Genomic DNA, 271,724 nt, shown 5'->3' on the forward strand with positions numbered 1-271,724 from the left:
CAAACCAGGAGGGTTATTCTCAATCTGTATTGGTGCATTTCATATAAATCAAATTTAATTTTTCAAACTTCAGGCTGACCGTGTGAGGAGCTGAAGAAAAGAGCAGTTTGAGAACACATTAGTAGAAAGAAAAAAAAACATGTCGCAAGGGTCTTTTTAAGATCTGGAAGATACTGATGGAAAAAGGGAGATGGAACTGGATTTCATTTGAAGAGTAAATTCTGTTTAAAAAAAATGGGGGGGGGGGTGCACAGTTCAAACACATATCATTAAATGTTTACAATCTAAAAAATAAAAATGTATGCTTCAACATGTCTGAATATACCATACAAAGCTATAGCAGCAGGGGTTAATGCCTTTGTCCGGTCAATTATCTACGCGGTCTACGTGCTCTGACCATGAATTACGTCTCTGTGTGGGAAGATGGATGAAGGCAGCCAGAGGCTACAGTATTAAAAGGGATGGGGAGGATGGTGGGAAGGGCAATAGGTAGACAATGCCTCTGATGCACTTCTGTTTCACATGTGAGTGAATAAACATTTCTGTTCTGTGAAACGGACAGATTAGCCAGAATGAAAACCTTTGGATCCTTACTTATTCCAGTCTTTATCCCTCGCGAATGAGTCCCAGGACATCAATGGGTTTAAAGGAATCATTTATGAGCTTTTAAAATTCTCTATATCCAGGCAAACCGTAGCAGTTAACTCAGCAGCAGATCTTATTTCATCCACTCTGACCCCAGTCTGTCTCCAGAAATAATTCATTAGTCGCTTGTCCTTTTAATTTGTCTGCCATCTCAGCTCGACTGACTCTGCATACTCTTGTTTCTGCAGAATTCCTCATACAGACAACATGTCCACTTCAGCAAAAACATGACACAAGTGATTTGTCACCGTCAATGAAATAGTACAATACATCCCCAAAGTCATATTAAAGGATGTCATGCAATCACGGTTTATAGAATCTATACATTCTCAACAACTCCATCACATTGCATTGCACACCAAAGCATCAGCCCTAACCCTGACACATAATCTCTGAATTGAAGCTCAGGTCCGACTTTTGCTCCTGTTTGTCATATGCAGCTGTGAGCCTACAACTCCAACATTATCCTGAATGTACTTAAAGTGGGGTACTCACTGCAATCTAGTCTTCTCACTTACATTTTAATGTATTTGCCCAAACATATGTTTTTCAAAAATAATTGTTAAATCTATGCTGCAAAGCTAGAGATACCCTGATATAGTCACTATGAAAAATAGCTGGATCCTACATTTCCCATAATGCACACCAAATGTATTTGTTTTGTTAGTTGAGACTTTTTTTCAACACCATATCCCCAATTAGAAAAAGTTAAACATTTAAAGTCTAAAAAAAAACAAGTTGAGAGATTTCCTTTCTGTTTTTGAAGTAGGCATATAGGGACATTATAAAAGTCCCTAGAATCAATATACAGATTCTCACAAATTGTATTTGTCTCTACTAAAACCAAAGAGGTCTGACATGACTTAAATCAGTATATCATGTGGAAATCCAGCCATACATCGACTGATGTGATGTCACGGTTATGTGGTTTGTGCTCGTGAAAGGCCTCGCTCCCTTGTTGCCATGGATTGTTTTCACACAGGAGAAACAGTTGAGCCTCTCAGTTGTTAAGAGTAAACACACAATAGAGTGCAACAGGAAGGACTTACTGTGAGCCTGGCAGCTTTAACACATGAATACTAAAACCTCACACTGTTGGACTGTGGTTGTTTAATAAAGCTGTATATTGTGTGTTTGTGTATCACAAAAAGCTGTATAACTTACTTCATGTTGGAATTTCTCTCAAGGTCTGTTTTTAAAAGTTGAAGAGCTATCAGATATTGTTAACTGCAATACTATATAACAAGTCGGATTGATCACGCCTGCAAAATTATTGGTTCATGTCAAACCCCTCTCTATGACACCCCCTGCTATTGTCAGGGGGTGTCACTAGTTTGTTAACGCTGCCATACTGAGAAATAAAGTATAGAAAGTATTGTGGAGTGGACAGGCTTAATCAACTTTCTGTAAACTCATTTGGCAATGGCTTGAATGTAACCGACAGTCATTTATATGAAAAGGTTTTGCACTATAGCTTTAATCTTTACAAGGTCATTTAAAATAAAACATATTTACCTTTGGACCAGTTTAGCGTCAGCTTCTTTTTAATGTAACTTCTTTATATGATGAATGAATCATTAATTCTCATTTGTGCAGCAGATGTTTTTTTGTGTCCATAAACCAATTAGTTGATGTCCTTAATACCAACAAAAAAAACAGACAGAGTAATAAGTCAACAGTTAATCTTTATTTTATCGAGTTTATAGACTGCGATTTTGGTTCTGTAGCAATCTACTAGATAATTCTAATGAAGTGCAATTGTACTCAAGCCAGTTACAGTTGAGAGCAATGACAGGCACATGTTTTGTGCAAATTGAACAGCTCTGGAACGGCTCCTACATAGACACAGAAAAAATACATGCCAGAAGAAAACAATACTAAAATCAGTCTACATTGACAATATTTAGGAAGACGTTCTCTTCAAAAAACCACATTGATCCAAGCTAACACTAGAGAGATACACATTTCACCCACTGTAAGGATTGTGGGAGGGAAAAACTGAATCAACATTCAGTCAATATTCACAGCGACAAATGTGGTGTGTTATCCAACTAAATCTGTCCGATCAGCCCTCCAAAATAAAAAATTTCAGAGGAATCCGAACTTTGCACATATCAAACTAATAATATAAGGACATGATGGAATGAACACCCCAAATCAACAGGCTGGACTAGAGATAGCCTAGAGAAAGTCAATACTCTAAATACTTTGTATGTCCTGAATGTCTGGCAGCACACTGGCAATGCCAAAAAATAAAGGTTGGGGATGCAACTTGAAAGTATCACAAGACGACACAACCATCGGAAACACAGAGATGTTGGTAGACTTGCCTTGCAACTGTTTTCTTTGTAAATTGCCTTTCTAACACTGCCTATAGCAAAGTACTGGTACAAGACGCACGCCGGCTCATTCCCATATCTACACACTCAATGCTTTTGTTTGTGCCTAATGACAGTCAAGTCAAATAAATTGTGGTTAACAAAACATGCAGGAAAACACATGGTTATAAAACTGAAGCTAAGTAGGTAAATTGGTAGATTTTGGTAACCAGTCTGTAGCGTTATTACTCTGACAATACAGGCTAAGGTCTGTGTGTGTATGAGAGAGAGAGAGCTTTATTTGCTCCATTGTTCCTTCACAGTGAAAATGTAAGAGCAGAAAAACTTCCCTAGAAATGTTTACACTGGCTTGTGTTGGTTTCGTAAATGTGTGTTGGATGTTGTGACATCTACTTCTTAAAGCGGCTGCGGAAATTTCACATCTTTTTGGGATTTTATTTTAAATACAAATTAAAACTGTTTTGTATGTGCACCTCAACACAACATACTTTAAATGAGTAAGATAGACTGAACTGAACTCATGTTGCATGTTCTCCTCGAGGCCTTTTAATATTTTGCCCCCCATACCGACTTCTTTTCTCGTTTGCACGATAAAGTCTTGATAATGAATTGTTAAACTGGTGCACTGGTGCAGTATGATTTTACCATCTAAACCGACAGATGGGGTCTCACAAGAAAGTGTGGCCATGCCACGTGTGAAGGAAAGCAGATGTACCACTACATTCTACAGCTTTCCTTTATTATACAATCAAGGGCCATGTTCAAATCTTTAACAACCTAGAATTTTTAACAGCATCAACAAAAACTAGTTCAGTTGCGTTCAAATTACAACCGTTGAAAAGTAAACTTACCGTAACATACATATTAAATAGTGTATAGTCCATGCAAATGCGCACGGCCGGTTTTGCATCATTATGGTATGTCGTTATTAGTGTATGGGAGACATCAGCCACCAGTGCATTTTCCGATTCAGGCCCAGGGAGAAAGACTCATCAATAAAACTTCTCAGCCAGACTTGAAGAGCAAGATGGCCACCTGGCCCAGGTAGAAGTAAATGAAATGCTTTGTCTCGTGGGTGACGTAGCTGCCGAAGTTCCTCCCAACAATGCAGTGCCAGGTGGGGTTATACTTCTTGTCAAACTCCTGAAGAAAAACATCAAAAGAAGATAGGTAAGGGAAACAAATTTTAATCTACAAACCCTGCCTCACCTGTCGTAGGCCTATAGCTACCATTGAGGATACTAAAGTTATGTCTGCAACTAACTTTTATCTTCTCAGTATATAAATGAATTATTTCAGGTATAAAATGTCAGAGAATTGTGCAAAATGTCTGCTACAAGTTCCAAAAGGCCCAAAGAACAAGCCTGTATCAATTATGCTGATTTATTAATTTCATGTAGAAAAATCATTGCACTCTGAATAATAAAAAACAAAAAATGTAATGTTTGAGGTGGTGGGGTAGGGGGTTTATGGACTCATGACCTCCGTAATAAATAAATCCTGGATACCCTGGCCTGATCAATAGAGCCTCTGACCAAAAATAGATCAGAGAATAAAACAGGCTGTGAATTGGCAGATCATGTGCCAATGATGTAATCATCCAGAGCCCTCCATGTATACCGTCATCTCTCTGTCTCACACACACACACACACCTTCTTGATGAAGGCTGCGATGTCCTTCTCTATGTTGTACTTCTCCATGGCCTGTGTGGCACAGTCCACGGCGTCCTGCTGCATGTCTTCGGACATGTCGGCGTTCTTGATCACGGCTTTCCTGTCAGTCATGGTCGAATGTTGATGATGGTGCGTGCTGAGGATGAGGAAGAGGAGGGGGAGAGGGGTTCACGAAGACGTAGGCTACTGCACTGAAAATTAACACAACACGTGGTGATGGGGATGCTTTTAGGCCAACCGGAGCATCGCAAACATCAACCATACGCAGACAACTGGCCATTTGTGTACCCTGCGTCCCCCCCTTTTGTCTGCATTGATTCTCAAACACAACTTATGCTCGACTATTTCTACATATAACCTTACCAAAGGCTACTCCATGACTTGAGCGTCGCATAGATTGGATGAGAAACTTGATACAGGTGGAGTTAAATTACTTGGCAAATCACTTTCCGATTGAAGCAGCTTCCGCACCAGGAGACCAAAAAAGTATCAAAAATGTATTCAAATTATTATCTTAAATTAGCCTAAGCCTCGCTGCTAAACATGCCGACACGCTCTACGTCACATAGCCGTCATGAATTAAGATAGTAAAAGATCACCATCACTATCAGAAATGTGTCCAGACATGCAAGCCAATCTTTTCCACATTAGGAAATATGCAACTCACCTTTTCCTGGAGCTGCCTGAAAATACTTCTTTCCCCACAAAAAAAAATGTATTTCACCCAGCTAATGTGTGTGCATGAGAGGTTTAGCTGATGTTGCGGCTTATTGCTTTTTAAAGATTCACACAATAAGCATGTAAGGGAAGGTTGGCTCTTTGCTGTGCTGCTCCGACAGTTCTTCCCCGCCTCTCTGCTGCACGCCGCTGCCTGTCATTGGCTGAAACAGCCTCCCCGTGTGTCGCGAGCGTTTTTCTCCAGCTCTTGTCTGCCGGCATCTTATTTCATCCCACAATGCACCGTTCAGTGTACATCCACCGACTGCGGGCTAAAAAGGAAACAACACCTTGGATGTGGGTAGGTATCCTTTGGCTTGTGTTACACAGGGTGTTTTGTTTGTCATTTCTTTTTTTAACCTCTCCATAATAGCTGAGAAAACTGGAGCTTTGAATATGTTTTGTCTGTTTTATATTGGTGTGTCAAAAACTGCCTCATATCCCTTATCTGTCCCAAGCATAACAAAAGTATCAATTCTAAAAACACTGATTTGTGGTTATCAGCTAAATATGAAGGGATTTAGAATTAATGATGAGGGAACAAGCTTTAATATGATTTAAATAGGAAAGTTGTCACATACTTGGATAACAAATAACAAACTAGTGTCCTTGTTTCAAAATGTTTTATTGAAAATGCTGAGAAAAAAAGGCAGATTAATCAAGTTTAAAACATACAAACAACTCCCAAATGAAACCCCTTCCCAACCGCCCCCATTTTTAATTCCTTCATACCAGACATCTACGACTCCATCCTTTGATCCAACTTCCTGGTCCTCAGTTTCGTTTTCTTGTAAAATACAGCCTTTACCACTGAAACACTTTAAATAGACATGGTTGGGTGGGTAGATACCGGGCCTAATAAGGGGGGAGAGAAAAAAAAAAGTTGCTCCAGGACTCCTTTAATTAGTTCTCAAAATCAACTCAATTGAATCCTGGAAAACTGATCCCGTTCCAAGCATCCATCCTTGCCTATATCCCTTTCCTAAATCGATCCACTCATCCAGCTCCAAGGATTGGGATCCACTGAGCTCCTCCAATCAAAACCTTGAAATACCAGGAAGAAAATCAGAGGCAGACTGTTAGAATAAAATGTCAAGATTTTTGGGCCAAATTATTTTTTCTTTCTTTCAATTTTCGAGCACTAATGTCAGATCAAGAAATTTAAAAAATGCCACTGAGCACAAAAAAAAATAACTTCCTCTAGTTAAACATTTAAATCAACCAAAATGGACCGTTTTTTTTCACACAAAAAAAAGTAGTGATTCAGGTATTTTACATTTGACAGCAAAGATGTTACACTTCCATCACAACACTTGATCTAGGACTGCTTATGTTGTCACAGGCCAGAGTAGCACTTTATAATGAGTATATATATATATATATTACAAAGTACAGCACATATGGCTTTGTTAAATATGACATTCATGATATGACAATGTATCAAAACTTTCAATTTATGGAATATGAAGCGTACCATTGCCCGGACCTGATTGCTCCTCATTTAGATGTCCTATCCTGACCATACAAATGAAATGTGATCCACAATGGTTTTATTCCAAATCACTTTAATCCTTCTCTTCCGATGTCTAAAGGAAGACACAAGGGTAAAAATACAGTTAAGCATTAGGCTGCCTGGTCAAAACAGCCCACCCACCCCAACAAATCCAATGAGAAGAATTTTGTTTTTTTTAAATAAAACAAAAACGAAACTCAATTTTCAATACTTGCAAAAACATTGAGTTCAGCTAATGCAACCCAACGTTTCTGAAGTTTAAGCGAGCACAATTCCTATTGTTGCAAAAATTGAGAGGACAGAAAGAAGGGGAGAGAGCAAGAACCCCCCCACATAAAACTGACAAAGCAGCTGCGTGAGAGGGTTGGGGGTGAGAAGGGGAGGTGAAAGAGGGTGGAATGTACATCTACATACCAAATGCAAAGATTAAACAAAAATAAAAATAAAAATCAATTGCAGACATCTGGAGAAACTCATAAGCACCAAAAACAGAAGGGGTATACATCAAAAGGGCAAAACATTGGTGGTAGAAAGGTTTAGGAACGGGAGCGAGAGCGAGAGCGGCTGTGATGAGGCGAGTAGCGGGGCGATCCTCTGCCACGACCACGGGAATCGCTGCGACTGCGGCTCACGCTGCGACTGTTGCTCCTGCTCCGGCTGCCGCGGCTGCGGGAGCGTGATCTTCCATAACTTGGGCTGCGGGGGCCATCTAATTTCACACGGACGTAAGCAGTCTCTCCCTGGCAGACACAAGAGAACTTGCCATTGAACAAGAAGACTTTGATTTCCTATGGTGGAAATACCATAGAGGGAAATGAGGGCCAGGTGTGTGGATCAAAACGTGTGGCATTTCTCCTGAAGTATACTCACCTTGACACAGCACAGACACACTATCCATGACAGTCTATCAAAACAGTACACATACCTCATGTGAGCGGAATTTGGTGTTGTCCAGCTTTCGAACGGCATAGGTCATGTCTTCTTTGCGCACAAATTCTACAACCCCGGTTCCATCTCTGAACACGTCAGCGTAGCACACGTCGCCAGCTTCGCGCATGTGGTCCTTCAGGTCCTGCCAACTGCCGCTCTGAGGGAGTCCTGAAACACAAAACCCCAAAAGCTCTGCAAGCTGATCCAGGTTGAACTTTAGAACCTTGCTTGTGTGTGAAGAAAACACCTAATTTAATTGTTGGGGTCAACTGTGGTTGAAAGTTGTCACAAGGTTTAGCTTAGAAGACACTTAAATTGTTTATCAACTCTAATGTTGCATGTTTTTATTACCACTTAAGTAACATAGTGTTAATTGTAGCAAACTACCATGTGCCATGCTGTGGCATTATTAGTTGGTTATGTGTGCTGCACTATGTTGTGCATATTTTTTTATGTTGAATATATAGGTTGAGGCTAATATAAAGCATTTGGAGTGCCTTCTTATTATTGGCCATCAGGCATCATATGGTGACATCAGTTCTTAGGCTTAGTTTGTATATTTCAGCCATTTTCTGGAGGGTTGCCCCAGTCTACTAAAATAAATTATATTTCAAAGCAACACATCTCAATTATTGAGATCAATTTAGTTTTATGGCCACAGCAGAATATAAGGCCAACAGGTTTATAGTTTTAGCAGCAAAAAGCTACAGTGTGTAATATCGGAATATTTTGCAGCATCTGGTGGTGAGATTCTAGATCGCAATGCTCCCTTTCTGCTAACCCTGGCTTTTTGGAGAATTTATATATAAGCACAAGAGGCTAATTACTTTACTGATAAATTAATTCTTCTAACTTTAACTATTATTTTTCCAAAATAGATGTACCATGTGTATAGGTATCCACAACATAAGTTAACATTGTTCATATTTAACTCAGTTGTTGTACACTGTTGTAAATGTAGAACATACTGTAGCACACTCAGGCTCAACATTTAAGCAAAGTTTTTTGTGGGCACTAACCAGTTATACATAAAACAAAAAAATCTTTTAGACAGCAGGATAAGGTTACAACAACCTTCCTGTTTAATTGCCAAATAAAGTGACTGCAATCAATTGATAAATTATTAAGTGATTTGATCAATTTAAAGTTAATTTAGTGCAATTTTTATCATTCCAACAGAAAAATGTAATTTATAATTTATTGACAGTTACTACAAGGGTGAAAGTATTCATTTTGCAACCGTGTGTAGTTCACGGGCAAACAGACTAGTAGGTCGACAGGCAAAACTGGATGAGTTGCCAGAGATTCGTTTATGATGGACACTTAGTTGCGTAATAAAATTGCGTTTATAAAAAATAAATGTCACTTTTGAGTATATAACAGGTTATAATCACTTCACATTATAATTAATTACTAGTTATTTCATTTGAAGTGATAATGTATCACTCTATTTTTACTTCTCACACACACACACACACACACACACACACACATATATATATATATATATATACTCAACAAAAATATAAACGCAACACTTTTGTTTTTGCTCCCATTTTTCATGAGATGGACTTAAAGATCTAAAATTCATTCCAGATACACAATTGTACCATTTCTCTCAAACATTGTTCACAAATCTGTCTAAATGTGTGATAGTGAGCACTTCTGCTTTGCTGAGATAATCCATCCCACCTCACAGGTGTGCCACATCAAGATGCTGATCTGACATCATGATTAGTGCACAGGTGTGCCTTAGACTGTCCACAATAAAAGGCCACCCTGAAATGTGCAGTTTTGTCTCATAACAAAATGCCACAGATGCCACAAGCATTGAGGGAGCGTGCAATTGGCATGCTGACAGCAGGAATGTCAACAAGATCTGTTGCTCGTGCATTGAATGTTCATTTCTCCACCATAAGCCGTCTCCAGCAACTTCGCACAGCCATTGAAGAGGAGTGGACCAACATTCCACAGGCCACAATTGACAATCTGATAAACTCTATGCGAAGAAGATGTGTTCGCATTTGCCTCATGGTTCTGAGTCCCCAGACCCCCAATAAAGCAAACAAAATGCACATTTCAGAGTGGACTTTTATTGTGGACAGTCTAAGGCACACCTAATTAGGCTATATTGTACTTTCACCCATTTAATTTAATTTTAATTGCTGCCACTCTTCACCACTATGTAAATGTTTCAATTGTTTTTTTTGTTTTTTCTTCTCTTCACCTGTTGTTGTGTATTTGATGTATTTGCATTGAATGTTGTGTATGCATTGTTGTTTTTCCTTGGAGTTTGTTTGAACTCGACACCATTGAAAATGAGGGTCACCCCTCAATTGGTCTCTCGAGGATAAATAAAAGTTAAATGAAATGAAATGAAAAATCATGATGTCAGATCAGCATCTTGATGTGGCACACCTGTGAGATGGGATGGATTATCTCAGCAAAGCAGAAGCGCTCACTATCACACATTTAGACAGATTTGTGAACAATGTTTGAGAGAAATGGTACAATTGTGTATCTGGAATGAATTTTAGATCTTTAAGTCCATCTCATGAAAAATGGGAGCAAAAACTAAAGTGTTGCGTTTATATTTTTGTTGAGTGTATCACATTCAATCCAATCAATGCATCACTTTCACCACTGTAGTAACCATCCTCAAATGATAAATTAAATGTGTGTGTGTTATGAATGATAAATGTTCAATGGAAATGATAAAAACATGGCTCTGAATCCTTCACAGATTCAATCGGATCAGATCAACTTTCAAATCAAATCACTTGATCATTTGTCACTCGATTTTTCATTTCACGTCCAATTTAACTACTGAATTCCCCAATTATCTCCACCTCCATTTGTATCACTTAAATTGTTTGTTACTTTCACATCTTCGCGCGTGTCTCCTTACCGGACACGATGACCCTGTACTCGGAGCGTCTGGATGGAGGTCCATATCTGCCTCTGGGAGCTCCACCGATCCCCCCACCGAACCCGCCTCTCGAGCCCCGGCCGCTCCGAGGAAACTCCACGCGCAGTCTGTAGCCGTCGTAATCATAACCATCCCGTCCATAGACTGCATCATCAGCGTCCCTGTAGCACAGTTTAAACATTATCACTCATTCACACATGCGGACAGAGGCAGCCATGTTGATCCAGTGTACGTTAGCTAATCCGCATTGCAGACAAAACTAAGAGCCAGACACATGTATGGTTAAAAACTAATACGTGTGCTGCAGTCGCAAAAAAAACAACAACAAAAAAGACCTTGGAGCGAAATAAATGCAGCACAATCAAGCGTGGCCAGCGCTTGACTTGTTTACAACCCAGCCACAGGGCAAGGCATGTGTAATCACGTCAACTGCAGGAACAAGCTGGAAGGACGCGATGCAAACATACACACAACTGCTTTGTTTTAAAGTTATGACTTTAATGAGAGCAAGTTATTGCGAAAGCGATAGAGCGCCACATTTGGAAGTTACAGTCGCTGGGAGTCCAGGAAATAGACTGAGCCAGGAATAGAGCCGAGCCTTCGCTGGCTAACAGTGAGCTAACTACTCACCTGGGGTCCTCGAACTCAATGAAGGCGAAAGGAGGGCCCCCTCTTCGGTTCTTCAGGTCGATGTCTCGGATCGCCCCGTATTTGTAGAAAACGTCTTCCACGTCTTTTGTTCGAATATCGGGAGGAAGGTTTCCCACGTAAATCCGGCAGTCGTTGTTCCCGGCGGGTCCTCGTACAACACCCGACATCGCTGCTAACTTAGATCGCTAGCTAACGGTTTGTTGTTCGCTCAATCCCAAACGGCGCGCCGAGCCACGCCGAAATCGCACTCTGAGTGGGTTGTAAAAATCACTAACAAAGAGGTGAAACCAGTCAAATGCGCGCTTATCACCCGCTGCAACCTGCAGGATATACTGGGCAGGAGACGTAAGCGACGAGGCGCCCTGCTCTACCCCTGTTTTCCTTCAGGACCCGCACTCCTTCACCGAGGCATTCATGAGTACCGGTGTTGCACCGAAAGCTGTGACCTGTCAGAATGTGTGACCCTAGAGGGCGCTGTTCTTATTGATTAACCCAATCTCATAGTGAAATACAGTATAAGATAGGCCTATGTAAAAAGTAAAAACGTTGGTCCATTGCGCAAATCGTATAAGTTTCTCAAAATTGGCACTGAAATGGTCAGATTGTTTTAGGTGTTTTTTAAAGGTGAATAACCAACCTAGTTAGCCTACCCATCACAGTGAAATGTGTAGGCTATACCTTTTCCACTGTGCAATCATTTTAAATTGGAAGCAAACAATCTCTCAATTGCAGGGCTGTTTTTGTGAAACTATGTTTTCAGCTGTGGACCAACATAATAATTAAAACATTTCACTGTGAGACTGGGATGTTATATGCCTACAGTCTATTGAAATCAGTTAAGAAATAAGAACAGCGCCCTCTAGGGTCACACATTCTGACAGATCACAGCTTTCGGTGCAACACCTGAAACACCGAGGCTGGAGTGGACACATCCGCCTTACAAAATAGTGCGCTCATTTAGCAGGTATAGTAGCCTAATAACAATCAATTATTTACGGTATTTTATAGTGATGTAATTATCAGCGTAGATATATCGGTCATTGTTTCAAATGTAGCCTACATGCATCACATCGAGTACAAAAGTTATTGTCTGACTTGAACTGCTAGGCCAGATAATCAGAGTTTCTGCAGGTGCATCTGCAGGTAAAGTCCAGGGATTGTAGGCTATATAAAATAAGTAGGCTATATAGGCTAGGCTATATAAAGTCTTATTGAAGTCATTACCTGAATGGGCCTAATTTTGACTGAGGAGTAGGCTAAATTGCCTGATAGTAAGCATCTGAAAAGAGTTAGGCCTATAGGCATTTTTATCAATCAAATTACATATATAGTTATTTAAGTTTGATAAACCTTACAGAAATTCTGATAAGATGAGTCGGGCTATGCTCTGGTTCTTATGACACAAGTATTTTGAATCATATAGTTCTCTTATCTGTTACAGCCACGCCCACATAGTCCTGTCAAACGGGCGCAATAACGGGCGAGACTAAAAAAAGTTGTTCTAAAGTTTTATAATAGGCTATTTATGAAAAAAAAAATTCAGTCAGATAATCAGATTTGAACCACTAAACCACGAGCGCCCAAATATTATATATTATTATTATTTATTCGGTCCCGCTTTTAAATGTGTTTTTGGGATAGCCTACATATTTACTGATCTAGCCTATAAAAAAAAAGGGGGGGGGGGGGCTGTATAACCTGAATTTGGAGTAAAGACAAGTCTTGTATCGGTGTCATATGTATGGTCATATGAACAGCTGAAAACTACTTAACATATGTCAAACTATGGACTAAAGAACACATTCACTTTGAAAGAGAAAATAAGGCAATCTATGAGATAGGGGAAAGTCCAGTTTGCTCTGTAAAATAGCTTCTTACGGAAATCATACATCATTCCCATGATCACTATCGTAAATATGGGAAATATAAAAAACATGAAACCATGTGAGCATTTTTATGTATTTGGGAGGACTAATAGCTTGTGTCCGGTTTGAATGTTTCTTGTGTATATTTGCAGGTGATTCACTGTTGTTTGACAGATCACACTGATTAACATGTCAACAAAATGTCCACACCAGTCTTAACCTAAACAACGTTTAATTGTGTCAATGCTTACATTTGAACAATGTTTATTAGACTCTTACTTATTAGAGAAAACTATCCAGAATAACAACACACATAATCACATTGTGTTGTTACTGGCATTTTTATTGCAAATACTTGACAAATTAACTTGAAGTATGAAGCCAATTCTGGTGCAGTATTTGTAATATAACATGGTCACTTATGAAACTCAACTTAACTGCACACACACACACACACACACACACACACACACACATACTCAGAGAAGCTTTGCAAACCTTGAAGATACTTTCACGTAATATATGGATTTGTACATATATTTTGTATTGATACAAACCATACAAACTAACATCATTACTCTGTAGCCAATATTCAGATTACCCTAGCACATGGCAAGTAAGCATTTGTTACCCTCACTCAAAAGTAAGTGCATGATTTTTAAAGCTTTAATTATGGCAGCACACGGTAGCTATACCTCTATAACAAGAGTAAAGCTAACATGTCATTTGATATGCAATCGAAATACTCAAGGCCATGCTCTGATTGTCCTTATTGGTCAAGGCAAGAAAACACGCTGTCACTTGTTTTCACGTAACTTCATCATGAATGTCACAATTCTGAAAAGACCTATTTAACAACCCTTGTTACTGCTAATTAAAACATGGCTTCTTAAATTCCTCAGTATGCATGACAGGAACCATAGTCACACTGGCCAGCGTCACCATAGTTATCAGCTCCAGCATACTTCCCCTTACATGCCTGACTGTTTGCCTGTGGACAGAGAAGATGTTATAAAACTTAACACAAAATGGGAAACATGGATAGCGGTAAAGTTGAAGATCAGATTGGTTGTTTTACCTCCGCTCTCTTGATAAACTGCTCAGTGGCGGCTTTCTCGTTCTCTTTATGTCCTCTCCAGGCTCTGAGCGCTGAGGCCTGCAGCGCTCTGCCAAAGGAGAACGTTAGGGTCCAGGGTTTGGACAAAGGGCAGTTGTTGATGGCATTGAGGTGGATTGAGGCCTCCTCTTCACTCTGACCCCCTGACAGGAAAGCAACTCCTGTGGCAACCAGAAAATATCGGTTCACTTTAATTTTGTTTCTGCTAACTTCTTAAATATCCATGTAAAATCCTCTCCAGAGTAGACACGGCGGTGCTCGGGCTAACCTGTGACCGCAGGGGGAACAGTACGGCGCAAGGCAGTGAGGGTTGCCATGGCGACCTCCTCTGGGCTGTACTTAGTGGGGCAGCTGTGTCCGGCAGTGACCATGTTGGGTTTTAGGAGAGTGCCTTCCAGGTACACGTGGTGGTCCGACATGGCCTTGTACACTGCAGAGAGAACCTGGAGAAAAGTTTGTTTGACCAAAGACAGTTCAGAGTTAATGGAAAATGATTCCTTGCCCTTCCTACCGGTCTCAGTTCTTACAGTTAAAGTAACAAGCGTAGCAATATTCAGCCCACCTTCTCAGTGATGTACTGGGAGCGTCTCAGGTCATGATCCCCATCAGGCAAAATCTCCGGCTCTATGATGGGCACGATGCCATGCTGGTAAAGGAAGGAACAATTATCCGTACAATGCAGATCCATTTAATCGCAAAGGCATTAAGACAAGTTGTTATATAAAAGGCTCTGACCTGCTGGCAGATACTGGAGTAGCGTGCAAGAACATTAGCGTTTGCCATGATCGCCAGTTTAGATGGATTGGTGTCACTGATTTTGAGCACACAGCGCCACTTTGCAAAGACAGCTCCATCCTTTTTATACTGGGCACAGCGCTCCGACAATCCATCCAGACCTATGGAAGAGGTTTGAAAATATCATCTATAAATGGTCTTGCAATATGAGTTGCTATGGGTGAATTGAGTTGTATCAACGGTTAACTAATCCAAAGATGGTGTTGTATGACCCTGTGTCGTGGTTTCTCCACAAGTTCCTGCCAAGGGGACAACACCCTTGTCAACCTGAGGAATAAGGAATGGAGAATATAGTCATGTTGAGTTCTCATATAGAGAAAACAAAAATCAACGACATAATGATACACATTGGATGAGAAAATCAATCTTTTACCACAAAGTTGGTAGGATTTGATACTCCACCTTGACACCAACCATGATGCCCCTGTCCCTGATCATTTTCACAAAGGGAACTCCGTTGTCAGAGTGCTGGTACAGCGTCTCATGGAAGAAGATGACGCCTCCGATGCAGTTATTGATGCGATCGTCTGCACTGACGAGAATCTGTCTGTACTGTCTGCGGTTCTCCTCTGTGTTCTCCACTCCGACCTGGGCCAGACGCTTAGCCATGCTGCCTGCATTTAACACGTGATACGAGATGTTAACGTCCACTCTGTAAGATAGCTGAGTGGGCTTTCTGTTTGTTTCAGTGAATATGGGGAAAAAATAAAAACACAGAAAGAAACAAGAGTGATACATACCCACAGACTCATCTGCAGCCAGGATGCCCTTCCCTGGAGAAACTATGCGAAGAGCGATCTCATGTAGCTCCCTCTTCTGCGCCTCGGAGAGTGTCGGGGACTGGTGTGTCATCCTGACTGACTGATTGTCTAACTGGTAGACAATATGACCTTTTGACACACATTAACAATCATAAAGGGAAACAATTATCCATTCATGAAAACAGAGAATGTTAACTTTTGAATATATTTATTGTGTCTCCCTGTCTCTATCTATCATGTCAGCTTCTCTGGATGTATTTCCTAAAAACATGAAGCCCCATCAAGTGTCTGCATATGCAAGCCAACCATTACACTTGGAGTGCATGACTATTGGATTATAGATTACTTTAATTTCCTATACAAATCTGAATCTCTGAAAATCACGTTAGAGTAGCACAAGAAACAAACCAAGGAGGTTGGAAAAAGATGCAACAGTGGAAATGTTATAATCACAGACATTTTTTCAAATAAATTATTTTGTATATGATGCAGCAACGTTTCAGTTAAGTTGAGTTAAACCATTTCAGTTTGGAAGTCCACTTTAAATGCCCATGAACTGATGTCCCTCATTGTAGTTTTGTCTACCACACACTGCAGATTAACAGGTAATATTTTGAAACAGGTGCATGCATATATAGATTAATCTACTAAAGCCATTGATGTTAACATAAATTAGAAAGCAAAAAGACATGAGGACTTAAAGTTCTTACCTCACAGAAGAATAAATCAAATGTGTCTCGTCCCCTGATGTGATGATCACTGACGGAGACTCTGTCACAGCTCTAGTTAGTATCCAGCTCAAGTATGTCACACCTCATACACCAACACCCCTGGGCGGCGCTTATACACCCGCCGTCACCCCATATAAATTAGAAGATTTTCTGACGAATCATTGTTCTGTTTAAATAAAGATGTGTTTTATATATTTATGCTGATATGACCACTTTAGCATTTTGCAGTTAATTATTCAATCTATTGCTTAAACCTGCAGCATTGATGCAAATTGTATGGCTAATGTAAAGTATTTTAAATATTTAGGTTAAACGTGCACATTGGAGCTTTTACCCAAAATTCAGTCTGACGTGAAATAATAAATAATTAATTTTTGGTGGCTGGCCATATATAGTAGCAACCCAGTTTTAGGCGTTTAACCGTACCCGGTGGCGGGCTATTTTTATTGTAATTAGTAATGTGCCCGGAGGAAAGTTCAGAGTCCCCTGTTAATTCGGTCCTCACCCTCGAATTCACTGGGGTGTTTCATTCGTTCTCAGCAGCCTCTTTTTATACTTTACACTGTAAAGAATGTCTGAGAACTTCAGAAATAGAAATCATCGGCGGGTTCCAGTCAATGTAAATTAATATGGTAATGCGGTCCAAATTGAATCAGAAAATTAGGCCAGTTAAATTATTCAAATATTATTATTATTTTTTATTTATTTTTCATTTATTCATTCATTTATTTATATATTTAAAAAAAAATAATTCCCATCTGTGAAACTGTCTTCTACACTCAACAAAAATATAAACGCAACACTTTTGTTTTTGCTCCCATTTTTCATGAGATGGACTTAAAGATCTAAAATTCATTCCAGATACACAATTGTACCATTTCTCTCAAACATTGTTCACAAATCTGTCTAAATGTGTGATAGTGAGCACTTCTGCTTTGCTGAGATAATCCATCCCACCTCACAGGTGTGCCACATCAAGATGCTGATCTGACATCATTATTAGTGCACAGGTGTGCCTTAGACTGTCCACAATAAAAGGCCACTCTGAAATGTGCATTTTTTTGCTTTATTGGGGGTCTGGGGACTCAGAACCAGTCAGTATCTGGTGTGACCACCATTTGCCTCATGCAGTGCAACACATCTTCTTCGCATAGAGTTTATCAGATTGTCAATTGTGGCCTGTGGAATGTTGGTCCACTCCTCTTCAATGGCTGTGCGAAGTTGCTGGAGACGGCTTATGGTGGAGAAATGAACATTCAATGCACGAGCAACAGATCTGGTTGACATTCCTGCTGTCAGCATGCCAATTGCACGCTCCCTCAATGCTTGTGGCATATGTGGCATTTTGCTGTGAGACAAAACTGCACATTTCAGAGTGGCCTTTTATTGTGGACAGTCTAACGGCCCCCACACACATCCTGCGTCTACCTCTGGAGCGCGTCGCGTTACCTTACTGCTGCCTCTCTCGGACTTTTCTCGGACACACATGCAACGTCTCAGCAGTTGCTGCTGCTGCAGCGCTGCTTCTAAAAGCCCTATCTTTCTACATAGAGTTTTCATAGATAATTCCCATTAAAAATGAAGTTCTTTCATGTCATCTATGATGCATATGATTTATATTGAGTCTGGACAGTAATCCGTGCGCCCCATTGCCATTTTTTTTATTTTTTTTTGCCATATTTTCGCTTGTTGGAAGTTTTATTTTGAAGGGGACACACCAGGAAATGGTGAAACTACAGCGAAAGATGCCAGTATGAAGTCAATGCGACTCTCAGCAGAGTATTTCAAAAATCACTTTACTGATTTATACGGGAGAGAGAGAGGGGGGTGTGGTCGGGGAAGAAGAAGGCCGTAGACACAGATATAGCAACGGAAAACTGTTGCGCTCATCATGATCTTTTTTATTTCTTCACTATATTGGATCTCTATATGTGTCATTTATCCAAAAATGAAATGCCAGAACTAATTGAAAATTAGGTTTTAAATCCCTCGGATTTTGATTGCACAATTAAATCGTGAAATAAAGGGATTATTCGCGTATACGACTGATGTTTTATTTTGAAATAAACACACCGGGTAAACGTGTAACTAGAGTGAATGCTGCTGGTATGACTGTCAGTAGAGTATTTCTCTATCAGTTAAAGCACAGAGACGCGAGAGAGACGCGCTGCTCTCAGAAAAAAATAGGCGAGCCTCCTGAGGTGAAGGGGAGCGTCGCTGCAGACGTGCCTCCGACGCGCCTCAGCAGTGCGTCTGAGGTTGGATGTGTGCTCGCTCTACGTTGATTTCACAGTCTGTGACAAAAAGTCAGACGCAGACGCGAGGTAGACGCGCAGTAGAGGTAGTATGTGTGTGGGGGCCGTAAGGCACACCTGTGCACTAATCATGATGTCAGATCAGCATCTTGATGTGGCACACCTGTGAGGTGGGATGGATTATCTCAGCAAAGCAGAAGTGCTCACTATCACACATTTAGACAGATTTGTGAACAATGTTTGAGAGAAATGGTACAATTGTGTATCTGGAATGAATTTTAGATCTTTAAGTCCATCTCATGAAAAATGGGAGCAAAAACAAAAGTGTTGCGTTTATATTTTTGTTGAGTGTAGTTAAAGGCCTTCAAATACAGCTATTTTTTTATAAAATTTATGAGATTGCTTTAAAATACTAACTAATGATGCAGCATTAATTTCTATTTTGAGATAAGTTGAAGGTGTTGTTGCATCTTTGTAGTTTTCTATCGTGCTTTGTGTTATATAATGTTACAATGTAGTTGGACTCAGCTGGAAGGCTCACCTGCATTTCAGGGGGATTCCTCTCGTCACCATTGTGGGTCAGTGTGCCTCTGAAAACTGGATATAGGTCACTGGACTGAGTGTCGCTGCAACCCAGACATGGTGGACTTGTCTAAGACAAGGGCCTGAGAGGGAATTTTGATGTCAGGAGGCAGTGGAGAGGAGGACTCATATTCAGCAGTTATGGATTTAAATAGATGCATGACTTCAATACGTGCAGCAATTATACATGGCTGCTTCCCCTGGGACACACACACTTTTCTTTCTCTGTTTCTCTGTTATCCAATTAAAGAAACATTTAATGATGATACTTTATCTGGTCCTCAATGTTCTGTCCTATTAAGGTTGTCCCTGATGGGTTTGCAATCGCTCCTCTAAAATAGGTCAACCCAAGGCTGAAAGTTGGCCATGACATATCGAGGTACAACATTCATACAGTGTGAAGATATTTGGTGCCAAAAGAGAGGAGGGACTCATTTACTTGCTGGTGCTGTTTGATCCAGATGAGATTGATATTTGGAGGTTGTTTATGTTTCGATTGGTGATGGCTGTCTGGACACGACTTTTAAACCTGAAGACAGACAGGCCTTTGTTACGTGTTGATATTTGTTCTTGATTTTACCTTAATTGTTGTTGAACAACTTTGTGTGACTTTTCTGCGGGAATTGCTGACTGTAAACATCAATGGGCGGATGATGTATGGACCAAAACAAATATTAATATGATCTTTTATTTTAAACAACAATTAACAATTGCTGGCACTGAAATTATTCATTTTTATGTATAGCAAAATTAAAAGGACATACATATTGACAAAAAAAAGGGACTGACAAAGGAGTTATATTTTGGATGATAACTTTTAAATCCAGTTTTAATAAAGAACCAATTTCAGACACATTTAGTTGTGATTGTGAATAAAGTTTTGCTTACTTTATAAAAAGTAACAGTCATGCCAGTTTGATTAAAGTGCAGTGAAACACTATTTATACATGAATACGAGGATTTATTTACTACACAATATTATCTGAGCGTATAATGAAAAATATCCCAATAACTGAATAAGGTAATGTTCAAATAATTAACACAGTACAAAATGTTTACTTCAAAAATACATTTCAAAATGTAAGGATAATAGATACTGTTTAATCATAACAATTTATTCATTATATCCAATACACTTCAGGACTATCATAGGCAACACATTTGTTAATACTTTTATATTCAGAGGAAAAGGGAACTTTCAAACACTGTAAAAAGTAGAAAAACAAGTCCAAGAGGTGTCACATGTATCAAGGGAAATATTCCCTATGAGAGTTTCTCATTTCCAGTCACTTCTGTTCTAAGTCTGGTCTGAAGGCTTGGTGGCTGCAGGTCCATGTTGGCCAAGGAAGGACACGTTTCAGTGGGACTTGCAGGGGAACTCAAGATTTTATCACAGTCAAAGCTATCAAAGCAGTCCAACGTGAGGCCTCTGGTGGCTTTGGCTGCCCAGTCGGGATGATTCCTGAGCTCCAGGATGACCTCCACGGGCGTCTTCTGAAGGATGAGAGAGTCGAACGACGTGCCACGAAAGAAGGCCTGCATCTTGAAACTGTCCAGGTTACGAAGCCGGTTTGCTGGATCCTTGCACAGAAGCTGCATCAATACAGTGAAACATTATGTTTTATCTTTTATGGTAAATGGACTCCACCTATATAGCGCTTTTTCCTGGTATTTCCAGAGACCAAAAGTGCTTTACATTGTTTTGTACACATTCACCCAATCACACACACATTCATACACCGATAGCAGCTGCTACCACGCAGGGTGCAAGCTATCTATCGGGAGGGTTCAGTGTCTTGCCCAGGGACACTTCGACATGTGACGGGTAGACAGGGAATCAAACCACCAACCCTGCAACCCAGTGGACGACCGACCTATCCCGCTTCACCACAGCCGCCACAATTATATTATATTATATTATATATTCATAGGGATCGCATTGTGTAAACGAGAGAGAATAGAATTGCGCTTTACAAACCTCGGTGAGCAGTATGATGAGAGAAGGACTGAAGATGTTGGGTATGATGTATGGAAAGTGCTTGACTTTTTTCAACATGGCGATGTGGTTCGCCTCTGAGGGAACTGGAAACTGCAAAAAAAGATGAAAAAGATGATATGCTGTATACCACAAAGGCCAAATAGTTGACACAGAACCACATATGGGAGCGAATAGAAATGTGGAAAATGTGCCCTCACCTCGCCTTTTACAAGTGAGAACAACAGAACGCCAAGAGACCACCAGTCAGCAGCGTGGCTGTATGGACCCCCACTTAAAACTTCAGGAGCTGCTCAGACAAAATAGGAAAAAAAACAAGAATTAAAGCGGCTACGAGTAACATTTAAATATCTTTTAAACAGCCTCATGTTTCCTCTGATAATCATAAATTACCTTTAACAGCAAACGGGACCATCAGTGCAAAGAAAGACGTTTTTATATAGTTTTTATTACTGCTTTTGGTCTGGTCGCACACCCAGTCCGATTTTCGGTTCGCTCGTGCAGGCTCTATGGTCACATATCCGTATTGGTTGCAGATTTCAGTGTGGCGCTGCAGCGTGATTTGAGAAGCCTATCCCTCTAGGTGAGGGAAGGGGAGCGGGAGCCTTGTTTGAGACAGTTATTTGTCGTCACAATGACTGGTAACGAGGCTGAACCATCAAAGAAAAAAAGAGAATGCAATGAAGAAAAGCGAAAAGAGAGAGTGACTACGGGCGGGACGAGGACGTTGCCAAGCAACGTGTATACAATTTCACGAGAGCGAAACTAGACTGTGTTTACTCCTAAATGAATGAGCGGTTGGTACTAACACAACGTTTGCTTTGCTTCACCATCATCAGATAACCATTATCTGAAATAGTCATTATTTACATCAACAACACAAACACATTACCTCATCGTGATCCATACAAACTGCCGTCTCTCTTTCATTCGCTTTCTGTGAGGACACAGCTCCGTGAGAGAGGGTAGTTAGGTGACGCTGCTGCATCAACTCATTGCAATCAGGTGTGTACTGACTGGCATTAGTTGATGCAGTGTCAAAACCACTCTCACGGAGCCGAAAAGAGTCCTCACACTTTCAACACACGTACATGCACTATATTGCGCCCTTCTCAGTTCACACTCGCGCGCCTGGCACGAGCATTTGCGACAGCGGGCGTCGTAAAAATACTACCGCTTTTGTCCAAAGGGGACGCCAACGTGCCATCTTACTCGTAGTGCCTTTAAGAGATGATAGATCGGCTCAGACAATAAAGAGGGGAAAACCACAGACACACACATCAAAACAATAAACTTGTAAATGTTTTTGGCAAAGGCCCAAAGTAACATGTACAGGTGCAGCACATTCAGAACTGGGTCAATTGAATCCATTGAGAGCATAACGCAGGTGAACCTCAAACTGCCACACACAATACAGTACATCCCTTCAAGCGACACAGAGATAGAGAGAGAGAGAGAGAGAGAGAGATAGAGATATACAGTATATTTCTGTCTTAGGAAAATGAAAAAGCAAAATCTCACCCATGTATTGGATCGTCCCACATATCGTGAACGCTCTTCCTCCTCGTTTCAGCCGCCGCGAGAGTCCAAAGTCAGATAAGCGAAGGTGACCTGTGTCATATAAAACGCACGCTGACACTGATGTAGGCTACTGCTACACACTTTCTGTAGGCTCTATGAATCCAAAGGTTTTTGGGTGCATTGCCTACGGTCAAAACTGTTCGAATCAATTGTATATGTTTTTTTTGTGTGTGTTTTAGTTTGTCTGTTGTCTGATGTGACCTCTCTGACCAAACTAGTTTCTTCACTTTGCACTGAAGAGTTTAAATAGTTAAAATAAATACAAAATACAAACCAACATTACCTTGATCACTTAAGAGAATGTTCTCCATCTGAAAAAGCAGTAAAATCATTATCATAAAATGTCAGAAATAAATATATATTTAACTGTCTAATGTATATAAGTTAACAAAAACCATACCTTTACATCTCTATGTATGATCCCTAAGTCATGTAAATATCCTATAAACAAGAAACAAAAGATTTAAACACAAGGATGAGGTCCTTTTAAACACTCCGTAGTCTACAGCTGAAGCGTGGTGTCTCTATCGATAAAGGTCAGTGAATAATTGCATGTAAATTCAAAGGTCACTGACGAAGGATTACAACAAACTCTTAATGGCGAAAAAGTCTGATAAGCACTCACCCAGTGCGCCGCCCAGCTCGGCAGCAAAGAGCCGAACCTCTTCCTCCGCAAAGCGTCCTTTCAGCAGCCAGTAAGTGTACAAGTCTCCAGCGGCGCAGTAGTCACACACTGCAGAGGACACAACACACACGCATTACTTCTCATGTGTGTTTTTGAAAGCAGCTACTGAGTTAACGCAGTTCAGCGCATTCTGAAATGAAACGTCAGACATGTGGGAAACTACAAAGAAGACCAAAATAAATATATTTTTGCTTAGCCCATGTCGCTGGGGAAAGGAAGAGGGAAGGAATGAGGTTGAGTTCAGTCCAAAAGCACACATGCTATTCTGCTGAAATCCAATTGATTGTTAAGGGGGATTTGGAGTTTTGGATTCATACATACTATACAGATAAATGTATGATCACAGTTGATAGACACTGCAGCAGCACTACTGAGCTAAGGCTGTGAGCTTTACACAGCACTCTCATTAGATGGCAGTGCACCTCTTCAAAATCCAGTGCTGAGATTTTGTAAGGTAGACTACATTCATGCTTGTACAACAGACTTTTTAACCTATATTTCTGGGGGCAACAGGAGAGGAAAACAACTAACTTACAAGCAGAAAAGAAGGAAAGGATAGCAGAGGGGAATAGGCTTAAACTTTGCCCTCGTCGTTCATACTTAATATTAACTCACTAATGAAGAGATGGCGCTGTGTCTGCCAGCAGTCCTGCAGATTGTGGATGAATGGGTGTTTGAGCTGCCGCTGCAATGCAACAGTCATACAGGTACATACACACATACATATACGAGTGAGAGATGGAGTGGGAACTTCCTATATAGTCCAGATGATAAAAGATAGTTAAGACTCATTGATGTGTCTTATCTTAATGTTCAAATACAACAAAATGTCGAAGAGGGGAGTCCTTTGGCTTTTTAATTATTTCATAGAGTCAGCAATTCCGAGAATGCTGGTTGTCAAAATCACATGGTCAAAACCAGAGTACCAGAGTAGTACAGCGTAATGTGTGTGCACCGACAAAAACAATCCAGTGTTTATACACAGCCTAGGGCCTATAAAAGGGCATGTTCCTACGGTGGGCCCCTTTGTTTACATATACAGTACGTTTACAGAACCTATAGGCTGTCTATTAAAACTGGATTTTGACAAAAAGAACAAGAACAATTGTTCTCCATAATCACTGACTCCACCTTTAAAAAGTGTAAACATTTCCTCTTTGTGCAAGTGAAACTTTTAGCAGTGACTCTGTCTTTGCGTAGCTTTATTCAGTGTTGTAGAACTTGAAACTGGTTTTGGACAGGTCTTGGTCTTGTCTTGGAACCCACCTTTTTACAAGATCACAACTTTGGTGATATCATTAAAACATATATATATATATATATATACAATGTATGACATGAAAGAGGAGAATGAAGGAATCTGAATTCGTTTTTGTGGGTGTTTTTACGGGAATATTAATCCTTTTGATCAATCTGAGGATTGCCAATGGTTTCCATGTTCTACATGTTATCCTATGTGTGTCATACATTGAGGGTCTCGCATTGGTCTGGTCCTGGTTTTTGATGTCTTAATCCCCCTAAAAAGTCTTGGTCTTGTCTCGCTCTTTACACACCCTGGTCTCTGACATGACTGTTCTGGGTTTAGGTGGTCTGGACTACAACACCGGCTCTATTTATAATGAGCTATTTATTTTTTATTTTTAAGTACATAAGTAGGTCTGCAATTACCAATTATTCCCAAGATAGAATAACCTGCTGATTGTTTTTTGATTCATTTCTGAAGTGTATATAATAGTGATGTCAGAAAACTCCCAGGGACCAAAATAATGTCCTCAGATTGCTTGCTTGATCCAGTGTCAGAACCAAAAATAATTCTGTAATGTTTTATCATCATGTTCGGTGATAATTTTGATGAAATATTTGGCATCTTCTGCTTGACAATTGATCAATCATGAGTGAATTATTATTATGAATTATGAGTGGTGCAACAGGACTTCTACCTGACCATTTGTACCTGTATGATGACTTCTTCTTTGGACTGCTCCAGCACCCCATGCTTCAAGATCTCTGACTTCGGTAGCATCTGCGCAACAATGAAAAATTATTAAACCAACAAATATTGCATTCTTCTGTTACAGTGCTGCATTATTATGGCTGAACGGACCTTAACAGCGTAGGTCCTCTCTTTGATAATGTCCCTCACTTTCAAGATGGGTCCATATGAGCCTTTGGCCATAAAGCCCTGGATCTGTAGAGTTTTATCAATGAGGTTTCATAATGCTTTTCAGGTTCTGAAGGAAACATCCTATGTTGTGGTCCAGAGAGTACCTACCTGGAAACAGTCTTGTCCAGGAAAGCGACGCTGTTGAAATTCAGGCAGGAAGACACAGCTCTGAGCGCTGTCCTCTGAAGGTGGGAGGGGTTTGGGGACATCCAGAACAACAGGCTGAGAAAACACAGCCGAGTGTCCCAGGCTGGGAGGGATGGAGACCCCCATGTTTGAGAGGAACCCAAGACTGAGTCGACGCTGAGCAGCTGGTCTTCCTCTCTACATTATAAACGATAAAAATGCTTTATGATCAGGGGTGGAATGACATTAATGAATTTAATTAACCCAAGTACTGCAGTTAACCTATAATTGTGGGAACTTTTGCTCCAATACATTTTAGAGGAATATATACCTCAACTACATTCATTTTCACAGCTAAAGTTACTAAGCAGGTTAAGATAATTATGTCGTAAAACATTAAAGTGTGGAAACCCTCTATGCTGCATACATGTAAATGCTAAAGTAATAAATCATTACATGTATTATAATAAAACAATATGAAAAGGGCCATTTGACTTTTATCCGATAATGAGGCTATGTATGTGCAATGTATGGTCAGAGATTAAGGAACAAAAATGTATTGAAATTAAAGAATGACATGCTGAAATATTAATTATAATAATAAACTAGACTATATTTGTATAGTGCATTTAATACAATAAATGCAGCTTAACGTGCTTTACAATGATAAAATGACATGCATACATTTACATAAACATAGGCCTAAAATGGACATAGACATGACAATAGTAAAAAATAAGATCAAATAGAAAATAAATATGTAGTGCTTAGCGCTGCAAAGAAAGCAATGCATTCAAATTTTGTAAATAAGGCTTGCCAAAAATAAACCCATGTTTTCTAGTGCTCTTCTGCTCACATATCTGAAGCTGCGTAGGATCAAATCAAGCATCAATTGACCCTGCGCCAGGAGGAAGGTCACACTGATCAATAGCTCTATTTTCAGACTTCGAATGGGGCATTTTGCGTCATGGTTGTTGTATTAAAAACTTAAATGGACAAGAAGGTTTGTAGCAGCGTGGATTTATAGGTAAATAGGCCACCTATTTTTTTAAACATAAAGAGAGCAACCTAGTTATAAGCAAAAATATATCACTAAAGCCTAAATAGTTGAGAAAATAAGATACAAGCGTTATTCTCACAAACATCTTTGTAGGCTACATCATCCATAACATGCGCGTGTAAAATTTAATAACTCCAATCTGCGTCAGTTCTGATCGACTCACCTTACAAACAGTACTGATGTCGCCGCCCATAAATAAATCAAATTATGTCACTCAAAAATAATCGTGAAAATATTTTAAAAGACGACAAATTCAGTTCTTCCCTCGCGTCCGTTTTTTTGTTTTCAGAAACGCGCAGTCCATCGCAGCGTCTTTTCTCCTCCACGTGGTTTTGCGTCTGAGGAGAGAGAGAGATGTTTTGGAGATAGACATCCGGAGCGGGAAGAGCTCCATTCCGCTCCAGTTAGAGCTGTCACATTAATGATCTATCATCTCTCTCTGCTCACCAAACTCCCAACAAGTCACTTTTTTGGGGGGGGGTGGGGGGGGTATAAATTCTACTCAAAACCACTAACACACCACAGAAACAGTAACACTTTTAATGACAGATAAACAATAAGCCACAGAGCTGTTATAGAAATGTGAATGTGAATACATCTGATTTGTGAGATATAATCTGGGTGAATTGAAATGTTCAGGGCATCCCTTTCTCCTTCTTCTCCAGAGAAAATGTTAAAGAATGAATTCAACAGAAAAACAACAACCCTGGTTACAAAAATATCAAAATACTTTGAATAAAAAAGTGCTTTAGTAATAAAATTACAAAACATACACTCAGAGAGTAGCTGCAACATAGTTTCTTTTCTTTTTTTGCCACAATACCATCAAACCAAGTGCCACATTATACAACACAATAACATGTTTTTTGCCGCTCTGTTCTTGATATTGCACTGGGGGTGAGGTACAGTCAATGATGCAGACAGTCATTTCCAGGTAAAATATAAAATAGCATCTATTGTGGTCATTCGTGGAACAGGCCTTCAAGCCAGAGCGACTATCATACAGCCATACACCACGTCTTTAAGCTTTAATTGATAAAACATATACCGATATATATATTTTTCTTATGGTAAATTCTAAATATTTTTTTTCCTACAGCTGGCAGCATTGAAGGTGCTTTCAGTCCATTCCATTTCATTCTAGAATTTGAACGCGTTTGAAATACAGTGTTTCCCGAGCCAGCAGGAAAAGATGCTCTCAGTCTCAGCCTATATAGAAGCAGAGGAAATGCTAACAGTGAATTGCTAGCTACACTGTCAATCTTCCGCGCTACATTCAAGGCAACCTAAGTGGTCATTATTTTGAAAGTTGCAAAGTGTGTGAAATACAGAGTGAAATTTTAAATGGCACATAAATAAAGCAGATAACCATGGATCACCACGGCCATTTATTTTGACCAAAAAAAAAATATATATATATAAATATTTTTTTTTTGGTCAAAATAAATATATATATTTTTGGTCAAAATAAATGGCCATGGTGATCCCGGAGCTGTTTCAGTTCCCTGCAGGGATTTCGGCCATAAACTCAAAATCTGAGAAAACAGGAGTATTTTTTTTTTAAAAGAACAAAACCTCCACAATAAAACTTTTTAAGTTCAGCAGGCTCATAAATGATAAGTAAGGTTTTTCCCAAAACTATTTGAAATGCTCTACCATTTCCCTTTTTTCATTGAGATTCACAAACAGTCAGGCTGATATGACCCAATACATTGATCCCGTCCCGAGGGCATTGTGGCAGCTGCTGCTGATCATCATCATCATCATCCGGTCAAGTGCTGACGTTTTCTAGTGTGAATGTGTCAATGGTTGTTGTCTGTCACTTGCGTCGGCTGAAGATGCTCTTCTTGCCAGAGCTCTTGTCTGAAGAGCTGAGGCCGATGAGGAGCCGGGCCTTCTCGTCCTCCTCCTGCTGCTGCATGCTGTTGTCTGACTTTCCCTCAGACGTTTTCCCACGCTGGTCTGAGCCCGACGCTGGTTTCAGACGCAGCTTCTCCTTTATCATCTGAGCCGCCAGGAGCAAAAAGAACAACACGTTCAGAAAAACTCAACTTTCCCTACATCAGAGCAAATTCATGCATTTTCTGGTAGCAAACTAAAGGCATACTGGAGAGATTAATTGTAATGAAATAAACAATAGAATTTAAATAGTATTGAAGAGTTAAAGTAATAAATGTTGTGTACCTGTGCTACAAGTGCTTTCCGGCTGTCCCTTTTCACAGCCATGGCAAAGTCCAGCCAAGTCCACGTGTTGTTGTGATACTCCAGACAGGGCAGAACCAGGTTCAGGTCCTTCCAGTCCACACTACTCTTTTCCCCCTAAATATTGGGTGAGTCAAACATTAGTGAAACTAAGAACCAGACTGGGAAACAAGCCTTACTTCAGTTGAAGCTAGATTAAGAAATGTTTTTTTGGCATTAGAAACAAAATAAAAAATAAAAAGGAAAAAGTGACCCACCTTATAGCTGACACAGAGCGGCACTTGGGGGATCTTGACGTAGATGAAGGAGTTGTTCATAGCAGCTCGCTCTTTCATCTTATCAATGTCATCAACAGGATGCTGGTGGGAGGAAATAAAAAAAATGCTATTCCACATCTTTAATTCCGTTATTCCTGAAAAACTATCAGAAAGCATCAATACCTCTGGAGTTTTTCTGAATGACCTCCTGACCCCCGCAGTGCGGTTCAGTCCCTGGGTGACACCTTTGCTGGGGCCCATAACACCCATGGTGTCCTCTGACGACTGCCGAGGCTTTACAGTGATACCTGTGACACGGAAACACATTAGCATCAGCACTGTGTGGCCTGGGTGACTCTGCACCTTATACTCCCACTGAGCCTCTCTCACACATCTCTCAAGGTCACATTATGAAGTGGCCTTTTAATAGCTCAGAGCGATGACATAACACAGTAGTAGGTTATTCAATACCACACAGAGACCGACACACATGTGCACACGCACACACACAACTATTATTGATCAGTTTGTTGGTTAACATTACAGTCTGGTGGAGACTCATTGCTTAAAAGGGGAAATATTTTGCACATTTTCAGGTTAAAACGTGTATTGTTGGTGTCTACAAGGAGCGTTTTTTTAATGGTTAGCTGTTAAAAATAACAATTTTTTTTCACCCTGTCTGAAATGCTTTCATTTAGCACCTGCCTCCCCCCTCAGGAAAAGCCCACTCTGTTCTGATTAGCCAGATAAACACAAGGGGGGCATATTATGCTAATTAGCTGAAGAGTGTGGCATCAAATTCAGCAGCTCATTTGAACAGGATGCCGATGCACACACTTTTCTAACCTAAAGAGTCAAGAAGGAATTGACAAGGTTTTATTATTTCAGCTTTTGTGGGCTAGTAGGGACACCAATAGCCCAAAATGTCTGCACAAACAATGAGAAGGTCAGTTTTTCATAGTATGTCCCCTTAATGCTGTCAAATTGCCACCGTTGACAAAAAAATAAAAACATACCTGTTGTAACCAATCTGAACTTGTCCTCCTCATCAGTGACCTCCTCCTCCTCAACGTTTCGTCCCGGGAAGAAGAATCCCATCATCCTTTTGAAGAACTGGTACATGAGCTGGATGGTGAGAGGCACCACGTTCACCTGGTGACCAAAAAAAGTCATGATAATTTTTTTAAAATCTCAATAAAAACACAGTTTCAATGTTCCTGTGAATTTGATGTTATTCACCTCAAAGTGCTCCTTCACAGAGATTCCTCCCACAGGGGGGCGCACTTTACTGAAGATCCGCAAAGCAAACTGGCGTCCAGACTGGCAGTTACTCTGAGGGCGAAGTACAACCTGTAGAATAGGAGGGAGTTCATTTTATCCCTCGTTACAAAATAAAACTACTTTTAAATAGACTTATACATTGATGTCAAACGGCACACATTTACTGATGATATGAACACGGAATGGACAACAGCAAAAAAGGTTAAATGAACTTGTAAATGAGTCCCCGGTCACACATGCATCAATGAATCCTCCAGTTTGCGTGCAACACTGAATATGAAACACTGAAGAGCCACTGAGTGATCCCATCTGGACAAACAAGATGGAGTCAACACAGACATCGAGTCGTGTCACTGTACCGGCACTGTACATACCCTCACACGCTGCACAGAGGAAACCAGGCAGAGAGTCATGAATATCACATATTGTGTTTTTGAAAACTTCTCTCACAACAGTCAGCATCAAAGGCAATGGATGTCATTATGATGTCAAATGATATAATTTGTTTTGTCATGGTCACTGAAAACAAATAAAAAATTATAATATGACCAAATGTAATAATAATGAGAGTCAAAAGCCTACCTTGTATGCTGCATTGGGCAGCAGGTTGTTCATTGTGAACCAGCCTAACTCCAGAAGATGCTCCGCTGTGTCATCAGACTTGTTCAGCTGTGGGGAGAAAAGGCGTTCCGAGTCAACATTTACCCTCCAACAGGTTTAGTGTAAGGTTGGATGCCTCAAGAAAAATATTTCATTCATTGTGTAAATGTGTTCCTGCAGATACATTTGTTGCATTTAGCCGATGCCGAGGATAAGCTACACACCACTAAAACGTTTTATGAAATACAGAATGCTGGACTTAAGGTAGAGCAGAGGTAAATTAGAGCTACGGAGGAAATGTTTTCTGAAGTGGATGTGAGACAAGCAACTGTCTGCTCTGTCATCACCAGCCAGCTGACTCTAGGCTAGGCATGGGCCGATAACCGGCTTCAAGATATACCGCGGTTTGAAAAAGTCAAGGTTTAAAAATCACCATTATTCTGTCATACTGGTCTAAGTGCCTTACTAACACGGTTATTTTTATACCTGGAATTTTCTAAATAACCCATTTGAGAGCTGTATTGGCAATATTGTGATACCGTCTGAACAGTATTTTTTCTTAAGGTTATCATACCGTCAGAATATCATACTGGCCTCAGCCTACTTTAGGCTGTTGTAAGACCGTGCCATGCTCACCTTACTGTACATGAATCTCTGCAGCTCCAGCTCTGCGATGCCCAGCTGGCCGTCCTCTTCGGTCAGACACCAGCGGGCCTGGGCAAAGTAGATCTCTGTTCTCCTCACCACGCTCACATCCTCCGGAGGCTTACGCAGCTCCAGCTTGTTTGCCCGTTGCAGCTGAAAGTCCTTGAAACACCTGAAAAGACAGATAGAGAGAGAGTATGTTTATTTTTTTTAACTGTGTGCCATTATCATCTTCTCTGTATGTGGATGTGAGTGAGTCTTGATATGAGACCTGATGAGAATGTTGAGTTCTTCACTCTTCATCTGCATGTCGTTCTTCTCCTGGTTGAGCTGGTTCTGCAGTCTTGTGTTGATGTCCATCAGTTCATCACCGCTCAGTTCCTCGGGTAATGCCTGCAAGTTGATGATGATGATGATAGCAAATGATTCATAATAAAAAATTAAAAAAAAAAGTAAACCAACAATTAAGCTTTGAAAAAAAAAAAAAGTATGAAAATCAAAGCAGATGATAGAAGACTGATTTTGTGGAATAAATTATTTGTTTAAAGGCCGAACGAGCTTAGTTAGCATAGGGGCCATTTATTCATTTTGTTGATTCATTTTTGTGTTGAGTTTTAATAACAGTGGAGATATAAGGAAACACTCAGACTGATGAAGCACTATGCGACTCACCCTGATGTTGGAGTAAATCTGTTTCTCAAGGCGTCTGATCTGGACCAGGTGCTGTCTGACGGCCTCCTGGAGGTGCAGGATGCTGCTGCGTTGCTCCTCTGGGTTACTAGAGATTTCCAGTTGGAATCGCACACGCTGCTTTTTCTCACTGTGCTCCTGGACACAGAATAAGTAAAAGGAGGAAACACTGGTTAGGACATGGATATCTTTCTGTAAACTGGGGCCGTTAGCCATCTGATGCTGCAGCTTACCTTGCGTTTGGTTTCCACGTGTAACAACAGGTTGTTGACGATGTCCAGGATCATAGCGTACTGAACGGGGTTAGTGGATATCTCCAGATCGTGGTGAATGAGGGTGAAGGTGTCAACAGCCCCTGGTAAATCATCATAATAAAACTCCTTGAACCTCATGTATGGTGATACCCTTTTACAAGAACATATACAGTATTTTTATATATGTATGTATGTATGTATGTCGGTAGGTAGGTGGCAAGACATACCAGCCTGTTTTTTCAGCAGATCCTCTTTCTCATGGTTATTCCTCAGTTCTGGAGGTTTGATCTGAGTGGCCAGCTCAGCGTCGATGTCGTGACTGTAACTGATGTAGTGCATCCGGCAGCTACAGCGCGAGATGATACGCTGGACCTGCTGAGCCTCGTTCACCTGGGCTGGTTGGTTCCAGTCTACAGGCACAGAAAAAGAATGCAATGCAATTGTTCCTAAAATAGTACAGTTAATCAGATTTACTCAACAGATGCATTTTTCTGTGTAAAAAGGATAATGTATACAGCTTAAGAGGTTGTCTGTATGAAAAGGCTTATTTTTCTGGAGGGATAAAGAGAGGTCTGCCATGTGGTAAGGAAGAACAGTCCAGCGTTTGAGGAGTTATCTACCTGTAGTAGTGCTAACCATTCCTCCCACAGCCTGGCCACTCTCCATCAGCTCCAGCACCGAGTCCAGGTTCCGCTGCCTGTGCTCCTCTATGTTTTTCACCTAAACAAAACCCATAGAAAGCCAAGGGAGAATCAGGGCACGAACAGCATAGCACTCAACAGGTGAGTTACTATAAAGCTTTAGTGGTGTGTAGTTGCATAGTTAAAAGTTGACAAGGGGGCAAAAAACCTCCCCTAGAACTACTGTATTTGTGTTCTACTCGTTTCCTGTATCCTCTTAAGGTATTAAGAGGTGAGGGCTGTGCCTACCTCCAGCCACAACTGTCTGTCCTCTTGCTCTGATGGGTTGGGCTCCATGGTGGCAAAGTACTGCATGCCATCCAGCAAACAGGTCCAGGTGGTTTTCTGCTTCATGGTGTCACTGTACCAGGCTGGGAGGTGCTCACACTGGAGCAGCTGAGCCTTTGCTGCAGACAACAGCACGCAGCCGGCCGTCTCTGTGCCGCGCAACATCATCTGGGTAAAGCAGAGTAGATGAGTGTTATAATATTTAAATCAAATCGTAAACACGTCAATTCCCAAAGATAGAAACCATTATGTTGGAGAACACATTATTGGACTCTCAAGATACAGAACATGTTATCCTTCAAAATAAGAGTAAAGTCTGTCAAAATAGGACTTAATAAAATAAAATAAAAAATTCTCAAGGCACCTGACAGTTGACCAACTCAATAAACCAGTTGCGGTTATAGACATCATCAGTCTGACAGGCGGCGATGCCACACAGCTGGTCGCTTACACCCGAGTCCTCCTCTGAAAACACCACGAACTTGTCCGTTTCCTCGATCAGTTTCTGGAGCATGGATGTTCCTGCAGAGTGAAGAAAATAAGTTAGCTGATCTTCAAAGACTCGTTTGTTGTTCTTTTGTTTGTTAAGCAAATCTCCATCACCTTCATGATGACTTTTGTCTGCCCGGCTGACTGTGGGCATGACTGGTGTGGTAGGGGCGGTGGTGGGAGAGTAGTTGGAGGGAGAGCGTTTGAGCTTCTTGGTGGGCAGCTGTGTGTCGAACCTCAGGCCTTTCAAAGCTTCAGTGGAGAGGTTTCTCTTCAGCACAGACGCCTTCTTATAACCGTCGTACAGACCAAAGGCTATGTTCCTGTTGGTGGTGGTCCAGGAGGCACGCAGGTCCACCAGGCGTAGTTTGTGAGTGTAAGAGGCATTGGTCTCATCCGTCTGGTTCACCTCCTGTCAGAAATATTGCAAAACAAATGTTATGATTGTAAATTAAATTTAAAAACAGGTTTAAACTCCAGCCATCTGTGGACTTTTACCTCTTCCATGCGATTGCTCTGTCGCTGGTAGCTGAGGGAGGACAGGCTGAGCAGGTGAGTCTTCTTGACTTGAGCGTTGATCTGGTGGTCGTTGGTCTCGTCCCAGGTGGAGGCCATCAGGTGAACCGTCACCTGGGAAAGCTCGCTGACCATCTGGGTCACATTCCATTCGGAGATCAGCCTCCTCATTACAGTGCCAGCTGAGAGGCCACACAAACAAACACACACACACACAAAACCATTAAAACATTTTTTTTTAAGTAGACTAAATGAAGTTATCTGTATTTTTGAGTATTTTGTTTTTCTTGAATGGTGTGTACGCACCCTGTGGAATAAGCCTCTGTGCCCCTCGAGTGAAGACATGGCCTTTGCTGCATTCCACTTGGATACCCCTCTGCTGGGCGAAGGAGGCCCAGTAATGTACCTGAGGGACACATAATATGTAGAAACGTACATATATGGTAGATGTGAGAGTGTCAAGTAATAAAAAGGAGGTACTCAGTAAATTAGTAGAAATCAAGCTACACACAGTTCTGTCTGAGTGACTACAAATTTAGACTTCATGGTTACAAACATAAAGTTGATTTTTTGAACTGGACTGTTTCTGGAAAACTGCCAAGAAAAAGACTCACTTGGAGTTGTGGGAAGGCAGCTGTGTAGGACATCTGTTTGTAGTGCTGACCCAGCTTCTTTCGGAAAGGCCTGAGGGTGTGGAAGAGCTTGCCTCTGCAGATGGGTCGAGATACACCCGTCCATGTGGCATAAAAGTTCTGCATCCAGCGCAGAGTGCTGCTGTATAACAGGACTCTAGGCTGGGAAGTGTCTAAAAGGAAACACAGACACAGTTCATATTGTGACAACCGTTGAGCCAGGTTGTAACAATATATAATAGTGTTTTTTAAGTGAAGCGGGCTAAACTAAGTGACGGATCAAACAGAGCTGTACGTACCCGTGCCACAGGGCTCGTTAAGGTCCATGGTGATGGAGAGGTTGAGGTTCTCAGAGCGAAAGGCTCTGTAGGAGTCATGGGGCTGACCTGAGGTCACGTCTGCAACGTTCTCCGCACAGCAGAGCATGACAGCATGGTGGTCATGGGGGTTGCCATGGCAAAGCCATTGGAGGTCAAGTGTCATACACAGATTAGGCAAGTGTAGAAAACAGATATCATCATACCTAGTGCGGGGGAAAAAGGCATTTGTATTACTGAACAATTCCTTACAAATACAGTTCAGTAGCAGTTCAGTAGCCTGATGCCTCCACTTACTTTGATGCTGTCCTGACATTTACATCCAAATCTCCTTTAAACACAAACTGCCCTGGGGTCCAGTCATAGCTCAGCTTATTCCACTCCCAGTGCAGGTTCTCTGTTGTGTTGTAAGGGTCCTTTAAGAAAGCAATAATCAATTTATTGGATTAGGTGATTCATTTTGTGTTGCACCACATAGCTCAGTTACAAGAAATGAAAACTATAGTACGTGCCATAAAACATGCACTGAGTGGCGACACCTGTGCAATCTAATCCAATTCTATACGCCCATAAATTCTACCTTTCCCCAAGTTACTAATTAAAGGTTTCTGGTGACATTGTTGGAAGCGTGTCAATTGATGACATTTTTATTACCTTGCCCAGAATAGAATGTGAAGGTCATAGCGTGCAATATAACTTTGCAAAATCTGTTCCTGTATTGATCTACTGGACACAACATTTGAGTTTGTTAGGTGAACATTGTTTTACCTCTGTAGCGAGCTGATGAAGATTGGCCTGATCAATGTCCATTACAAAGCGCCCATGCAGGAGAAGACGACTTTTGTCCCACCAGGCCAGTAGAGGTGAGGGGTCCACTGTGGGTTTGGTCAGCAGGTCAACGGCCTGGCCAATCAGAGTCCAGGCAGGGTCCCAACACGGACCCCACACAATAGTGTACAGAGAGAAGTTAGCTGCATAAAGAGAATATCGAGAGAGATTTTAACAGAGTAAACTTTCTTACTTATTGTTTTGACTGAACAGCTGTGACTGGTCAGGCTTAATGAAGAGCTGTGAGCATTCGCGGGTAACTGAGCATTGCGCTCAGAGAACAGCACCGTGACAGCATCATTTCCCAGGACTCACATTTGAAGTCATAGTAGAACTTGAGCGCTGGCATATTCCTGTGGACCGTCACGTCTCCCCATGGTGGACCGAGTGGAACAGTCTCTTTACGATGAGCCCTGGCCTGCCCGTCCTGCTCCGTCCCAATCAGACGGCCCGACAGCTCCCAGTCCCGGATCTCAAACAGGTAGCGAGGGTAATCCCGAATTCTCACTGGCATAGTGGAAAGAGAGAGAAAGACATTAATTATTTCCTATGATTCGAGATGAAACTGTGGGATATTGTATTCATTTTTATGTCCCATTTAATCTCAAATCATAAATAATTTAACACACTTTTATAAACTTACCCAAAAATGCTGCCAGTTTAAACTTGACAGCACGGCACCACTGGACCACAAGAGGGAGTCCGTCTCTGGGGAAGGGACTGATTCCGTCGATGTCCCTCAGCTGCTCTCTCACCCTCTCTGGCCCATGGAGAGACTGATCAGCCAGGGCCACTAGCTCCAGGTCTGACACAGTCCAGGTCAACATGGACTTCCTCATGGGTGTGTTTGCGTAGAGGCGGCGTGAGCGCTGGATGTAGATCTCGATGTGCTTCTTCTCCAGTGAACTGTACAGCTCTTCGATCTTCCTGGCGGGGAGGAGCTCTCCGTGTTGCTTGCGCAGATCGGCCACCTTCTTGTCCAGAAGCTGCAGACGCTTTGAGCTCTCCTTGCTCTCGTCCTTCATGAGCTCGTAGTTGTCTCGCAGCTTGATCTCAAAGACGTCGTCCAGGAAGACAAAGGAGAACTGGCTGATTTTACACACGAGATCGGGAGGCAGACGTTGGGCGGTGGTGGCGGTGGATTGGCTTGGGGAGCGATGCAGCGTCTTCAGCCACTTCTGCACACTGATGGCCATGTCGAAGGTGTTGGAGAAATCGTACTGGTAGGGGAACTCCACGGACATGGAGGGGCAGGTGAGCAGCCAGACGTGGTTGTGAGGAGTGGTGAGGAAGGGAAAGGTGTCTCTGTGCAGCTGCATCTCGGTCAGCTCCGAGTGCGTCTCCACATCCAGGCCGTTAAAGGACACGATGTTGTTGCCGTCAAAGTTGAAGATCAAGCAGGGGGACCGGATGTGCATGGAGCCGCTGTGCTTGGAGACAGAGAGGGCCTCCGTGTGCAGGACGATGTAGTTCTTCTCACTAACGTGGGCCGTCAGACGAGTGCAGCCCAGTTCTACACGAACACAAAGACCTCTGCTCTGGCCTGAAATGGGTTCGCTCTCCCCTGCAGGACTGACTGGACTGTCCTCTCCTTTGTCTCCGCTTAGCAGAAGCCAACACGCCTTAGCTTCGGTCAGGTGTTGATATAAGACCATGTGGTCTGGTGGCGTCCATTCAACTGTCAGCTCCTCTTCACATTGAACCTGATAAGGACATGAAAACACAACATATGACTATTGAAACAGAATTTGATTCAGTGCGGAGAAACAACATAGATGGAGATATGGTTACCTGCAAGGTGTGGGTGGTGATGTGGTAACAAAAGGCTATCGCGGTGAGTTTGAGAACAGGGTTTGGGGTTTGAGAGGCGGGGCAACACGACTCCATGTTCTCTGTGAGTGTTTTGACCGTTGACAGGCTAACACCGTGCAGAGACACCGTGGAGCTTTCTGCAGAGCTCAGCAGTCTGACAGTGTCCATCCGCAAAGACACGGCACCTGGAAAGAAAACAAGTTTATAAAAGACAATCATTAAAAAGTGAGGAGGGAAGTTTGTGTGTTAGTCCAATGGAGATGCAATGTCTCTAAAACGTTCTGCTGCAACAGATTTGGTCATTTCTGTTCTCTGTCAAAACCTTTTTTTCTTTTAACACTGCAGAGGTTGAGTGCTCTAAATAGGAATTATGTTCACCATCAGTTCATTTGAGGAATTTTCTTTCTTGTTTTTTGTCAATTGAAGTGTAAATGTAAAAAGATTTGTGAAAACTAAAAACTAAAATCTGCCACATCAGACAAAAATAAAGCAAATGCTCGGTTACGTTTGGCATTTGCTTGAAAAATGAATAGTTTGTAATCTACTACTTGACTAGACGACAAGAACGCTTAATTAGGGAGATATTTTCAGTCAAACAAATATATATATAATGTATACTATAAACATAATTTTTCACCAGGCAAGATATAAACTAATATCGAAAAATTATTTACCTGCTAGATTAGAAAGTGTGAACACATTAACATCCTCCAGACAGCAGTCCAGTTTAAACAGCAGGTGTAGCAGTGAGGAGGGAGCGGGTTGGACACTGTCGCCACTAGAGGGCGACACTGGGGCCACATCTGACAGCTGAGGCGTCATGTCACGGGGCAAGCAGATGAGGGACAGCAAGCGAGACAGACACAGTGCACATGTCTCTGAAAGCTCCACTTGAAGTCCTTTCAGGTTGGACTCAACGGTCAAACTTGGAGAATGAATATTGGAGTCCAGGTGGGGTCGGTTGTAACTCCCCTGGAGGGATGAGAATACAAATATAATATTAACAAAGAGAAGAAAAAAGAAAATGGAAAAACTTGGGGGAAAGTTGTTAATAAGAAGTTATGGTGCAGATGTGCAGATCTATGTGGAATATACAAGGAAATATTTGGTTAAATTAATCTAAAGCATCATTACGCATTCAATAAAACAAGTTTCTAAATGCTACTTAATCATTTAAGCTCCTACCTGAAGAGTGAGTGAGTCTAATATTAGAGCTTCTCCCCACACATGTTTACCAGGAGGGTGGGGCGCTTGTTGGATATGAGACCCCTGCCCCACTCTCCACCAGAAGTTATCCAGGGACACGGAGGCCCGCTGGTGCACATTCTGGGACTCAGGGCTCTCTGTGTCATCTCTGATGTCAAGAAGATGCTGCAGTTCTACAGGCACAGGAAGCAAGAGTCGGCATAAAACATCATTTAATACATTCAAAGTCATTAAGAGCCAGCAGGGATAAAATAACTAAAGTTAATGTGTAACGTTTAAAAGGCGCTCTAAAAATGTATCTTATCTAATCTAGCTTGGCATGTTTGAAAAAGGTTGACTCAAGTGTTTCCCTAAAGAAAAGGAAACGTAAAGAATAACTGAAGGAAAATGTGTAACAACAGTACAGGGCTTACGTAATTATATAGTTCTATTGCTTACCACAGGGTGTTGAGGTTATACTTTAAACACAAAACTACCCACATTTTGCAATGTAGCAATAACATCATATGACATTCACCTGCATTGCTCTGTGTGCACGTGTTCAGCAGTGTGTGAAAAGTACCTGCGCTGGCAGAGAGGAATCCCAGGGCGAAAGGCGTGGTGTCTCCCAGCTGAACAGACACATTGACGTTGGACACGGAGGAGGTGATCATCACGGGGGCGTCCAGGTGAGGGAGGCGCCTGAGGAAGAGGAGGGTGGGCAAATAATCTAATGGACTGCACAACACAACGTCATGGAACCACACCATACAGAATGAGTGATGCGCAAACACAAACATGGGTAAGAGAGAGAAGATGGTAAGAGGAGATAGGATTAGATTGTTATTTTCACCACAGAGGGAGATTTTCAGACACAACATTAACCCAAACATTATAATCCCCTCAACATGAATATCAATAAACATACAGCAAATCTACTTTTCCAGTTGTTTTCTTTTTTGCAACTTGCCCTTTTCTATGTGCCGCCTTCCTGTGGATTAGCTGTTCCCATGGAAATAGATTCAGCCAATGGGAGAACTCCTGGTGACGGTAGTGGATGATGCAGGTGTTGACTGTAAAGGACCCCGAGATATCCATTGAGGTAACCTAAAAGTAAATTAAAAAATTAAAAAATGAATTTCAAATATGAGTCATATTCTTGTGACGTGCACATCAGGCAGCTTTCACACCTGCACAGTCGTCTTGAGAGAGTTGACACAAAGGATTCTTTGCCTACTCTGCGAGAGGAGAAGTCCATCTGCCAATAAAATAAATAAACAACAACGTGTTATCCATAGCTTTTAGCATCATTCTACTGTCTGTGTGTTGCGTCTGGCACCCAGCTGTCTACTCACCCTCTAGAAGGAGCTCCAGGCTGCTCTGGGGAAAGCTCAGCTCAGGAGTGAAGCTTTTGAGGGGAAGCTGCTCATCGTCACGTCCATAGCCGACTTTTAAAGACTTTAGAGTCCAGTTCAGGTGTCTGCACAGACAGAAGAAAAAAAACTGTCATACAGTGTTTCAATCAATAATGTCTGTGCAGTTGGTGGAAATAAATGTTGGCTCACCTTTTCTGGCTGTGCATGGACAGGGTTACATTTGTGTTATCAAATTCCACGTTGACCTTGTGGGGAATCAGCTGATGAAATCGTTCCACGGCCTCAGTCTGGATGAACGCAATCTTTTCACACTCTGAAGAGAAGCAGTATTAATACGTTTAAAAACCACAATCGCTGTTTACTCTATAACAAATGCATTCAACTTATCTTTTTTTGGACAGACAGCAGGTTTGGAATATGACTAACTGTATATCATCGTTACCTTCTGATGATATACAAATATGTTTAGCATGGAAATACTGAAGTGAGTTTATCTGTTATTTCCTTTTTTTACCCTTGTAGTTGTTTAAAAAATAAATGAAAAATGAAACCGACCACTTTAACCATGCCCATGTTACTAGTGTTTTGGTTTCTAACAACACCTTTCTTACATGTATTCTTCATTCGATAATGCTCTCATATACATATTCAAAATAATGAAAGGGAGGTCAAACTTGATCTACCTATGATTAAGCAGCATGTGGACATTTCAAGCACCTACAGAGGTCGAACAAGCACTATGATGTGACCTTGTCCTCATTTTTTGCTGGTTAGCAGTAAAGCTAAAAATATCACAGACAGCAAAAAGCAGAAGATGAATGTACTAATATAAAAATGTCTGACAGGATAAAAGAATAAGTCCTTTAGAAAAATAAGATCGAGTGGGATACTGTGTTAGGGACAAATGGTAAAACAATTACTACTACTAATACTACAATTAAAAGTTATAAAATTAGACATTAGCCAGGCAGTGCTTGTTAGGACATAGCCACTGCTAGTTTGCTGAATTTTTCTGATAATCATTTTAGACATTTCAGATATTATACTCAGCCTTTGCTCACCAGGTGCATCCTCATTGCTCTTTTTTGGGGACGGGGGCACCAAGAGTTGGCTGAGGAACAGTCCCTCGTGCAGCTCAGCTATGAGCGTCCTCACATTCAGCGACAGCAACCCAGGCTTCATCTCCGGTACGCTCACATCTCCAGACAGCAGCAGGCTCAGGGCCACTTCAGCCAGACATATATCCTGCAATGGGGACAGAGCACATCAGTCAAAACACATTTCAGACATCGCAAGTTTCTATTTAAGGGAAAAACTTAGGAGAACTTACTAATTGGCTGCTTTTAAGCACTTTACTGCTTAGCTGTGCAACTGAGAAGTCCCACGCCAGCCTGTAAAGAAAGTTAGAAATTATCTTAGTATCCATCTTTCTTTTCTGTTAAATTTGAAAATCAAGAGTGGTAACTGCGTCGTTACCTTTTACTCTGGTGGTCAAGTAACAAAGTGATGCCTGCAATGGTCATGTGCCACAGAGACTCAGTCAGTGCTAGGTTCAATACCATCACATTGATGGAGCTGATGTGGAATGACAGCAGCTGAAAACACAAGACAGGGAAAATGAGATATTGTGTGTAAAATCCATTTGGAAAAAAGAAATAATACTAATGGTTGAGCTACAGCATTTTGGCCTCATACTTGCGAGAGGAAGCGTAGCGCTGTGGGGCTGACTGAAAACTTCCGAGACTTTTTCCCATGGCTCGTCTTCACTAAAGGTCTGACCGGTGCTTGCAGGTCAAACCTAACTCTGGTTTCTCCAACACACAATGCCAGGTATCTCCTGAAAGATAAACATGCTCTAAATAGTGTCTCTTATAACAGAATAATGCATTTTCATATAAAAGTGTGAGCGATTTTATGAAGCGACAACTTACGGCAAATCCTGGTTTAGAAGTTTACTTGAAATCCATATTCTGTCAATTTCCTATCATAAAAAGAATCACTGTTATGGTATTTTGCGGAAAGTGAACGAACATTAAATATGTTCTGGCCATATATACAGTAAATAAAACACCTTCCTACTGACATGGGAGCAGCCCCACTGAATGAGTTCAGTCAGTACATGAATGTCACGTAAACACAGTGTGTCTTACCAGAGTGTGCTGGGGGTGAAACTGGATACTAACTCCTTGGACAGAAAACAGCCCGACTGATTTAATCTTGAGATCAGCGTTCAGTGCTGTCTGGAACAATCGCACTGCCAGGGTGCAAATGAGCCACCTAGAAAAACAAGACAAATGCAGTAAAGTGTTACTCTCGCATGTAATGGATATTTGAAATAGAAAACGTATTTTAAGCAGTGTTGTGTTGATATAAAAGTGTCACTGCCCATCACAGAAAGGCTACACAGTGGAAGCTGAAGCATGTCTTACCTGAAAACAGCACATAACACCAGAAGAAGCAGGAGCACCAGGAGGAAGGACATCAGCAGGAGAGACATTATGTCCCAAGTAGTTCACACCCAGATCTGGTTCCTGGGTCTGGGCTGCTCTTCTATCAGCTGCTGTCAAAGAGGAAGAGGGGCACTTCAGCTGCACTGTACACACACCTTCCTATTTAGGTGCTTATCAATGCTTCAAACTAGGCAACTAAACAATAACTAATAACCTGTCTTATCGCTGTCACATAAACGTCAGCTGTGTGTTTTGCAGCTAACGGTAACAGCTGGCCTCGCTGTGCTAACATTGCTAATTAACTTACAGTGTAACTTAACTAAACCAACTTTCTCACACAACATCACATATAAAACCTTCAACTAAACTTGTATTAGGCTTTGTTCACCATCCCACCTGTGACAAAGCAGTGGCTCGCTGTAGCTTTTCGCCCAAACACGAAATAGTTAAAAATTAATTTGCCGCCGCGTCACCAAAAAACAAATCAGCAGCAAATCTGTGCTAGCGTTATAGCATGCTAACGCTGCGGCTAATTTAGCTTAGCTGCGAGACTGCTACACAACTTAGCTGTTTTGCTACTTTCGTCGGCTCCCGTGAACTATCAAGCTTATTTACTTGCTTACTTACCCCGGCATGTTCAAAGTAGTGGGGTGTCGCAGCCTCCTAGCATAATGTCACAACGAGCAGCTAACTGTCTGCTCAGACAGTAAACACACAGGCTCTGCTCTGCTGTATACAGCCGACAACTGTGTGACAAGTGGGAGAGGAGCTGCAAACACCGCCCCTAAACACTAGGCAAACAAATATTAACCTTTAACTATGCATGCACTCACACATTCACCTGCACTTCATGTAACTGCAACCAAAGCCACACACACACACGCAACTCAAAGATTATACACAGTCCAATAGAAGTTATGGAGGCAATTTATTTCAACCACATGAGTGACATGCAGTTTTATAAACAAGGTTCAGTGTGACTTACATACATGAATACACAATTGCTTCTGTATGACAATGAATGCATTCATCTGGAAAACATCTGCTTTGCATAGCATACTGGATTTCCAAGGTCCAGGTGCACTGCATCATGTAGACAGGGGTTGGGTCATGAGCTGATACATTGGGAAATGTACAATAGGAAAGTACAATATAAAAAATACAGGCAGGTCCTGCTTTATGACATCATGTTGTAGCCCCCTGCCCTGTCCAATTGTACTTGTTCATTCAAGTTTATACGTTGCTTGCTTGTTTTCACAACTTTATTTGAAACATACAGGATGCATATATGGAGGTAAATCCTTCATAATTTGAAAGAATAAGTGGCATTGCATCATGGATTTGTTGCGCTTGTCTCTCCTGAATGATATTTATTGGAAAGGTATCCATCAAATTGAACATGTGGTCCTTTTAAAAAGTGCTGCCGATGCGACCAGGGAAATATAAATCTCATACTGCAAGCTCCAGGATATCTGAGTTGTCATTACAAGAAGATTTACATTATGGTTGCCCTGTAAAGCAAGCAACTCATCATCATCATGATCATCATATGAAACAGGTGACACATTTAAGGTGCCTCTTCGTCTCATGCAGAAGCCTTTTGCCTGTTGTTTTTGGCAAACCACTCGTCACTTTTGTCTGCAGCCATGGCCTGAAATATTTAAAAGCATAAAGAGCAAAAAGGCAAGGTGAATATCCAGCACATGTTGCATATTTAATGTAGAGAGGAAAATTGAATATTGGAGCGACGCCAACCTTATCGAGCAATTCATTTCCTTTGGGGTCCACCATGGACAGTTGCCTGAAAGCCTCGTCCCCCACAAAGCAAATCTCATGACCATCCTAAAACAAAACACATTGTTCAGTTACCAAGTGAGGGAGTTCACTCTATTACAGCATTTTACAGGTGATGCACTCACTGGATCGGCCAAAATAACCACTTCTACTGTCGCTTTTCCTGGAGTGTCCAGGCTGACCAATGGAGTGAGAATTTTTTGATTTTCCTTTTTGATCAGTGCTTCGATGTCAGGCAGCTGTGGAGTATAAAAACCAATTGATGATGAAAATGAAGCTTATTAACAGACACCACAATTTATCCAATGAGAACAATATTTTACTTGCTCTCGTGGGCATGAAAATGCAATCCTCCCAAAGGCTGTTCCATGATCTACAGTCCCACCAACATCGTGAAGCTCCAGTTTACACTGTTTAAAACATAAAATATATATAATGAGAAACATCCAGACCCTGATTTATTAACACTTGCAAAAACACAACAATTATTTCCCTGATACTCGACTTACATGAGTGTCTGCAAATCCCATCAGCACTGTTTTCTTTTCTTCATTCCTTTCCATCACCTTCATTCCCAAAAGTGTAGCCCAGTAGTGGGTGGATCTCTGGAGGTCCGACACTCCGAGACAAACCTTCTGCACAGGGTCTGGGAACATACACATTATCAAAAGGTTACATGTGATCAATAACGGATGTGAAAATAGTATGGAAACCTTAAACATAAAGCTTGTGCTGGATGTTTATGGTTGTCTCGTCTCCTAATTTTTCCTTTTAAGGAAATAATGACAATGAGCCTTAATTTAACTAACTAAAGACAAAGTTGTGACATGGTTATTAAGGCCAAGGTGCTGAGCTTAATTTCTGGGGATTAATAAAATATTTGTGATTCTGTGAAATGGCTACACTTAAAACGATTTTTTTAAATTGTGAGCACTGGATAAGCAATGACAACTCCTTTTCGTGCAGATAAAGACAGAAATAAGAGGCCATGACACTCACCACTGGGAGGCTGCTCTTTGTCCACGAGGTAGAAAGGATACCCTCCAGGAGCCTGGGTCAGATACAGAGCCTCTCCCACCTCAGTGAGAGGCCAACCAAGACGTTTAGCATTGCTCACGGCTTTGCTTGACTGCAGAGTGAGCCCCTAAAACACACATGACAATATCCCTTTACGAGGCTGCTGTAAAACATATAACACAACATGTTGTTATCGTCCAAATGACCTCTCACCCACCAAGAAGTCATTGCCGAGCTGATACTCTCCCACCCCATAGTTGTATGTCAGTTCAGCAACAAAATGGTCATCCTCTGGACCAAAGCCAACCATTGTCTTGCTCCATTTTCCATCGTAGGGTCTGTATGGATACAGGATGAAGGCAGTGGTCAGTATAGTATAATAATGATACTGTATAATAGTATAGTCCATTAACGCAGTTTCAGTTCTCGCACCACCCAGTTTAAGGACAGCTTTGGCCCACACAAGACTGTTGAAGTCTTGAGCTCATCATCACTATGTCACTTTAAAACAGTTTACATCTGATTATCTCTACACTTGTTCATGATGTCACATCTGTTTTGTTTTCCCTGCTAATAACTTAGAATTTACATATGTTTAAATTGTATACATAAAATACATTGTTAAGTATTCTATTCCATATGCACTATTCTATTGCTGGCTCTCTTCACTTGTCTGTGTTTCTCTTTTCTTTTTTTACAGTCTATGGTTCCTCTATATATTTTTATTCAATTTTTTATGTTTCTTTGTTGAACATTGTCTTTACTCAAGAATTTTATTGCATTGCATCGACTTCTCCTGTAGTTGTTGTGCAATTGAACAATTTACAGTCTGCTATGTATCGCTGTGTTCTACTTTAGAACATGCTTCATGAGTACAAAGGTCAGTTTCTCGAAGATGTCTCCTGTCTTACCCGTTACAAGTTGCTTTGCAGCCTTCCTCAAACTCCTCATGGCGTAAAATCTGAACATGGACGAGAAGACATGAGGAAAAGGCATTCAGTGTGAAAACACATCTATTACAACACTGTGCAAACACATTCTTCAACTCTCAGATTAGCCGATTATCAACTCAGTTAATCAATCATAGTAATCAATCATAATTTGTCATTAAACGAAGCTTGAGGAATAGCACCTTCATGCCAAGAACATCTCGGTAAAACGTGGCAGTTTTCGTCCTGTCACCAACTTTGAACACGAAATGCAGCGCTCGCCTCAAAGACATATTTCTCGACAGATGTGATGTTTGTATTACAGATCAACGTTGCAGGACACGATTAAGATTCCTTTGATGAGGATCGATTATTCTGTTGTCGATTAGCTGAAAGTAAATACAGAGGAATAGCTATTTCAAATACAATTTGAATTTAAAGCTATTATTTCTCACTGTGTTAATGAATTAATGGTATAACACCTGTGTGGACAAACACAACGAGTTTACGTGAAATAAAAACGTAACAAGTACGGAGGCCACCCCCAAGACATTCAGGTTAATGGTATCACCCGCTTTCTCTCGCGAGGATCTGGCGAGGATATGTGGACCTATTATAATCTATAATACGCGTAAATAATACAAAATATATAATAGAAAAAAGAGAGAATATTGAAAAATTCCATTAATTTGACACATTTTGAGAGGTAGTGAAATATTAACGTACACAATACAGTGGACTATTTGTAGACGCTTGAATGCAGTGTTGTCTGCCCTACAGCTGGTGGCGGTAATGATCTAAGTAAGTTTGTGTTGGTACATTAACATATACAAGAGAAGAAGAAACGGGGCGAAAATGGCAGCGTACATGAGAAGCGTGATATGTCTCGTTTCCATAGAGAGAAATGCTCTTCTAGGCCGGGGAAGCGGTGTTATTGTGGAAACAAAACGGTATGTCCGCGGACTGAGGAGGACCCCTGTCAGAGTGCTGTTTCCAGAAGGAGAGACTGATAAAGTCCTCAAGACGACGCCAACGGAACAAAACCACAGACTGCAAAACGTCAAGAAGGAGAAGGAGACGAAAGTTGCAGCCACGAGACGCCAAGAGGAAAAGGACTTTGTCAAGGAGCATGGACATATAAAGAAAGAGGAGAGGACCCATGTGCAGCAGACAACACCGAAGCTCCCTCACGTTACTGATGCAAAAGATTACATTGATGGACTGCGCTTTGAGAGGGCGTTCCCCGGAGACAAGAGACTGGCGTAAGTGTTGGTGCTTGAAGGTTGGTGACTGTCATGATGGAGGTCACAACAACACTGACATTCAAAGGAAATACAATGATCTAATTATTGATTAAGAGCTTTAGATTTTATCATCTCTGTCTGTCTCAGAGCAGGTGGCAAAGAGAATAAAAAAGCAACAAAAGCCACCATACACTTATATGTTTTACTGTTTTTCAAAGGGTTTGAAAAAATATATCCCTTCCGTTTTTCTAACTTACTCTCAACACTGAACACATCCTTCACACAGACAGACAGACAGACAGAGAAGAACCAGAAGAAATATATAATGTTTGCTATTAGTCCTGAAAAGATGTTGATGCCATACCCCTGCACTAACAGTACTTTTGTTGATTAATTACACTTTCAGTATTCTACATTTAGGAGAAATGACTTGTATAATTTTCCTTAAGCAATGTTTTTAAATGCATGACTCGAATGATTCTATTGTGGTCATTCTACTTTCACCTAAGTTAGTGATCTGAATATCGTTAAATAGAAATAATTTTGGGCAACTTTTTGTTGTTGACCTAATTGTCCCATCCCATAATTCACAATATCCAAGATTGTACAAGCCTGTAATCCACCTCTGCTTCTCTATCAACCCTGGTCTATCCTTTTAGGAGATTGGTGAGTGTTGCTCGCTCCAGGACGTTTCGGGAGCACCAGGGTAAAATCCTCCTTGAGGGCAGGCGTTTGATCTGCGATGCCCTGGATGCTGGCGCCAACCCCCAGATGGTGTTCTTCAGTCGAGTGGATAAGCTCAGGGAGTTGCCCTTAGACAAGCTGAAGAGGGCCACGCTAGTCAAAGTCAAGTTTGAGGAAATCAAGATCTGGTCTGACGTTGTAGCCCCTCAAGGCGTGATCGGTGAGGGTCACAATTATTATTATTATTATTTGTATCTGCAGTATGAATCACAGGTAATCTTTGAGTTGTTACTAACCTCGCCATTTTCCTCTGCAGCCATATTTTCTCGCCCGGACCCTTCACGGATGAACTTCTCAAACAGAGGGCATTCAGTGCCTTTGTCCCTGATATGTGACAACATCCGAGACCCTGGCAACCTCGGGACTATGTTGCGATGTGCTGCTGCTGCTGGCTGCCATGATGTCCTGCTCACCAAAGGTTTGCTTATGTTATTATTATATAAAGTTGTAGTGTGTAATGTGACTGTGTTTTTCAGATCAGACTTGGTAGAAAGAGAATATAGTATTCATACCTATGTCCATAATTTTTATTAGTGTATTGCCACTTGAAAATACTTTTATTTTTATAGAACTTTTGCCACTAGATGGTGCCAAAATACACCTTTATTACACACTGTACCTTTCTAAACATGTAAACAATTAAAAAAAAAATGGCTTCTGCTTCTTCTTTGCTTGTGGTTTTTCAAATGTGTCTGTATTTTATTTGATTTTATTTCTTAACCACCGACAGGTTGTGTTGACGCTTGGGAGCCTAAAGTTCTGCGAGCAGCAATGGGCGCCCATTTCCGCCTTCCCATCTATCCCAGCTTGGACTGGGATGACATCGAAAAGCACCTCCCTCATCCCGTGACTGTCCATGTGGCCGACAGGTTTCTAGAAACAGAGGACACTCAAGTAAAGGCGTCTCACACGCCCTCCAAACCAGGAGACTACGGCTGGGTCAGCAACAGGCCTAATCGTAAAAACGTCCGCTACGAGGAATACGAATCTGACTCTGACTCGGACCGTGAAGAAGAGGGACTGTCACTCCCTATAGTGGACTCAAAGGTTTACCATGACGCCTGGGCTAAGAGTCCCACGGCTCTTGTGATTGGTGGAGAGACACAGGGCCTGAGTCTGGAGTCAGTCCATTTGGCTGAGAAGACTGCCGGTCACAGGCTATTCATTCCTGTCGTTCCAGACGTGGACAGCTTGAATTCAGCCATGGCCGCCAGTATCCTTCTGTTTGAAGGCAGGAAGCAACTGTTAAAGCTAATGCAGACATCTGGAAGGAAATGGAAATCCAAAGTGGAGCAGTTTTCATGATGTTAGCTCTAAATATCAGTGTGAGTGTGTGACTTCTGGTGTACATTTATCTTTGTCAGTAGTGCGATTACATTTCTATTCTACATCCAGTTCTGCTAAAAATTATACTGTAACGCAACATTTTCCATCATGGATTTATAATTATTGTCTGTATGTACAGTGTGTGTTTTGCATAAAATAATTATCATTATCAATCTGCAACGTCTTTTGATTAATTGTTTTCTATATAAAATGTCACACCATAGTGAAAACTGATCATTAGAATTATCCAGAGCCCAAGATAGCGTCTTGTAGTTCCTTGTTTCAGCCAAGCATCTGCCCAAAACCAAAAGCATTATTCAGTCATACCATAGATTGTCAGATTGCCACAGTTGTCCAGTCATACTGTACTGACCTTTCGGCCAACCAGAATCCAGAATTCTTAGTAGCCAACGGGATAATACAAGAAACATATCTTTAATACAGAGACAGGATGACTTTTTGATTATGGCCAAAAAGCGCCATCTTTACACCTGTCACAAATGCTTTCTTTCAGCTCTTTATTTTTTCTATATTATACTAGGAATCACCGAAGGGAAGGCTAAAATACGATATAGATCTTGAGTAAGGAAAAATGAGATGACCCTCCCCTGCTCTCCATGAAAACATTTAGTAAAATACATAACCCTCCCTCCTAATACTTTTTTATACAGTCCAAAAGAGCCTTAAATAGATGCACATTCATTTCAGAAAGTACAAGACTCACTCTGACAGCCCGATGTCCATCCTCTGCTCTCCATCTGCAGCCACATTGTCTATGCAAATATGCAGAATTCAACGCACTTTCCATCCCACCTGGAGTTTGCACATGAACAAAACTGATTCAATCTGCATAAGGTCTCCTATAATAAAGGCTACATTTGCATCAAGTCTCATTAAAATACAACAGAACTGGCAAGTAATTGCAACATGTATTATACATATTCAAGAAGAGCTAACTTTAGTGATAGAACTTTAAAAAGAAAAGAAAATAGGAACAAGAATACCTTTTGCTTGCCAGTGAATGTTTTAATGGGTGTGAGAAGTCATGACTGAAGTTACAGAATACAGGGATTTATACATTCAACACTTTCCAAAATGCCATTTTTATGCCTTCAGAAATAACCCGGCCGTTTTCATCAGGGGACCTTCACAGAAAATCCTCGTAATGACTTTTGAGATGAGAACCACCATTAACAACTGGCAAGAGATGACTTTCACTCACATAACACACACACACACACACACACACACAAGACACAGCGGGGTTTTTGAAAACTTCAGTCATTGGTCTGTTACAAGCAAGTTTAATGTGATCTTTAGTGTATGTGCACCTGTCATACTGTTCTTTCCTTTAAATACGGGCCATAAAGGCTTACGGCTACATCCAACTGAGGTTTTAAGCACATTTTCTCTACGTGTGACTAACACATGTAAAAATGCATTTTATTCTTACTCAACATCATTCAAAAACCAAAAGTAACAAAGCATCTTGCAGACAAAAAAAGAAGCATAGAATCAGCTGAATAAGTAGGTCCATTGGGTAATTCTCTGGTTTTCTCTAAAGAGTTCAGAAAAGCTATTGAGTGAAAAAAACAAACAAACATAAAAATACGAACACTTTTTCTTGAGGCAAAAAAAAAAAGAACCAACAGAATCTCCATATATATTACTGTAGGGACTATCATCAATGCAAGGCACCACAGGAGAAAAAAGGACTCCATGAAAAAAGAGGAACATGTCTAAAAAAAAATGTTAAAATGTCAGTAAAAAGTGGGGACATCTCTCTAACAGTCTGACATCTGAGTCAGGGGGGAGTTGGGAGAGAGAGAGAGAGAGTGGGAAGCTGGGAGGAGGGTGTAGCAACAGGTCAGGGTTCGATGATGGAGTGAGTCCCATATAATTTGTCCAGTTTTGATCTTGGACTTCCTCTTTTAGATGGGCTCTGGTTTGAGCTTTTCACCCAGGAAGTCGCCGACAAATTGATCCACCACGGCCGGCGTGATCTCTTCCACGTCGCGAACATACTTGGCCCGGGCAGACATGTCCAGGATAGTGAGCAGGGGCGCGGCTTCAGGGAGGTTAGTGTAGTCCCTCAGGGAGTCACTCATGTCATCCTGCCATGAAAGGGGAAAATAAAAGTGTGATAAGTGACAGTGGAACATTCTCCAAAATCAGTACCTCTTTTTAACATTACTTATTCACACGTCTTGTCTCAAAAGAAAAAAAAGGACATTCAAATATACAAGATGTTATGAGAAGATCAAAGACATTTTAAAATAGTTTGACTGCTTAAAATAAAACATATTGTTATAAGTTTCCCTAATCGAGTTTCCAATAATAGTCATGGGGACCCAAGATGACAAAAAAAATATAGGAAAACACCAAACATAAAATAATTAATATAATTTTCTTACACACAAGTTGATGAGGTGTGTGTAATAAAAAGTACTCAGACTTTGGTTTCTTTTAAATGAATAGACATTTTGACCTCTTAAGGCCTCTTTTTGAGATTACTCAAATAAAACCTGTTTTGCAGAACCACCCAAGAGCGTTTACCAAGTAGGCATAGCTTTGTTTAAAGGAGTTACAAGTGAAAACAAAGCTGTCAACATCGGTCTTAGACCTTCATCTACTCAGCATGGACTAACTACTGAACATCACAAGTGCAGCAATGTCACCGGAAATACCTGCAAATGTCACCTGAATAAACACACGACAGCAAAGTATTTCTTGACAGAGGAGAGGAAGAGTTAGGAGCAAGAAATAGCATAAATAATCCAGATCCAGGCACTCAAGTTTGGTTTCAAAAATATAAAAGGCTTTTCATTTATTGGACAAGATAAATAAAAAATACATCAATGCGTGTCGGCCTCAGCCTTTTTCAGGGTGTAGTAACAGAACCAGACAAACAAAGTAATTATCATTCCTATAATTGCTTTCTTCGTGTCACTATACCCTGAATTAAAATGTCCTCCATCAACATTATTCCCTTCCATGAGCACCGGTGTGGTTTTGAGGAAAACAGAAGTGCTCCTGCGACTTCTTTCTTCCAGTGAAGTATTTGTATTTGAGTCAACATGCAAGTCAAACACTGGATCCGTTCCAGGAGAAAAGCCACTCTAGATTACACACTTCTCCATGGCTGCTCATCGGTTCAGACTTGCTTTTGGCAAATGGAACTAGGACAGTACATATTGATTAAACTATTCTGTGTTAAGATCACTCCCTACAATACCACTACTGTCTGGCACAGTCTTAATTAATGCACGCTTCTTAAAAAACTCTAGAGCTAGGGCTTAGTCATGCATCCTGCTGTGAGGAAAGACAGGAAAGATCCCCCCACCCCCCCTGCAAGATTTCACACACAAGTCTCATCTCATCACAGAACATTTGAATGGCACATTTTGGCAGGGGGGTGAGAGAGAGAAGCATTGCAGAGTTGTGAAGGAATATGTAACAACAGATGGCTGCTGGGTTTGGCGGGGATTACAGTTTTATACCTCTGCAGTGATTTTGAAAGGGCTTCACTGGAGTTCTGCCCCGAGGCTCCATGTCACCTTTCACCCTTTACCAAGTCAGGATTACAACAGGTTGTGCACACATGAATACCTGGCTGGCAGTGCAGGCAGGCAGCACCTTTCAAACCGGCTTGAAAAGGCCCATTAATTATTGAGGCTGAATAAGAAATCACACCCTTTTCGGTATTCAGCTGGGAGTGCTTCTGGAAAACGGGCACTCCTGCCTCGACAGAGAGCCATTATTCTAGTCATATCTAAGTCGAATAGACTACTTTTTACATGTTAAGAGTTTGTAAAAATTGCACCTATTGGATGTGCATGGCTTCTATCATGGACAAATTCTTCTTTCCCTCATGACAGCATGACCTGGTTTCCCCTCAGCTTTACTTTACTGCTCAGAGGGAGACTTGCAAAGATTAAAAACGCTGCTTCATATGGAAAGGATTAGGTTGAAAATGCAGAACTAACAAAAAAGGGCCAGAGGGTGGCACTGCAACAAAGAGGTGGACTTCTACATAGAGGGCTCTGGTGTTAATACTGTTACTGATTTATGTGCCAGTGAGAGTTTTGTCAAAACAAAGTCCAAGATAAAGGGACTTTGGTTGGATTTCCTGTTACAACTCACGCTGCAGCAGTATGGGCCCCCTTTGTAGTGTCTCCCCTGTGTTATCAGAAAAAAATCCACAGCTTCTCTTTTCTAAAATGGATCAAACCGCACAATCATCGCTCAGGCTTCTCACTGAGTAGCTTTGAGCCGGAGCCCGCTACCTAAAAAGGATATAAGTATGCCAAGACGAATGCTGTGACCTCTACTACTTTTCCAAAAACTGCTAACAGATGGAACAGATGAGATGCAGTGTGGTATTCTGTTGTAGGCAGCAGCTAAAACTTCCCCTTGAATGGAACTCCGTTTTTTATTACACCACAAATCACAATACGTTGACCACTTAATACTGACAGATGGGAGCCGTCACTGGGGGACAATGTTGTTAAGAGTGAAATACTTTCTGGGTTTCTCCAAACAAAGCGTTGGGTCTTTGCACGCTCTCTTTGCAGCCACACTGAGCGTAGATTATAGATCATCTGGGGGCGCTCGGTGTAAAAGAAACCGCAAAGAGAGAAATACTTCACAATCTGTCACCCTGGCCTTTTCCAGCCGTCCTCCATTCTGATATGAGAAGATGTAATCTCCACCATAGGAAGCCATGCATCTTCTTTTTGTTTGGGCTGCTCTTGTTTGTGTACACTGCTTCTAGTGAGGTGCAGCCATTCCACACAGCCCCCCCCTCCCTCCCCCCGCAATCTGCAATGGCTCAGCTCAGAACAAAAAGGACAAAAGGGCCTCTCCTCCGCTACAGCCCCACGCTCACAGCTGTGATAAGGCTCAGCGTGTGTGTTTACCGTGTGGAAACTGCTGGGCCGTGTCAGGCTTATTGGGATTATTGATGCACTGTGGCATTTCACAGACGGCGACCATCTTGATAAGGCCCTGAACTGATAATGATAACAAACCCCCCTCCTCCACCCCCGGCCTCTGGGCCGAGGCTGCCTTGCATCTCTCCGGCCAGCTTTGATGTCTTGAGGAACAGTCATCGTTGTGAAATTCTGGATATTCCCGAAAGCAATTGCTCATCATGTTTGCATTTCTGACTGTAAACATCTACATCAATGTTTTTTTAAAATAAAGATTTACTAATGAGACCAGCTTAGAGTCCAATCAATTCTTTATGTAAAATGCTAACATGAGCATGCTAACATAATTACAATGACAAAGCTAAAATGTTAAAGTTCAGCAGGCATAATGTTTCCCTGTGTTGGCATGCTAACATCAGCAGAAAACACTTTTGTTTTGCAGGTATTTGGTCCTGAAGGTTGGAAAATGTTGACCTGATGATGGTGCTAGAAAACACCTTACTAGATAAGAGTTGTTAAAATTCATTATGAGGGGGACATGAATGTCTGTATCAAATGTAATGCTAAATAGTTTGATGACCATTCAGACAGTTCACTCACAAGCACAAATGTAAACCTCAGGATGGCGCTAGAGGAAAACTCAAGGGGCGACCAAAGACAGTGTCATCCTCTGGGGACATGAGTGCCTTTGCAAAATGTCATGGCATCCATCACATGTCTGTTGAGATATTTCAGTCTGGAGCAAAAAGGTTTTGATCATTTTACCATCCTTAAAGAACCACAGCGCCAGCGTGGCTAAAATATTAAATCTGTTGAGAACTACACGCAAAAATCAATTATTAGCAAACAAAGCTTTGAAGAGCAGAAGCTCAGGCAACAGCCACTGCTGCTCGCCACAAAAATCTGTTAAATTCCTTTATGTTACTGGATGAAAACCACTAGAGTTCATTGTGCATGCAAAAGACTCTCGCAGACGAAAAAGAACAAAAAGATCTTTCATTCTGCGTTTTAGTAAATCAGTTTACTGCTCTGTGTGGTGGCGTATGGTTTTCTCAGTCAGGGGTAACAAGATCCTGTGTCATTCTGCTCAGCCTCCCCCTGAGAGACTGCCAACATACTGCTGTCTCATGGACACAGAAACCCCAGCAGCTGGCCTTGGCATGGAGCGTGCGACTACCAGTGTAAACCCAGGGCCGAGGAACACAGTCTGAGCCCTTAGCCCGGAAGCTTCCATCTTTGAACGCCTTGAAACGGGAAGCGGGTATCTGATCGTGAACCCTGATCTGGAAATGAAACCTGGGGATTTCATAGCCGGTTTTGTGCGACAGCCAGGAAATTGTACCTGCGCTGCTTGGATAACAAAACATATATATCAGCCTTAGCATGCACGCCACCAGGGAACAAAGCAAACTTTTTAGACTGCAGCTAAAGCACAGGAAGCTTCTAAATCACTACAAGCTCCAGCGCAACAATGTGTCTTTGTGTTAGGTTCCAATAAATATTGGCGCACACACAATGAACACAAAACACTATCATGTCAAGCTCTTGTGTTTCTGATCAACGTTCCCGGGTTCTGTGCCCGTGTGTCGGTGACATTTCAAGGCTGACATCGGGGTGGAGCGGCGCACGCACACACACACACACACACGCACGCACACACACACACACACGCACGCACACACACACGCACACACGCACACACACAGGGTCAGGCAGTTTGCACATGTGCGAGCCCCACGACTGAAACCTGATACAGCCTTTGGAGTGTGTGACATGAGAAGCCCAGCAGAGCCTAGTCCTTCCAGGGAGAACTGTGAGTGAGGGGAGCTGGAGGGCAGTAAGAGAGCAGGAGGGGAAACTGGGGAGAGGTAGCTAATCTGGTAATTACGTTTGGCCGCCGCCGCTAACTCCGCCAGCTCTGGAAAGGTCGAGACAGAACAACACCAGATAACAAGAGTTATGAAAACTCCACGGCCCGTCTCCCACACAGGGGAAGGCGTGGGAGGATGAGGAGGGATTATTCTGATGTAGACGGAGGGGAGGTTGATAAAGTCTGCTGGCCTGGCACGCTCTGGGGCCTACCCTACTCATCATGATAAGGGTCGCCCAGTTGAATTGTGGGTCATGGGTACGAGTGAGTGTCCCTCTTGCAGGTTCAAGAGGCTCAAAGTGGGGCCGCTACTGCAGTCATTCAAACAAGGGGCAGAGGTGTTGGCGGTGATACAAACCAAACCAGGGCGTACATGTGGGCCGATAGTACACTTAATGCAAATATATTGTTTCAGTTAAATACACGTAGACTGATATGTTAAAGTAATTGCAAGTTTTTCGGTAACATACTTACTTTTTTTGTCAACTACTAATCGTCCTTTAATAACTTAATTAAAAGTAGCAATAATGAATATTTGTAGATTCAAAATGGATCACTTGATATAATTAAAACGGTGCATTTGAAAGGACACAAATTTAAAAACCTATTTAAAAAAAAAAGTAATTGTATACTGATCAGAAATTATTGTTACAGATTGTTCCTGATGCAGAAATCCAGTATCATTCAGGCTAATGACAATGTGTGATAATAACTAAAGCAAATGTCATATCACAACTGAACGAGCTTCAGATATGCAAGTTTGCGCAAAATGTCATTCTATACTCTGCCTTGAGTATAGCCTGGAGCGGATTATCTCACCTCTCCAGCCACAAAGAACAGCAGCGGTATCTCCTCCTCCTTGGCTTTGTACTTGGCCATAAGCTTCTCCGCTATTGGCTGAATCAGTTCCTTGGCCGGCTCCAACTCACCTTCCTCCTCAGCATCTGCACACAGAGAGAGAGAGAGAGAGAGAGAGAGAGAGAGAGAGAGAGAGAGAGAGAGAGAGAGAGAGAGAGAGAGAGAGAGAGAGAGAGAGAGAGAGAGAGAGAGAGAGAGAGAGAGAGAGAGAGAGAGAGAGAGAGAGAGAGAGAGAGAGAGAGAGAGAGAGAGAGAGAGAGAGAGAGAGAGAGAGAGAGAGAGAGAGAGAGAGAGAGAGAGAGATAACTGTTTAAAGCATGAAAAAATGCACAGATGAGCGAAATTGGAAGCAAGGTCGGAGAGATGACTGGTGGACAGATGAGCGAGGACATAAAAGGAGGTGCACAGATGGTCACTGTATTGTTTAGTAATCCAGTTGGACCTCAAGAGACTCCAGGGTGGTCTCAGGTTTTTGTGAAAGTCAGCATTTCTTTAGTGTCCTATTGTCCTCATAAAAACCATTAGCAAACTGTCCTATATTCACGGACAAGGGTCATTTTTCTACCCTATTCACAAACCTCCTGCATTTTGCTTCATCTTTGTACCTTCTTTATAAGCATACAAATGGTTAGAGAAATACTAGAGCACTTCCAGCAGACCTTAGTTGGACCTTCCAATACTGCAAGAATGTGCCACATGGTTTGACATTCAGTATTCTTAACTTAAATGCCACTTCATTCAGGCAGGGTCATAGATAGCCTCATACTGAGCGGCTGACTCACCCACAAACAGCACCAGGCAGGGCCCCTCGTGGAGCTGCGCCGCGTTGGCCTCGCTGAGCTCCAGCACGGGCCGAGGGTGCCAGGGGAAGAGCCGGCACTCGGGGTCATTCAGCACCTCCACGCGGCCCTGTCGCGTGATCACGTGACCCTCAGCGTCCAGCAGGATCAGCGTGGGAATACCTGGCGAAGGGGGAGAAAAAGAGGAGGTGAAGATTTGAAGGGGAGGGAAGACAGGGAGAGGAGGGCAGGAAATGGGCAAGCAAAGAGTGCGAGAGGTAGTTAAGGTAATTTCCAGTAATTATCGCCCTCCCAAAGCCGACTGCTCTTTCTCCCATGGAGATTTTTTTCTTTGTTGTGTTGATGTTTTGGGGACTTCTTAAAAAAAATTACTGTGGTTACTTTCACTTTCCTTCAACTCTACCATCCTTGTTACAATCTTCATGCCTTTTTTTAACAGCCTTATCAGAATCAGTTTGTTCCTGTCTGTGCATGCGGACTGAAGTCAACAGAGGTTTTAAGGCTGTCATGGGCCTGCATGGGTTTTAGTGCATGAGGGGAGAGGAGAGGAGGGAGAGGAGGGGAGGGGTGCAGCATTGACTCGTCCTTTGTGCATTCCTCACATTCTTAACAGGAGAGGCCGACAGCCAGCTCTCCTTTGCAAACTTCATCCACAGCCCTCTGCACACACGCACAGAGGAGGGACCTGGTAAGAGAAAGCTAGGCTCGGAGGGGAGAGGTGCAGCACTTCCATAGCAAATAAGACTGTAAACTCGATAAAGCGGCCCACATTCCTCGGCTACTGCAGGGCAATCTGTGTGTGTTAATGTGTCTCTGCCCAGCACTGAGAGCTGTCAGCCATTATGCCAGCGTGTCCAATGTGTGACATAACTAAGCTAAAAATACCAGACACGTATAAGACGGAGGGTGGCTGTGTGAAATACCTTGTATCCCAAAGAGTCTGTTGAGTCGTGATCGCCGAGCCTCATCGGGATACGGCACCGCCAACCACGGCATCTCGCTGAAGTATTGTTTAAAAGACTCCTCCGACCTAGAGGGGTTGGAAAGCTCCAAATGAGAACAGTGAATATGTGCTCTAAATTAACAGCTGAATAGAATACACTGATTTTCCTATGTCCTTGGTGGACAGAGGCAGATGTGTGCATTTCTTGCACACTTAATCTTACCTGTCGGCGCTGACAAACACGATCTCGAACTTCTGACCCATTTCCTTGACGGCTCGATACGTCTCCACCAAGACCCGGGTCAAACTGCGGCATGGCGGGCACTATCAGAGAGAGAGAGAACATTACACTTGATCACACATGTGACAGGCTGCTGTTGGAACCTTTTTTATGATTTGGGGATTTCCAGACATCTTTCCGCAAACTAGTAATTATCTCTTGTTTTTTTTTTTTTTTAGTATATGTTTATTGATTTGTCAAAGGGTTGACATTTACAAATGAAAGAGCATTACAAAAATATATACAACCCTCTTTTTCAACTTACCCCAAACACAGAAAAAAAATCTCTTCACTTACCAATAAAACAAAAACAGACAAAAAAAAGGTTAATTAAAGAGATGGATACAGGCAATAAAATCTTAATTCTCTCAAGTTTTGTATCCAATTTCTTTCAAATATAGCCCAGACCTTTTAAATCCCCTAATCCTGCTGTAATACTGTAGCTATAGAGAGTGTTTGTTGCTCTAAGTGTGTGTGTTTGTGTGTTAGTAGAGCACACACTCTATCAAGGCAGGGTGAGCTTTAAAATGACATCAGAGTGCCATAGCAGCAGGAAGGAAAACAGACCAGTCTCAACTGCCAACTCCTCTTTCTCTCTAAACACTTTATTCTCTGCTCCCCCACTGCTTAAATATATTGATACAATAAAAACACCAGACAAGGTAAACACCCACTCATTAGTTTTCTATCTTCACTAACTGTGATAAGAGATATGTTGGGGAAACTCCCTGTTTAAGAGATAGTAGATTTTCTTTTGGATATTATTTTAATATCCTGAATTAGCGGAAATATGCTTTGTGTTGCTTGTATGAAAGAATCACAGTGAAGCAAATGTGAAATAACAATAAATGCTCTAACGTCTTTGGTCATCCAATCCATATTTTGGCATTTCTGTGGCCAAAAATATCTTACACAAGCAGATAGCAAAATACATTTTTGCTCAGTTTTATCAATATCCTAAAAGCTCAAAATATTAATAGGCAATGCATTAGTATGTTATCAAGTTATAAGGCTTTCTTATTTAATGTAAGGCTTTGCATCTTGCCTTAAATGTTTAGAGGAGTTCTTTGTATACACTTAGAGCTCCCTACTTCTTCTGTACAGGCTTTTATTTTGAAGGTTTAAGTGTGTGAGTATATATTTGCAGATTCTTTTTTCATAATAGCTTTCTAATGTTCTCATTAATATTATTAGACACGTAGTAAAAGTACATCATAAAATCTATTGTATAGACTTGATTCATCATCATTCAAGCTGATACAGTGGATAGAGTGTGTCAAGCACTTTCATTGATCCGGTCATAAATACTCCCATCACGAAGCAGCGATGGGAGGGAGCTTAAAGCACAAAGCCTGGATCACTTCACTTTTTCCTTGGTTGCACGAGAAGTAAACACTGTATATTATGTTTTACACTCATAATAGTTTGAACAATGTGGTGCCAATGCTAAAGTGTCAAAAAGTTTTGGGACTTTATTTGGCTTTAAGCTAAAGTTTTATTATAATAACTTATAAAAGGAACATTTCCTCAACTGAAGGGGGAAAAAAGCTAAAGGCTTGGTGAAATGTGGGTCGCGTTTCTTTCGCTACGGGCCATTTCAGGTCCCTAAACACATTAAGGGGGGAAAAATAAAAAACTTAATGTGCACTTCTGTATAAACGGATGCCAAGACCAGGTGCTGGCATTTAATGTTTGGTAATATTTCTTTAATGGTGGATAGATTTACACGAGTAAGTAACCAGGGGGAATGTGGTGTATGGGGAAAAACAAGATCCACTGGAAATAAACTCCTGTAATGACTTTTGAGACTTGTCCTTTTGGGTTTTTGTGGAAGCCTTGGGTTTGAGCCAGCCTTCAGGCGTCACTGTTCTGATGGGTCTTCTAGGCTGCGGCTCTGGCAGCTGCTATGGCTGTGCTGACTGTAGCCTTTGCATGAGCCCTGCCACTGTATCTCATGAGGAGTGGTCCACTGATGACATAAAAACGCCTTTCATGCATCACTGAGTCATGACCTTTTACTGGGTCTCAGCAGGTCCAGTGGAGAAAGAGACAATAGTGATGATGTCATAAGGGTGTGGTGCCCGATGCCTACGTTTAAAAAAAGAGGTCCGGAGGTGACTGACAGGGATGGTTACCCGCTGTTAATGTAAACAGGCAAACACAATGGAGTCGCCTTTGCCTCTCCTTCTCCCCTCTCTTATCTGTCTCTTTTAACTGTCCTGTCTCTTCCTGCCCCGCTCGGCCAGCGATGCCCTTTCTTCCCACCGGTGTTTTTTTTTCAGTGATTGGACAGTTATGAGGTCAGAAAAGTTCAAAAAAAAAGAAAAAAAAGAAGGCAGTCTTTGTCCTTTTTCTTTGCTCTCTGTACTCACCCAGTGCGCTGAGAAGTACACTCCCACGTAGTGTCCCTCCAGAGAGCTGCTGTCTGTTGTCTGCCTGTTGTTCCTGAGCAGAGGCCCTGCCACCACCTCAGCAAATGGCTTCGGCCCCCACGGGAACTCCAGGCCTGGGAGAGAGGCAAGGAGAGGAAAGGAGGCAAAGGAAAGCGATGGATGGATGGGAAGGAGGAAAAAAACACAAGGAGAAAAGATAAGAAAACAAGTCTTCAGCAGAATGTAAACCTGCTCACAATCGCCATATTCACCATCTTAGTTTAGCATGCCACTGCTAATTACGCTCATGGGAATGTCATTAGAGTATTGGACAAGCATTTTGATCTGCTGATGTCGCTGTAGTTCAATTTCCATTTCAAGAAAATTGTAAAAAATGCTCCACCCAGTTTCCCGGAATCCAAAGTGACCTCTTCAAATGTCTTGATTTGTCTGACCAACCCGTAGTAAGACCATATACAAGTTAAAAGGAAACAAGTAAATATTCCCAATCACATTGCAGAAGTTGTGCATGTTTTCTTTGGAACCGAAGCAAAATAGATTATCAGAACAGTTTCAGATTGGGTTGGCGCCGCCGCTTGACTAATCGATTAAATCGACTAATCGTTGGAGGCTTACAGGCTTTATTGTGAAATCTGCTATGGGAAACACAAACCAGATTCAAAACATTGGTATTAATGGCGACTGAAAGCCGAGCCTCTCGAGCAGATGAAGGCTGTCAGAAATACTTCCCTCGCACTCCTCTTTCACACTTTTCATTTCCTTTTTTCACAGCGTCTCCTTTGTTGCCATCGAGCTCTAGAGATGCATTAGGTACAGCCTAGGCGAATTAAAAAGAGAGGTAATCATACATAAAACCTCGTACGTCTGGTTTCATAATGGCCTCTTTCAACGAGCGTGATTGTCAAGGGCTTCATTAGGCGGGAATGACACGTCCTCGCTGTGCGGCCAAGGTCTCTTTATTGTTGTCCCGATTGTAAAAGTGCACTCCATCTTTCACGCTGCAGGCTAGTCAGCCGCCACTCAAGTCGGGCCTTTCATGGAGAGTGAAAGGCAGAGGGTCCTGAATCGTTCACCCCTGCCCCTCCTGGGCTCAATGTACGGCAAACTTTTAGTTTCCTCTCTAGCTGTATCTGCTGCTGCAGCTGAACTCCTTTGTCACATCAGGAACTGCCCTCAGTCCGCCTCTAATGAACGTGAAACTATAAATGGACAATAAAAGAAGAACGCAGGGCTGATTTCCTTTACGAGTGGTGCAGCATTGTTAGAAATTGAAGGCATAATCAAGTTCTTCTTGTGCCCACATTTGGGGCCAGAGATTAATCTCTTCTCTAGCCACACGTAGCTTTGGAAGAGCAGTTAATGAATCATGGATAATACTGCAGGGCTTGGACGGGCATCTCATTAAGCAGACAGCGAAAATCTGTCACAATCCAGCGAAATCCATTCTGCTTCACCACCATATGCCATAGTGCCGCTATTCTCCCTTGTGAAATGACTAATGGCCTTTTTTCCCTCCTTCACGCTGACCTAAAAGGGTCTGGAGAGGCAACATTAAAAAAATATTGAGATCTTCTCCGCCACAGAGGACGTCCTCTCTTTCAGGAAAGGAATGCAAGCCCGCTCTTGTTAATTCTCTGCCTCCACTTCAAAGTGCAAAGAAATTATAGGGTTTGCAGATGAGGCAGTTAGACGACGTGGACACGCTATAATATTCATGCAGCACCATAATTAGGGCAGAATCAACATCAACATGAAAAAAAAGGGGGGGGGGGGGTATTGCAAAATCGTTTATGCTTTTTGGCACTGCAGAATCTCCAAAGGAAACTCTGACCAGGCATTTGGTAAACATCATTACAGAGAATGAGCGTTGTGTCAGTGTGTCTGCAGGTGTGCCTTTAGTTATGCTACTCAGTAGAATTCATTGTCATTATTTCCACCATGATTTCAACATTGTTTTCCCATCATTTGAGGCTTGACTGGTGCTCTTTTTAATGACTTCGCCCTCTTCTTATGCAACGGCTTAGCGGCACCGGACTGGAGAATTAGCACCAGCTGTTAATTCTGAACATAGCCAACTCCTCAAAATTCACATAACAGTTATATGTGAATTATCCATTACATTTAAGCTGCTCAGTCACGCCCTTCCTGCCTCAGGGGAATTGTAGTTCCAACCTGCTGTGGTTTTTATGGGGCACAGGTGTAACGGTAGGACTTTGTTGTGAAACTGGAGCGAGTGAATTTGGGTGTGTTCCTGTCTTTGGAAGTGTTGGTTAAAGCCATTATACATGGAGAAGCTGTAAAACCATCTACTACCCACAGCCCACAGAGACACTGAAGAATGCTAGCCAACCAAGAATTCAGGGTTAGGCAGGTATGACAGACAGAGCGTGTGTGAGAAACTGATCTATGTTGTTGCTTTGTCCTTTTGACCCTCAAATGCCTCCCCGTTACCTCATTAAACAAACAGTGATATTTTTAGGCTGGAAGGACTAGTGGTTGGGGTTGAGGTCGACCATTTAGCAAAGAGGATTAGGGTCAGAGCTTGAGGTCGGTGGGGCAATAAATATAACTCATAGTGGTTGTGCCGTCACTAAATATGTGTTTTGCACGTCTGCGGATCTCACCTTTAGGGTCATCTCTGACCACCAATAGGCCGTTTCGACACACCACCTTCCCCGTAGTCGCGTCCACAAACACCAGAGATGGGATACTGGTCACCTTGTACTTGTTCCACAGCTTCATCTGCGCAGGGGAAACAAAGATGAGGAGGGGTTGGGTAAATTAAAATCATAGATGGAAAGACATTAAACGCTCCCTATTTATTTTAATTTCAGGGCTGGAAAAAAACTGTTCATCCCATCGGCCTAAAATGACGTCTTTGGTTCAGCTACAGTATGTGTTCATTTGAAATAAACAACAGTATAAATGAAACAAATGTCAACTGAGTACTGTTTGCAATTTTATTCTGCCGTTTTTTTTAAAGAGGCTCGGGAGACTGTAAGGCGGAATATAAAGTACAGGGAATTCAGTGAGCCCTGAGGTGAATAAGCAGAAAGTGCTGCACTTTAAAGAGGCTGATGTGGTGCAGCAAACTCCAACTGTCCCTGCTGTGTCATGAATACGAGTAAAAAGGGCATGCAGCTGAGAAGGAACTGAAGCGTATTGGCTCTGCAGGAACGGAGAAGTTTTAGAGTCCTTCATTAGTGTCGATCAATTCAGGGAAGTTCTTGGATGGATGATTCATACACTCATTGGCATTTATGAGCGCCCATTCGCCTTACATTTAAGCACAATTCCCCCCGATATGATGAGTTGATTTATGAATACAGCCTCATAAAGTCAGAAAAAGAGGCTTTATAGGCAGAAATCTGGGCATGCACCGACGCTATTTATAGAGTCAAGGGATCCGTGTAGCCCTCGAGATCAAAGAGGGGGGGGGGGGGATTTCACATATCTGAGGCTCACTTTCCATATCAGAGGGAAGAGTCCTAGCCTGTGAATAGAAAATAGCCGTGTCTTGTCAAGAGCGGCAATATGCTCTGTGCTATGTTGCTGCTTCAACAAGTACAGAAGAAGCAGCAGAAGGGAATCCCCTCACATGCACACTGTCTCCAGAAAAGTGAAGTGTCAGTGTGTGTTTTACCCTTTTTTTATTTAACCTATATCCTTCACGTTCTGACCCATTTATTAAAAAGGAAATGATATATAAAAAGAGTAAAAATAAACACATATATGACTGCACCACCATCCAATGTATTACCTGCTGTAACACTCTTTAGGTACCCATATAATATAATGATGTGCACGGTCTGGATGCTGCATTTAGTTTTTCTAGTAGGTTGCGTGCCAAATGAAGTAAACTTGGAGTTCGGTTACAGTTGAGCTCCAGGTTGATGAAAACCTTTCGTTGCCCTTTTTGTGCAAACAGTGACTTCTCTGCAGCAGCGCCGAGCACAAATACTCCCGGTGTGCAGGCTGGAAAAGCCAGAGGCGAGCTTGCATGGTGGTGGTGTGTATGTTTTAGTCATATTGTGTGTGTCTCCCTGCTTTGTGCATATGTTGTCACACACTCGCCAAGAGGTCAACCACAGGCCCGCACTGACTGCAGAAGGTCAGACGGTCTGGTCCCATGGACAAGACGACCCGGAGCCTGCAGACAATCTTGGTCTGGAAGTGGGTCAAAAGCAAAAAAAAAACTCCAGGCGTCTGCCACAGTCAACAGTTTTACCACACACTCCACGCTGCTCTGGAAACTCAATCTCTCCCTCACAAATTGATGGGGTTTGGGGTATTAACTGTGACTTTCTCCAAGAAAAGCCAGCCTGCATGCCTGACACCACTGCCTCTGCATACTGTCATCCGGGATGATGATGTGGGATTGAGAGCCGGATTTAGCAGAAACAGTGTGAGAGGGACACACGAGGGGGGAGCAAAGTGATTTGGTGATTGGTTCTGCACTAGCACTGCAATGTCAAGAGATGTAGGCTATTCCATGTCAAGGCCCAGTGGTATGCACGCTGAGGTATGTAACAACGTGGTATCATTTTTTATAGGTGTCCAAAGAATGACAAATACTATGCACTGTGGAATTTAAAACATCTGTTTTTTTCCCACTAGATCACTGACTCTAACAGTAAAGTGTCGTTAGCTAGGTTTACCTTTTCTTGGATGTTATGACAACAAGATTAACAATCTATCGCCATGCTAGCGGCTCTGTGAGGCTGTACCTCTGTTCCATACAGCAGTGCTCGAAAGAAAGAATATTTTAATGCTCACAATGACCAGTGATGAGGACTATCAAGGAATTACGTGTGCCATGTTACATCCTCTTAACAAGTTAGCATGCTAACTTAAGCTAGTTAGCAAAGCTGAGGCCAATACTCATTTGTTGTTCAGGTATTTGGCAGTGCTTTAGTTCTCTAGATCTGTCTTTGTCTTGTCTCAGAATCACTCTCATTTTATCCTGTCATGTCTGGGTCTCAGACGAAAGAGGACTTGGATTTTATTTCCCAGGACCTGTCAAGACCACAGCTGCAGGGGATATTACTGAATTGCATCTTAATCCTTTGGGGACCATGAATGTCTGTACAAAATTTTACGACACCAAATATATTGGAATTTTATTTATTTGTTTATTGAGCAATTTTTAAGCAAGTATAAATAACAAAAAATATATGCTACAAGAAAGAATAAACCTGGAAAGTAATACAAGCCACTCTGATCTGTAAATGTAATATTTTGGTGAGGAACAACAGACTGTCAAACTGACTTACTGTCCCTAGGCCCCTAAAGCTGCTTGCATGCCTAAATACGGAAACCACGGAGTCCATCACCACACTCCAGGTTAATATACATCCTCCTAAGGTCACCTTAAGATAAATGAAGAGCAGTTATACTTATTTTTATGTGACGAGTAAGATTGGCTGTGTACCAAATAGAAGGCCTTCAAAGGGGTTCCAGTGCTCTCGTGCTGCAGCATCGAGGGAGCAGCTGAGAGATTTGTGGAGCAACCTCAGAGGCAGAACCCTTCTCCTCCTCCTCCTCCTCCTCCTCCATGTCTTTCCGCTAATTTACTGCACCCTTGAAAAACGTTTGCCTGGTGATTTGGTTGTAGATCAGGGTGGACCCTGGATGTTAAGTCCTTTTAGCACTGTTTAAGAATAAAAAGGGATGATATATGATGTAATGTCTGAACTTATAACTACAAAAGCTACTTGTGCTGGAGTCTGTCGCAAACCAACAAACAAACAAATAGAAAAGCATCAAATGGGTTTCAGCACCTCGACAGACAAGAATGCATTGTGTCATTCAGTGTGGAAAAGAGGCAGTGATGGGTTTTTGTTGTCATCTACCTAATGCAAAAGCATCCTCCACAACACTGAAGACAATGGTTATCACAATAAACAGCACACTCCTGTCTTCCTGTCCTCATCCTGAATCGAAAAAAAAACATGGAGGATCACATGCCGCAGTGATCCATTTCCCCCAAAACACGGTTTCATTGTCGAGGAGCCCCAGGCTGTCTATTATAGCCGAGACAATACATACAGAATGTGACATGATATGTTGTACTAAAAAAAAACACCCAACATAAATCTTATTCTCAGATCTGCCCTCATTCCTTGGCCTGACAAACAGCTTTCGCCTTATAATAGTGCTGTTAAGGATATTCTTGTCAGATTTTATTAGGCTGTCACATGCGTTTGTGTTTGTGTTTATGTGCACATGTTTGACTCGACGTCATTGAAAATGAGGGTCACCCCTCAATTGGTCTCTCGAGGATAAATAAAAGTTAAATGAAATGAAAAATGTGTCACTTGATGAATGTGTTCCTTATGTGCTGCTGTAGAGCGGTGAAGATTAATAGTCTGTCTTAATAGCTTGTTTGCATAGTTTGATGAGGAGGGGTGATAGAAGTCTTGTATCTGACTGTGGGACACATTGGGCTGAGCCAAGTCTGTCATTTCCCCTGTTTCCATTTATGTTAAGCTATGTTAACCATTGGCACGTTCATATGTATCGTACCAATGTGACAGAGGTAGCGACATTATGATTGAACCAAAATGTTAAACTATTCCTTTCAAGTTATCCACCAGATTTAAAAAATATTTGATTTATTTTTCATGTAACAATCAGAGACTTCCAGGATTTTCTTAATTTCCCTGCTTGATATCATTGTAATCCTTACTGATTTATGGAAGATTTATGTTGGGAGGAATAGGAGAAATTCTGTCCAGCAGGGCAGCCAGTAGCTAATTTGCATGCAAACTGCTTGCAGACAGGATTCACTGCATAGAGACTGCATGTTGCCACTCCCAGCCGTCTCTAAGGCGCCTCAATTCATTATCAATATCATCAGAGTGTGTAACTATATAGCCGAACAGAGGGCTTGGCTGTGTAGCACGCACCACACTGATTTAAGGATGCCAATAACCTCACGCAGCGAGCCCACCAAACTGCTAAGACTCTAGGGAGAGCCGGGAATCCATACTAACAATCCATTTACTCTCTCAGACATGCCGACATTAGCCTCACACTACGCCCGGTGCTCTTCATGCTAATTGGATCACGCATGGCTGCAGATCCATATTCAGAAGGAGAGCAGATCCGCCCACATTGGGGCCAGTAGATCAGTGTGCATGGACAAACCAAGGGGTGAAAATCTCACTGATCAAAGAAAACGTTGATTTGGTTAAGATGTAGCTACATTTGTTTGATGGGATCAATTACTGCAGTCATGTTCTCCCTGTACCCATTCTGGACTGCAAGACTAAAACAAATGGAGAGAGAGAGAAAGGAAGGGAGAACCCCCCTCCCTAGACATACATGTTAAATGTCATGCGTGGCGATCGCTTTCATGCCTCTTTGCACTGTTGAACTTTATGGCAACATTCTGCACTTTAAGAGATGGGGTTAGTTTACGTTGAGAAAGCCCCAACAGATTTGAGGGACAAGCGTTTTGTACGGTAAAAAAGTACACATCTGCTTCAGTTTTAACCCCAGTCCGCTTTTTTTTTGCAGCCGGATCCTGCAGTGGATTTGGCCCTGTGCAGTGGCTGTGGTGTGTTGAGAGACTAGAGCGGAAGAAATTGCATCACTCAATGAGCCCAATTCACCTATCATTGTTGGAGCAGATCTGCTTTCACTGGGCCGGTCAGGCCTTAAGCATGTGCCACTCCCACCGCTGCTTCATTATAACAGCGTGCACCACAAAGGAAAGTCAAACCTTTACAACAGAGGACATGAGGTGTCCTGCTGTGGTGCTGATAGTGGTGCACAGTCTTTTATCTCTGAGTATCATGACGGACAAACGGTGATAATCCAATTGATAGCTTGAATAAAAAAACAATGAATAGGTCTGGATTCATCCTGAATGGACAGGGTTCTCCATTCATAGCAGCACAAAATAGATTTTTTAAATTTAATTTTACCTCAGGAATCCTCAATGGCATTTTATTATGGGGCAAAAATGTTCCTCACATAATCTTTTTATTCATGTCAAGGGGAATTTAGTGGCACAGTTTATTGCACGGAATGAGGAAAAAAACGTTCCACAGTACTCGGGGAGGACAGAGGAAATTGTGTTCCAGTTTGATTTGATTTAAACCTTTTAAAAAACGAGTTATTCAAAATTAAATCAAATGTTGGTCGACTCGAACACCGATCTTCTGCAACGAAGAGACAACAGTCGATGGACGGTCGCGAGTGTGAAACCATTTGTCAGATGATGGGACAAACAACAAGACATGTTCAACAAAAACACTTTTCTTTTACTGGGACATTTTTTTATTGGAAAGGGCCTAAAGGTGTCGTGATCTCTGATCGTAAACATTTACTATAGCGGCGTAGCGTAGGGTAGAGCACGCTGGACCGGACCTCTTGGTTTGCCTCTTGGCAGGCGCTAACACAAGTGTATCTATAAGTCAAGCCTATGACCTGTATAGCATGGATTTTCTTCATCTGCAAATGATAACCCTAACCCTAACACCAACAATCAACAGTTCATTTAATAGTCTTAGTCTTGGGGTTGTAGACAGATGCCTACACCGCTGTTACTCCCTTTTGGTTGGGCCCCTGCAGCCAGCTTCCAATTGACTCGCATTCCTCCATATGCTGCACCCCGCCTGTGCTCAATGTGCTCCTGAGGCTCTCAGTAACTGCATGTATCCACTTCAAAAACCCTGTAGCTGCTCTTCACGGCTACAAAGGGAGCCCTCCCCTCCTACCTCTTACCCATACTTCAGCCACCACTATGCAGGCTAGTGTGTGTGTTACTTAGCACTTCCATCTGTGCTGCTCTGACCCGGCTATCGCTTTACCCGGTCAAGAGTCTTCACCGCCGGTGGTGAAATACACATCTCAACCCATGTGACAGCTGCACAGTCGCCGCCCTTTCTTCGTGCTAGACTGGGTGACCTATCTGTTTAAAGGCCTTTTCTTTTTTCTCTCCAGCTATGTAACTCAAAATATAAAAAGTAGAAGCCACTCACTCCAACCTACTCCACTGTGCTCATTACAGAGGCTCATCCTGCACCACACATGCGTTGTGATGGGGCAAATAAGCTTGCCGGAAAATTGTCGAGCTGAAAAGGACACAGCAGGCTTAACATCGTGCCTCTTCAATGCAAAATGCTGCTGCTATCTTGTGTATTTTATTAACCCCTATAATATTCTCAGGACGAGCCATTTTGGTGGGGGATCGTCAGGAACGAAGACGTGAGCGATGCTGGCCAAATTGCTTTTTTCGATAATGGCCCCCCTGTTGCCAGGGCAACACCCCCACCACACACACACAAAGTCAGGACATGTCACGAGTTCCAGACACATTGTGGGCTCTTAGTTAATAATTCAGTGATAAATTAAGGGGTTTTGTGAGGAAAACAGGTGCCAGAATGTCATAGGGCTTAGTGTAAATAACCCGGCAGAAAAAAAGGGAGAGAATGAGGGAGTGAGAAACAGAAATGGGGGGAGAGAGAGAGAGAGAGGGGAGGTGTGTGGGGTGTTTTCCCCCATCCACCCTTCTGTGGAAGCACAAAAGCGACCCCCTGAATACAGGCTTTAAATCCAAACTTGGACCCTGCACGGCGAGAAGTTTTTATGTTGTAAAAGGCAGCGTAAAAAAGCAGGGGGTGCGGTTATAAAGGAGTAAAAAGCCAGGGCTCAATAGGTATCTGCATCATTGTCTCTCCACAGGCGTGGGCTGCCCCTGAGGCCTACATTTGGCAAGGCCAAAGGTCAGGACGGTAGGGGGTACATTCTTCACTCCCAGCACTGTTGAGAACAGTCTGCTTACCTCCCTCCCTGCCCCCCCAACAGACTGACTGTTCTTTATTTGTATCCCTCCGTCTATCCCACTTTCTTTTACTTGTATTACAAAGAGCTAAGTGTAAACCTATTACACACAGGCTATGCACTAATATGGAAAAAGTGTTAATTGCTTTCGTCTTGCATCCATTCTAAAATTATATTTTCAACCCCCAAGATGGGTCATCTTAGATAAGAAACTCTCCATCCATAGCGAATACATTTCAAACACCAGTCTAGACATTGACTTGTGATCATCATGTGTTTTGAGGCATCTGTGTGTTTGTCATGTGATCCAAAACAGAGAACCCTGATTTTGCTGTTGGTCTATGCGCAGTATAAAAAAACAGCTAGATGGATATGTGGTGAAGCTGTCATCATGTATAATTAGAAAAGACTCCAGGAACCAATAGTTGTGGTGTTTAATTATGGTACAACTAATAAAGAAATACAGAACTGGGAAACATAGGACCGTGGGAACATAGGTAGCCTACACTCCCTTGGTTGCTTTAGAATAGATAATTGGACAAGCAAGACAGATGCTAGCTTTAAACATTATCGTTCATATTTTCAAACAACAAATTAAATTTATTGTTACAAGAGAAATGGCTTTTAGTAGCCTGGCCCAACCAAACCATCGTACTTCATTTCATTTGACTACTGAAGTGAAATTAAAATTGAGCGGAAGTAGGTAGGCGGGCGGAGCCAGGCTAGGCTTTTAGGATGAGAGCTAACAAATGGGTTTGCCAACCATAATGCTACCTCGGATAACTTGTTAGGTTAGAATTGCTGCAGTGCAAACATACAACTCTGTATCCAACTCAGTAGCAATATTCTACATAGTGCTAATAATAACCCCATAAAATGCAGTAAGCTGATGAGACAATTATTGAAGAAATCCTAACACTGGATTAAAGGTTCAGCTAAAATGATTTTAGTTAAGGAGCTTAGGTAAGACAACTAGCCATGAATTTTAACATTTAAACATTAGCTAATAATGACGTAAGCTATAGTTAGTCAATCCAACAGCAACTTTTAAGAAAACAATGTGGAAAAAAACACTTATTGTCCAAATGTTCAACCATCCTTTTTTTTGAATTGTCTAAATAAGTTTGAAAACTAACTAACTAATGTGCAGTCACGGCAACATTCTTATTCGGGTCACCTCTGCGGGTCAATCGTTAGAGTACATGAAGTGTGCAGTAATGATTAACCTCAGCAGTGTTTACAGGATGACATAAGCGTATTGTACTGCATTTGATCCAGTCCAGGCCTGCAGGGTCTGACAGACAGACAGACAGACAGATAGATAGAGAGAGAGACGATATAAAGCTGGTCTCTGGCTCTGGACCAGCTGGACCTGCTTTATCAGTTACCTTAGCGTGACCCCATGAGACTGGCATTATGTACTCACAGTGATCAGCCAACTCATGACTTGGAAAGCTTGCTGCATTTTTTTGAAAGTTTTTTTTTGCATTCCAAAATGTAATACAACACGCACTCTCTTTTTTACTCACTTTTTCTCTCTCTCTCTCTCAGCTGTAATCCAATACAGTATTGAGCGATTCTAGCATTAAATGAAGCCAAATATGAGCACAAAGTGTAAACGTCAGAGAAACACTTTGCCTCATTAAGTCATTTGCCTCTGCATTTGGGGAATCTCAGCACATTACATATTAATAATGAGACAAAACACACATTAGAATGAGCCTTTCAGCACAACTTCATTTTTACGCATGTGCTTTACTGCTCAATTAGCTACACTCAACAAACAGACCCCACAGCAACCGTGCCTTATTTCTACCCGTAAGCCTACACATAACAGATCCTCTGCTATACCCCAGTTTCCTAGAGTGCCAGCGGTGTTGTATGGTTGGGGGGGTGGGGTTGGGTTTAGACTGCTTCCCTGCTGTGACCTCTGTTTGACCCCGCATTTAACTCCCACCACTCCTCCTCCTCCTCCTCCTCCTCCTCCTCCTCCTCCTCACTCTGGTGCCCTGGGAAGTCTTCCCGGAGCCGCATGCTCAATCCCTGATCCCATCACGACGCACAACACATTAATATTTATGGGAATTTTGAAGGGAACATTTCAGACACATTATCAGCGTTTCTCAGCATAATCAGGAGGACAGCTCTGAATTCATATACGACAATCTATGTAACACATCATTAGATTTGGGTGGCTCGCAGTATTTTTTCTGTGCTCACACAAACCAATCTACAGCCAGCGCTATATACTGAATGTGCCACTGAGAAATCAGAGAAAAACAGACATGTCAAAATAAAAAAGTTTCATTAGAGAGCAATTTTACCGGTTCACTGCATGTCAAACTGTGTGAAATGGAATTAGTAAAGTCCTGGGCTCATGATTTTGGACCGCACTGGCTTGTCGAAAAAAAAATAGATTTTGCAAAGTGCGTTTGACATACACATTTCTTTATAGCACTAGCATTATAATAGTGTGTATTTCATTTTTATGTCATTCTGATTTGCTGGTTTTTCTAATTGTGGGTTGTTGCAGCAGTTTTATCCTGGGATCACAATCAGAATTTGGATGCAGCCCGTCTTTGGTAGCCTAAGGTTTACATCGGATCTCAGGACCATTTAACTGCATCGTTGGTTTTGATCTTCCAACCAAGGATTTCACCATGTTTCTCACTCAGTTATTTCAGCGCAGGCCATAACACCACAGAGGGATTTTACAGTCATTCTCAAAAAAGCACAAGTCTGTTTCTATCTTAAATTATGTTCTGAACACATCCTATAAAAGCGTTATAAAAACAATAAGTGCCACAATGTAGAGACACTGCGTACTTGGCATGATAGTACCGTATAATGTGCTCCAATTGTACCCTCCACAGCCTTCAAGGAGCCTCATAAATCACAATGACACCATGCCACTGGTCTGTCTCAGAAAAACACAGACTTGTGACCGAGGTAGCTCTCTCAGACCTTAGCATGACAACACAGACACACAAACAAACACACCCTTATATGTTTACTATACATCGCCATATGAGCCTCACATCCAAATTCTTTACAGAAAAGTCACTCTTTTCTGGTATCTCCAAATGTCATAAATCTAGTTTCTGCTGCAACAGGTTATGATGCAGAATGTCGGGCCGCCATTTTAACATTTCCTAAAGGAAAGGTTGTACTTACTCTTTCTGCAGAATGCAGCTCTACAGTGACATTTGGTTATATGGTGACACTTTATATCCTTGCATTAGCCTGTTTCCTCCTCTAGTCTTACGCTCATTAAAAAGTCACATCTGTTTGGCTGGCGCTGCAGGCCGGCCCTGTGCATTTTATAGGCAAGCTGTACATCTGGACCCCTCTCGTATCTCTTTCAAATCCCTTTCCGACCCACGCCCACCCACCCTACTCCGTGCTCTCTCATGCTTGGATTATCCCACCCCCACTGCCACCTCTCAGACACTTTTCACTCGACAGATTCAGACTCCCATAAGCTCCCTCCTCCTCCCACAGAATCAGCCCATATTGGCCAGTTGAAGAGGCTCTTGGGCCCAGATTTCATTTCATCCACGTTAAGTGTTGAAACAAATATCTTACCGATCAAATTCCCATCAAGTCTGGGCCACATGTCTAGGGATGCACATTTTCATTAGCCAAAATGTATCCCTTTATGTTATGTATGAAAAAACTCTTAATTATGGTCTTTATTGAACGCAGGTGAACATTGAAAATGGTAAAATGTCTTACATAATAAATGCCCTTACATTTTATCTGGAAACCCACAATTTAATTAGGACATTGGGGATACAGTTTCACTGTGTTTTCCATCAACTACGGAGGACCTTACAGGACTGGATAAAAAAAATTGTGAAAAGAGTAGATAAAAGGACACAGAGACAATTGAAATGAAAATTCAAATCGAGAGGAGCCAGACAGGCTTGGAACAGCGATAAAACAGGACATAAAAGCCCATTGTAAAAATGCGTCCCAGCACAACTGTACTTTGAGAAGTGGCGTAAGAGATGCTACTGATCTGGCTCTCCTCAGCTCTGCCAGAGTGCTGCAGACCTCAGGAGCCTTGACAGCAAAACCCTGGTCCCCTTTTGTTATAAGTGCAGTCCTTGTAACAACCTGTAGTGTTCTGCCAGAAGACCCGAGGCTACACTCCCCCCCCTCCCCCCCTCGTGAGTAGTTGTAAAAAGGTCTGATGTGTAGCTCGGAGCCAAACCCCTGCTGAGCCTCAAAATAAACATCCATCAATTTTCTAGATACTTAAGGTCAGGACTGTGGTGGCAGCACAGCAAGCTAAGCGTCTTTTTTTCCTCTTACAACTTCCTCCAGCTCCTCTTGAGGGATCTCCAAAAGCTCAAAGAACAGCCGAGAGACGGGAGGGATGTGGGGGAATTTCTATCAGGTGCCTGAACCACCTCAACTGGCTCCCTATTAAGGCAGTGTGTTGGTGTCTTCAACCCACTTATTACAGAAAAAATCTTACGTTGCATTGGCTATTGCCATGAGCTTAAGCCCATGAGTAACAGATCCTCAGAACCCAGTGTTAATGTTTTGCTATTAATTGTTGCATAGCCAATTACGTTCAGATTAGTATGTCAATTAGCTATTGACCTGAATATTTTCTGACTTAACTGATTAATCAATTAGTCTACAAACCCATCATGTTACCTCAGACCCTAAATCTGATTTTCCCTGATCGACAATCCAAAATCCACAAATATTTACATCTGAGAGTGCGGAATCAGTGAAATCATGGCACTTTTACTTAGAATAAAAAGTGGTAGACAAGGTTGTTGATCCCAACTCGTGGTCCATTGAGTAGCCGTTCTGGAGCATTAAATCATTTCACATTAACAGCAGATGCAGTTACCACATGCAAGGAGGAATGTCATGAAATGCTTTGAATTCATTTGGATCTTTCTTACTGCTGTGGATTGTCCTTGAATGCATCGTCAACAGTCCCGTGCCCCAACTAAACAAAATGTCCATGAATAATTGAATTGTATAATTGTAAAGCACATTGAGCTTAATTTCTCATAGGAAAGGTGCTTTACAAATAAAGTTTATTATTATTATTAAGTATTCCGTAACGTGAGAACAAAAAGGTAATTAAATGTTTCTAGTGTTGGATTACGTATCTCAAAAGGTTTCAAGACTCTGCAAGTTGATTTACTAGCAAATTGCCTCAAGTAACAAATCATTCTTAATCTTGTAGATAATTGGGAAATAGACGCAAAACCACCAGTATAGCTTTGAAGTCATGTTCAGAACTGTTCCCTCTTTCCTGCCAAGTCAATGAACACCGCTTCTTTTTGGAGAGCTGATACGATAACAACTATACACTACAAGTGTTGTGTTGAAAGGGAAGACAAATAGCTAACATGAGGGTTTCATAACTGTACACAAACATCTGGCAGAGAGACGGAGCAGCATGTAGAGATGATGAAAGGAGGGTAGAAGAGACAGACAGACTGAGGGCGACATGAGTGTCAATTTTCAGGGTCACGTCACCCTGTTGGAGGGCTGATTGACAGGGCAGCGCACAGGTTCAAAGTTCAAGCCTCTAAGTAGCCCTGACTGAAACAGCACAGCCTTCATGTCATCCACTCACGCCTAACCTTTACGCAACCCCTAATCCTCGCAACACCGCCAACCTGTCATTTACATAAACCGTTAGTGATCTCCCCACTTCTTTAAGTGGGATTTGTCTAGTACAAACCTGTACAGACTCTCAGGTAATACAGCCAAGAACTGAAATTATTATCGGAAGGTAAAGGAAGCTGTCCAGCGTCTGCAACTGAAGCTTCCACTGCATCCAATAAACATGAGCGGCATCAGAGAGAAAGTGTTGAGCTCGGCGGTTTGTTTGTAATTCAGCTCCCACAAGTCTGCCAGAGGGATCTGAGGCCTCCCACGGATCTGGCCAGAGGTCGCCAGCACTCGCTAAGCCCAGGTTTTCCTACGGACTCTTCTGATTCCTTATTTCAGCACTTCCAGAGGCTTTTTGGACAAGGTGATGTAATCTATGGGACACAGATCCTCCACCTCCCTGCATATTACGCTTTCACAGTTTAAGGGGTTAGAAATGCTTGAGCCACCGGCAAAGAAATGCAGTATCAGCGTGATAACGTTTGGCCTAAAGCAATGGCCTTACAGTGGGGACGTGAATTAAAGGACAATGTGGAGGAAGCGACAAGCTTGACATAGTTTTGATGCTGCAAATGGTTGGCAATGGCAACTGCCTTACACTAATATGCCAACTAGAGATATCAGATTTCTTGTTTTCTCAGACACCTCACCATTTATATTCCAACCGCGTGTTGCACCAGCTACTGTAGGAACGAGTCCAAACGTGGCTTTGTGACAGTTAGGCCATAACTCACTTGTAACAAGGTAGTAGTTACAATGCAGAGTTAAAACAAGAGGTCAACTGTTGTCATGGAAGCTGTTAGAAAGACTAATAGTAGTGCTTTTCAGTGACACGGACATGCACACTCGTTATTGTTCTGTGTAATTAACTTAGAACCTGCCAACTAACACCCACCTTTCCAATGGCTCACCCCGCCTTCTGGTGTGGCCTTTCGGAACAACTATTAACACTTTTTAACCTTTTCTGTTATAAGTTGGTTTATACTTTCCATCATAGTCACTCAGTAGAAGCTTTCTCTCCAGGTTGACCTAAATTATGCACTGGATAAAACGTCCCCCTCTGTTGTGGTTGTAGCAACTTACCAATGTGTGAAACTTTCTTGTTACAACATAAGATGAGCTAAAGGCTGGTGTCCATACCTTAGCCAAGAATCAAACCTTAATCTCAATCTTATGTCTAAATACTCTACTGAAATGGACTTTTTAGCAGCTCATAAACAGTGCAACTACTGCAGCACTGCAGATACATGATTACCTTGGTTGAGATGACGGGGCTCGCTTTTATAGTTACAGTCAATCTCAGATGTTTTTGAAACATTTCTGGCCGCAAGGCAGAGCAATGCAGACGTTAAGATTTGTAATCAGGCTTAACATTTACAGAGGAGGAGGGGTAAACTCTTTTAAAGCCTGCCAATAATCAGGAAAATAAAAAAGGGGAAAAAGACACACAGTGAAACTTTGTGTTTTAAAGACCTGTTCATTCCTTTTCTACAGGCACAACGATAGAAGTAGGGGATAAACATCTATACTTTGGAGAGAACAAAAGTCAAAAGTCAAACAAAAAAAACTAGATCGGAAATGAAAGACAGGACTATGCCGCTTCCATATACACTTGTGACCATTAGCTCACTGGACCTTTGTAGTGAGTAGAAAATGGAGTGTGGTTCAAAGGGTGGGGAAGGGGGTGTCCTTTAGTGCTTGGACTTCCTCCAACAGTTGTCTGGACTCAGCTACAGGAAACCTGCACATAACTGCAGCCAGGACAAAATGGAAGAGGAAAATTAACCTCTAAAGACTTTCCTGATCAGTGCTAATACTGTATGACATCTTCATTAGTGAGTGGCGTGTTTTAAACTATTAAGTAAGCATCTTATATAAGGAAAACACGGGGATGTCCAGTGCTTTATACACCCTCAGTTTAAAGATAAGGCAAATATGGCGTCATGTGCTAACGAGAAAATCCCCTGAATGCATTATTGTTCCAATGCTGGTTTTGAAAAGCTGTCCAGGGAAATGTGATTAATGTTTTCCACAAACTCTGTGGAGGAAGTCCTAGGAGATTTGGACAGAGAGAGAGAGAGAGAAAAGAGTTGAGTTGCACTTTTCAAAAGTAGTAAAGGTCAGTAATAGGCTTACATTAAAACGGAGGGATTCATTGCCAAAAGGAAGGAGGCCCTTCCCATTAATATGACTAATGAAAGACCACAAGCAGCGGTCATTAAAACGCAAATGTCAAAAACAAGAAAAAAGTAAAGATTTAATTGTTTTCCATGGACTACCAGATTCTGAGCTAAAGGACAATCATAGGCTTTTTATTTTTATTTTTTATAAATCTCCTTCACTGAACAACGTCATCCCTGAGCCTGTCAGCTTGGTTTTGAGCTCCACGCAGAGACAAAGAGGACACACATGGGTGAGGTGCAGCTCTCCCTGCGTCTGTGGCAGCCTGGAATGTGCAGTGGGTTTATAAATAACCGGTAGACACAAAAGGCGCTGCTGTTTCTCAGCCGGACCACTCTCGCAGAGCACCCTCTCCACCCTCTTGGTCACTACCAACTAGCGTCTCATTGGAGCTGTTAGCACCAGTGCCCCAAAACCATGAACCCACACACCCAGCCAGCAAGCCTGCCTACATCTGTGTAACCTTGCAGCTCCGGCATCACCGGCCCTGCAAGGTCTCAATACAGGCAATACTAGTCAAAGCAACATTTAAGAGCATAAAGGTGGCAGTGTGTCAGTGGAGTGTATGGTTAAGTGAGGAAGGAGGAAGTAAGAGCATGCAATTATTGCTGCAGCCTCTATTTTTTTAAGGATTTGTATACGTGTTATGCTTATTCATAATTGTTTATCCAGTGGTTCCTAACTTGTTTTTGTCTGATTTAAACCTTGAGCCATCAGATAAGCTCAGCCCTCCATTCTCATCTGTTATCGTTCATTTGAATACATTATCAACGGGATGTTATTTAACACTATAATATAAAAGTTACCCATTACTTTTAGCTAACTATTTCAGGAGTTTACCCCCAACTTACATATTACTATTGTTTAGCTACTGTATAATAAGTTAAAACTACAGCTAGAAGTAGGCCTATTGGAAAATGGGGGCAGTTCGGTTTAGCTAAGGGTAATGGAAAACTGATATCAGGGAGGTTAAGTTTATTACACATATCTTTTTTAACCATTTATCTGTTAGCTAATTTTAGCTGTCAGTCAATCCATTATTTTTAGCCTGCTGTCGTTAGCTAAACGTTTATCAAGTGCTGTCGTTAGCTAAACGACAGTAGGTCTAAATATTTGGATCAATATGAGCAGGGAGGTTCAATTTTTGTTATTGCATTAATTTCATACAAAAGGGAAAAGATGGAGTGTACCACATTTAACTAAAAGCCAATATACACAAGTCCCTATTTATATAAAGTATATGGTCCGTATGCAGGTAAAAGTCTTGATACTTTTAGATCATCTTTCTGCGCCAACTTATTAATGCTTTAGAATAATTGCATGCAAAGTGAGCAGGCAGTCCTTTTGAAAAGCAGCAAGGGGCTTCTGTGCAAAACTATGTCCTGCGCAAGAGCTGATAGGAACAGATTATGACGAGAATCAATCCGTCCTGCCACATTTACAGCCTTCATCCCGTCACCCAGCCAGCTGCTGCCTTCCGTTGGACCTCGACCAAGATAGAGATCAGCCTGGTTTTTATCCCCTCAGTCCTCTCATCACCTCTCTAGTCCGCCATTCCTCCCTTCTCTCCCTCCTCCTTTTTTTAAATGGAGGACTGTAATGGCAAGCATTGAAAACACACACACTGGAGAGGCAGGGAATGAGGGAGGAGGGGGTGAAAAGGTGATGGGCTGCACAATAGCCTGTCACACCGCATTTAAATGCCTTTCTCTGACAAACAGTGGAAATGGAAAGTGAGGAGGGGTGGACGATCCGTACTTATGTCCCATTCAATGCGCTGTGGAAAATTGGATTGTGATGCCGACTCTGCTCTGCAGTGTGATTTGTCAGTGACACAGCTTTCTCTCAAAATCACCACAAAGAAAATACATCATCCTCCGGACCAGCTCTATTTTCCCTGGCCGGGAAGCAAGGTTCCTTTCCTTTTAGGGCGCTAACGCAGAGAGTCAACAATGACAACATGGAGGGAAACAACAGAGACTGAAAATATATGGGGCTGTGTAAAAATATGGGGCTGTGTAAAAAAAATATATATCTATATATATAAACACCTCAATCCGACTTTTCCCCCTCCTTAAATCAAAGAGAAATATATCCTGCAGCTAGGAGCCGTGCACCTATATTCACAATCAGTTAGATCTGAGTAACGTTTCTCCTGGGAGGTTCTTTGTAAAGAGTTCAAACTAAAAATTGGACTCAAAAGTACCCATTTCTGTCACGCAAGGTAAAAGAAAACACCAATCATTTAGAAATATGCCTGTAAATGTTGACTTGTTGACATTTGGTCATTTTTTTTTAGAAAGAACAGCTTGATGTGCTCTGCATTCGCTGGTTGAGAATGATAGTGAGGTAAAAAGGTTTCTGAGGGGAACATTTCCTGGTGTGGTTTTTCCATTTCTTCCTGTGGGCGTGATGTGATTGACAGTGAACGGAGTACAGTTTTGTTTCATGCACCGATGTGAAAATAGTCAACTTAGGCAATGTGGAATAACAAAACAGTTGGGGGGGAACTCCTCACTCAGATTTTGATGAGATCTACCTCTAGAAATGTTCACTTTTGTGGTGGTGCCTTTACATATTGTACAAAATAAAAGGGAAAAAGATGAATAGACAACAGCTTCCTGAGAAGGTATGAGAATAAGGCATCACCTGATATGCTGTAGAATGATATGCTGTTTTGAAACAGATCTGAAACAATAGGTCCATCAATCGATTAGTTCATCGATAGAAAATGATTAAGGAACTAATTTGATAAACGATTATTGTTTAAATTCTTAAGAAAGAAACATTTGACCTGACTAAAAAGCTTTAATTATATTTGACACTATTTTGGACTAAAAGTCAGACAAAACAAGCAATCTTTTTTTTTAACCAACAGACCAACAACAGTGAACATGTGAAGCTCACTTGATGCTCAGATGACTTCTTGTCACATTGCAAATAAAGTTGTCCTCAAATTCTTTACACTCACAGCCATTGTGAAGTTACTGTGGCCAATTGTTCCTCTTTTACAGCTTTGTTTAATGAGATTGGCGCCTTAACATCAGTGTTTAGCGTCATGCAGAGTGTCATTACATCGCAGACACAGATGCAGCAGCTGGATGTAGAGCGGATCTAATTAAATGCTGTTCCACATTAACAGGATTGTGCGAACCTACAGATTTCAGCGTGCTCCCTCTGGCCTGTGAGTGGCACTGGGTGTAATGCATAAGAGCAGGAACCGGACAAAGTGCTTCCTAGAAATACACACATCCTGCCAGACGCAAGCCAAACCGACATCCGTACACATAGATGACCAGTACGCCATTGTCCCTTGGGGTGGTGCAACATGGCGACGGCCCTACAGTCGCACAATGGGCGAATGAGGAGAGATCGCAACAGTGAAGCATGCTTTTCAAGGCTTAGGGTCTTTATATAGCCCTGGGCGATATCTAGAGGTGTAACCTGTAATGTCACTCCCAATCACAGTCCAATTACAGGCTTAGCTCCATCTAACTTATCTGGATCTAACTTAATATGTTCCGTCTTTTGCCTGCAGTCATTTAGTAGTCTCTGGGCTTTAGGGCTTTGGATCAAACCCCATGTAGATCAGGTTTTGCTCTGGTCGCTGCCATATACCAACCAGGAAACTGTGGTCTGTCAAACATATAGTATACACGGTGGCCTAAGGAGCACACTGTTTGTGAGTGGTTGCATTTCCCCAACATAAACTACCAGCTTCATCTGAGTGCTGAATGCGGGTTTGCTTGTATAATGGATGAAACATGTGTCGATGAGAGCAGACAATGAGCTACATGCTAATTAACAAACAATCATGCATGAAATCAATTCGGTTTTACTCAGAGCCAACTTTGTAGCATAGCGCTCCATTGTGGCTCCAACTTCACATATCCAGCTGGAGAACTAAACAGTCTGATTGGACAACATTAAAATAATGATCATCTCTCTGAGTGGAGAGCTTTCAGATATAAACAGCAGTTCATATGAATAGGGAGTCCGTATGGGAGTCTGCCACACGACTGGCTCTCTTTGCTCTCTGTTTATGTGCTAACTCACGTTTGTTGAGACAACAGAACAACTGGTCAAGATCTCAGTGGTTGCTTCTACCGACTGCAATGCCAGAGTTTGCTCAGATAATATTTATATTTTCTGACAGATAACCTACCACGAGTAGACCGCACAGCCTGCTCTTAACTGCCGCGTGTCACTCCTGCTCACTTTGAAATTTATGGACCTGAAAACATTCCCTGCCATTTCATTTACCCCTATAGCATAACAGCCCACTTCAGAACAGTTTGAATTCACTCTGACTCTCCCGGGGTGACCAGAACATATGTGAAAGAAATTGCCCCAAGTTCCTGACATAAATGATCTGGATATTATACTGTATTATAAAGTTCACCCCAAGGCCTGCCTGAAGTACACCATCTTGAATGTACTTAAACAAACTAAACTAAAACAAACAAATAAAAGCCATGTACCAAAAGAGTTACATGAATAAATAGATATATAAAAAGATTGCCTTGTTGCCATCAGAGAACTAGATGGGACAAAACAATCAAGAAAGACCCAGTAGACATTAAACACATCACACTTTACAATATTCATGACGGTTGACAAACAATACTTGATTTGCTATGTTTACGGACTTACAGGTAATAGGACTGTAGCAGTGAGTAAAGTTAAGCCAAAGAAGACTCTAAACACTCGCAAGGTAGATGATTGAAGATTATTCTCTGCCAAACCAACACTTTGGTTATGTTACCATTTGTATTCGTGGAAGAAAGAAGGATTCGAAAAACTACATGAACAATCCTGACAAAGACCTGATAGTGGTGCATACATCATCAGGAGACCATGAATCTCAACAACTTTGCCAATCTAGCAAGCAATGGTCCGAGATGTATAGCTTTGGACCGTTATCGTATTTCACAATTACCAGTCATGATCATTTGACATGAGAGGCAATTAGGTATCCAAACGTTGTATTCGGCTTTTTGTTGATAGGTCCCTTTGTCTTTGGCAAGAAATGAATTTGGAAAGCATCTCTGCTACATGATCTTTTTCCCAGAGGAATACAATGTTCCCTTGTGCAGCCCATCGGATCAGTCTGGCCAAGTGAGCAGCAAATGGACCAGCCTGGACTGGTTCATCCCAGATTTGAAAATTGTATGGGACACTTTCTTCTTCCCTTCAAAGCATTTTTCTCTCCTGTGAAATGACCTGGCAATGCTGCCATTTTTTCATTTTTAATGAGCTCAGAAAAGGCTTTACTGTTTCCACATGGAGAATCAGTCAGCAATTTTCATACATCATACAACAAAAACAAACAAAAAAAACACTCTGGCCTACATGGAATTACAGTGGAATATGAAAGCAAAAGGGACATGATGCAATGCTGCATTTTTAATTGATTTTGTTCCACTGTCCATTCGATAACGGTCTACAGAAATCCAATAACCGCTAATTGCTCCTCCAAACATGAGCACTTGGCACGTAATGACTCCACGTCTTTCACACCCGGTATATTTTTCCCCCTTGTGTCTCTATAACCTCAGCTCATCCAGTGCTTTAACCCTGCAATACATTTCACAGTGCGGTGCCCCTCCCTTCCTTAGATCTTAAATGATTAAGTGAAGTAATTTCCCAAGATTGCTCAGGGTCCTCTTGGCCATTAGAAACCTACCAGTCTAGTCCCTAAGCAACAGAGATCGCTTGATTTCCTGTGTCAGACAAATTACAATTCGCAGAGTTTCATCCATTACGAGAGCATGTATCCTCTACAGCTGCCTCCATCCTCTAGAGCTGTAGCACACTCAGACATGAGGAGGACAAAATGGTAACTTTCAAATCTTTAAACCGGTCTCTCTGTTTGTGGATGCCCAATGCGGACCTCTTAGCAAAGCATAAGAGAAACAAGTTGTTCTCAGCAGCCAAGCAAAGCGTAGGTGTCTCCCTTTCTGTGGGAAATGTAGGAAAAGGCATCGGGTGGTTAATTTGATTTTCAATTCCAAACAGCTGCTTGATTACTGATGTGTTGTGTGCCATTAGGCCATGATGAGCAGCACAGAACTGGGCTTTAGAGGAGCAGAAAATAAAGCAGATATGCTGGTCAAAGATCCCTTTCATTGTACTAATTATATCTAGGGCTGAAGGCATCTGCATGGTGGAAGAAAAAAAATACTTTAGAGAAATAGGTGATAGCAAAAGACAATCATCAAATCTGGATGAATGCCAGGTATTTAATGTGTTAATTAAATTAACTGAGAAATGGGTTTCATTGTTTTTTTTCTGGCTAGCTTCTGATTCTAGGGAGCTACAACATAACCTCAGTTGGCTGCATTTTTAAGTAAACTCCACATATTTTGGAAAGATGCTCACTTTGCAGACCAGATTTCTCCTTACCCCGTCACACACAGATAAATATGGATGTTTCGGATCAATGTTAATTTTATTACAGTTTGTGCTCTTTCGCAAAAACAGTCCTCCGCTGAGTGATGAAATGAGACATTCCAGCCACTCTTTGTGTAACGCTGTGGTTTATTGTTTAACATTACGTCATCTCCATCGCCCCAAAGCATTTTATGGACTGATCGTAATCGCGACAATGCTCGATTGTTTAGTTGTGAAGAGAAATGGGAGAGTTATCCACCTTGGCAGCTGGAAAACATGGCTCCTTTAGGGATACTGGAGTCACAAAGGGAGCGAGCGGTCTGTCCGAGGCGGGGGACTTTATCAACGGTAATGGCCCATATTGAAATAAATCTCTGGAGCAGGAGTGTAGTATTGATGCTTAACAAGCCCTGTCAAGTGACGGCTTTGCATATATTGAGCAGCATTGTTGGAGCTGATACACTGCTCCAGTACTTAGGAAGAACATGGTTCAAATGTCTCTATTATATCCAAACACATACAGTCATATGAAAAAGTTTGGGAACCCCTCTCAGCCGGCATTATAATTGACTCTGCTTTCACAAAAAAAATATAAAAGTGTTATGTCTTTAATTTACCAGGAACAGCTAAGTACTGGGATGTTTTCCAAACAAAGATTTTTTGAAAAGCATTATTTGGTTGTATGAAATAAAATAAAATGTGAAAAACTGGCTGTGCAAAAATATGGGTACCCTTGTGGTTTTGTTGATTTTAATGCCTGTAACAGCATGTAAAACTGATGACTTTAAACACAAAGTTGGTTGGATTATGTTGTTAAGCCTTGAACCTCATAGAAATGTCTGTTTAATCATGAGAACATGGATTTTAGGTGCCTAAATGCAAGTTGCACTTCTCTTTGACTCTCTGCTGAAGTGAGACAGAATGGGATCATCAAAACAGCTCCCAAAAGATCTGAAAAACAAAGATTGTTCATTGTCATGGTTTAGGGGAAGGCTACAAGAAGCTTTCCCAAAGGTTTCAATTGTCAATTTCGACTGTAGGGAACGTTGTCAGGAAATGGAAGGACACAGGCATAGTGGCAGTTAAACCCAGGCATGGCAGACCAAGAAAAAAACAGGAGCGGCATAGGTGGAGGATTGTGAGAATGGTTGCACACAACCCACAGATCACCTCCAAAGACCTGCAAGAACATCTGGCTGCAGATTGTGTATCTGTACATCGTTCAACAATTCAGCGCAATTTGCACCAAAACATCTGTTTTTTATAAAGACCAAATAACTTAATTTTTGTCTCATCAGTCCAAAGCATTTTCTTCCAATATGAAGCTGGCTTGTCTAAATGAGCTTTTAAATACTCCATGCAACTGTATCTGTGGCGTGGGCGCAGAAAGGGCTTCCTTCTCATCACCCGGCCATACAGATGTTTTGGTGCAAATTGCACTGAATTGTAGAACCATGTACAGATACACAATCTGCAGCCAGATGTTCTTGCAGGTCTTTGGAGGTGATCTTTGGGTTGTGTGCAACCATTCTCACAATCCGCCGCATATGCCGCTCTTGTACTTTTCTTGGTCTGCTAGACCTGGGTTTAACTGCAACTGTGACTGTGTCCTTCCATTCCCTGACAACGTTCCTTACAGTAGAAATTGACAATTGAAACCTTTGGGAAAGCTTCTTGTAGCCTTCCCCTAAACCATGACAATGAATAATCTTTGTTTTTAAGATCTTTTGGGAGCTGTTTTGATGATCCCATTCTGTCTCACTTCAGCAGAGAGTCAAAGAGAAGTGCAACTTGCATTTAGGCACCTAAAATCCATGTTCTCATGATTAAACAGACATTTCTATGAGATTCAAGGCTTAACAACATAATCCAACCAACTTTGTGTTTAAAGTCATCAGTTTTACATGCTGTTACAGGCATTAAAATCAACAAAACCACAAGGGTACCCATATTTTTGCACAGCCAGTTTTTCACATTTTATTTTATTTCATACAACCAAATACTGCTTTTCAAAAAATCTTTGTTTGGAAAACATCCCAGTACTTAGCTGTTCCTGGTAAATTAAAGACATACCACTTTTATATTTTTTTTGTGAAAGCAGAGTCAATTATAATGCCGGCTGAGAGGGGTTCCCAAACTTTTTCATATGACTGTATATCCACAGACAGAAACTAGTTCTTACACATCACCTGAAAGAGCTCAATGGCTTTCACCCTAAACCCTGCTAATAATTAATACCTTCTCCACGGTAAGGCTACCTCTTAGCCCCATGTATCAGCAGCAAGGTCTAATTGTTTGTTTGAATTGTGGATTTCTGGAGTGTCACTGCCTTTTCAGGCCCTTTTTCCAGCAGTGCTAGCTCTCACTCAACGTGAGTGACACTGACGTTTGTTGCAGCCCCAGGGCAGAGGGCAGGTATCACCCAGTGAGGGCTGGAGTGAAAAGAGGAACCCTTGTACGGTTGGGCATGGGGCAAACCGCCAGAGCCGCTGAGAGCAAAGGGTTGACTTCATAAGCAGCAACGGCTTTAGCTCCCATCACGGCGAGCAGCACATCAGCGGTCCAGGGGCAGCTGGCCACCGAAGCAAGCAATTGGCCTTGATCTACAATTACCACCCTTCACTTGCTATTCCATTGAAGGAAAAAAGGGACGTTTTATTCATAAAAGGGATGAAAGGACGAATAATTCGATTTTTAATCAAGCTGAAAGAGGCTCTTCAACGATAGAAAAAACTGAGGAGAGGGAGGTGGGATCTGTTCAATTGGAAGGAAAAACAGAAGTTACACAGACCCCCCTGTGCGATAACAAGCTTCATCCATGTGCTTTTGTACTGTATTAATTTTTCAGACATAAAAAGACCGACAAAGGAGGAATGTGACAAAAGGACAAAGCCTTTCAAAGCCTAGTTTTCTTCCTCTCCATATCCTTTGGGTGTCTGTGTCGGGATTCCGTGTTGAACAGAGAAGGATATCCAAGCAGGGGATAAACAATGCAGGACAAGCATGCTGCATCCTGAAGGGTATCTTACAGGGATGTCCATCTTGTCGCTGGAAGCCAGTAGGACGAAGTGAAGCCATAGCAATGGTTTTGATCGGCTGTAGAATGTGCCAGCTGCCATCAAGGTACACTAATAAAATAAGATTGTGAGCAAAAATGGCACCCATACCCCTTGAGCTTGAATCTATAATTCAATATCTTGTAGTGTTCTCTTTAAAGTTTACGTTGAATATCTAAAAGGGATTTGAGATTATAAAAGCCAAAGTATTAACTTCCTTACAAGCAGCTTTGCGGCATTTCCAAACATTTAGGTGACTTTGCGGCAGCTCTCAGCAGGATTGGTTGATGTTGACAACACAGCGGGGTGCCTGTCCCAACGAGGGAGGGGAAAAGAGGAAGAGGTTGGAGCAGGGGAGGGGGGGTGGAGGCGGTAAAGAGGATTACGAGGGGCCGGCGGCGAGGGGGGACGGGGGGCTATTGTTAGAGCCTGAGAAAGTGTGCAGGAAGAGAGGCACACATTCAGGAAACCACCTCTAAACTCTGGCCCTTTTACTGATGAATAACAGGAAGCTTGTAAGATAGCCGTGATGCAGGTCTGCACACACAATCCTCGGCCATAACCCACTGAAATTACTTAAATGTCCAAGGTCTACATTTGTGCAGAATTTATGAAGACGGGCAATCCGCAAAACATGACGAGCGTAGAAAATATATACGTATCGTGGGATAAATGCAGCATAGGCCTGCCTGTTTAGCATCAATTCAACCGAGGCAATTGCCATTTGGAGTGTTTCCATTTTTTCAGCGGCTGCATTTGGCAGGCTGTGATGACAGAGCGCTGCTCATCTGGGAAATGGCTGGGCAGGAGGATGTTGCAGAGAGGCAAAACCAACTATGTCTGTAGATGCCATTATCAAAAAAAAATCCGAATTGGACGTGAAAGATAGAGAGAATCCACTTTCTGTTGTTAGTACATATTAAAAAGGCCTTTTTTGATAATACTTCACCTGAAAAATGTCTGCCATTGCTTATCTGAGGTGGGCTGGTGCAAGGTTGGAAAAAGGGGGAATGCAGAGATTTGAAAGAAAACAGCAAGGCCATTGATAGATAGATAGATAGATAGATAGCTTTATTGTCATATGCACCGTTACAGCACAATGAAATTGTCAATCAAATATGATCAAAACCAGACCCATACAGTCCCGATAAAGCAGATTATCTGAGTTTTTGAGTGTTTACCTCTTAATAAATAATAAGTGAGGATGGTTTTTTTTAAAAGACAACTGATGCCAGTGTGATCAGGAACTCGAAAACACACATGGCATAACTAGAAAGAAACCTGACCCAGTTTGCTCGTCCTGCTCTCTTTTGTGTCAGTGGGAAGAGGACACTGCTGCGTGGGTGGAGTCTATAATAAAGCAACATAGCGAAATGGTGTGAGCGCACAAGTGTGTGTCCAAGCCCCTCAGGTTGATAATAAATCTTCAGAGTGGTCCTGTCCACACTTAGGTGTCAGTTCCCACTCCGTGTCACGACCACCAGCTATGAAACTTTATCATGGCATTTATTTACTTTCCAAAATGGCACCGCAGTCCAAAAAAAATCCATTGCCTCTACCAAAAAACAAAAAAAACAACAACCTTGAAGCTACATTACATCCGCATACATTATTTTCAACAGCAAAGGAAACAGCTGCAGTTGTATGGTGTTGACTAAGCTAGCATGCTGCTGTAATTATTTCAGTCATCCTCCTACAGCTGCTCACACTTCACCACTGGCAAAAGCAAAAGCAGGCGCAGGATCCTAGTGGATGAAGCTTTGCTCTAGTTTTTCCTTGTCTCTCAATCTGTTCACTTAGTGCCAAGTACAAAATCTGCGTTGTGTTGCCTGCATCACCGAACCCCTCCCCCCCCCCCCCTCAGAAACCACCAGCATATTTTCCCCTGGAATCAACGTAAACAGACGGTGACGGGAGCAGATTTCCATCATTGAGATTAAGAAGTGTTATCCGCGTGTTTGCATAATGAGCAGCAGTGCTAAGTCTTTTTGTATGGCATATAAATCAGGAGTCACATTCATGCTCACAGCATGCCAATATCAAAGCCGAGTCTGTATGAACATCAAAAGCATGGTAATAGGATGATATTTTTTATGGAAAAATATGACACGTAATGGCTGCCATTTGAAGTTCAAAAGATGGTGCAGATCATTGAAAATGTACCATTTCCCTCCCATTCCCCCCCCCCCATCACTGTCTTATAGACTAAAAAAGCTGAAGGCTACTCAATAAGACCAAACTGAAGGCCAGACTTGCATGAACTCATGGTTTTACAGAGATACTTGTGTTTTTCAATTTAACAAAAGAAAAGATTTAAAAATTTTAGCATATACCATCTGGAGAACTCTTGATCCATTTGGAAAAAGATTCCAAGACCCAAGTTCGAAATGGTTACACTTGAGAACCTCTGGCGTATTTTAACCTAATAATCCAGGGCGGTGTGTGGTGCACCCATTTGTTGAACTCACCGTCCACCGAAGACATGCAATCTATTATCTCTATCCACCAAACTTACATAAACTGCTCTGCTTTACCGCGGAAATATTCAGAGCTTTGAGGCCACGCCAGATATATTGTACTTGGCTCTGGGTACACTCTCAGAGATTGGATAAAGGAAGAACATGTTTTAAAAAAGGGAGGACTCGAAAAGTAAGAACAAGTACAGTCAGTCACATTACCCTTCATTCCCAAAGCATAATATGATATTCTGTACTTTAAACAGTCAAATCCTTCAGATATATACATAGGGGAGACCGCTGTTCCTTTTAAGAAAAAGACCACCAATAATAGTCCCTTAGCACAACTGCTATTTGTATTGTTCTGCTTATTGTGCTCTGATGCCAGTTAGCCTTTAACATGAGTGTAATTATGAACTCATCTCCACGCCTAACTGGCAGGTCCCTACCCAGATATTTTTCTCTTAAGTGCAACCCATTTAAGAGGATCCCTCGCGCCAACTCAGCGTCTGAAACCTAAAAGAAGCCGAACTGAGGGAAAACACACAGAGAGAGAGAGAGAGAGAGAGAGAGAGAGAGAGAGAGAGAGATTCATAAAGCACCTGTGAGGATTTTTTGACAGCCCTGCAGAAAATTCTGGCTTATACTGTATTATTCCCGTGGATTTATTTCCTTTTGTTTTTAACATGTTTTTTGGCTTCAATCGGCAGTTCATCTCGACTGCTGCAGACAGCCGACACCTGGAGCAACAAAGCGTCGAAAGGGGAAACGATGAAGTGATGAAGATGCCTTTGTTTCTCCAGGGGTTTTCGGGCCACACAGCAGCGGGACAAGGGGGGCGGGGGGAAGAGAAATTATTCCACATGTTGGGGGCTTTCGTTTTTTAAGCTACAATCTGCAACTCTTTGCACTCACTTGACAACTGAGCACAGATCAAAACGGTGTCTCACCTTTCTCTCTCTCTCTCTCTCTCTCTCTCTCTCTCTCTACAAGCCTGGTTTCATTCATACCAGAAAAACCCACAGTCACATTCTGATGATTTGCGGCAATAATTCTTTCGTCTCACCCCTCCTACACCTCTTCTCAGCCTTTCGAAAAACATAGTACATACCTCTGGCTCTTGCTGCATGCCATAATTATATGATAGATGAAAAGGGAAAGGGGGAACAGATATATGACTTGGCAGAAAACATTGAAATTCCTTACATGAAACCTTCATCTGGATGTTTTTCTGCTTCAGTTCATCAGCTTTGTAAGCGTCTGTGGGGGATTGTGTGCACACAGTTGGCTATTGATGGGGCTCCACTAAAAGAAAAAAAGCACACTTCATGATCTCAGTATAGTCTATACTCCACTATAAGGAAACGCAGGCTTACTGACCACAACACACAGACCGGGGTTGTCGGAGCAGAACCTGCAACAATTGGACTTAAAGAGCACACCTGCTGCTGATTCCAAAAAATAAGCAGCGTAGTCAAATGAGCAGGTGGCGAGTGACATACTGCTGGGCCGCGGTGCAGAGGGAGGGTTAAGTATTTTGTCTTTGTTTATCCACTCCCTACACTCGCACGGTCTCCTGACTCAATTTGACATCTGACTGGCTACAAGTCACATCAGCAGGAATGGACTCACTATAAGCCTCTGCGAGTTCATTTCCTTTAGGGGGAACTGAAGAAACCAGGAAAGACACAGGCAGGCCTGTCCAAGTCCTGTTCACGTCTGGAAAAAGGGTTGTCCATGAAGACATTAAAAAAACTTGGTTTTGGAAAGAGTGCTTATTAGGATGCAAAGACATCACAATGCAGTACTGTTTTAGGAAATCACAAAGCAGGTAGAATGCTTTATAGTTGCAAACAGTGAATGTAAGTGAATACATGAGCAATGATGTTGCGTTATACTTTTATTGGCCATCGTTAGGGATGGCTCCCAAGCGCTAATCTTAAACCTTTGAGTAAACAATGCAGGTCTTGTAGTATGTCATACCTCTTCAATCTCTTCTTATACTACTTTGAAAGGTGGCCCACCGTAAGAGTGGAGCTAATGACATTGTGAGTTACAATCACTCCTGACGCCAGACTAAAGTAATTGCACCGGCATATGATTTGAACATTCATAAAATGAAATAAAGCACATTTAAATAGTTACTGCACCCCCATGGAAATGTTTTTATGATGTTAACTTAATTTTGTTAAACCCCACTTAGCCGTTACAGTGGCAACACGGTAGGTGGAAAATATGGTCCCTGACAGAACCTTGATACAGATAAAGATGGATACACCCTGTGCTTGAAATCCTGTTACTTTCATTTGGGTGAGCACAGCAATCAGGTTTGTGGAGCCTGGCACCGCGAGGCTATAGGGACACTGTTACACACTAATGAGTAGCATGCAAACTGCGTTTTACAATACTACCTTGATGTTGTGTTATTAATAGTAAGTCAAATAATGGTGAGCCTTATGGACAAACTAAATATTCACAATACAAATATGTTCCTGTTAAAGTAACAAATATGTATATGATTACATGACTAAAATAATCTTAAAAAAACAAAAATTATAAACCCACTCTGGAAATATTACTGCTGCTGTAACATAAGGATATAAAACTGACCATGACATCACTGTAGGAAAACAATTTATTGTCGAGTTTCAAAAATTCAATCATTTGATCTAAAGAATACTCCCAAGAGCCCTGTGACTGAGTTTGGTTATTTTCATCCTCCGCTGCCATTTGAGGAAATCACCTTGATCATCATGTGTATCTCAAGTCAACGAGTGAGCGGTGTGCGTGACAAGAAAGAAGCCCGCCACGACTCTGTGGGCCAGTAATCTCTCTTTGAGGCCCCCTCGGCGTCTCTAATTGCCTGGACACTTGTGTCCGAGGGCCGCTCTCGTTCCTAAGTGAAAGGATGAGACCTCTCGTGCTCCTTACAACAGGCTTATGCTGATAAACCCCTTTCATTCAACATGGCCGTGGGATCGGTGTTCCGTGCAAACAGATTGGGCAAAAAAAGACTAATCAAAACAGCGATTAGCCTCCAACACAGAGGCAGAGCTAAGCCACGGCGCGGACTCCGTAGGGGGTCCACTCTCTCCACCGCAAAAAAAAGTATTTGATGATCTGTGTGAGTCTCTCTTTCCCCCCGACAAACACATTCCTAAGAGCAACTACATGAGGTGGAATATGCGTGGAATGCATGTGGTGTTTTTTTTCTTTATTGAAGACGTAGTGTAGTTTATTTAGAAAATGGGGCTTGACAGCTGTAGAAATGTAAACCTCAGAAGACAGGAAACACTTCATGTTCACTGATAGAATGAATCCAAGGACACTTCTTCCCTTCAGACAATCCCTTTCACTCAAAGCACATCCCATTCCCGTCATGGCTAGTGTTACTCTGCCCTTCATGAGTTTGCCCCCTAATATTTCCCCCTGTTACAGCCAGCAACATTGCCAGTGCCTCCATATGGGCTGCCATCAGTGCATTTTCTGGCCTGGTGCTCTTGTTTATTATACAGTCTCCATGTGTTTTCTCAGCCGCAAGGTCAAGTTCTGTGCTTGCTTACTTTACTTGCAGCTGAAGTGAACAAACAAACTTGACGTCAACACTCGCTATATTCAGTATGCAGTAAAGCTACTATAAAAAGAGATCGAGTACATTTTAAGTAAGTTGGTAAAGTTTATTTTATAACACAGCCGTCACGTTGTTAATTAGACACAACTCTAGGCTCTCATCAAAGTTGAGAATCTGAAAACTGACAATACCCGTTGTGTGCCAATTAATAAACAGAAGAGAAGTTAGCAACATAGCATTTAGAGCGTTGAGCAGATAGAGTGAGATATTTAAGATATGTCAGAATTATTAAAATATTTAATCACATAAGTCTATATAATAGTTTTCAACTGACCAACACTAAAATCTATAACTATAATGTAAAGTAAAGTAATAGGCAGGAAAGACATTACACCTTTGTAACCCATAAAAAGACTGACCTATTGTGCTCATTCACTGCTAGTAAATATTTTGCAGCCAGCATAAAAAAAGAAAATGCATCCCAGCTTCATATTGTTAATGTAATGTTACTGATAATACAACAGCATGAATCAATTTACAAGCAATGCTGCAACATTATAATGTTTTCCACATTAGCTTGCCCACCAGTGACCTTGAGTAATAGCTTACAAATGCATTCTAAAGAGTCACGTGACATGAGCATGCATGCACATGCCATGACAGATACCACCTGGGAATATATCAACATATCCGTTTGTCCAAGAAGTAGATATAATGTGCAATTATGGTGGGGGAGCGTGTTGTTGCAGTCGTGTCAAATAACACTGGCTGAGTAAACCCGGTGAACCAGGCTGCAGACAATTTGGCATACTGTTATTTCGATTAATAACCCATATAGAAAACACATTAAATGATGCAGATTCAAGAATGCTTGTTTGTGTGCAATCTTCCTGGAGGAGCAGGAGCTGGGTGCGCCGGGAAATGATTCCAAGTGACTCTTTGGGTTAATAAAAAGATATAATGAGCAAACAACAGGCCAGCAGATCTGCCACAGTCAGGCTCCCCCTCAATTTTGCTACGTTTTTCCTGAACGCATCATGCCAATTTAGCAACGGCAGCGTTTAAATTTGATACAAAAGGCTCGAGTCTTGTGGAGTTTTTAAAGACGCTTACTTATAATTCTTCATTTCGTCAGCAACTGTTGAAACTCCTATTTGCTAAACCATGCCACGCCATCTGACAATCTGACTGAAAGAGCTGATCCAATATTATTGCAAACAGATTCCTGTTGGAGGCTGACTGTGTTGGCATCTGACCTTATTAGACACACAATATATATCCTCAGCTGGCTCATTATTATCCTGTAGGAGATTATACCAGCTCACTGTGAATGTAGCATCGGCCTAAAGGAGGATCAACCAACAGTTAGATCCAACTAATCTGAATTATGTGAGGTGTGCATAAAATCCTTAGAACAGGAAGAAGAAAAAAAAGCAGACATGTAAACTGGCAAGTTCAAATAAAAAAAAACTGAAGATTTGGTGACATGGGCTGATTTCCCACGGGAGACAGGGTTGCTGGAGTGCAACAAGTGTCTTAGGACTGTCAAAAAGACTCTGACAAAGTGCTATTTCTGGATTTTAATATTGTTCAGTTTCCCATGGCGCTCAGTGAACATCTTCGGTCTGTCCACCGCTGAGTGACTGGGGTTGGGTGCGCGAGTGCATGGCGCATGCTGACAGATTGTCGCAGGATGTCACCGTTAAGACTTGGCAAATTAAAAAAGCTATCCCGTTATACTGTTAATATTTCATAAAAAGGAAAAGCTCGGCAAATACGCCTTTTTTGCTTTCTTGATGAGAGTTAAGATGAGAAAAAAAAAAATCGAGAAAGGTATGCCAACTGCTGTTAGTGAAGAAACGGTCCGTCATGTAGTCTTGTTAACATGTTAATTAGTCAACCTTACACTTGCTAGTAGGTGGATTTGTGTTACCTTTAGACAGAGCGAGGAAAGCTGTTTCGAACTTGTGCTTACTTAAGATATGTGCCAGTGCATTTATAGCATCATATTGATCCATTTATTTTTCCACAGTCTTGTCTCTCTAAGGGTAGGAATAACACAAAAAAAATGTAAAGCCAGAAGATCTACATCCTTAAACAGGATGGTTAATCTTTAGGTTTCGGAAAATCACATAAAGCTGTCTCGCAAATCTATCGACAATATTAAAAATCCCACACTGTAATGACTTTGACAGACGTAGAGACCTACTTTAAGACGCAAGGGGCAATGCAGTGAATCTTCTTTGGTATCCTAGATGGGGGATGTGGGCTGGATGCTGCTCTGTCATGCTGCATTTAGAGGTCCACAAAGAAGAGTGGAGCATTTCATCCATCCTCTTACAATATCATCTCTTAGCCCAAGGGAGTAAGTACCATTTCCTCTTTTTCCTGTCCATATACACACACTGGGCCTACCCTTACATCACAAATGTTAACGTACTCAAAACTTTTTTGACATACCCTGATGTCCATCTAAAGTACCCCTTTATCAACACTAGACAACTAATCTCAACTGGATGTTTATTTACCTTAATGTTGTTCTAATTAAATCCTTCTTCTTTTTAAAACCAGTTGAGCTCCTCCATCGTCTTCCACAAACCCCCTGGTCTGGGAAAGTATCACCATTTGAGCCTACACACTGCTAGTGAAATCAAGTACAGGTATAGGCCTAGAGCACAAAAACTGAAAAAGTTTAGATCTGTGACAAATTAGGAATATTTAGGCAACATAATAGACAACAGCCTTGCACTTTGAAAAAAAAAATCAAGCTACCGTTTTCCTCATTTTGTCAGAGTGCATGCTTGTCAGTTGCTGGATAAAAATCCTTTCGCCACATGCGAGACTGGTGCCAGTGTGCCATGCTACACGCTGAGATAGTGGGGCTCTTTGTATGACAAGCTTCTTTTCAGACAGGAGCCAGAGCTGCAGGAGCACTTACACATGGATGAAAACACGACCACGGTGAGGGGGGGTTTTGCAGTTTGCATATACATGCCAGTGCTTCCATCCTAGGAGCGGAAGGTGGTGGCGGTCACATGGAAAGGAAAGGGTTATCATCCAAGGGGAAATTTGTTACGCCAAGAATGTTCATACTATGAATAAATTAACATCAAATCAGCACTGCCACTCACTGATCAGAGCTGATATGCTGAAGGAGATAAGCGTCCTCGAATGTCAGTGATAAAGAGGAAAATTCGTAGTGAATGTGGGCAGTCCAGAGCATGTATCAATCATTGTGTCTATTTCATTTTAGCTTAAGAAATATGATCAGTGGTATTGATGAGGGGGGAAACCGGGCAATCACAAAAGAGCCTAACATTCAATCTAGGAGAGATAACAAAAGGAAGACGAAAGACAGCTCTGGATGGCAGGATGCCCCTGGGGCGGCTATGCTCTTACTATGTTGGATGGGGCTGCTGAGCTGCGTGCGGTGTGGGGCAATTAGAGACCGGAGGATCGAGTGGGGGGAGGGTCCAGGCACAACAACCAGTCCATGAAGTCTTCTAAGCTCAGAATAAAATAAAGGAGGAACAAACCTCCCGGATATGGCAGCGGTAGCGTATTAAAAAAAAAAAAAAAAAGACATGGACACGTGATGGCTGAATTTATGAATAGAAATAGCTACCATCTGCTTATTTCCATGGAAAAGAAGCTCGGTTTAAGCTGCTTTCCTGTCATTGGTACAGTCCCAAAATGAAAATCAAGCCATTGCATGCAGAACCTTTTTCGCTGCACTGGTTTGGATGGTTCCATCGGTAAGTATGTGACAATTGCACTGGTTATATTGGGATAATGTACGCAGGCAGGCCGATCAATCATCTGTTGTTCTCATCGGGAGCTATACTGCAGACATTGCGGTGGACACATTAGCCAAATCTATTATCTTCAACGTCACTCTGGCTTTGGAAAGTCCTCACAGAAAACCCACACATGGTCCAGGAGCAAGTCCAGCTGGAGAGCACGGGGGAACCAAGAGGAAAAGTCAGTCCCAGGGTATAGTTTCAGAGGTTCTTGGAGCGCAGGCAGGGGTCGCAGCCTTACAGCTATTGTGCGATGTCTTGTAACTAATAGATAACGGAAGTAAAAACAGATTGAGTTGCGAGAGGATACACACAGGATACACACAGTGCGACTGTTCCCTAAACTCCCACTTGGGTAACTTAAGCCTCTGAACTTCACCTCTGATAGGATCTCTATTGTCACCTCTGATAATAAAGAGGAGACACAAGTGGACAGTGAAAGGAGACAGTGACACAGGCCTGGTGGTGTGAGATGTCAACAGTTGCCATTGCCAAGTATCCTCAGCCCTCACAGACACACCGTTTCCATGCCCTCTGTCCCCAAAAATGGCTTTCGGTGGAGCAGGTGTCTGTCTGCCCACATTCTTAACATAAGCTCTTGTCAAACATGAAGCCCGGCAACAAGGCCTCACAGCTGCAGGACAATGAAGTCCGTCTCGTTAAAACTACAGTGCTGAACACGTCACGCCAGAGTCAAGGTAACAGTTTCTACAAGGTCAGCCGCATACCACAATGTTAAAGTAAGCGTAACACAAAACCCCAGTGGTGTGGAACTGGAATGTATAAGTAGCAGTAATTACAAAAACCACTGTGCATTTAAATCATATTAAACCCGCACAAGTCATCCTTGAAGAGCATTAAAGCAAGAGGTGCAAATCCCTATTATATAAATTCCTGAGTTTATGCACCTTTTGCGGTGTAATAAAGAAGTCATGATATGTAATTTAAAGAAAATTACCATCTAGTTAGTTACAGGTGTTGTGCCAACATATAGCTTCCGTTACCTAACGCTAAGGCAGGCTCCTAAGTATATCTGAGCCAAATTCAAGGGAGAAAAAGGGGCCTTTGTCTTTTTTATCACGTACCACTACATACGTTTTGTGGACACCCTAACCAATTTAGTCAATTATCTATCTTTGTTTCATGAATGTGGTATAAAGAAATCTTAACAGAATACACATTTCTGGAGAGGGTTATGTCTTTGTTTCACACCTCAGGTATTCAAAGTCAAACAACATGCAACTTTAGGATAACTAACGAGTTAGGCTTTAGCTAGACATTTAATCTGCCAGGGTCAAATACTTCTAAGTAAGGATAAGCTTTATTTTCCATTTAGTCCCAGAGCCGACTTCGTAATAGATGACTTGCTAAACTCATCTGTACTTTGATCTGAGTTAAGAACCTAAATGTGAGTCCTACTGTTTCAGGGTCACCGCTTTATTTGGCGGAGTCTGCAATGTTAGACCACTATGGCTGACCTTGTTCTGTGTCCAAAGGACTTATCCTCAACTAACCATCTTAAGGGGAAGTAACCGTCACACCATTTTTAAGACAATCTATTAATTTTACTTTTAATTATCTTTGCTTTACGAGAAGACCTGTTGTTAAGTAGCAGTCAGAGATGTTTTATTTTTCTCTCTCACTACCTCCCCTGCTGATCTTACAGACCTCCGGTTTGGCATCATTCCAATACCGTACATGAAGTCTGTTCCCATGAGCCAGCAGAAAAACTGGTGAGGAGTACATCCTCTCTGAATCCTACAATTATCTCTAAAGCTCTCTATTGCAGATGTTCCACATCACAGAAGCCTCAAAAATGTCAGCCTGTTGACGTTATTAGCCCACACTGTGTGAGCGAAGTAGAGATACAACAAAAAGGGGGGAAAACATCCAGCGCTACAGGCCCACAAAAACCAAAACGCAACACTGACAGATCAAGACGGGAGAATTACCACCTGCAGATAAAACAGTTGAGGTCCTTTTCAAGTCCTTTCTACTGTCACAGGGGCAAGGAGTTATGATGGGCTGGGCAGGCTGCTGTTTTCAGCAGATCAGTGACATATTGATGAAAGCCTGAAGGCCCTTGCACCCTTAGCAAAACCTCTGAACAAGAGGCCTTTCTCTCATAGCGACGCATTCCCTCCCCCTTCCACTCCTGCAGGAGCAGCTCTGGCAGCACCTCAACTTGTTCTCCCCCCTTTGGTCAAGTTTTCAAGTTGCATTAGCCAAGGCTTTAATTGATTTACATGGAACTCTGTTTCACAAGACCATGTAAGGCGGTGCCAGCAAGCAGAGACACAGGCAGACAGCTGGCCGTCCCTGAACAGCAAGCAGACGTCCACTCGCTGACAGCGTGCTACCCCGGGGACCCCCAAGACAAACACTACTGCATATCCCTATATGCTGTTCAGAAACAATGCTTATGACCTCTTGGTCTTTGTAGCTTTGAGAGTGACACCACCTTGAGAATAGAAAAATATCAAATTAAAAAGAGTACATGCAGTCAAAAAGCTGACCCCAAGTGGAAGCTTTATAAAAACACTGCCAGTCAGACATGAGGAATAACAAGAAAATTAATGTCATTGGCGCGAAGATAAAAAGCCCAGTTACACGAGTCAGTCTATTTATGTTGGATACAAAACCAACAGAGAACGGCTATACACAAGACTTTTCACTACTTTTCAAAGCATAGATTATATAATGAACAGCCTTGGCTTTAAGTTAACAACCCCAGACGTTTTCTTTCTCTCTCTCTCTCTCTCTCTGTATGTAATAAAGAACATCATCCCCTCATCATTAAATAACAAACATTTCCTGCGACGGGAAAGGCCAGGAGAAACCCCTGAGAGAGAAGAAAAAGGAGGACAGCCTCCAGTGAGGGAGAGAGAGCCAAGTCGGTACAGGGCAGAGGAGGCGAGGGGGAGAGGGGGAGAGGGGGAGGGACAGACAGAGGTTCATAGGTGGGAGGCGACGATGGATGCTCCGAAAGACACCGCTGAAGAAAGAAATCCTTCAGGAGACTGAGCTCAGCTTGAGAGAGAGGGGAGAGGGGAAGTGAGTGGGCCACAACAGCAGGCCCTCCACTGGGTCAAATCCCTCCCCCTTACCTGCTGCTTTATAATCTGTTGCATACATTTAGACATCTTCAGCAGCATATCATCCTCCGTTACTTAGGGACTATTCAAATCAACCCCAAATGTCACCCCATATTATTTGCTAAAATCTTTAATTAGACAAACCTCATTATAAAGAAAAAAATATGGTTGTACATTATTGTCCTGAAATGACCACCTTGTGTTTAACCAAAATACATAAATCCCAACACAGTAGACAGCTAATTAGGGCCTCTCAACTAACAACTGTTTTCATTATCCATGAATGTGAAGATTATTTTCCGATGAATATTCATTTCCATTCTAAATAATATGCAAAAAGCAAGAAAAAAGTTAACAAAGGGCACTTTTTAATTCAAAATTTGATGTATTCCATCTGGAAAAAGCAAATATTTGGCATTATCAAATCAGTTGGCAAATACATTTCTGTTGACATACTAATTAAACCATTGCTATCCACAGGAAAAACTACTTGATCCATGCATCAAAACATTAAGTCAGGTTCGCCGGAGTTACAAAACCAACTCCAGACATTTGGACATTTCTAGCCTATATAGCACGATCATTATAAGAATATTTAAATGCCACCAGCATGCATAAATCATGAACTAACTAGTGGATGATGAGTGGCAGCGACACGCTCTGCATGCCCCTGGAGATGGCACAATTGTAAAACACTGTTCCTGTCCTAAAGCTGCTGACTGAGACGTGAATTTTCACTTGCGAGGGAGAATAGGCCCAAAAGGTTGGACGAAGCCCAAAGCTGAACCAAAAACTGCAGGCCCCTCTGCAAAACACAGATACACGACTGTGCTGCTGCTGTATATTCTGACAAGGCCCAGACAGCCAAACAGACCGCCGGCTGGAGCACGAACAATGGGCTATGTTGATGGCATAGACATTTTCCAACAAGCAGTGTAGGAGCACAATAACGCTGCACTGTGGCGATGGATGTGCTCCGCCCCAGACAACAACAAGACAACCCCCCAATACACCACCTCCCTCCTCCTCCTCCTCATCTCCCAGCTTCATCCCCGCCTGGACTTGATTATTATGTGCCATGAAAATCATCATTGGCAATCTGAAAGAATTTACAAGACAATGACACAGCCCGAGTCACCCTGCCTCACATGCACAAAGAACAGTTAGGGGGTGAGATGGCTAAAAACGTGGCAAGACTACACAGGATCATGCATCCTTTTTGACCATGATTTAATGATGGTGTAAAACTCATATTGCATGATATAACCAAGGTTGAAAATATACTCATTTGTAGTACACAGTGTTTTTTGCAGTGCTCATATTCTTTTCTAAGAAATAATTCCTCCTAAAAAGTCTAATCAGGCCTAATATTCAAAAGCTGAAAGGGTCCAAATCCTCTTTACTGTTATTTGTAACAATATTCAATCCGTAGCAGCTTTTTACTTTGGAAAAAAGAAAAATCAGCAATCCCAGTCTTGCATGACTGACACTATGGTATCTTTGTTTGTTTATGCCTCATCTGCAATTACATTTAGAAAGGAAAAAAGAGACACGACATCCTGCAGCACACAACTGATGCAACATACAAAATTACTCTCTTCATGTTGATACAGCTGCAAATATCACTTACTAACTACTGGTAAAGGAAACCTCCACCATATGTGTTCTTAGTTTGCGTAAAGACAAGTAATATGTCCACAAGATGTTTGTAAGAGTCCTGCTTATGTGGGGCAAGTTTTGAACAAGAAAAACAAAACACACACACACACAAAACATTTTTTTAACTTATTCATCAAAATATTGGTTATTAAATGGTGGTAAGTAATGCAATTTAATAGTACCGGTAATACCCTGTCCTAAAAATAAATATAATTTTTTTTTCTTTGTCTATTTCCATTGAAGATCACATATATTTACAATGCATTTGAAAAATATATATCATTCACAGATAATTGAGACAAATGTTAAAGTACTTGATGAGTGCGAGAAATCAATTAAGTGAACTACAAAATACTGCAAGCCATGTAGGCTATTGTTGACACACCGTGAACCAGGGGAGGGAACCAGGGAAAGCTATAGATGACATAATGGCAAATTAAAAAGGCCTTCACTCAGCAAGCTCCACTCAGATGCAATGATAACAGTGCATAGAGGTTAGCTCAAACATTATATGGCAATAACTATTCCTTCCACACGACTGTGCAGACAAAGGGAAATTGAGTCGTTTCCTGCCCTGCTTAGAAGTTAGGAATGTCTGACCTGCCACCTTTGGATGATCAAATTAAGTCAATGGATCAACAGGCTGGCTGCATGTGTTAATAAATAAAATGGTTAAAATATATATTTTTATTTCAATGCAAACTCAATTTAATTTTCCATTTGTTGAATGTGGATAGGCCTATAAAGTGGATACTTTCTTAAAGATGTTATCTGATTTGATCTTGTGTAAAATATCCCATACTTGTAAATGTGTGATGTCAATAATTATCTAGACTTTGTTTATTAAAGACATATTTGACAGAAGTGCAGCTGATTTGGAAAAAAAATCCGGTTTAAGGGAATAAAAAAGGAAGCCGATTAAAAGAATGATCAAATTCCATTTGCCAAATTAAAGCCTACACCTGTGCAGTGACAGCATGAAGTAGACATGACCTGGTTTTTCCAGCCCACTCAACACATTGAAACCTCTCCAGAGAGAGAATAAGCAGCACTGATGTGGCTGTAATGGTCTTCATGACCGCAACAGCCCATCTTACCTTTTTGTGTCTATCTTTGAAAGGTAACGCAGGCCATGGCATCTCCTGCAAAAAGTCTTGCCAGTGTTTCTGGTCCTGATCCGACGAGATGAAGACGATTTCCAATTTGTCCTTGTGGTCCGACGCCTTTTTGAACCGGCTGTAAAACTCACTGAGGCTGCCGTTGAACTGCTTGCACGGGGCATTCAGGCTGCAGCCAAAGAAGAGCCCGACCAGGGAGAGCTTGGCGCCCAGCGACTGCACGTCCACCTCGGCTTTCTCGCTGTTGACGAGCCGCTCCCCGAGTAGACTCACCAGAAACTCCGACATCGCGGCACACACAACGTTACCCTCGGCCGAGACTGCTGCTGCTGCTGCACATGTAACCGCTATGCTCACGCGACACACCCGCCACTTCCTCCACCACCTCCAATCTCGAGGTTGTGTTCAGTAGGTGAGCTCCCGGCCCGTGTGAGGCGTTGCGGTCTGTGTCTCACCGCGGCTCGTCCTCCGGTGTGAGCGCTGTGCAGGAATGCACCCCGTTTAAATCGCCCCTACTGCAACAGCGGTTGCGCTCTTTCCCCCCCACACCCAAAGCATATAGGCTACACTTTCATTATGACAGCTGGTTATTCAAGGCTATACGTATACTTAATCACTATAGTCTGTGGGTTATTATTTCACGTGTTCACAAAAGAAAGGCAGCACTGTTATTTTAATGACTTTCGTTAAAACAAATGTAGTCCTTAACCTATCAGATTTTCAGAGTAAAAGCACCCGTAGGCCTATTCTAAGTTTGACCCCAACTATACATTAACTTAAATCAAATGCTTAGGATTGGTTCATTTTATAAGCTACATTAGACAACTTAATTTAGATTATGCACAGTTCAAAATGAGGCCTACTTGTTGTAGATTCCTACTTTATTCCTATGGATATGCTGCCACCTAGTGTTCACAAGAAGAAACTACTTGGAGTGCTGCAGCCAATGATAAGAAGGTGCATGGGAAATAGTTTTCAATTGTGGAGAGGCTTATACATGTACAGGTCCTTCTCATATAATTAGCATATTGTGATAAAGTTGATTATTTTCCATAATGTAATGATAATAATTGAACTTTCATATATTTTAGATTCATTGCACACCAACTGAAATATTTCAGGTCTTTTGTTGTTTTAATACTGATGATTTTGACATACAGCTCATGAAAACCCCAAATTCCTATCTCAAAAAATTAGCATATCATGAAAAGGTACTCTAAACGAGCTCTTAACCTAATCATCTGAATCAACTAATTAACTCTAAACACCTGCAAAAGATTCCTGAGGCTTTTAAAAACTCCCAGCCTGGTTCATTACTCAAAACAAAACCGCAATCATGGGTAAGACTGCCGACCTGACTGCTGTCCAGAAGGCCATCATTGACACCCTCAAGCAAGAGGGTAAGACACAGAAAGAAATTTCTGAGCGAATAGGCTGTTCCCAGAGTGCTGTATCAAGGCACCTCAGTTGGAAGTCTGTGGGAAGGAAAAAGTGTGGCAGAAAACGCTGCACAACCAGAAGAGGTGACCGGACCCTGAGGAGGATTGTGGAGAAGGGCCGATTCCAGACATTGGGGGACATGCGGAAGCAGTAGACTGAGTCTGGAGTAGAAACATCCAGAGCCACCGTGCACAGGTGTGTGCAGGAAATGGGCTACAGGTGCCGCATTCCCCAGGTCAAGCCACTTTTGAACCAGAAACAGCGGCAGAAGCGCCTGACCTGGGCTACAGAGAAGCAGCACTGGACTGTTGCTCAGTGGTCCAAAGTACTTTTTTCGGATGAAAGCAAATTTTGCATGTCATTCGGAAATCAAGGTGCCAGAGTCTGGAGGAAGACTGGGGAGAAGGAAATGCCAAAATGCCTGAAGTCCAGTGTCAAGTACCCACAGTCAGTGATGGTCTGTGGTGCCATGTTAGCTGCTGGTGTTGGTCCACTGTGTTTTATCAAAGGCAGGGTCAATGCAGCTAGCTATCAGGAGATTTTGGAGCATTACATGCTTCCATCTGCTGAAAAGCTTTATGGAGACGAAGATTTCATTTTTCAACAAGACCTGGCACCTGCTCACAGTGCCAAAACCACTGGTAAATGGTTTACTGACCATGGTATTACTGTGCTCAATTGGCCTGCCAACTCTCCTGACCTGAACCCCATAGAGAATCTGTGGGATATTGTGAAGAGGAAGTTGAGAGACACCAGACCCAACACTGTGGATGAGCTTAAGGCCGCTATCGAAGCATCCTGGGCCTCCATAACACCTCAGCAGTGCCACAGGCTGATTGCCTCCATGCCACGCCGCATTGAAGCAGTCATTTCTGCGAAAGGATTCCCGACCAAGTATTGAGTGCATAACTGAACATAATTATTTGAAGGTTGACTTTTTTGTATTAAAAACACTTTTCTTTTATTGGTAGGATGAAATATGCTAATTTTTTGAGATAGGGATTTTTGGTTTTTCTTAACTTTTTTGCCAAAATCATCAATATTAAAACAATAAAAGGCTTGAACTACTTCAGTTGTGTGTAATGAATCTAAAATATATGAAAGTCTAATGTTTATCAGTACATTACAGAAAATATTGAACTTTATCACAATATGCTAATTATATGAGAAGGACCTGTATATATTGTGGTATGAATAAAAACAAAACCCATCCAGTAGAAGCTTTGTTGTGAGACTACTACGGATAAAAAAACACATGTTCAACATCAGGTGACACTTTATTTGAGTCCTACGACCAGGCAACACAAAATCACATTTAACAAAAAAAACATGGTCACAATAAAAAAAGAAGATATTTTTTGTAAACCAAGCAATGTGTGAAGAATGCAGGAATCCATTTGAAGAAATGGACTGGAAAAATACAGTACTACTGACGAGTGATTGCACATTAAACACTTCAAGAGCAATTATTATGAACTACATCCATTCTACGTATAGTGTGTCTTTGCTGACATTCCAGTATTCAATCATTAAAAAGCTGTGTCTTACATTATTTTGGTTGTGAACTTATACAGGTGCTGATTTGCATCAAAAATGACAGTGTGTGTGCGTTTACAATGGTGCTGAAATCGATGTTGGTAAACTTTGCTGTTTAATCTTGAATGCTTAGGATTGATGTTAAACGATGCAGGATGGATCCCCTTCAGTCTTCAGTGAACATCATCCTCACCAGGTCTCCTTTAAAGCATTCCTCCTCCACCAACTTCTGAGGCTGAGACAGGATTACAAGCAGCAGGTGTATTACAGGTAGATTCACTCCTTACAGGCCTAAACCACTCAAGATTCAGCAATATTATAAGTATTATGCTTTTCGTTATGCAACATTTTTTTTTAGTAATTTGTATGGTAAAACATTATAGTAAGTCAATGTTATTCTTACAGTGCCATATCGCAGCAGAGTGGGAACGCCGCTCAACTTCAGCGTCTTCTTGAAGTCATTACTTTGATCCTTCCAACTGAAGCATGAAATGACATTGTTAGGCAGCTGATGCAATTTACCAGTAACATATTTGGAAGAGCAGATATGCAAAAGGGTGAAGGGGATTTCCAAAATCAAACTGTATCTGTACAAATGTAATGTAAGCTTAGAGCTGATAAACATCATTCAATCAGATGAATATTATGATTGATTTAAAAAGTCTATTACATGAGCATGACACATTTATACATAATTTGAGATCAAGCTGATCCTTTATTATGTAGCCTAATTCTGAAACTATGTGTTGAGCACCTGAAAATGTTTTAAAGTGTTCCATATCAAGTAAGATCCAAGAGTTTTAGGTTCTTATCATTTGTCATTCAGTAGATGATTTAGAAAGTAGGCTACTTAAGAAATATAAATCTTTAATTTGGTTTCAGTTTACACACATGTGTATTGTATTTTTGTTGCGGCAAATGGAGGACTAATATGATAAACATTTTACTATTAAAAAATGTAAATCAAGTAAAATACTCACAAAGCCCTTTCTCCAACTTGGCAGTAGATGAAGACAGAGCCCTCAGGAAGATGCGGCATCTCTTTTCTTACAATTGGTTCGGCTGAAAAAGGAAGAAACTGATCTCATCTCACGACTACCAGAACAATGAAGTTTACAGCCCCACATTTCGATCGAGTCTACTCAAAATGAAATCACAAGTAGGCTACATATAGGCAATATTACATAGTATGAGAAATAAATAGAGCTACCTGTCACGCAGTCTGGACACCAGCTCTGTCCTTGGGCGTCTTTATTTCCAGAGAAATAAGCAAAAATATCCTTTCCCTTTCTCTCAGACACAGCCTGACAGAACTCATCATACCCGCGCACTTTCACCTCTTCGTAATGAGCCATCGTTTACGCCGAGTCAATGATAAAGTGCACTTACACAAACTATTAAAAGGCACTAACAAGTGTTGTCAAAAATAGGAAAAGAAAATATGCTGCTCTGCAAACTGGACCTGGTAGAAATACTCAAAACATGACAGTAGCACTTCCGGTCTGTGCAAAGGTTCTTAAAGTGACCGCGTACCTCAATAGATTTATTGAGCTGTTACAATTCTTCTAGTTGAAGGCAAAATTGTATTATTTTAATTATATTATTGCTAAGTATTTCGCCTGGTCAAAACATATTTCAAAGTATAGTTTTTCTGTGATTTAAAACGGTTTTATTATAAATGCGATTGCCGTCTTATTTGACTGCTTTGACGACCCGTACTTCTGACCTTGTGTTGTTGTCATGGCGGCGTTTCAAACTCTTGACAAGCTTGGGCTAACATTTACAAAGTTAACCGTGTGCTTTATGATCATTCGCCTCCTGTTTGCGACGCCGTGGGCATAGCTAATTTATAACTCTGGTATGAAGTGAAAATATAAGTCATACGCGTAGTGGATATGGTCGAATGGACGATGTTGGGATTAACTTGATGCCAGCTGACTTTCATTCAAAAAAGCGCAATTAGCTCGATGATGCTAACTGATTAGCCTCAGACACGAAGCTGTTGTTTTCGTTGTAATGGCTGCTCGGTTCTTGCAGAGTGGTCGCCCGATTTCCAAAGAGCAGCAAACCCAAGGCAGAGACTGGGTTGCTCTAGGTTCAGGTGACAACCGCAACGATTTAACCACTGGGATTTCTCAAACCAAGGTAAACAAACAATGGAAGAATTATTTAAAGCCTGTTCATATTAAACAGTTTATTTATTCCAGAAGGCTCATGGCTTCCTATTACAAGTACATGTATAGTTATCAGTTCAAGTTTGATTTCAAATGAAGTTAGTGACAGAAATACCTGTTGAGAAACTGGTGTGGTAAGCATGAGTACGAGTATCACAATGGCTGTTTATATCAGACACAAGACTTAAGACATTAAGACTGGCTTAATAGACTGATTGGTACTTTTACTCCACAGCTATTGTTCAATGAAGCCATTCCTGCAACTACCAGCAACCGGGCCACCCATGTACGCCCGCCAGCCCCCATTGTGATCGAGAGATGGCTGCCATTGCCAGAGGAGCGTGAACATGTGGACAGCGCCCGAAGCTCCATCAGCTTCACCACTCTCTCTGAGGAGAGACTGCGGGCTGCGGTTCAGCTGGCCAAGCGAGATCTCAGACGAAGACGCCTCAAGACACTGGCAAAATCACCTTCCAACCCCTCTCAGCAGACCTCCCTGCTGGAGACCAGTGATGGGGAGCTGCTTCAGGTAAATAATGGAGATTAATGGTACAACGTTTCTAATTTAAAGTTTATATAAAGCTTTATTGCAGACACAGGTTCATATAGGCACTAAGTATAAGTTTACTGGTTAATGTCCTACTCAAGGAAATTATTGACACTGTGTTTAGTCACTGACCAAAGGGAGTCTTTTTTTCTCTTTTTGCAGGAGCTTGCTGCCACTCCAAATAAGGCTAATTTAAAGGCCTCCAGTCCTAAAGACAAAGTGTCCCGGCCTGGAGCCAAACTGTCGCTAAACGCATCCCAGAAGTATCCCATTTCTCCCATTCTTCGCCCTGGTCAGTCACCCCCAACCAGAGACCCTGGACCAAGGCTGCTGGAAGGAGGCAAACAGGCTCCTTTAAGCCAGGAGATCCACAAGCTGCAATATGAGCTGGGAGTATACATTCAGAAAGTAGAGGAGCTAACCAAAAGAGGTGACCCACATCTTACATAACAGCTTGTTATGTTAGGCCCTTGTCTTATTGTTAATTATATGTTTAAAAGTACAGCTTAGCTTGAAAAAGTTCTCACAGTTTTGGCTCCTACCTCAATCAGCAGACTTTGCTATGGTTTTATATTGCATGTATGATGATGATGATTAATGGGCTTTTCAAACAACAGGAGAGAAACCAGAGGAGCTACTGGAACCTGGAGAGCAAAGCCGGCTGGACATGCGCAGACAGAAGCAGGCAGCCCGCTCAGCACGTATCATCTATGTTCTCCAACAACAGGTACTTAAGTTTCCATGATATGTTATTGAAAATGATCCTTCACTGGCCTAAAATTTTAAAAAAATTGTCCATTATCTCTTAAACACTGTTCTTCTAAACTTTTATTTAAAAGGTAAAAGAGATCCAAGAAGATATAGAGAAACTACGAAGCCAGAAAATGTGGGACACCAAAAAGGTAAATCTTCAGCAATGTCCCAGATTCACTGCTATGTAGAGCTGTGCATTTTCAGTTATGTGTTGGAAAGGATAAAGCATCGAAAACAATAAGACGGATACATTTTTCTGCCTTTGTGCCTCTCAAAAAATATATGATCTCTTACATACCATGTCGTGGTTTCAAACACAACAAATAGTGCTATGGGGCCACACGGAACTGTATTATTGGAATGTTGTGATGATACCAAAGAGCTTTGCCTGTTTTAGTTTGATGTTTGTCATAGAACTAAGTAATATTAATACAAGCAATATTTTATATACCATGTTTGGTAATTATCTTAACAGTAATTCTTTTTTTCCAAAAGAAGATTTTGTCCAGCCAGCTCGTCTGCATTGCAAAATGTATCGAGATATGTGTATTATTACTCAATGGTAAACTGATAAACCGCATCTGTTATCTTTCAGTCCTTGGCAATAAACCGGCTGGCAGCTGCCCACCGTGGGGCGCTCAGGGCCTTACAGGTTTTAATCCACCAGCTTTCAGATGTATCCCATGCCAAGGTTCCCCCTTATTACAAAGAGCTGGGCCAGCTGATTCGACAGCTCTCTTTGTGCTCAGCCAAAGTTGAAGTGGATCAGGGTTCAGCGGTGCCTGAGACGGCCCTCGACATCCTGCAGAAACTAGAGGTGAGGAGAAGTACAGTAATAGGTTTACCCCTAATGTTAGGATAATATAGCAGGGCAATAATCTTAAATATAGAGAAAACCTAAAGTTTTTACAGGCCATATCAGTCTCCTGATCTCAGTTCAAATGCTTGTGTGTTAAAGGTACTGAAAATTAAATAAATGGCATGAGTGAAGATAACAGCAGCCCAGGTCTGTCAGCTTGTTTCAGTGGAAAATAAAATGTCTGCTGTTGTTGACCAACATTTAAAATTACGGCATTATTTAACTTTCCCAGTTACTTTCTGCATTTTCAAATTGTAACTGTACTGCAGACAAACATATGCAGCTTATAAAATGAAGGTATTGTTTTGGAGATTTTTTTGTGATTAGTCCAAGATTATGATAACTTTTCACTCTATTCCTCTCAGATTTTGGATTGTGCTCTCGGTAAACAACAAATGCACGAGAAGATGCAGGCCCAAGCATGTCCTCCACTCAGGAAGTCTCCTCATCGCAGCATGTCACCTCCAGGTGCACCCAAGGGTCCCAGCACCGTAGCCTTTCGAGGACCTCGCAATAAACCGTCAAATCCAAAAAGAGGTGTCCGTGGTGAGTGTAGCGTGTTTAGCAGCCTTTATATCTTTAATAAAGTAAATACAAATAGATTTTAGCAAACACTTTTTTTTTACAACTCCGTTTAAATAGGAAGCCATTTGTAAACGTGTAACTTTATTTAAAAAAAGATTGTACTCCTTTTCTTATTTTCTACCTTAGGCTTCTGCTTATATTTATACACTTCGAAGTTTCTTCTAATATAAATGCAGTATTTTCCTGCAGAATTTCCATCTTAAGGCCAGGCAATGGCCTACTTTCTGCCAAAGCCCCTGAAACCTGCACAGAGAGTAAATTGAATGATTGCCTCTTATGAGGGAGAAACCGTTTATTCTCCAGAGTATCTGGAAGTCACCTGAGGGGTTTGGTGCAGTTGTGTTTAGGCCTCCCACTGAGCTTAAATGGCTGCATCCATTTGAAATTGATGAGAAGAAGTGATGGAATAACAGGAACTGAAGCTCAGTACGCTGCTTGGTCTCATGAGCAGTTAGCTCCCGCTGGCTCTTATTGCCCTGAGAGGCATTCCGTGGAGAAATGATGACACAAACACCCACAATTATCATCAGTAGGGATCTAACTAGTTGTCAAGAGTGCTAGGTAATTGTGTAATTGCAATCATGTTTGTGTGTAATGCCCTAGCCCTCCTCCCCGCTCCAAACTGAATTACTTAAATTTATAGTGCGGAATTTATGTTGCCCCCATCAGGAATTCTGAGTAATGACAACAACACTGTTGGAGCATCTACATTCTAAGCCTAAAGAAATCGCGCTTGGATTTTATACCTTCTGATTTATTTTTATAAGGTTAAAACGTATCAACAGTTTTCTTTTTTTCCCCCACTTGTGTCAGCTGGTAGGAGAATGGTCTCACAAAGGCCCAGAGCTACAGGTCCTTCTCCTCAGCCCGTGAACAGAAGAGAGGTGCTGAGGGCCGGCCTGGAGAGTCTCGCCCAGCAGAGGGAGCTGACAGAGCAGCAGGGAAAACAAAGGACAGACGCTCTGCTCTCACACAGAAGCAAGGCTGAAATTATAATGAAGGTGTGGGCGCCGACTCTACAAAGTTGAATACTGATCATGTGAAATGTCGTTACACACAAGAAGTTGCTCCACATTTTTATGAAGACTCATGTGATTTTGTGTAACAAGAGGTCATGTCAAAGATGTTAAACTATCTGTCTAAATGTTTTCTCATTTTTGTCGTAGCCTAATCAGATACAAGCAGCAGGTTTCCGGCAGCCTACCGTCTCCTCCCAGCTCAGAGTGAACCAGATCCCTCAGAAAGAGCACGCCGTGCCCTGGATACCCACATCCCCACACTCTCCTCCTCCACAGCGGTGAGCATTTTATCTCTTCACAGCTGAAAACACCTTTTTTTTCCATTTTCTTTTTCATTTCTTTTTTTGTTCACAGCCTATTATTTTTCCTCGCCAGAGTTTTTGCTCTGAGTCACTATCAGCACAACACTGGATGATTAACATCATTGCATAACCAAGCTTATACTGTTGTTAGGTCTGAAACTCTGATCCCAATCTCTCCACGGTTTGCATCCAGTAGGAAGCTGCTCATGAATGCACTGTGAATTAATGTGCTCTTGACACAATAAGATGTAACAATAGAAGTTACGTGAGCAGGCTTCATCAGATAAATAGCATAATAAGCTGCTGACCTGTGTGATTGTAGACCTTGCCCAATTGGTATCCAAACTATATTAATTTATACACAATGTATAATATAATGGTAAAGTACTGTAAAATTACAAAACAGAACGCTCATCATATGAGCTTACTAAAAGCCCCCGTAAACCCAAATCCACAAAATCATTCTCACTAGGTAATTTAGGTTGTTAGTTGCATGTAAATAAGCATCTGAAAAGAGTTAGGCGTATTTATCAATCCAAATGAAAAATATTGTCATTTAAGTTTGATATAATTGACAGAAATTCGGTTTAGGTGAGGCGGGCTGTGCTCTGGTTCTTATGACACAATTAGTATTTTGAACCGATCACAGCAGTTCTCTGCCCAAACGTTCTATAAAAAAAAAAAGATTGTTGCCATAGAGACCGTTTGATATGGCCACACCCACACAGTCCTGTCAAACGGTCTAGACAGTAAAACACGATTTTTTAACTAAAAAAATGTATTTTGTAAAAGATTATTGAGACTTCTTTGATATCATATATTGATTTATTGATTAAAAAAACAGCTAAGGCAATAACTCTTTCTCTTATTTTTCGTTGATTCCTCATCTCCAAATTCCTCTTGCTTGAATCCCCCCACCATCTTTTCTGACTTGTCTATATATATAGTGTGTGTGTATCTGTATGTGCCCTGTGGTTGTTATCCTTTTATCCCTCCCTGTGTGTTCTCTCAACAGATCCCCTCAAAGGACAAGAGCAGAGCCTCGCTGCCTCTTCTCTCCCGTGAGACCCTCAGCCAGCCCTCCAAAGCAGAGGGTGGCCGCTGGTTTGGGAGCCTTGAGCTCAGAGAAGATGAAACAAGCTCAGGCTGAAGCGTTAAGGTGAAGCCCAGCTCTAACATTTATTAAAGCCAGATTGGAATCTCTTCTTGTATTAGATATTTCATCCTAGGGGTGAAACTTATGCTAATAAGTCCTTTCTCTGCATCTCAGTGAGTTATTTCTAACCTCTTTGTCAGACCCCACTTGCTGAAAGCCACAGGCAACACTTTGATTCTAATTCAAAATTCATTATTTCCAATAAATGAATGTAGGTGATTGTTAGATTGAGGCCATTGCTCTTTATGAGTGATTAATAGCTTGCCTGTTTTCAGTGCTTATAAGCACTTCATTGATTAAACAGTCTGCATATGTCTGGTTGTAATCAAATCTTAATTGCTACAGTTGTTCTTCGCAATTAATCAGGGGCTAGCAGGCCGTTTTGAACGATGATGATTATACATTATTTATGTGAAAAGCTTAATTGTGCTTGAGCTTTGCTTAATATTGATGATAACCGACTACAGGAAAGCCTGGTTGGAGAAGACGACCATGCAGAGGCTGAAAGAGCTCAACCAGCTGAGCAATGAAGAGGCCAAACGCATTCAGACACTGAGGTACTGTAGAAATGGAATTACAGCAGATTTAGCAGAGTTATAAAGTTGTATCAGTCGTTCGATATTGATCCAGACAAAAAATAAAAATACTTTATTAATTCCATCCGTACCCATGAAAACGGTTGTCCCTTTAATTGGGACATCATTTTGAACACCAAAACAAAGTTTAAATACTGTAGGTCCACTGCATAGCACAGAGGTCAGGCTTTTTCTTAAGGAGTCAAAAATAAACAATCGCATAACTTTTATGTCAAAGAGCTGCAATCAGAGAGCCGTCATATCTTGTTGTATTTTGTGCCAGGAGTGGTTTGCTCCCTCTTCATCACACGTGACGGCTATTACACACTTACAGATTGCTTCCTGTATGTAATGCCCCACGTCACATTCATCAAATTAATCTCTCTGGAGTTATTATTCCCTGAGCCGATCTCAGCTGGAGTCTTTGTGAGTAGCACGTCAGGCTTCGAAAAATCAGTTCACTGGTTTCTATGGTGAAAGCAAGCAGGACAAATTCACTACATTGTTCAAAAGGATTGTCTTAATGCACGGTAGTGGATAATCTGACAGTGTTGACCCTGTTTAATGATAGTGAATTGGAATAAATAGGCAAACAATGAGCCTGAAAAATGCTGCTATTTTATTACCATTACAATGTAACATCCCTCACTCAAAATCCAAATTGGGCTAATGTTTATCCGTAAAACAACCCTCTTCATGTCACGTCTGAATAAAGTTATCCCAAAATGAAAGCATTTTGCCATCTGTGACAGCTTGTGGCGTGGGTGTGTTTGGGTCTACAGGTCAGAAGTTGTCTCGCCAACTCTGTGGGCCGAGCGAGCTGAGCAGAAGGCCAGAGAGAGAATTCAGCCTCTTCTTGATGAAGCACTGGTAGGGAAGACTTAACTGTTGTCTGGGGAGTGTGCCAGATTTGACTTGTCTAACTTATTGGCTGGGGGAGACAAACAGTAATTCTCATTGAATCATCATTTAACACAGTAGAACAAATTGCGACCTTTTTGAGTATCTGGTCTTGTTCTTATGGGGCGTAGAAAGGAGTCAATTAGTTTTGTTTTTGTGTGTGTTTTACCTCAAGCAAATTGGGAAGTCCAGGCCCAGGTTCAGCCTCTCCCTGAGGGATCGGCTGTCTGAACAGGCTGCAGAGAGGGTGCGTCGCCACGCTCTTGCCAATAAATCACAGCTGGGTTGAGGGTTGGCTGCCATTTTAAATAACAAGACTAAACCAGTTGTACAATATTCAGCTTCTGTTTTGTTTTTTTCCTCTGTTGTCTTCCTTCACAGGCTGCAGAGAGCGCGGAGCAGCTGAGTGAAGCCCTGCTGGAGGATCTGTTGGAGGACAGTGCCCGGGCAGCGTGGGCGGCCCAGACAGACAGACAGTTAGAGGGCCTGGCCCAGCGTAGGCTGCAGGCCCCCACCCTGGAGAGTATGCTGCTTCGTATGGAGGAGATACAGGTGTGAATGAAAGGTCACCAGCGATAGGGGTTGTTATTCATAGTGGGCTTGTCTGGACAGATTTGGTCTGGTGGTGTTGTTTTTGTTTTTACTGATGCAGTGTCTTGTCTTCTTGATCATGCTGTTCCTTCTTGGTTAAAGTGGTTCACCATCGACAGGTGGACGATGTGTTAATTAAAGGTGCAGTCATCAATTCTGGAGAACGCGTGTTGTCAAAGTCTGTTTTTTTGTCAAAATCAGTGAATATCTTCTCACAATCTGCTATTTGTCCATACTGTGTGTGCGCTGGAAAAAAAGATCTGGTGTTAATACACAACCTAGGCTCAGTAAACTGGTATGTAAACAAAGGGGGCCCTCTCCGTAATTAGAAACATGCCCGTTTACAGAGCCTAGGCTGTGTATAATACTGGATTTTTTTTCAGCACAGTACCTACAGGTAGCGGATCATGAGCAGAAATTCACTGATTTTGACTGAAAGTGATTTGACAAAAAACATTTCTCAAGAATTGCTGACTCCACCTTTTAAAACGTGATTCTCTGTGTGTGTCTGAGCAGAGGGATCAAGAGGAAGTGAGGAGACGCTTTGCTTCCATCACCTATTCAGACCCTCTTCACTGGGATCGTCCAGCAGCAGCAGGTAACACAAACACAGTCCTTTCATCATCCTGTGTTATCTGCATTTAGAAGAAATGTTTCCACCCTATGTCTCCAGTAGGTGGGGACAGTGCTACAACTGCCAAGAGTAGGTTAACACTCTCCCTGTCAGTGTTTCTGAATCTATGCTCTTTTCCTTCTGCCTGTCCTCTGCTCCACCTCATCCCTCTCTCCACACTCACACACTCACTCACACACTCACACTCACACTCACACTCACACACTTACACACTTACACACTCACACACACTATCACTTCCTCCCCTTCCCCTCTCTGTTCTTCCCAGGACCCCAGTGCCATGCTCCGGGCTCCAGGCCAGCCTCTCCTCAGCCAATTAGGCTCACACGGCCAGTACTGAGGCACAGCCCTGCAGCTGATATTCTCCTAGAGAAACCCGTTGAGACTGGGTGAGTTAACCATTGTCCTTTGCCCCCCCGCCTACTTTTATTTTTTCACTCAATATTTTGCTACTTGTCATCTTCTGCTTTCGGCTTCCCCTCCTTACTCTTTATATTCATCTTAAAGAGGCAGTTAGGAACATTTTGGAGTGTTCCCAGGAGGTTTAACTGGAGTGCCGTATCCGAGTTTGACCTATTTATCTGCCTGACAATCGTTACAGCTAAAATTATAGGTCTGAGCCGCCATTATAAGTAATGATGGCTCTAGCACAATACTGAGTATTATTTAATGATGCACCCTGTTTTGTTAAAGAGATAAACATACGAAACTGTTAATCAATTAATTTCAGTTACCATTGTTTTAAATAGGCCCTAATGCCTGGGTGAAAAGTAAAGTGGCTAATGTTTTTCCAACAATGCACAGTTAGGTTTTTTTTTCTCCTCCATGACATGTTGTGGCCCCATAATCACTGTCCCATTGGGAAAGCTTACTCATCCCACTAAACCTGACTTTGTGTCTACCATACCCAAGGCAGAGTCTATTCCTGAATGTGTATCCACAGAGAGACCCCTCCAATGTCCAGGGCTTTGGCTGCAGCTGCTGCACTGCTTAAATAATGAGGAAACTTGAGGGAAATGAAAAGGGAGTGGATGGACTAGAAGTTATTAACACAGACAAGCCACTAGGCTGTTGCTGCTGCTAACAAATTCAAGCAGCACCATTAGCAAATTAAAGTCAGTCGCACTTGGAGGGCCTCCGGTTCAGTTCCCTTCAATGGAAACTTTGCCCTTAAAATCCACAGTGACTCATCATCTTATACTCTCCTTAATGCATCCATCAAGTAATGGATCTAGTTTTTTTGGCAAACATAAGGCCAGCCGGATTGAGTTTAGTGCCTGGTCTTTTTGAAGAGGTGTTTTTCCATGACTTATTCTTGTTTCCCAGCCATCCAGCCTTGCAGAGATACTTAATGGGGACAAAGTCATTTGTGAACCGCTAGCTTATTGGTTCTGAAGACCCTGTGGCATAAAGCGAAGACAGAACTGCCTGCAATCGCTTTTATCCTCAGTTCAATTTAGAGTGCCTTTAAAAAAATATATTAGCACCTGGCTTAACCCTTTTCATGTGTTCTTTTTTTTAACACATTGAATCACTGTAGATTTATTTATGATTTGTGCACCTCATCAACAGGATTAATACACTGAGAAAGTAATTTTGTAGCTTCACAAAAACACGGTGTGTCAAATTAAAGTTGAATGACGTTAATAGATGTCAATTAATCAGATCAGTATTTTTGGCTCTAGTCTGCCTTGTACTGGAAGTGATTGACGTGTTGACTCTGTAAAGTTCATTTCATTGGGTGTCTTTAATGGGAACATCTGGGATTTCTTGGCCATAGTTGAAGTAACGTCAGTTTCTGGCGTTACATCGATGATCATAGTCTCCGAGTAATCGTCCATGGTGAAAGACAGATTCAGAAACACAGAGAGTGTGTGTAGCTTTGCATAGTAATTCAGAAAGACATATCATGGTGACACATTATATCTTTCCCATAAGATACAGTTATTAAAAATTTGAATTGCCAAGTAGAAATAGGACTTTTTTTCGAATGTATATTTTTGTGTGTCTAAAAAGCTGAATGAGAAAGATGCTGCCTGGTTACACGTGGGATCACTACCACAAGCAGAATGGCTCTTGACAGGTGCATTATGTTTGTTTTTCTCAACGTTAGTTTCTCATTAGTTTATTCCCTGTGATGAGGTGCTGTAGAAAAAAACAGACCCTTTTTCCACGGTGTTTAGTCCCCAAAGAAGTAATCAAGTTGGAGGCAGTGAGTCATTTAGTGCCAGATGGAAGGAGAAATTGTGCTTATTAGGCACATTGTTTGTAGAGCTGCCGTTAGGGGGCCGAGAGGTTGCTTTTGTAAACTGACCTGAGCTGTGAGGGGAAAATGAGTGGGCTGCTTGGGCTGCTTGTGCTGCAAGCAAACATGACCCAGGTGGCACATTTTGAAGCACTTAATGGAGGAATTGGAGTGAGGAAACATTTTGATTACAGAACCCTGCAGTCCGTTGCATCAGCAAAACCAAAAGACACACGTGACACAGACCAAGAGCAACATTTACACATAAAGCAAGCCGAACCGAGCTTGTTGCAGTCATGTCAACATAGTGTCCCCTCATTTAGGACATGTCAGAATGTGTGGGTCTTCAACGGGAAGTAACAGGATTTTAACTGTAATTTATTCCGATAATTGTGAGATGACATTTGGTAGTCAGTTACCATCTGCGGCCTGAGGAAACAAGCCGTGTGAGTGGCTGAGTAAAAAAATTGATTCAGATTGAATGACAATGCCTGAAAGAGTAACCAGTCAACACACTGACCTCATCAAGGGAAGCCATTCTACTGATGATAATGAGACATATTATTTTAGTCCCTGTAGGTATTCAATAGTACAGCCAGTTGTAGCACTAGTTACTATGGCGTGAAATAATAACCTAAAAATGCAGTTTGCTTTTAGTATTGTTGTGGTGATAATGTGTTACACCTCTCTGGCAGAATAGAGAGGCTGCATATGTTGGGGTTGGAGCAGCAAACATCCTTGTGTTTGTTATCCAAGCCACTGATTGGTTGTTTATTATGACCTATAACACACATATCTCAGCCAAGAGAGAGACACATCAGGCGCCGCCATCAGCAGTGAAAAATGAGCAATGCATATAAGCACATGCCACACACACACACACACACACACACACACACACACACACACACACACACACACACACACACACACACACACACACACACACACACACACACACACAACACACAAAGTGACAGTGACAGCCTACGAAAGCAGCTTTATCAAAGGTTGTTCAAGCGTGCCTCTCACTGGAAGCTTCTTTGATTGTCTTTTTTTATGCTAGCAGACGGCTGTTACGGCTTTCTGATTTATTTATTTTGGTGCTGTTTAAGGAGCTGAGGTAAGGGTAGGAATCATTTTTAAAGAATATTCTTCTTTTAGTCTGTGCTGAGGCTAATTATGGTTACTATTGAGTCATGCCATATCACAAGAGAGCTTTTGTTCCCTATTTGTGAGAAGGCCGTTGTTTACATGACGCCAATATTTTAACACTTGCATTATCTGGCACTAGATGTAGCGTGCACTGACACAAAAGCAGCGAGAGATTTCACCTTTGAAATACATCAGCGGAGCGGCAGATAAGATGGATGTATCCATGGTGAGCGGGTCTGACACAGACCTCGATTGTCCGACGGCGGCTCCATCAGCAGGTCAAACAATCAATGGAAAGATGAAAGACTGACTCAGCAATGTTCTACACCTTTCATCCCCCTTGTTTTTATATCTGCTCCCTCGCTCCCCTGCCCCTGTGTTTTTTACGGCTATAGTTTTTCCTCGCGGGCCAAGTATTTCTAACGGCATAAGAGCCCCGTCGCACAGCAGCCTAAATAACGCTTGGTAGCTCTGCAGTTGTTTTGCCATTAAAATCCCCACTGCCAACTGACAGATTAGAATACAAGACATCTATACATATTTTTTCCACATGTAACATCTCCCTCCTGTTTCCTAGCACACCGATCCCTCTTGCTGTTTTTCAAAAGCTCACTGGGGATCCTAGGAATCTTGCTCGAATCACCCCCTATGGTCTCTTAGGCACATTTGTCTTTTGTAAAGCTCGGCTCGCTTCAGCGCAGCATGCGTAACATTTTGATATATCGCATACAGCAATGTCCTTTTGCCAGGTCTGCTGCTTCCCCTGTGAAACACGGCTGGAGCTTTTGTAAAGAAATGACAAGACGGACTTGAAAGCCACTTGAAGGGATCCTGCTAGTGCTGTTCATCTGTTCCTGTGTGTGTGTGTGTGTGTGTGTGTGTGTGTTTGTGTCTTGTGCAAGCTTTATGTGGGTGAATTTGCTTTTTTTGTTATTATAATAATTATAATATTTTTTTCAGTGATTCGGCTGTCTTATTTGTGCTCCCCAGACAATCCCAGCCCTCACAGAAAAATACATACACAGATCTAATGCAATGTTTCCAATTGATGTCATATAGGGTTATTAAATGTGTTTAGCCCTATCCCTGAGCAGAGCAAAAGAGAGAGAAGGTACCATATGATTTTTACATTTCTGTTACTAGTTTATTTGAATTTTCAATACACCACATAAAGCGTGTGGCTGATATTCTGACTTCATTATGTGGATGTGTTGTGAACTGTCGCGTTAACCGTGCTGGCACTTTTGATATTTACGGCCACCTTACGGTTTGCTGAGCCCCACAGTCAAAACAGGTACCAGTTCAGCTGAGGCGGTGTGTGGTGCACAATAGAGAGGCACTTTGCCCTTGGAAAAGTGCGGTGGCAACACTAAATATAGCACATTCAGCGCCGTCGCAGGAGCCAAGGCTGATTTGTCCAAGCAGAGGGGATTATAAAGCCCAGACCCATGGCAATGTCCAGCTGAGCCCCCAGCTCACTCCAAAGCTAGCATGCCTCTCCTGACGCCTCTCCTCCCTGTATTCATCATCCTCAGCCATTCATATCAGGCAGCAACTCAGCAAGTGTTTCTGTTCAATCACAGCACTGCACTCCTCCCATAAATGACTTTGCCCTCTTCTCCAAAGCCCTCACAAGCCCTTTAACTCACTTCAAACAGTTGTGAGAAGTCAAACTAATGGAAAAAGGTGTTGTGGAAATCTACCTGTTGTTAACCGTCCTTTTGTGTGTTTCCGAAATCCCTCAGACACAGTTTCCTCTCGGACAGCAGCCTGACAGAGGAGGCGTCTGGGGGCGCTGTGTTCCCAGGCCCGGTGGAGCAGAGCAGGGGGACGCTTCTCTCTGTGCCGGGCAGCACGCTGGGAAACATCCGGAGATATCGGGAAGACTTCGAAGACTACCTGCGCGTCGTGGCTCACGAGGCCGTCGGCAGCTTCAACCCCTGGGCCATCGCAGACAGGTAACAGATTAAACAGTAGAAGTATCCTCTGAATTCCCCTTCAGGTTGACAGAAACTGTAGTTAAAGGTGCACTATGCAGGTTCAGGGGAGGGGGGTTTGTTTATATTTGCAAAAGCCTGCTGAAGTCAGTTTAAAAAACATATTTTCTCTACTTGGAATTGTTTTGTATTGAATAATTCTATCATCATAAATTAAAAAAACATAATTATTTGAGGCGCCTGAAACCAAACGTGAGACTGGAATATGTTTGTTAACCAAAACTGTGGGCCCTGCTGCTGTAAACAACAACAGTGAAACAGTTATTTTCCAGATAGCTTTTCTGATTTCAAACAGTGTTCCGGGATCCATTTTTCCTTGAGGAAGGTTTGTTAATTCAGCTGTATACAAAATGTTCACTTCTCTGACTCCGTTACATAGTGTATCTTTTAAACCTTGCTAATAATAAATTAAAAAATCTTTTTGTATTTTTGGAGTTATACTTTATATAAATAATATATGTCTATGAAATATCAGAAGAATATTGCATGCTCAGTTCTGTAACCAGAGCCACAAAGAAGCCAGATATGTCCTTGCTCTCTGTTTTGTCCCCGGGATGCGTTTGATGGACATACTGTAACTCTCGCTCTGAGAGGATCATGCAGAGGTTCTGGTTTGCATTGTGTCTCTCTGGTGTTCACCATTGCTCTTCTCTCCCACTCACAGATTTGCATACTTAACAGAATTCTTAAGTTGCTGCAATGCAGAATGCTAGAGACTCCCTCTCTGATCTTTGTGAACATACCAAAGCCATCTGTTTGAGGAAGTTTGATATTGAGTTTTTCTTTTCTCTGCGTCACAGAATATGTGTGGGCTTGCGAAAGAGCTCGATAAGTTGTTTTTAGCTTTTAAATTCAGAGCTGACAAACTGCTGCATAGTCTCGCCCATGGGATCTGGCCGCTGTGTTACTGGCTCATTATCAGTCCCACATCAATGAGCCAACGTTTTCAAGAGACGGATCTGTACTCGTCTGAATTCAAAAGTGGAAAATACGGATATTGTGTTAGCGGAAGCCAAAAGTCACAGTTTTCTGGAGAGACATGTGCGTACAGGCCGTCATGCCCCCTGCTATTCTGACACAGTACACACACCGTTCTGTGTGAAGAGATTGTAACAAGCACACTAGTGCTGCGGTGGAGCCAAACCCCACAGAGGATCTAATTAATTCTGTCTGATAACAGATTGATTTCAAAATAGCAAATCTAGAGCATGACAGAAACAACCTCCTGCATCGTTTTAAGTTATTTATTACAGACCGAGGCAGCCTTGGTCGTTATGAAGAGTCATTCAGTAAAGCTCGCAAGGCTTTTAGCATATTAGCATAATTAATATTTTTTTAATGGCTGTTCCCAATCCTGTTTCGCCCTGTGCCCAGTGTTGAGAGCAGAGTGTTCTTGCATCGACTATGATGGTAATGTCGAGGTACAGGTAGTTCAAGAACACACAGTTACTTTGATGGTTTTGTTGCGCAGACAATCTGATTTAAATTCCATTTTGGGACTCTAAAAGGGAGATCAAAGAGTGTATGCCCCACATTTTCGCTTCAGTATCGTGTGTGTGTGTGTTGACCCAGATAAAAATCTAAATAGTGAAATTGTCTCTCGAGTTATTTCCCTCCATTTTACACTATTAAGGCACGATCAGCTCTGGAAGTCACTAGACGCTGCTCTGGTGGGGCAAAACCTCTAATCACATTTTGTACAATAATGTGAAGAGGCGATATGTGAGCTAAAATGCCATTTATTTATTCGCATTGCTTCAAAAAAACATAAGGATTGGTCTCAAATAATTTGGCAAGAACAATAAAAATGAATAGAGAATTTTATCACCAACAATATTATTCAATCGGTCACATGACTTCCATCTTCTGATATGATCATTTTGTTTTATTTATGTAATTTGTTCGATTTACAAATGACATAAATGATTATTTCTCTGACATTAAAGTTCTACATCTGTTTAACTTCCGGGCCTACTCACAGGAGATGTTTTTTGGGAGAATAACCTTTCCCTATCTTATTTCTTTATTTATATTGTCTGTTGTCCCACAGCATGGCGGACGAGCTTCTGTCGGAGGCTCTGGCTGAGGTGGCAGCTGAGTTCCAGGACGTGGTGGAGGAGTACGCCGAGGCCGTCTTCACTTCAGAGTTCCTTCAGCCAATCCAGTCGCCTCCTGCTTTGGTCAGCCAATAGGACAATAGTTACAGCACCGTAGCTGTGCCGTTGTTTTTCAAGTGACTATAAAACATATTTATTTTGGTGGATTTGAATAAGTAGGATCATTTTGTTGACCCAAGGACTAGGATTATTTTCCCCTTTTTTCACACAGATAGATTCTTCTGGAAGGACGCTCTTTCACGTGTGTACCTATTTGTACGTGTTTTGTGAATGTACAAAGTGTTTAAAGATGATTACTCTGACGACATATGACTCAATGTGATTGGGATTGTAGATATATATTTTTAATGAAGCTGCAGCAGACACGAGATTGTTGAATTGGACAGGGAGCGTTAGTCACGTTGCTCTCTACGGTCCATCTGTATCTGTGATTGAATTCAACTCGGGAAAGTTAGTTTATTTTAGATAAGCATGGAGAGACCATTACGACATTACAGAGGATTATAAGATTACCGCTCTCCCCTCGCACTTGGTTTAAATCTCTCGGAGGATTACTCACACTTTCCCTTTTTATAATACGTTGGAATATGGAAAATAAATCAAATTAATTGCATACGATCTGTACCAAAATGATGGAACAAGGACATCAATCTATTGTAACTTGATTCCCATCGGTTGCTTCAATGTTTAAATAAAGTGGACTGAGTCTTAGAGATTGTAATTGATTCAGGGGCATTTAATGATCTTTTTGGTCAAATAAAATGTAGCCATTAGTGTCTACACTGTTGCCACTGCTGAACTAAATCCTGCGTTATAATGGTGTAGTGTCAATTAATTCTCAACGCTAAATAAACAGGACAGATCAAGAAAATGTCCCTTGAGAGTGACATGAAAGCCCCCTCAGACAGAGCGGCGGGGACACATCCAGATGTTGTGCTGGCCTGTGGGGACCGGCCTTTGACAAGGGGACATACAGTGACTGAATGAATTAGCTCACATCCAATGGGCTTGCTCCGGTTTCCTCTCAGGCTGGGTGTCTGCGTGGGCGTTTTGAATACGTGCAGGCTTTCACAGGCTTCAGCTCGGTGCAAATTTCTCCATCTCCGGGTAAATGGAAATGGACAGGCTCAAAGGGAAAGGGGGCGTGTTGATGTCTTTGCCCCTAAACATAAAGCACTCAGGTTGTTCTGACATTGGGGAATGGGAGAAGTAAAACGCATGAAATGACTTTCTGTTCATAAGCTTATTTCTAATTATTTTTCATTGTTCTGGTTCGGACATTGCAAACAAGTCTGCCAAGAGGCATTTAAAAAAACAAAGCAGAAAATATATTATATTTTGCCGCCTCAGCAGGCACCACTTACAAACCAGAGAGCTGTGAAATCTATTCCCTTGCTTCACTTGTTTTCAAATAAATATTTCTTTATACCCAGCGAAAATTGGAGTAATGCCGAGACGCGGATTTATTTTGGCTCACTGTGCCTTTTTAATTGATCCTAAGCATGAACATTTGTGCACAGACCAGAATTAGCCTGTAGTAAGTAAGTAAGTAAGCATATTATTATGATTTCTAATATTCAGACAGTTTGCCCACAGCCTGCACTGACTCATTATCAGAGCTGATTTCAGAACTGGAGAGGAAACAGACTGCTAAATATTCTTGGTGTATAGAGGGGACATTTTGCCACACATGTACATCAAAGCTGCTTTGGGACATCCGGAAAAAAAAAAAAATTCAGCTGATTTTTGCAGCGCTTAAGTTATTCTGCTGGAGCTTTAAGTGTCTGAGGGAGGATTTCTGTTGCAATTGTTTTGACTGCTAGCGTCTAGCGTTCAGTCACAGCTTTTCTTTTCTATTGATAATCATTAGTCTCAGAGCCAGCTGCTAATTATGAAGGTATTTTCTGAAGCAAGTAAATAGAGCAGAGTCCCTGAAGAGAGGCCAGATCATTCACACATAGTCAAAGGATTATGAGGCCGAAAAGATTATATGTCAACATCACAGCTTGGTGTGAGTCTGCCGCAGAGTGGATACACCGTAGTTATGTGGAAAAACCTTTTTTCATCATTATTTTACTATAGTAGAGATTCACTAGAGAATAGACTTTGACACACACAATTACACACTAATGCAGCAGGAGGAGCAGACTGACCTTTTCCCCCCACCTTTCTGCAATCATTGCAGTGAGCTTATAAGCCTAGGTCAACTACTGTCAACTGAAAGAAGCCTAAGCTGTTTATTTAACGGTTAACGATCGAAGAAATACAAACAAAGAAGATTTCATATAACAGAAGTCTATAGGTCTTTTATATTGCGTTTGATAAAAGGATGTAAGATGTGGTCAGGTCTGTCGCTAAAAAGTAGCCATAGCACAATGTACAAATACAGATAGAGATCAGCAGTGACGACAAGGTTTTGCAGTCCAAACACAAACTATTTATTTTTAACAGTAAGGTAGATTGACTTCAGGTTGAGCAATGTCCAAACAACAAACAAAATATATCTCTTTTACACAAACTAACTTAATTCTTATTCCCCAACGTAACCAGAGTAACTACAGCTAAACAGCAAATAAAAACATGTAGTGGACTCAAAAGAGTTCTAGTTCCCTCTTTGGTAGTTTAAAGTATTATACAATATGTTCTTTAAAATATTTGTTTATTTTCTTTCACCACAGTATTTTATGTTATCAACATTAAAAAAATGACGACTAGGTTTTATGTTCAATAATACAGATGATTGAAGCAAAAGTAATAGTGTGATGCCATGTGACAGGCTTCAGATGTTGAAAATATGATAAAGAAGTATTTGAAAAAAGCACTAAAGGTGAATATGTCAAGTGAAAATATACAGTACATTGTGAAGGGTAGTGCAAAGGACTCCCTAATCCCTGAATGTGAAGGAGAAGTGCCAGTCAATTGTCCTACCTACTGAGGGCTGAGGATTAGTTCACTACATGAATCATATTTTTAAAGTGCCATCCAGTTGTTTATTGTGCTTTTCCTCCCACCACTTCACTGAATCCTCCTTCCAGGCAGGAATCAACAACAAATCTGCACCGTGGCGCTAAATTCAGGTTTGCTGCCTGCCAAGTGTTGTATCATGTTGTTATTCTTTTAAGTCTCCCAAGAGACCTCACATCACTGACACGGCTTCTTCCCTACTTTTGGTAAAAAATCTTACAGTGGAGTAGTATAAACACATTTCTAAAAGAACGATCTTCTGTGTGCCGTTGTGTTGTTCGGTCAAAGATGAAGGTTACCGTGACTTCCCCACTTTTTGCACTCTAAATCATTTTAATAATGTGGGTTGTTTGTATTGATATATTTTTCAATTATGTTCTTCAGTTTCTCCTAATGTGGAAGTGCTATACAATGTTGAGTGATGTCCTTGAAGGCCATGGTAGAATTCTTGTTATGAAAGAAACAGTCACTTAATTCTTTTTTTCTTTTCTTTTTCTTGGATCCGGTCATTGAAGCCATTTGGTGTAATCAGTGCTATCAGTCTTGCTGTCTTTCTATCTATCTAGCCTTAAGGCCTTTTCCCTATTGGGTTTTCTTGGGGATCTCAGCGCAATGTTCTGGGCCAGTAGTGTATTGTCGCTGGCGTTCATGACAAATACAAATGGACTGCGTGTATTCCTGATGGACTTTGGTAATGTAGCGTGTCCAGGCTCTCAGATTCCTGCCACAGGCGCTCTTTACTCTATCGATATTCATTTGTGTGGACGCGGCTGCCAAAACGTGGGCTCGGGCCACACACACCGTCCTTGTGGGACTGCGTGACCTCCTCCTGTGTGGTCAGACGAGGGATAAACACAGCAGCAAGTTGCGTCACAACCACTTTACGCCTTTCAGAGTCCCGTGAAAAAGACCTACTTTGGTCAAGTTTTGCAGCATTGCAAATTAAAGGTCACATATTATGCTAAATGCACTTTTTAAATGTGTTCTAACATATCTATGGGTCCAAGGTGTGCCTAGAGACTGCCAAAATATTTTAAAAAATAACAATCTCTCCTTTTCTCACTCTCCCCCTTTCTGAACCCCCCCCCCCCCCCCCCCCCCCCCAATATACTCCTGTCAGAATTCTCCCCTTTTCTGACCTCACAAACTGGAAAGCCAGAAGCTTCCACTGTGCAGCCCACACCCCTATTTCTTATTGGTCCACGGCCCTGACAGACAGAGGGCGAGGCATATCTGGCTTTGCTTCCGGACAGGGGGCGGGGGGAGCTCAAAGATTGTATATTTACGTGGGGAGCTGCAGCTCTTTTTAAAAAATAGGCCATTGTGAGATTAGCTGAACATCAGCATAGTACAATAAATTATCTGAAAGTTTTTTTCAGCAAACAATTAAAGAAAAACGTATTAGGGACCACTAAGACCATATAATATGGTGTATAATAGAACCGAAAAGTGTATAATATGGGAGCTTTAAGATAAGCTTAAAAAATAAAGGTACCCATTAGGTTAAGCTTAAACCACATTTCACGACTGGATTTGAAGGATTCAAGCTGAGGCAACATGATTTATTTAACTTTTATCCCAAAGAGCAAAAAAAAAGAGAAAAAAACTTAGACATTACTGTATAAGCTTGTGCAGGCTGCATAGGGCTTCGTTTTGATGGGGTTGGTTTTATTCTCAAGGCATTTCTTTTCAAAGCCCAAAAGATTTTTCTCTTTTGTCCAGGATGACTGAGCGAGGTGGCACCTGCTGCTTCAGTGATGGATGGTTGACAAGGGCGACGGCTTTAACCCCTTCATCCTTGGGGTTGCACTGATTTAGTGTCCGGCTGCTCTTAACAACCACATAGAAGAACATACAACACCGGCTATACCTGTGTAACATCACAATATCTTAGTATGTCCAATCCTTGCAATAGCCAATTTCCGTGCTGCTGTGATTTAGTGTCCTTCTGCATCTGCATTCTATAGGCCTATTCTCTTCAATAAAGCTAAACAACCACACCCTTTATGACCCAATGACTTTGCCCGACTTTGTATTAATAATATATCATTCATGCATCTTTCTACAAATAGGCTACGTTTCATTGTGGTGTGATAGTTCCTATGGAATTGATTAAACTATTTAGGCTAATCAAACTAGTCGTGCCTAATGACTACATCTGTAAAATGGCATCGCAGAACAGCTTATCTGAGTAGTGTTAATGCATGGACTCACTAGATCAGTCTTTCCTTTATAGAATAGGCTATACGTGTTCGTTGTTGAGCATCTTTGGCCAAGTCAGAAGACGCTAATTCTAGCCAGGGAAAGAGGACGGACGCCCTTCAGCGGCCGCGGACATGCGCGCACCGCTGGAGGCAGCAGTGGAGCAGCAGCAGTCAGACCGGGCGCTCGTTCCGTTTGGAGGAACTCTGGCAGATGTTAGCGGCGGAGATGACTATAGTTGGCAGAGAGCTGGGTGGGCATGACATGTGAGCCGAAGCTGCACACATACAACACATTACCCAAAGTATGTCTGCGGCAGGGAGGGGCCGGTCGATGCCTGCATGGACTTGACACAGGTGAACTAGAGCGCAGCGGCAGATTATCCTGTTTTTAGATTCTTTTTTTGTTCCTTTTTCTCCATTTCCTCTCTACGGAGGAGCTCCCGGAGCCAGCTTCACCCTGCCTAGGTCTGGGCAGGAGCTCTTTTATTAAATACAGTCTATGGGCAGGAAACGTTTGGTGAAGCAGCAAGCAGCGGAGTGACGGAGGAAGAGCCGGCGGTTAATTAACTCTACCGACAACACAACTCGTTTCCGACAGAGGTTTCAACGAGGGACTGCAGATCACCATGTCAAAAGAGGCAAGAGGCAGAGGTAAGCGGGAAACTGCGTGCATATAGTCTCGTGCAAACAGGTAGAAACGTGCGTCTCGCGCTGCTGGATGTTGGCTCGCACACACACACAGCCGCGTGCTTCATGGATGGATGGAGGCAATCTGTTGGAATGCGGTCAGATACGCGTCTCAGACAGCCCGGTCCGGTGGACTGTCCTAGCTGTCTGTGTGTGTGTGTGTGTGTGTGTGTGTGCGCGCGCGCGCTTGTGTGTGTGTGTGTGTGTGTCCGTGCTGGTTTAACAGCCAAATGTGTGACCCGTCAGATTCACTGACGCTGCAGGGCCAAATGTCAAAAAGATGACGGAACAAATATTGACAGGTGAGCTGTTAGTGGCCTGCAGACCTCAGAGGTTTAAGCTATTACAGCTAGTACTGTTTGACCCTATTTGCCATATTGAGGCTGGTCTATGTCTATGTTAACAGCTTTTGAGATTCACACAAAAAATAAATAAATTAAGCTATTGCTATAACTGTAGTAGCTGAAATTCCCAATCAGGTCACAGACTGGTAAACACAGATCAGACGATAAATCAGACAACAAACAGCCAGGACAATGTTAAACCGGGTGAAGTTGAAAAAGTAACTGAACAGAAGAGTTCAGTCAGACAGTGCATTGCCAATAATAGCAGGCAAAAAAATCTAGTGTTAATTTGGAATATGTGCTTTGTGAGAAGGTGTTGTTGACAGAAGAGCATCAGCCAGACCTGGGAAATGGTGACATTTTGGTTGCACAAAAGCTTTATTGTTGCTCCTTCAAGCGCATTATTTTGCAGCTCAAAAATGCCACCTGTTTGCATTGTAGTGTTTGGTTCATTTGTCCAAAAAAGTGTTTGGTTTCTTATTAGAAAGGAATGGGATTGCTTAGTTCTTTCTGTTCACCAGCATCATCTTACCTCATTACAATTTGTCAGACTTATTAGAATACTCCTGAAAGCCCTTTTTTTTCAATGACTTTCACTGATGGAGGAGCTCATTTTCTTAATGTTTCTGGTGTGACAAAATACCAAGTGGACTTAAACCCCTGATCATTGTGCCGGCTGAAGCTATAAGGCAGTGGCGTTGAGACTTTACTTCAGCCTGGCTCTATTTGTGCGGTGTGCATCTGCCCTGCCTATGAACAAGTAATTTCCCCCAGCTCCAGCCCTTCCATGATCTGACCTTTTCCACAATCCTGCTGAGATCAATAAGATATCAGAACGTTATTACTCTGACAGTAACAATGTGAGAGGGGTATTTTTTTTTGTCACATTGTTTTGGCTTTCAGATGTTTCTGCTTGGGATTTAAAGTAATGTATCCCCACCACCAGCTACCAGGGTGCAAAGTGGAAAAGTCTCTAAAGTAATAAATAAAATATTTCCCTTTAGACGACAAGCTGATTCAAACACATTGGCTGACATCAGGAGGAAGCTCTGCCAAGCCTGAGAAATCGCCTCGAGTAATGTCACTTCAATCTCTAATTGTCTGCCTTCGAGTTGTTTTGCGGAAAAAGAAGATGTCTGCATTGATGTTGATCTTTTCTTTTAAACATTGTTAGTCTTAACCAAGTTACACCAGAGCAATGCAAAATCAGTGGAATGCTCCCGGGAACGTCACCCGTTGTGTAGAAGTAGAGTTGAGGATTTGAACCAAGACTGGCATCACATCAGATTTAATAGTACGCATATGTTAAGAGATGGGTTAATAAACCAGTCCTCTGTTTTTGATATAAATATTTAAGAAAATAAATACAAACAGTAAGATGCTGAAGATCACTTATTTGTGTCACAGTTTTGGAATAGTTTGTTATTAATTGTGTTACATTGCTTTGCACTTAAAAATGTCAGGTTCAGCCCCAGAGCTCGCCAAAGGAATTGGCTTTTCTCTACAAATCAAGCAAGTACTCCTATTTTTAGTAGGTAATAATCTCCTAAAACGAATTAGGTTCTCTGAATGCATGAAAAGAAAATTTTATTTTAACAGTTGTGAGGGGAGGGTTACTCCACTTAATCTTAATTATATTGCATTGAGCTTCACTGTAAAATCCACCCACTGATAGAAGCTACACTGCTAGGCCTTACATTATTTCAGCTGAGCTCTATAAAATCACGTTGACCCTGCAATGCTACAGTAGACTTGTGTGAAGTGTATGTGTGAAGTCACTGTTAGCACAACCATGTTTCAGGCATGCTGGCACATGTTTTCATTAAATATCACTGGACCCCGGTTCACAACATAACTTCTGAAGTAGAGCGATTCTCATTGAAACATTGCTCTTTAAAGTCCCTAACAATATGGCCAGGCCATATATTTTAATTTCCTGGCTTTTACTTTATGTATGCAAAACTTATCTCAGTCACTTTCAATTATAATAGGGCTGCAGGGGATTTCCCACTTCTTGATTCTCATTTCAATTTTCTCTCTCGTCTCACTCGAGAGCAAAAGCTGCATTCTTATGGGACTTTAAAGAAAAGCAAGGATAATAGAGGCAGAATGTATAGTTCATTATTAAAGTATTACAAACCAGCGTTAATGGACTATCTCAGCTTTATTGTTTGTGGTGCCTTTCTTGCAGCCTCCTCACAAGTGTGGCCTTGTGCCCAGATTCACAGACTGTCTATTAAAATGTCAAAGAGCTCCACACTACACACATTATAATTCAACACATTGAATTATAATTTAAGCAGAGTGATAACATGTTTTGTTATTTAAAAAGGCTGTGTTTAAAGCTACACTAGTCAACATAAAGCAGGTGTGATCCAAACTTTACATGCACACAACTCACTTGTCAATGGCTACAGAGAAGCTACCCAAAAACCAAGGGTATGTCTTTTGAAGGGACCCGCGGTTGAACATGGGATTCAAACCAACTTAAGTTCACCTACCGGTTTCTCTATCCTAAAGGCCGTTTTTCTCCCAATTGCAAGAGCTATGCAACACAGGCATCAGGCTTCCAAATAGAACTGTTGCTTTTCTGATCACCGTCGTCATTCCACCTCTGACCCCTATTACATTTGTCTTCCTTTAGACTAATGGAACAAACCAGGGGTCTGTGTGAGGTGCAGCACCTCCACGCTTTTGTCTTCCTCATATTTGATTACGTTTGATTATTCTGAACATTCTTTGTTTCTCTATTTGCTGTACAAAAAAAATAAAAAATGGGGCAGCCTACCTGCTGTTTTGCTGAGATTCAGCGTCAAGCTAAAAATAGAGCAGAGGGATGCTGATGAACAGCCTCGCCCTCTTCCTCTCTGCCTCCTCATCTCTCTCTCTCTCTCTCTCTCTCTCTCTCTCTCTCTCGCTCTCTCTCTCTCTCTGGAGAGCTGAATAAAGTGGCAGCTAACCATTTGGCAGTGTGTTAGTCTTAGGATTTGGTTTGATTCCGTCAGTGACTGCCCAAGCCCAGGTCATATCACTGGGTTTGGGCAGTCACGATTAATACTTTATATTCCACTGCAGCTTGCTGTGTGCAGTGTTGTGGTAGTGGCAAACGGTCCCTGCAGACAGCCTGCTCAACAAGCAGCTCCACAGTGTTCTCTGGATGCTACAGAGGCGTGGGCTAATACATTCAGCCTGTGACCTCTGCTATTTTATTTGATCTTACAAAACAGTGTTAATTTAAATGTAATAGCTGTTTGTCATGGGGAAGCACACTGGGCCTGTGTGCACAGCAGCTGGCCCGCTGCTATTTGAGGCTCACCTGGAGCTGACCACCAGTCGACTGGCTGTTTGACACAGCCAACTGTGTTGACGTCACACTAGTGTCTGAATACAAAAACAGCTATTACCCCCCCCCCCCCCTCCCCACACACACACACACACACTATCCCTTTAGATTTGTGGCTACAAAGAGGTTCTTAGACTCTTGAAATTGGCTATTTGAAGGCAGAATTATTCTCTCCATTCTAAAATCCACCAGTGTGTCCTAACAAATGAGAGTTCATGTTTGAGGTGGGTTCATGTTGGCTCTCTGCTCATTTCCAGACATGCCCTTGGGCTCTTGGAACTTGTACTGGCTATTATATTTTCTGATGTTTTAAAGGCCAAACATTTTAGAGGCTAAATCAAGCAGATAATATCAATTAAATAATTATTTGGAGCCTTAGGCTATAGAACATTGCAGGATAGTTACGGTAACAGACAGGCAGGCAAGTAGGACCCAGATGCAGAAAGTAAACTAGAAGATTATTTATTGTCCAAAACATGTAAGTCCAAAAAGGCAAGGCACATGGAATACAGGGACAGACTCACCAACAGGTACAATGCTCGGACAGGGAACAAAGAAATATACACACACAAGACAGGGTAGACAACGAGGGACAGGTGAAACACATTAGGGAAGGGAGCAGTAATCAAACAGGAGGGAAACTTGACAGGACATGGGGAGGAACAAGACAGACATACCAAAATAAAACAGGAAACAACAAGACAGGACAAAGACAGACCATGACAACATCACCACCAATAAAAAAATGTATACTAATTATGATATTAGTATTATTATTAGGGCTGTCAAATTAACGCGTTAATTTCGATTAATTAATCACAGAAAAATTAACGCGATTAAAAAAATTAACGCAGATTAATCGCACTTCTATAATGCCCTTTGACCCGGTGCAAAAGTGGTGCGGAGCTGCACCTGTAGCTCGCCGGGCCGGGCGCGTGGGTTAAAGGGAGAAAGGTAAAGAGAGAAGCAGGGGAAAGTGGCCGACTCGAGGGCTCTATGGACGGTTTATGGGATGCATGAAGGTAGGAAGACATCTTACTTAATTCATCTTACTTAAAAATGTGTGTGTGTGTGTGTGTATGTGTGTGTGTGTGTGTGTGTGTGTGTGTGTGTGTGTGTGTGTGTGTGTGTGTGTGTGTGTCAATATGTTTGCCTATGAGTAGGCTATGAAATGGTGGCAGTGCAGCGCTGTCTGTTGTGGGAGATGGAAAGTCGTAATTTTGTCTGCTTGTTTTTTTGAGAAAATTCGGCGCTAGTTCATGTATAAAGCTGGCTGAGGGGAGGAGACAGAAGTTACGAGAGACGGAGAGCGAGAGAGAGAGAGAGAGAGAGAGAGAAACAAACTGTAGTAGGCTATACAGCTGTTTACAAACAGGTATAAAAGTGTCATATAAGTATGCGATTAATTTAGATTAATTAATCACAGAGCCTGTAATTAATTAGATTAATTTTTTAAATCACTTGACAGCCCTAATTATTATATTATATTATTGACAGTATCGGTATCGGCCAATATCCATTGAAATCGGATCGGACTGAAAAATAGTGGATCTCTACTTTTAACAGCTTCCTCAGAGTATTCTATTCACAAATCAGTTAATGTAGCTGTAGTCTTAAAGAAGACCGCGGCTGACTGTGATTTTCAAGGCGACCATTGATTTATCTTGATGATGATTATATTAATAGATGTTATATAAATCCAATGTGCAACTTGTTGAACATACTGTATGTGTCCATCACAGTGAACAGTATGTTGTTGCCTGATAAAGCAGTGCAATACCGGGACTATTTTGCTCTCTAGGGCTTTTAGGTGCTTGTGGGACAATTATTTAATTCACCAGAAAGACATCTATGCTAGCTTGTTTCCTCGCCTTCCATTTTCCAAAATCAAAAACTTGAATCATACAAGAAAATAGTATTTGTGATACGGCCAATACATAGTACATACAGCCTCCTCATGCAGTGCATATCCTATTTAAAATCATAAGAGCATGGACTTAACAATGAGTCATGAGGTCCTCCACAAGGCAGAACATACAGTACTGTATGTGGTCACTGTTGTGTAGACCGAAGAGGGAAAGAGAGTGCAGGCTTAGTAATGATGATTATCAATTCGTACAAATACCTGGGTTTCATTATTGATGAAAAATTGTCTTTTAAACTTCATATTGAAAAACTGGTCTCCAAATTAAAAATAAAATTAGGTTTCTTTTTTAGAAATAAATCATGCTTCTCCTGGCAGGCCAGGAAACGTCTGTTCACTGCGACCTTTTTACCGTTGTTAGATTACGGTGACCTTCTGTTCATAAACGCCCCTGACCAGTACCTCAAGAAATTGGATACCGTCTACCACTGTGCTTTGCGATTTTTAACTGGCTGTGGAATTCGTGTCCACCATTGTACCCTGTATGCCACTGCAAAATGTCCATCGCTATCTGTACGCAGACTCTCACATTGGTTGTTTTTTGTTTACAAGTGTCTTATTGGGCTGGTCCCTTCATATCTATGTGTTTACATGTCCACAAACAAATGTAGCTATGGTTTGCGTTCTAGGGATGTGTTACAGATGTTGGTACCCAGAGCTAGAACTGAGTTAGGGAAAAAGGCCTTTAAATATGCTGCACCTTCTGCCTGGAACACTGTGCAAAAGCAGCTGAAGCTGCCGGAGCTGGTCACCTTGGGAGAATTCAAAGGAATCCTGAAGGACAGAGAAGATAGTTCTCTTGGTCAATGCAATTGTTTGTAAAGCTATTTTCTGATAACGGCCGGGTGTATTCATTCATCTGTCACCAGTTTATTTATTTCATTTTTAACTGTACTCATTTCAATCTTCATATAGTCTTGTCCCTGATCTTATTGTACTTTACCTGACGTTGAATGTGGTGTATGAGAATTGTGGTTGATTGTTCTTATTGTATCATGGTGCTGCCTTCTTGGCCAGGTCATTCTTGAAAAAGAGATTTTAATCTCAATGAATTTTACCTGGTTAAATAAAGGATATTGATTGATTGATATCATGTAGTGGTAGCAGTCAGTGGAAGCGCTGATCTGCATAGCTGCAGTGCAGATGAATAGCATGCAGGAGGATAGTGTCTGGGAGGTGCATCTGTAACACATTCAAAGTTTTTTGAGGAGAGATCGATCGCCCCTCCGTCTCTCATGAAATGAGGTCTAATTAAATTAGCGGACAGGCTATTAATAGCTATTTCCAGCGTGATATTCCTCTTTACTGGTGCATGCTGCATGTTAAAATGAAGGGCATCTCATATCTTCCCTGCTTTTCTTCTTGCACAGAAGAAGATCATTATTGGATTTCCTCTTGACGTTGGTAGATAGATATCACACAGTTGTGGGTTGTCCGAGGTGGTTTGCATCATCACCAGAGAGCCCCACTGCCCTTCCACAGTGGTGTGACGGCAGCCGTTCCAATCTCTTGTGAATCGGTAGCTTTCTCAGGTGCTGTTTAGAGTTCCTTGGATATTAACTTCTGCTTATGACAGAATGAAGAGGTTGGCACTTGTGCAGCTTTGAATGGGAGCAGATTGAGGGCAAGGAGAGATAAAGCTCAGGCAAGAAGAAATTCCTTTAGGATGGTAGCTAGCAATTGATCTAAAAACGGATTAGATCCATGATGAAGAGGGATTCTTTCTATGAGCCTGTCCTCACTCTCATTATTCTCAAGATCCCAGAGCACTACTGTCTTGAAGCTCGTTTGAAAATCATGATACTTTCAACTCACATACATGCATATAGCGTATGCATGCTTTTGCCTGTATGTCTGCTTTCGTTTATGATGGAGATCAATCAATATAGATACCACTGAAATGATAAGAAAGAAGCACAGAAGTGCCACAAGAATAAATGCTGACCCATAAAGCTGATATTATCACCAAGGTTTATTGGTACATATTTTTCATATTGATGCATTGTCATTTCATTCATGTAAAATGGCGTATAAGACAATTACATTTTGTTCCACTTCTGTGCATTGTCATTTTATGTCATGTTTTTCTTCACAGATGTAAAACTGTAACTTTTTCAGGTTTAATTAGTTTAATTACCCTGTTGTGGTCCCCCTATTGGCATGACATCATTAAGCAGACTCAAAGGCTCATCTACTTGTCCGTACTGTGTGTGCGCTGAAAAAAAAAATCCAGTGTTGAAACACAGCCTAGGTTCTGTAAACTGTTATGTATACAAAGGGAATGTAAACAAATGGGGTCCACCCTAGCTAGCAACATGCCCGTTTACAGAGCCTAGGCTGTATATTAACATTGATTTTTTTCTCAGCGCACACACATTATGCACAGGCAGCGGATCGTGAGGAGATATTTGCTGATTTTGACAATTAGTGATTTTGATGACAAGTATTCTCCATAACCGCTGACTCCACCTTTACACTTCCAACTAACGGACATTAAACATCGGCACATCAACAGCGATAGATCTTGAGTCATTTCTCTCAAGATGCAGTAATCATTTACAGTTTATACATTGAATTAAACCAATCGTTCCCTTTTTTGTATAGTACATTTTTTGGCAGCAGTTTATAACTTATATAACTCTTAAGAGATTTACAGTCCACTTAGTTTCATTAATTACAACACTTTTCACTTTATTGTATGCCACTTTGAGATACAAGTACAATTTTGGAGGGAATGCTCATATGCATATAAACTGTAGTATCCTCTGAGATTCAACTGCAATTAAAGCAGACTGTGTAATGAACAGAGACAACCAAGAGCCCAAGAACCAACATCAAATACTGTCAAACTTTTGAACTGTGCAACTCTTTGATATGATATATTTTCTGCACCCACTGGGGCCTGAGGTGTGAGTGCTTAATTTCTATATAGATAGAGAAAGATGGCTCTGAAAAAATGTTGTCCTTTAAATAAACAACCTCATAAACCACACACAGGCTTTCGATAGGTTTTCTAGTTTTACCCATCTTTCTATTGTCTGAACTTTAATGCTCCTTATAATATCTATAATTCAGCGAATATTTGAGTTTGATTTAGTAGAAAATTATTATTTTTTTGTTCGGCTGGAGGTTGTACAGTCCAAGGTTAGGTGGTATATCTTCCTAGGATGAGTTTTGGCGAAGTAGTCAAGGAAGATGTATGTAATAGGGAAGACAAAGAGATAAATGACTTCAATTATAAATCTTTCAGGAGCGGCACTGGAGCTATTTCTTCTCATCCCGAGATACCATGCTGAATCCATAACACTGCAGCCTCTACGTATATCCGCTGCCTACCATTAGAAATGTTACTCGATTTAAATGATAGGCTTACGTGTCTGAATTGAATTTCCCTTAAATTGCATGTATTTTGCATGCCAAGTACACTGAAAATACCCTAGAATGATTTGGATTGTTTAAGTAGTCAGAGACACAGATCTTCTGCCATTGTGAAGATCATAAAGCATACAGTATATGAGTCATGCTGGATGAAAGGGGTTCATTTATTGCTTACATTTGCATGGGGGGAAAAATGACTAGATTTAGCTTTTTTTATAGACATAAATGCAGATTTAATCACCATAAGCAAATCATCACCACAGGTAGGATAGCTGGATTTGATTCCATACACATTCTATGTATTGATCCTTTTGTAACCATGTCAAATACCAGAAACCCCATTCTACTTGTATCACCTTCGCCGATGAAACATAGTACACTGTAGAAACACTGTTATCATATTATAAAAGCAATAATTATTGCACAACTTCCTTTCAGATTCCTTTAAAACTAAAAAATTGCTTTCCTCAGAAAGCAACTATGAAGCATCTTTCCCCTCCGTCTCCCTCCCTTTGTTTGGCATAACTGAACTAAAGCCTTGTCCACAAATACGCTTTAAGCAAAATCCGGTAGCCTTTGTTGTGGGAGAGTCAATTGGAAAGTGAAAGATGCATCCCAATAGGTTTCCGTTTGCAGCAAGCTTAGGTGATTCTGATCCGGTGGACTCACTTCCTTTTCTTTGTAAGCTTCTTAAAGAATAATACATGCCGGGCGAAGTCAACTCACAAGGACGTTTTGCTTTTTGCCTGGAAAGGAAAGGCTTTGGTAACTCTTAATTCTGGCAGACACAGAGCATTGGTAGCATTTATTTGAAATTGTGTATCCAACCATCTGATAAATATGTATTCACTCTTCTTTCAGCTCTGGTTTTGGTCCCCACCGACTCCTGAGGGGAAATATTCAGCTCTTTAGCTGCTAAATGCTTCTCTTTGTTCACCAGCTGTTTGCTAACGGTGTGTCTGCTGGTAATAAAAGGTAATAAAATACATTTTATGAAAAAAAAGCTATATGCCTGCAATACACCTTTTACCAAATAGCACTTAATGTCAGGTACTATAAACAAAGTCGACTCAAGTAGATGATAATGGACACATAAAATACAATGGACTGAGCCATCCTTGCTTCTCCTATATTAAAAGTAAAACATTTAACCCTTTCCTGTGACAAAATGAAATCTCAGAACCCCATCCTTATGTGCGGCACTGCAGATCTCTCTCTTTCTCTATTTCTTGCTGTGTGTGTGTGTGTGTGTGTGTGTGTGTGTGTGTGTGTGTGTGTGTGTGTGTGTGTGCCTGCCTGCCTGTGTGTGAGTGGTAAAGCTAGAGAATCATACATGGATGTATGCCAGCGACAAATAGAATGGGGCTATAACCCAAGATAGAAATAGAGCCGCTTCAGTAATCGGGGCACACCGCTTCCCTTATCTGTCACCTGCGCTGTAAGTGGTTCATAGACGGAAAGAAATGAAAGAAAGATGAGATGAATTACAAGCAAACTTGTGTTGTCTTGTTTGTGAGCATGTTAGCAATGCTGGTACAGCGTCACAGAGCTGTTAGCATGGCAAACTCTTGTGGTCATATGCATTATCATGAGATGGCACTGTTGCCTTCATATCTTACATTAGAATACACATAAAGTATTGACAATTTGAAACACACACACACACACACACACACACACACACACTTTCGGTCATTTAAGTGATGTTATTAAATATTAAACACATTGTACATTGCTAAACCAGTCACACATACTGTAAACTTAGGAGTACAATCTAATTACAGCATAATGCATTATGTGAATAGTGAAACAACAATACGCCTTGTTCTCATAAAGAGTGAGATGTTTAGGAGCACTCTCCTCCCTGTAGTTCTCTGAAACCTGAGTCAACATGCCGACTTGATCATGATCTGTAGTTCCTTCAAGCGTTCACTCAGTATCTGTGAGGGTATAGTGTACTGAAATGCACTGCGGGGAGGCTGCAGCAATCATTTCCATTACCCAGGGTGGAAGGCAACAACACACATGGTGATAGCCGCTCTGATGTGAGGCTTCAGCCAGACTGGCAATTTGGTTTAGATTTCCTAAATCTTATAAGACATTCAAAGTGCATGTGCAGCTCCAGTGGAGGAAAAACATCATTCACAGAATATAAATGTGTATCTGTAAGCAGTACATCAAGATCACTTGGGAGGCCTCACAAGGTTGACCGACAGTGTATACAGTGCACTTCAGAAATCAAATCCCATGATGGAGTGAGCTGTTTGGCGGTTGTTTGGGGCACCAGCTGGTATTGGGATGGCTGTTTTTTATTTTATTTTTCAAAGTAGTTCCCTGCCTTTGCTCACAATGCGCCCCCCACCCCCTCCATCAGCTCTTCTCCTCTCACTGACTCGGCGTGTGCTTTCTGTGCCGACAGAAGCCTCTTGATACTGGTGCACAAGAATGGCCTCTCTTTGCCCGACCACATGACTCCTTTGGCATGGCTCTCTCTCTCTCTCAAATCCTTAGACAGTCAAATAGAGTGCAGGGATGAAAGTAGCAGGTCTAATATTAGATGCCGCACAAGAGGCAAACATATGCAACAGAACAGACCTTCGTTTTTTTGGTTCAGATAGCTACATGTTTGTCAGCTTGCAAATATTAGCATGTCTGTGACGCCTACCTACAGCAGTAAGGTGTATCACAGATAGAATGGAGAAGTTGGCATTGCCCCTAAAGTAAAAAAAGAAGAATTTCACACTTCAGGAAATAGACATGATCGTGTCCGAGGTGGAAACCAGAAAAGGCAAACTTTTATGAAGTGTTTCCTCAGGGATGACCATGGTAAAAAAAAAGAAAGAAAGACGCTTGGGTTGAAATAACAGTGGCAGTTAACATTGTGTCGCCTGAGATAGGGGCTGGTCCGATATTAAATTCAAAGCAAAAAAAGCAAGAACAGATCAAAAGAGAATATTTGAAACCCTTTGAGGACAGGGGGCACTTGATCCATCAGCCCAAGCTGCAAGACTGGCTGGAATAATTGGAAAAATGTCTATCAGTGTCATATTGCACATGAGGGTTAAAGTCAATCCAGCAAGGACTGTCACCCAAAGGTCATTTATTTTGTAAATCTAAGATGATATTTATACTTACCGTTTTTTTTTCTTCAATAATGAACGACCACAATAAAATTGGAAACACTTACATTTTAAATGAAAGAAAATAGCAATTCAAACTATAAAAAAACTAAACGGTTATATTTGAATATGGTGTTGCGTCCCGATGTGACCAGGGAGTAACAATTTGCAATCCGAAAATGGCACAAAGGGAGACAATGGAGTCACACGTTCTCTTGCTTATACTGTATTGCCCCTAGGAGCAGAGCTAATTGACCACACATGTGTTTGATTGAGTGGCTCAGCACACCTGAGCTCACTCAATGGCTGTGTCTTGATTCAGGGGTTGCACCCTACGTAGGCTGCATTTGAAGACCGATTGCGTCATAGCGGCGCGCAAAGGCTGTCCCGTTTGCAAGGCTCCTTGCAAGGCTCCTCATATGCGGCCGAGAAATGCAGCCTTCGTTTCACGGTTTTGAAGGCTGCATCAGATGGATCCTTCGTGGCCCAACATATCCCAAGATTCATTGCGTTTTTTTCAGAGATGGCATAAAATAAAATAAAAAATAACAAAACAGCAACGTGTTGCTCCATCTTCTTAACTTTTATCTTCCTTTCTTTTTTTCTTGTACTTTCTTTTCGTCTGGTAGGCAACTTCTTTTTCTTTTTTCCTCCGTTGACAAGGCTGTCTCCGTTGGCAGCAATCAGGGTTGCTAGGCAGCACAGGAGCGGCGAGTCGTCACACAAGGTAACGGCTTGTTACGTAAACCGGAAATGCTCGTAAACCGAGACCTGCGGAGACCGTCTCATTTAACAAGGCTCGTTGGCCTTAAAACCGGCCTTAAAATCGGCCTTCATAGGCTATAGCCTTCATAGACCGCGAGACTGCGTCCTACCAAGGCTGCAACCCCTGAATCAAGACACAGCCAATCAGTGGCAAACTAAGATAAATGCACACACACACCAACAAAACACATGGGCATATTATTTAACAATGGAAATTCTCATAATGCTGCATTGCATTCTAGGACTAGGAATGCAGCTTTTATAGTATAGTTTTATTATTATGACAATAATTTATGAGGAAGAAAATGCATCAATTGCATGATTAGTTAATACATTTGGCCAAAGCATTATTACATTGACAGTTTAAAAGATAGTCTATTCTATGATATAATTAATGTGGTTATAATATGCTATGCTCAGTTAAAAGGTGTGTGTTTACATATTTTTTTAGCATAGTCAGACCTTTATCATTTGTGTGTACGCATGGTCTGATCTGAAGAAGTTCCTAATTGCTTTTCAGAATACAAAGAAATTCAGAGACGAAAATATTGTTTAATCCCGGATTTGTGCCTGAAACTGTTATTACGTAAATGAGGGCCATTGTATATTTCATGCTTGGGTGTGTAGGTTATATGTTGATGATTGCAGATGTATTTCTATTTATAGCCCCTGTTTCCCTTTAGTTTTTTTTCTGAGCTAATCATCTTGATGTTTTCTTGCAGTAATTGCTTTTGTTTGTGTGAGCACTTAGCAGAGAATTGTTGTATAATTTGCCCAAATTGTGTGTGTGTGTGTTTGTGAGTAAGAGTTGAGCTTCGCCAACTGGCAGTTTAGTCGACACAAATTAGTACATTGGGACTGTGTATGAGGGTAGCTAAGGGCATGCTGCTTTGGCTGGTAGTGCTGCTGCTAGTCTGTATGTTGATGCACAATCAATGTTCACCCGAGGGCTGAACTGATCCTCCCCTGAGCCTCCTCATCCGTCATAGGCCGAGATGACAGGGTGAAAAGCTCTGTTGTGGGTCAGGGATCCTGGAGCCCTGGGGAAAAGATTTGCTGACAGGCCGAGTTGCAGAAAAGTCACAGGTTGAATAAAGAACTCAAGGTTAGGTTACAAGTAAAAGGTCCTGCAAGTTAAAGTATAAGCATTGAATTAGACTTAAAAGTTTCTAACGTAAAAGTGCAAAAGCAAAATGGCCCATTGATATTATTGGATTATAACTGGATGCATCAATTTGTAAGCATCACTAATGTTGCTGCTGATACAGGTGGGCTACTTTGAACTACTTTGAACTACTTTATATGGTGTCTGGTGGCTTAATCCATAAAAGCACATGTTGGCTGTGATTACAGGTGCAACAGACAGAGCACACCTCTGACCAAAACAGGCAGTCAGGTGAAACAGACATGACATTTCCACAGGTGGCTGCAAAACTTTTCAGTGTGCTGTTAAGTTGCTCTGTTAATGAGTTTGAACCATAACAAAGCTATAGCATTATTGCACTTGAAGTAACTACAGTAGGCTATATCATTATTTTATTGAGACTTTTGTCAGTTTCATCCTTATGTTTTACAGCCACTTTCAACCTCAGTGATTTTTTCCAAGAAAATAATTTGCTGGGTACTCTGTTGCTGTTTGCGATGGTATTATATCCGGGTGCTTGAGAGTGAATGGAAAGTGCTCTAAATCCCTCCTGCTCTTACATCAAAAGGTCATAAACGAAAAAACACTGGCTGGCTTCCTCGCTGAGACGCTTGTGTGATATGACACTGCTCAAAGGAAAGTCCATTTGGATCTATCAACCCGCTGTGATACTCAAAAGGCCGTCTAACCCCACGTGGTGCATTTCACGCTTTGCTTTTCACTCAGAAGTTGTAGAGCTATCAACCAAAGGGAATAAAATATGAATACTGTCATTCTCTCTATCCTTGAGTTCTGTGATAATGGCATGACCCTGCTTGTCATTCTTGCAGTCTAAAAGGAGATTTTCTTTTTTTTTTTTGCCCTTTTTCTGACCTACAGGATCGTCACGAAAGCACAGCGCCACTCATTGGTGTCTGCAGAACATCGCACAAGAATCAGTAGACAGCTCAGATGAGGAATTCTTTGATGCCAGAGGTTAGTATTACATTTTATTCCTCCGTTTCATCCCATCTTCACCTTCTAGTTTTTTTTCTGTCTTTCCAGCAGTAATAGTCTCAGGGATAATCTGAACTTCTGTATCTGCAGGTGTTGATGAATGTTTATTATGTAGTCATTGTCATGGGTTTGGCTTTTATTTCTGATTTTTTCTTTAATTTTTAAGAGATATATTCTCAAGAGATGTTACAAAACAAATGTACAGATACTGTCGGAGGTATCCAGCAGTGCCAAAGATTTGCAATGGTCAAGTGGAGAACAACAGTAATCAACTTTCTGTTTTATTTGGAAAATGAAAACGGCAAGATGAAAAAGAAGCATGGAGAGCACTTGTTGGAAAAACAGGCATGCCCAGGTTTTTATTTTATTTTGAGAATAGAGGTCAGAAAATGCTGGAAACAAAAGCAAAAAGCAAAGACGTATTGATTGTCTGGTAGAAACAAGAAAGGATCACAATTTTCCCTGTGGAGCAAACCAGAATCACCTCCAGTGGTGTGATGCTCTTTGACCTACTGGCGTTTGTTGCTTCCAGGGGCCCAAGATTCTCTTTTGGCATATAAATAGATATATATTTCACCTATTATGTATCTACTATCTATCTACACACAAAAAATAGATTCAGATTTATTGACAATGCCTGAAAGAGTAACCAGTCAACACACTGACCTCATCGAGGGAAGCCATCCTACTGATGATAATGAGACATATTATTTTAGTCCCTGTAGGTATTCAATAGTACAGCCAGCTGAAGGACCAGTTACTATGGCGTAAAATAATAACCTAAAAATGCAGTTTGCTTTTAGTATTGTTGTGGTGATAATGTGTTACACCTCTCTGGCAGAATAGAGAGGCTGCATATGTTGGGGTTGGAGCAGCAAACATCCTTGTGTTTGTTATCCAAGCCGCTGATTGGTTGTTTATTATGACCTACACTGTGTGCACAATTATTAGGCAAGTTGTATTTTTGAGGATTAATTTTATTATTGAACAACTACAGTGCTCTCGGTCAATCCAAAATGTTAATGAACCTAAACCTGAATGTTTACGAAAGTAAAAGTGAGGTTTTGTCTTTCTTACGAGAATATATACTGTATATGTTTTGCTATTATTAGGCAACTATTAGTGTGCAGAATTATTATGCAACTAAATAAAAAAAATAAAATGTTCCCATCTCACTTGAAACTGGCAGTATCTTCTTGAAACTGGCAGTAGGTTTGGGAGTTGATTTTGAGGCTATCTTCAACCCGAAAAGGTCCAACTAGCTCATCTTTAAAGGCAACTATTAGTATCTTTAAAGATGAGCTAGTTGGACCTTTTCGGGTTGAAGATGCCCTCAAAATCAACTAAACCTACTGCCAGTTTCTAGAAGATACTTTCTTCAAGCAGTGGTATAGGAAAAGGTCTGCATCTTTCAAGAAGACCATGATTTTTATGCAGGACAATGCTCCATCACATGCATCAATTGCATGGCTAGCCAGTAAAGGCCTTAAGGCTGAAAAAATAATGACATGACCCCCTTCCTCACCTGACTTAAACCTTATTGAGAACCTGTGGGCCCTGCTTAAACGGGATATTTACAGTGAAGGAAATCAGTACACCTCTCGGAACAGTGTCTGGGAGGCTGTGGTTGCTGCTGCACAAAAGGTTGATCGTCAACAGATCAAGAAACTGACAGACTCCATGAATGGAAGGCTTGAGACTGTTATTGAAAAGAAGGGTGGCTATATTGGTCACTGTTTTTTTTTTTTTTTTTGACATGTCGGAAATTTTTATTTGTAAATTTTGAGTTGTTTTATTATTCTCACTTGAACAGATGAAAATAAACAAGTGAGATGGGAAAATTTTCGTTTTTTTATTTAGTTGCATAATAATTCTGCATATTAATAGTTGCCTAATACTAGCAAAACGTAATATGTATTCTCGTAAGAAAGACAAAACCTCAGTTTTACTTTAGTAAACATTAAGGTTTAGGTTCATTAACAATTTGGATTGACCGAGAGCACTGCAGTTGTTCAATAATTAAATTAATCCTCAAATATACAACTTGCCTAATAATTGTGCACACAGTGTATGTACATTGCTAAAAGAGGAGCCTCACATTGAGACGCAGGAAATTGTGAATATTTAGCTTCTTTACTAGGAATGATGACCTAAGCAATTGATTGATGAACAGAAGGGTTGCAGACTTGTTTTGTTTGCAGACTAAATGATTGATCACCTAATTGTTTCAGCTCTAATGAAATGTGGAAGAATCTCATTCCAAAGCCTCATTAGGTTCTTAAACGTTCACGTTACGGTTTGTTAAGTTCCTCCAATGAAAACATCCCATCACTGAAAAAGGAGAATTGTTAACCAATCAAGTAGCGTAGTACACAACAAATCACACACACATGATTTTCACATTTCGTTTAAACCAGTTGGATTAACACAATTGCTTTGAAAAAACAAAAATGTTATGAGTTTGTACATTACCAATTGAAGTTGGTCCAACACTTCTTACACTTATCAATGTAGCCTGGAGAAATGTAGGATAACTCCATGAATTACAGGGCCTTTCTGGCCACCACTGGATATTCCCGTTTGGGGTTGTGTGGGGAAAAACAGGGGAATCTAACTTCAGAAAAGTGTCTGATTACAGAACAAACTAGGGAGCGTGGGTAACGAATGGATCGCGTATTAAAACTCTTTCTCATTCTTAATGGCTTTAAACTGATTTCATCGTCCAGTCTCCCGCCAAAGATTCTTGTTTATGTATTCAAGACAACAGCTATCCTTTTACCCAGTCTCAAGCCATATCATCAGGGAATAAGTGGAACACTTATCCCTCCAATTATCTACTCCAAGAGTTTATTCCCCAAGAGGCCAATGGCAGAGACACTAATCAATGCCGTGTTATTGTTTGACATGGTTCTTATTTTACATTCAGTCAGTCAACAGCACAGAGGTGTGTGTTTAGAGTTTCTGGTGTCCAAACGTTCATCACATGTAAAATGAGACTTGGAGGGTAATAGATCAAAGGCCGTCTGGTACGTGCTCTGCTCTCCATGGATGAAATGTTAACTGCTGCTGTGGTATAAAGTCTCCTGTCTAGTGTATGGTAATTTGATGAATATGTTTTTCATTCACCCCTTAGTTTTCATTTCCCTTCACTTCCTTTCCCCCGTTTGGCCAAAAAAAATATGTTTACTGCTCACACTCCAAGAAATAAATGCTTATCCTTGTCAGAGCTGCCACAGAGCAGAGCTGTGCATTCATTGCTGGAAAATGCATTTTGTGTGACCGGTCACAAGGCACATTTATCAACCTTCGGGGAATCACCAGGGGGATCAGATATTATTAGGTTGTGTTGTGTGTATGTTAGCAGATGCACTTCATAATCTGTCTGCAGCACGAGATTCCACACTGATGAGCTATAACATAAGGCTAAGTGTGAAGGCACAGAGAAACAGAGGTGGCCTTCATGTCTTTTTTACTTGAACGCCATGGGGACTGCAACAGCAAACAAAACATACAGTGGTTAGTTAGGATAGTTTGATAAAAAAAATAAAAAAATATATCCAATTTTGTTTGCAGAAGCAACACCATTGATATTGTATCATTGCAACATAAAATGTTTGGTGTAAAAAAAAAAAAAAAAAGCAAATCAAGCCCTAAATGAACTAATCATATGTTAATTGAACTTCTTTTGGTTTAGCTGCAGCGTGAAATCATTGTGATGTGTTTGTATTTTTCTTTTACATTTTTCGAGTATATTCAGTCATTTTCCATATCCATCTTTCACAAGGAACAAATGATGGCACCATTGCACACAGCTAGGGGACCAGTAGTCTGGCATGACCACTTCCGCCAGCGTCTATTCGCTTGCGTCGAAAAGCAACGCAGCCCTGACGCAGCCCCCTCCTTTTCCGGTTGCTGGCTTTCCCCTATTGTGATCCCCCTCAAATTCGGAAACAATTCGCTCACAGTCAACCCGTGTGCTTATGTGCAGCGCTCTCTCTCTCTCACACACACACACACACACACACACACACACACACACACACACACAGGGTGTGAGAAGTCACATTACTGTAGACAGAAATAAAGTGTGGCTATACTTCGGGATAATAATATTGGCGGCGGCGGTCCGGGACGCAGCCTAGCTTAGCCTAGCCTAGCTGTCCAACTTCATTGTACAACTACCCCCGGGCAGAAATACCCTCATAAACTCTGGAAAATGAAGCGTGGGGGTTTGAATTGAGCACCGGACCTTATAACCAGCTAGATTAAGATCCGCCGTTCCCTTTCTTTGGTGAGGGACTAAGCAGCGGTGTTTTAGCGACGGGGAAAGATTCCAACGGCTTCCACTATACCTAGCAACTCTTACGGCTACTTGCTGCAGTTGGTGTAGCGCTCACAACGTCAAAACCCTGTTCTGCCTGTAAACAGACGGACTACGGCTCTGACTACAGCGATAGGAGGTGGTGACATAAGTTCTCGAATGCTAAAAATTCTACTCGACCGCCGTAGCCGTCCTCTCAACCGCCGATGATAATGTTACCAGAGATAACACTACATGGCTAGTTAACTCCGGTTAAGTTATCCCGTGAGCTCCTCGGGGGCTAAAGTGTATGGTGTCTTGACATGCTGGTTAGAAAGCAACACACTATGTATATTCCTTTTGTCTTTAATAGTTTTTGTGTGGCGTTTGCGGGTTTAGCCATTTCTCTGACAGTCTCTGGACGTGAAGACGTTCCATCAAAATAAGTCCCCCCCGGCACTATTTTGCAGGACACCGCTGCTGCTTCCCGGGGTTAGCCCCGCCCTAGATGATTGTGATTGGTTTAAACAAATACAAACAGGCTAGTCCAGTTTCCCCCGGTTTCCCCACCCGAATAGACGGCTCTAAACAGAGTGCTTCCAGACCATACTACGTGCTGTAGTTTGGTCTGGCTTTGCGAGACTAGGGGACCAGTAATTTGAGTCCCGATGTTTGTGAAGAGGGTACCCCTCTGTTTTTGTTCTCATCTTTTATTTCAGACAGTTATTGGCTCATATGTTTGCTGGCAGGTTCTTCAGAGACCAAACACATCTTGTCTCATTTTGCATGACAGCCCAGCTGTTCCAATCTACAAAGAAGCTTATTTATAAAGGGGGCCTGACTGAATGATGAAATCCAATGTAGCTAGTTCAATTTGTAATAAAAAATATATAGATAAATACAATTTTAAAAAGTCACGAAAACAGAGGAGATGGTCTTTAAAAGGATGTTTTCCCCCTAATGGTTGCTCTGTTTAGTGTGCTCAGGGAGAAAGTGGAGCTCAGTCTTGTAATAGAGCAAGTTATGCCAAAGATAAACATATGCTCGGCAAAGGCAAACCAGAACAAGGTCATAAAAGGGGTTGTTGAAAATTACGGCCGTCTACAGTCAACCCTTCCTCCTGACTGCAAGCCTGTGCTGCCTTTAACTGGGGGCTTTTGTTTTTCTACCAAGCACACTGGATATATGGTTTCTTCAGGCAAAAGTAATTTTAGCTTTTTTTTATAGAAAGGCAGAGGGAGAAAGTGACGGAATTAGATTGAAGAGTGACTGGCGGCGTGTTTGTCATATCAGAGGCCAGCCACTCAAACCATCACAATAAGCTTGGGGGAGTTTTTATTTATGTGCTTATGATGAATGCCTTCATCTGCTACTTCATCTGTGTGACCCAGTGGACCCAGGATATATATATATATATATATATATATTAGTGCTGTCAGTTTAACGCGTTATTAACGGCGTTAACGCAAACCCATTTTAACGGCGTCAATTTTTTTATCGCGCGATTAACGCTCGTCATGGCCTAGGAAACGTTGTGGTTTTTTCACAAGCTGTTGAATCAACTAGTAATGCTAGAACAACTGAAACACCACACCAAAACTTCCATGAATGTTAGTGGCAGCCGCCAGTCATTCATTTTCACTTTAATTTTCGCTACGAAGGGAGACTGAAGCCTCGGCTGCAGCAGCGCCATGGCAACCACCTGTGTGTCCACTCCACACACAGTCTGAAATAAGCCGTGGATGAAAGACTCCCAAAACATTTAGGCCTACAACAACCAGTTTAATGTAGCCTTAATACTAATTTGTTTTATATACCCTATGTTGTTTTATGGTTTGGTTTTTCAATATGTTTGTGAATGCTGTTCAAGGGGTGGGGTGCAGGGGGGGGGGTCTATATTGTTATTTGCACTGAATTTCAAATTATGATTTTTTAGAAGAAATACACTGAATTACAATGGTGAAGACATCATTGTAATTCAGTGTATTTCTTCTTAAATATCATAATTAGAATGGGTGTGATAAGAGCATTAAAATGAGAAAAAATAATGGGACAAAAAGAAGTCAAGGGACATTCAGGCTAGAATAAATAAAAATGCGATTAATCGCGATTAATCGCGAGTTAACTATGACATTAATGCGATTAATCGCGATTAAATATTTAAATCGTTTGACAGCACTAATATATAATCACACACACACAGACCCACACACAAGATGAAAATGTATTATCTTCTGTTGATTGCTTGATGTCCAGATGATTGGATTTAAGATGACCAAGCCCACAGACCATAAGGTTTCGAAGATGACTTTCATTCATCGTATTAAGGTGTGTCCCCATCGTAATGGGTAAACAAAATACCTGACTCGTAAACCTTTTCGAATACCTCTCAATCCTAGGAGAATGGTCATTATTTAATAGACTGTTCCTGATTGGCTCAAGCAGTCACCTGACCTAAAAACACTTGATTCTGTCTTCCACTTCTTGAACACCATATCAGACTAAAGATATCCAATGAGAACTGAGACTGAGGTTCAGTTTCGGGACAGTTAATGTTGTCTGGGTGCCAGCTGGTGTTTGTGTGACACGGTTTGGAGGCATCACTGCTGTTGGCTGGACGGTTTGATGCTGTCGTCTCTGTTGATCTACTCCTATGACAGCCGCACAGCTGCCCCTGGCAGAGCCCCCGTACATTAGCACACACACACACACACACACACACACACACACACACACACACACACACACACACACACACACACACACACACACACACACACACACACACACACACACACACACACAAGTCGTCGAGCCCTGATCTCGACGAGGCCCGTGGTGGTGAATGTATCAAGAAAAGGCTGTCAGAGTCTAAGAATCTCGGGCCGACACACGGACACGCAGGAAGATTCCCTGTGAAGATATCGAGTGGTTTCTTGACCCCGTTCACCTCTAGCGTCATCTCCACTATCGCGTATAAAACCTTCATTTTTCCACCAGTGAGTGGCAGACCAAGCTCCAGTTTGATCTACAATTCAGACCCTGCAGCTCCCAAACGCTCCAAATTAAAGAAGGGAGATAATAAGACATTTGAAGCTCACATTACATGAACAAAAAAAAACTACAAGGCACTCTTATTAGTGAAAAGGTTAACATTTCTATTCTATTGGCGTCATTCAGAGAAAGCACTCTCCTGCTTCTGTTTTGTTTGAAGCTTTGTGCTCAGGCGAGAAGCCGCATGCAGAAACACAGTGGAGCATCGTAAGTTTTCCCTTGAGCAAGCCAATAGGAAGGATTTTTGACCACTTGCTGTGCAGAGCGCCCTGCATAAATTGCCTTTGATGTTACTGAATAATTTGTGCACGTTTTAATATAGCATGGTCTCTTCTCAGCGTTGTGTGTTCACATGCCATGACTTGACGAAGCCAATGGCAATATCTCATCTTGAAGGACTGCATTTTTAAATATTTGTTTAGCGCAGTGAAACAGCGTGCCTCATTCCGAAAAAATCTGTCTTTCTTTTGGGGCCTTGGATAACAGTGTCTGCTTTTGTTATTTGTGAAGATGTGAAGACAATATTTATTGCTGTAGCCATGGGTGTTTGTATTTAAAAATGTAACAAAGAAAAGCCCTGTCTTAATAATTTAAACCTCATGATAATAGAATACATTCTGGTGGTGTGTTGTTTACGTCGGAGACTGTTCTGTGCTGTGTAATTTCGTACATATATATTCATTTGTGCAATGAATCTTTTAGTAAAGTATTTCAAATCTCTTATTGTGGTTCCTCTGCAGCAGCAGAGGCAGGGATGGTTATGCGGGGTTGATTTTACTTTGCCTTTTTACTACCATCTAGAGAATCAGATGAATTTGGGTGGCCCTCCACTTGCCTCCGGTAATACATAGCCTATGAAAAATCCTACCTCTCTTATACCCCAGATAGTATCTTCTACCCACCAGCCCCCTCCCCCCCACCACACACACACACACACACACACACACACACACACACACACACACACACACACACACACACACACACACACACACACACACACACACACACACACACACACACACACACACACACACACATCCCAATCATCAAGCAACCATCATTTACCTGGCACGCATGAAAAACTAGGCACACGGGGGACAGGGCTCATTCTTTATGTCCCTCATAGACCGCTCAAGCAAACGCCACCTCCCTTGTGCCTTATTGATGGGAGCTGTTGATACATTGTCTATGTTAATCCAGATTTGTTATTTGATGACATGGATATGAATAATGAGTGAAATTGACGGATTGAGCCTGAAAGGAAATGCATGGTGTTGGCTGCTCCCAGACTTTAATGCCATAATAAATTGCCACGGGAGGTAAACCATGTTTGTGTGCAAGTATAAGACGTGTATTTATTATGAGGCTGCTTTTGTTATTATGTTGCTTTAGTGTGTGGCTGGAAACTGGGGCGGACCAAGTGTCTTTTGGACAAGTTGTCCAGTATTTGCGAATACAATACAATGACACTTAATTTAAAAAAAGTGATTTAGTAAAGGTTATTAGGATACTTATAATATCTGCTGATACAATCATATATGCACACCAAAACACCAAAAATAGATTTTTATCAACACCTAATTAAGACAAATAATAGGACCTTAAAAGAGTTGAGAATGAGAAGATCAATGTCATACTCCTGTCTGATGGTTCAATATGACGTTAGCTTCGTTTAGCATACAGGCTGGAGACAGGGAAATTAATCTTGTCAACAGATGCCTATCAGCAAATTTACAGACGAAACAAAAAACATGTAACTTATTAGGGAACTGTTACTTTAGGGCAGAGCCAGGCTAGCTGCTTCCCCCTTGTTTTTCAATCTGTATGCTAAGCCAAGGTAACCGTATTATGGCTCTTGCTGCATATTGAGGGAGCAGATAAGAGTCTATTTCTTCACCCACAAAGATGGATTTGTGTATTGTTATTCATTCTTACTCATCCACTTGCATTTTAATTGAATTTTTTTCATTTTGGGTGTGAAGAGTATGTTGTCTGATTGAAGCATTTTCTCTCCAAGACAGATAAACAAAGTCACAAGGGGATGTGAAAGCAGTGGACACGAGTTTATAGTGTTATTGGCTGTAGATTCCTCTGTCCTTTTTGTGGCAGCAAACAGGAATGGTAAGAAAAAAAATGCTTTTCAAAAAGCACACCGACATCTCATTCTCCCTTGATTCTGTTTGTCTGAGTTGTTGGGGAAAGAATAACAGTGTTTTTTATTCATCCACATCTGTAAAGCAATCCACTCCATCTCCTCATCTTCTCTCACTTTAATCTTACTTGAATTTACGTGACATGTATAATACGGGAGGGAGAGTCATGAATTAAATATAAACTCAATCTATATTTCATTCACAGTATTTTTATTGCATGTGTCAGATGAATTATCCAGTGTTACCTTCTTGTATTTGCACCTCATTCTGGAAAGAGATATGTTATTTAAGTTGTCCTGAAAGGTTCATGAGTGGATGTGGATTTAACGTTGTGAACCAACAGACTTCAGACCCCAACGGCAATTGATTGAAACATTTTGGTGAGCATCCAGATCTCATGTGTCTGAGACAAGTGTTGTTTTTTTAATCAACAATAATTATTTAGGCTAAATTATGCCTAAACAGGAATTGAATTATCCAGCTATTTGGAAATCCTTCCCAATTTTCTGCTTGGATGGTCTAAAAATACCTCTTGCTAGCACTAAACATTTTCTATTCCAAACCAGTCACACCAGATAATGACTCAAGGCAAGAAACACTGGCACAGAATATATATTGAGTTTATCTGTGGGAAGATTAACTATAAAACTTTAGAGATCCTCCCAGAGGGGGTGATAAGTAAATACAGATGGGAATTTTGGATATAAAACAAAGAGATTACATCTTTAAAAAGCAATATAAAACCAATTAAGAACATTAAAGTTTTAAAATAAACAGCATAGTACCCAAGGGAAATGATATAGGCCATGCGTTCATTCAATGAACTTTGAAAAATGTACCTGCACAGTGCACAATTGGTGTGGCTGGCATAAAAAACAAATACTGTCCTGAAACCCATCTGTTACAGTGGGTTACAGAATAACGATAGTTACGTATGTAACTACGGTTCTATGAGTTCCGGATGACCGCCAGAGGCGGTGCTTATAGCACTGGATATTCCATTGCGCGCATGCGCAGGTCGAGATCTTTATACCAACAAAGTCACCTGTGACACCCGGGTGACTCCGGGAATGTCTATATATTCCGGAAGTCACCAGAGGTTCTGTTCCACTGGATCTTCTCGCGGTGTCTGAGAAGTCTGAGTGACAGAGAACTCTGGCGGTCATCCGGAACTCATAGAACCGTAGTTACATACGTAACTATCGTTCTATTTCGTTCCTACTGACCGCCAGAGGCGGTGCTTATAGCACTGGATGACTTATACCAAAACGGTCACGAAGAGTACTCATCAATTAAGGGCTTGCAGCCATCAACAAGACAGCTGTCATTCCACCGGATGAGGTGCAGCAACATTTACTCTGTAGAGCCGCGCAACGTACATGATGAAGACCATGTAGCCGTGGCGCAAATGTCCTGCCGTGAAATCCGCTTCAAGGCAGCCCATGATGTAGCCATACTCCTGGTAGAGTGGCACTCAACGGCCAAGGCATGGGGAGCCCCTGTGCTCTATATGCATACAAGACCACATCCACAAGTCAGTGGGAGTGTCTCTGTTTGGACAGGGCAGCCCCCTCCCTGCGGCTCCCATAGCAGACAAAAGGGTATTTGTCTTACGCAAGCTGGTTGTTGCCACAACCTATGCCCTAAGCGCCCGCACCGGGCACAGTGGGTCTGACATTCTTTCTGCACCCCCTGGTGAGCCCAGGGGATTGAAAGCAGCCAACTCGATCGATTGGTTTACATGGTGGGGAGACAATCGTTTGGATAGGAAGGATGGAGTTGGCGAGAGCACCACTCCTGACCCTTCTACATGCCAGCGCAAGCACGCCTGGCTTACTGACAAGGCATGGAGTTCACCGACCGATTGCAGTCGCAATGGCAAGGAGGAATGCCGTCTTCATCGACAGCCGCGTCAGGTCTGCCTGACTCAGCGGCCCAAATGGGGGTAGTCCTAAGGCCCTCAGGACTACTTGCAAGTCCCCTGATGGTGCCCTCAGGGGTCACGGTGGCTGAATGAAGCCTCTGGCCTCCCTTCAGAACTGCCTGACTAGGTAGTGGGACCCTACCGTCTGGTTATCCACCCCTGCATGTGCGGCCGATATCACAGCCACATAGACGCACAGGGTGGAAGCAGCTCTCCTGTTGCCCACACAGACTGCAGAAGTGTGGTATCACTATCACTGAGCAAGTCCATGGGACTTCGCCATGTGCCATGCACCGCTGTGAAAACGGCTTCCACCTGTTTGCATAGCGCCATGTAGTGGAGAGTGCCCCTGAAGTCAGAAAGGTATGGACCTCTGACTGGTCGCAATACGTCAACAGTGGGTCCTGGCTACCAGGAGCCCCACGCACAGCTGCAGGCGCCCCGAGTTCGGGTGCCACATGTGTCCGCCTACCTGAGACAGAAGGTCCTGTCTCCCTGGAAGGCACCAAGGCTCTCCTTGAGGAGTTTAGTAACGCTGGGATCCATGGCCTTCCTGGCCAATGTGGAGCCCCCAAACGTAGGCTGTAACTGCAATGCTGGACCCCATCCAGTGTTGTCAGTAACAAAAGAATTGTAGGAAATGCATAAAGCAGGCTGACTGGCCAAGCATTAGCCAGAGCATCCTGCCTTAGGGGACTGGTCCTCTCCATCTAGGAGGACCCAGGGGGACAGTGGGTCATCTCTTCGGAAGCAAAGAGATACGCCACTGCCCTGCCATACTTGTCCCAATCATGCCCACCACCTCCGGATGGAGTCTCCACTCCCCGGGGGTGGCCCTTTCTATCGCTGTGTTCCGGACACCTGGAACTTGGACAGCTTAGATAATGATAATTAGATAATGCTGAGGTCAGCATACTTATCAATCGAAGGAAGAGGCTGTACTCCAGCAGCCTCCATTGCATGAAGTGCTGTAGTAGCTGCTGAACGGTAGCTACGCGCTACGGAGAAAGGCAGGCTCGCATGGCCGCCGACTCGAGCACCAGCTGAGCTGTAATGGTGGCAGGGATGCTGCCACACACTGTTTAATATACGCAGAGCCAGGGACGGCCCAACGGAAGAACCCTGACTGGTACACCTTGCCCAGAAATGCAAAGGGGAGGACCACCTGTGACATTGGGCAGTAGGGACTTGAAAGTAGCATCTTTCAGGCTATAACACAACCCAGTCCGCCTGAGCGATAGACTGGAGGACCCCTGCAACACGCAACATGGGGAAAGGAAGAATCGTGAGGCACTGATTCCGCCGTCTTAGCCCAGAACGGGGCGACCCCGCCCCACCTCCTGGTACCTGAGCTTCGGTTGAGTAGAACCTACCGAGCATCGAGTAGCACCCCCAAGGACTCTGGGGGAGGGCGGAGACTGGACGCCGACCTCCTGGCGCCTGAAATGCAGCTGTAGCGCAGTGTTACGGCGCTGTACAGAATGTGCTGAGAAGCACTGGCCCCTTGATTGTCCACCTGAACGTGGTTGAAGCTATTGGCACGGGGTACCACAGAGGTTCCCGGCCTGGAATCAGGCAGAGGTGCACGTCGCAGCGTGCAACTACTGTCTAGCCTGGTCAACCTGAACACTTTGCCCTGGGACCTGAAGAGCAGCTGGCCGAACGTCTGGCCTGGGATCACTGGAGAGAACGGAGGGTCTGTCGACACACCTCCGACTGGGACGACTGCGCCAGCCAACCTTGGCGGCGCGCCACGTCACAGCTGATCAACCTGCCTAGCCCTTTTCTTGTGAAGCGACCTTGGGTACCTTGAAAGGCGCTATATAAATTCAATTATTATTATTATTAGCTCCCTAAGTCATAATGCAAAGTCTGCAGTGAAGCATCACTGAGGGTCCGTGCTGAGTGACCAGCACCTGACCCCTGTATGGTTTGCGACCGAGCCAGGACTGTGTGAGAAAGCAAATTCCCAGATGGCCCCCACAGGCAGCAATGTCGTAACTCCTAGTAAGGAGGTCGCCTGAAATCCGGCACTGGGGCCGAGGGCAGCGCACATCGGCTCTCAGAGCCTCGTCTGGGGAGACAACCAGGGATGCTATAGCAGGCTCAATCGGAGCTACCCAGTCCGAGCCCTAACTATCAGCATTGCATGGCTGCCAGAGCTCTACTGTCACAGTGTGATAGGAGAGAGCCCTTAAATCTGGCCAGCATCTACGGAGCCCAGCGGAATAAGGCTCAGAGGGAGGCACACAGAAACGGAGGATTGAGGGCCTGCCGAAAGAAGGCATTCGTGGGTGCAGATGAAACCAGAGCTTCATCTAACCCCATACTTGGCGAGTCACGGACAGACACTGACTTCCTAGCCGAGCTGCCCACCTGTAAGAGACTACAGGACGCAGCTGTGGACAGCATGTCATCCCCCGAGTAGGAAGGATGCACAGCCGCAAGGTTATTCACTGCACTGGTACCATGAACTGGTTGGAGGCTAGTAGAAGAGCCTCTACCTAGCAACCTAAGTGCCTGAGACATGAAACTACAGTTCATGCATGGGTTATCTGACAGCGCTTCCCTCAGGTGCTCAACCCTGAGACCTGCAGGGCACTTGTCATGGCCCTGTATGGAGGTCATGAAGGCGTAAGCTGGCCACTGTTGAGCCAACGAATATGCGTCTGACTACAAAATTATGGGCGCTTGACATAATGGCAACCTTAATTACCCTATCTCAGTAACTAATTAGAAAATAGCAAATTAGTTAGTAGGCTATGCAGCCGGGCTCTAGGCGAGAGCACCGAGCACCGGTGCGCAGCCCAAAATTAACCCCTTGAAGGCGACTCTGCTACCCGCAAGCCGCCTACTGGAGGCAAATTAACGCAGGCTTAGGCAATCGCGCCCTAGGCGAGAGCACCCGAGCACGACGCCCCTGCAAAACGATAAATGAAGTACGCAACTGGCCTAGGCGACACAGCACCCAAGCAGCAGTGCAGCAAAGCTAGCAAATACCGCGGCGGCGGCTACTGCCCACGCCGCTCACTGATAATCAAAGTAAGCACCCGGCCCCGGCGAACTCACCACCCGAGCACAGCGCAACAGCTAGCAGAATAAATTAGAACTTACCGTGGCGGCGCTATCCCAGCCGCTCACTGGCAACTAATCAAGTAGCAACTGGCCTAGGCGACACAGCACCCAAGCAGCAGTGCAGCAAAGCTAGCAAAAAGAAATTAGAATTTACCGTGGCGGCGTTAAGCCCAGCCGCTCACTGGCAACTAATCAAGTAGCAACTGGCCTAGGCGACACAGCACCCAAGCAGCAGTGCAGCAAAGCTAGCAAAAAGAAATTAGAATTTACCGTGGCGGCGCTAACCCCAGCCGCTCACTGGCAACTAATCAAGTAGCAACTGGCCTAGGCGACACAGCACCCAAGCAGCAGTGCAGCAAAGCTAGCAAAGAGAAATTAGAACTTACCGTGGCGGCGTTAAGCCCAGCCGCTCACCGGCAACTAATCAAGTAGCAACTGGCCTAGGCGACACAGCACCCAAGCAACAATGCGACCTGTTGTGTAAAACTATGCTGCCCACTGGCGAGCATAATTACAGTAGGCTTTAGGCAATCGAGCTTTAGGCGAGAGCACCCAAGCAACAATGCGACCTGTTGTGTAAAACTATGCTGCCACTGGCGAGCATAATTACAGTAGGCTTTAGGCAGTCGAGCTTTAGGCGACACAGCACCCAAGCAACAATGCGACCTGTTGTGTAAAACTATGCTGCCCACTGGCGAGCATAATTACAGTAGGCTTTAGGCAATCGAGCTTTAGGCGACACAGCACCCAAGCAACAATGCGACCTGTTGTGTAAAACTATGCTGCCCACTGGCGAGCATAATTACAGTAGGCTTTAGGCAATCGAGCTTTAGGCGAGAGCACCCAAGCAACAATGCGACCTGTTGTGTAAAACTATGCTGCCACTGGCGAGCATAATTACAGTAGGCTTTAGGCAATCGAGCTTTAGGCGAGAGCACCCAAGCAGCAATGCGACCTGTCTAATAGTACATTGGCAGTGTAACCCTGCCGCCCACTGGCGAGCAAGTTACAGTAGGTTAGGCAATCGAGCTCTGGGCGAGAGCACCCAAGCAACAACGCGACCTGTCGAGCCAATTAAAATGTGTAATCCGACACAGTTCAATTGAATTTAGTTTACTTAAGACGGGGACAGTGCAAATCAATAAACCACACGGTCATACATGGGTTAAAAAAATGCTAGAATTAGCCAATGCTATTCTCCATCTGCAGTCCCCTGGCAGTGTCAGCGGCTCTTGGTAACCCCAGCCGCCCACTGGAGAGCCAATCAACGAAGGCTATAGGCAATTGAGCCTTAGGCGAGAGCACCCAAGCAATAATGCGCCTTAATAACACAGTGACGGCACGACGTTCACTGTCGAGCAGATTAAGTAGCCTATGCAGTCAGGCTAAGGCGTGAGCTACCGTGCAACACGGCTCTTATAACACAGCAGCACAGACACGACACCCGTGCTGTGAACTAAGCTGCCAACTGGCGCCACACTACAGCAGCCTACACACGAGCAACAGTGTGACAAGGCTAAAATAACGCGGTGAAGGCGATTTAGGAAACTAATTCGTCCACCGGCGACACAGCTCACTACAACAGTGAAAGAGACTTCTGACCGAAGCCGCCCACCTGACGAGCAAATTGAGTAGCCTATCAAGCCGCTCGCCGTCGATTAAATCAAGTAAGCACCGGTCGGGGCGAACGTAGCACCCGATCAACAGTGCAACAATGCTAGAAAGACAATACATTCGAGCATACAATTAGCAACCGGCTTAGCGAAACACACAAGCAACGGTGCGAACGAAGAATAACACGGCGACTGTGAACCCAGCCGCCGCCTGATCTAATCAAGCAAGGTGGAAAGGTGATATTAGCTTCCGCGGTAGCCCCGGGCTACGCGTAGCCTTCACACTACTCACCCTGACCGGCCGTAGCCAAGTCTAACGAATTGCTGTCGCAGCCCTTGGTGGTCGAAGTCAAATCGAAGCACCAACCCTCAGGGTACGAGCTACTTGCGACAAGCTAGTGGTATATTAGCACACAACAATGTGTGCGACCTGCTCCGCGAGAAAATAGAAGGAACAGAACCTCTGGTGACTTCCGGAATATATAGACATTCCCGGAGTCACCCGGGTGTCACAGGTGACTTTGTTGGTATAAAGATCTCGACCTGCGCATGCGCGCAATGGAATATCCAGTGCTATAAGCACCGCCTCTGGCGGTCAGTAGGAACGAAATAGAACTGTCGGATTAATGTGTTGCAAAGTGTTCCATATGACAAAGCTCTAGGGCAAATTTATGAGAATGATGATGCCATAGAACAAAACAAACAATATGTATAAATGTAAGGAAAAAATAAGCAATAACAAAGTGATGGTTTAGTGTTTTAAGTATGGGGGACATTTATGAACAGCCACGCTATAGCGACTCTGACGGGGTGTATTTTAAAGCAGCACTGAAAGCACATCTAGCATAGCAGCACACTCAAAATGGCAATGCTAACATAGGCAACATGCGAGTTTAGTGATCGTCTGCATGCTATCATTTACTAATTAGCAATCTCAATAGTTGTTGAGGCACTTCATTCAAATCTAAAAATGTCAATCTCATCCGGGGCACTCAATGAAGATAGAAAAGTCAGAAGAGCGACAAAGTCATGAGGATGTATCGTCAATGAATGTCACTTTGAGCCAATCCATCACATTGATGTTGAGATATTGTCCAGCATTAGTGAAAAGTGTTGCCCTTCTGGTGGTGCTAGAGGAAAAGCCAGAGGATATCCAGTATTGATTGGATTCATCCTCTGGGGACCATGGATTGTTGTAGTAATCTAGTCATTAAAACATTTCAGTCTGGAACAAAGCGTTTTACAGATTAATTGGCAGCTGCTAACATGACCAAGTTACCATGTACATGTTTAAAGGTGCTCTGAGGAACTTTCAGTTTGTGTTAAATCTTGCACCCCTTTGGACAAAAGCGGTAGTGTTTTTACTACGCCAGCTGTAGTTCCTGGGTGAGCATACCCATGACAAAGGCATAACGAAAACTATATAAAAATAGTATTCTTTGCACTGATGGTCTTGTTTGCTGTTACATGTAATTTATGATCATCATAGGAAAAATTAGACCAGAAATTCAGAAATATTTAAAAGTTCCTCGTAGTACTGACTATACAGTACATGTTTGTATATTACCTGTGTGCATTAGCGCCATGGCATGTAATCTTAAGAACTAGTATGAATACTGAGCTGAAAACATCAGGACAAGACATCCTTGATACATTTTTCTTTCTCACTTTTGTAAATTGGATTACAGATATATTGTCAGCTCATGAGCTATACTCATGTTGTGTATGTCAATGCCATCCATCTTCTCTAGCCTACATACCTGACAGACTCATTCTGTTTTACGCCATTTTTTTCAGGATAATCCCCTGGGCAATCATCTCATTTTCATAGTGCGTCATGGGAAGTTGACAGAGCCTACATGCCAGAAGCAGCATTTTGGCAATTATATTGCTGCAACTAATGTTATAATGATAAGATCAAACAGTTCAAATTAAAAAATACAAAAAAACTGTGAAAGTGTTGGAGGTCAACCGAGTTCCCTTTCGTCATCGTTTAACACTCACACCATCTATTCCTTTCTCTTACACTCTGACACTCACTCCGTTCTGAGCTGACAGGTTGAAGGATGTTTCTAAATCTCTTTTCGCTCCCTCTGGGCTGTAGGCTGCGGGCACATCCCACACTTTTATTTCCTCCTTTTGCCTATTGTTCACATGAGATTTTACTGTTATCTCTTATATTCTAAAAGCAGGAGATAGCTTCTCCCTGCTGGCTTAGTTTTGATTATTTGAGGCGTTTTTAATAATTTGTGCTGCACCTGATTTCCCTGGTTTGATAGTTTTCTTTAGTGGAGGCTGGTACGCTTTTTTATCAGCTCAAAGATATTTTGCATTTGCCCAAAGGAGCTTCTGTCTTTTTTTATTTTGCTGCACGCATCTCTGCTCAGCATTTCCCTCCATGAGATGATTCAGGAACCTGCGTTTTCAGGGTTTTTGTTGCTGTAAAGCCTGCTTTATATTCCCCGACTGTCTAAACACACCGGCTCTCTTACATCCTGCGATGCTTTGTTCAGATCTAATATGCATCTCTCTCCGTGAGCCTCTTTCCCCTCGCCCCTCTCCATTTCCTTTGTGCTTGTCTGTGTATGTTTGAATGTGAAAGAGTGTGTCAGGTCCCATCATTACAATCAGCCTCAATATTGTCGGACTCGGAGAGAGTGCACTGAAGGGGGAGAAAGGAAGTCAGGACAGATAGTGAAAGACAAACTGTGACCAGATAGGCCCGGCCGCTGTTTGATCTAAATGGACAGGCCGTGTAGAAGAGCATCAGTGTCTTTCAGAGCTGCCAGACGAGAGGAGAGAGGAGTCTGGCAGGGAGAGGGATTTTCTCTCTGCATGACTCATCCCGTCTCAGACTGCCTTAGTTGGATGACAGTCTGTGACGCTGCTGTGACAACAGTTTTGCTCGTATTGATATTCTGCACTGCAAAAGAGCTCTTCATTTAATATTTCAATATGTTGGTCCTATCTTTTTAAGGGTCTGTAGTGCATACCTATGCTTTTTTAGTTCAACTGGATGTTGAAACCTCAGGCTTTATTTAGGAGGAGCTCCGCTGGAATCACAGGAGATCTGTCATGGGGTGTGTCTGAGGCAGCAAGTAAAACGACCCAAATACTCAAATGCAGATGGATGGATGGATAGATAGATAGATAGATAGATAGATAGATAGATAGATAGATAGATAGATAGATAGATAGATAGATAGATAGATAGATAGATAGATAGATGAGCACAATAGCAGCACCATGGAGCAATGTTTTAATGAGCTAGTCCTTAATTATCTTCTCATCTCAGGCTTTACCATCACATTGACGATGATGCACAATGATCCTGCCTACGGCTTCACACCACCCCTATAGACAGAAACACAGCAGGTGTCATTATATACAGTGGCTTGAAAAAGTATTCACTCCCCTTGAACTTTTCCACATTTTGTCACGTCACAACCACACACATACATTTATTTTGTTGGGATTTCATGTGACAGACCAACACAAAGAGGCGCATAATTGTGAAGTGGAATGAAAATAAAATACGATTTACAATTTTTTTTATAAATAAAAAACTGAAAAGTGTGGCGTGCAAAAGTATTCAGCCCCCCTGAGTAAATACGTTGTGAAACCACCTATCGCTACAGCTTCAAGTCTATTTGGGTACGTCTCTACCAGCTTTGTTCATCTACATAATAAAATGTTTGCCCGTTCATCTTTGCAAAATAGCTCGAGCTTCAGATTCAGCATCAGATTGGATGCAGAGTGTCTGTGAACAGGAATTTCTAGTCTTTCCAGATATTCTCAGTTGGATTGAGGTCTGGATTTTGACTGGGCCATTCTAACACATGACTATGCTTTGATCAAAACCATTTCATTGTAGATATGGCTGTATGTTTAGGGAAGTTGTCCTCATTGAAGGTGAACCTCCACCCAGTCTCAAGTCTTTTGCATACTCTAACAGGTTCTGAAGCTCGAGCTATTTTGCAAAGAAGAATGGGCAAAAATGTTATTCTGTACATTTACAAAGCTGGTAAAGACATACCCATATAGACTTGGAGCTGTTATTGCAGCGAGAGCTGGTTCTACAACGTATTGACTCAGGGGGGCTGAATACTTTTGCACGCCACATTTTTCAGTTTTTTATTTATGAAAAAAATTAAAAACCATGTTTCATTTTCATTCCACTTCACAATTATGCGCCACTTTGTGTTGGTCTATCACATGAAATCCCAATAAAATAAATGTACTTGTGTGGTTGTTACGTGACAAAATGTGGAAAAGTTCAAGGGGTATGAATACTTTTTCATGCCACTGTATAATGTGATTTTGAGCAAAAGCAGTGGATGTAAACACACCAGCGTTTGTTTACGGGGGAACACCACAGGGTTCGCATTTAAATAGAACGCAGGCAGAACATCATGCGGCACGTATAATATTGAATCTTTATCAGTCAGCAGTCGATCAGCAGCCAGTACGACGTGTGATAATGCTTCTTGTGGAGTATGGTGTATTGTAGAAACAGATAGATATCTCGCCTATTCAACATGTCACACAACTATCTTCATGGTGGAATTAATCTGTGTAAACATCATTCAGGCCTAATTCAGTCTGTTATGGTTGGACAGCTTGCGTGTGTTGGCAAATGTAGCTCAATAGCTATTCAATTTGTGCTCAGTCATGAAAAGCCACGTGAAAGATATGTGTTTACCAGACTCTCTGCTGTGACGGAAGTTAAGTTTACTCGCTGAACATTAAGCTGTCTATTCAGGTTGGCATAAGTAGCACTCACCGTTTCGTTAAGCTAAATTGAAATGGGGAGGAAACCAAAGTGCCCAAGTGGCACAAATCACAAATGTGCGGGTCGAGTATTAGCGTGCGGCCTCTGATAAAGGTGATAATTCTCCCACCTAAGATGTTTATCATTGCACACTAGTTCCATACACCTAGGTGACCCATATATGTGTCAGTGTTTATTGTTTGATTAATGGGCTTTGATCTTTTTGAGCTTCAAGAACAATAAACAATTCTACCTTTGCTGCTCTGTCTTACTCGTGTGTGTGTGTGTGTGTGTGTGTGTGTGTGTGTGTGTGTGTGTGTGTGTGTGTGTGTGTGTGTGTGTGTGTGTGTGTGTGTGTGTGTGTGTGTGTGTGTGTGTGTGTGTGTATGTGGGTGTGTCCCAGCAGATGTTCTGGAGGGGAAGAGCGCCATGCTGCTGGGCATGAGTCAGTGGAACTCAAACGACCTGGTGGAGCAGATTGAAACTCTTGGACACATGGAGGACCAGTCGCACGGTACTCACGCAAGCATGCACACACACACACACACACACACACACACACATACTCACGTAAGCACGCAGACACACACAAACACACACACACATACACCCATACCCATTAGTACAATGAGGTGTGCATTTTGCATAATGATCGTTTCACTGAAGGATGATAATGGTCACTATTGCTTCTATTTAAAGCTGGATGAGGTAATGTTTTAACCACTAGGGGGTTAAGGAGTGAAAAACAACCACCCTGATTTCATCTTATCATGGCGTAATGACTCACCTTTTCACACTACGTATATCCCTGGATGGTTGAAGCCTGCATCAAATAGTTGAAACTGAATTCCCATGTGGTTCAGAGCGTACCCTAAAAAGATTTTTTTTATTGATGCTTTACATGAGCGTGAATAAACGGAGGCCCATGCTGGAGTGATGAAAAGATAAACACAAAGGTGTCTCAGGTGGATATAGATGCGTTGATATGCGTTTCCTGCTTGGTGCTCCTTCTCAGCCCGGGGAAGAGCACTGAACTGCAAAAATGTGCATATTCTTGTTCATCCCCTTTGCTCTTCTGCAACACTGCATATTTATGCTCATCTAAACTGACACTTCAAATACACATTTTCCAAGCTGAGAGGTTCCGATACTTGTTTTCACTTCTGTTTAGGGCTGTCATGAAATTTCAAACCAAACCTGACATGAATACAAATGTGCTGTGCAAAGACTTGAGTGGATGCTCAGCCTCCTTCTTTTGCTCTTTCTTCTCATTCAACACTGACATGGAAATAAGTTAACGAGGCATAGAAGAATTAAATATGGGGAAAACCTTATGTATCTTGCTCAATGCTCTCTGACTTCACGGTCCCGGGGCACACATGAAAATCGCTGTTATTTTTTGCCACAGACTGAAAGTAAATGAAATACCATCTCCTTTTAACATGTTTGGTTTGTGTTTTGTTAGTATAGTCAAATGCTATGTCTGTTCTATCTGAGTCATTCCATGAATCCGGTACGATTTGGACTTAGACATTTTTGGATTTTTGACCAAAATGTATTACTTTTCTGATCATCCCACAACATCAAGGACATATTTAACCCTCAGAAACAAATATTTTCCCATCTCAGGCATCAAAGACCTTTAATTATTGGCCATTATTGTATTTTATTGGCACCAATTTTTTTCAACCCCGTTGTGGACACTGTCACACCTGTCTGAATATGTTTATAAAATGTATTCTTTATAAAATCTACATTTTTGTACTATTCAGATGTCCCCAAAACTAATGCAATATTTGCAAATATAGAAATTACACAACATGTCACTTTTCAGCAATACTCAAGTATGAAATGGGTACCTTTTGTGACAGCAATCACACCATTTTTGATCAAAGTGTGATCAAAATGTGGTTTTACTTCATATTTTTAACTAAAATCAATATTCTGATGATTGCCCTAAATATTTCAGACATAGTTCAACAAACAGTTCATATTTTTTATAAGCTTTAAGGAATAAATACCATAAATGCAGGTGTGACAGAGTTGAAATTAGGGTAACAGGGTTGAAAATTGTGACGGGGTTGAAGGGGTCGTAAACAGATTAGAGTTTATTTTGGACTCGAATTACTTTCAACTGTCAAAAAAGTAATGGGGTTGAGTGTAACGGGGTTGTGATTTTTTGCTCATTATGGCTGCTGCTCTGCATGTGTGAATAACAGGAAAGCACACATGGCATGCATGAGATAAGAAATCATAAATGTATTAAAAATTACAAATATAATTTTCACAAGTTATTGTTTTCTATCTTTATTTCATGTAACGGGGTTGAGTTGTTAAGCTTGACGACAACAATATCAACATTTAAATGACTGAAATATAGCTGTTAAAGGTGATGGCAACTTGCTTCTTTCTGCTGTTGTTGTTCAAAAGGCCTCTAACATGTCTTCTAATGTTACATTTAACATATGGAACAGTCCATAATTTTTTATGGGTGGGAGAAGGACTTGTGTAACGGGGTTGAGGGTTACCGAGGGACGGAAGTACATATTCAGTTCAGTTTCAGTTTATTTCGATCAAAACATATTCACAACATTACTTACATAAGTTAAAAAAATAAAATAATAAAAAACACACAAAACAACACAAAGTTGTCATCGTAATTTATATATTAATTTCTTATAAATATTGATCGAAAAGGTGTAGGCTGAAGCCTTAGCTTATTGCGCCTACCCTTTTTACATTATGTGTATTTATTAGAGGTGGGCATAGATTAATTTTTTTAATCTAGATTAATCTAGATTAATTTTGGAATTAATCTAGATTAATCTAGATTAAAATGGCTCATTTGAATTCATTCATAATATGTGTGTGCTCCTAAATAATGACTCAAAGTAAGTCTTTGAGAACGTGTTTCTCAAGCCAGGTGGCGCATCAGACCAGGGGCTCATCTGCTTGAGGAAGCTGTTCTACTATGATAATTGGTGATGAAAATAAATAATGTTCAACAAGATGTTACTTAGTAACGGGTTACCGGCATCGGACCTCTTTTTTCAGTAACGAGTAATCTAACGCGTTACTATCTCCAAACCAGTAATCAGATTAAAGTTACTCTTCAAAGTCACTGTGCATTACTTTTTCTGTAATGTTCCTTAGTGAAACATTTTACATAACTGCACAAATGACTGCGATTGCGATTTTATGTAAATAAATGTGCACGCATGTGTCTCTAAACGCTCCAACTGCTCCAACCGCTCCTCTCGTCTTTTTGGTAGCGCCCCTCTCTGACATGCAGCGTGTGTGTGTGCGCCTGTGTCTGTGTCTGTGTGTGTGTGTGCAGCAGCAGCATTACGGCCGAACTGTGGCGCAAAACAAAGTTTTCCCCCCGATGAAATATAGCGTCTGCTAAGGGGATATTTCGGGTACGGTGACGTTGAAGAGATAGAAGTGTTTAAAACTTGGAAACTTATAGTCACGTGGCGACCGGTGGCCACACACACACACACCCACCCTGCGTTCCAATACCCGATTGTGTCGTGGGCAAGTGATGGAGAGAGAGAGCGGCGGGTGTGTGAGAGAATAAAGGCTCCTCAAGTGTCAACAACGGCCCCCGGCTATTATTATCTCCCCTGAGCCGAACAGGAGGTGGAATAAGAGATTAACGGCGATATTTTTGTTTATCGCCGATAAGAGTCTGGCGTTAACGCAGCACGTTAACGTCGATAACGGCCCACCACTAGTATTTATTCATTTTTCGTTGGTCCCTCAGGATCTTATTTAATTATTATATATATATATATATATATATATATATATATATATATATATATATATATATATATATATATATATATAATTTGTTTTTAATAATTAGTTTGATAGTTGTAAATATTATTGCTATAATTAATTCCTGTATATGTTAAACATATGATTTTAATTAATAATCATGAATTTATTTAGAATAAAATCACTTTCTGTAAAAAAGCACATATAGAGGTTTATGTGTATGGCAACATTTATTGAAATTTTTCAAGTTTTACTTGTCATATCCCAAGTAGATTTTCATTGAATGCTGTGGGGGACATGACAAAATAGATAGTTTCAACTAAAGAAAACCAGATAATTACTGAAATAAGGATAAAATGTATGTACTGTTTTACATCTTATTAAAGGGGGGACTTCAATTGATGTAAAAAGCTTTTTAAGAAAGATTTAATTGATCTCATAGATAAAATACACTTAAAAAGATCTGAGGGACTCAAATCGTACCGGATTGGTGGAATGACTCATCTATGGAATGTTCAGGAAGGATCTCATATTTCCACAGGGTCTCATATGAGTCCTCAACAAAGACTTCAAATTGAGCGATCCCTCTAATGATTTTTTTTCTGCGATAAAAGTTATTTAATTGGATTCATGTATCAAAGTCTCCGGTGTGGTTATCTAGCCCCGGTAACCGAATAAAATATCGCCCAGACATTTTAACTGCACATTATTTTTTAGTTTGGAAAAGTTGGGTTTGAGCCCGCAGAGATCGTAAAATAAGTGCGGGGATTTATGCAGATCAGTGGTTTTTAATAGAATCATGAAATTCCCACATATCATGTGTAATATAAAAGGAAATCTGATCACAGTTGTCTGGACTGTGATGAGACTGAAGGATAATAAAGATTTATTCTCGGTTAATAAAGATCATACCACGGTTTTTTCTTCATCACTTTTGTCTCTCATCAAACAAAGATAAAATACCGCTTTGCTTTGACACAAAACAACAGGCGGTAACACTAAAGTGAATGGCATCAAAGAAACATCCAGAGTCAGTTTAATTATGTAGGACAAAATCAATGAAAATAGCATGTTTTTGACTTTGCTATACAGCTCCTCGCTCTGTCACTCCTGTGCTGATAGCATTGCACTTGTTTTCGGGGTTTTCTATTTACTGTTAAATGAAGCGGCTCCCGTTGTTAAAGGTCAGCTCTGAGGTTTGACAAACTGGAACCGACGCTTTTAATCAGTGGGGTTTCTGTGGGAGTGTAGTCTGGTCCTGCAGACATGAAAGAAACGGGCTCCTGCAGAGATGCTGTACCAAGTCATGCGCTGGTGACTGAAGAAGTGGGAACACTGTGAACTGTTCACACCCCCCATCACCATATTCCATCAGCAGACCAATCACAAAACCTGCGTTGACCTACAAAGTGCTTTCGGCTGCAGCAGCAGTAAAAAAGTTAGAATAATGGTAGAGCTCCAGCTTAACGTTTACAGTATACCAGCGCCCGGCAAAACACATAAAATAACAGTTTTCCATGAACGACAGTGGCCTCATTTGTGGAGAACGATAGGTTTGCATATTTTTTTTCATGTTAAATATTTTTTGTTTCAGTTTGGCTTCTTAGCTAAAAAAAGCTCCAAAACTGTCTTCAACCCGTTCGGCACCAAGCGGCAGGCAGACAAAGTTAGCAACTAACCGGTGAACATGGGGGTGCAATTAGGAGCCAACGAGCCAGCTATCTTTTTTTATGAGGTGTTATGCAGGCCTAAAAGCATAACTGTAAGGCTTGAATTTGGGACTTTGATTCATCAGGTGAACATAAATATGGCTGTAAATAATGCTGTTGTTTCTGTGTGTCTGCTTGATGGGTAGACACTTATTGAATATCAGTGTTTTGTCTTAACAGTTTATTTCTGCCAAAAAAAAATATATATATATATTTAATTGCAGGTGTAAGGACTTTAAGTTTAATCTTTAAATTAATAATTATCATTAATCAAATGCTGTCTGTCTGTCAGCTATACTTAAGCACAATGGAAGCTTCTCTTCTGCACTTCAACGAGGGCAGTCGCATACTCTGTTCCCTCCCGAAACCCTTATCTTTCCTGCTCTGCTCTCTCCTGTCTTGTGCTGTCTCTGTCTAACCTCCGAGTGTCTCTCTGCATATTCCTCCGAAAAACCTAAATTATGGATCTGATCAGCTGGGGTCTTTCTGCAATTGACCAAATTTTCTCGACGAGAAAAGGGGGCAAAGGAGAAGCCTCCTGTCCTGATGGAACCTTTACTGTTGGATACACCTGGGACGGGTGGAGTGGCTGGAACCAGATGTGTCTAGCAATACTCTCCATTGAGGACGCCGAAGACATCTACACCATTGGGCTCATGGTATCAGGTTTCCTGCTGTTTGGAGTTGGCGGATTCCTGATTTACCGCAACGGTAATAAGGCGTTGGCAGCACATCAGGCCATTGAGAAGCTGCCCGTCTTTGAGGGTTTGTGCCGGGCCGTTAATGCACAGACTCAAGTGATAAGCGAGGTGAATCGCAAGCTGGAAGTGATTCCTGGACTTATTCGAAAAGTGGATTCGATCATGGCTGCCATTAACCGGCCGTAGGCACTTGGAAAAGGCCACTGGATTTCGGATTATTAGACGGAAACCAGTGACTGTAAGACAGGCTTCATTCCAGCGCCTAGTCTCAACCAAAACAAATCACAATCTCTCGATTCGGCTCCCCACACCGTCCTTGGCGCGGTGCTATCTCTTCTCTCCTCTGGATGTTTACGTGGAGAGACGCTCTACCCCACCCTCCCATCACCTACTTCTCCTGTGAACTCTATCTGTGACCGGGCCCCGAGGCCGTCTCCACGGCTGTCTCATAACACCTGGCGCCTGTAGACTCCCACTACGTCTGGACAGAGATAGCTTCATGGAACACACACACACACACACGTAAACACATAGCACACAGTAACCCTGACTAATCAAGCCCTCTTGAATCCGTCCCCCTCTCCCTCCCTCGTTGCGGACCGGAAGCTGCGGGCGGGGCGCCTGCCGGCTGCGTACGCCCCCTGGTGCCTGGGCTGTGACACCTACCTTCCCATAAAGCCCTAACCCGTTCCTTTAATGTGCATTGTCTACGAGTCTTATTGTCTGTGGTGTTTATCATGTTGCTTATTTGTGCTAAGGTGGTTTTTCACTGATCACGCACTGCGCTCCCATAATGGAACGTAGTTCGAGATTTGCATTTTTTTGACCTATCTTTCCTGTTGTTCTCCTTTTCCTCCTATGAAAGAGGGGCGCGGCACCGCTGCGACCCTGCAGTTACACTATCTCCTGTCCACCCATGTTATTGTCACTGTCTTGTATGTTTCTTGGAGAGGTGTGTACTGAAAAGGCAAATTTCATTGTGCTGTAACGGTGCATATGACAATAAAGCTATCTATCTATCTATCTATCTATCTATCTATCTATCTATCTATCAAACAAACCAATAATCAAGCTCACGGCAAGCTGACTGAAGAGAGTTGATTGAATTGGACAGGAGGGTGATGTAGTTGAAAATGCCACTGCTGCCACTGACGACAGTACTGAAAAAATCTCCTGCAACAGAAGCTATTTCCCAAAACTGCAACCTTCTTTCTCTGCTGATTCTCAATGAATGACAAGGTGTGTGGTTCTGGAGATGCTATGAACACATCTGTTCTTGAGAAGGCAAGAACACTCGGCATCTCAAAAATCTCAGACATGGTCAACTGAGGATCTTTTCCTTACATGGAGTGTGTGACCAAAGCTGCCTTTAAGCCACAGTGGGAGAAGCTGGACCGAGGCATCACTATGCAATCACACCACATCTCTTCTTTAAAACTGTATGTGCCTCCAGTATCTTAAGCCAAACACTCATTGAAACCATCTCTCTTGATCTTGTATGATGTAGAACATGTCACTGGTACGATGGCCAATATCGCAATATTGCATGCAATTGTTGTCCAGCAAACCTTTCATCAGACTCTGAATGCAGCTCTATGATATCTTGTTCCACATAAGATGCTCTGAGATGGAGAGTGCTGCTGAGGCTCATAGACTGCAGTTGAGAATTGTACTTGGACTCATTCTGTCTTTCTCCCCTTTCCTGTCTCTCATTCCTAAGTTGCAACAAAGTCATCCTTACCCCGAAATAGAAACACTCTCCAACATGGTGCTGCATACAAATGCAGAGGCCCTGCCTGGGTTCGTTTGTTTACGTCCTACACTCGTGGGGGCAGAGGAATATTAAAGACATCAATTTACCTGAGCAAAACTCGGCGTAGCAACAATACAGCAATGGGGGAAAAAAAGATATCAAAGCAAGGCCAACAATAGCTGCTGCCTGCATTAAACTTGGCTCAAGTCGTGTGGGAATCTGATAGGTGATGGAGGTGCATATCCTCTGACAAAATTATATTTTGTTCTAAGACAACAACAAGTTTGAGCAGCTAACTACATGATTTTGATCAATTACAGATATATTTATAGTTATAGTTTTATAGTTTCTCCATATCAGTGGGTATGCTAGCATGTTATGCATTTCTACAACTTGCATTAATTGAGTTTTAGAGCCACTTGGTGGCAGAGCAACAAGCTCCTTTAACATCATTATATCATCATTTCATAATATTGATTTGGAGAATTTTTTAACAAGCAGTGGACTATTTACCCATCCAACAGACATGGGGAAGCATTAGCATTCATCTGGAACCTGGACAGAGTCCAATATTTACTCCACAAGAGTGGAGCTACTTGATGCTCATATATGCTATCCATCTGGTCACTTACTTTGTCTTGATCGTTTGGTGTTGAGCAGGTAGTGTACAGTGGGTTTACAGAGCTGAGAACAGCTGCCTGCTGTGACAAAACAAATAGGTTTCTGATGAATGCAGTGAGAGTGAACGACTGCAGTTAGGACGCGGGCCAGAGTTCCAGAAATCAAAACTATTACTGTAGTTAAAAGATGCTGTAAAACTCAGAGAGCTGCAATGTTGGGTGCTAACTTCTGGGTGTGTCACTATGAGTGACCCCTTTCACATAGTTATTTGAACCATCGATAATAGAAATAATTTAGTATAGATGCTTTAAACTCTCAAATATCTGTAGAAATGTATTAGCATTTGACCATTAGTAAATACTGGGAATGATGAATCGTCCAGCCTATTTTTCTGTCTCCTATGAATAATTCTAAATTATGAGCTCAGTTCCTTTTTGTGTAATTGTCATCTCTGAAAACTGCTTAATGGGTCACTTACCGTATAATAACGACAGCAGCTACAGCTACCTCCAGCAGTTGCTTAATCACCTCATAGCTCACGAATCACTGTCAGCGGTTCATACTGAAAGGGGAGACGACGTTGGCCGGGACCAGACTGTGTTGTTGTGCAGGTCAGAACTGTGGGAGAAAAAAAATCTTTGATCGTCATAATCAGCGAACCTTAAAGGTGCAGCTGCTGGTCTGCTCAGTCAGAACCTGGGTGGCAGTGGAGCGCTGACATCCACAACTCTTTCTTTGATCACTATTTCAGTTTTCAGCTCCTCAAATGTGTCTCTGAGTTTGTAACCTCTTCTACCTTTTGATTGGTCCATTCCCTCCAATTCTCCCTTCTCCTCTGCTTCTCTAAGCTTGAGCGACAGAGAGGAATGCCTTTCTGCACTCTTCTTTTAAACATCTCTTCTTGGTGATGTGGATCAACCACTGCTCCGGGCTGCCCCTATCTGTTCACCATGCAAACAGTCTTATTGATAGATTAATGCGGTGCTCTGTCCATCCAGCGCCATCCGTTTTCCCCTACTGCATTCACCTACCGATTGCCATTCTGTATAGTGTAGTCAAATATCCATGACACACAAAAGAAGCTTCTGACTTGGCTGCGTCCTTGGTGTGTTCTGCCAAGCCGGGATAACATTCGGCAAAGATGGCTACGTCAGTGGAAGCAGACAGTCTGGAAGGGGATGACAAAGTGATGGGCCATGCCAAACAACTCCAACACAATGCACTATTTTTCTTTCTCCCGGAAACACACAAAGTGAAATGGAGAGAGGTACAGTAGGCTTATATCATGTTGAAAGGGGAGAGTTATTTTCCATTTTTCTATGGAGCGCCATGCATGGTTCTCTCTCCTCAGTCTGTAGCTCTAATCAGAAACCGCACACATGCAGAGAGAGTGACAGAACACAGAAGGTCTCAAATGAATTCTGTCTGCCGGCTCCCCATGGTCACTTTGAAAGCACAGTGTTTGCATATATAGGCCCAAACACCGCTTTGCTTGGATTCCCATTCATTGAATGATCCTTCTGTTCTCCATTTTCCTTTTTCTCCTTTTTTTCTTCTCTTTTTCAAAAACAAAGCTGCGAAGACAAAAGCAATTTCTGTGAAGAATTACAATAAAAAGACGGCAAACTGTGACATAGGGAGTGTTGAGATCATTCCGAGAAGTGCCCACCATAAAGACTCAGCTCAACACGGGAGACTGTTGTTCTGCCTCATCTCTTATTTTTCAGAGCCCTTTGGCCTTAATTTTGCTTGTTGTTGTTGAAGGCTCTTTCTCCTGTGTGCCTGTCTGCATTTTCTGTCTATCTGTCTGACAATATCCTCTCTTTGTAGGTGTGTGTGTTTACTCATGGGTGAAGGTGTGCATTTGTGTGCATATAGGCACATTAGTCTGGCAGGTAATGAAGTAAGAAATGCTGTGTGATTGCACATTGAGAACATACAGTAGAATCACACCCAAACAACACTGTCACAGGCTGGAGTGTCACAGAGGGGAAGCTGTATGAAATGAGAAAGAAAAACACGTTGTGCAGTATTGCCAACTTTTCCTTTCCACATAGATTTTTCCTGCTGACGGTTAACACCATGACCCTGCACAAATCATGTGTTGTAGTGCTGTAGAATTGGAAAATCCAGCTACCATTAGTGGTCAGTGTCGCACTGGCAGGTAGAAGTACAGCCTACAATCTTATATAACACTTAATCATTTCTTATTTCATTTCTGTGAAATCTGTGTCTTGATACAAAAAATCTACTTGTGCTATATGATTTACCGCAAGTGCTTTATCATAATTTCCACAAAATACTCATATTGCCCCCTTTGTATTCTTATCCCCCTTTCATTAAAGCCTTATCTTCAGAGAGATGTTGCGACCACTTTGATCAATCATTAACGTGGTGTTTCAGGGTACATTCGTCAGAAGTGTGTACTGTTACAACCTTTTCAATCCAATGTATTTAGCCAGAGTCACACTTATGCCTAGAGTGAATATCAGATAAGCAGGTCCTGGTTACAGGTCCTGAGTGAGCCTCTTCTCTTCCCCCTGCTGTGTGTGTTTGTGTGTATATGTGTGTGGGAGTGTTTGTTGCAGTACAGCAGCGACAGCACATAGACAGGGACAGACAGACTGTGTGTGTGTGTGTGTGTGTGTGTGTGTGTGTGTGTGTGTGTGTGTGTGTGTGTGTGTGTGTGTGTGTGTGTGTGTTGTACGTGTGTGTGTCTAAGAATATGAGTCTGAATAAGTTTGGTATGTGCTCAGAAAGATTTATCACCTTTTTGTTTGTGTTTTGTGTGTGTGTGTGTGTGTGTGTGTGTGTGTGTGTGTGTGTGTTGGTCAGTATACGTTTGTCATGCAGCGGAGCCAGAGGCGTCCCCTGTGGGTCTTTTTCACAGTAGGGCGACACGGCAGAGGCTAATGCCAACGGCAGTGAACAGATGGCTGAGCGTGTTAGCATGCCTTCACTATGCCAGGGGTCAGAGGGGGCTGTTAAACCAGTCAGGAGACGGCCTTCCTCCAAATGAGCGCCCTAACCGCTTTCCAAACACGACAGCGTGAGACATGACTCCTCAACCTCTCTAGATAACAACCCTAGCATCTCGTATATTTGAGCATAAGAAAAAAATCCCCTTTGCCCAGAGGCCTAAAATCCATGTTACCATGATGTTCTTGATCTTATTCCGACTGGATGCCATTTTGAAAAATTATCCTTTATATTGACTTTAAAAAAAATACCTTTGTATAGTCACTTTCTATTTGTGATACAGTCGAAAACCTGCGCTTCCATCCCAGTAATAAAACAATTAGCAACAGGCTTGTGAATGGAATAATGAAGGATCTATAACTTAAGATAGTTTCTGGTGGAGGCAAAAACAGAGCTAATAAAAGCAATGTCCCGATTTCAAACATGAGAGACTTCATAAACAAAAAGGTTAAGAATGAACAATTCATTTATTGAAATGTGCTGAAGATATTGAAATAGTCTCATCGAAATCATCTGAAGGAGGCAGCGAAATCCTAGGCTGAGCAGAATACCCCCCCCCCCCCCCTCCGATGGAGCCTGGCTGTGAAGAGCTGAAGGTCTGGGTGATGCTGATGATGATGTGTGAGGACTGGAGGTGAATGGCGTGGGGGAGGGTTGCATCTATCATGAAATTGCATCGATCGCTGGAATGACATCTGACAGCAAGTTCAGGGCGGTTTTAAATGTTGACGGGAACAAGGTCATTGGCTCACGTATGATGAGGTGAATGTGATAGGTTAAACCTAATAGAGGGAACCTCCCATAATGAGCTCATTTAGTTGATGCAGCAACTAGGCAAAACCATAAATGAAAATGAGTGAGGATCGGGAAAAAAAGGTTGCAGATAGTCAGTCTTCCTGTCTGAACTTTCGCTACGCTTCATATGCCTGTATTTTCCGATGTTGTGTTAATTGAGTAAGAGGCGAAGAGGTGCTCCACCTCAGGACAAGAGCTGCTAATTGCAATAACACTTCAGAATACCATGAATCTGTTGTGCTGATTATTGTCCCAACACCTGTGTGTATGGAAGGTGTTCAAACAACGTGTGTCTGGTTGACTTGATCTGAAGATATCAAAAACAAAAAATAATTGGCAAGGAGATTCCAGCGCTTTCTGTGCATGTCTACCCAAGAACACAGATCAGTCATGGTGAAGCAGAAGCTCTATAATGAGTGGGTTCACACTCCAGCAGGCAGAAAACTTCATATTCCGCTGGGAAGATATGAATCTGTTGTCTTGAAGCCAATCTTCCTCATGATGAATGCAGTCTTTAGCTTCTCACGTGTCATCCGCCTCCTCATATTTTTCACTCTGGGAGAGCTGAGCAGAAAACAAAAACACTGCATGCTGGAGACAAAAAGACAGTGAAATGTGAAAATGACATTTTAAATCATAGCTCCACAAACCAGGTGGGATCAAAAGATCAATATTTCAGCCTTTGTCGTTCAGCTGGAGTTCACTTATCTGTGGAGCCCTTTCATCTGAACAAGCCTCTTTCTGCGGTCGATTTTCTCCTCCTCTCTATTGTTTGTCTGAGTTAGAAATATCTTGGACTGAAGTTTGATAATGGACGTACTGATGCACCGATTCTGTGTGCACCAGCGGTCAGTGTGTGTCTGAACGGGCATTTTAGACATGGGAGATGGCCATGGTGTGGCATTGTATAACTTTCCACATGGTGCTTTGTAGGGAAGGTCATTTGGTGGGAGAGAATGAAAACAGAGAGAGACAGAGAGAGAGAGAGAGAGAGAGCTGCTGCATACCACTAAGCTTCATGAAACACATTTTGAATGTCAGGACTCAGAAGAGGAAGCGCATGAAATGAAAACAGTAAAGCAGAAGGCTTGTTAGAATCCCCCACACAGAAGCACAAATCTGGTGTGGAGAAAAAAGGGGATTGGCCTAAAAACCACAGGAAGCTGCGACGATGTAAAGATGATTTTATTGGTTTGCTCCAATATCAGACAATTGTCTTACTTATCTTTGAATTTGGAAGCAGCGCAGCATGTGTGCCGCTCTCAAAAATGATTAGGTGATCGAAAGCACTGCTATTTCCTCTGACTGTCTTTCCTACAATCTGCTGAACGCAGCTGTTTGCTGCAGATTGGCATTTTCTATTACAATGCTATGTTCGAGCTGCAGGGCTTTTAATGTTGGCTGTGTGTGATTGAGTGGGTGCTTGAATAGACTGGTATTGCCATATCTTGTGCATTCAGTGACAGAAAAAAGAAATTCACATTTTTATTGCACTTAAACACATTTCTTTTAAAATAAAGCTACGCCTGAATCATCATGATCCATAAACCTAATGCTTCTAGTGGTGTAGGAAATCTAAACTACTTTATAGATAGCTCAGCTGTAGCATTTCCTGTCCCTCAAGCCAGAGAAATCGTTCCGTATATCATTCAATCAGCCACAGGAATTTTAGTGTTTGAAACTTGTAATGAAACCTAGTTTAGCTTTCTACTTTAAGGCACTGCTCTTACCCGCCTAAAATGTTTTAATTTGTCTGGATTTCAGTCGGGATTTTCATGCCACACACGCAGTTTCAGGGGATTTTCTTGGAGGGAAATAGCTCAAATAGCAACTTCTCGACAATCGTCCTTCTTTCCGCTTGAAACAAATTTCATTTAAAAGCATTCCGGTTTCTAAGTTAGGAGTGACTTTGACAAAAACACTTGCAACTTAAATTTGTCTTTACCGCCAAGCACTTTACTGTGACTTCACACCGAGGATCAGCAAGTAACTTAACTTTGTCTGATAATGGATATACGTAATCTATCTGAGAGCAGCCATTGAATATTGCACAGTTGGATGCCAAGTTACGTTTGGCAGTGCAGACATAAAAACAACTTGTTAGAGACTTGAGACACGTGACAGGTAGAACTTAACTCATGACCTATTGATCATGACTTAAAACTTACTTATGTACATTATAGTTTTCCAAAGTCCAATGTGATGTTTTTAGAAAGTTTGTTTTGTCTAACAACCTGTCCAAAATGTAAAGATATTCACTTAACAACTGTAGGTAATTCACAATTTCAAGGCCTTTATTGTGAAACCTCTACATTTTGCGCTGTGGACCAACGTAGCTATTTCACATTTCACTGTGAGAGTGGGTTGGTATAACACAGAAAAAAGCAGCGAATCCTAAGGTGGTACTGCATATAAGAGAGTATTCAGCGTGTTTGCTTGAGAAATGACTAAAATGGGGAATCAATGAACAAAATATTTGCACATACATTTTCTGACGATTGACTAATCAATTAAATGACTAATTGGTATCAGTGTCAGTGTCTCTATATCAAGTGTTTTTATTGCTGCTCTCTTTCAAATCACACAATGTTCCCCCACTCATGTAGAGTTTGCACTGTACAAAATACTCTACAAGGTTCCCACAGAAACGATATGACTCTACCTCTGTGTTTCAGAAAAAGGAAAAACCTACCCTCCATTGATTTCCTGTTACTTTGTGACCAAAATAGTTCAGTGTGCTCAGCCCCTTGAGTGCCCTGAGCTGTTCTAGACAAGCAGGCAATTGGGGGTGGGGGTGGGGGGGGGGAGCTGGAGTAGAGAGGGGACATGACAGCGTTTGAGTCTGTGAGAGTCTCCCATGGCACTCTGTCCCAGACGAGGAAACCAAATAAATAAAGAGTTAGCAAGCAAAGGCACAGAGCAGCCGTGCCTAGAGCCCCGGAGAGAGAGAGTGACAATCTAAAAAAAGAAAGCCCAGGAAAGGAATAAGAAGACACGGCAATGCAGAAGCTTTCCAGAGAGGATAATGACTTTGGCCAGGTTCCCATGATACGCTGCACCACAAAGGGAGAAGGACAGATGCTTCTGGTCAGCAAAGTTGAGATTTGAAAAAAGTCTTCATCCATCCCTTCGTCTTCTGTCTCAGTTGTTTTCTTTCTGCATGACAGATGCCCCCAAAATCCAATTACACATGACAGCTGTATAGATGCCACAGCACACACAGGAACGACGGTGCTCCCCACTGTTTACTGATGACATTGACTTCTGAGTCTTATGGGTTATGCCATTTGAGCCAAAGGGAACATAGACCAGTCGCCCAATTTGGAGTGCAAATGAAGAGAGATGAAGACGCATTAGTAATATTGACCATATTCACCAATCAATATCCATTTGTGCCTCTGTCGTCAGTGCAGCTGTGTGAAGTGGCTCTTTGCAGTGACCCTTTCTTTTTCCCCTTTACTCTCCCTCTCTTCATCTTCAATCTTTCCTTCCTTCCTTCCTGCTTCTACCATTTATTCCACCCCTTTTACAGAGGGTCTATACCGGCTGGGTGGTCCAGGCTGTCCCCCTCAGAGCAGCATCGATGGACTGGAAGACATAGAGGTACGACAATTGACACAACAGCCTTTCAGTGTTTTGTTTTTTGTTTTTTTTCGCCAGCACCCAAGAGCACATAGAGGTGTCCACTTATTTGTCTAGCCATGTAACACCCACTGCTTTCAAAACTACTGCCTCTATTCTTCCTCTCCCTTTTCAAGTGTGTGTCTCCTTTTTCAAACCTTATACCTGAACCCTTTTTGCAGACAAAATGTAAGACGCATGTGCTGCTGCTGGTGGTGCATGGGGGAAACATTTTGGACACGGCGGGTGGAGACCCCAGCACAAAGGCCGGAGACGTGACCACGCTGGGCTCCGTGCTGGAGAAGGTGGCCCGGGCGCATTTCCAGGCCGCCGCCGAACACGTGATGATAAAACTGGTGCCATGTCCGGCTGTGTGCGCGGAAGCATTCTCCCTGGTCTCCAAGTGAGTCGCCGTCTCATTGCCCCCCGTTCACATGCGTCATTGTCAAGTGTCTCATTATCCTGACACGATCCAAATGTGCTTGAATACACTTTTTAAAGTATAGTGCGTAACTTCTGTCGGCCCCCTCCACCCCATGAGGAATTTTAAAGTAATTACAACATCATTGTCTGCGCATCTACGTGAGGTATGCCTTTGGTGATCGCACATGGACTTTACGGGTACTTCTTGGGGGCGACACCAGTTTTTAAACGCTGCCATACTTGGAAGTACAGAAAGAGTTTTGTGGAGCTTATAGGCTTAATGAGCTTTGTGTCAACTCATTTGGCAATGGCTTGAATTTAACGGACATTCATTTATAAAGAACAGTTACGCACTATAGCTTTAAATTTAGCAACATACACACTACTGACCAATGGAAGGGCACGTGTGCTCCCCCAATGGTTTGATGAGTAAAAAATAATGTGAATTTGGTGCTTGCTTAGCCCTGTATAGTCTATTTTACATAAAACACCCTTGGGAAATTTTGCAGCAAAATCTTAGACGATGCTCTCCATCAACATTGTCAAAACATCAAATGAGAGGATAAAAAAAGGATGAGTTTCTCCAGTAACTCAGAACTTTTCCCCCTGTGAGGACACAGAAGAGTTCAGCCCTGCGAGGGCACGAAATATGTCACCTCTGTGAGAAGGGTGACTGATTCACTCACTGCTATAAGGTGTGTGTGGCACTGATTGGCTAATTGAGCCCAGATGTGAAGAGGTTATATATGCCCTGAGACCCCAGTGCTCTCTGCTGCTCATTGTCTCACCTTCAGAGGTTGTGAGAGGTTGTCTCTGAGTGCTCGTCTCTGAGTGCTCTCTGTGTTAAGTGTTGCAAAGTCAACTGTTTTACTTTGGTCTATCCGTTCAGCTGCTTGGCAGCGGTGGTCTTGTTCTTGCTTTAGTTTGCTATATTAAAAGGCAGCCTGTGTGGCCCTTTACAGCTTTGTGCTTTTTGTTTTCTCCCCCTCCCCTGTAGACGCCTGTGCGATTTAGTGGTTATCCCTCCGGGGATAACCTTCAGACACCCCTTGGTCCGCACCTGTGTGTCCCCCCCCCCCCCCCCAGTCATTACACCCCCTCATTCTTAACCTTTGAGACGTCTGGTTATTTATTTTCCTGAATTGCCATCTATGAGAGTTAGCATTATGTCACAAGTGTCCTTACTTATATGCCAACATGCACAGAATAATGTAGCGGTATTTAAAAATGTTTTTATTGTTTCTGTCTCCTACTGTTTCTTTTTATTTTGTTTCATTCAACTGACATTCTCACTCATTTGACAGATGGCCCTAGTCATTACTAAGCATTAATGAATGCATCACCAAGGACTTTATTGTTTAAGGAGGCATTTGAGGAATCTGCCCACAGTATAAATGCATGCCTGCATGAATTAGCACACAGGAGAAAAATGCCTGGATGGCTTAGGTGAAGGTTAATTGAGGAAACACACTGACCAAAGACAAACTAAACAGACATGTGCGACACAATTAGTATGCTGCTGACATTTCTCAGTCCCCTGCAAGCATGTGGCAATGTTGAATATTTAACTCCCAACCTTTTAAAATTCTGTTGTTTTAAGTTGTTAATTCTTCCCCTTAATTCCCCAAGGCAGACGTTGTAGAGTTTCCACTGTTCCTTAAGGCCCCTTGCAAAAGAAAAGTGTGATGTGTTTGCATAATTATTATCTGCTGTGGCTTTGTATTCAGGTTTCGTCTGAGGTATCAATTTCAGTTTGGAAGTTAATTGTGAATGTTGTGATGGTACCTCAGTGATGAAAAGCAGTCAGTTAGGGAGTCAGTAGAGGAGTTTTCCCAAATGATAAATTATACAGTATTATGTCCTTTATAAGTCCTTGAAATCATCTCTTTAAGTTAATGAGGCTTGAATCCTTTCTTTCAGATCTAGGAGATAAAACCATGCCTGCGCTTGTGTGTCTTCTCCTTTTTTCCCAGTCTTGTCTGCTGACTGTACAGAGAGCTGCTTTAGCGTAACTAATGATTTTGTTTCACATTTAAAATCACATGTCTCCGCGGTCAGCAGTTTTATGTGACAGTTTTATCTATCTGACAGCATCGCATAGTTCTAACGGCTCTCCAATTATACAGTGAGGATGTTTTTGTGTGAACAGTCACTAATCACCACAGCTGAGCGTATGCGTTTGGCATTGGAGTTGAGGCCTCTGTCTGGTTTAGTGATTGACGTGAGCAGGGGCACGGTGGTGACTGGAAGCGAGGCGAGCGTAAAGAGATTAGAGTTATGTAGCTGCTGGGCAGCTTGGCGTCCGCTTAGCTTTCAACACAATCTCCAGATAAAATATTGAAAACAACAACTTCCCATGAGAGTCGAACAGGACACAGTTATTGCTGTATGTCTTGTTTTCCTGTACTTGTATGCCTGTGGACACTGACACACACACACACACACACACACGCATACACACACACACACACACACACACACACACACACACACACACACACACACACACACACACACACACACACACACACACACACACACACACACACACACACAGAAATTGACTGTCAAGCATGCATGAGATTTTCTCCATAGAGGCCATTCATATTGCAAATCCATGTCACACAGACCAAAGCTGTTTTATTATGAATTAGTTAGTTGATGAATGATTCAATAAAATGGCCAAATATAAAGTGTATTAAATAATTTTAGAAGCAATATTTAGCAATGAGTCATCACTCCAATTTATTTATCTGGCCTTAAATGTTTTATTAAGATGTATTTCCCTGCAGGAGGTGTTATCTCTGCATTAGTGGACTTTACGTTTCCTCAGTAGGATTATGCAGGATTGAGTTGTTATGACCTTAAAACAGGTTTTTAATTGTGTTTTGTCCTTTAATCTTCAAATTAAGGTTTGGTTTTATTAAGGTTTAAAATGATGCATTTGTAGCAACAAAGTACCCTTTCCATAATCAGAGTCAAGTCAGTATCCTAGCCAAACTTGCACTGGATGGATTTTTCATAAAAAAAAATTAAAAAGAAAGCAACCATAAGAATAAACTCTTGGGGCACTCCGGTCGCGTAGTGGATAGAGCAGTGGTCGCGGGTTAAAATCTGACCCGTGGACCTTTACCGCATGTTATCCCCCCTCTCTCTCTCTGTCTCTCCATTTTAACTCTGTACTATCCAATAAAGCTTGAAAATGCCCCAAAACATAGCTTAAAAAAAGAATAAACTCTACTCTGCTAAAGGAAAATTGTATTGAATTGCAAGTGGAGGGTAAAATAAATACAAGACATAACATAAATACAAACATTATTTGTTTGTATTTAAAGATAGAAAGCTGAATTAGCCAGATCTTGGAAGAAAATACGAGGAAGTTGCTGCTTTTCTAGGGGGATCAAAACATGATGGATTCAAGAAGAATCCCTCTCACGTGACTTGACTTTACACAGATCTAATATTCCATTATACTCCTTGTTGCTGAGCAGATTCTTGTTGAGACTGTGTTGTGGTCATTTGCTCCAAATTATAAATTTCTTTGACACAAGTGCCTGGAACATTTTGTATCTCCCTATTTGTTTATTCATACAGGGAGAATACATATTTATGTATTGATTCTTTTAAAAGTCCTTTTTGACATTTCCTCTTAAATTCCGGCGTGTGTAACCTGATAATGCTAATTATGTGATAAATCAACTTGTCAGTGCTCTCAGGTGGACAGACTACTATATGTAAGGGTGACATCATTTCTAAACTTCTTCTTTTTTTTTAAATGTTATTCTTACATATCTGTACCGCTGTTCTTGTTTCTTTCCGGCCAACATATACCTGTAACATATGTTTCTGCAACTGTCTAATGTCCACTATTTTATCAGCCTAGCCTTAAACTCTTTCCATGGTGAGGTCTACAGTATTACGGAGAACCAAAGTTAGACCAGAATTCAGTTCAGTAAAAGCCTGTGGAAAATCTACTGAAAACAACCAGTAGAGAACATTGTAAGTAAGTGAGTCAAATGTATTTATATAGCGCTTTTCACAGGCAGGCTCACATTGTGTTGTAGCTGTTCAGTGAATTTAACAAGGCTTATACTTTGCCCAGATGGCTGCAGGTCCTGAACATACTCTCACAATATGTGCAGTCGGTAGGCATTCATACACGCCCACACAGCAGTAGACACAACACTTATTCAACTGCACTTTTATCAGTGAACAGTGTTTGCTCTAATGACAGTGTTGGACTTGTGGGTGTGGGGAGCCTCATTTATTTGCATGCCAAAATAAACATTGCAGGAATAGGCCGCCCCCACGGGAAAGGGATTGCTGCTGCGTGGGTAATTTACTCTGACTCTTGGAAAAACAGCTTGGCTAGAAAATCGCACCATGGAGTGGAGGTGGCGAAATCTCTTAGCACCGCAAAGACTTTCACATAAACACACCACTTTGGACATGGTGCTTGATAATTATTTTAGTCCAGTAGAGAATTAACAGGCTTTTTTCAGCTTGTGTTGCATCTGTTACGTTTGACTAGCCCGCTTGATAATGTGAGGAAGGCTCACTGTGCTCCGAGGAGCTCATTATTAGCTCTGCCCGGCTAATGAAGGAACCTGGCAGTGCTGGCTCGGAGCTGGCTATCAAGACAACAACACACACACACACACACACACACACACACACACACACACACATGCAATCTATAAACACACTCCCGCACAAATAAACCCCACACAACAAGAGCAAATGAATGTGCGTTTTCTAACACGTCCAATTAACAGCGACATTGAAAAGGCTCCAGAATTGATTTCCTCTCGCAGCCAACACACCGTCGCCCTCTGTCACAGTTTGAAGTGACGGACACATGTTTCTACTGTGGGGAAAGCAGAGGGGGAGGAAGAATAGTAGGAGGAAGAATATGAGGAGGAGGAAGACCACTTGTCCGTGTGCACACAGCTATAGTTACCTCAGTTCAGGGATAGAGAGAGACTCATTATATCCTGGCCATGGGGTGGCTACTGTTTCTGGGCCCGATCTTCTTCTCCTAATTAAGGAGACCCTGCAGAGGCCCGCTGCTGCACATGTTAATTGTGCAAACGCTGTGCAGTGCTAAGCCAGCCATTAGAGAAACGAGGGAGAGCAATTATGGCAGAATCTGACAGCCTACGGGTTGACCTTATATGGCCAGGCAAAATTGAGTGCCGGGGGCCGCACAATGGAGTATATCTAGAAGTTATGCTGCGTGAGACTGAGGCCGATTCGTGGTTTTAATCGACTCACTCTGCCTTATCTTCTCCCCTCTATACTGTTAATGGATCTCTTCATCCTCACGTAACCATGAACCCTCAAAGAAAATCTTGTGTAGCCGAAGTCTCTCGGTACAGAAGCGCGTCGTAATTATTCTGCCTTCAGGTGTCATTTAAGGTGTTTCGTTGATGGTGTTTGTAGAAACATGTACACAGTCATCAAGGGCAAAGGGGGTAAGCCTAAATCTCTCTAGCTTACAGTCACTCTGAAGCATGGCAAAGCAGCTAATGATTTTCCAAGATTTGCAAAGAAATGTTCTGTTGTGTGAGGGAGTCTTTACGGACGTGCACCTGAGTGACACCTCCTCCGCATGACCTCGGTCAAGATCGCTTGCATTTGACTAATGAGAGCAGAGCGATGTGAATGGGGTAAATGCCGCAGACTTGTCATAGCGATGCGATTGTGTGGCAAGTGGCCATGGTTAGTTGATGTGTCAGTCTTGAGGAGCAAAGAGTCTCACAAGTGGAACATTTGTATTATCTCTAGTAGAGGATTGAAATCTGAAGCAATGTTCTAAAACAAAAAAACAAAAACTATATAGAACATTGTCTTCTTCTGACAGCAAATAAACCACTCGGATTAATTCTAGGCAATACATGCAGATGGGTTGTTGTGGATGGTCTGGAAGTGCAGCCTTTTTTCTAAAGCGCAATAGCGCATGTTTGTACAAAGATTTTAACGATCGCCTGAGATTAATTAGGCCCCTCGTTACTGAACAACAGGGAATAACCTGCTGCCCTCCGAGGACATTCTGCCTCCAAACTGCCTCTGCTAATAAACAGAAGAGCACAGTTTGGCTCCTGTACACACAAACAAGCAAACAAACAAATTAATGATATGCACTCTTTTGAATGTAAAACAGTGGCTGCTGCGTGGTAATGATACTAACTCAGGTTTGCATATTCAAATACAATTATGCAACACAAATAACAAGTGTCTCTCTTGGCATTTGTTGGACAGTGAGTGCAGCATGTTTTAAAACCTCTGTTCCTCTCCTATGACTTTTGAACCCTGTCCAGACGTAGAGCTGTGTTTGTAATATTAGTGTGTGTGTGTGTGTGTGTGTGTGTGTGTGTGTGTGTGTGTGTGTGTGTGAGAGAAGCAGTTTTTAAAAGAACTCTAATAAGATCAAGGCACGGGCGACTTCAAAGCTTGGACCTAGACCTCGTTGTGGCACTTAGCGGGGATGTTGGGATTTCTCATTTCTGCTCCAGAGCTCAATATCCAGGCATCTGATAAACAAATAATTTTGGTTTAAATTATGAGGTGATCTAATTGCCCCCAGAGCAATACATTGCCACCCTGTGTGCTTCAATTTTAAATTTCCTGAGCGGCATTTTTCACGCGTCAGCTCCTGCAGAGAGGCAGAGAGAAAGAGAGAGAGAGCAGAGAGAGAGAGAGAAGAGAGAGAGCAGAGAGAGAGAGAGAGAGAGAGAGACTTTCCTGTGACACAGAATAGATTATTTACCAAAGGTTTCACTTTTTTCCCCGAAATCTTACAAATCTCCAAGTTTCAGAATGGTTACCTCCAGAGGTGGGTCCATGCATTACTGAGTACCCTGCAGAGGTATACAGCATTTTAGGACTTTTGTGATCTCTATGTATTTTCTTTACTGACTGCTACAAGTCATAGCCTAGCCCAACAAAGAATATGCTTTGTAAAGATCATAGAAAAAGTTATTTCACTGTAAAAATTAGAATCATAAGAAAACCTTATCCTCCCAACACCAAACAAGATAGCATCCAAATACAAGAGCTGATTGAGAGCAGCTGCCTTGCTGTGACAAAGGGACAGTTATGTTGATGACAGTCAAATTTTCTTTGCCGTCATTGGAGGGAGTGGGGATGCTATTTCTGTCATTATTTATGTTTCCGTCCCATATTTACATGTTTCCTACAGTATACCAATTATAATCTGATTAAAGGAAACAAAATACAGGCTGACTCCATGTAAACAATGTTTTCTTCCTATATTAATATAATAGCTCTTGTAATTGAAGTATGCATAATCACACATGTGGAGCTCTTTGATTATAATTGATGTTTGTTCAACTTGATTACATTGTTGAGCCTTTGAGGTGGATTTTCAACGTGTCATTTTACATGTAGGAACATCTCAGTTTGAAAAGATTTTGAAGTGACTGTGTGCATATGAATAGGAAGAGTAGTGGGGATTTATTTTCAATGGTAATGGTAAAAAGTATCAGTTTAAAAAATATTTACAAATTTCATTATTAACATCACACAGCAGACATTCAAAGAGGGGTTACTATGCTAGCACATATACATGCAGTAGTTGTATTTTTCCTTAAAATAACTCGTGGACATGAAAAAGGAGATTTTATGACTGGGGTTAGATGCTTTCTTCTCTTCTTTCAATCGCCTACTATTCCAACAACTGGAGATCCGGCAGCCATTTTTTGTGTGACACCTCATGGCACATGGCAACTCTGTCTGTAGTTCATACACCTCACACACTTTCTGTTCTCTCCTGCAACCGCTTGATATTTTGGTGACTTGGTGCTGTGAATTCGACTTTACCCAACTGGAGAGAAAGAGCTGCAGTGGCTTGCGTGTCTGCAGCAATCAATGGCACAGTGTCAAGTATTACTGGTGTGGCCGCTGGCAGCACCCACCATGCTGGGAGCAGGCCCAAAGGCAAAAATGGCAGCCATGTCCGGTGGCTTTTACTGGAAAAATACATCTTGTTCAGTTTAAAGGTTTACCCAGCAATTTGTGGATAATGGGTGTGCCGATTTGTTTTGCACATATTTCTGTCAGGCGGAATAGGTTGACTTAGACATTTTCTATCCATTTACTCTGCTGGCTGATGTAAATAATTGCCCTCCAACACAGAGCTTTCACAGTTTTCTTTGATGTTGGCTGTGGGCATTGTGGATGTGGCTCTATTCCCTAGGCCTAGTAGATGTATTATTTTATATTATGTATAACTGGTGAACACTGTGTTGCTGGCAGCACAGCAATCACATTTATCTTCTCTTTTCTTCCCAGCAGATTTTCCAGAAGCCTGAAGTGTTGGTGCTTTGTACACATTAAGTGGCTGCTTTTAAACATGTGGGAGTGCAGCAAATTATGACTGTATTGAAGAAAAGTTATGATAAAGGAGCATAATGAATTATTTCAGAAAAAAGAACATCTCACATTTGTTGAAGTACATCGGATTAATGAAAGTGCTTCTTAATTCATATTTATACTTGGCCAATAATATATATATATTTACTGTATATTTGTGAGCCATTTCCGAAGAGTCACATCATCAGTTTATGTTCAACTTCTTTTCCATTGGCATAGGAGGCATTGTTCAGACTTTGAAGCCCTCTGTGGCATTTTTGCTATTTCAGGCTACATGAATAAAACGGCCTTTACTTGACAATGGAGGGCTGAGTGCCTCAGACAGTCGCTTTTGGTCTTTTCATGACTGTAAGAAAAATGTCAAATCGTTTTTGAAGTTGTTGTCAAAGCCCGGCCATTCCTTTTCCCCTCCCTGCTTTCAGCTATGATGTTGAGCCATTCTAAACATGTCACAAATGCAAATCTGTTTTGAATAGACTGAACAGAAATTTCTCTTTGAGTGCTAATGAAAATTGCCAGCCCTTGCACGCACAGAGTCTGTGCCCTTCTGTTGCTGTGAGGTGTCCGTGGCTAGGGACATGCTTTAGCCTCTGCGTGGCATTGGGGCTTCTTCCTATAATCAAAGCATGTGATGGATGGTGACAGGATCGCCGACGTCGCTCAAGGAAAGAGTGTAGGGCAATGCCATATTTTACCTTCTCCCCACTTCGTCACCTGAAGTGTCTTGCTTGATCTGCATCAGCACTGTCATAGTGACGCACAAAAGCAAGCACACAGACACACATATTCATTAGTATGAATGCAACAGTGAAAAAACAAAGAGTCGGCTCTCATTGCTGCTACCTTTGCATACAAAAACACACACACACACACACACACACACACACACACATATACACACTGCAGCAATATTGTGGAAAAAGCCTTGACTCAAATCATATAGAGTGCATCATGAACAAATTGGATGAGACATTATTAATTATAGGAAAGTCCAGCGGGGTAGCGTATCACTAAATGAAAAACCCCTGAAGAATCTTTCAAAGTAGAAATAATAAACTTAATTTAATGAACACAACGTTAATTTCTTATGACATCACAGTGCATTAGAAATACTGATTCCCTTGTATAAGGAAACAGTTCCCAAAGGGGTTTTAAGATGTTTATGTAATCTCCTGTGCCTTCCTCCTTTCCTCTTCCAGTCTGAACCCATACAGCTATGACGAGAGCTGTGTGTCCAGTAGTGTTGACCACCTGCCCCTGGCCGCTCTGCCCCTGCTCGCCATCGTGTCACCTCGCTACCATGATGCCCTGGCAACCGTGATCGCCCGCGCCAACCAGGTCTACCACAGCTTCCTGCAGTCAGAGGACGGCCAGGGATTCACAGGCCAGGTATACCTCTTTCCTCCATTTTGGTTCATAACGAGAGTAGAGGAGAGGAGAACTCCTTCACTCTAGTCTCTCATCTTTGCTTTTAAATGGGCCGTAGGCATTTTAATAGAAGTCAATGATTGTCAAAGGAAATAAAGATTGCTTCTGAGATTGCCGTGTAATCAGTGGCAGCTAAGGCCCCTTCAGTGGTCTCCAGATTTCTTAAGTGGACCACATTTCACTCTATTGTACCTAACGACAACTGGGCTGGTAACAAACTACATTTTCTTCATAACGAGGTAAAGCTTTTTACGATTGAGTTGAGTATAAGAGCATTGTGTCAGGGCTCTGAAACACAACTTCTGTTTGCTTATCCTAAATCATACCAACATACCAATTCTTAAACTTTATCGAATGGTGGTGACCTGCAAAAATAATATTTGTATTTGGTTATTTTTTGTCTGTTATCTGCTGTAGTTCAGCAGCTCTTCTAAAATGAAAAGCCTGAAAGATTCTCATGCTGTGATGGCACATGGTCCGGAGCCACTGATCATTACCATCCAATCAGCCACAACTCAAAAAGTCATTACATATAGTCAAGAGGTCTAATTTAACCACCCCCCGCAGGTGATGACAGGGAAGGCAATTACACCAATATCTGTTATTCTTGATTGGCTTTTGCTATTGGTTTTGACATGTCGATACATTCTGTCCTCCACATTTTATCCATGTGCTGGAATATTATGTCGATATGATATAGTTCCTCCTACTCCTAGTCCCTGTCATCGCATTGATCTGCGGTGTTTTTAATCAACACATTGACTTCTGTGTGATTGACCCTACATTATAAGCCCTTTGTGAAATGTTGGGCTTTTTTTTATTGACATTCATACACCCCTCTCCAATTGTCCTCTTGAGTGCACCGTATGTGAACGCTGTCTAAATTGCTTATTTTTTCCAACCAGGTGTGTCTGATGGGCGACTGTGTGGGAGGCGTGCTGTGCTTCGACGCTCTGTGCTTCAGCAACCACCAGAGGCCCGCTAGTCCCAACAACAGCAGCAAGAACAACAGCACGGAGAGCCTGGAGGTATAGGGGCGATATAACATGACCATCCACAGACCAGTGTGTGTGTGGTTGTTTGGGACACTCTGAACAGCGATTAAGTGATCACTGCATATGATCCAGATTACACGCCTGCGGTATTTCATGAGTTAAATGTGACAACATTTACAACATGCACATTTTCTTTAACACCAGTGGCGATGTCCTTGGCACGGCTCCTTATCCTCTCTAGTGTAAACAAAACAGAGCACACTCTCTGTCTCTCTGCTATGGCTGTGTGCTGTCACGTTGAAGACACCGCTTCTAGAAAACACTGTACACCAGAGGCGATTTCCTCGTCACTATGTTTTTCCAAAAGTCTCTTACATAACAGCAGTTAGGAATTTGTTTTGGTGTGTGTTTAACCGGCTGTTTTTAGTGTCCAATTCGATGGAGATGTGATTTTTTTTATTGATCCAAGTGCCATTTTATTATATTATATTACAATATTTGGGCTTAACAGCCTCCTGATTACTGTGGCTTCAAATCCGCTCACATCTAATAGATTCACTTTAGCACAGTTTCCCCTCCCACATTTAACTGAAAACAGGGGAAAAAGCTTCAACTTCCTTCTAATTATGTGTCATTTTCCTGATGTGTACGAGGCTTTCACACTGTGTTGCACATTCTCCTCCCCTCTCTCAGGATAACTCTGACCTGTGTGGGGAGTCCAGTCCGGGTCTGAGCTCTAGCAAGAGGCTGAGTAAGAGCAACATCGATATCTCTGCCCCAAACGAAGGGCACAGCCAGAGCGGGCCGCCGCTCAACCGCAAGCAGAGCGACTCTTATGATGGAGACACTTCGTCTACAGGCCAGCACAGCTTCTTTTCCAGGTATGGGCAGTAGGCTACAGATGAACGTACCCACACACAGGGCAATATATTAGTAGACATTGTATTCATTTAATTTCTTTGGGTATTTGTATTAGGTCATTGTGAACTGTTTAGCAGGTCAATGAACAGAACTTTGATTTTTGCATCAAAGTTGTGGGGTACGGTATATGTACTTTTCAGGGATCTGCTTTGTTGGATCAGCCAAAAACAGACATTGCAGATTGCTATCTTACATTCAAAATGTATATGCGTACAAAATGTACCACTTATATTTTTATATATTGCATTATGTATTAACAGTGGTATATTAAACATCCAGGTTTTCCCCCTAATGTGTCACCTGGTGGTCTCGCCCCTGCTCGTTATCAATATTTGCAGCTTGACTGCCCCTCCTGCCTACCTTCCTCTGATTGACTATAAATAGCCTGTTTTTGTGTGAGAGATGAAGCGCTGCAGGTGAATCTGTCTGGGTCGGGGGTGGCTGTAGGGGGTACGCCTGCCACTTCAAGTAACTAGTGTTTCATTTTCAAAATGCATGTTTCACTAGGATCACACCATCACAATAACATAGGACCCCATCAATTCACAGCGATACCACATTGTGTCTATGGCAATGCACCCCTCACCTCTCACTTCCTGTTACACTCGTGGTTAAGCCCGAGCCTTGCCGTGTGGAGGGTAACCTCTGCTCCTCCTGGATGTGCTCTTTTCCCCCTGCACCTCCCAGTGGATGTTTCCAGTCACCAAGAGAGCTTATTAGAGCTTCTTTTCCCAGACAGTATCCCTCCTATTGCAACCGCCTAACTATGGTTCCCTCCATTGTATGTTTCCACATACTGTACTCTGTTTGAACCCTGAATGGTAATGGCCTCTGTGCAAATTGTCATATAGCAATGCTGTTATGAAAACCCAAGAGAGTGCGCTCCAACACAGCAAGCAATGGGCTAGATAAAAACAAAAATAAAAAGTTTCCAAGCTGAGAAAAAACCTAAGTGGACATTACTTACAGCATATAGACATCTATTCAGTCTAAAGTGCTCAGATTATGCTGCAATATTATGTTTAGTTTGAGCTACTGAGAGGCTCAGCGAAAGTCAAACACAATTAAGGAAATGTATTTGCAATGCTTGAGGATAATAGACAACACCATTAGATCCATTTCCTGCTTTGGTAAAAGGCTGAGCATTTCACGTGCTCATTATCCCTCATAAAAACATCTCAACCTTTCACTCAATAACAATTTGCCAGTGTAATGTTTGTCAATTTTATTGAACATATTTGCAACAATGTGTGGAGAACTTTGGTCCATCCATGCATCGGAAAATAGATTGCTCTTCTTTTCTTTAAAAAGAAAAACAGTATGCATATTTGTTAATTTATATCTTAAGCTGTCCATGCGATGGTTAGAAGCATTTAATTTAAGTTTCATTCATCTATTTTTTTATTCTCTCCTTATTTTTCCTTATTTTATTTAGTTTTTACTAATGCTGACTGTTTATAAGTAATGTGGTTGGCTTATGTCATTGTTACTGACTTGTGTTACTTATGGCTGCAGTTGTTAAGATTATGTCCAGGGAAGGGAAAAAAAGAAAAACCATAAAAATGGTTAATCACAAAAGAACAAAAAGTTTTAAAGTGTATTGTGCTCCAAACACAGATTTGTGTTGCATTGAATTTCACATGACTTTTTTTTTTATTAACAAAAAAATATTAAACATGCACATGTTCAGTCTTGCACATGCTCATCCATACCTTGCATGTGCTGCTCATGCAATCAGTATAATCCCAATGGCTAACTGTCTCTTCGGCTGCACAGATACTTCTTGTACTGAAGTGGAGTTTGAAGGAAGTCATTAACTATGGGGATGTGTTGCAGCAGTAATACCTTTTGGCAAACACACGGACTGACTCTTAAACAGCATGATCGGAAAAACTGAGGAAGCCAAGGCAGGAGTGAACACATTAGGAGAGAGAAGACAAAAAAAATGGAAGCAGAAGGCAATCAGAGGAGTATTGATTTGGCTTTTAAATAAGGCTGGAGACTGTTGGCTTATCCTCTCTCCCCGGAAACATTGGCTGGCTTGAGAACAGAGGGATCTTGGGGAAGCCAGCAGCGGGTTTTTGACTGAGTCCAGCTGTAAGCGTGATAGAGATTGCGAAGGCTCAATAATGGGCGGTGCAAACGACGACCACAGAATGTTAAGAACAAAACAACGATCGAACCATGACAAAACAAAAAGCATCACTGACTCATCTGTGCCAAGGCGGAGACATTTGCCCTCACGATTTAAGCATGAATCTTTTTAGTGCTTAAAATCGACCCCTGAACGGATTCATTGTATAACCATCCTGCTGCCTGTAGCTGCAGCAATTCTTTGTCAACAAGTTAAATATATTGTTTTATCCGTGCCGATCAACAAATATGGTTGAAAGGAATTGATCCCCCCCCAGAAACCTACCTGAAGCTACATTTGATTGACTTGACTTTTTCTTCATGGTATACACAGCTTTTAACAGTGTTGAACAACATCAAGTGTGTCCTTATTACAGTCATGTGCTTGATTGCTTAGTACAACCCAATCAACACTACAGTAGTTCTGAATTAACAACCTTCAGAAAATCTTCACATGCCGTCTTCCAATCCAATTGGTTTTGGGCAGATTTGTCCTTGTAATTACATGTGTGAATTTGTGTCAGGGAGTTTGAGCAGAGGGAAGGACTGCCAGAGCAAGCATCAAAAGAGCGAAGGAATAAAGTTGAAGACAGTCGCCTTCGATAACCTTCTATGTTCTGTGTTTCCCCAGTTTGATGAAGGAGAGTGTGGAGGTACGTGGCGGCAGTAGCACCAGTCTGGTGTTGAACCCCGGCCGCTTTGACTTTGATGTGTCAGACTGCTTTCTGCTGGGCTGTCCGCTGGGCCTCGTCCTGGCCATGAGACGCACTGTGCTGCCAGCCATACAGGGTGAGCATGAGACACCGGCAGCTCATATCAAATAATGAAATTCTATTTGTGTTGTGTCTGTGTGTGTGTGTGTGTGTGTGTGTGTGTGTGTGTGTGTGTGTGTGTGTGTGTATGTGTGTGTTTGTCTTTATATACTTGTGTGGACCAACCGGTCGCAGACAACCCACACTGTGAGGACATTTTTCTCTGTAAAGTAAACTCTGAAAAAGTGTGAACTCTTGGGATGATCGCTGTGTGTGTGCATGTGTGCATGTGCCCATTAGTCTGCAATTATTGTTCTTTTGTTATATTTCTTTCGTCTAATTATAAGTGCATCAGTCAACTGTAAAGCACTCAAGTTGAATTAATTGGTTAAAAATTAAAATGTGACCACAATATGACATAGCTGGATAGTCTCATCATTTAAACCCTTTCTTCTCTGTACCCCAAAGGGCTGGTGTGATTCCTGCTCTTAGGAGACGAGGCAAGAATATGCCTCTGCTCATAGAAACTAAAAACGTAGTTCATTTTAACCAGGACATGTGTAGCCTTACCTATGGTACCTTGCTCATGTGACACAGCTACACTTCAGACTAAAATCTGTCTTTTCTTGTCCATTGTGTTTCCTGACCCTCAGTGACCCAGCTCCGTCCAGCCTGCTCGCAGATTTTCAACCTGTTTTACCCCTCGGACCCTTCCGCCTCCAGACTGGAGCCTCTGCTGCAGCCCCTCTTCCACAGGTTGCCACCATTTGCTGTTCCACGTTACCAGCGCTACCCTCTGGGAGACGGACGCTCAGTGCTCATAGGTAGGACGGGGGATTCCACCCAGGAAATCAATTTGCCGGTGTGGGGAGATTCAAGAGAGCAGCTCCCAATGAATATTTCATTGCTCAATCTATTTTCTGCAGTCGTTGTAATAATGCCATATTAATAACCTTTTTTAGATTTAGCATTTCAAAGATGTCTGGAAATCTCTGAGGAATCGTGTTAGCGGGACTAGATTACAGTGGGTGGGAGATTATATTACTGAGTAATGTGAATTTTCACATGCGCACATGGACAGGACACAGTGTGAGGAAATATTCCTGTGCAAGCTCGCCCTGCATAAGGATGAGCTAATTCCTGCCTCCAAAGCCCAAAGTTTGAAGCAATTATAATTCATCTTCTCGTGGCGCAGTACCTTTACCGTCACAGTATGCAAATCTAGTCAGCCAGATGTGTCACAGAACAGCTGCAATCCCCCCTGGAGGGTTCAGTTATAGAAACTAAGGGGCACTTTACACGGCCACGCAAAACGGTGCATACGCAGAAAAATTTCTGCGGTTGCACTATATCATTTACAGGAAAACAGCAAACGCAAACGCAAACGCAGGCATGAACCGCAGATTTTTGAGATCACCTCCGAGGGAGGATTTTTTGGAAAACTTAACGGTTTTGGTTTCCTGTAAACACCGAAACCATTTCCCCTGATAACGCTGACGTCACGGCTCCACCCTCACACATGCGCATTGCGTTTGGATATAAATAGGCATGCGCCGTCTTTGTAGGTCCACGTGCGCCAGTTGGAAAACAACAACAACAATGGCGGATCACCGAGCTGTATTCGTTGTGCTCATGGACGTTGTGCTGTTGCTGATGCATTTGTTATCGTGCCACCAATCGCTCCTACAAGCAAATAGGGAAAGAGTTGTGCTCTGCCTGTTTTTCTAGCTAAATAAACGTGTGTCACTTCTATATGCCAGGGACACGGCTCTACATTAAAAAAACACTATCAGCGTGCAGCGGTTAAGTTAGGCTACTGTTCAACAAAAGGAGCATTAAGGCTACGGCTTCACAGTAAAAGCATTTCACTGGCTAAACATTCATAGCATTTCGCTGGACACACGTGAGTTGACTTTTATTTTGAAGTACGCCTAACAGGAAAATATCCGCTCACGAAGCCCCTTCACTATCAGCAAGTCTGCTGTTTTTCCGAGTTCAATGCGGTGAAATAAGAGGACAGAAAGCTTGTCTTTTACAATATTTGTAACCCCAAGCTTACACCAACCGCTTTATGAACGTTAGTGGCATTAATTTTCGGTTACAGTAAGGTTTTATGCATCAAATTGTACCGGAAGAGCTATCTACTAGGCTGTGTCACCGCTGACTATTGGCTTGGCATGGCTGCTACTTCAGCGATTTCGGCCCGTTTCCTCTGAAAACTTTGTGTACGGGTGAAGATGTCAGATAAATTGTGTCTGAACGGGGTTTTTTTTTTTAAACCAAAAACGGGAAAACTCACGTTTTCACCGTGTAAAGTGCCCCTAAGTCCTTAATGAGCCAATGTTTTATTTGAAACATGTTCTAGCCTGCTCTTGGGACATAGAGACTCACTCTAAACAGCAGTGATGACGCATCCCCTGGTTCGCCTGCCTCTCTTTCCACCTACCTCAGTGAGAGAGAAAGTAGGACAAGGACTGATTGCTTGTGTTCACAGTCTGTGAACATGAACCCAGATCAGAAGATGAGGCGTTGTGGTTTTGTGCAAGGATAAGAAAAACTTGACATGCAATTGTTAGCAAAATGTGTAAATCAAAGCAGATTTGTCAAATGTGCCATCTCATTGATATCATTTTCATTTTTCGCTCAATTAACTTTTTTACTGGGAACCATGCAACGCAGTTCTTTAGGGAGATATGAACAGAGACAGATCATTTAAGCATTGAGGTCGCACAAGGAGCATCAGCATTTCATCTGACGTTTGTTTGACAGTTACTCAGAGAACAGCTGGGGGAGAAAGGTCTTTATCTTATATTGTATTTAAAGTTGTACATTAGATTCTTCCCATGTAAGATCAGTCTAAAAAAAACCTCTCAACCACAACAATAATCAGAACAGCTGCAGATAGCGAGTATTGTAGCTTTTCCTGTTACAGTCCTGTAATGCTTGAATGAAGCCAATACAGAACTTTTAATGGAAACGTGTGTTTAAATGCCTGGAAGCCATTACTTTCACATATAGATGAACCACCTAATGTGAGACATTTGCATATCTGAAGAGCTTCACTGAATAACCACATAGCACCCTTGCTCACTCCCATCACCTTATTTGTTTCCTGTTTAAACAGAAGCCCATGCACGCGTGTAATCCTTGCATTTTACTCATCCTTGACCTGTTGATAAAAACTCATCTCACATGAAAGTAAATAACCCTGTGTTTTTACCCGTGTAAACTGGATGCCCAAGCTGTGATTTATTAATTTAATCATGTTCTGTCATTCACTGATGGGAGCCAGTAGTGCTGATGAAGGTGATGTAGTGTAAACGCAGATGCACATCTCAGGCATGCAGCTCTGCCGGGTTTTAATTACAGGTCTGCATCCGTGTTCCGTCAAGCGATCTTGTGTGCTCTCAAATTACATGTTGAATTTAAAAAACATGGACAGGTTCAGCCGAGCAAAGGCAGACATACTGTACATATAAACACACACAGACGCACAGAAGAAACAGTCACACAAATCCCCTATGTGTGTAATATGGTAATTGGTTGTTATGAAGGCACGGAGAGACAAGCAAATCAGGCTTCTCCACAGTGGAGCGATATTATGATGAATGCTGCCAATAAAGAGAGAATGAGCCCTCGCCTTATTGATTTTCAGATATGATCCAATGGGAAATGTATTCATCCAACACCGCTAGTACACATTGATATATATGTCATTTTTATCAGTACTGATCACATGGCTATGATGTAAAGATGCTTTCTTGGTGGATTATAGTGATTTCCCAATACGAAGCTTTTCTTTTGTGTGAGTGTGTGTGAGTGTGTGTGTGTGTGTGTGTGTGTCAGTGTGTCAGTGTGCATGTGTGTGTGTGTGTGCGGAGAGAGGACTGGAGGGGGATGGTGCTGACTTAAAAGTCTCTTCCTGTCTCTCTTTTTTGCCACAAAGACGTTTCAAGGCCACAGTGCAATCATCGTCCCTCACCTTCTGAATTCTCAAATTGTCCTTCCTTTTACTACTATCATTAGCATTTTCACTCTCCCCCTGCCTCGTGCTTCAATTATAGTATTTTCTGTTTCCATGGCGTTCTTTTACTGGGACTGTTCTTTTGTGTTTTTTACTTCATTTTTCTACAGTTGTTATTGTCTGACCTACTATCAATGCTCGTTTTGCTTCTGCCCCCCTCCTTGATGCTCCAGCAAACATCTTTTGAATTGTTTTGTTTGTGTGTGTGTGTGTGTGTGTGTGTGTGTGTGTGTGTGTGTGTGTGTGTGTGTGTGTGTGTGTGTGTGTGTGTGTGTGTGTGTTTCAGAAAATGCGACAGAGTCATTGGCCCTTTCTCTCTCTGTCTGTCTAGAATAAACCATCCCTCCCTCTCCTGCGTCTCTCTGCTCATTGTGCTGTGAAAGAAAGGCAGAGTCGTGCTAATGTTCCAGGCAGGGAGAAAGAATAAGACTCCTCTGAGAGGTGTGGGGCAGGGCTCATTAAAGTTGAAAGATTGTATTGTGTGTTTGTGTAAAGTTTGTGAGGGTAGAGCAGGTTAGAACTGCCATAATATTTGCAAACTGTTTATAGTAGCCTATATACAAAAAAATACACTTTTTTTGATTAGAGAATATACAGTAGTATGGGTCTTGAGTGACATTCAGTTGTCTTTATGATGGCCCAAACATGTGACCAGAGAGAGGGGCATTTCATCGGTATGCTGTTGCAGTTGTCAAATATTTCAGTGTCAGTTTTCAACCCAGTATTATCTGATAACCTGCCCTGTCTTGTAAAAAAAGAAAGACAAAATTCACAAATGTAAAGATTGGACCACTGCACCTGAGAGAAAACTTGTCTTTCTCTATCCAACTCTTGCACTCTTCAAGCACAGTATTTTCTGCCAACCAAGCCTTGATGAAACAAAATTAAGGAAACAGTCAGAAATAGTCTTTCAATTATTTTATGATTAATTCATTACAATAATGGTTTCTAAATGTCTGAAAATGGTCAAAGAAAATGTTCACATCAATGTTCCAGAGCCCAAGGTCCCACTGGGCTTTAATCTTATTAACGATAATTATTTTTCTAATTAATTAATTAATATATGTTTAATTTAGTTTAAAGTCTGCAATTTAGTGTTTTTTTCTTCAAATGACTAACAAACTATTCATTATTAGTATTAGTTATTTCATAAATCATTGTTCTATATACCATCATATATATTTTTTTTAAATGACACACACACACACACACACACACACACACACACACACACACACACACACACACAGTATGTGTCAGGTTCCATCATCTTCTCCATCCTAACAGTCCAAATGTGAATCCCTCTTTACCGTGACTGTGGGTGTTTTTAAACCACACCTGTTTCTCCCCCACGTTCCACGGAGCGGCTGTTAATTAGTATTCTGCTGCGGTAGCCGATCCTTCACAGATCAAACACGCAGCAACATGTGGCTGCGTCTGGCGGTTTATTTATAACCATTCCAGCAGGAAGCCGAGAGAGGGTTAATCTGCCAATTATCGACTTCTCCGCGAAGCAAAAAAGAAAAAAAAGGACTATTCCGCATAATGGGTTGATTCATGCAAATGTATTGCATGAATTCATTTTGAATGCAGGCTGGCATATGCACACATCTTCCACTAGTGACCACGTCAGAAATGCTAATGTTTGTACGAGCGAGTGGAGGTCATTTAAACAGAGACAAATGTGTCAGAGGAAACTGTTAGGAGAATCTGTCCTTCCCAGAGATGCATCATGAATTTCTCCCATAAAAAAGATCAACCTAGGCACGACATGACGTGGTTAACATTCGCGGACACGCTTGCTATTTATTTATTTTTTATCTCAGCTCTCATCACTTATGTTGCTCCCTACACCAGCTCCCAATTTATACCATACATATCCACTCAACCACATCAACTGTCTTCCCACTGATTACACTATTACAATCAACAGGAGCGAGGGAATTGCATGATACAGAAGTGGGGTCATATGGCCGTTAAGTCTTTGCTTGTATGTGAGGTGCATACACATATATACTGTAGATCACATCTCATTCAGTTGTTTGCCAGAGCGCTGATTTTTTTATAGGTTGTTTGTCGCTAAGGTCAACGTATCATCTGCAGCGCATTGTGTGAAGCATGGCGGTGGAGTAGAGGCTGATTTAGACGTCATTTAAGCCATACAGTGTCACGATTGATCCACAGCAACATTCACGGCGATTCACAGTCTTGTAGAAAATATTTGTATTTTCATAGCATGGATAATAGAAAGAAACCAATACTGTTTGATGGACACTCAGTTTGAGTCTCTGTTTGTCTCCAGAAAGTATTGTATTGTATGTAGGGTTTAAGTTATACACTTGCCTCTCCGTCGATTGAATTATTAATGAGATATGCTTCTTCCAGGCTCCGCTCTAAGAGAATAACAAGTAGATACATGGTGTCTGGTAAAAAGGAAAACGGTTCTACAGGGAATATTCTCATTTTCCTATTATTACTGTTTTAAATCTGAACAAATAGGAAAAAGAGCTGCATAGAGACACAGCAGCCTTATAAAAGGTCTCTATTGTTTCAGCAGTAGCCAAGAGAATTTTTCAAAATCAAGTAAGCTGTCTCTGTCATTGTACTCCTACTGTGTGTGTGTCTTTGGTTTTCCCTGAGAAAAGACAAAGTAATATCAATACAGTAGGCAAAATAACAGCATTGATTTAATGATCGAGGGGCCGGTCGATTGCTGTGTGATCGAAGCATTTCCTTTCCTTTTCCCTCCCATTGACATTGCCTTTTCTCTTTTCCCCCTCTTCTAACCCTCCCCAGCGGAGAGCATCCAAGGGCACCCAAACATCTTTCTGGAAGCCGATCAAACTCCAGCTTCACCGCAGTCCTCTGAGACAAAGTCTAAAGGAGGGGGAGAAGGCGGGCGTAGATCTAGTGTGACCAGTGTGGAAAGCGAAACGTCGATTTGCTCCACTGGCCAACTGAGAGACACCATCACTAACAGTGAGTGGGAGCTGTCTCATTTTCCTGTCTCATTTTTTTTTTTTTTATCATATCCTGTAGATGAAAATAGGTTCATGAGGTTCCCGGTCCATCTCTAGACCTCACATGTCTTTGCATGTGTTTTGTTTCAGTTTCCAGAAGCTGGTGGGGCTCCAAGAGGCTGGATTATGCGTTGTACTGCCCTGATGTACTGACTGCCTTCCCAACAGTAGCTCTGCCTCACCTTTTTCACGCCTCCTACTGGGAGTCCACTGACGTAGCATCCTTTGTTCTGCAGCAGGTGGGCAAAGTCTTATTTGAAAGCCTATTGTTTTTTTCACAGATTGGGAGAATCATTAACTCAGTAATTTGCACACACTATTGAAATATCATACTAAAACATTACATTTTATCATGGTAGATACGTGTGTGTGTAATTAGTGAACTTTCTACTTTCCCAACAGCAATAGGCAACTAGCATCATCTTAAGGACATTTCTGTATGATGTTTCAAAACAAGACAAAACTGTTTGCAGGGACGGTTTGTAGGGTCTATGTGAATTGCAGTCTCTGTGCTGGCTGGTATTTCAAAAGACTGAACTTCTCAAATCAAAGGTAGGGAGGGTCTCAAAGCTCTTGTGAAGAACACACATTTGCCTTTTCTCCCTGTCATCCTTGATGTAACTGTGTTCCCTGGCCTCCGGGTTTATTTGGTTGTATGCTGTTCTTACCAAGTGAGAGCAGCAGGAAGCCAGCAGCTGTCACTGCATCATGCATTTAGCTCTTTGTGGGGTGTATGATGTAATGTTTCACAATGTAGCATAACAAAGAAAGTTGTAGGAGGTGGAGGAATGGGACAGTGGCAGGCTGAGTGTATACTTTGTGTTGTTGCTTTAACATAAAGTGGTTTAATTTCCAGGCCACTCAGTTCTATTGTGCATTATTTAAGACAAACAGAGGGGAAAGTCAATATGAAAAACTAGCATATTAAGTTTCAGAATAAAAAAATAATAATAACATAATTCAAATTCATGTAATGGCAGTATATTGCAATTGAATAAAAGGGGTCCTATGATTGACCCTGGGGTAACTCCACATGTTATTTTAGTTTCTTCTGATACTTAGTTGCTTGCAGTTTCCCAGAGAGCATCACATTCAGTTTGTGTAAGCAAGCTCTCCTTATACAGAGCAGGGCTCGAGGGATAATCAGATACAGTATGTATCTAAAATGCCATGTGATAGTTCATTAAGACGATTGGTGTGTTGCTTGTTTTAGTTGGCTGTATGAGAAATGATCTCACCCCTAAATCTGCTAACATGGATCTCAGATGGTACAATAAGAGATCTCTGGGCAGCTGTTAATTTAAATAAAGACGTTTATTTTGAACTGAGACAAATTTCTTTCATGCATTGCAGGATAATATTAGGGACTAGCATATTTTTTTCTGAACCATAGGAAGACTCGGGTCATTTCCAGCAATCTCTCATTATTATCTTTAAGTCATGGACCCAACATTAAAGCCTAAAGTGCAACCAACGCACATATTTCTAGTACAAAGTGGGAATTAAACCTTGAGCCCTTGAGATGCCTATGAAGAAATTGCGTGAGTGCACTCACACATAGTGTGTATTTGTGCGTCTATTAAAATAAAAATAGCGTTCAATTAAATGACAGACACCATCAAAGAGCAAGACAAATAAATAATTAAATAAATAATGGTGTAAACCGTCATGTCCTTAATTAAAAGTCACTTGACACTGGCAGTCTTTTAATTAAAAAGCAGAGCTCTCGGAGAGCAACAATTTTATTTCCCGTCTTCTTTTGTGATAAAATGTGAGGGGAATAAGGAGAGCCCCGGAGGAAAGGAAAAGTGCCATCGACGCCATCAGGAAGCTGAAAAAAACCTGAGGATCGTTTATTGTGGTTGAGAGGTTTTCAGCTCCACTCGATGTCATGTCACATTGAAGGATTTTCATGGAATTTAAGAGCCGCACAGAGAACAAACTTCAAGCGTCAAAGTTGAATCGAGCACTTTTTCCTCACCTTCCAAGCTCAGTCAGTCAGTCAGTGACCTATGTTTTCGGTTCAACCCAAGCCCACCCAGTGATTGCCAGTCAGGAATGATATGCATGTCTTTTTCTGGAGCACTGAGAGGTCATTTTATTTGAGTACTCCGAATCACCCCTTAGCCCTTAATCTGTGTCAGTGCTGCTCTCCTCACAAATGCTTTCTATTAGAATTGTGATTTATGATGCCAACCCACAACTGCAGTTTTCAGTGGGGGTTTCTGACTTTCTGTGTTGTGCCTGCTCTTATGTATTAATGTCTTTGTTGACAGCTCATGCGAGGCGACTGTGTGAAGACCCAGGAAGCTCGCAATTTGGACTCAGCTCCATTCTCTCCATCCAGCCCACGAGAAAAGTGGCTCAGAAGGAGGACGCATGTTAAACTAAGGGTGATAAATTATTTGCTATTCTTCCTTTCTTCGTAAATATATGCTTTTGTCCCAGGTTGCTCTGTATGCTGGCAAAATCACATACAAATAAATGTGAATGGTTCCCCAGTTAACTTTTGGAAGCTGGTATTCAAACTTTATACAACAAGCTAATGCACATTTTAACAAGCCAAATTGGCTTGGACCCAAGATATTACACAACCTGAAATACTGTCTCTAAGGCTCCGCTCATTCTCATAAATACACCCACCCGCGCAAACACACACACACACACGCACACACACACACACACACACGCACACACACACACACACGCACACACGCACACACACACACACACTGCAGTAAATGTTCTTCTGCAGCAATGGCCTTGCATTCATTGGCCCTCATTTATCAATTTTGCGTAGACCAGAAAAATGGGTGTACGTACATTTCCACGCAAATCTCGGCATTTATCAATATGGACGTGAGCGTAGGATACGCTCAAATCCCACGCCAGCTCTCAGCTCGTGTACGCAATTTTGTAAACAGCATGGACTCGCAGTGCAGGCTGTGCCGGGTAGCCGATGACTTTGTTGGACAATTATAAGAAGATAATACAAATGCAGTGTTTGCTCAGACCGAAATAAAGATATTAATCACTTAAAATTGTGCAGCTTATGGTGCGCAACTGAGTAGGAGCACTGATTCAATAGTGCACACACCGGCCACTTAGGAGCGCTGCATGGGACTGCGGCAGTTATCTCCGTCTGGAGCAGCTGGGGGGACACTGAGGCACGGGGGCTGCATTCATTCAAAATGTTAGCCTAAGTATTAAATATGTAGTAGGCCTACACTGCTCTTTATGATACAAAAAAATACACGGCACAACATTCAGCTTAACATTTTATTTATTTGACGCACTTTGTAGATGTTAGTTCCTCTTTTAATGTGTCATTGATGCTAAAGCGAGCGATTAATTTCCACCGTTAACCGGCACGTTGTTCCTATCTGCTGGTGGAGCAGGACGGTGGGCGCTCTCACAGCTGATCGCTGCCGGGTCGGCTTGTGCAGCTGACGGCCGGGCTGACCACTCGTGCCAAGCGCATGCTGTCATACAAACGCAAAATGTGTTATTTTTAGTTTTTAAAACCCTTTTGAATAGTGCTATCTAAAAGGGCCAATACATTCTAATCATTCAAATCTCTGCAGACGTGTATTTATTTTATGGGGACCATTATCGGACAGTTGGTGCGTCTTTTTCTCCTCCACCACTTATATTATGCCCGCAGCCCCGCACCCCCAGTTGGTTGCATTTCAGAACAGCAACACGCTTTTTTTAGTGGCGATTTTGAGTCAACACCAACGCTGTTGACCGCAGCAGTTATTTCCTTCCTAACTGCTGCCTTCTGTCGTTCTTTGATGCTGCTTGTAGGCTAATGCTCCGAAATGAAACTCTTTTTTTTCTACTTTCGCTGTTGTTCTGTCAATTTCTACTTCAGGGAAGTGCCGTATTGCGCATATCCATGTCGTAAAACCTCTGGGCGAGGCCTCTAAACTGAGAAAATATAGGGGCGTGATACACTCGTTTCCATCCGCCGCATTTATCAATATATGGCCTGGCGTACGCTACGATTGGCGAGATACGCCTGTTTGATAAATCCCACGCGATACCTGGCGTAGGGAGGTATTTGCGCCAGAATCTGCACCAGTTTCCACGCAAAATTGATAAATGAGGGCCAGTGAAACTAAAAATACAGCAATAATTAACTGCTGAAGTTGTAGTGCTTTAGTTCTGTGGTTTGTGTGAATGGTCCGTGACCTGAATATCTTTAAATACTCCCACATTTTCAGCTTGAAGCATTGATGCACACAGACACACTATTACGTGATGCTTCTTCTGAGCTCTGCAGATCAAGGTTACATTGCTATCCACCAAACACTCCTTTCATAATTTTCTGAAGACAAGAATTTAGCGACTTCTTGCTTTTCATGAAGCTATAAAAAGAACTGCGCAACAAGAGCTCCATGGAAATATCTATATTTGAGTCTGTGAAGGTTTTCCTTTTATTAGTGTTATCTTGTTTGTGCCTTACCTTGGCCAAGTCATGTTAAGTGCTGAAAGAAAAGCAGCTCTGCAAAAAACTTGCCCTGAATACTATTTAGTATGTGGCGGTTCAAAACCGCTCCATGATTTAAACGGGACACGGCTAGTTCATCTGTTGCAGAGTGATACTATTGGCCTGTATTTTTGATCTTATTATCTAATGTGGCGACTGTTTCTTGTACATGCTGCTCTTTCTCAGGTGGTGATCTGATCCCCCAAACTCATCTCCTCGACATTTCCACTTGATGAAACTGATTTGCATTTTGCTTTTCCTGTTTTCACATATGACCGCAGAGATTACTTAGTGAACTCTTTCAGGAAAATCTAACTAGATATCGAACACTGTCGGGGCCTTCTTAAATCACATAGTAATTGCGGTGTTAAATGTACTTTATGACTGTGTGTGTGCACACATTATATGCCTACACTGCACACTTGCCACTACTGGATCAGCAAGGAAGACCTTGTGCAAGCAAAGCTACTGAGGTATAACAGTTGGATATGTCAAACTTCCTTGTTAGATGTCTCATCTGTTAGATCAACTATCATAAACAACAATGATAAAAGGATAAAAGGGTTGATCACAATAGCAATTTCCAATTTATATTTATTATTTTCAGAAGCTCCATAATCTGCATATAAATGCTGTCAATAAACAGCATTTTATTTGCAATTAAACAAAATGTCATCATAAACATAGATTCAATTTAACAATCAAATTTGCATTTACTGTATATTAGCTGTTACTCTTCTCTTTGAGTTTTTAAAAAAAATAACAGATTATTAGCTTTTCATAAGCATGTGTCCTTCTTTGCAAGCTTGTGATGGAAGTGTTATCTGTTATCATACTATCTACAGGGTATATAAGACATTATAAAATGTCTGTCAGGATTTTGAAAAAAGAGTGTTTGTGCTGAGCAAAATCCTCCAGGATAAAGTAAAGGTTAAAGAAATGACAGAGAAATCAGTTTGAAAAGTACAATTTCTGTCATGGTAGCCTTCAACAGAGTGTGAGAACATTACCTAATGCTTATACAATTCTACGCCTTTATGCAACCATCAGCATGAGGAGTCTTTCCCTCTTGTTATATAGTGCTGTGTCAAACACTATTGCAGAGTTTTGTTCAGGCAGGCACAAGAGTCCTTTCAATGTCACATCTATGTCCACACCATAGGCAGTCTATTATGAATGGCTTGAATTGTTGGACGCTTTGGCGCAGTAGAAACATACCTTATACCATTCAAATATGATCAGCTTTAAGTTAATGCAGTTAAGTTATGTTGTTATGGAACAACATAGTCATGTTTCTTGTATTCTAGTAAATCCACTCACCTTTTAGCTCTGTTTTAGTTTTCACCAACCTGCAGAGTAGGATGAGAAGTTGGTCGCCACTTACACAGTCATTCATTGATGAACTGTTGATCCATTGTTAACATAAAATATTGATTGCAGCTTTTAAAAAAAAATAAGACATTTCTAAAAGCTGGCTCTGGTGTTTTTTTCCAAAGCTCACAGTCAGATTTAAGCATTAAAAATTAACATCATGACCATCATGCAATCTTAATGAAATCAGTTAACAATTGTTACGGTTACAAGCTTAGAAAAAAACCCTTGCTTTGAGCGTCCCGGTTGAACTGTGTTTCATGCTCCATCTTATGTGTAGAACGTCACTGGAAACCACAGGGTGAACGACATCATTGCCACCGAGGACGGACATCAGACTCTGGTCGGTCGCTTCATGTACGGCCCGTTGGACATGGTCACTCTGACTGGAGAAAAGGTGAAGAGCAGCGGAACACGGTTGATTACCACAATTATAAGTTTTTTCGCATCAACGACTTAACCTTAATCTCCAACCTGTTGACCCACCCTGCCCCTCTTAGGTGGACATCCTGCTGATGACACAGTCTCAGTCCGGCCGCTGGGTTCACTTTGACACGGAGGTGACCAACAGCAGCGGCAGAGTCACATATACCATACCCAAGAGCAAGAAGCTCGGCCTGGGGGTCTATCCCATTAAAATGGTGGTCAAGTAAGCATCTATGTGCCCTTTACAGAGTGCTGCTTGTTTATGCACATACAATGGAAAAATACATCTAAAAAAAGGAAATAATTATTGAAAACCTATATACCTAGTGTATATCCATGCTCTGTATCAGTGTGTGTGTATGTGTGCTGGAAGTATAAGGGCATTGATCGTAATAACAACCATGTGTAGCTGAGGCAATTTCTCATGCAACCTTTCTCTTTTTCTAGGGGGGATCAAACAAGTGCAGAGGCCTATCTGACTGTGTTGCCTCGGGGCATGGAGTGTGTGGTCTTCAGCATCGATGGCTCTTTTGCGGCCAGTGTGTCAATCATGGGCAGTGATCCTAAGGTCCGCCCCGGGGCTGTTGATGTAGTCAGGTAACAGCCTCTGAGTGTGCGCATGCAAGTGCTGGCATTTCAATGAAATTCACCCCCTTGAGAAATTAACAAAAAGATTGCATTCAGAAGTGAATGTGTATGCCCTCCAGACCTTTTAAACATTTAAAGGGGACATATTATGCTAATCTTCTGGTTACATTTTGTCATTTTGGTCCCCACAAGAAGCGGTTATCAAGGTTTATTGTAAAGAAAAAGAAAAAACTTTATTTGTCTCACACTGCCCCTTTCTTTATCACATATTTCCAGCCTTTTCCACCCTCTGTCTGCCTCACCTCTGTAGCCTCAGATGGGGCTACCTATGGGAAGCATGATACAGTATGCTAATGAGCAATGAGTAATATGCTATGCAATTTGAACTGTACACCCAAATTAAGTTCCTAGCGCAAAAATAAAATAAAATAAAATAAAATAAAATAAAATAAAATAAAATAAAATAAAATAAAATAAAATAAAATAAAATAAAATAAAATAAAATAAAATAAAATAAAATAAAATAAAATAAAATAAAATAAAATAAAATAAAATAAAATAAAATAAAATAATTTGGTCAGCGCGGCGATTCACACATGTTCTGACCTTAACAGCCCAAAAGAAACTGACGGGGTTGTCTTATTTCAGCTTCAGTTTTGATGCAATATGTCTCCTTTAAGTGTGTCCTTGGTAATGCTACTACTAGTGATGAATGACTAACTTTAAGGGGTTAAATGTGTTGTATTCTACAGACACTGGCAGGACCTGGGATATCTGATCATCTACATCACAGGCCGCCCTGATATGCAGAAGCAGCGCGTGGTCTCCTGGCTCTCGCAGCACAACTTTCCCCATGGAATGATCTTCTTCTCAGAAGGCCTGGTTCATGATCCTCTGCGACAAAAGACCATCTTCCTCAAGAACCTCATACAAGAGGTACACCTCTTGAGACACACTATCGTCCTGACATTAAACCGGCAGTTAAATCTTTCTCATAAAGCATGTTTCTCATAAAGCATAAAGCAAGCCCCCTACACTGATCCCTAGATGTATCTCCTCCACGTCACTCTTTTTTGCAAGCTCACAGTGTTGTAGCCTTGGGTTGCTCAGCAATGCAAATACCACGCATTTTTACAACTTTTTATTTCCTCTCTCTCACCAGTGCCACATTAAGATCAACTCTGCCTACGGTTCAATGAAGGACATCTCTGTTTACAACATGCTCGGCCTCAGCCCCTCGCAGATTTATATTGTTGGTAGACCTTCAAAGAAGTACCAAAATCAGTGCCAGGTAGCTCAAATGCATTTCACCTCTTTTATCTTTTTTTCTTTGGAAGCCTTTCATATTGTTACTGCCTGCCTATTGTAGTTGAAAGGCTTTGGGTTTTCATCTTCTTTTTTGTTTTTTTACTTTAATCTTCCTACTGCTCTCTTTACTGATTTTCTATCTAAATGTAGTTCCTGAGCGATGGCTATGCAGCACACCTCTCCACCCTTCAGTTTGGGCACAGAGCCCGAGTCAAGAAAACCTCTTCGGTTCGCATGGTCCTGAGGAAAGGCTCGTTCGGTCTCTCTGCAAAGCCTGACTTCCTGTGTAAGCGCACCCACCTGCGCCGGACCATGTCGGTGCAACAGCCCGACCCGCCGTGCACACCCAACCCCAAACCAGAGCGCGCCCAGAGCCAGCCCGAGTCCGACAAAGACAACGGGGGAGGAGCAGGAGGGGGTGGAGTGGGACAAGGCGTATGGGGACGTGCCTCCATACAACGTGGAGACACCACTCCCTGACGTCCACAAAGACACGGGAGGATTGCAGGAGGATAGAAGAGGAGAACAAAGGGGTCTTAGGGTCCAGGGCCAAGGTGAGACCTCCATTTTAAATGTGGGAGATTTAAAGGATAATCATTGGTTATAAAAGCATTTGTCTTATTTAGATAGTGATGACCACTGTTTTTATCAGTAATCATTTTCCTTCATATGCTTCAAATTATTCGAGAGATCTGGGAACAGGGCAAGAAACAGGAACATTCAGGCGATAAAGTACAAGCTTCAGGTTGAGAAAATCAGGTGAACAGAAAAAAAGTTTTTTGTAAACATCACAGTTCTTTACAGACTTAGTTTGAGATGCAAATTTGACCTTGTGCACTTGTGTAGACTTCCAACAATAAGGGATTTTCCAGTTACTGAATATTATTGACAGCAGGTGCACTTGCTTTTAGTAGTTTAGACCATCTGGCTAAACTGTTCACTGTTTGCTTGTTTACAACCTGTCTGAACACTTGTTTCTAGCCTTCTTTGGCTTTGGCTCTCGGAATCAACAGTTCACAAATGATTCCTTTTGCTCTTGGACTGTCTCAACTGTACTGCAAATCCCAAAATGGAGCAATTACATGCAGTACATACATTGAATAGTTTGGAAGATGGGTTGATATACTGTATATATAAAAAAAAGGTTAAAGGATTACCTCCATGGAAACATTGTAAATTCAGTCTGGAACAAAAGCCGAGATACATGTCATATAGACATCATAATTTTTAGAAAGACACCCCCCCCCCTTAGCCACAGAATACATTATATTATTGTTTTCACATGAGTTGTGCTTGTCATGACGAGCAACACTGAAGCACCGTTGAACTCCTGATCTGAACGCCTCCGAAAATTGGTTCTAATTATTTTACAAAATGCCTGAGCAGAGCTATGACATGCATTAGTCCCACACATTTTGATATAACACAGGCAATTAAGTGTACTGATTTTAAAGCAGGGGACAAACATAGGGATGAAATGTACAAATATCAAACGAGGTGGCGATGGTTAGAAATGGAAAACATAGGTCGCATGTCAGAATGGGCCTCCTAGGATTGCTACAAAACCTGCAAAATCGTGTTTCATTGTTTCCCAATCAAGATCATAACAATCACTGTTGCCTCTGTGGCTGATACAATATGAACTATTCCTGGTCTAATGATGCAGCCTTTCACCTTAAATAACTTAAACCATCTGTCAAGGCTCTGAGAGCTCACCGCTCTGCTAAGGTTTGACGTGAACACAGATTGATTTTTTTGCACGCCACTTTTGAGTTCCAGAAAAGTCAATAAACGTCCAGCTTGTTTATCTTATGTCCTGTGATGCACCCGCTCCATTACATTATGCTCCATTATTTACTCATAGGGGCATTGTTATGTATATGAATCGACTTAAGTCTTAAAAGAATAATAGTGAACATAATCAAAGTAGACGAGAAAAGGGAGTTAAAACAATGAGTAATTCTCCTGGATACTTAATATTCCTGTGGCAACCCGAGTAAGAGATGCTATTATTAGCAGCAGGTCCCTGGGAGGACTGGATGAAAATTTTGCCCATGATTATGATTACGCAAATAAATGACGATCCACTGCAAAAGTCGTCATGTGCTTTAAAAATCCACTCATTTTCAGATTTGGAAATGATATCCGTGCAATTATGTCAAATTAGAGCTGTTTCATGGTGAGAAGAAACATGTTGATACCACACACAAACACAAATCACTGTCATCTCTCCATCCAATGTGTGACACTTCACAAATCTTCCTCTCTCTCTCTCTCTATTTGACAGTGTCACCTCTACCTACTGTATATGAACATTGGATCCTGTGCTGGTGTCCCTCACAGCTCAAGGTCGCCTCTTGCCTGGCCCTGCTCTGCGCCTTGCCACCTGTTCGGACCCTTTTTTCCTGACCTGCACGTTTGGATGACATCACTTTTAGTCTTCGTGCCTGAAATGTTAAGCGGTTGCCATGGGACTGCAATGATTTTTTGCGAATGTCTGTGTCAAGCTCAAAATGTGTTTAATTGTAAAAACCCAAGAATGTACCATCCATTGATAGTAAATATACACACATTCATGCACATACAAACACACACTTTTGAGGGTGATGGGTGACGAAGGTGCTGACTTTGAACCTGTAGAGATTTAAAGCAACAGATTACCAGACTCTGACACTGACTCCCATCCAGACTGCTGTTGCTGACAGGTGGTCATGTTGACTAACTGGCTCCTGCACCAAAAAACCTCCACTGATGTAAATACTCAACAACAACACATTATCCATGCACTGGCCTTTGGACACAGAAGCGCAGTGACATTTAGTTTTCAATCTGTTTAGCGAGCTCTACATCTGGAGCCCCAATGGACAGACTTCCCCAAACGCAGGCCTCAGCAGCCTCCCTTTCCCTCTCCATGTTAGACGTCAGCCTTGTTGTGGCTGGTTTACTAATCCCTGGCTTCTGCCCCCTTTCCTTCCCTTCAACCAGTCAGGCAGAACATGCCGTTCGACAGCCGCCTCAGACCGAGTCCACAGCCAACCCATAGGGACGTGCTGTACTCGCTCGGTGCCAGACCCTGAGGTCGCATTTTGCACTATCGGAGCACACCGCAGTGATTTCAAAAGTTAGCTGCGGTGCACGCTTCAGAAACAGAGAGTACTTGTATTTGTATTATATTGTATTTGTAGTTTTGTTTTTCCTTCAGATTGTGCACTGTTACATCCTGTTGTTACTGTAAATACTGGACGATGAACAGAAATAGTGTGTTGGAAATTTAAAGAAAATGTTTACAGAATAATACACAATGTTGTAACATGTGATCCGAGTTTGTTTATCTGCATACTTCAAATGACAGTGTAATAATCATTATTGGCAGGCAACACTAGTTTGGTTGCTTGGTTGTGTGCGGTAGTAGCAGGATATTGTACAGTAGACCCATGCCAGTGGACTATCCTCCAGAATGCCCTACGATGCCATTTACTACAGCTGCACTGGAGCCAATAGATTTGTGATGAAATCCGATGCCGTCTTGTGCAGTCAAGGTCGAACTGAGTCTTACTGTGGCCAAACTCTGTGCAAGTCAAACATATTTTTCTATGAGGATATATTGTAAAAAGAAATATTTTCAATGTATGTTTTTGAACCTTTTTGTTGTTTGACTTGTTGAATGGTTTATTTGTTTGCCTTAAATTGTATTTGATGTTGTGTAGACATACAGAAATTGTTATATTTGTTCGACCAAAGTTTGAGTTCTACTGTTGCTTCAAGTGCATTCTACCCAGTTGATATTTTTTGCTTTGAAATATTTTAGATACTGTGTGTGTGTATACAGTATGTGTGCATGTGTGAGTGAGTGTCTAGGTATTTGTTGTAGAGTGGTATTTTACTGTGAACAATGAAGACAGCTATGGAAATGCCTCTGCAGAGGAAACCCGGGGTATACCAGAGTTACAACAACTGCCGTTTCTCACTTCAGCTCACGAGCGCTGGCTTCTCTCTAATGAGTGTGTGTATTTGGATTGTAGCAGCGTGTCAGAGGATTACTTACACTGGTTTTTAGAACCGCCATGAAAGAAAAGGGGCTTATGAGTTCTAAGGGTGACTTGGTTTAACTCAGAAACCCTCATAGCGGAGTGGAACATGCAATCCAGAAGGGAGCTGTCTTTGACCCTTTTTCTTTCACCGCCATTAACTATATCATTCCTACTAAGTATGTATGACTCCCTGTAGTGCCGCCCTATGTAATTCCAGTGCAACAAATTAGCACTCCTTGGTAATTGTATAATATTGTAGAAACAATACTTAAATACTCCATTTAGTTTATGCACATAAACGTTGTCATCCAAGCGATTAAATGCTCATTCCCATCAAAGTATACACAATATTCAAAGTGACTCTGTAAGCCTATATAACAAAAGGTGATATTGTTCTGCCTTGATGAAACACTGCAGTGAAATCGTTTCTTCTAGGCAGCATTTAATGACACAATGTTAGTAAATGGCAAATAATGTTCTAATGGTTAAATGGTGACTGTTCTGTGCATGAAATTATTTGATATTCTTAAGTTATGGACGGAAATTTAAATGTCTGTGATCCATTTAGCTTAGAGTTGTTATTTTTTATAAAGTGGTGGATATAAATTCATGAATGCAAATACAACCACCACATATTGAATAAAATCAAATCCAGTATGTTAATGTACGATAAATAATGGTAATTACAGTAAATGAGGCAAAGCATTGTTAAAGAATGTGAAGATATATTTCACATAATCCATAGCTACTGAAGGCCAATCATCCCAATATCACTGGAAGAACACAAATAAAAGAACAACAGGATATATAATGTAAAACAATTGTAATGATCAAGATATCAAAGTGTTACACAATAATCTTCAAAAAGGATGATAAACATTTCACTAAGTATTAATGAGTGTCCTCAAATGATTAGCATTCACCAAAGAATAACTTGACTATTGGGTATTGACCTAATTTGCCATTTATTAACTATTCTTATGACTTTAAAAGTAAACTTTAGTGAGGTAACGAACTTGGTGTGAAAGCTTATTTTGAAATTTATTTTTTAAGGTATTTTTTCTGGTGTTTGACAGTGGCATTTCGACCAATGAGGAAGAAAAAACCTGATTTTACTGTTACAAAGTGTAATGTTTTGTACAGATCTCCTGTGATGATGAACATGCTATTGTGTTTATTGGACTCAGTCCACCTTTCATTATTGCATAAATAAAGATATTTCACAGAATTGAGTTTTTGCTCCAGGAGAGTCTTATTATTCCTTCCACATGCTCCACATTTCCAGAGTTGGAGGACGAATCTTCTGCAATGCGCTTTTTTATACTTCAAGGTCACCATTTTAATGTGGGGAATTAGAGATATCCTCTGGTTAAGATTTTTTAAGGCTTACTAAATTGTAACTTTCTCCCCATACGTCCTTTAAATCAGCCGGTTTAATTTAGAACTGATTGATTACAGCTTTAAGTCAGACTGGCTTTTACAATCACCAGAGCAGCACTACTGCTTAACCAATAAATGGCTACAAGCCTACACTGATTGCTTGAAATAAAACCAGTCACCACCCAGTGCTACACCAAAAACTTAGTTGTTGAGTTACAGTCAATTCTATTGGAAAAACAGAAATTGGAACATACAAGTATTTTTATTCTTGTTGAGATTATTTTCGTCGACTGCTGTTTCCAAGGAAAATAATTAACTATCAAGCTACATACTGTAGATGAGGAGTTCAGAAACAAGAGAGCTAATCTAAAACCTTGCTCATCTCTTAAACCATACCTGGGCAGAGCAGAGCTTTGAGCAAAATGCCGACTTCAGCATCTTAACATGCTCACATTAACAACATGCCAATGTTTATCCGGTATAATCTCTATCTATAAATAAAACTTAAATTAAATTCAAATTCAAAATAATTTTCACCATGTTCGCCATCTTGTTTAGTTTCTTAGCATTCTAGCATGTGTAGTATAACTGAAGATGTTCATTATGGGTATTTAGTCAAGAAGTGCTGAGCAAATTACACTTTTGATAGATTGGTATGGAATCACCATCGTTATTCACATTAATCCAGTGGGGAATATGAATGCCCAGACAAGATTGTATAGGGGTTCTCTACAGTTTGATAGCATTTTCTAAATGGTTGAGTTGAGGTAGCCTAGATCATGTCTAAAGCATGTTGAGCCGTTTTCACAATGAGGACAATGACCTTTCTTTTGAATTTGTATGAGGTGTATTTTTCCTCTCCGGGCATCTGGATCAGCGGGAACTGTGACTGTTCAAGCACATTTAGTCATCAATAGTAACATATTGTCTGGGAAAACGGGCCAGAAATGCTCCTGTGAGAAAGCACTGCTGGTTTCTTATACCACTAGCTTCAAGATTCACATGAAAAGATGATTAAAGTCAAACCACAGTAAACAGCTGCGATTGAAGTGATTAAAACTTTGCAACTGTTTCTTGGCTCACCAGTTCCCTTCTAATTTGTGGCCAATCTTATCCCTTGTTAAAAATGAGCCTTCTTCTGTAGTTATTTTTTCACATCAGCTGATCAATATCTTCAATCATGGTAATTTTCCTTTGAGACTCTTTGGTAAGAATGTACTGCACTAATCAACGAGGCATTGTAGTAACAAGAGAAACATGTGAATTACAGAAAAAATCTCTAAATCTGTAAACTGCTAAGCCTACTTGAAGCATTCGCAGTATATCAACCAATATGTTCAGGTCTAGTCGAAGGATTTTAAAACTCTTCATCACTTTTGTTGATCATAGCAGACCACTCTCTCAAAAAAATGTTTGGGTGAGGTTCAAGGATCAATCTTCACCTTGGAGACAGCGGTTTAGAAAAACAGTCACACCACAGAACCTAATTTAGTGGCTGTTCTTGAGCTTTCGAATCATATCACATGATCATATGATTGATTAAGAGCTCCAGAAGCACAGTTACTAATTGAACCCTGTGGTAGTGTTTTTGGATCAAATACTTTTTCATTGACATGAGACCTGGCAGATAAATTCGAGGATAAATTCAGAAATTCTATCTCTCACTGCATCAATAAATAAAATAGCAGAGGAGACAAAACCGGGGGAGCAACACGTGAAACAAAGTTCAGTAAAATGCTCAGATATGGACAAAAACACCCTATTACTTGTGCAACTACACAATCAAAATGAAATGATTTTGATACACAACTGAAACTGTGGTTCAAACAACAAAGATGTCATCTGAGGTATAGTTCTGAATAGATCCACCTGTCACATACTTATACACACACACACATTAACTAGCATACTGTATGGGCACACGCACCCTTGCAAAACACATAAGCACATGCACATCAATTCTTGTCACACCATGTAATTTTTTTGTTGTTGCATTGACCTTGTTGAGTAAACTTACAAATACTTGAAATAATATTAAATAAATAATATCAATATCAGTGTTAATGCTGATTTTTCCCTAAATGTCCATACTTTTATAACACTGAATAGCTGAGGGGTATAGGTCACAAGGTCTGAATAATGTTAAAGATGAATAGACTTACTCAATGCATGAATCAATGTATGCTGTGGTTGCTGGACTTCCTTAGTGTGCTCCAGCAGCTTTTCACAGTATAGCATGCTGGAGCCATACTGCGATGTTTGTTTCAAAGGTTTTTTTTATTAAATCACAGAGTGTTAAACAGCTGCAATACAATGGATTATTAATTTTTTCCCATTTTTTTCCCTCCCGAACATATCCCACCCACATCCCACCCAATCACAAACAGTCCTGCATTAAGAAATCAACACACAAAGCAATACACAAAGCAATACACAACGTCAAAAAAAAGAAGAAAAAAACAGAAACGAAACAGAAACACAAACACACACAACAAGAAACAAAAACAAACAACCAATATGAAAAAAAAAATATATATAGGGGAAGGTGGGGTGATTTGTGCATTTTGGAAGTTGCAAAACCCCTTGTTTCTAGAAAACCGTGGAAGAAATTGGAAATGTGACCACATATTTAAGAAGAGCCATCCATTTGACTCATCCTGTAAAGAAGGGAGACACAAGGAATAAGATATAAGCACATTTAAGCTCAAAAAACTGTGTTTTGCCTTTCAAAGTAAAATTTCCATGATCAAGGTTTTTTGATTATTGTGTCTGAACAATTATAGACACGTTTGAAAACATTTGACACATGTTTTAGTGCTTTGGTATGCTATACTTTGAGTCTATATAGTTAGCACAATGTCAACCCTAAATTGCTGCATCATGCCTATTATCCAAAATTCTGGGGATGGGGTGATTTGTGCGCAAGGGCCTGGGTGAGTTATAAGTAAGTAAGTAAGTAAAATGTATTTATAAAAGCACATTTATGACAGTTTGCACTGTCCAAAGTGCTGTACATAGTGCATTCAGTAGGTAAACAATGAAGGTAAAATAACAATAACCAAAATAAAAGACGTAAAGCCCATACATCCACATAAACACAGATAGTAGTGCAGAGGTAAGTAAGTAGTGCAGAGGTTAATGGGGAGGAAACACCAGGGTGTACATATGGGTTTTGAGCCTTGATTTAAAGGCAGAAATGTAGGGGGAATCACATTTGTCAGGTGGCAGTTGGTTCCACAAGCACGGAGCAACTAGTGCAAAGTACATTTCTGAGAGTTGTGCCAGTGGCATGGCTGTATACGCTGGTCACCAAAAGAAAGTGATTGTCTACAGTAGCTCAGAAGAGGGTGACATCTCAATTCCACTTAACGACACCACTGATGAGAGTTCAGATGGCCAGAAAGATGATGATGGTGACTTTGTCATTGTGACACAATGACGCACAAATCACCCCACGTGCGACAAGACAACTTTTTTTCCGAAAGCTATATTTCTTAAACAGTTTATTCCAGATCCAAAGTTTTTATTGCCAGGGATGCACAACATCCTGAAATATATGTACATATTTGAGTTGGAGACATAACTGTCAAGGCCTGACTTTAAAATCACTTTGAGTAAAAAGTTGCACAAATCACCCCACCTTCCCCTATATATATTTTTTTTTTTATTCATACTGCGATGTTTGAGGCTACTCAGAGGATCACTGATAGCACTTTCCTCATCAAATATTCTGCTTTACACTAAGTGCCCTCTACTTAGCATAACATATGCAAATATAGAATACTGTTCAAACAGCCCTTATAACGCAATGCTGGTGCATACAGGAAATAAAACATAATCCCGAGTGAGTTGTGCTATTTATGCTCTGCAATACAAAAAAGAGTCAGTTACCTAGCAGCAACTTAACACATACCATGACCTCCAGCTCTGCTCGGCAGCAGCAACACCTCTGAATCATCCTTATTGTTATTCTGAAACAGCAGCCTGGGGTTTAATTTGTCCTGTGATCTGCCAGGTGATTTTTGGAAGCCAGGGAAGGGATGAGGAATGCATTCAAATCTGGAGAGATCAACAGTCCAGATAAGCCCAGGGATGGAGAGAGAGAGAGAGAGAGAGAGAGAGATATATATACAGTATCTCACAAAAGTGAGTACACCCCTAACATTTCTTCAAATATTTCATTATATCTTTCCATGCGACAACACTGAATAAATGACACTTTGATACAATGTCAAGTAGTCAGTGTACAGCTTGTATAACAGTGTAAATTTACTGTCCCCTCAAAATAACTCGACACACAGCCATTAATGTCTAAACTGTTGGCAACAAAAGTGAGTACACCCCTAAGAAAAAATGTCCAAATTGGGCCCAAAGTGTCAATATTTTGTTTTGCCATCATTATTTTCTATCACTGCCTTAACCCTCTTGGGCATGTAGTTCACTAGAGCTTCACAGGTTGCAACTGGAACCCTCTTCTACCCATTCATGACGACATCAAGGAGCTGGTGGATATTAGAGTCCTTGCGCTCCTCCATCTCCCGTTTGAGGATGCCCCAAAGATGCTCAATAGGGTTTAAGACTGGAGACATGCTTGGCCAGTCCATAACCTTTACCCTCAGCTTCTTTAGCAAGCCAGTGGTCGTTCGGAGGTGTGTTTGGGGTCGTTATCATGTTGCAGTACTGCCCTGCGGCCCAGTTTATGAAGGGAGGGGATCATGCTCTGCTTCAGTATGTCACAGTACATGTTAGAATTCAATGAACTGTAGATCCCCAGTGCTGGCAGCACTCATGCAGCCCCAGACCATGACACTCCAAACACCATGCTTGACTCTAGGCAAGACACACTTGTCTTTGTACTCCTCACCTGGTTGCCGCTCCACACTCTTAACACCATCTGAACCAAATAAATGTATTTTGGTCTCATCAGACCACAGGACATGGTTGCAGTAATCCATGTCTGTTAAGTAAGTAAGCCGTAGTCTGTTTGTCTTCAGCAAAACTTTTTGTGGGGTTTCTTGTGCATCATCTTTAGAATAGGCTTCCTTCTGGGATGACAGCCATGCAGACCAGTATGATGCAGAGTGCGGCGTATGGTCTGAGCACTGACAGGTTGACCCCCCACCCCTTCAAGCCCTTCAGCAATGCTGGCAGCACTCATACGTCTATTTTCCAAAGCCAACCTCTGTGTACGACGCTGACCACGTGCACTCAACCTTCGTAAACTGGGCCGCAGGGTGGTATTGCAACATGATAACGACCCCAAACACACCTCCAAGATGACCAGTGGCTTGCTAAAAAAGCTGAGGGTAAAGGTTATGGCCTGGCCAAGCATGTCTCCAGACCTAAACCCTATTGAGCATCTTTGGGGCATCCTCAAACAGAAGGTGGAGGAGCGCAAGGTCTTTAATATCCACCAGCTCTGTGATGCTGTCATAAATGGGTGGAAGAGGGTTCCAGTTGCAACCTGTGAAGCTCTAGTGAACTACATGCCCAAGAGGGTTAAGGCAGTGCTGGAAAATAATGGTGGCCACACAAAATATTTACACTTTGGGCCCGATTTGTAAATTTTTTCTAAGGGGTGTACTCACTTTTGTTGCCAGCAGTTTAGACATTAATGGCTGTGTGTCGAGTTATTTTGAGGGGACAGTAAATTTACACTGTTATACAAGCTGTACACTGACTACTTTACATTGTATCAAAGTGTCATTTCTTCAGTGTTGTCCCATGGAAAGATATAATGAAAAATGTGAAGAAATGTAAGGGGTGTACTCACTTTTGTGAGATACTGTATACACACACGGAGAGACACATGGAGAGATGGGTATTGGAGCCAGACAGCCTGATCTCTACACAGGAGTAGCCTCAGATAGTGTCAATAACGCAGCGTGCATTCGTAACCAAAAGCACATTCCTGGGGTCAGCCAGGATAAACAAAAAATAAACTTGTGTACTTCTGGTGAGCTATACTGTTGACGTCAGGCCTGGTTTATTATGATATCTTGATACATTGAAATCTCTGACGTGATGTGCGTGGTCTGTAGAATTAACTTGACTTCAAAAATAGTAAGTAGTTTCATTTATCGTGAGATCGGTTACGAGACCTCTTGTCATTTAGCTTTTCACTTAAGTTGTCAGCAGCCATGTGGCGACACTAGAATAAAGGATTTAGCGGTTTGGTGAACATCAAGGAACAAATAGGGGTGCACTGCAGCAAGTTTAAAAATAGACTTTTAAAATTATTCTGGTGGGGGGCAGGATTGGCTGCAAGTATGGTGGCTTGTGGATGTGTACAAAATCCTGTTAGATAAGGCTGCAACACACAGTCTGAATACAGATCTGGGTCACAAGAAATGAAGAATGTGGAAACCAGCAGCATCAGAATATGCCTCTCTAAATTGCATTTGAGAAAAGCAATTATCTAAAATGCCTCCAGGAAAGGAGAGAGGTCCGATGCCCGGGCCACATATCACTGCTCACAGTGGCATCAGCTGTGACAGGCTGTGTCCTTTCGTGACAGAGCTCACGTCTTTCGGTGCCATCTTTAACCAAAAAGCCATCGACATTTCACTGATCTCAATGGTCTGACTGATCTGGGAAGGGATTATCAAGAGCCTCTTCCAGCTATTTGTGTTTAGCGACAGAAGCTAAACAAGTAGAAATCGTTTATTTTGTCTGTTTGGTGTCTGACAGCAAAATGTCTTGCAAATTGCAAAATGCGTTCAAGTCATTCTTACATTGTTAATTTCTTCTGCTTCTGGTATTTCATCAATTTTGCATATTGCATCTTTTTTTCCCAAGCTCTCCAGCTAGAGTGTTGTCAACATAGTAGCTCATTAACACAATATCTGTTTTACTTGCAGCATTGTGAAACCCAAGAGGAGAGTGAATAATTAAAGGAGAGCCAAAGGGATAAACAGTATGTGCCTCCTTATATACGTAACGTATATAATAATTCATTCAAATCCATAACTTCAGGTGGCTCTTGATGCTTCTCACCACCTGGACACCACAAGCCCTGTAGCTTAGCTATGTGCTATTCCTTAAACAACAAACACATCTTTTTAGGACGGAGCTGGATTAAAATGGAATGCTGTAGCTCAAATAATGTTCAGCCAAGATAAGCCAATACATTTGGCAGGTTCATTTTTAACTTTGCAGTGAGTTGGCTGAGGTTAGAAAGCGTCTTTTAGTTTGGACTGTATAACTTTGCTTAGCGGTAAGGGGCTGAACTTACACATGCTGGATCATGAAAGGGGTATAAAAAAACTGAATAATAAATGAAATGGTTCTAGTATTGTTTCTTTTGCGCTGCAATGAGCAGTGTAGACTGGGATTGGACCCAAGTTGCAGTTGCTCGAGGCAACAGGTTGAAGTTTAATGAGTTATTTGAAGAACTGAGGCTTAGTTACAGGTACAGGTTGAGGTGTTCATAAACATGAAAAACAAGTACAAGCGGACAAGATTAACTTACACTGTGGATCCAACGAAACAAAGGGAAGAAATCCATGTTATATGGCGTGTGAGGCTGATGACAGAGGTTGATGCAGAGCAGCAGATCACAGTCACAGATTCTTGAGGGAACTTGAGAGGAACTGATGGACTGACATATCAAAAATTGAGCTAAATGTAAATACAATACTGTGCTATTTTTGTGATCAATGAAACCCTGATTTTAGGTCAAATAAAAAAAAATTATTGTTCAAGTCATCGGCAGACAGATACCAAAATCATGATAAATGGAACTGGTGTCATATCAAGAAAAAGTAGGCTTATATGACAAAAAAATTAAAAAATGTACTTCATGAAAAGTCTGGATCGGCGGAGAGAGAAGAAAGATGGCAGGGGAGACAGAGAGGCTGAGATAGGGAAGCAAATATATGAGCTGACATACCATGGACTCAGCAAACACAAAGGCAAAAACAGTGTTAGGGAAAATAACAAGTGACAGAGACATCCCGCGCTAATCTGACAGCCTGATAGATTTAGCCAACGTAAAGCCTACAGGGGTTTGGGGTTGTCACTCTTAAGGTAACTCATTGTCTCTTAAATTGAGACTGAGGACTGTGAATGCATTACATAGATGTTGCTCATCCTCCCATGTTATCAGAAACTTTCATTGAAGGCTAGAATTCAATCACCTTTTGGGATGCTGTATGATCAATATATCATAATTTGATTCCCTGGATCTTTCGTAGCTGTTCCTGTCTAGCAAACAATAGAATCACTTATTTTCAATAGTGTTGCATGAGCTCTCACTTATCCAATGATGTGTACATACAATTACATTTATTATTTCAGCCTTAATTATGACACCCTCATTATACATCATTGTATTTGGCAAAACCATAATGTTATTATTTGCTATAAAGCATTAGTAAACTTGATCATACTGAAATATAAACCGTGTACAGTCGTTGGTATATGAGGTGTGTTATATTAGGAACTTCCATTCATACATATGAGAGAATGAGAGAATTGAAAGAATCCAAATACTACTTCCTCTAACTGTGAGATCTCTCTGCTTACCATTGAATTCTGCTTGTACAGAAGAGATAGAATGGATCAGTGAAAAAAGGGGGGTTTGCACAACTTTCCAAACTGGGTAACAATGCAAGCAAATTGTGTGTGGTTGGCTGGGTTTACATGGACACTTATTTTCCGATTAAAAATGTTTTTTTAAGGCCAAACTGATCCAAATAAACACTCAATAAATACATTTGGTTTCAAGATATATTGTCCAAGTAAACCCAGCTTCTGTCTCTAAGTGAAAAACTATAGCCTACATCAAATGGATATGATATATCTTCAGTGGAAGGCTCAATCACTTATTCTTCTTTAAATCAACTAAAATGTGAGTGGGATTTTACTGTATGTCTACACGGATTAATACACCAGCATTTGGGGCACCACAGGTCTTATGTACAAACATGTTTTGTATCCAGGGAAGAGGAAGCTTACTTGCCTTGATACGTGCTATCACTCTGCTACAGGTGGCTAAGCTGAATGGGTTCTCTGACTGACAGCAGCAGAGAGAGCTGCATCTCATTTAAGACATCGCCACAGAGAAACTGAATGGTTTACACATACTGCTCTCCATTGGGACATGGAGAGCAGTATGCATAAAACATTAACATATGATATGTTAATGTTTTATTTTCCCAAACACTTTAACCAACATGTCTGCCTGAACTGATGGACACTGAGGGATTTCACATCTTACAGTTTTTGCCTAATGCTTAAACACTAATAGTGGTTGCTATGCCCAAAGCATCACAACCTCTAACTTTTGTGACCATGCCCTAAACACAAGCACCAACCCCACAAACACAAAATAGGCTTTGCACTGTGTTTGAAATTCTGCAACACACTTCTTGCAAAACACTACACACTGTTTTTTACACAAGACACATTGTTCAAAAAGGAAATCTCCTGCAATCCTTGTGAAAACACATCTATTTAAAATTCAAAACACAACTAAAATTGGAAAAGCACACAGACTCACACACATTAAAAATAAAAAATAAAGCTAATATAATACCAATCAGTGTGAGCCTTAGCATTACACATAGACCTCAGGTGAGCTCAGCTCCTTTGTGAGACAGTAAGAGTCAGGGGAAGAGGACAAAAGAGAGCGGCAGGAGGACGATGACAAAGGAGACAACAGACGGAGACAGGGTCACTATAGTGGACCATGTTATAGATCATGGCCTAACAATATAGGAGACTGGTCTGAGATTCCAGCCCAACAACACAATAGCTCCATAATTAGGACATTTAGTCTGGATATCAGGAATATTTTTGCTGTTGCTTCTGAAAGGATGACATTGCATGTGATGTCGATGAGGCGATGTAGCCAGACACAAACGGGAGGCGGTATCCAAAGGATTCATAATCCACTCGTCCCATTCCTTACAACACATCTTTTTTTTACTGTAATTGTTTCAGAGTTCATAGTGACACACTGAATTGCTTGTTGAACTGCGATCCTACCTATTCGTTGTGTTTTTTTCTTTTGTTGGCCAAAACCATGAAATTGCAATATAAACTTGTTGAAAATATAGTGGATCAATCTTTCCAAAAAATTCTGCAAAAGGTTGGATACGGCACGCAAGGCGATATTTCCCCCGTTGCTTGGCAAGGGAGGACATTGCCTGTGACGTGGATGAGGTGATGTGGCCAGATGCCAACAGGAGACAGGATTCATAGCCTAAATGTCTTCCAATCATTCCCTTAGAACACTATGTTTTGTAGAATATTCTAGTTGTACCATTTCTTTTTTTACTTTTGCAAAAACCTGAAATGGCAAAATAAAATTAAAAATCTGAAGTGTTTACATTTTGTTTTCATGTGTCTAGATCAACTGTAGTGGATCAATCTTTCACAACAAAATATCTGTATGAGACTTTTAAAGTCAAAAACCATCCAAAGTACTGAATACAGCTGTGTTTTGCATAAAGCACATCTGTGTGTTGTTGCTGCTAGGAAAGAGTAATTCAAAAGTGCATGTGTGTATTGTTTTGATGCTAAAAACTGTTTTGAAATGGGATTGTTAGGTTTTGTTTCAAGAGTTTCATTTTGCCGTATAAGTTAGAAGTTTATCTCCATGTGCTTTGTCCTATTCGGCCTGTGTGTTAAGTTTTGACAAAAGTCTGCAACATGTGTGTAAGCATTCGGCAAAAACTGTAATATGTAAAATAGGTTCATGAATAACCATCACTTCACACCGTCTGTCTGTGCACATATATCTGACAAAATGGTCAGCTGAGGTAGAATGCCAGGCTAGGGTTATTTACAGTTTTTCTCAGTCGCTTTGGTGCTTTTCTCAGATCAGAATGAAAATCCTCATAACTATTAGTTCAACCTCCGCAACATTTAGTCATTTGAGCACATCATAGTAGCAATTTCTCCTTCCTCTGAACAAATTGCAAATGCTTTTGGACATGTATCAGTTGCTTTCATACAATTCTCTGCTGTTTTATAACATTGTCATTTGCTTATGTCATGTCAGTCAAAATGAACTATACTTATGGATGCTGAATAGTCGTTCCCAATAAAACTAATAGTCTTCATTTCATTGCTTGAGTCATTACATACAAAATTGTTGAACTAGTTATCAAATTCTGTCAAGCAAATTTTATACCTTTCTTTAAAAAAAAAATCCTGGAAACGACTATTCAGCATCCATAAGTATAGTTCATTTTGACTGACATGACATAAGCAAATGAAAATGTTATAAAACAGCAGAGAATTGTATGAAAGCAACTGATACATGTCCAAAAGCATTTGCAATTTGTTCAGAGGAAGGAGAAATTGCTACTATGATGTGCTCAAATGACTAAATGTTGCGGAGGTTGAACTAATAGTTATGAGAATTTTCATTCTGATCTGAGAAAAGCACCAAAGCAACTGAGAAAAACTCTAATTAAATAATCTAATATTAACTGAATTTAGACTAAATTGTCAGTATTGTTTAATTATATGCACTTGTGCTGTCCACATAGAAAACACAGAATTACAGTTTTTCTCAGTCGCTTTGGTGCTTTTCTCACATCACTATTAACATTTGCACAGAAGTTAGTGCATTTCTCAAAACAATTAGTGCAAACTGCAAAACCTAGTGGATAACCTGCAAAAGTACGTCACTTGCTCAAAATGGATAGTCTATTCCTCAAAAGCAAGTATTCATGTCAATGAAACTGCCAGTGTCATCAAAATGAGAAGTCTTGACACCATCGTTTATGAAGAAGATAGTCAAATGGCTTGGTCATGTTTTCATTATGACAGTTTATTCTCTCAGTGTTTTCCAATGCAAAAAAAAGGTCAGAATTCGGTGACACTACCTGAAAATGCTCAAGACAGCACTATACACTACTTGTACAGCCATTTGAAAACTACAGTAAAGTTACACATTGCTGTAGTTAGGGGAGTAAGTGAGTACAAGACACTGAATACGTATGTTTCACATTTTTACTGTATATGCTCTTTGCAATTCTACAGCATTGTGCTAAAGAAAAATACACTTCAGTCACATATTTAGAACAAACATAAAAAAACACCCTTTTGGTAGAGCTGTGCACAAATACTGTATAACAGGACATATTGTAACTGAACATATATAGGTAAATCATTCTGGCACATGCAGACGTTCCTGTCTGTCTGGCCACGTATTTTCATCTACATCACAACGGATATTATCCCTTGCAATGCAGTGAGGAAAGTACAACTAATACTTCACACACCTCCTCGTGAGTGAAAGCTGAAGTCCACCTGAGAGCAATTGTTCAATTTAGGAGACATTTCCAGGAAAAAATAATGAAGAAAGGTATACAATTTGCTTGACAGAATTTGATAACTAGTTCAACAATTTTGTATGTAATGACTCAAGCAATGAAATGAAGACTATTAGTTTTATTGGGAACGACTATTCAGCATCCATAAGTATAGTTCATTTTGACTGACATGACATAAGCAAATGACAATGTTATAAAACAGCAGAGAATTGTATGAAAGCAACTGATACATGTCCAAAAGCATTTGCAATTTGTTCAGAGGAAGGAGAAATTGCTACTATGATGTGCTCAAATGACTAAATGTTGCGGAGGTTGAACTAATAGGTATGAGAATTTTCATTCTGATCTGAGAAAAGCACCAAAGCAACTGAGAAAAACTGTAAATAGTGACTCATAATATGAACTCTGCACCACGTTACAAGCATTACATAATGTAATTGTTTCACATAGGCATTTCTGTCGTAGTCCTTTCCCACCAACTAACCTCGAGGAACCTAATATGTAACCCTTTAAGATGTTGGAGAGCAACAGGGATGCATACATGACAGAAAGGGACAGACGCTCCACTGACAGAAGCTGCTTTAGCATCTGATCCTGCAGACATGGAGGGCTCCAGTGACAAGCTTTTCTTCTGCAGGTGGGTGCGCCACAGGGTTCCCCTGGCCCACAGAGAGGAACTGTACCACATCCTGAGGATGACAGGGCCTCTGGTAAGGACTGGCTTTGTTTGCGTACCCAGCTCTATCTGTTTGGGACTCTATGGAGACGGTCCTTTAAAAAAAAAGATTGATGAAAGAAGGTTGATAAAAGTGCTCTTTGTTTAAAATGTCTCAGATAAATAGCTTTGTGTCTGTGATTAAAAGCAGAAATCAGTCATCCTAAAGTGTTGCCAGGTTTCAAACAGTGGCTTCAACCTGCCAAAACGATGACCTTGTCTGCAAGGAGAGCCATGCACATTTATTTTAATTAATACTTTGTTTTGGTGTGATTTACAATGTATTCACTTGTGATCTGGTAGCTGTATCATCTGCACCATCATTATTTTTCCTTCTAGCTTCTCTCTCGAATCCTCAATTTCCTTCTTCCATTCGTGATTACGATGTTCTGTGGGCGGTTGGGAAATGCAGTGATGGCTGGCTATGGATTGGCTTCTGCTGTAAGTGGTCTGTATGTATTTCTGTGCTCCACTGACTTTTGGAAATGACAGGGCGGAGGCGTAATTTCAAGAGAGCTGGTGCAAGGAAAATGAAATCATACAACTATGAACTCACCCTTTACTCGATATACAGTAGCTTTTACGATTATCTCACAAACCTGATGATTTAATCAATAGATAGTAGATTTACTCGCAATGAGTCATAGAAATATTGGTTACATCAGAGCCCAGAGGCGCGCATCAGACTCATTAAAGTATGTTTCTGATTCATTTCAGGCCATTAATATTAGCACTGCAGCAACAGGATATGGTCTCGGACGGGCATGTGATACTTTAATATCTCAGGTTTGGAAAACCCTATACTCCCTCATATTCATTTACTATGGATCTCAACTGTTCATTAATCCCTTTTTCCTAAATGATTAACATTGTCCGTGCTGTTCCGCAGACATTTGGTGGAAAGAACCTGCCGCTGGTGGGAGTGATCCTACAGCGGGGCGTCATCATCCTGCTCCTGTTCTGTCTGCCCTGCTGGGGTCTCCTCATTAATGCTCAGGCCGTCCTGTTGTGCCTGGGCCAGGACCCCGAGGTGGCCAAGTAAATAACAGCACACCTGACATGCATGCAAAACTCAGAATGGACCGTGACTGGATTCGAGACTCAAAGCCTCTGGAAACCTGGTCAAACATAGAATTAATCAATACATTATATTAAAGGTGCTACGAGGAACTTTTAAATATTTCTGAAACAGTCTAATTTTTCCTCTGATGATCATGACATGCAAGAGCAAACAAGACCATCATTGCAAGTAATGCTATTTTTATATATTTTTTCTGAATGCCTTTGTCATCATGGGTACGCGCACCCAGGAACTGCAGCTGGCGTAGTAAAAACACTACCACTTTTGTCCAAAGAGGGTGCAAGAATTCACACAAACTGAAAGTTCCTCAGTGCACTTTTAAAGTTGGGTGTATCAATAAGCTTTTACAAACTTTAGATTGAAAATAAATGATCATTGACATAATCAAACGTAGTTTATAAAAATAAAAGCTTTTTTATTTTCTAGACAACAGCCATTGTTTTTTTAGAGAATGTCCTGGCAGAGAATGGCCATGATTGGTTCAAGATACGTATTGTGTCATGAGAACCAGAGCATAACCCGCCTCATCTAAACCGGATTTCTGTAAAGTTTATCAAACTGAATGACAATATCTTTCATCTGAATTGATACATATGCCTAACAATTTTAATATGCTTACTATCATGCAACTACCTCCGCAAATGACTAATTGTAGTTAGTAGGATTTTTTTGGTTTACAGGGGCTTTAAGACTTTAACAAACACCATTAAAATCAGTTCTGGTCCCCACTGAACAAACTCAGCACAAACAGTCAATCTGTGTTTCAAATATTGATCAAATGACCTCTACAAACTCTATAGTCTACATCCCTATAAGAAAGTATCCACTCACACACACACCTCTCCTGTATTATTTGATATAGCCACACACACATCACTTTAGTTCACCTCTTCAATTGCTAAGTCTATACACAATCATTTCTTAAAAGTATTTCTCCTGAAAGGCAAACTTTTCTTGCCATGAATAATTGTGTGAGTGACAGTGTAAATAGATGAGCTTGAACTTCTGCCATTGAACAGTGTATCTTACCGTAACAGACCGTTTCCTTGGCTCTAAATGCAGCTTTTTGATTTCAGAATAGCCCAGCTCTATGTCACAGTCTACCTTCCAGCTGTACCAGTGAGTTGTGACTTTTCTCTCTCCTGTATCTGCTAATTCCTTAAATTAAGTGATGCATTCGAGGAACATTAACGAGAAATCGAGAAATTTGATAATTTTTTTTGTCTTTCAGGCAGTTTTTCTACATCAGCTTATGGTGTCTTATCTGCAGAACCAGGTGCATTGATGTCCTGTACACGGTTCTATTATTTGAGTGCATCGAAACACGTTGTCTTAATTAACGTAATTACATTTCGGACTGGAAAGCTTATTGTGGTACCTAATGCATAATCTGCTGTTTGTGTACTCAGGGTATTATCCTACCACAAATGTACACTGCTGCAATGGCAAACATAGCAAATGTGTTGACAAACTACATCCTTCTTTACTGGCTGGATCTAGGTGTTAGGTAGGTGAACTCACACATTTTAAATTTGAATAAAAGTAATACACACTCTGATATCACCTTATCTGTCTTACAGCGGATCTGCAGCAGCCAATGCGCTGTCTCAGATTTACATCTGTGCTTTTCTGTTTGCCTACGTTTGGTGGAAGAAGCTCCATGTTACAACATGGGGAGGTGATGGATTTAATATTTATGGTTTCCTCATGCTTTCACGCATCACTCTGTTCATTCTTTTTCCAGATTGTAACTGAGTTTCTATCGCCCCCTGCAGGCTGGTCTGTAGAATCACTGCAGGAGTGGGGCCCCTACATGAAACTGGCCATTCCCAGTACCTGCATGGTATGTTTCGAATGGTGGCTTTATGAGTTTGGGGGATTCTTTGCAGGTAATCCAAATATACTCATAATAACGGTATGACCATTATTATAGGCACAACTGATAAGCAGGACTGAACTATGTTTTTTAAGCCTTTTTCTAGGCTCATAAAAATAAACATTTTATCACACCAGCAGGTTATTCAAACCTATGTGTCATGGTCGTTTTTTTGTCTTTTGTCTGGGATGATCAGGAATGCTGAGTGAAGAGGACCTGGCGGCCCAACATGTTGTGATAATGATTTCTTTCATAACCTACATGGTACTAACTACAAGTTTGAGCGCTACATTCGGTCTTTCATTTAATTTATTTATAAATTAAAGTTGAGGTAAAGCTCATGTTTACCAGTGTTTATAGTCTATGATTGCTGAATTAATAATTTGTATATATTTTCTTTTCAAAATGATGAATACATAGTTCCCACTTGGTATTCAAGCTGCGGCATGTGCCCGAGTGGGTAACGCCCTCGGTGCAGGAGACACAGCCAGGGCCATTATCATAAGCAAGGTCTCACTTGCTCTTGGAGGTCAGTTATGAACATGTTATCTGTGTATTTACAAATCAGCATTTGAAATTGGATTCATTTTCAACATGTATTACTGTTTGAAAGAGTTAACTGCTCCTCTTTTCCAGTTTGCACCGGGCTTTTTGAAGGTCTCGTGCTTTTCTCTACTAAAACAGTGATTGCCGGCATCTTCACCTCTGATGAGTGAGTCTCTGCAGGTGCACTCATAATATTACACTCATTGTACACTATGGTTGTTAGCAGGCAAAAACACAACCTTAATCATCATTTCAGGAAGATCATAGGGCTGGTCTCCCATTTGATGAACGTCTACTGTTTCGTTCAGTTCTTTGACGGTCTCCTGGTGAGTCTTACAGCCTGTCTTGTGTCCAAATCAAAATCTATTTGCAGTGCGATGCCAACAGCAAGTCATATTTGTCACAAACAAAATTGTGTTTTCCCCCCACCCTAGTGTATGTGCAGTGGCATCTTCTTGGGCACGGGAAAACAGAAGATACCAGCCGTGGCTAATCTCATCGGATACTACTGCATTGGTCTTCCATTGAGCATTACCTTTATGTTTGTTGCAAAACTGAGAGTTTTGGGTAATTATACAGAGTTGTTACCTACTGTTTTTTTTAACTTTCATAGACATTCAAGACAAGTTAATGGCTGCATATGGAGAGCACGTGGTCAATCTATTGACAGGCCAGTTTGTCTTTTTCTCTGTAGGTTTTTGGCTGGGACTGCTCATTTGTGTTGTCCTACAATGCATCTTATACATCCTCATCATCCTTTTTAAGCTAGACTGGAAGAAAATGACAGTGGAGGTATGCGCTGCTGACTTATCTAACAAATCAATACCATGCACTGCCTCAGCTGTGTATGCTATTTCAACAGCTGAGACAAATACGGCACATTTCAACTATGATTTGTTATCTGTGGGAATAAAGAAGATATTGCAAAAAAAGTATTTTCTTTCTGCTTGTTTGCAGGCTTTAGAGCGAGCTCAGAAAATGCCATCAAGCACAGCTGCCCTGTCAGGTGCTTCGGATAATGGGCTTGTAAGTAGCCTGTTATTCTTATCACTAACAACCATAATGGCTCTTCATATAGCTTACACTGCTATCGATAGACTGCTCTTTGTAAATATTGTCTAAAGGCCACTGAAGTCAAAGGTATCAAATATCCTTAAATTCTTTCCTTTTTAAAGGTGCTCCGAGGAACTTTCAGTTAATGTTAATTCTTGCAGCCTCTTTGGACAAGAGCTGTAGTGTTTATACCACGCCAGCTGTTGTTCCCGGGTGAGCATACCCATGACAAAGGCATTGAGAAAAACTATATAAAAATAGCATTATTTGCATTGATGATCTCCTTTGCTGTAATATGTCATTTATGATCATCAGAGGAAACATGAGACAGATTCAGAAATATTTTTAAGTTCCTCATAGCATCTTTAAGTTTCAGTGACTTATCAAAACACAATAATGAATAATTGAACACTTTCTCCCCAGTCATTGGATGGCTACTTGTCTGTTAGCTCAGGAGACCACGATGGGAACACAGAGGCAAAGGGTGAAGCTGTGGTCCAGCAGCAGAAGGGGGGCCGTCTCTCCACCACCCAGCTGCTCCTCAGACGAGGCTTCACTATGTTTGTTGCTGCTGCACTGCTGGCTGTGGGAACAAGTGTGCACTTCCTCGTGCCCCTGCCGGAGACCCTGCCTTTAGAGGCAAACTTTACTTTGGACTTGGTGAATACTACATTTACCCCCAACCAAGTGTTCCCCACTGTGCTGCTTCCAAATGAGGATTCAATATAATCCTCCAGAGCCCCATCCTTCTTAGTCCCCATGTCATTAACATTACAGCCTCTTTTAGACTCATTATCTTTGACAGGAAGTAGCAAAAAAGTGTCAAAGTTCAATTCAATAAGTTCACTCTTGATTCATAATGTCCTTTAAGAGGTTAATTACATTTTTTATCATAGATAAAACTTAATCCTAAAGAATGATCCTTATTGAAAACCCATCCTTTGGTCAATGGCAAAATATATGAGAGTATTTGTAGAAATGTGAATAGATGTTGTATTTTGTGGAATTAAAAAAGGAATTTATACTGTTGGGTGAATACGTAAGAGTTTTTTTGCATTCAATGGTTGTTTGATCCTTGGGAGTAAAAGGGGACAATGAATGTCTATCGCTTCAGAATTAAAAAGAGTCCTGGCTGAAAAGAAGAGAGAAAAAATAGGCGTCACTCACCACACACAACACACATTCACCAATATTATTGTAGTATTGCCATAAAATGGTTAACAACAAATTATACAGAATAAAAAAGTAAAAACACTGACCAGGTCACTAGGGGTAATACTGAAGTTCATATAATAAGAGTAGATTTGCTGTATTTGAAGGGTTGCTTTTCCCCGGATAAAGTAAGAACACCTCGTTTTTACACACAAAAATAGTATTCTTCTCAGATAGGAGACAGGACAACTAACTTCAATGTACAGTACTATGGGGAGTGAAGTGAGCTGTGTTTTACATGTTTCACCACTCAAGATCAAAACATTCCAGGGACTAGATGAAAATTAGCTTATAGCTAACTCTGGTACTGCGAATGAGCAGTGCATTGTCCCTGTCAAATAAACAAATAAATAAATTCTTGCTTTCAAGTCCTCCATCTTAGTCTTTGTTGTGATGGGAGGCTGATGTTTTATTTGAACAAGTCACAATCTGACCTGTTTCAGTTGGCCTTGGCTGGCTTCCAGGGCAGCTGTGACCACATCAAGATTTTCCATTCTTTCCATCTCATCCCGGAGAGAAACTGAGATATGTTCACGAGAGAGGAGACAGACACTCCACTGGCAGAAGCTGCTTTAGCATCTGATCCTGCAGACATGGAGGGCTCCAGTGACAAGCTTTTCTTCTGCAGGTGGGTGCGCCACAGGGTTCCCCTGGCCCACAGAGAGGAACTGTACCACATCCTGAGGATGACAGGGCCTCTGGTAAGGACTGGCTTTGTTTGCGTACCCAGCTCTATCTGCATATCTGTATGGAGACTGTCCTTGTTGGAAGGATGATTTTATACAGCGCAGATTGATGACAGTGTTTCTTTGCCAAAGAAAAGGTTAAGAAGTCGGGAAAACAGACCTTCGTGTCTAACACAGAGAAGCAGAAATCGATAGACTAGGAACAAAAGTTTGGCAGCTTTCAAACATTGGCTGAAAAGTGGCTGCAACCATGCCAAATTTATTGCAGTAGGTTTGCTCATTTGCCAAGACATAGTCAAAGTATCTTGATAATGTATTGCATCTTCTGTTTACTGCTGTTTACAATGCATTTACCTTCTAGCTGGTAGCTGTTGTATCACCTGCACCATTGTTGATGTGTGTCCTTCTAGCTTCTCTCTCGAATCCTCAATTACTTGCTTCCGTTCGTGGTTACGATGTTCTGTGGGCGATTGGGAAATGCAGTGATGGCTGGCTACGGATTGGCTTCTGCTGTAAGTGGTCTGCTCTGTATGTATCAGTGTGTGCCATCGACTTGTGGAGGAGGAAATGACAGGTGGGTGGGGATGTCATTTCAAGGGACGAACTATTACAACGATAAACTCACCATAGATAGCTTTTATTATTGTCTCTCAAGGACCTTGGAACGACACCTGATCTGATCATCCAATAAATAAGTGGTACATTTACGCTTGTAAGTCATCGGTATATTGGTAACAGCAGATTCAATATTTTTTTCGATTCATTTCAGACCATTAATGTCACCACTGCAGCGACAGGATACGGTCTGGGACTGGCATGTGATACTTTAATATCTCAGGTGGGGGGAAAATACTTTTTGATATGATTCATTGTACATTTTGAATTAACCCCGCACGTATTATGACTGGCATACTTTTTTTAAATGTTCATTGTGTTGCGCAGACATTTGGTGGTAGGAACCTGCCGTTGGTGGGAGTGATCCTACAGCGGGGCGTCATCATCCTGCTCCTGTTCTGTCTGCCCTGCTGGGGTCTCCTCATTAATGCTCAGGCCGTCCTGTTGTGCCTGGGCCAGGACCCCGAGGTGGCCAGGTAACAAGGATCACCAGACACTGTATGTATGGAAATCTATTGCTGCTACCACTATCAGCAAACCACTTTAAATGGTAATCTGTCGGGACATCACCATCCCTGCATTCAAATCCATTGCGGTCCCCACAGATTGACGGACCAGATTCAGCATCTTCCATATTATTTCAAATATATGTATCAAATTACCTCTACAGCTGAAATCACTGTTTTATTAGAGTCATTCTGCACCGGCATTTTTAATGAATAAATAAATAATAATATATTACTTGCATAAAAATGATTGAATCTAACTACATAAAAAGGGTTTGCGACACACATCTTGTCGGCATCTTCTAAATGTAAACAAATGAAGTCTTTGAAGCTGTGTTATTGTTTCAGCTACTGCGGGCGACATGCATTATCAGGAGCATTAAGACTGTGCGCTAAGCACTGTTGGTTTAAAATAAGATAAATGAGATAAGAAAAAAGAAAAAATTCTCTGTAGAACTGCAGAGCTGGATGAAAGGTGCTTCAATGCAGGCAAATATACATGACTCGTAGTTATTTGGTTCAAATTGTACAGCTTTAACTTGATTTAAAGTCCCTCGTTAAATACCATCCATGCCTCTGAGTGGCAATGAAAATAGATTAAACTAGTGATGAAGAACTGTGTACATTACCCTAACTTGATAAGAGCGTGTTTGTCTTTAACCTGGACTGAATACAGAATCTTGCTTTCAGAATAGCCCAGCTGTATATCACAAGCTTCCTTCCTGCAGTACCAGTGAGTCGAGACTTTTCTCTCACACATTTGGAAGATTTTCTGCACAATAAGCTGTTAAATAAAGCACAAGCGCCTTTTACCAATCCTCTCTCCACACAGGCAATGTTTCTACATCATCTCCAGGTGTCCTACCTGCAGAACCAGGTGCACTGCTGGCCCAAAGCCAAAGTCTAATCCTCGTTGTTGACCCCATTCTTCCCCAAGTTATTTCAGTGTATAGAAATGTTGTATTATCAAATCCAACAAGATTTAATCTGATAACAATAGGAAATGTCATCTTAATTTAACACACTGCCTTGCATTTGTGTGCTCAGGGTATAATCTTGCCACAAATGTACACTGCTGCCATGGCAAACATAGCAAATGTGTTGACAAACTACATCCTTCTTTACTGGCTGGATCTGGGTGTAAGGTAGGTGGACTCACACATCTCATTGTGACATTTAAAATTTGAATAAAAGTAATACACACACTCATATCACCTTGATATCTTACAGCGGATCTGCAGCAGCTAATACCCTGTCTCAGATTTACATCTGTGCTTTTCTGTTTGCTTACATTCGGTGGAAGAAGCTACATGTAACAACATGGGGAGGTGAGGGCCAGTTATATTTAGTAGATGTTTGTGATGACCATATGATCTCAAGATTTTCCCCCCATACACATAACTGAGTTTCTATCTCCCCCTGCAGGCTGGTCTGTAGAATCACTGCAGGAGTGGGGCTCCTACATGAAACTGGCCATTCCCAGTACATTCATGAAGTGCTTTGAGTGGTGGGTTTATGAGTTTGGGGGATTCTTTGCAGGTAATCCAAATATTGTATATTGGTAAGACATTTGATTTCATCAAACCAGATTCAAACTTCTAACGGTTCTATGACCGTTATTTTATTTTTGCCCGGGATGATCAGGAATGCTGAGTGAAGATGACCTGGCGGCCCAACATGTTGTGATAACGGTGTCCTACATAACCTACATGGTATAAACTACAAGTCAGAGCGCTACATTCTCACTTTAGAACTTATTTTGAAACATATTTGAACATGGGAGCCAACTTCATACTTTTTTCCTGAAAATGATGAATCCACAGTTCCCTCTTGGTATTCAAGCTGCAGCATGTGCCCGAGTGGGTAACGCCCTCGGTGCAGGAGACACAGCCAGGGCCATCCTCACCAGCAAAGTGTCGCTCACTGTCGCAGGTCAGTTAAAAACATGTGTCTAGTATTGTAGATCAACCTATCCTTATGCGGTTTTCCTACTGTTTGAGTTCACGGCTTCTCTTTTCCAGGTTGCATTGCGGTTGTTGAAGGTCTCGTGCTTGGCTCTGCTAAAACAGTGATAGGGTTCATCTTTACATCTGATGAGTGAGTTTTTGCAGCTGCACTCATATGTCATTAACCACGATTCCCACCATATGCAATATTGCTCCTGTTGCTGGCCTATTAAACTAGATCTTCATTGTAAACCCCCTTTTTTCAGAAAGATCATAGGTCTGGTCGCACACTTGATGAATGCTTACTGTTTCCTTCAGTTCTTTGATGGTCTTGTGGTGAGTCTTGGAAGTTGTTCTAGAGTAAACAAATATAGTTTCCTCACTTTACTGAAATAAGTAACAACATGGTTACCAATGGGGTGAGACTGCATGACAATAAAGAGATTTGTCTGTTTATTTCCTAGTGTGTTTGCACGGGCATCTTCTTGGGCACGGGGAAACAGAAGATACCAGCTGTGGCTAACCTCATTGGATACTACTGCATCGGACTTCCACTGAGTGTTACTTTAATGTTTGTCGCAAAACTGAGAGTTTTAGGTCATTAAATGAAGTGTCTTTTTTCTGTGTTATTTCCAAAAAGGCATTATTTTTAAAAGTGAAGGCTGCTGTGCACTAAACCAACTAAACATATCTTTTTACCCCCAGGATTTTGGCTGGGCCTGCTAGTTTGTGTCATTCTACAATCCACCTTCTACATTATTGTTATCTTCAAGCTGAACTGGGAGAGAATGACGGAGGAGGTATGCTAAAGCACCCTCAAAAATTGGACTTGAATATCTACAGAATCGGTTACTAAGACAAATTGTGGATTTCGAAAGCGATTTCTTGGAAAAGAGGAAGTTGGTTGAGCTTTTGTTCTCTGTTTGTTTGCAGGCTATGAACCGAGGACAGAAAAACATTCCAATGACAGCATTGAGCGGAGCCGCCCTGTCACACGCTGTGGGCAACAACACAGCTGACCCCACGGTAAGTTCAAACTACTTTATTTATCCCAGAGGGCAATTCAATTTAAACAGTCCACAGGTCATACAAAAATTTACATAAAGACAACAGACAAGACACAGGAACATGTCAGAGACAACAGGACAAGGAGAATCCTATACAAGTCAAGAAACTGTATAGGCAGTAAGAAATGAGAGTCTGAGTGGCCTGCTAACTACCAACAATAATCTAAATTTCTTTTCAAGGACTTTCAATTTTGTGTTTTGTGTTTGGTGTCCTTTGACTGTGTTTGATTATGCTTGCCTTCCATGAGACTCAACCAAATAAAGCAATGTCTTTCTGGCAGTCAGTGGATAGCTACGTCTCTGTGGTCCAGCAGCAGAAGGGTCTCTCCACCACCCAGCTGCTCCTCAGACGAGGCTTCACTATGTTTGTTGCTGCTGCACTGCTGGCTGTGGGAACAAGTGTGCACTTCCTCGTGCCCCTGCCGGAGACCTTGACATCGAAGGCCAACTTTACTTTGAACTCCCTGAATACAACATACACTCTCGATTAACTATTCCCTTCTGCGCTGCTGTCGGATGAAGAGTCAGATTGACCTTGACAGTCCAAGATAACCACAATGTTTCTGTTTCATATATTAAATACAAATGATGCCATAACCTCTTGCTCATCCTGCTTCTGCATCCTGCAGTGCCACATAGCTGCATCGTATTGTGCGCAGTTGACCAAGGAGTTACTTCACTGAATACTTCGGACTATGCTCATGTCCATTTCACCAAGTTTGTGATCAGCAGGTTTAGAATGATTCCAGCAGCCAGGATGAATAGCATGACAGCCAGAGCCAGGCCCCTACGCAGAACCAGAGTTCTGTGAGAGAGATTCCCATCCACTGTTCTTACTTCTGGTCCCGCTTCTTTCTCAACCAGGTCCAAGGTGTCTATGTGGCCCTCTGGGCTGCCTGCATCATCTGGTTGGAGACCTGGACAAATGCAAATGTGACAGAAATGTTTCACTGAAAAATACATGCCTTGTGACCTTGTTCATGTGTGTGTATAAACAAGATTTCATAGTCTAAACTAGCTCCTGATGATGAATTTATTGTTTCCGTTTCTCTCTAGATGTATACACTGTGGCACAGTCTCTCTTACTTGTGTCTGTAATGCTCGCACACACTCCTGCTCTGATTTGTGCCTGGAAAAAACAAAAACAAGGTGTGACATCTTTTCATATAAGCCGTTAGCCGTAGGATTAGACCTCTCAATACTAACCTCGATTGTTACTTGACTCCAGTTCATTCTCACAAGGTAGAAAACCAGGAATGTGGACTGCAGTGATACACAGACAAACATGCCTGTCCACAGCCCTGAGGAAAAAGGAAACAATTTCACATCTTAGTTAAGTAGCAAGTGAGTGCTGGTGAGGTGGCGGTATCTTCCAAAAAAATCCTATAAATGACAAAACGGGCGACAATGTTGCAACAAGAAAAACTGTTGGAGGCTAAAAAATAAAACCTCTCTGCTGTAAATCTTACCCTTGATTCCTAATTTGGCTGCAAACATCAGTGGAATCCCAATAGGAAATCCAACACCATAGTATCCCAAAATGTAGCAAAGAGCCCCGACTTTCTGTTTACCTGCTCCTCTTATAATGCCTCCTGAGGCAGCCTAGTCACACACAAAAAATAAAGAAAAAAAATTGGGTTAAACATGATGTGTTTGTGAGCATGTCATGGGATCTTGTTTGGATGTAATGACCGAGATACTTACTGACATTGCGTCTAAGAGGACGAATGGAGCATAAAAAGAGATAACGTCAGAAACCCTTTCCCTGATTTGTCTGAAATTGGAGGATTCAGAATTTAAAGTTTGACAGTATTCGATGATTCGGCTTCGGTGACATGAGAAATTCAATTTTTGTAGTGATATACACTACGGTATATTGCCAAAAGTATTGGTTCACCTGCCTTTTTAATCTATAGGGTCTAATAATATGATGTTGGTCCACCTATATGTTGGCAGCTATAATAGCTTCAACTCTTTTGGGTAGGCTTTCCACAAGGCAGGTGAGCCATTACTTTTGGCAATATAGTGTATGTGACACATTATACTATCCCACTACTCTAGACAAAAGAGGAATCAGGAACTTAACCTCAATGACACTGTCAGGTTAATATTCAAAAGAATATGTGAGCAGAGTTCACTTTCCTGGGGCGTCGCAGTGACACAAAGGTTGTTTGAGAAACTTGTTACATAACTCTGACTCTGTGTGCGACAACTTAAATGATACAGTTGTGAAACATATATGAAAGCTATACTCACTCATCGTATGTAAAGACATAAGAGATATGGTCCTTCAGGCCCCCGATGAGTACTGCCAAGCACACAGAGACCAACCCTGTGGCCAAGGGTAGAAGACTTCATTATTTACCGGATTCAGCAATCAGCAGGTGATGAGCCCATGGCTGTTCTCAACTCACTGATGTTTAAGCTACTCCAACATTAATTTATTGAGTGAGATTAAGCAAAAATCTACTTCAAACAAATGTCAATTGAATAAGCTATTAGCCTGAAGAATAGAATAAGAGTTTAAGAGCATACTGACCTGCGCAGAACATTGTTATTTTAGCAGACAGCTTGGCCTGCTCTGTGTCTCCGGCTCCCAAAGCATTTCCTACTCTTACATTGCCTGCTATGCTGAAACCCAAAGGGAACTAATGACAGAAATACTGTGTTAACATGCTGTTACACTGCATTTACAACTAAGTGATTCCTTTCACACCATGACAATTTGATTTATATCCTTTATTTATTTAAACTTACCATGAATGCAAGACTTGCCAGTTGGTATACGACTGCCTGAGCTCCAAGCTCCACCTCACTTATTAGACCTGTCAGTGCCAAACAGACGTCAGATGTTCAGGCAAACTTAATTACAAATGCTTTAAAGCAAAAAGAGACGTCTGTCACTTTACCTGCCAGAAAACTTCCAATCTCATACGTCCACCACTCAACACATAGCATGACCATGCTGGGGATGGCCAGGTTTATGTATGAGCCCCAGTCCTGCAGGCACACTTTAGACCAGCCTGTGTGCACAAACAATAAATCAATAAATACATTGAGATTAATATGCTTTAATAATACTAATTAAAAAATGTATATGCGCAGTAGTGGTTGACCAATATTGGCACTGTATATTGCACTTGTCCTTTCCAGGAGATGGCTCTATAAAATATTGCCATAAGGGACTTTTGGATTTCTGTCTAGCTGTCTGTAAATATTATAAAAGTGTCGGTAGACATTATGTGTCTAATTATTTAAGATGCCTCATCAGTGCAAGTATCGGCCAATGCCATTAATCGTCGAGATTAATCGGTCAATCTCTAATGCACTGTTAAAGAAGACAAAGAAACATTCATGCGAATGATAAAAGAAATACTTGGTAGTATCAAATGACTGTCTTTGTCTCAACCATATTAGTTTGACTCCAAGGATCTGTGCTGGGAACATGTCGTACTGTAGGCAGGTGTGTGTACATAATTATTCAGGCTCATGATTTGTCTTAAAATCAACTTATATATTGTCTTTCTGAGACAATGTATAGCACACACAGTCTTGAATTAATAATACCAAGGTTATAATGATATCCCCCGCTGCCTCTGACACCCTCTCTGAGTTTAATACACACTGAGGGAAACTACAATCTCACTGTCCTCCAATTCAAATGCTGTGCTCACCTGTCCATGTGGCCTTATGAAGACCTTTCCAAAAGATATACGCTTGGAGAGTTCCACACATGGAGATTTCGGAAAGGGTATTGGCAACAGCGGAACCACTGTAGAGATTATTTCATTGCACAATATTGGTTGTGTGTGATGCGATATACAATATCAGGGTCACCTTCAGGTCATACCAGAGTCTGGGCTAATCTATTGAGAGTTGAGGAACCATGCTAATCCCAGCCTCAAGCAACTCTAGGAATTGAATCAAGACACCTAGACCATTAAGAAATAAATTCAGAGTCATTTTCAGAAAATGGTGCTTGTCATCAATTAGTCAAAATTGCACAAATCTCCCATTTTTAAAACTTATTGATACTCCATATTGGGAATGTCTGTTTTTTCACAGAATGATATCCGATTGTCCCCCCACCCCCAAAAACAGGTTCAGATAAGAGAGTAAGGTAAAAAAAATAAAAATACTGATAAAATGCCAAATACATGTATTTAAATTGAAATTAGGTTAACAGTTCAACTTTCAACCCCTAAAGCTCTGATAACTAGAATCAGCCCCCTGGATGTTACTAAAAGCATTGATGGGCCATACTCACGCTACTCCCAGATTTAACACGTAAAGAAAGATGTAGTTGATGAGAGCGTTGAAGATATTGATCACAATGCCTGTGATGACCTGCGGCCAAATGATGCCCTAAAGGGCAAGTGCCACATATTATTCTCATTAGAAAATGACCAAGTTTGGCTTGAAACGTTGTATTTTTTCTAAATGTAATCACATACCTGGTTTTGAAGGTATCTTGCTTGTAATGCATACATGAACGTAGCCTATAGGGACAAAGGAAATAACTATCAAAACCTGAACTCCACATCCCAGAATGCCATAATACTTTGATGATTATCCAGGGAATATTGTAAATCCTGGTTATTTTGGCCATGGATAATGATGACATTAATTTTTTTCTGTCCACCTCCGTGTCCACACAATTAAAACAATTATTGTTAAAGGAGTATGAATTAACCCTGGAGGCTTTAAATTACTCACAGGAAGTGCTGGCATAAATATCTTCACATACAGCTGAGCCAACCTGTAGGGAGAGATTCCATCAGTGCCGACAAGAAATCTACTGGGGGAATACACTTTAACAGAAAAGAGATTAATACAAAGGGAAAAAGAATTAAAAAGATTAAAAATAAGTTACAACGGGAGAAAACAAGTTGATTTTGACACATCTGACCTGGCCACCTCCGGTTCCTGTCTGACAGCCAGCAGAATGCTCTCTGTGTTAATGAGGATGGCCCAGCATGGGAAACAAGCCAGCAGCAAGATGAGGATGGCCTTCTGCATAATGACCCCAACTCCCGTGAGGTTACCGCCCCCTACGGTCTGAAACCAGGACGTTTTTCTTATTTCTCTATTAATATTTCTTAATACTTTTCATACCTGATGAAATATTGTGTGCGTGTGTGAGGCTTATACCTGAGATATCAGAGTATCACATGCTGCTGCCAAACCAATCCCAATGGACACACCTGTAACATTTATAACCTGAGGATATAATACAAACATTAGTGGGTTATGTACTGCCGCTCTATTTGTTTAGCTTACACTGTGTGAACACTGTTATATTGTACTTACTGCTATGGCCAAAGACACCCCTGCCAGCTCTGTCTTGCCCAGGTGACCACAGAAAACAGTGCTGACAAAGCTCACTGCATAAACCATGAACTGGGCCATAGTCTGATGAGATAAAGTTTCAATTTCAATTGATTTTGAAAATGTAAAAATAGCAAAGGGGATTGGAAGGAAGTATAGGCCTACACTTGTTTAACCCTATCCCTTCTCCATATCTCATTGTTAATAAATTATCAAAATAAACAACATGTTGCTGGGGGGGAAAAAAATTGTTTAGTCGGCCTACCTAATAAAATGATAATTAGTAGTGCGGGCTTATTTGACCTGGCTTGTAATAATAACATAGGCCTACTCAACATCCATAATCACCAAATGAATTTCAGTTTATTAAGATGATTGATGAGTAATCCACACACTGAATGAAGACTTTAAATGAAGGCTATACTTACCACTGGTCCGGCCAATGAACATAACTCTTTTATTTCGGTCTTGAATCCAACAGGGACCAACCTGCGGATCCGCTTAAAAACAAAACATTCTCTCCACGAGAGACGAGATGAACTCTCTGTTCTACTCCCCATGATTCCGTTGAAGCAATTGGCCGCTGTATTAACCGCTGTCTGCTGCTTTCAGGGACCCTTCGGTTCAGCCGGTGGTCTGTCAGTCAGTGCGTGCCATAATGAAAGCTGCTGTAATTCTTGCGTTCATATCATATCAGCCACGTGACGTCCGTAACTTCCTGTGAGTCAGCTGCTGTGGCTATATGGCCCTCACAAACATGTGTCAAACCTGTCGGCAGACTATGGTCAACTTTTTGGTCAACCAGTTAACTTTATTCGATCGGGTGATTTGTCCCAAATAACGCCACATAGGCCTAAGGGAATATTGTGATAAAAATCTCCGTCCTTTTTTCTTTCTTTCTTTCTTTTATTCTTTCTACTCAAAAGCGATCAACGCAAATGTGTCCCACACGTTGATAATTTTTTTTTAAACGAAGGCCTTTTCTGTTGTCGTTAGCCTATTAGGCTACTGCATTGTAGCCTACCACCAGATGGAACCATTTCTCAATTAGGCTACTTCATACTGTAGAGATGGTTCGGTCTCCACACTCTTAACAAGGATGTGTCAAAATTAACACAACCCGTGTTAATTTTCTACACATCAATGAGTTGAATTTGAACACTTGTTGTGTTAATTTTGACACATTAAGTGTGTAAAGGATTTAACACAATGTCTGTGTAAAATAGATTAACACATAGGCTAGATGTGTTATAATGTGTAAATATTTGACACAGTTATGTGTTTAAGTGAAATAATGTGCAAATATTAACACATATATGTGTTTTGAAAAATTACAGTAATTAGAAAGGTCAATCAACCATAAACAAACATGTTAAAGGTGCAGTGTGTAATATGACATCATCAAGAAAGTTCTACAAAGTTCTAGAATGCAACGCTCCCTGGGTAACCCCACCCCTTTAGAATAATAACAGAAGCTACAGTGGCCTTCAAGGACAAGAACAATTCTACATTTTAAACAATGCACCTGATGACATTCCAACTATGACACTTTCAAGATGGCGGCACTAGGCCTTGGTCCAAAATATGCAGAAATATGGACATATATGAGACCCTTTCTAAGGGAAAAAATAATAATTCAAAACTTTTTTTTCAGCTATTATGCACTAAATTAAATGTACTTATGGATATTATAATTACTTTCTACAAAATCTGCTAGGAAATAAAACCCAAAATTCTACACACTGCAGGTTTAATGTACACAAAGGGTATTGTACAAAAGGCTCTGCTGATCACGTGCAGCGCAGCCTGTCTGCATGCAGCGTCCCCCGTTGCTAAGCAACCGTTTGGACTCGCGCTCCGTTTAAACTTTATGTGAAGTTCCGAGCCGTTTGTCAGTTCATGTGTGTCTCGCCAAAGTTCGGCTGTGTTCTATGTGTGGCGGCCCGTGTGCGTCACTGAGAAAAAGTAGGCCTAAGTAGTGTAGAGAGGACACTGATGTTAGTTTATTTAGATCATGTTTATTGTTAAAGCTGTGTGCTTGCATGTTAAAGTAAAACATGCAGCCATTAGTGGGCAGAGAAGGAGAACGACCTGGAGCAAAGACAAGGAGCAAAAATGAGGATGCAGTTCAGTGCAGAAGAGGCTTTAGAAATGGTCATGGGGCTTTCATCTAATAGTGAGCTGCAGGACTCATCTGAAGAAGACTTTGTAGGGGAGTCTGATATGGAATGCTCACTGGAGTCCTCCACTTCTATGAGTGCCCCTGACCCTTCCTCTGACACTGGAGAGGACACTGAGTTTGCCCATATGTCCCACATCTTTTGGAAAGGAACAAAACTTATCCTCCTTGAGTCGAGCAGGACAGTTGAGTCCATCATCAAATCGTAGGCTGGCACTTGGCATTTGGAATCGTTTGTAGGACATGGTGGCCCTGAAGTCTGGTCTCTCACTCTGGTCATCCCACAGGATGTAGGTAGATTCCCCTTTGGACCGGTGCAATCCTGCCAGGATGAGAAGTCCCATGTACTTGAAACTCTTTGGCATCCACATCACTCCATCCTGACACTAAACGTCTTTGTGTAGGTTTGTCATTTGCACAATCAGCTGGATGTGAAGAAAAAGTGAAAAGAAGATGCCACATCAAGGATTCAAGGATCAAGGCATTTATAGAGTTAACATCCTGAATCATTGATCAGGGCTGAAGTTTATTAAGGGATTCAAGCAAAAAAAATCTGAAAAAAATATTGATGTATGAGGATTTTATTGCAGATTATGTGTGTGTACATTTTTGGCTCGAAGGTGGTGAGAGGGTGCTTTATGTTACATCTGACTCTACATAAAAAATACTAATGCAATCAAATACATTTTGTTGCTAATTTTTTACATATCCAAGACTCCAATCACCATTAATGCCACATCCCCCTACTATTTGTATTATGGAAAATAATTCACTTTTTGTGTTTTTTTGTAAAAAATATTGAAATAATTCAAATACTTAAACTGGCATTTAATGGGCTAAAATCCTGAAAATGATTGAATGTTTGGTAGTTATGAGCCGGTAAGAAGTTGTTTAAGAGATTTATGCAAAAAAAAGTAGAAAGAAATATTGATGTGTGATGATTTAATAGCACTTTTTGTTGATTTAATAGCACTTTTTGTGAGCGTGGACATTTTTGGCTCGAAGGTGGTGAGAGGGTAAATTCGAAGGGGCCACAAGGGTTAAATACAAAACATTCCCTCCACAAGAGAAGAGGTGAACTCTCTGTTCTACTCCCCATGATTCCGTTAACCGCTGTCTGCTGCTTTCAGGAACCCTTCAGTTCAGCCGGTGGTCTCTGTCAGTCAGTGGGTGTATCCCATTCCAGAGGCCGCAGCCTACGAAGGCGGCATTTGAAGACCGATTGCGTCATAGCGGCGCGCAAAGGCTTGTCCCATTTACAAGGCTCCTTCGTATGCGGCCGAGAAATGCAGCCTTCGTTTCACGGTTTTGAAGGCTGCAACAAATGGATCCTTCGCGGCCCAACATATCCCAAGATTCATTGCGTTTTTTTCAGAGATGGCATAAAATAAAATAAAAAATAACAAAACAGCAACTAATGCTCCATCTTCTTAACTTTATTTACCTTCCTTTATTTTTTTCTTGTCCTCTTTTTTCTTTTCGTCTGGTAGGCAACTTCTTTTTCTTTTTTCCTCCGTTGACAAGGCTGTTTCCGTTGGCAGCAATCATGGTTGCTAGGCAGCACAGGAGCGGCGAGTCGTCACGCAAGGTAACGGCTTGTTACGCAAACCGGAAATGCTCGTAAACCGAGACCTGCGGAGACCAGGCCCCCAGGACTGTGACTTCTCCAAGCAGCCAGCATGGACATGTGGCCAAGCCATTGGTGTTGCATGGTTGTGGGAGGAGCTTATTTTCATGCGGTCCGGAGGCAGATATCCCCGTCCACACAGTACAAGCGGCAAACAAGATTGTGTCTCCGCAAAAAAATTATGGATATCAATCATAGGCTCATACTTATCTTTAGACCATATACTATTAAAATGGAAGTTTTCTCATTTCAAAACGCCACCTCAAGCGTTGTATTAGCCTAACGGCTTTTAACAGCTTTCAGTTTGTTTTCGCCAGGCTAGATGCTACAGAACGAGAATGATTCTACATCCGCTACCAGTCTGCTACGCTTGCCGCTCTCTTTCTTTATAGGTCCATAATGCCGCTACGCCATGCTACGTCATGCTTCCGGGCCGCATGCATTTCCGGATAAATGCTTCCTTGTTGCTTCTTTGCGCCAATGAGCAGCTTTCATGGGAATGAATGGGCGCCGTGTTTCAATCCGGTGTCCATTTCTTTATATGTCCATGGCGTAGACCGTCTCAATTAACAACGCTCGTTCGGCCTTCGAATCGGCCTTCACAGGCTATGGCCTTCATAGACCGCGTAGACCGCGTCCTTAGAAGGATGCGGCCCCTCGATTGAGACACGGCTAGTGCGTGCCATAATGAAAGCTGCTGTAATTTTGCGTTCATATCATATCAGCCACGTGACGTCCGTAACTTCCTGTGAGTCAGCTGCTGTGGATATATGGCCCTCACAAACATGTGTCAAACCTGCCGGCAGACTATGGTCAACTTTTGGGTCAACCGGTTAACTTTATTTGATCGGGTGATTTGTCCCAAATAACGCCACATACACAAAACTGCGGGTGTTACTTTTTCAGTGTTGGTGTTAATCAACAGAGTGCAGTGTTATTTTAACACTTAATAGATCAAAATGTACACCAGGAGAGTTTTTTGATGAAAGTGTTGGTGTAGATTTTGGTCGTTAGGGGGATTCTCACACCGTGAGTGTTAATTTGACCACACCCTCGCATTTCCGGTGACTTGTCATTTTCTGCTACCTATCAGATTTTGCTCCCTAGTGGTTCTGCGCATGCGCATTCCGAAAATAATAATCCTGCGTGAGCAGCCGTCACATTCTGCTACCTTTTTGGCTGATGGCGAGTATTTTCTTTAAAACGTGTTTTTAACTGCGCAATTATGCTACACATATGTTTAAATTGTGCCTTTTGACATGTGAGTATGTATGTGACTGGCTGCTGAATATAGAAATAAAATGAAAGGCTATTCTATGTGTTAACTTTACCGGACTCGGAGTGGAGAAAGTTTTTGCCGGTGGTGGGGGAGGGGAGGTGTACATAACTCTATCAAACGATGCTCCCAGTACAGAATCACGTTATTTGACACCACTACTCATGTATGGGTCTACAGATCAAATACGCTACCAATGACGTAAGTAGGCATTTTCTGATAGGGTAGCATGATTTGATATAGGCTATTAAACAGCATCAAAATATCCAGAACTTTCGGTAGCCATCTTTTCAACCGCTGCGATAATTTTGCGAGATTTATGTTTAGTCATAGCCGTAACAAACTCCGGTAGTTATCTCAATGCCGGAGTTACACAGTGTCTCATGCAGTTGGCCCGCTGTGGCCACCATACTGCCAGCCTTCCAAAAGCAGGCTACTTACCAAGACCTGCTCATCTTAGCCCGCCACCACCTCTTCAGCCCTTCTCAGCAGTCCGCGTGCCTCCATAGCGTGCCTCCATACCCTCCAGTCTTCAGTCCAACAGACCATGGGGCTCAGTATGATTCTGGACCACGCGTCAGGTATTCACCTAGCCCTAGAGGAGCGCGCCAAGCCCAACCGCTGGAGTCAGGGACCTGCTTTCCTCCTCAGGGGATCAGAGGAGTGGCCGGTGAGACCTTCCACGGTGTCAGAGCTAGACCCATCTGAGTATCACAAGACAGCTTTCTGTGGAGTCAGCGGTTCAACAACCTAAATCGAATCAGATCAAATTTATTTATATAGCCCAATATCACAAATAGCAATTTGCCTCAGTGGGCTTTACAATCGAACACAATAAAAACATACACAGTGAAACAATCCATAAAAGATAAAAATGTCCATAGTGAGAATGTAGGTAGATTTCGATAAGATGTCCATAGACTTCAGAAGCTGCCAGACAAAGGGCCACACCGTCACTCATCCTTCAAGTCACCATCACTCTTCATGATGTAACCTGAAGAATAACGAGGAGACAACCAAGGAGTCACACATACAGACATAGTGCGAGGGAAATGTGAGGTGGGAGGAAGAAGAGGGATATCATCCGCTAGAGTCTGGCAGATGAGATCCCGAATGAATAGAATAACTTATCTAGTGAATAGACGGTCAACTGTTCATGACGAACGGGACCCGCAGTAGGAGGGAGCAGGATCCAGGGTGTCCAATCAGCACACAGGACCTGCATGCGAAGAGAGGACGGAGGGAGGAGCTATGGCTCGGAAGTTTGGGAGATAAGAAAAAAAAAAATAATAAAAAAAAAAAAATAGGGCCCACAGCACGTTGCCCAAGAGGCCCCCACGCCGACGGGAGACCCACCACCAATGGGACCACGCCAGCCAAGCAATCCCCGTGCCCCCCACCCCCCCGCATTCACACCACCCTCACCCTATGGGGAAGCCAGGTCACCACCAACCCAAACTGAGTCTTTCCACCCCTGGCTTCCCCTCGGTCTAAGTTAAAAACACCCCTAGATCTAAGTTAAAAACACCCCTAGATCTATGTTAAAAACACCCCTAGATCTAAATTAAAAACACCCCTAGATCTAAGTTAAAAACACCCCCGACCCCAAGCTGCAGGCCACCCCATGAGAGGGCCCGGAGAACAGTCATACAGGAGCCGGCACGGCCACAGAGGCGGAGGAACTCCCCGGCGCAGAAGGCCGCGGACCACGGCGGAGACAAGGCCCCCGGCACCCCAAGCGCGGAGCAGGCCGCGAGACAACCGGCCACGGACAGCCGGCGCCAGCACCGAAAAACACACAAAGGCCCCACAGGCGCGGCCCCCACCAACACCAGCACCCAGCGGTGTAAACAATACCTAGACTGAGACCCTCCCTCTGCAGAAAAGGACTATAATTTATTTAAAAGTTTAAAGCCTCCCCTGCTGAAGACTACGACTCCTGGAAGGATTTAGTTGGAGCCACAGCACGGGAGCTTCACGGGGCGGCTGACCAGAGTGTTCCTACTGCATCCGACTATCAGCAGTCAGAGATGCTGATTTTCAAGCGAGTGCAACAGGACAGCTTCTCAGAGGAGTTAAACCGTCTGAAGGCAGGCAAACCCGTGCAGAACAGTAGCCGTCTACTGACCCTTTCCCCAGAGTTGGATCCTGATGGAGGGATCATACGGGTTGGAGGCAGGCTACGACGAGTATTAGTACTGCAGACCAGCACCATACACCCGATCGTCTTGGACCCTGCTCATCCATCCACTAAGCTCCTGATACAGGACTACGATGTCCGCCTATGTCATCCAGGGTGTGAGCGCGTGTATGCAGAGATACGGCGTACCTTTTACGGGGAAGAGAGGCTATTCCACACATGCAGCACCTCTGCAAAGAGTGTCGCCGATGGAAGGGTCGTCCCTCTGTGCCTAAGATTTCTGACCTACCCGCGGCGCGTCTACGTCTCTTCAAACCGCCGTTCTATTCTACCGGTGTTGACTGTTTTGGGCCATTCCAGGTTAAGCTGGGCCGGCGGACAGAGAAGAGATGGGGCATCATCTTTAAATGCCTTACCACCCGGGCGGTGCACTTCGACCTCTTGCACAGCATAGATGTTGACTCCTACCTGATGTCCCTCAGAAGATTTATAGCCCGCAGAGGAACCGCAGCAGAGGTTTACTCAGACCAGGGGACCAATTTCAAAGCCGGTGAGAGGGAGCTGAGAGAAGCTTTCGCCAGCATGAACCCAGAACTCCAGAAGATCGCCTTCCACTTTAACCCTCCTGCAGCACCCCATTTCGGCGGAGCTTAGGAACGGGAAATAAGATCAGCTAAGGCAGCTTTGTACACGGTGATCGGAGCTCAGTCAGTGTCTCAAGAGGTACTCCTAACCGTCCTGCTGGAGGTTGAAGCGATTCTAAACTCCAAGCCCCTGGGCTACACCTCATCCAGCATAGCTGATGAAGACCCAGTGACCCCGAACGTCCTCTTGATGGGGCGGCCTGATGGTGCACTGCCACAGGTGGTGTATCCTATGGACAAGGGACTGACCAGGAAGAGATGGAGACATTGTCAGATTATGGCAGACCATTTCTGGGCAAGCCTTGTCCGGAAATACTTGCCTACCCTGCAACCTCGTCAGAATGGCATTCCACTCCAGATGACCTTGCTGTGGATGCGGTCGTCATGCTAGTGGATCCCCAGTTCCCCAGAGCAAGTTGGCCCATCGGGAGGGTCACCAGAGTTCATCGAAGCGCAGATGGTCACGTAAGGTCGGCCGACGTTCGTGTCAAGGATCAAAGTTACACCCGGCCAATGGCCCGACTCATCCGTCTTCCTGCCATCCCGGATTCAGATGAGGATGCAGATCGTCCACAACCATAAGGACTGATGAGCCTTTTTCATGTGTAAATTGCAGTAGCAATTTAGGGGCGGCTGTACAAAAGGCTTTGCTGATCACGACAGACAGACAGACATACATCCCCATTCCAAAGAGCCAGCTTGGCTACCAATCAGAATCATGTTGGTCCCGTTTCCTGTAATAACCATAGATAGTAAATAATATGGATGTAGCATCCGGGCTGACCTCAGTTATTCACACGGCATCCAATAATCCTGGTTTATGCGCGTCGCCATTTTGTGAGATTTTTACTCCGCCTCACGTCGGGGGGAGGGAGATAGCTGACGTATACCTCCGAGGCAAAGTGAGGGACAACGGGCGGAGAGCTGTCACTCAAGAGATTGCCCCAATACATTTTAACCTCCGATAAAATAAAAACTAGCGTGGTCCAAAAAAATTCACCCCCCTCAGTATTGTCATGGAGATATGACCTAAACATACAGACTAAAATGGTTTTGTGGACCAGGCTGTAAATAGGTTTAATAAGACTTTGAAAACAGCCTGTCTAACAAGTGAGTCAAAGAAAAACTGCTCGGTCTTGGTACCACCCCCCAGTGGCACTTCCGTGTTACTACAGTTGTGGTCACTTCCTTATTGGATGCTGGTAAAAATCGCTGCGGTTGGGGCTTGGTAATAACCCAATGAACATGGACAGTCACAAGACTTTCCCATTTCTGAAAGCAGGATGAATTAAGCTTTGATCTGGAACAATATCAAGATGAATCAAACTCAGACTAATTATTTGGATGATTTAATTGTGGTGAGTTTTTTCTTTTCTTTTCCGTGTCAGTATTATCACCTCTGAGTCAGAGGGAAGCTCTACTTTTCCGAAAACCACCCACGGCACCGAGAGCATGGGCGTAAAATTGCGTATGGACGGTGTGGACGTGTCCATACCAATATTCAAATGTGCTGAAATTGTCCACACCAATATGAGAAGGATAATGCGCGAAACAGCGCCCCTTTACATTTAGATTCTGAAGACGCGGCGAAACACGACACTGCACACTGTATGTCTGCGAGAAAAAATAGAAAAAGAATTGACCAATCAGGTGAGGCTATTACCATGACACTGCCCTCTGTGATTGGTCAGGAGGGTGCCAAGGGAAGCCACTCGGCCTTTGGCTTCACACCAATCAAATCAAAGCATCATTATCAACGTCACTGAAATTTAACAACAATAACAATAGCGGGAGATTAGCATGTTTGAATTGTTATCATATTAGCAAGAACAGTTATGGAGGGTGGAGATTTTGAGTATTTAGTAACAAATTATTTTACCAAACTGCCAATTGAGAAGCCATTAAAAATCAAATCTGACGGCAGGCCAATGCGTGTGGAGAGAAAGAAAGTTTATCGCACTTTCCGTGAGGATAACTATGTCCGCACCGAGTGGCTAGCTGGTAGCGGCAAACTTCAGCTAATGGCCTTCCTCTACAAATAGTGAGTAAAATACACACCTTCTCCCGGCGCGGGTTAACTGTTCCCTTAACTGTCTGTGTAAATATGTGTGTTATGTTTTGTGTTATTTTATTGCTAATTGTGCCTTGATTGCCTGGATTAAGTTACATTGGTAGGCCTACTGTATATCCACTGAAGTTGTTCTGGGTTGTTTTAAGTATAGTGTTGTAATGAACATTTGGCCTAGTTCTTAAACGAAAAGGATGTATAAAAAGTGTGTATGTCAAGCACCTACAACTGATTGTGTGAGTCGTGTCTCATGTGAACGTGAAACTTAAAATAGCCTTAAACGTCCCCTAATTATATTGTGAATGAATTCGAATCTGCATTGGGCATTAAGCGGCTAGTTGTGCATTCCGGTCGGGGTTGGGGGGTGCATTTATAATAAAATTTATAATTTAATAAGACGATAAGGAAGTGTGTGAATGAGTGAGTGAGTGAGTGAGAGAGAGAGAGCGAACGAGCGGTGTCGGACAGATTACAGGCGTGTGTAAATCCTGGTAAAGTGAGCAGGCGCTATAATAGCTCTTGTAGTTACATTAAATACAAGCTGCGACGTAGCCTACTCTTTACTGTCCCCCACCTTCCAATACACATGTAGATTAAAGGTGTTGTCTCACTTGGCTTCCTCAAAAAAAATCCCCACGCCACGCCACTGGAAAGGAGAAAGCAGAACCAAAGCACTGTGCAAATTTCGCACCATATATGCCTATTGATTCTGCTCTGCTATGTGCTGTAGTAAAGATAGGTCGCCTTGGAAACAATTAAGCCCCCGTAGACCGCGAGCATCTTGTCTTTTTTACTCGCGCAAATCACCATTCTCTGCAGCCGTCACCGGCTCTGTGTTGTTTCTCTCTCACCGGCTCGTCGAGGCTCGGGCACGCTCGCGCTTCAGCTGCGCTCCAACTCCCCGGTTCACTCGTAAACTGAAATTCCGAGTCGGGGACAGCCCTACTGTGAAACATAAGCAGCCAATGATGTATGAATATAATACGTTTTTTAGTACAAAACGATTGATAGCCGCTCAACTCTTGACTAAACTGTACATAGATACATGATAAAACTGGTTTGGTTAATAAACTAGTGAGCGGTTGGATGCTGGATCTGGGGCAAGGGCGTTTCGCCAAATTGTGTGACGTTTCGCCAAAATGTGTCCCCACCAATATGAACATCAAAGTTTCAGTGTATCGCAGCAACGCGATTTGAGACGCCTATCCCTCCAGGTGAGGGAAGGGGAGCAGGAGCCTTGTTTGAGACAGTTATTTGTCGTCATAATGACTGATAACGGGGCTGAACCATCAAAGAAAAAAAAGAAAATGCAATGAAGAAAAGCTAAAAGGGAGAGTGATAGGCGGGCGGGAGGGCGTTGCCAAGCAAAGTATACACAATTTCACGGGAGCATGGAGCGAACCAAGACTGCAGTGTTTACTCCTAAATGAATGAGCGGTAGCCTACTAAAACAAAGTTTACTTTGCCTCACCAGCATCATCAGATGACCATTATTAATCTGAAATAGTCATTATTTACAACAACACAAACACATTACCTCATCGTGATCCATACTAACTGCCATCTCTCGTTCATTCGCTTTCTGTGAGGACACGTAATCGTTCAGCTCCGTGAGAGGTGACACTGCATCAACTCATTGCAATCAGGTGTGTGTAGCACTGACTGGCATTAGTTGATGCTGTGTCACTAACCACTCTCACGGAGCCGAAAATAGTCTGGTGCCCTCACACTTTCAACACACGGACATGCACTATATTGCTTCCTGATCATTAGAATCTTGCACAACCGGCACGAGCTAGAAAACAGCTTCACGACAGCTGGCGTCGTAAAAATACTACCGCTTTTGTCCAAAGGGGCCGCCAACGTGCCATGTTACTCGTAGTGGCTTTAAATGCAGCTTTGAATTATTCATTGTTCGTTATTACCTGTATTACTTGTGCTGTCCAGTTTTACACATGCAATAGAAGTCTTGATCTCTGAAAATCTGATGATGTAGATATATTTGGCTGACTTTGGAGTTATCAAAGTGGAATGACTTAATCCGAACAAGGAAATGATCAGAAAGCCATTAACAGTTCAGCCTGGTCACTGTTGTTGTCCTGTGGCCAAAACATTGCAAAGAAAGGTCCTCTGTCCTTTTGGCCTGACTCTTATTCACCGCTCAACTTGATACTCTGATTGCTGACTGAAAACCATCTCTACACATACAGGGATGGATTGTATCGGACAGGCTGCATATTGTCCTCCTGTGAAACTGATACGGGAAAGGTCGAAGGCCAATTGGGCTTTAAAAAAAAAAATCCACCCATTCACAAAATACTCTCAAATGCTCCAGGTGGATGAGACTCAGAATGTGCCTTGTGACCTGACCTCTTATGTGGAATGTTTTTCATTCCCAAATGACAGTATCATTTTCTGGACGTAATTTATTTATCTTGCTGACTCAGCAAGCAGAGTTTCAAACGACAAAGCCTTACGTGTGTGTATATATAGCCAATAATTTAGGCATACATGAGGATATGTTTCAGTTGGATAATGAGTGGGTGGCTGAGAGGCAGCAATGGGAGAGAAAGGCACTGTAATTACATTGCTTTTTTCCCCATAGTTGGACCCAAGATCATAGTGATCTGAACTGCCCTACGGACTTAACCGTTAACCACTTTTTAACAGTTGGACTGAGGTCAGTTCTTTGACACTCTCCTTTTCATTTCTTCCTCTAACTTTTCTGTAGACGTGTAACCATTCAGGACTTTTACCTCTCTCCAGTCTGGTAGGCGCTACAGAGCACTGTACGCCAAAACACCCAGACACATAAGTAACAGGCCATCACTCTTAAGAACAGTTTCTGTATATCAATACTTTTTGGAAAGTAATCCTTTAACAGTAAAACATCTGCTTACTTACATAGAAAAATTATATATTGACAGTTTTAAAAACACATTGTTATGTCATACGTACAATGTACCCATTATTGTCCAATATAAAAATCCTGCACCTTGTGCGTGGTGAATACTGTATACATATACATATATACAGTACATACTGTGTATAATCATTTTGTGTAAAGTAATTAATTTCATAATCCATTCTGTCACTACTTCAGCCACAATTTAGTTTTTTGTCACTTGTCTGTTCCCGTATTAACTCTCTTGTCATTTCAGACCCGGCCACTCCCCCCTGCTCTGCACTCCCTGCTGATTACTTCCACCTGGCCTAACCACACTCACCTGCTCCCCATCAGCTATTAGCCCCACAGTATATATACCGGTTCATTCCCTCAGTTCCCTGCCAGATTGTCTTTGTGTTACATTGCTCTCCAGCCTATTCTGAATTCCTGCCTGTTTACCTGCCTGCCTGTTCGTGTTCTGACCCATCCTTTTGGATTTTGGATTCCCTTTGCCTGCCCCTCTTGGACTTGTTGCCTCGCTACTACCTGGTTTGATTCTTTATTAAACTTTGTTGCTATACCTGAACGGTTTGTTGTCGTGCTATTGGGTTCTGGCCTGCCATTTTGGTACAATCCTGACAGTACAATCTGGCCCAAAAGATGAACCCAGCCGACACAAAGGCTCTTAAGGAAGAAGTGGCAGCACAAGGTGCCGCCCTACACCAGCATTCGAGACAGTTCACCGCTATGGAAGTGGCTTTCCAGGAAGCTTCGGAACGCCACAATCAGCATTTTGAGGTTCTGAGCGGCCAGCTCCAGCAGCTCACGCTGGCCAGTCAGACCCCAGCGGTTCAACCACCCACCAGCCCTCCTGTCCCTGCTGTCTCCCGTCCAGAGCCCCGCTTAAGTGCTCTAGAGCGCTTTTCTGGAGCTCCAGATACCTGTCGCTCCTTTCTGACTCTGTGCTCATTGACTTTTGAACTACAACCTCTCACATATCCCACGGAGAGGTCGAGAGTGGCTTTCATGATCACCCAGCTTACTGGGCGGGCCCGGAACTGGGGTGCCGCCGAGTGGGAGAAGCAGTCGGCTCTCTGTTCTTCTGTGGCTGCCTTCTCTGAGGGTCTTCGGAAGGTGTTTGATCATGCTACCCCTGGTCGAGAGGCTGCTCGGGGTCTGTTTAACCTGGCTCAGGGGAGCCGGGGAGTGACTGATTATTCCATCGAGTTCCGGACTATCGCTGCAGAGAGTGACTGGAACTCTTCCTCCCTGGCTGACGCCTTTTACAACGGACTTTCTGATGCCATCAAGGACGAGCTGGCGGCCCGGGATCCTCCAGGGGATTTGGACGTTCTCATCGCCACCGCTATCCGCATCGATGGACGTATCCAGGAGAGGAGACGAGAGAAGGTACAGACCAGCACTTCCCGTAGCCTTCCACGTCTTCCAGTTTCACCTTCCACTTCAACGTGTTTTCCTACCGCTGCTGCCTCTAGTGACCCAGTTGAACCCATGCAGCTGGGCAGGACCAGGCTGTCAGCTGCTGAACGACAACGGCGCCAAAGGGAGAACTGTTGCATGTACTGTGGAGAGGGAGGCCATTACGTGTCATCCTGTCCAGTAAAAGACAGGGCTCACCAGGAATCCAGAGGGCGCTGGTGAGCCGCATCAAGAACTTTGAAGGTCCCTCTCGAGCACTACTTCATGCCCAGCTCAACTTTAATGGTCTGTCCCATACTGTCGCTGTCCTCATTGACTCGGGAGCTGACACCAACCTTCTGGATCGGGGCCTTGCCATGCAGCTGGGTATTAACCAGGAACCCTTGGCCGAGCCTATTGAGGCTACTGCTCTCGATGGGCGCCTCCTCTGCACTGTAACCCATCGCACAGTTCCTATTCATCTGGGCATATCAGGTAACCACACTGAATCACTAACCTTTCACCTGATTAATGCACCTCAGCAGCCAGTGGTCTTGGGGTATCCTTGGTTAATTAAACATAATCCACACATTGACTGGAGAACCGGTTCCATTCTACAATGGAGTGATCAATGTCTTGCGGTCTGTCTGAAATCTGCCTTGTTACCTGCCTGCAGCACCCCTTCTTCTAATGAATTCCCAGATCTCTCAGGTGTCCCGTCGGAGTACTACGACTTAAAGGAGGTGTTTAACAAGGTACGGGCCACCTCTCTTCCCCCACACCGCCCGTATGATTGTGCCATTGACCTCCTCCCTGGCTCATCCCCACCCAGGGGGAGGCTCTACTCTCTGTCGGCCCCGGAAACCAGGACCATGGACGAATACATAAACAACTCACTGGCAGCAGGCCTCATCCGTCCCTCTTCATCACCTGCTGGAGCAGGGTTTTTCTTCGTGGGTAAGAAGGACAAATCCCTCCGGCCCTGCATCGATTACCGCGGTCTGAATGATGTCACCATTAAGAACAGGTACCCCCTCCCACTCATCTCTTCTGCATTTGAACTTTTGCAAGGGGCCTCTGTGTTTACCAAGCTTGATCTCAGGAATGCCTATCACCTAGTTCGCATTCGGGAGGGGGATGAGTGGAAGACGGCGTTCAATACCCCTAGGGGCCACTACGAGTACCTGGTAATGCCTTTCGGACTCACAAATGCTCCTGCAGTATTCCAAGCCTTAGTGAATGATGTGCTCCGGGATTTTCTCAATGTATTTGTGTTTGTTTATCTTGATGACATCCTCATCTTCTCCAAGTCCGAACAGGACCATGTGCAGCATGTCCGCAGGGTTCTCCAGAGACTCCTAGAGAACCAGCTGTTCGTGAAGGTCGAGAAGTCCGAGTTCCATGCCACTGAGGTGTCGTTCCTGGGATACATAATTTCAGTCGGAAGTATTCACATGGATCCCACCAAGATTAAAGCGGTGGTGGATTGGCCGGTCCCCACCACTCGTAAGAAGCTTCAACAATTTCTGGGGTTTGCCAATTTCTATCGTAGGTTTATCCGCAACTATAGTTCTGTAGCAGCTCCCCTGACAGCCCTCACCTCCCAAAAGGTAGCCTTCCAATGGTCCCCTACTGCAGGAAGGGTGTTCAGTGAGTTAAGGTCACGGTTCTCTTCTGCTCCCATCCTCATCCTACCAGATCCAGAACGCCAGTTTGTCGTTGAGGTGGATGCGTCAGACTCCGGGGTGGGGGCAGTCCTGTCTCAGCGGTCAGGTAAAGACCAAAAGTTACATCCATGTGCCTTTTTCTCCCGCAAATTGTCCCCAGCGGAGAGAAATTATGACGTTGGAAACCGGGAGCTATTGGCGGTTAAGATGGCTCTCAAGGAGTGGAGGCACTGGTTGGAGGGGGCGAAGAATCCGTTTGTGGTGTGGACGGACCACAAAAACCTGGAGTACATCCGGTCAGCCAAACGGTTGAACTCCCGTCAGGCCAGGTGGGCGTTGTTCTTTAATCGTTTTGATTTTACCCTGTCTTATCGCCCAGGTTCTAGGAACGTCAAACCAGATGCCCTGTCCCGTCAGTTCCAATCCGAACATGTTCCCACACATCCTGAGAGCATCCTCCCCACTAAGATGGTCATCGGCGCAGTTACCTGGGACATTGTGGACAAGGTAAAACGGGCCCAGGCCGACCACCCGGCCCCCAGTGCTTGCCCTGATAATCGTCTGTATGTGCCTGTGAATCTCCGCTCTCAGGTCCTCCAGTGGGGACATTCTTCTCGCCTTGCCTGTCATCCAGGGGTTAGGCGCACTCTAGCCCTGCTGAAGCAACGGTTCTGGTGGGCTACCATGGAAGAGGACGCCAAGGAGTTCATCGCTGCTTGCTGTGTTTGCTCCCAGCACAAGATCGCTCGCCATGCCCCTGCGGGCCTTCTTCAGCCACTGCCTGTTCCTCATCGTCCGTGGTCCCACATCTCGATCGACTTCGTCACCGGACTGCCTCCCTCCGAGGGTAACACCACTATTCTTACTATTGTGGACAGATTTTCTAAATCTGCTCAGTTTGTTCCGTTGCCCAAGTTACCATCTGCCAAGGAAACAGCTGAAATTATGTTGCATCATGTTTTCCGTCTGCACGGCCTTCCCTGTGACATTGTCTCCGACCGGGGGCCGCAGTTCACTTCTCGTTTCTGGACAGAGTTTTGTCAGCTGTTGGGGGCCACGGTCAGCTTATCCTCGGGTTTCCATCCTCAATCCAACGGCCAGACTGAGCGGATGAACCAGGAGATGGAGACTGCCTTGCGCTGCATCACATCCCAGAACCCGTCCTCCTGGTCCAAGCAGCTCCTATGGGTGGAGTATGCTCACAACCAGTGTTGGGAACGTTACTTTAAAAAAGTAATTAGTTATAGTTACTCACTACTTGTTCCGAAAAGTAACTGAGTTACTAACTGAATTACTTTATAATAGAAGTAACTAGTTACCAGGGAAAGTAACTATTTGCGTTAGCCTACTGTAAAAAAAAAGTTGCCATATGTCAAAATTTAGATTTTTCTGAGCAGTTTTCACAAGTCAGTTGAAATGAGTAGAACAGACAGGTAGGCCTACTTGTAAGCTACATCACCTTCAATATGTATTGCACATCAACAGACAGCAAGAGGTTTATCCTGCACCTGCAGTATTTTGTTCTCAACAAAAGTAGTAGAGGAAACTGCTGAATGTACCGTGCTGATCTGCTATATCACTGGATTCACTTCAGGGGTGTCGGCTAAAACACCACTTCAGGCCAAAAACGTCAGACTATGAAGCATGAGACGATGAGAGGAGGAGTAAGGATGTATCCGCTGTTTATTTCCTTCTTTAACAAGCACAGCAGCATACAGATCCCAGGAAAAGAACAATAGCAATATTCGGCTCGTGATGACACGCTAAACAGCTGTTGCAACCGGCGAATCGCGTCCGTTTAATAGCGTGCATAAATTATAATTTATAGAGATCGGGAAACTCAATGCATTTACTCACAAGGGCGATGCAAACAAACTCAGGGAGAGCACGTTTCAATCGTGGATTGATAGGTGGTTACTGCGCCAACGTGCACGCTCGTAGCTCACACAACAGAGAGAGAAAGAAAAAGAAACTTCACTAAACAGGCGCTGACGTGACGGCGCTAACTGACAGTTCTAATGTCATCCACACACCGGTCTCCTCACTAGCAGTTTGTGTAGTATGGAGCCAGGGGTGCGTTCGGATTACACCGTTTATTCAATCAATTCAAAGTAACGCACCGCATTTAACGTTCAGTAACGATAACGGCGGTGTAACGGCGGAAAAAGTAATTAGTTAGATTACCCCGTTACTGAAAAAAGAATGGCGTTACGTAACGCCGTTCTTTTAAACGGCGTTATTCCCAACACTGCTCACAACACACTTCCAAGTTCAGCAACAGGTCTTTCCCCCTTCCAGTGCTCTCGAGGATATCAACCTCCATTGTTCCCTGAGCAGGAGCGAGAGGCCAGTGTCCCGTCTGTCCAGGCGTTCGTCCAGCGATGTCGGCGCACCTGGGTGCGGGCCCGTGCTGCTCTCCTGCGCTCGTCCGACCGATACCAGAGATATGCCAATCGCCGTCGGACCCCTGCACCCGGTTACACTCCGGGTCAGAAGGTTTGGTTGTCTACACGGGACCTTCCGCTCCGGGTGGAGTCTAGGAAGTTGGCTCCCAGGTTTGTGGGTCCGTTCTCCATCAATAAAGTCATCAATCCTGCTGCAGTCCGTCTCCGTCTTCCTCGCTCCATGAGGATCCATCCCACCTTCCATGTATCCAAGATCAAACCCGTTAAAGAGTCCCAGCTCCAGCCCTCCTCCAGACCCCCGCCGCCCCCCCAGCTCATTGATGGAGGGCCTGCCTACTCGGTTCATCGTCTCATCAGGTCGCGACGACGGGGAAGGGGTTTCCAATACTTGGTTGATTGGGAGGGTTATGGCCCTGAGGAGCGCTCGTGGGTCCCGGCTCGCCACATCCTGGACCCCGACCTCATCACCACATTCCATAGGGACCATCCTGATCAGCCTGGGGGGACGTCAGGAGCCGTCCCTAGAGGGGGGGGGGTTCTGTCACTACTTCAGCCACAATTTAGTTTTTTGTCACTTGTCTGTTCCCGTATTAACTCTCTTGTCATTTCAGACCCGGCCACTCCCCCCTGCTCTGCACTCCCTGCTGATTACTTCCACCTGGCCTAACCACACTCACCTGCTCCCCATCAGCTATTAGCCCCACAGTATATATACCGGTTCATTCCCTCAGTTCCCTGCCAGATTGTCTTTGTGTTACATTGCTCTCCAGCCTATTCTGAATTCCTGCCTGTTTACCTGCCTGCCTGTTCGTGTTCTGACCCATCCTTTTGGATTTTGGATTCCCTTTGCCTGCCCCTCTTGGACTTGTTGCCTCGCTACTACCTGGTTTGATTCTTTATTAAACTTTGTTGCTATACCTGAACGGTTTGTTGTCGTGCTATTGGGTTCTGGCCTGCCATTTTGGTACAATCCTGACACATTCAGTGAGTACATTGTGTCTATAATGAACAGAAACACGTGAATTGTATAAAGACATTTTACATGGTTTATTTTCATAAATATATTCATGTATACAACTATTTCTCACACACTTGTACCGTAATGCGTAATAGCTCAATGATTTATTGTCCTTGTTTTGTTCTTTTAGCTGAAAACCTTTCTAGTAACTGTGTACAAGTACGTCGAGAGCAACTTAAAATCAAATTCCTTGCATGATCGTTGACCAATAAAGTTACATATTACTGTTTGTGGAAACGTTTGTGTCTTGTTGTACAACTTAAGTCTCATCAGGGGTGAAGGATAATCACATGGGATACTATAGGGTTGTAATAAAGTGCTCTGGGCTCATTAAATGGAAAGCTTATTTGAGCTCATAATGTTTATGACTCAAGACAATACCGTGCAAATATGATTACCTTGACCCTTGGATCACCCAATGTCTCGATAGGACAATGACACAGCGCTTCTTGCCAACATAAATAAAGTGTGGCCTTTCAGTCCAGGATTACTGTGGCTTTTCTGCACTGTCTTTACAGGATTACTTTAGCTTTATGCACGATAAAAGAAACACGTGCACATGCAACACACACGTAATTGTCTGGGAAGTTGAGAAAGAGACAACTAGTGATGAAAGTGTGGGATAATTATTATTATTATTATTATAATTTTTGTTTTGAATAATACAGAAGGATAATGTTGTTTTTCACAGTTAAGACCTACTTTTTGCAAGTCTCTTACTTGTTAAAATGCCTATATTTGGCCTTTAGTGGAAACTGTAAGGATCAGGCTGTAATATGAGTAGCATCATTTTTATCCAACTACTTTTTTTAAATTAAAAATATTTTGTGCATAACTTCAACATTGGACAATACTCTGCATACGTTCAGTACATTTCGTTCTTCCTGTCTTATTAAACTTCATGTAGATGCAGAGTAATAAGAAATAAAACATAGAAGCTCTTAAAAAAACTCATGGCTTTTATTTTTAAGTTTCCCTAAAGGCCTATGAAGTAATGTTTAATTCAGGACACTGGTCATTTACAAAGAGAGGATACTTTATTTATTATTACCAAGGTGGTACAAAATCTTCAATTTGAAGACCAAAAAAAATATACATTGGTTCTTAAATACCACTTTATTACAGTTCAGACAGAATTCACAATTTCGGCATATTTTGTATTTTTCTTAAAATATATAAAAAAAAAACATTATAATAGCTCTTTATGTCTGTACAAGGCACATACAGTTTTCTTGTTTTGTAGTGACGATACATACAAGTCAACACAGGGGTCAATGTAGATGCAAGAGGGCAAAAGTCCATGTTTACTTGGTGTTTATTCCAGTGTCTGCTTTATTGTGCATATTATCCCATTATCTTTAAATACCGAAAATGGCAAACTTAACCAACAGCCTTTTGTTACTTGAATATATTAAGAGTTGTGCTTGCAAAACAATCAGTACTTGACAGCAGTTGTTGAAGAAGTATTTAGATTATTATAAATTTTTTTACTTAAGAAGTTATATTATATATTTTGACACAAACATGTATCAATAGTAAAAGTAGTTATTTAAGGCAGCTGAATTTCACTTGTCAGTTGTAGATTATATGTAATGTTATTGTATTATTATTATTGGTGTTAACATGACACACATTAAATTGTTGTGTTGAAATGCGGTTCATTTGTATGCAGCTGGAACGTCAAATGTACAATAAAATCTCATATTATTTTATTAGGAAAATAGCTATTGACTACAGTGCAGCTGTCAGATAGATGTAGAATAGTAAAAAGAACATTGTTTCACATTTTAAAAAGAAGAGGCATACAATGAAAAGGCCAAGTATACCTCCAAATTGTACTTAAGTGCAGTACCTGAGTAAATGTGATACGTTACGTTTTATATTATTCCAAATGGCTTAATGCTTCTCAGATGCAGCTGCTTGTGATGATTAATTTTGACCTTTGATAAAGTATTGACTTGAGTGGTGTTTCTAGAATTAGCTGCTTAGGAAAAGTATCTCTATTTGAGGATATAAATACATAAATACATATTGCAACCTCACTTTGACACAATTCGTATTTAAAAAAAAGATTGTAATTGAATTCTTCAACCACTCTTCTGTCATTTCCAATCAGACTCATCTCCATTTTCTTTCACAAGCAAGACTCCGGCGTCAGTGAGTGCAAGCCTTGAGGGCCTTGGGTTCTAGCAGCAATCTGGCGGATGCGGCCCACTGTGTACTCATGTGCTGTTTGCTCTGAGGTCTTTGTCAGGCACCATATGGATAGAGAGGGCAGTGTGTGCTAAGATCTCCTCCTATGGCAGAACCAGGCTCACGGCCCAGTTGCGTTGGCCCAGGTGGGGAAGGTGTCCAGGTCAAACATGGCCTTACCCCAGGTGTTGACAGCCAGGGTGATACAAAGGATGCCAATGATGTTCATGACTATTCCTGTCCTGGCCTGATGGAGCAGAAGAGTAAGAAGTGAAGCAGATATAGGTGAGCAGACCACTCTCATGTATTTCCATTAAATATGAGGCTACAGCTAGTTAGATTAGCTTAGTGTAAAAAACAGAAACAGGTGTTAACAGCTAGCCTGTCTCGGTAACAGAATGCAGCTACCAGCACCTCCAAACCTATCTACTTACACATTATATCTTGCTCATCGTTAGTCAGGAAGTGTAGAAACTACAAGTTGAGTTTTCAATGGGCTTATGTGCCTGACTATTTCTTATTCTTAAAGTAATAGGACTTCACGAAAACTTTGCTCCCTGCCATGAAGTAGTACAGTACCTATCTCTACAATCCTCTCAATTGACTCTAACTATGAAAGTGAATTATCATATACAGTATTTCCCATGACATTGAGTAATTCCAGTGACTTTAAACACAAATGTTCAGCTATCCTTACAGTGTAACAGTGACCATAAAGTTACAACTTTGCATATCCAACATATAATTTACTTCACAAAACCCAACAAACCACTTCCATACTCACCATGTCGGCAACCTTGAGGTATCCATAAGAGAAGACTATAGCGTTTGGAGGAGTCGCGACAGGCAGCATGAAGGCAAAAGAGGCACTCAGAGTACAGGGCACCATGACGTACAGCGGGTTGATTCCAATGGACTGAGACTGCAATAATAACACAGAAGGCTTTAACATTCTGTAACCGGGATGAGCAAAACCCTCCACTCCTCTATCTGGCTATTTTTCTGCAACAGGGATCACTGATTCATAACTCAGGAGTGAAACGTGTGCAATACTGTACTGACCGAAAACTCTCATTAGCTGGGTGTAATTAAGATGTAATTGCTGCAGGCTCGGTGTGAGTCATGACATCTTAAATAGAAAAGCACTGCATTTGTAGTGATAATGGCAGACTGAGGTAGGCCTACAGAATACATTACTCAGGAATTCCCTTCTGAATTACATATCCTGCAGCACGGTAGCTTACAAGTGCACTGTAATTTTCTGGTTCTCAAAATAAACAAAGGGAGAAAATACTTTATGGGTGTTCTCCTTTAAACAGTTGGCTGTTTATATTAGGTCACTACAATGGTAGTGTTTTGCCTTGTCTGACTTTTTTTGTTGTGTCTAAATCAAATGCTATAGATTCACATGACAGTAGGACACATACTGGAACATACAACAAACCGTGCCAGACTGCCACAAAGTGTAATCGAGACACTTTCATCTGCATGTACTGATGAGATGTTCTTTTCTTTTACTGTCTTTTATTTTCACACAAGGGTTGGGACACCCCCCTTATGAACCAAATTGGCTTCACCCAACATAAATATCTATGTGAATACCCCTGCTAGGCGCTGTAATTCGCAACCCAGCTTAGACAATCTCTCAGGCTATCTAGTAGAGGGCACAGTAATGCCATTCTTCGACAGCAGCGGGGTAGGCATCGTAACAAGGCACTGGGCTGAATTGGCAGGTTGTTAATGGGCAGAGGGGCCCGGGGAAGGGGGCC

General features: G+C 42.0%; 15 protein-coding genes across 19 annotated transcripts in view; 5 read left to right on the top strand and 10 right to left on the bottom strand.

The window, feature by feature from the left end:
• Window positions 1–2,424: 2,424 nt before the first annotated feature.
• dynll2a (dynein, light chain, LC8-type 2a) lies at window positions 2,425–5,449 on the bottom strand. The gene is made up of 3 exons (XM_080024705.1): window positions 5,326–5,449; window positions 4,638–4,794; window positions 2,425–4,127 (listed from the first exon to the last, which is right to left on the bottom strand). The coding sequence occupies exons 2-3, from the start codon at window positions 4,767–4,769 to the stop codon at window positions 3,990–3,992; spliced, it is 270 nt and encodes an 89-aa protein (XP_079880831.1). The 5' UTR covers window positions 4,770–4,794; window positions 5,326–5,449; the 3' UTR covers window positions 2,425–3,989.
• Window positions 5,450–6,113: 664 nt separating this feature from the next.
• On the bottom strand, window positions 6,114–11,768 carry srsf1a (serine and arginine rich splicing factor 1a). The gene is made up of 4 exons (XM_080052622.1): window positions 11,378–11,768; window positions 10,727–10,908; window positions 7,814–7,986; window positions 6,114–7,628 (listed from the first exon to the last, which is right to left on the bottom strand). The coding sequence occupies exons 1-4, from the start codon at window positions 11,563–11,565 to the stop codon at window positions 7,425–7,427; spliced, it is 747 nt and encodes a 248-aa protein (XP_079908748.1). The 5' UTR covers window positions 11,566–11,768; the 3' UTR covers window positions 6,114–7,424.
• A 2,393-nt stretch (window positions 11,769–14,161) lies between these two features.
• Window positions 14,162–16,039, bottom strand: LOC307271346 (fructose-bisphosphate aldolase C-like; the record flags this gene model as incomplete). The annotated part of the gene is made up of 8 exons (XM_080053767.1): window positions 15,912–16,039; window positions 15,578–15,785; window positions 15,388–15,442; window positions 15,116–15,276; window positions 14,943–15,026; window positions 14,649–14,823; window positions 14,342–14,541; window positions 14,162–14,254 (listed from the first exon to the last, which is right to left on the bottom strand). The coding sequence occupies exons 1-8, from the start codon at window positions 16,025–16,027 to the stop codon at window positions 14,162–14,164; spliced, it is 1,092 nt and encodes a 363-aa protein (XP_079909893.1). The 5' UTR covers window positions 16,028–16,039.
• Window positions 16,040–20,767: 4,728 nt separating this feature from the next.
• On the bottom strand, window positions 20,768–26,402 carry LOC307248373 (ribosomal protein S6 kinase-related protein-like; the record flags this gene model as incomplete). Its single annotated transcript, XM_080024773.1, has 12 exons — window positions 20,768–21,097; window positions 21,483–21,593; window positions 21,701–21,789; window positions 23,022–23,111; window positions 23,365–23,392; window positions 23,482–23,522; window positions 23,707–23,814; window positions 24,382–24,451; window positions 25,721–25,789; window positions 25,871–25,954; window positions 26,039–26,254; window positions 26,388–26,402. 12 exons carry the CDS (start codon window positions 26,400–26,402, stop codon window positions 20,768–20,770), a joined length of 1,251 nt encoding a protein of 416 aa, XP_079880899.1.
• Window positions 26,403–27,642: 1,240 nt separating this feature from the next.
• LOC307271534 (bridge-like lipid transfer protein family member 2) lies at window positions 27,643–44,350 on the bottom strand. 3 transcript variants are annotated; one of them, XM_080054033.1, is made up of 40 exons: window positions 44,246–44,350; window positions 43,598–43,728; window positions 43,319–43,445; window positions 43,100–43,149; window positions 42,864–43,005; window positions 42,645–42,763; window positions 42,499–42,559; window positions 42,230–42,413; window positions 41,358–41,481; window positions 41,148–41,272; window positions 40,983–41,050; window positions 40,763–40,899; window positions 40,376–40,494; window positions 39,793–39,986; window positions 39,282–39,579; window positions 38,587–38,792; window positions 37,439–38,498; window positions 37,111–37,302; window positions 36,736–36,938; window positions 36,265–36,383; window positions 35,950–36,173; window positions 35,633–35,823; window positions 35,325–35,424; window positions 35,001–35,200; window positions 34,617–34,914; window positions 34,378–34,535; window positions 33,975–34,181; window positions 33,666–33,765; window positions 33,273–33,455; window positions 33,025–33,146; window positions 32,774–32,929; window positions 32,373–32,494; window positions 32,093–32,273; window positions 31,439–31,525; window positions 30,815–30,925; window positions 30,592–30,727; window positions 29,759–29,883; window positions 29,576–29,677; window positions 29,301–29,435; window positions 27,643–29,121 (listed from the first exon to the last, which is right to left on the bottom strand). In XM_080054033.1, the coding sequence occupies exons 2-40, from the start codon at window positions 43,663–43,665 to the stop codon at window positions 28,936–28,938; spliced, it is 6,720 nt and encodes a 2,239-aa protein (XP_079910159.1). In that variant the 5' UTR covers window positions 43,666–43,728; window positions 44,246–44,350; the 3' UTR covers window positions 27,643–28,935. The 3 variants fall into 3 exon arrangements, with proteins under 3 accessions (XP_079910159.1, XP_079910157.1, XP_079910158.1); XM_080054031.1 differs by having other exon boundaries at window positions 40,376–40,530; window positions 40,721–40,899; XM_080054032.1 differs by having other exon boundaries at window positions 40,376–40,530; window positions 40,721–40,899; window positions 43,598–43,725; window positions 44,246–44,312.
• Window positions 44,351–44,541: 191 nt separating this feature from the next.
• On the bottom strand, window positions 44,542–47,682 carry glod4 (glyoxalase domain containing 4). The gene is made up of 9 exons (XM_080024978.1): window positions 47,562–47,682; window positions 47,341–47,390; window positions 46,647–46,767; window positions 46,412–46,556; window positions 45,922–46,058; window positions 45,736–45,822; window positions 45,538–45,651; window positions 45,374–45,460; window positions 44,542–45,269 (listed from the first exon to the last, which is right to left on the bottom strand). Exons 1-9 carry the CDS (start codon window positions 47,649–47,651, stop codon window positions 45,204–45,206), a joined length of 897 nt encoding a protein of 298 aa, XP_079881104.1. The 5' UTR covers window positions 47,652–47,682; the 3' UTR covers window positions 44,542–45,203.
• Window positions 47,683–48,198: 516 nt separating this feature from the next.
• mrm3a (mitochondrial rRNA methyltransferase 3a) lies at window positions 48,199–50,775 on the top strand. Its single transcript, XM_080053959.1, has 4 exons — window positions 48,199–48,620; window positions 49,262–49,506; window positions 49,603–49,764; window positions 50,077–50,775. Exons 1-4 carry the CDS (start codon window positions 48,214–48,216, stop codon window positions 50,649–50,651), a joined length of 1,389 nt encoding a protein of 462 aa, XP_079910085.1. The 5' UTR covers window positions 48,199–48,213; the 3' UTR covers window positions 50,652–50,775.
• A 918-nt stretch (window positions 50,776–51,693) lies between these two features.
• nxn (nucleoredoxin) lies at window positions 51,694–106,054 on the bottom strand. The gene is made up of 8 exons (XM_080025190.1): window positions 105,497–106,054; window positions 65,372–65,489; window positions 62,727–62,860; window positions 60,298–60,398; window positions 60,055–60,161; window positions 59,114–59,293; window positions 58,293–58,417; window positions 51,694–52,786 (listed from the first exon to the last, which is right to left on the bottom strand). Exons 1-8 carry the CDS (start codon window positions 105,803–105,805, stop codon window positions 52,604–52,606), a joined length of 1,257 nt encoding a protein of 418 aa, XP_079881316.1. The 5' UTR covers window positions 105,806–106,054; the 3' UTR covers window positions 51,694–52,603.
• A 2,173-nt stretch (window positions 106,055–108,227) lies between these two features.
• On the bottom strand, window positions 108,228–109,953 carry txndc17 (thioredoxin domain containing 17). Its single transcript, XM_080025320.1, has 4 exons — window positions 109,704–109,953; window positions 109,474–109,555; window positions 108,897–108,972; window positions 108,228–108,728 (listed from the first exon to the last, which is right to left on the bottom strand). The coding sequence occupies exons 1-4, from the start codon at window positions 109,846–109,848 to the stop codon at window positions 108,660–108,662; spliced, it is 372 nt and encodes a 123-aa protein (XP_079881446.1). The 5' UTR covers window positions 109,849–109,953; the 3' UTR covers window positions 108,228–108,659.
• A 352-nt stretch (window positions 109,954–110,305) lies between these two features.
• On the top strand, window positions 110,306–126,836 carry kiaa0753 (KIAA0753 ortholog). 2 transcript variants are annotated; one of them, XM_080053547.1, is made up of 18 exons: window positions 110,306–110,638; window positions 110,903–111,196; window positions 111,377–111,644; window positions 111,832–111,941; window positions 112,054–112,116; window positions 112,563–112,784; window positions 113,192–113,372; window positions 114,225–114,412; window positions 114,578–114,708; window positions 115,748–115,891; window positions 116,356–116,445; window positions 117,246–117,333; window positions 117,539–117,610; window positions 117,745–117,915; window positions 118,471–118,552; window positions 118,857–118,977; window positions 123,734–123,946; window positions 126,036–126,836. In XM_080053547.1, the coding sequence occupies exons 1-18, from the start codon at window positions 110,510–110,512 to the stop codon at window positions 126,175–126,177; spliced, it is 2,709 nt and encodes a 902-aa protein (XP_079909673.1). In that variant the 5' UTR covers window positions 110,306–110,509; the 3' UTR covers window positions 126,178–126,836. The 2 variants fall into 2 exon arrangements, with proteins under 2 accessions (XP_079909673.1, XP_079909674.1); XM_080053548.1 differs by lacking the exon at window positions 117,539–117,610.
• A 4,762-nt stretch (window positions 126,837–131,598) lies between these two features.
• pitpnm3 (PITPNM family member 3) lies at window positions 131,599–219,363 on the top strand. 2 transcript variants are annotated; one of them, XM_080025066.1, is made up of 20 exons: window positions 131,599–131,921; window positions 146,854–146,949; window positions 168,267–168,377; window positions 183,737–183,807; window positions 184,008–184,228; window positions 193,842–194,031; window positions 194,976–195,098; window positions 195,759–195,946; window positions 198,751–198,908; window positions 199,525–199,695; window positions 205,692–205,874; window positions 206,006–206,154; window positions 208,192–208,308; window positions 212,059–212,175; window positions 212,279–212,427; window positions 212,652–212,801; window positions 213,545–213,728; window positions 213,955–214,083; window positions 214,251–214,654; window positions 216,388–219,363. In XM_080025066.1, exons 1-19 carry the CDS (start codon window positions 131,897–131,899, stop codon window positions 214,578–214,580), a joined length of 2,862 nt encoding a protein of 953 aa, XP_079881192.1. In that variant the 5' UTR covers window positions 131,599–131,896; the 3' UTR covers window positions 214,581–214,654; window positions 216,388–219,363. The 2 variants fall into 2 exon arrangements, with proteins under 2 accessions (XP_079881192.1, XP_079881193.1); XM_080025067.1 differs by having other exon boundaries at window positions 168,270–168,377.
• A 12,979-nt stretch (window positions 219,364–232,342) lies between these two features.
• LOC307248375 (multidrug and toxin extrusion protein 1-like) lies at window positions 232,343–237,801 on the top strand (the record flags this gene model as incomplete). Its single annotated transcript, XM_080024775.1, is given in 18 exon segments — window positions 232,343–232,354; window positions 232,356–232,511; window positions 232,856–232,957; window positions 233,234–233,302; window positions 233,406–233,554; window positions 234,674–234,716; window positions 234,829–234,873; window positions 235,007–235,104; window positions 235,178–235,275; window positions 235,373–235,486; window positions 235,670–235,737; window positions 235,894–236,002; window positions 236,110–236,185; window positions 236,276–236,345; window positions 236,454–236,586; window positions 236,714–236,811; window positions 236,977–237,045; window positions 237,496–237,801. Coding segments are annotated over 18 exon segments (1,815 nt in total).
• Window positions 237,802–238,862: 1,061 nt separating this feature from the next.
• Window positions 238,863–243,595, top strand: LOC307248376 (multidrug and toxin extrusion protein 1-like; the record flags this gene model as incomplete). Its single annotated transcript, XM_080024776.1, has 17 exons — window positions 238,863–238,985; window positions 239,381–239,482; window positions 239,740–239,808; window positions 239,913–240,061; window positions 240,782–240,824; window positions 240,924–240,968; window positions 241,139–241,236; window positions 241,322–241,419; window positions 241,517–241,630; window positions 241,736–241,803; window positions 241,915–242,023; window positions 242,113–242,188; window positions 242,304–242,373; window positions 242,502–242,634; window positions 242,743–242,837; window positions 242,971–243,063; window positions 243,386–243,595. The coding sequence occupies exons 1-17, from the start codon at window positions 238,878–238,880 to the stop codon at window positions 243,593–243,595; spliced, it is 1,680 nt and encodes a 559-aa protein (XP_079880902.1). The 5' UTR covers window positions 238,863–238,877.
• Window positions 243,596–243,803: 208 nt separating this feature from the next.
• Window positions 243,804–248,992, bottom strand: slc47a3 (solute carrier family 47 member 3; the record flags this gene model as incomplete). The annotated part of the gene is made up of 17 exons (XM_080024777.1): window positions 243,804–244,021; window positions 244,191–244,233; window positions 244,311–244,405; window positions 244,574–244,706; window positions 244,809–244,878; window positions 245,361–245,436; window positions 245,644–245,752; window positions 245,862–245,929; window positions 246,014–246,127; window positions 246,779–246,876; window positions 247,372–247,469; window positions 247,559–247,603; window positions 247,821–247,863; window positions 248,014–248,162; window positions 248,256–248,324; window positions 248,415–248,516; window positions 248,861–248,992. The coding sequence occupies 17 exons, from the start codon at window positions 248,990–248,992 to the stop codon at window positions 243,804–243,806; spliced, it is 1,662 nt and encodes a 553-aa protein (XP_079880903.1).
• A 7,441-nt stretch (window positions 248,993–256,433) lies between these two features.
• slc13a5b (solute carrier family 13 member 5b) overlaps window positions 256,434–271,724 on the bottom strand; it is a gene marked incomplete at both ends in the record, with an annotated part of 18,525 nt that continues 3,234 nt past the window's right edge. The window contains 4 exons of the mRNA XM_080024778.1: window positions 256,434–256,542; window positions 270,081–270,202; window positions 270,740–270,877; window positions 271,393–271,408. Coding sequence (XP_079880904.1) covers window positions 256,434–256,542; window positions 270,081–270,202; window positions 270,740–270,877; window positions 271,393–271,408 — 385 coding nt within the window. The remainder of the gene's footprint in view (window positions 256,543–270,080; window positions 270,203–270,739; window positions 270,878–271,392; window positions 271,409–271,724) is intronic.

The sequence above is a fragment of the Ammodytes marinus genome, assembly GCF_949987685.1.
Source record: "Ammodytes marinus genome assembly, chromosome: 3".
Classification (NCBI taxonomy): domain Eukaryota; kingdom Metazoa; phylum Chordata; class Actinopteri; order Uranoscopiformes; family Ammodytidae; genus Ammodytes; species Ammodytes marinus.

Coding starts and splice junctions, on each gene's coding strand:
- srsf1a (XM_080052622.1), bottom strand. CDS start 11,565: ATGTCGGGTGTTGTACGAGGACCCGCCGGGAACAACGACTGCCGGATT. Junction 10,909..11,377: donor ATTGAGTTCGAGGACCCCAG/GTGAGTAGTTAG, acceptor ACTGTGCTACAG/GGACGCTGATGATGCAGTCT. Junction 7,629..7,813: donor CCAAATTCCGCTCACATGAG/GTATGTGTACTG, acceptor TGTGTCTGCCAG/GGAGAGACTGCTTACGTCCG.
- txndc17 (XM_080025320.1), bottom strand. CDS start 109,848: ATGGCTCATTACGAAGAGGTGAAAGTGCGCGGGTATGATGAGTTCTGT. Junction 109,556..109,703: donor GTGTCCAGACTGCGTGACAG/GTAGCTCTATTT, acceptor TTCCTTTTTCAG/CCGAACCAATTGTAAGAAAA. Junction 108,973..109,473: donor CAAGTTGGAGAAAGGGCTTT/GTGAGTATTTTA, acceptor TTCATGCTTCAG/TTGGAAGGATCAAAGTAATG.
- kiaa0753 (XM_080053547.1), top strand. CDS start 110,510: ATGGCTGCTCGGTTCTTGCAGAGTGGTCGCCCGATTTCCAAAGAGCAG. Junction 110,639..110,902: donor CTGGGATTTCTCAAACCAAG/GTAAACAAACAA, acceptor TTTACTCCACAG/CTATTGTTCAATGAAGCCAT. Junction 112,117..112,562: donor AAATGTGGGACACCAAAAAG/GTAAATCTTCAG, acceptor GTTATCTTTCAG/TCCTTGGCAATAAACCGGCT.
- dynll2a (XM_080024705.1), bottom strand. CDS start 4,769: ATGACTGACAGGAAAGCCGTGATCAAGAACGCCGACATGTCCGAAGAC. Junction 4,128..4,637: donor TCGCAGCCTTCATCAAGAAG/GTGTGTGTGTGT, acceptor GTTTTTCTTCAG/GAGTTTGACAAGAAGTATAA.
- LOC307271534 (XM_080054031.1), bottom strand. CDS start 43,665: ATGTCTCTCCTGCTGATGTCCTTCCTCCTGGTGCTCCTGCTTCTTCTG. Junction 38,793..39,281: donor CACACTTTCTAATCTAGCAG/GTAAATAATTTT, acceptor TTTTCTTTCCAG/GTGCCGTGTCTTTGCGGATG. Junction 35,425..35,632: donor CTGCCTTCCCACAACTCCAA/GTGAGTCTTTTT, acceptor TGTGTCCCTCAG/GTACATTACTGGGCCTCCTT.
- glod4 (XM_080024978.1), bottom strand. CDS start 47,651: ATGTCTTTGAGGCGAGCGCTGCATTTCGTGTTCAAAGTTGGTGACAGG. Junction 47,391..47,561: donor GAGATGTTCTTGGCATGAAG/GTGCTATTCCTC, acceptor GTCCATGTTCAG/ATTTTACGCCATGAGGAGTT. Junction 46,059..46,411: donor CAAAGAGCAGCCTCCCAGTG/GTGAGTGTCATG, acceptor GTATGTTCCCAG/ACCCTGTGCAGAAGGTTTGT.
- nxn (XM_080025190.1), bottom strand. CDS start 105,805: ATGTCGGAGTTTCTGGTGAGTCTACTCGGGGAGCGGCTCGTCAACAGC. Junction 60,399..62,726: donor TGTACTTCTCAGCGCACTGG/GTGAGTACAGAG, acceptor TCTCTCTGATAG/TGCCCGCCATGCCGCAGTTT. Junction 60,162..60,297: donor GTGTTTGTCAGCGCCGACAG/GTAAGATTAAGT, acceptor CAACCCCTCTAG/GTCGGAGGAGTCTTTTAAAC.
- mrm3a (XM_080053959.1), top strand. CDS start 48,214: ATGGCAGCGTACATGAGAAGCGTGATATGTCTCGTTTCCATAGAGAGA. Junction 48,621..49,261: donor CCCGGAGACAAGAGACTGGC/GTAAGTGTTGGT, acceptor CTATCCTTTTAG/GAGATTGGTGAGTGTTGCTC. Junction 49,765..50,076: donor TGATGTCCTGCTCACCAAAG/GTTTGCTTATGT, acceptor AACCACCGACAG/GTTGTGTTGACGCTTGGGAG.
- pitpnm3 (XM_080025066.1), top strand. CDS start 131,897: ATGTCAAAAGAGGCAAGAGGCAGAG. Junction 184,229..193,841: donor GCATTCTCCCTGGTCTCCAA/GTGAGTCGCCGT, acceptor TTCCTCTTCCAG/TCTGAACCCATACAGCTATG. Junction 194,032..194,975: donor GCCAGGGATTCACAGGCCAG/GTATACCTCTTT, acceptor TTTTCCAACCAG/GTGTGTCTGATGGGCGACTG.